This window comes from Podarcis erhardii, assembly GCF_964252035.2.
Source record: "Podarcis erhardii genome assembly, chromosome: 2".
Classification (NCBI taxonomy): domain Eukaryota; kingdom Metazoa; phylum Chordata; class Lepidosauria; order Squamata; family Lacertidae; genus Podarcis; species Podarcis erhardii.
The window spans coordinates 108,651,652-108,916,457 of NC_138498.1; the positions used below are offsets into that span (position 1 = coordinate 108,651,652).

The 264,806-nt window shown below is 46.9% G+C and overlaps 17 protein-coding genes and 6 long non-coding RNA genes across 43 annotated transcripts; 9 read left to right on the forward strand and 14 right to left on the reverse strand.

The window, feature by feature from the left end:
* Positions 1–310: 310 nt before the first annotated feature.
* On the reverse strand, positions 311–12,793 carry LOC309336797 (uncharacterized protein). Of its 3 annotated transcripts, none has more exons than XM_081853139.1 (4): positions 12,407–12,793; positions 9,762–9,884; positions 5,762–5,866; positions 311–3,384 (listed from the first exon to the last, which is right to left on the reverse strand). In XM_081853139.1, the coding sequence occupies exons 2-4, from the start codon at positions 9,850–9,852 to the stop codon at positions 1,862–1,864; spliced, it is 1,719 nt and encodes a 572-aa protein (XP_081709265.1). In that variant the 5' UTR covers positions 9,853–9,884; positions 12,407–12,793; the 3' UTR covers positions 311–1,861. The 3 variants fall into 3 exon arrangements, with proteins under 3 accessions (XP_081709265.1, XP_081709266.1, XP_081709264.1); XM_081853140.1 differs by having other exon boundaries at positions 311–3,381; positions 9,762–9,891; XM_081853138.1 differs by having other exon boundaries at positions 9,762–9,891.
* LOC309336582 (uncharacterized protein) lies at positions 11,972–22,157 on the forward strand. 4 transcript variants are annotated; one of them, XM_081852573.1, is made up of 4 exons: positions 11,972–12,194; positions 13,913–13,986; positions 15,440–15,514; positions 19,069–22,157. In XM_081852573.1, exons 2-4 carry the CDS (start codon positions 13,953–13,955, stop codon positions 21,333–21,335), a joined length of 2,376 nt encoding a protein of 791 aa, XP_081708699.1. In that variant the 5' UTR covers positions 11,972–12,194; positions 13,913–13,952; the 3' UTR covers positions 21,336–22,157. The 4 variants fall into 4 exon arrangements, with proteins under 4 accessions (XP_081708699.1, XP_081708698.1, XP_081708700.1 ...); XM_081852572.1 differs by lacking the exon at positions 11,972–12,194 and adding an exon at positions 12,897–13,270; XM_081852574.1 differs by lacking the exon at positions 11,972–12,194 and adding an exon at positions 12,897–13,270 and having other exon boundaries at positions 19,117–22,157.
* A 4,421-nt stretch (positions 22,158–26,578) lies between these two features.
* Positions 26,579–42,639, reverse strand: SH3BP5L (SH3 binding domain protein 5 like). 2 transcript variants are annotated; one of them, XM_081853630.1, is made up of 8 exons: positions 42,568–42,639; positions 39,789–40,461; positions 37,415–37,540; positions 36,189–36,251; positions 34,435–34,563; positions 32,429–32,590; positions 29,926–30,099; positions 26,579–28,304 (listed from the first exon to the last, which is right to left on the reverse strand). In XM_081853630.1, exons 2-8 carry the CDS (start codon positions 40,002–40,004, stop codon positions 27,903–27,905), a joined length of 1,272 nt encoding a protein of 423 aa, XP_081709756.1. In that variant the 5' UTR covers positions 40,005–40,461; positions 42,568–42,639; the 3' UTR covers positions 26,579–27,902. The 2 variants fall into 2 exon arrangements, with proteins under 2 accessions (XP_081709756.1, XP_081709757.1); XM_081853631.1 differs by lacking the exon at positions 37,415–37,540.
* A 6,561-nt stretch (positions 42,640–49,200) lies between these two features.
* Positions 49,201–56,683, reverse strand: LOC309337089 (uncharacterized protein). Its single transcript, XM_081853772.1, has 2 exons — positions 56,121–56,683; positions 49,201–53,148 (listed from the first exon to the last, which is right to left on the reverse strand). Exon 2 carries the CDS (start codon positions 53,136–53,138, stop codon positions 52,092–52,094), a length of 1,047 nt encoding a protein of 348 aa, XP_081709898.1. The 5' UTR covers positions 53,139–53,148; positions 56,121–56,683; the 3' UTR covers positions 49,201–52,091.
* On the reverse strand, positions 49,201–169,010 carry LOC309337470. The gene is made up of 2 exons (XR_014154333.1): positions 167,420–169,010; positions 49,201–51,595 (listed from the first exon to the last, which is right to left on the reverse strand). It is a non-coding gene; the product is annotated as an uncharacterized lncRNA (long non-coding RNA).
* Positions 61,401–65,152, forward strand: LOC309337116 (uncharacterized protein). Its single transcript, XM_081853818.1, has 2 exons — positions 61,401–62,930; positions 64,230–65,152. The coding sequence occupies exon 1, from the start codon at positions 61,922–61,924 to the stop codon at positions 62,903–62,905; it is 984 nt and encodes a 327-aa protein (XP_081709944.1). The 5' UTR covers positions 61,401–61,921; the 3' UTR covers positions 62,906–62,930; positions 64,230–65,152.
* LOC309336911 (uncharacterized protein) lies at positions 74,316–81,565 on the reverse strand. 2 transcript variants are annotated; one of them, XM_081853415.1, is made up of 2 exons: positions 81,544–81,565; positions 74,316–77,605 (listed from the first exon to the last, which is right to left on the reverse strand). In XM_081853415.1, exon 2 carries the CDS (start codon positions 77,592–77,594, stop codon positions 76,116–76,118), a length of 1,479 nt encoding a protein of 492 aa, XP_081709541.1. In that variant the 5' UTR covers positions 77,595–77,605; positions 81,544–81,565; the 3' UTR covers positions 74,316–76,115. The 2 variants fall into 2 exon arrangements, with proteins under 2 accessions (XP_081709541.1, XP_081709540.1); XM_081853414.1 differs by lacking the exon at positions 81,544–81,565 and adding an exon at positions 80,293–80,680.
* LOC309337499 lies at positions 81,764–90,098 on the forward strand. Its single transcript, XR_014154363.1, has 2 exons — positions 81,764–84,688; positions 87,664–90,098. It is a non-coding gene; the product is annotated as an uncharacterized lncRNA (long non-coding RNA).
* On the reverse strand, positions 89,889–97,867 carry LOC309336971 (uncharacterized protein). 4 transcript variants are annotated; one of them, XM_081853526.1, is made up of 5 exons: positions 97,690–97,867; positions 94,921–95,035; positions 93,317–93,349; positions 92,024–92,698; positions 89,889–90,863 (listed from the first exon to the last, which is right to left on the reverse strand). In XM_081853526.1, exons 2-5 carry the CDS (start codon positions 94,952–94,954, stop codon positions 90,322–90,324), a joined length of 1,284 nt encoding a protein of 427 aa, XP_081709652.1. In that variant the 5' UTR covers positions 94,955–95,035; positions 97,690–97,867; the 3' UTR covers positions 89,889–90,321. The 4 variants fall into 4 exon arrangements, with proteins under 4 accessions (XP_081709652.1, XP_081709651.1, XP_081709653.1 ...); XM_081853525.1 differs by lacking the exon at positions 97,690–97,867 and adding an exon at positions 97,389–97,424; XM_081853527.1 differs by lacking the exon at positions 97,690–97,867 and having other exon boundaries at positions 92,024–93,003; positions 94,921–97,216.
* LOC309336720 (uncharacterized protein) lies at positions 99,407–111,350 on the forward strand. 6 transcript variants are annotated; one of them, XR_014154062.1, is made up of 8 exons: positions 99,408–100,512; positions 100,680–100,855; positions 100,973–101,093; positions 103,647–103,737; positions 106,164–106,285; positions 107,206–107,817; positions 108,889–110,287; positions 110,388–111,348. XR_014154062.1 is itself a non-coding variant. In XM_081852941.1 (7 exons), exons 2-7 carry the CDS (start codon positions 100,841–100,843, stop codon positions 109,833–109,835), a joined length of 1,884 nt encoding a protein of 627 aa, XP_081709067.1. In that variant the 5' UTR covers positions 99,407–100,512; positions 100,680–100,840; the 3' UTR covers positions 109,836–111,350. The 6 variants fall into 6 exon arrangements, 5 of the variants coding, with proteins under 5 accessions (XP_081709067.1, XP_081709064.1, XP_081709066.1 ...); XM_081852941.1 differs by having other exon boundaries at positions 99,407–100,512; positions 103,668–103,735; positions 106,165–106,285; positions 108,889–111,350; XM_081852938.1 differs by having other exon boundaries at positions 99,408–100,516; positions 100,695–100,855; positions 108,889–111,349.
* LOC309336299 (uncharacterized protein) lies at positions 120,306–131,644 on the reverse strand (the record flags this gene model as incomplete). Its single annotated transcript, XM_081851922.1, has 3 exons — positions 120,306–121,940; positions 125,036–125,294; positions 131,636–131,644. The coding sequence occupies 3 exons, from the start codon at positions 131,642–131,644 to the stop codon at positions 120,763–120,765; spliced, it is 1,446 nt and encodes a 481-aa protein (XP_081708048.1). The 3' UTR covers positions 120,306–120,762.
* LOC309337163 (uncharacterized protein) lies at positions 129,570–134,727 on the forward strand. 2 transcript variants are annotated; one of them, XM_081853888.1, is made up of 2 exons: positions 129,570–129,632; positions 132,661–134,727. In XM_081853888.1, exon 2 carries the CDS (start codon positions 133,000–133,002, stop codon positions 133,855–133,857), a length of 858 nt encoding a protein of 285 aa, XP_081710014.1. In that variant the 5' UTR covers positions 129,570–129,632; positions 132,661–132,999; the 3' UTR covers positions 133,858–134,727. The 2 variants fall into 2 exon arrangements, with proteins under 2 accessions (XP_081710014.1, XP_081710013.1); XM_081853887.1 differs by having other exon boundaries at positions 129,579–129,710.
* LOC309336991 (antigen-presenting glycoprotein CD1d-like) lies at positions 135,157–156,836 on the reverse strand. The gene is made up of 6 exons (XM_081853585.1): positions 156,059–156,836; positions 146,960–147,238; positions 145,102–145,383; positions 142,771–143,052; positions 140,647–140,752; positions 135,157–136,042 (listed from the first exon to the last, which is right to left on the reverse strand). Exons 1-6 carry the CDS (start codon positions 156,378–156,380, stop codon positions 135,991–135,993), a joined length of 1,323 nt encoding a protein of 440 aa, XP_081709711.1. The 5' UTR covers positions 156,381–156,836; the 3' UTR covers positions 135,157–135,990.
* On the forward strand, positions 156,715–173,472 carry LOC309336998 (uncharacterized protein). The gene is made up of 5 exons (XM_081853596.1): positions 156,715–156,842; positions 158,872–160,252; positions 162,513–162,626; positions 166,352–166,965; positions 169,925–173,472. Exons 2-5 carry the CDS (start codon positions 159,706–159,708, stop codon positions 169,943–169,945), a joined length of 1,296 nt encoding a protein of 431 aa, XP_081709722.1. The 5' UTR covers positions 156,715–156,842; positions 158,872–159,705; the 3' UTR covers positions 169,946–173,472.
* Positions 170,996–174,816, reverse strand: LOC309337398. The gene is made up of 2 exons (XR_014154256.1): positions 174,035–174,816; positions 170,996–173,890 (listed from the first exon to the last, which is right to left on the reverse strand). It is a non-coding gene; the product is annotated as an uncharacterized lncRNA (long non-coding RNA).
* Positions 174,817–176,186: 1,370 nt separating this feature from the next.
* Positions 176,187–179,411, forward strand: LOC309337142 (uncharacterized protein). Its single transcript, XM_081853856.1, has 2 exons — positions 176,187–176,491; positions 178,006–179,411. Exon 2 carries the CDS (start codon positions 178,020–178,022, stop codon positions 178,935–178,937), a length of 918 nt encoding a protein of 305 aa, XP_081709982.1. The 5' UTR covers positions 176,187–176,491; positions 178,006–178,019; the 3' UTR covers positions 178,938–179,411.
* A 7,870-nt stretch (positions 179,412–187,281) lies between these two features.
* LOC309337520 lies at positions 187,282–190,976 on the reverse strand. Its single transcript, XR_014154385.1, has 2 exons — positions 188,900–190,976; positions 187,282–188,276 (listed from the first exon to the last, which is right to left on the reverse strand). It is a non-coding gene; the product is annotated as an uncharacterized lncRNA (long non-coding RNA).
* A 1,080-nt stretch (positions 190,977–192,056) lies between these two features.
* Positions 192,057–197,619, forward strand: LOC309337022 (zinc finger protein 783-like). 2 transcript variants are annotated; one of them, XM_081853650.1, is made up of 4 exons: positions 192,059–192,247; positions 193,111–193,231; positions 194,806–194,910; positions 195,932–197,619. In XM_081853650.1, exons 1-4 carry the CDS (start codon positions 192,191–192,193, stop codon positions 196,879–196,881), a joined length of 1,233 nt encoding a protein of 410 aa, XP_081709776.1. In that variant the 5' UTR covers positions 192,059–192,190; the 3' UTR covers positions 196,882–197,619. The 2 variants fall into 2 exon arrangements, with proteins under 2 accessions (XP_081709777.1, XP_081709776.1); XM_081853651.1 differs by lacking the exon at positions 194,806–194,910 and having other exon boundaries at positions 192,057–192,247.
* Positions 197,620–199,076: 1,457 nt separating this feature from the next.
* Positions 199,077–203,529, reverse strand: LOC309337048 (uncharacterized protein). Its single transcript, XM_081853707.1, has 2 exons — positions 202,522–203,529; positions 199,077–200,832 (listed from the first exon to the last, which is right to left on the reverse strand). The coding sequence occupies exons 1-2, from the start codon at positions 203,165–203,167 to the stop codon at positions 200,321–200,323; spliced, it is 1,158 nt and encodes a 385-aa protein (XP_081709833.1). The 5' UTR covers positions 203,168–203,529; the 3' UTR covers positions 199,077–200,320.
* A 1,648-nt stretch (positions 203,530–205,177) lies between these two features.
* HDAC11 (histone deacetylase 11) lies at positions 205,178–226,518 on the forward strand. 3 transcript variants are annotated; one of them, XM_081853738.1, is made up of 11 exons: positions 205,178–205,285; positions 208,606–208,754; positions 209,145–209,245; positions 212,687–212,713; positions 213,378–213,494; positions 216,017–216,059; positions 216,883–216,959; positions 218,231–218,293; positions 223,200–223,296; positions 225,501–225,679; positions 225,868–226,518. In XM_081853738.1, the coding sequence occupies exons 2-11, from the start codon at positions 208,688–208,690 to the stop codon at positions 226,075–226,077; spliced, it is 981 nt and encodes a 326-aa protein (XP_081709864.1). In that variant the 5' UTR covers positions 205,178–205,285; positions 208,606–208,687; the 3' UTR covers positions 226,078–226,518. The 3 variants fall into 3 exon arrangements, with proteins under 3 accessions (XP_081709864.1, XP_081709862.1, XP_081709863.1); XM_081853736.1 differs by lacking the exon at positions 205,178–205,285 and adding an exon at positions 205,292–205,447; XM_081853737.1 differs by lacking the exons at positions 205,178–205,285; positions 212,687–212,713 and adding an exon at positions 205,292–205,447.
* LOC309337404 lies at positions 210,736–223,188 on the reverse strand. The gene is made up of 5 exons (XR_014154262.1): positions 222,074–223,188; positions 221,214–221,700; positions 216,868–216,973; positions 214,454–214,532; positions 210,736–212,034 (listed from the first exon to the last, which is right to left on the reverse strand). It is a non-coding gene; the product is annotated as an uncharacterized lncRNA (long non-coding RNA).
* A 4,000-nt stretch (positions 226,519–230,518) lies between the features above and the next one.
* LOC309337060 (pantothenate kinase 3) lies at positions 230,519–252,924 on the reverse strand. 2 transcript variants are annotated; one of them, XR_014154099.1, is made up of 8 exons: positions 252,264–252,924; positions 246,586–246,938; positions 244,869–245,122; positions 243,943–244,119; positions 242,649–242,772; positions 239,117–239,242; positions 232,640–237,934; positions 230,519–232,605 (listed from the first exon to the last, which is right to left on the reverse strand). XR_014154099.1 is itself a non-coding variant. In XM_081853725.1 (7 exons), the coding sequence occupies exons 1-7, from the start codon at positions 252,289–252,291 to the stop codon at positions 237,884–237,886; spliced, it is 1,113 nt and encodes a 370-aa protein (XP_081709851.1). In that variant the 5' UTR covers positions 252,292–252,924; the 3' UTR covers positions 230,519–237,883. The 2 variants fall into 2 exon arrangements, 1 of the variants encoding a protein (XP_081709851.1); XM_081853725.1 differs by having other exon boundaries at positions 230,519–237,934.
* Positions 252,925–261,770: 8,846 nt separating this feature from the next.
* LOC309337412 lies at positions 261,771–264,800 on the reverse strand. Its single transcript, XR_014154271.1, has 2 exons — positions 262,956–264,800; positions 261,771–262,925 (listed from the first exon to the last, which is right to left on the reverse strand). It is a non-coding gene; the product is annotated as an uncharacterized lncRNA (long non-coding RNA).
* Positions 264,801–264,806: the final 6 nt, after the last annotated feature.

Below are 264,806 nucleotides of genomic sequence, written 5' to 3' on the forward strand. Positions count from 1 at the left end.
GGGAGGGTTGGTCTCCCTTCCCCACCCCTTGAATCTGGTGGCAGGGGTAGGAACACTGGTGGGAACAGAGCAGCCATCTTGCCCTTTCCACAGGGCTCCTCTGCAGCGGCACCATTGGATAATTTTATACTCTGCACTTCATGAACTTATGTGAGCCCCTCTTTTGATGGTCACATGTATCATTTCACTTGCTTCAACCAACCCTGCCGTGGCTGAGGGAACTCTTCCTCATTTTGCTGAGGGGAGTTCTACAGACCTGGCCCCAATCCTGCCTTGACACTGCTCTTGTAAATGGAACAGCCACATGATAGTCGGTAACTCAAGTGGGTTTACTCTGAGTGGGACTAGCATTGGTAACAACACCATATTGACAACTGAACTGGGATGAGTGCCATTTGCGTTTTCCACCCTCAGGAAGAAAAAATAACTTAGGCCAGGCCCGTTGGAGGCAAAATATGACTTGGGCAGGGCTGCAGATCCAGAGTAGCTAACCTGTGACCCTTCAGAGATGTTGAAGGACTACAATTCCCATCACCTCTGACCATTGGCAATGCTGGCTGGGGGTGATGGGAGATGGGAGTCCAACAACGTCTGGTGTATGTGTCTGTCACAGTTTAAAGCAGGTTTCCTCAAACTCGGCCCTCCAGATGTTTTTGGGCTACAACTCCCATGATCCCTAGCTAGCAGGACCAGTGGTCAGGGATGATGGGAATTGCAGTCTGAAAACATCTGGAGGGCCTGAGGAAGGCTGGTTTAAAGCCTTCTGTACCACAGAAATGGGACTCTTGTGATTTTCCTATTGAGGTATTCTGGATGTTGTGGGACACCAATTCCCATTCCAGCAGTGAGGGATGATGGGAGTTGGAGTCCAACATCACCTGGAAGGCCATCTCTGTCCTACATGACTTCCTGTGGTGCTGGCTGCCACCCTCCTCTTCCTACTTTGCCTAGGCCTGGTCCAACCCTTCTCCAAATCCGCACCACAGACACTCTTGGAAATAAAAAACCCTGAATATTGTGCAGTCGCAGAATCGGCTTTGCAAGCTGTGTGTGATTTCCACGATTTGTTCTGGTGAAGAACTGCCTTCCTTTCTTTCGTGCTGCTGCGACTGCACCTTTGGCCTGGTATCCAGATGTGCCCAGACCATCTCCAGCGGCCCTTTCCTCTTCCGCAAGGACAGCGTGAAGCACAAATCACACAGCTTACCCTCAGGAACTGAGGAGCCAACGGCAGCCACCTTGAACTCAAAGGACTGGGCAAGGTCAGGTGGGTGCAGAGGCAGCTTCTGGATTGGACAGAACATTTTTGCAGGCAGAGAGTGCGCCTGATGTAAAGATCAGTGGGACCTGAAACTCCACCTATGCTTATGCTGACCCGAATCGGTCCAGTAGGGACGCCACGGGTTGATTCCAAAGTAGCACTACGCGATTGCTCCATCAACGCAAGGATTTTCGCTTGTGCAAAGTAATGTTCTCTTCCTCTCTTCTCATACCCCTAAAATTACTTTAGGGGGTCTCCCAACTCTCTGGAGAAATTTGGGAAGGATAATAATAATTTATTATTTGTACCCCACCCCGCTGACCTGGGAAGGGGTCACAGTGGCAGGGAAAAGGAGAACGCCGCACAAACCCTCCTGCTAACTGAATGAGAGAACAGGATACCGCCCCATTTTACTTCCTTCGTACCTCCAAAACGCAAAGCGCACCCGCCCCTACCAATGGACTTTGGACTGGGCCTTTACACCTAGGGAAACGACACCTGGGAAGCACTGAACATCTGCTGACCATGGGCAGGGCCCCCGTCTGACCCCCCAGCACAAAGCCTAGCGCTCTCGCAGCCGGGCGAACTGGCCTTGGCGCCTTAGCATGGTACAAGCTCCTTGCGCTGTGTAGAAGCCGGCATGAGGACAGTCTCCCCTGCCCGGTGGGCATGGCTGCGGAGGTGGCGGTAGAGATGTTCTGTGTCGCGGAAGCGGCGCCCGCACTGGGGGCAGGGGTACGGCCTCTCGCCCGCATGCGCGTGTTGGTTCTTTAGCAGAGAGGAGGCGGCGGAGGCAGCACAGGGCTTCCCACAGTCCCCGCAGGCCCGACCGGGGAGCGGGCCGCCGTCCGGTTCGAGGTGGTGGGCATGTTGGTGCCTCTGGAAGTGCAAGGTGCTGTTGAAGCTCTTGCCACAGTCTGGACAGACGTGGGGCTGCCCGCCGGCGTGGGTGCGCTGGTGTCGGTAGAGGTGGGAGGTGCGCCCAAAGCGCTTGCCGCAGTCCGCGCAGGAGTAGGGCCTCTCGCCCGTGTGGATGCGCCGGTGCCTCTCCCAGTGGGAGCTCCAGGTGAAGCTCAGCCCGCACTCGCCGCAGCGGTAGGGCTTGTCGGCCGACAGGTGCAGACGGCGGTGCTGAGCCAGCTGGCCCCGCGTGCCAAAGCTCTGCCCGCACTCCCCGCAGCCGTAGGGCTGTTCGGCGGTGCCGTGCAGCCGGCGGTGCCGGGCCAGCTGCGAGCGCCCGCCGAAGCTCTGCCCGCACTCGGCGCACTGGTGGCTCTGGTCCCCGCCCATCAGGTGCAGGCGCTGGTGCTTCACCAGAGCCAGCCCGTCGGCAAAGGCCTTGCCGCACAGGGTGCACTTGTAGGGCTTGCGCCCGCGGTGCGTACGCTGGTGCTGGTCAAAGTGCAGCGTGGTGCTGAAGCTGCGCCCGCAGTAGGTGCAGATGTAGGCGCGGGTGACGCTGGCCGCCGCGCTGGTGCCGTGCGTGCGCTGGTGCCGGTAGAGGTGCGAGCTGCGGCTGAAGCGCTTGCCGCACTCGTCGCAGGGGTAGGGCTTCTCGCCGGTGTGGATGCGCAGGTGGCGGGCAAAGTGGGAGCTCCACGAGAAGCTCTTGCCACAGTCGCCGCACTGGAAGGGCAGTCGCCCGGTGTGCAGGCGCTGGTGGGTCACCAGCTCTGTGTTGCGGCGGAAGCAGCGCCCGCACTCGGCGCACTGGTAGGGCAGCCCGCGGCTGGGCATCAGGGAGGGGGAGGGGGCCGCCGGCTTGGCGCCGGCACTGGCGTGTGCCCGCTGGTGCCGGTAGAGGTTGGAGCTGACGTTGAAGCTCTTGCCGCAGTCGCCGCAGCGGAAGGGGCGCTCGCCCGTGTGCGTGCGCCGGTGCTTGCTGTAGTGCGAGCTGCAGCTGAACACCTTGCCGCAGTCCTCGCACTCGTAGCCCTTCTGCAGGACCATGAGGGGAGGCCCCTCCCGCGCCAGGACCTTGCTGCCGCCCACTTGCTGCACCACCCTCCAGTGCAGGCTCTGGCAGCTCCCGGCGTCCAGCTGCACCACCGCAGGGCTGTCGTGCTGCTGGACATCTTCCTCGTCGCTCTCCTCCTCCTCTTCGCTGCCCAGTCCCTCGACTGCTGGGAAGACACAGAGGAAAAGAAATCTCCCTTAGGACAGTCGGCACATTTGAAGGAGCAGGCAAAGCTCAAGGAAAATATAAGCCTTGCTAAGGATTCCTTCAAAACTTTCAGGTGGTGGTGGTGGTGGTGGTGGTGATGATGATTACAGTGGTGCCTCGCAAGACGAAATTAATCTGTTCCGCGAGTCTCTTCGTCTTGCGGTTTTTTCGTCTTGCGAAGCACGGCTATTAGCAGCTTAGCGCTATTAGCAGCTTAGCAGCTATTAGCGGCTTAGTAAAAGGGGGGGAGGGGAAAAACTCGCAAGAACTCGCAAGATGTTTCGTCTTGCGAAGCAAGCACATAGGGAAATTTGTCTTGCGAAGCACCTCAAAAGACGGAAAACTCTTTCGTCTAGCGAGTTTTTCGTCTTGCAAGGCATTCGTCTTGCGGAGCACCACTGTATTATTATTATTTTCCCTTAGCCATGCTGGGCGGCTTCTAGCATATACAGAAACACAATAGCATTAAAATCTTCCCTATACAGGGCTGCCTTCGGGTGTTTTCTAAAAGTTGTGTACAGTGGTACCTCTAGTTACGAACTTAATTCGTTCCGGAGGTCCATTCTTAACCTGAAACTGTTCTTAACTAGAGGCATGCTTTTGCTAATGGGGCCTCTTGCTGCCGCTTCACCACTGGCACACGGTTTCCGTTCTCATCCTGGGGCAAAGTTCTCAACTTGAGATAACTCTTCCAGGTTAGCAGAGTTTGTAACCTGAAGCGTTTGTAACCTGAGGCATTTGTAACTCGAGGTACCACTTGGTTCTTGAACTTAATCCGTTCCGGGAGTCCGTTCTACTCCCGAAACCATTCAAAAACCAAGGCGCAGCTTCTGATTGGCTGCAGGAGCTTCCTGCACTCAATTGGAAGCCATGGAAGCTGCGTCGGATGTTCGGCTTCCAAAAAACATTCGCAAACCGGAACACTTACTTCCAGGTTTGCGGCATTCGGGAGCCGATTCGTTCGACAACTAAGCCGTTCATGAACCAAGGTTGGACTGTAGTTGTTTATCTTCTTGACATCTGATGGGAGGGCTTTCCACAGGGCCGGCGCCACTGCCGAGAAGGCCCTCTGCCTGTTTCCCTGTAGCTTCACTTCTCATAGTGAGGGAACCGCCAGAAGGCCCTTGGAGGTGGGCTGAAGGATGGGGGCAGAGATGCTCCTTCAGGTATACAGGGCCGAGGCTTCTGGACCTCATGACTGCCGGTTTTGGACTTTTAGGGAGCCAGGCAACTATGCAACTTGATCCCCCACCCCAGTCTTTCCTATGTATTGATAAATGTGATAACCAAAATCTTAAACGATTCAGAAACAAGGTTGAAGGAACAGGCACATCGTAAAAAGGAATGCTCCTGAATCCATCACTATTGCTGGTTTCCCAAGAGACCTCAGCAGCTAGGAGGGCCTTTTACCAGCTTTATGTGGTGTGGCAGTTATGGCCAAGCCTTAGCCACAGTAGCATGGGTAACCTCAAGACTGGACTACCGCAATGAGCTCTAGGTGGAGCTGCCCTTTAAGTTGTTCCGCCAGCAGCAGCTAGTGCAGAATGTGGCAGCCAGGCTGCTACCGCACCTCTGTGTTTCAGATATAGGTAGGTAGCCATGTTGGTATGCCATAGTTGAAACAAAATAAAAAAAAATCCTTCCAGTAGCAGCTTAGAGACCAACTAAGTTTGTTATTGGAATGAGCTTTTGTGTGCATGCACGGTATCTGAAGAAGTGTGCATGCACACAAAAGCTCATACCAATAACTAACTTAGTTGGTCTCCAAGGTGCTACTGGAAGGGATTTTTATTTTATTTTGTTACACCTCTGTGTGACACCTTTGCCAAAGGAGCTGATCTGGCTGCCAAAATGTTGCCCGTCCAAGTTTAAGGTTTTGCTTTTAGTATACAAAGCCACATAACAGCTTGGGACCAGGGTTTTTAATCGTCATGTGATCCATAAATGAAATAACTAATTAAATAAATAACAGTAGCAATAATGAGGTGCCACCTTCCTCCAGGTGCAAGGCAACAGCACAACCAACACTCAGCAGTGCCCTAACGTTAAGTGGCTCGAGTAAATGAGCCAAGTGAGATATTTCAGGAGAGGGCAAAAGAACAGGAGGGCCAAACGCCAACCTGCCAAAGAAAAATATCTCCTTTACCCTAGGTAAGGTGTCCAGTTAGATCTCAGGTGCAAAAGAAAACCCATCAAGCAGCCTTTGTCTCTGCAGTACCAATGATTGGCCTGGTCCATATTCTCACACTTCTTGCCTCCAGGAGACTACGGACGAAGAGAATCAGTTGGCCCTGTCAAAGAAAAAGATTGGGATCCACTGAAAGTGCACTACTCACCTAAGGTGGCTCTTCGGGCATTCTCTCTATTAATAGATGCCGGGACACAAGTTTCCTCATCTTCTTCTACCAGGAAAATCTCATTGGGTTTGGGACTTGCAGGTCCTACATAAAGAAGGAAAAACAGGCTATATCAAAGATATGATACTTCCGCCTTGCTTAAGACCATGCTATAATACCACATAATGCTAACTATTCTATTCCGAACTTAAAAATGGAAAGCGTAATGCTGGTGGTCAACAAAAGAGGTTTAAAGGCTGTCTCAAGGCAAATTTTTTAAAATGTAGTATAAACACTAACAATTGGGAAACACTGGCCTGCGAGCGCTCCAATTGGAGAACAGCCTTTTCAAAGTGTGGTGTAGTGGTTAAGAGCGGTGGACTCGTAATCTGGTGAAGCAGGTTCGCTTCCCCGCTCCTCCACATGCAGCTGCTGGGTGACCTTGGGCTAGTCACACTTCTTTGAAGTCTCTCAGCCTCACTCACCTCACAGAGTGTTTGTTGTGGGGGAGGAAGGGAAAGGAGATTGTTGGCCGCTTTGAAACTCCTTAGGGTAGTGATAAAGCAGGATATCAAATCCAAACTCATCAAGGACGCTCGAACTCAGGACGCAAGGGAGAAGAAGAGTTTGGATTTGATATCCCACTTTAGAATAGAAACGTGCTAAGAGGAAGGCACGCTTGGCAAATCCACACCGTGATCAACTCCCGCCCGGAAACCAATGTCCCCACTGCGGAAGGATGTGTGGATCCAGAATTGGCCTCCACAGTCACTTACGGACTCACTGTTAAAACCGTGTTTATGGAAGACAATCTTACTCGGCTACGAGTGATCGCCATAAAACAAGAAGAATACCATGCTATAATATATATTATTGGTTTTTTTCAAAGTGATCACCAAAACACAACTCCCCCATCTAACGTTAGTGCTGTGCTGCTTTGTTCTACCCTCTTCCTCACACCAAAACAGCAGCAACTGCACAGCTATAAATCACTTGCTGACCCACCGCAAAATTGTATGATTTACAGGAATAAAAATGCTGCCGGGGTGAGAAGCAGGAAGGAGCGGCTCTCGTCAGCCCTGAGCATAATCAGGGATGGTGGGATTTGTCATCTAATAATATCTGGAGAGCCCTGAGTCTCCCATTCCTGTGCACTGTTTTCATTTGTTAGGATGATGCATAACCATTTCTTAAATCTGAAGCCCACCCATTATTTTCTATCACATTTTCACTTTTGGGCAGGCTCTCCTAGGCTGCCTGAGAGCCCACAATGGGTGGGGCAAGTTTTGGCAAAAAGATTTCCATTAAAGGGTCAAAGAAGAACGAACCACCTTCCCCCATATACACCCAACTTGACTCCGTCGATATATGGGAATGACACTTTTAGAAGTGCCACATAATGTGAGCTCCACACTTGTGACACTTGTGGCTAACACCCCAGAGGACAGGATCACACTTCAAAACGACCTTGACAGATTAGAAAACTGGGCCAAAACAAACAAGATGAATTTAAACAGGGAGAAATGTAAAGTATTGCACTTGGGCAAAAAAAATGAGAGGCACAAATACAAGATGGGTGACACCTGGCTTGAGAGCAGTACATGTGAAAAGGTTCTAGGAGTCTTGGTTGACCACAAACTTGACATGAGCCAACAGTGTGACGCGGCAGCTAAAAAAGCCAATGCAATTCTGGGCTGCATCAGTAGGAGTATAGCATCTAGATCAAGGGAAGTAATAGTGCCACTGTATTCTGCTCTGGTCAGACCTCACCTGGAGTACTGTGTCCAGTTCTGGGCACCACAGTTCAAGAAGGACACTGACAAACTGGAACGTGTCCAGAGGAGGGCAACCAAAATGGTCAAAGGCCTGGAAACGATGCCTTATGAGGAACGGCTAAGGGAGCTGGGCATGTTTAGCCTGGAGAAGAGGAGGTTAAGGGGTGATATGATAGCCATGTTCAAATATATAAAAGGATGTCACGTAGAGGAGGGAGAAAGGTTGTTTTCTGCTGCCCCAGAGAAGCGGACACGGAGCAATGGTTCCAAACTACAAGAAAGAAGATTCCACCTAAACATTAGGAAGAACTTCCTGACAGTAAGAGCTGTTTGACAGTGGAATTTGCTGCCAAGGAGTGTGGTGGAGTCTCCTTCTTTGGAGGTCTTTAAGCAGAGGCTTGACAACCATATGTCAGGAGTGCTCTGATGGTGTTACCTGCTTGGCAGGGGGTTGGACTCGATGGCCCTTGTGGTCTCTTCCAACTCTATGATTCAATGCTTCAGTGCGGAACTCCCTGACCATTGATATGAGGCAGGCACCTTCACTATATTGTTTTCAGCACCTGTTAAAACCCTTTTTTGTTTTTCTTAAAAAGCAGAGACATCACCTTGCCAACAAAGGTCCATATAGTAAAAGCTATGGTTTTCCCAGTAGTGATATATGGAAGTGAGAGCTGGACCATAAAGAAGGCTGATCGCCGAAGAATGGATGCTTTTGAATTATGGTGCTGGAAGAGACTCTTGAGAGTCCCATGGACTGCAAGAAGATCAAACTTATCCATTCTTAGGGGAATCAGCCCTGAGTGCTCACTGGAAGGACAGATCCTGAAGCTGAGGCTCCAATACTTTGGCCACCTAATGAGAAGAGAAGACTCTTCCTGGAAAAGACCCTGATGTTGGGAAAGATGGAGGGCACAAGGAGAAGGGGACGACAGAGGACAAGATGGTTGGACAGTGTTCGCGAAGCTATGAACATGAGTTTGACCAAACTAAGGGAGGCAGTGGAAGACAGAAGTGCCTGGCGTGCTCTGGTCCAGGGGGTCACAAAGAGTCGGACACGACTAAACGACTAAACAACAACAAACAACAACAACCACTTATGTATGTACATTTGACATGTGCTTTTAATATTATTTTGTAATGTATTTTTAACTGCTCATTTTATTTATATTCTGGATTTTTTTTAGTCCAGCCCTGTTTTTAACACCCGATATTACTGTTATTTCTAACGTATATGTTTTGTTTTATGTACACCACTTAAGAGGTTTTGATGATCAAAGGGTATATAAAACCTATTAACTAAATATAAATAAATAAAAGCAGTTATGGCTGCCTTTGTTATCTTCTCATTTGACCTTGCAAACAAACAAATCTCTTTTTAAAAAATAAAAAAGCCATACAAGTTCAGAATTTAAATAAGTTTATGCACTATGTTAAGGTGAAGATTCTAGTTACTGCACTAATTCTTCCAAGAGTTGTTGGCACTGTTAATTACTTACTGCCTTCTAAGTCACACTGCAGCTTCTGAACAAGCCTCCCCCTACAGGCACAACTTGGAGGATACTCAGAGACTCTTTAGAACATGTGTACGCAAACTAAGGCCCAGGGCTGGATACGGCCCAATCGCCTTCTAAATCCAGCCCACGGATGGTCCGGGAATCAGTGTGTTTTTACAGGAGTAGAATGTGCCCTTTTATTTAAAATGCATCTCTGGGTTATTTGTGGGGCCTGCCTGGTGTTTTTACATGAGTAGAATGTGCGCTTTTATTTAAAATGCACCACTGGGTTATTTGTGGGGCATAGGAATTCGTTCATTTCCCCCCCCCAAAAAAATATATATAGTCTGGCCCCCCACAAGGTCTGAGGGACAGTGGACTGGCCCCCTGCTGGAAAAGTTTGCTGATCCCTGCTTTAGAACATGCAGAGAGAAAGAAAGTACAGTGGTACCTCGGGTTACGAACTTAATTCATTCCGGAAGTCCGTTCTTAACCCGAAGTGTTCTTAACCCGAGGCGCACATTCCCTACATAGGCCTCCCGCAGCCCTGGAAACCGATTGCGTTCGTATCCTGGGGCAAAGTTTGCAACCCAGGACACCTACTTCCAGGTTTGTGGAGTTCGTAACCCGAAGCGTTCGTAAGCAGGACTGTCCGTAACCCGAGGTACTGCTTCTGGGCTCTGCAATATGGCCTGTTTTAGTTGGGGATCTTCTGAAGGAGATACTTACTCAGTGCCACCAGACTGTCACAGGTCTCCTGGTGAGTTTCCCTGTAAACGGGCTTCTGATTCGGATCTGCAACTAGCCACGCATCCTCCATGATCCGATGCCAAGCCAGGTCCTAGCAAGCCACTGGCTCCTAAAAACAAGACAGTCATTCCATCCATGAAACACACATGTAGCCCCTGCTAAGCTAGTATTCTCCTCCTTGCTCGAGCCTAATAACCAGAGCAGAGTAGAAGCATCACGTCAGTCTAGTGTTTAATGTCAGTTTGCAAATTAGCCTCTCTCTTTTTTAACACACACACACACACAAATATTGAGCTACCGCCTTGTAATTTGGTCTCCAGGGAGTCACAGAGAGAATACTACAGTGGTGCCCCGCAAGACAAACGCCTCGCAAGACGGAAAACCCGCTAGACGAAAGGGTTTTCCGTTTTGGAGGCGCTTCGCAAAACGAATTTCCCTATGGGCTTGCTTCGCAAGATGAAAATGTCTTGCGAGTTCCTGCGGGGTTTTTTCCCTTTTCCCCCCCCTTTTCCTAAGCCCTAAGCCGCTTATCAGCTGATCCGCTAAAAGCCGCTAATCCGCTAAGCTGTCAATGGGCTTGCTTCGCAAGACGAAAAAACCGCTATACGAAGAGCCTCACGGAACGGATTAATTTCGTCTTGCGAGGCACCACTGTATAATTATTTGTGGGAGTAAATTATATCTGGAGCTCAAACACCGGACCAGACTTTGGGCCCTAAATTTTCCTAAAATAAATACCACTGTTAACCTACACATACTTATTGTGGAATACCTCACTTTACCTAAAGGTGTGTCAGGTGTTGAGTACAATCTACTGCTCTTTAGCCATCCTGACTCTATGGCAGAAAAGTTAAACACCTTAAGGCAGTGATGGGTTATCTAAGGCCTTCTAGATGTTGTTAGACTCCAACTCCCATCATCCCCAGTCCAGTGATAAAGGAATGATGGGAGTTGGAGTCCGACAACATCTGCAGGGAACCAAATTCCCTATCCTTGACTTTGGAGGTAGGCATCTATGACACCCCTTGCACTGGTCCAGCTGCCAGGATGTCAGGGTGTCACACACATGGGCACTCATCACTTGCTAACTGTGGATAGCCATCCGGTGACGACTTGTGTGAATAAATTCACACATAGAATTTCCAAGGCACCTCGCATGACCTCAAACACAGTCAGTTTGCACAGACAGCAGGAGATCTTTATATTCATGATAACCAAGTGATGGAGAAATAAGGGAATGCACATGTCTGTGTTAACCAGCCCTTAAATCCTCCTACATTTCGGAAGCCAGTTGCTGTTTCCTGACTTTTTAAAGAGGGACTGTCATCATCAACCATAAGCATACAAGGGCCACAGTTACAGCATACATTTAAAGCACCACAATGCCACTATAAACAGATTCCCCCAAGGGATCCTGGGAACCGTTTGTGAAGGGTGCTGAGCGTTATTAGGAGAGCCCACTCAGAGCTACAATTCCCAGACTGCTTTAACAATCAATCCCTCTTTCTAGAGAGCTCTGGGAAGTGGCACCCACTCACAGCTATTGTGACCTTCCAAGTATCTGACAACTTCTGGAGTTGCAGTTCCAAACTGGAAACCCAACCCACGAGTTGCTGTTGGATCCATCAGCCCCAGCCAGCATGTCCAGTGGTCAGAGATGATGGAAAGTACAGCTGCAGATCCCCAATCCATATGTGGCTGCGCTGCATGGAGCTTTCTACGCCATCAGCAGCAAGAGTTGGGACCATGGAAGGAGGGGAGATGTGCGATATCTGGTGTTACTATACACAGCCAATTGCGATTAGACTTTGCTATGCATAAAAACCCCTGCAAATTCCCCAATTTAGGATGAGATGGTCATCAACTCCGGTATTTCCCTCAAGCCAAACCTCAAACGTCCCATTTCAAGGGCTCCTCCATCCACTGCACAGTGATGGATCTGGCTTAACAACATCTCCTTCCCATCTCAGTAAGATCCGTGAGGCGCATCCCTCTTATTCCCATTTCACAGAAAGGGAGAAACTGAGGCTGACGTGCCTAAGGCCACTCAAGCCAAGCGATTGTAATAAACACTGGCATATCATTTCGAAATACTGTAATATTGTTTTCTTTCTTCCGATTTTTTTTTTTAAAGCGGGGATCTGAGGATGAATAGGAATTTTATCCGAGCCTGTGGTTTTTAGGAGGAGACTTTACAACCCAAGGAGTGCGTGCGGCGGCAGCGGCAGCAGCAAAGCTGGAAACTGCACAAAGGAGCTCTCTAGCAAGGCAAGGAGGATCGGCCCTGAGGGCAATTTTGTTTTGTCTGCGCTCATCTTTCGAAAGCACCTGGGAAACTTTTAGACGAAACAGAATCGCCCACCACCTTCCGCCCCCGGGGCTGATTGGTCCATTGTTCCGTTCGGCGACCAGGTAACCGAATCCATCCCTTACGCGAGCGTAACAGGATCAGGTGTCAATTGTTATTTTTTTTAAAGGAGCGGTTCTGGATCCAGCTACCCCACCCCACCTCCTCCCACTTCTTCCACCGCTAATCCACTGTCCCCTCTCACCCCATGCGTCGACCCCAGGGGAGATAATGGGTGTCTTTTCGCACGGGGGTCGCCTCCAAAAAATGCATTTACCTGATAAGTCCGGTTCAGGAGCGAGGGGTGGGGGGTGGAGGTAGAAAAAGGAGACGATCTGCAGATCCCGAGCCGGGGTGTGCTGAATATAAATCTGCTCTGGGGTGCCGATCCGAACAATTAAAACAATGAGAAAGTCCCTGCGTGGCTCGCGATCTTTATTAGAGGCCGTTTCGTGGCGGCGCGAGAACCCCACCAGCCTTTTGTGACAGGGAGGGGGGACTCCCCCCCCCCCAAAAAAAGAGCTGGCGATCTGCAATGGAGGCAGCTCGGTTCCTTCGTGCAGCTTAGGAGCTGCTTGCAAGGACGGAGGCAGCCCCTTCCCACCACGATTTCTGGTCCTCTCCACCTCCTCCTCCTGTCTCTCTTTTCTTTATGATTCTCCAATCCGCCCCCCCCCTTCCAGCCGCCTCCCCCTCCTCCCCGGAGTCTTCCTGCCTCCCCCTCCCCTCCTCTCCAGCATCAGATCCCAAGCACCCCCAGCCTTGCTCCTGCCCCTTCCTGTGTCCATGCAATAGCAAGCCGGTCGGCAACCGATCGCGGTTTCATTGTGGGGCTTGTGCGCCTTGGAAGGTCCTGGGGTGAAATCTACCAGGGTGAGACCCACCCTGCTCCACTCCTCGCCAAGAATAAGAATAAGAAGAATATTGCAAAGGCTCTCACTCCTGCCTGAACCCTTAAAGGAGGAAGAGAAGGCACAGAGGGAAGCCAGCCGAAGTGCAGTCAGGATGGGTAGGGAAGGGAGTGACTCCGGATCGGGCTCCGCTTTCGGGCCCCCAGGGTCGACGGCGCGCCCGGGGTCGGGCGCCTCCGATTAGAAGCGGACCCGGCTGCGGCAGAGACAGACACCGCCCGGTTCAGTGGGTAAGGCTGGCAGACTATCTATCTATCTATCTATCTATCTATCTATCTATCTATCTATCTATCTATATCTATACATACTGTATATATATTCACATCATTCTATGCTCAGTGGTCGGGCAGCTGTTTGGCGTGCAGAAGGGCGCGGGGTTCAATCCCTGGCACCTCTGCGCAGGGCTGGGAATCGTGTCCCCCGCCTGAAAAGCTCTGGAGAGCCGCTGCCAGTCAGTGTCGGGGATACTGTGCTAGGTAGCACAAGGCAGCTTTCCATGAGCTTGTGCGCCTGTGATCCTATACAGACACAGAGACCTGATGTTGGATTAAGGAAGGGATCAGAAACATCTGGAAGAGAGCCACAGGCTCCCCAACCCTGATTTCTTTGGATGCTACCCTTCTATTAGATCGAAATTAAAAGGATGACAGTCGCTGATCTCCAGTTCCTTAAAGAGGTGTGCATGTGGAAGAAGGAAGCAGGAAGGCAATTTGAAGGCAATTTGAAGGGAGTTTGGTTGCGACACCCTGACATGGTTGTTAGCGGCCTGGTTTGGGTGGAAGGATAATGGGCACCAGAGAGTGTTGTTTTTGCAAGAGTTAACGCCACCTGCAAAAAAAGGTGGGTGACTGCGCCTTCTTCTTGTCCTCCAGGTGAAATGCTGCAGAGGCTATTCTGCATCCCAGCAACAACATGCAGGAGAACTATGAGAATGTGATATCTCTGGGTAAGGCATCACCAAAACAATTCAAAGCATTCAATATTGGCATGTCCACATTTATAGCGTGCACAGTACCTCGCCTGTTAAACAAAGGGTATCCAACATGGTACCCTGCAGATGTTATTAGACTACATCTGTACTACGCCTTCTGGCGGTTCCCTCATTGCAAGAAGCAAAGCTACAGGGAACCAGGCAGAGGGCCTTCTCGGTAGTGGCGCCCGCCCTGTGGAACGCCCTTCCAGCAGATGTCAAAGTGATAAACAACTACCTGACATTCAGAAGACATCTTAAGGCAGCCCTGTTCAGGGAAGTTTTTAACGTGTGATATTTTATTGTATTTTTGGTTTTTATGTAAGCCGCCCAGGGTGGCTGGGGAGGCCCAGCCAGATGGGCGGGGTATAAATAAATTATTATTATTATTATTATTATTATTATTATTATTATTATTATTGCACGGGGTTGGACTAGAGATGATCCTTGCGATACCTTCCAACTCTGTGGTTTTGATTCTGTTATTCCAACTTCCCGAATCCCCAGCCATAACTCCCCGAAGGCCAAGGATGGTGGGGATTTGTGGTCCAGCAGCCTAGCAGTTCAAAAGCACGTCAAAGTGCAAGTAGATAAATAGGTACCACTCCGGTGGGAAGGTAAACGGCGTTTCCGTGCGCTGCTCTGGTTCGCCAGAAGCAGCTTAGTCATGCTGGCCACAAGACCCGGAAGCTGTACGCCGGCTCCCTCAGCCAGTAAAGCGAGATGAGTGCCGCAACCCCAGAGTCGCTCACGACTGGACCTAATGGTCAGGGGTCCCTTTATCTTTACCTTTAACCTCTGGAGTGCACCATGTTGGCTACTCCTGCTGGGAACTGATTTGTAATCTGTCTCATCATACCTAACATTTCCATTGTTTGGGACATCGTTTCAAAAAGCGTTCTACGAATTGGAAACAACTTACTTATTAAATAAACAGAGTCCACTTTGCTTTTCCTCCCCTGTTTTTCCTCCAGTTCTGCCATTGCACAGATTCTGAAAACGTCTCCATCCAGGCCAAACCATTCATTTCATCTATGGCTCAACAGTAAGATGCCATTTAGAAGCCGTTAAGGGCCTTTTTTTGTTGTTGCAGTTAGTAGATTTCATACCAGTGCAAAGCATTTTCAGACCTCTTCCCAGAACTGTACCTCTTGTAAAATGGACAAGGGTCTTCTAACAATCCTCAACACCCTTAACAAAAATTACAGCTCCCAGAATTCTTTGGGGGAAGAAGCCACGTCTGTTTAAAACAGTGTCATGGTTCTTCAAATGTCCAGGGTGAATGTGGCCCAGTGGGTGAAAGTGGCAGGCTCTTGAATCCTAAAGGTGGTGGAATGACTCGGTTGGGAATTACTGGGTAACCAAAGCCCTGCATCTAATTTTCTTTCCAATTGCATCCTCCCCCTCTTTTTCCGGCATGACCGCACAGCGGAGGAAATTGCAATCAGCTGGCCCCGGATCACCGCGTTTGCCGAGTCTCACAGAAGAAGAGGGTTGGCACCTGGTAAGTCAAGTGTCCGGAGAAGAAAATGGAGGCTGCGGAGCAGGTTGGTGTTGGGACTCCAACACCCATCAACCCAGCCACTGTGGCCAATGATCAGGGATGATGGGAGTTGTAGTCCATCAACCTGGAGAGAACCACATTCCCCTTCCCTGATGCAGAGCATGCACCCAAGTTCCTCTTGACCGCAGAAACACGATACAGCAGAATTTCTAAATGGGTATCCTGAGGGTGCCTTGGCGTGATAAGGTGACCATGGTTTCCTGAGCGACTTGTGCTTCCAGTGTAATGTGCGGTATGGAACTGCGCATCTCACACATCTTGACTGTCACAACTTGTTGCAAATATTTGGAGGGTGGTATCTCACTGTGGCACTGTGGGTTAAACCACAGAGCCTAGGACTTGCCGATCAGAAGGTCGGCAGTTCGAATCCCTGCGACGGGGTGAGCTCCCGTTGTTCGGTCCCTGCTCGTGCCAACCTAGCAGTTTGAAAGCACATCAAAGTGCAAGTAGATAAGTAGGTCCCGCTCCAGCGGAAAGGTAAACAGCGTTTCCGTGCGCTGCTCTCATTCACCAGTCATGCTGGCCACATGACCCAGAAGCTGTATGCCAGCTCCCCCGGCCAATAAAGCGAGATGAGCGCCGCAACCCCAGAGTCGGCCACGACTGGACCTAATGGTCAGGGGTCCCTTTACCTTTTTTATCTCACTGTGAGGGAGGTGAAGCTTCTCTTTTACACACTACAGAAGATATTCTTCACTAAAGGTAGGGATGCAGGGAGCTTGTTTCCCTCCAGATCCTGCAGGCCTCCCAACAGCCCCTGACCATTGGTCATGCTGACCAGGTCTTAACAAAATTTGGAGCACCACTGGCTTGGTGAAGGGTAACACTGATCTGGATAGACCAATGGTATCTGTTCTACTTTTTTGTGCTTCTCATGGCATGATACTTATTTGTAGAGCTGTGGTAGTTTTCAAACTACGTCAAGAAACTTAAGAAGAGCCTTCTGGATCAGACCAATGGCCCATCTAGCTCAGCACCCTTCTTCTTGCAGCAGCCAGCCAGATGTCTGTGGGAAGCGTAGCATGTAGGACCTGATCACCAGAGGCGGAGCATAGCCATCATGGACCCAGGAGTTTTTCAGTGAGAGGATCAGACAGGACCGGCCCTATCATTAGGCAGAGTGAGACGGCCACCCCAAGTAGCAGATTCCGGGGGACGGGAAGCCACAGCCAAGTATTGGAAGATAGGGCTAGGTGTGCCCTACGCGTGAGTTGTCTGTTGCCTCAGGTGTGGGCAAATTTGTCTCGTTCCTATAGGTGGAAATGGGAGGGGCCGAGGGGAACCCCATTTTTTCTTCACCTCAGGCAGCAAAATGACTTGTGCGGGGGCCTGAAGCAAGCTATACTGAAGGAAATGTCAAACCTCCCTTGAAATCTATTGCTGCTGAGGGGTTTTCTGTGGGGCCTGCTGTTAATAATAATAATAATAATAATAATAATAATAATAATAATAATAATTTATTTGTACCCCGCCCATCTGGCTGGGTTTCCCCAGCCACTCTGGGCAGCTTCCAACAAAGATTAAAAATACATTAAAATGTCACACATTAAAAACTTCCCTGAACAGGGCTGCCTTCTGATGTCTTCTAAATGTCAGGTAGTTGTTTAACTCTTTGACATCTGATGGGAGGGCGTTCCACAGGGCGGGCGCCACTACCAAGAAGGCCCTCTGCCTGGTTCCCTGTAGCTTTGTTTCTCGCAATGAGGGAACCGCCAGAAGGCCCTCAGCGCTGGACCTCAGCATCCGGCAGAACGATGGGGGTGGAGACGCTCCTTCAGGTATACTGGGCTGAGGCCATTAATGCAGGTGATAGGCTCAGTATGCCTGTTCCGGGTGGGGGCATATGAGCGGTCTGTGAGCCCTAGATACCTTCCAAATTGCTCAACAGCCAAATCAGGGTCTGCTGAAAAGAGAGACAGGAAGCAAGGAAGAGCAACAGAGGTCTTAAGGGAAAAGGATTCCAAGCAAAAAAACCTTCCCTTCAAAGGCCATCTGGCAGCAATGGCCCCAACCACCTGTGAAGGAGTTGGGTTGAGCAACAACATGTACTTAAGGTCCCCCCCCCAAAAAAAATTTGAGGTTCCCCCCCTCCCCAGGAATTGCACAGGGAGAAGCAAGGTGGAGAGGTGGAGGGGAAGGAAGTCGGATACAGATTTTATGGTTGCTAGGCAATTACTCTTTCTTTGCAGTTCCTTTTTAATTGCTTCCAGATATCCACCAACTTGCTCTGGGAGCACACAGAGGAGATGATCTGCTGGGCTCGGGTCTGTTGTGGAGCCTCCATTGATGTCACAACAGAACAATCAACCCAGCAAGGCAGACCAGGATTGCCCTGTGTGCTTCTGTCAGCAGGCTGGAAAGAGACTGTGGCTGGTTTGCAACCAAAGAAAACTGTGGGCCCAGAGGACTGCAACATGTGGGAGTTGCAGCCAAAGAAAGAAACACCACCCCAACAGCTTGCTGTGTGGGATGGCTTAGGCCATTTTACAGATGGGAATACTGAGCCTGAAGTAGAGGGACTTGTCCAAAGACGTGAGCCAAGGTTTGAACCCAGGTTCCTGCTTACCCCTTGCTCTCTCCAGCCATCCCTCTGGGTCTTTCAAATGAGCAAGAAATGGGGAATGGTTAGCTGAGCACAGCATAGCAGAGGAATACTTAAGCATGGTTTTACAGATTAACAAGTCAATACAGCATTTATAATCACATACAGTAATGTGACTTTTGCTGCAATGGTGAGGTTTAGCTTATTTTTTTTAGTTGCTGCTTTGCTCATAGTGTGTTCTGACTTCAATTGTTTTATTTGTTTTGTACGATTTATGCTGTAATTGTGAGGATGCTGTATTCTGTTGCTGTTATTGATTTTTTTGTCAGCTGCTTTGGGACTCACCTGAACGAAAAGCAGCACAGAAATACAAATCAATTAATCAATGATGGCCATATGAGAAACATTGGGGGACCTCCGGCTTAAGAGCCAAATGTGGGCGGCGGCGGCGGGGGGGCAACATCTCTGCCTGGCCCTCTGGGCTCTCCCCAGACCACACTCATCTCTTCGCTCTCTCCTTGAGAAGTTTTGCCTTGTGTTGAACTCTGCCTCTTGCTTGCATGAATGGTGGGTGGGTGTAGAACTAGCTTACTAAACAAAGGCAAACTTGACATTACTTGCTCCTCCCATTTTTTACTCTGGCCCCACCTAGCACTGGCAAGTGGCCCCTGAAGGTTGCCCATGAATGGCTGGAACAAGATCCTCCACCCCTTCTCCATGGAACTGAATGCCATCTGCTGGTGGGGTAACAGCAGGGGAGGCCTGCTTCCCTGCTTGGCGGCTTCCTGGAGGCATCTTCTTGCCCAGTGTGGGGTGGTGGGCCAGATGGAGATTTGGTCTCCCTGTCTTCTGTTCAGGAGGCGGTTGGGGGAGGAGGAGGGCAGGGGTCTGCCGGGGGGAGCGATGAGTTGTGGCTCACCCATGACGGCCTTTTCAATTCCCTTCTCCCAAGTTTCCTTTCCCAGACCTCAGCAGTTACTGGATTCTCTCGTTGTTCCAGCAGATGATGGGATGGTGAGTGAGAATGAGAACGGGATTGAAGAAGAGGAGGAGGAGGCACCGCAGGATGGAGAAGGAGAGGGCGGAGGGGATGTTGCCGTTGAGAAGGTGGAGGCCCAAAAGGATCTCCCACCGGAGAACACAAAGGAGCCTCTTGAGCCTGAGCTGAAAGCCAGCGAGGAAGGCCCAGACCAGGTGGCCTTGGATGAGCGGCCAAGGAAGCCCCTGGGGAAGAGACAGGCCAAGTCGACCGTTCACCGCGCTTTCAAGAAGTTCTCCTCACGCAACCACCACCATGGCCTGCTGGGCCACACCGGTCGGTGCCACAGCTGCGGCAAGGGCTTCGGCTTCGGCAAGCGCTCCCGGCTGCACGGCGCCGCAGGCCTGGAGAAGCCCTACAAGTGTGGCGAATGCGGCAAGGGTTTCCGGCTGCACTCCACCCTGGCGACCCACCAGCGCCGCCACACCAGCACCAAGCCCTACCGCTGCGCCGAGTGCGGCAAGAGCTTCAGCGTCGGCTCGGCCTTCATCCAGCATCAGCGCACCCACTCCGGCAAGCGGAACGGGCCCGGCCCAGCCCGGCCCTGCGAGTGCAATGTGTGCGGCAAGAGCTTTGGGCTCCCGGCCCACCTCATCAAACACCAGAAGCAGCACCTGGAAGAGAAGCCCTACAAGTGCCAGGAGTGCGGCAAGGGCTTCAACTGGAACTCTCACCTGGAACGGCACCGCCGCATCCACACCGGAGAGAAGCCGTATGTCTGCGAGGACTGCGGGCGCGCTTTCGCCTGGAGCTCCCACCTGGAGCGCCACCGGCGGACGCATTTTGGTGGGCTCCAGAAGGCCTCCTCATGCAGTTGTTGCTTGGCCGCAGCCACCGCACCTGCCAGCAAAGCCAGCGCCAAGCCCTACCGGTGTGATGACTGCGGCAAAGGCTTCAACAAGAACGCGGCCCTGTCCAAGCACCGCCGCACTCACCATGCCGCAGAGAAGCCCTATGTCTGCCAGGACTGCGGCAAGAGCTTCGGTCTGAACGGCGCCCTGCTGCAGCACCGGCGGACACGGCACCCAGACGACTCGGCCAAGCCGTATGCCTGCAGCGACTGCGGCAAGAGCTTTGCCTGGAGCTCCCACCTGGATCGGCACCGGCGCATCCATGCCGGTGACAAGCCCTACCGCTGCGAGGACTGTGGGAAGGGCTTCTCCCAGAGCTCCCACTTGGAGCGGCACCAGAGGGTGCACAGGAGTGCCGAGCGACCGCCATGCCGCTGTGCCGAGTGCGGGTTTGCAGGGGCGCGGCGGCAGCGCCGGCGAGGGGCCCTGCTGGCCTGCAAGTGCAGCGACTGCGGCAAGAGCTTCCTGTGGCGGCGCCCGGCCTGCAGCGAGTGCGGGAGGGGCGGTGGGGAGGGCGTGCGGCACCAAGGGACGCAGACGGGCGAGAAGCCCTACTCCTGCCTGGACTGCGGCAAGTGCTTCGCCCAGAACTCGGCTCTGGCCAAGCACCGGCGCATGCACACCGGGGAGAAGCCGTACAAGTGCGCCGAATGCGGGAAGAGCTTCGGCGTCCGCTCCAACCTGTTGAAGCACCAGCGCACGCACCTGGGCGAGAAGCCCTACAAGTGCGCCGACTGCGGCAAGGGCTTCATTCAGAAGTCCGACCTCACCAAGCACCGGCGCATGCACACCGGCGAGAAGCCATACCGCTGCGACGCCTGCGGCAAGTGCTTCAGCGTCAGCTCCAATCTCATCAAGCACCAGCGCATCCACTTGGGCGAGAAGCCCTATGCCTGTGGCGAGTGCGGGAAGGCCTTCATCCAGCGCTCTGAGCTCACCATCCACCAGCGCACCCACACCGGGGAGAAGCCCTACAAGTGCGGCGTCTGCGGCAAGTGCTTCAGCCGCAGCTCCCACCTCAACCGGCACCAGCGCACCCACAGCAACAGCAAGGCCTCAGCCGGCAGCGCCGGGACGGCCCACACCACACTGCTGGCTGCCAGCGCTGCCAAACCTGCCGCTCCCCTGCCCGCCTCGGCCTTCTCAGCCTCCTTCGCTTCGCCTGGGCCCCTGCCCGCCCTCCCTGCCTTCCCTGCTTCTCCATCATCCCTCCCGATCCCTTCTTTGGACCTGCCTTGGGCCCTGTCCTTTCCCTCCCGAAGCTTCCCGCACCCCTCCTTCCCTTCGCCTGCCCCTTCAGGGGCCCAGGCCTCATCTCTGATCAACTAGCTTCTTCTCCTTCCAGCCCCAGAGCCAGCATGACCAGTGGTCAGGGGATGATGGGAGTTGTAGTCCAGCAGGATGGGGAAGGCTGCTCTCCGCACTTTGTTATTCCCCCCTTTTCCTGAGGAACTGGGACTCTGTTTTCCCTGGTGACACAGTTCATAGACTTCATGTGCCATCCTTCCTGCTCTCTGTTCCCTCTGATCAGAGGGACATAACATCCTCCCTGTTCCCTTCCTGCCCTGCTTGGGGGCTTCTTAGAAACACCTGGTTGTCCTCTGTGGGGAACAGGATGGTGTACTAGGTGGGCTTTTGGTCCAATCCAGCAGGGCTTTTCTTAACGCTCCTCAACATGGCTTCAGGTGTTTGCCTCAGAAATCGGCCATATTCTGTTCCGTCCTTTTCTGCTCAGTGCCCTTTCCCAGCCGCCTCATCTTCTCAGCCAGGTTCTTCCTTGGCATTCCAACTCCTTTGTTTCTTACTCCTTTGCAGTCCTGTCCCCCCTGATCGCCCTCCATTCTGTTGCCCTCCATTTTGTTTCCCTCCATTTTGTTTCGCTGCTGTTGTGGTGTTCATGCTTGTGAATTACCCACTCTTGTGCCTCTTCCTGTCCACAACTTGTTTTTCTCATTTGCATCGCAAATCTCTATGTATTTTCCATTTTATGCCATATATACAAACCCATATATTCACGCACCCAGTGCTATTTTTTCTAGAAAAAGAGGTGTCAGAACTCACCATGAACACCTCCCTTGTTCTCTTAGAATGGTAATGGCGCTGACCTGAGAGATCCTGGAATTGAGTTCTAGAGAGATGTGGCTGAAAAAAGCCCTACATGCACCCAGTCACCCACCCATATAAATATGTGCCCATACACATCCCTTCTTCTTCTTCTTCTTCTTCTTCTTCTTCTTCTTCTTCTTCTTCTTCTTCTTCTTCTTCTTCCCTGCCCTTCACCCTAATGTCCCAGGGTGGGTTACAACAATTAAACCGCAATATTATTATTATTATTATTATTATTATGCAAATACGTCTTTTTAATAGTTTTCCAAAATTGCCCCAACAATAGCCAGATTATAACAATATCAACAATATCAATTAATTAAACCACAATATTAAAATCAGATTAAGACAACTTCACAATTGCAGGTTTAAGGTGTTTTCTTAAAATATACACCTCAGGTGTCAGATGCCGGGTGTGTCAGGCATTCACCGGAAGCTGTGTAGGGAAGTTTGCGGGTGCATCTCGGTTGGCTACAAATTCCACAATTTACAGGCTGCCACCCGCCCTAAACCTCGGAGGGTGGTAGAACAGCCAAGAGGGCTTCCTCGGCCAAACTTAACACCTGAGGGGATCTGTCAGGAAGGAGGTGGTCTTTCAGGTATTCAGGGCCTGAGTCCACACACACACATAACATACGTAGAGAGAGATTCTAGTACCAGATACCACCAACACACTCCTGCCAATCCCTTGCTTTCATTTGATTAATACACTCGAAGATTTTGCCCATTTTTGTTCTGAGATATCTGCTATTCTAGTTACGTGGTGACACTGGAAAATGTGGCCTCTGGATCAGTCCTGCATGCCTGTCATTATGTTGCTGTGCCAGTGGCTTTCTGTGGATGTTGTATTCGCCCCATTTCCTCTTATCTCCTGTGCCCTCTCTGCTTTCTAAACTCTTCAGAGCCAAGGTCAGGCTCAGGGTCTGGATTATAAGAATGCTAGAAGAGTCCTGCTGCATCGGGCCAAAGGCCCATCTAGCCCTTTTCTCACAGTGGCCAACCAGATGCCTATGGCATCCTCACAAGCATGGCATGGGTGCAATAGCCCTCTCCTCACCTGTGATGCCCAGCAGCTGATATTGAGAGGCAGACTACCCTTGAGGGCACCTTATACCTGAGGAGAGACTCTACCTCAGTGGCAGGAGGCCTGCTTTGCATACCAAAAGGTACTGGGTTCAAATTCCTGGCAACTCTTATTTTTAGAAGGGTCAGGAAGCAAGGGAGTAGGGAAAGTCCCTCTGCCAGAGACCCCAGAAAGCCGTTGCCAATCAGACTAGGCACTTCTGGGTTAGATAGATCAATAATCTGAGCCGGTATCAGGCAGATTCCTTCAATCCTAGGTCCGTTTGATAAACCTCCATAAATAAGTGAATAGGGGAGGAATCCTCTGTCAAGAGCTATTTGGACATCAAATACTTGTGGGAGAATTATATGAAGTGGGGCCACGTCCTGGTTCCGCTCGTGATTTTATGAGGGGGAAAGTCTTAGGTTGGGACGCAGCCATTGACAATGGTAGATCCGCTGTAGTCTGTTTTTAACGTCACTTCCATGTGGCCTGTTTATTGAGTATTTGGACGGTGGCAATTTAATAAGCATCCACTCTGGTTTGTTTGTGGTGAGGTTAGATGATGTCATGTCTAAGCAAGTGTCATCCCACACTTTATAGTGCATTTCCCTCCCCCCGTCACTTTTTGCAAAAAGTCCAAAATAGTGACACACACACACACACACACACACACACCAAAAGCTCTCTTTTACTAAGCAACTTTATATATTGTGCAATCAACCTTTTTTTAAAAAACAATGTTGTACTTTATGGTGCTTTTTAAAATGTTGAAAGGTGCTTTGTGTTTGTTTGTTTGTTTGTTTGTTTGTTTGTTTGTTTGTTTGGTCTTCCACAAAGCACCTGTCTCTCACAGGACCACAATAACAGGCCAATTGCTATTGCCCCAGAGCATTCTGGGAATGGCTGGTTCTTGCTGTGCTCTTATTTAAAGAGAGCATTCCTCTAGCGTGAAAGCGGAGGGAGAAAATCTGAAAACCATCGCCCTTTCAAGCTCTCGGAAGCCGACTGATGAATATGAACTCTACTGTGGTCAAATGTGAGGAAATAGGGGAGGGGGGGGAATCTGGACTCAGGAACTCCAACTCCCAGCATCCCTAAGCACTAGCCATTCTGGCTGGGGCTGATGGGAACTGGAGTTCAACAGCACCTGGAGGGCCACACACTCCCCATTCTTGAGGCAGGAGAACGACAATCAAGCAATGGTGTGTCAGTGTTTCTAACACATAGGAATGGCTCAGAGAGCTGGGCTGTGGCAAGGTATTTTGGGGACAAGCCAAACATCTCAACAAGTGTCTATATTGTGAATCGGGGGGCCAAATGCAGCGCTTTAGGCCTCTCCCCCTGGCCCTTGTGACTCTTACCAGGCCACACCCCTCACCAGCCCTGCTTTGAACCTTCCTCACATCTTTGTCGGACTGGACTATGCCCTTGAACTCTGAACAATGCCTCTGATGTGTTCATGTGAAGAAGTGACCCTACTTTGTAAAGGTGAAATGTCCATTTGCTGCTCCACCCGTTCCGTTCTGGTCTCTGGCCCCGCCCATCACTGCCATGTGGCCCCCAGAAGCTCATGTGGCCCTCGGACTGAAAAACATTACCCTTTTGTAAATACCGATAGGCGATATGTTGCTTCACCGAAGAGGGAATCGCCTTGTCCGGAAGAACTGTTGGTTGGGATGTCAAGTGATTGCAATGGTTGGAACATTTTTGCTTGAGGAAGAATTTGGGGTCCTCCTTGCACTTCTGCCCTCTTCCGAACAGTGTGAGGTGAGCCCCCGTTTGTTCCTTAAAGGGCGTAGGAAGATGGAGCCCTTTGGCTGGGCTGCAGCATCCTAAAGTCGCCTCGCGACTTCACCCAGATATTTCATTGTGGGGACTAAAACAAAGAATTTATCTGTCCGCTGATCAGAAACATCCCATAGGTTGAAACTGGAATTATGGACCAGGCACTCTCTGTGAGAGTGGCCACTGAGGTGTTAGTGCTGCAATATTAGGAGGCAAATAACAGTGATACTGAGATTTCTGTATTTTATTGTATATGCTCCTTTGTTGTTCTATTGCTTTTGTGGAGAACACTGTGCTTATATGGGTGTGAAATGCAATGAACCTAACATCTTGTGCGCTTCATTAGCTTTTTTCCCTTTGGGAACAAGACTGGAAGTTTGTTAAACAACCAGTACTGATTAAGAATGCTTTTGTGCAGAAACCAGAAGGTGAAGGTGGTCTTCTAGGGAGGGCAGGGGTAATTTCAGAAAGACACGAGCGAGCACAGAAACACAACTATTTAAAGAATGCTCAATAACGGTGCTGCACAGTTATAGGAACATGGCTGTTTCCTACACAGAATTTGTGTCACACAAGTATCGGGTTGCAGGATTTGTGTCAGCAAATTCTTAAGTATACAGTGGACACTTGGGTTGCGAACGTGATCCAGGTGGGAGGCACGTTCATAACCCGCAGCGCCGTGTCTGCGCACGCTCAGGTTGCGATTCGGCGCACGATTTAGTGCTTCTGCGCATGCGCTGAAACCCGTAAGTAACCCGTTCCAGTTTCGGCACATCCATAACCCGAAAACACGTAACCTGAAGCGTCTGTAACCCGAGGTATAACTGTACGACTATATATGAATATATTTTTACTGCCGGGGGACCAGGGAGAGGCGTTTGAAGGATTTTCTGCACCAAGTGCCAAAACAATTTGCCTGGTATTGGGCACCTTGACTTTGTGGGTAGGCAGTGCAATGCATTCTCAGGAAATCATTTGTTAGGTGAGCGTTTGCATAATGAGTCCATGATTTCCATTTATTCCTATGGGGAAATTTTTAATGCGTTCCCGACCATAGAATTTCAACCCTGGCATGAGGGGGGTGGGAACCAGGAAAACCCTCTGAAACCTTGCAAAAGGCAAACAAGGGGGAAATGCTCTCATTTGTCTGATCTATCCCCTTACCTCCCCTTCCCACCTCATGGTTTCTGGCAAAATGACTGCACACGCAAAAGTGAGACTCGTTTGAGGTTGCTTATTTGTTTACAAATCACCCATTCCCACCACCCTTCTGAGTAATACCCCTCCCCACCTTCTCACTATATAGAAGGGTCTGGAAACTTCTGTTTCAGTGTATCTGAAGAAGTGTGCATGCACACGAAAGCTCATACCAAGAACTGACTTAGTTGGTCTTTAAGGTGCTACTGGAAGGAATTTGTTTTGTTTTTATTTGTTTACAGTACTACATGCAGGTCTGGCTGTTTGGATATCTGAATCTGTGGTGCGTATAGCAAGGTTTAGGTGTTAATTCAAGTTTGGATAAGTGAATTTGTGCATAACAAGCGACTGAATATGGGATCTGTGTGTACTTGGCAAAAAAACAAAACACCAAACAGAAAGAGAGAGAGAGGAAAGGTTCTTTTGATAGGGCATAAACTTTACTTTAAATAAAATACACATCAGAAGCCGGTCATACAAACACCCACACACACGCGCGCACACACACACACACACACACACACACAAACACAGAGTCGCTATCAGGCTGCCTCAAACCAGCAACTGGTTCTCATCACAGCCAAGGTCTAGCAAATTTGTTCTGAGAGGCCAAAACTGCCCCCATCCCCAGAAAACAGAGACACGGGGGCCTGTGGAGACCACTGAGGAGGGAGAAGAGAGAAGGGCTTTCCAGACCCACCTTTTGCTACTTAAATTAATGCAAATGTCATCGCCGTGGAGCAAAAGTGCCTCCCATCTTTTGACTGGGGCAAACAGGGATGTACCAAGTGGGTTAGATAGGCAGGAGATGTCTCAATGGAGGGAGCCTCCCGCCGCCTGTCTTCTCTCGTGGTAGCGCTGAAAGGCACCCTCAGGCTGCCAGTCTCTCTTCCCAGCTTCTGCACCGAGAGCAGATCACGTGTCTACACGCTGGAGAAGCTATAAGGAGACTGGTGCCTGCTGTTATATATCTGTTGCTGGCGTGAGATAAATGAATGGCATGCCTCATTTTACTGTAGTGTATGTCAAAAAAAAAGCCCCATAGGGAGCGCAAGAGTTCCGTTTCTTTTTTAAAAAAGGATATTTTACTATATCGCAGTCTGTGGTGGCAATCCAATGAAAGCAGACTGGGGAGGTTCTCTAAAATGCAGAGGTTTTTAAAAAGTCGTCTTCTCAACACCTACTCAGCCACCCAAAACAAATCATGTAAAAAGAGCAAGAACGAAGAAGCAGCAGCAGCGTTTCCTTCCTGCATCCTTCCCTGCTTTTCTTCCCTCCGTTTCAAGCGCTCCAGCCCACCTGGAGAAAGATGATGGCATCGCTAATAAGCCAACAAACCTAAGGTGAAATGTGCAGGGGCGCAGAATTCTCCCCAGCATACAGTGCTCCCAGGAAACAGGTGCATGCTGGTGGGGAGGGGAGAGGGGGAAATAAGGGGCGGGGGAAATGGGGGCTCGATGAATGGGGGCCAGCAAAATGCTCGAAATTTCCAAGCAACTGGGGCCTGGGTGCACAGAGGACGGCAGGGCGTCTGGGTTGCGCCAAAGGCTGCAAATTGCGGGGGAAATTCAGCCCTACGGGCCACACTTCAGCAGACGGGCCTAGCATAACCAATGCGCTCCCAAGACCTGCCTTTCTCTGCGTGATCATTCCTTTTGTGCCCGACCCCTTCTTCTCCCCATTTCCCCAGGAGGGCGGGGGTGAAAGGGGCTGCAGGAGGGAGCGGGGGTGTTAGGGGTATGTCAGAGGCTGATGCTGCGGTGGTGCTTGAAGGGGTGGGGCTGGGCTTCGCGGCGCTGCTCCCGCTCCTCCAGCTCGTCGCTGTTGAGGCTGGCGGCGTCGGACAGCCCCAGCAGGTGCTCCACCGAGTCGAATTTCTGCAGGTCGGAGGCAATGGTCTGGAAGCTGAGCACCGAGAGCGTGTCGGAGGAGGCGGCCGGCTCAGGAGGCAGCGCCGCCGCACCGTAGAGCAGCGCCGGGCTGGCCTCGGCGCCCACCGGGGAAGCCCTCCGGCCCACCAGGCGCTGGAGCCTCCGGGCATGGATCTGTTCACTGATCTGCTCCAGGTTCCGCAAGGCCACAGAGTAGCGCATCTTGGCCTGGCCCACCTGCTGCTCCAGGGACGTCACCCGGGCCTTGTGCTCCTGCACGGCAGAGAAGGAACAGGTGAAGCGTTAGGCCAACATGCACACCAACCAGGCTTTTTTTTTTATTTTTCTGGAAATGATTTCAATTTATTTATTTATTACTTTGAAAAAATAATACAGTGGTACCTCAGGTTAAGTACTTAATTCGTTCCGGAGGTCCGTTCTTAACCTGAAACTGTTCTTAACCTGAAGCACCACTTTAGCTAATGGAGCCTCCCGCTGCCGCCACGCCGCCGGAGCACGATTTCTGTTCTCGTCCTGAAGCAAAGTTCTTAACCTGAAGCACTGTTTCTGGGTTAGCGGAGTCTGTAACCTGAAGCGTATGTAACCTGAGGTACCACTGTAATCATAAATAAATAATAAAAATGTGTACCTCACCCACGAGACCATTCCATTGTAACTATCCAACCTCCCAAAATTTCAACACCTCTTGCGATGGTTTGACCCCTTTCCATTTTAACAGTACACATTCTACAAACAGCTTCCATGTCTTCTCAAACTCATTTCTCCTGCATATTCCACGTCCTGCCTTAATGGCATGGGTTCATTTATCATTAATAGCTGTATCCCACACCTCTTTATACCATTCTTCTATTTTATATTCTGCTTGCCCCTTCCACTTCCTAGCTGTAATAATTTCTGCAGCTGTCAATAAATTTATGAGTGAGTCCTTCACAGCCTGCGAACCTTCCACTCCATTGTAAATTGATAATAATGCTACCTCTGGACTTTCGATCAGCTTTAACCCAGTGATTTATTTCTGTTATCTCCTTAAACACCCTTTGCCAATAATAAATGTACATATTTACACCCCCACCACATGTGAACATAATTCCCTGCTGCCTGGCATCCCCTCCAACATAACACCAAATATTCCTTGCTTGTTTGATTTATTCTGATACCGTATTTTTCGCTCTATAGGACGCACCGGACCATAGGACGCACCTTGTTTTAGAGGGGGAGAACAAGAAAAAAAAATTCTCCCCCTCTCTGCTCAGCGCCCCTTCAGTGAAGCGGCAGGAGAAACGGAGCCCCTTCCATTTCTCCTCCCGCTTGTCTGAAGGGACGCTGCGCAGCTCTCCCTCTCTGCTGAAGCCAGGAGAGTCTTGCTCTCCTGGCTTCAGTGAAAGGAACCTGAAGCCTGCGGAGCACAGCGGGAACTCGCGCTGCGCTCTGAAGGCTTCAGGCAGCTACCCCTGAAGCCTGGAGAGCGAGAGGGGTCAGTGCGCACCGACCCCTCTCGATCTCCAGGCTTCAGCGAAAGCAACGCGAAGCCTCCGGAGCGCGAAGGGAGCACTCCCTCTGCGCTTCGGAGGCTTCGTGTTGCTATCGCTGAAGCCAAGGAGCCTGCATTCGCTCCATAGGACGTACATTTCCCCTTAATTTTTGGAGGGGAAAAGTGCGTCCTATAGAGTGAAATATACGGTACCATCTCCAAACTAATTTATAATAATTTTCTTTTATTCTTATAGACAACACTTTCAACGTACCACGCATTTAAACCCTCAGGCACTCGCTTCAAACAGTGGCAGATCCCCCCACCAAAGGATTCTGGGAGCTGTCATTTGTTAAGGGCACAAAGGCTGCCTGAGTCCTAGGACCCAGAGGAAGGTCTCACCTCAAGGATTTGGTTGAACTGGGCCTTCAGCTCAAAGTAGGGCTTGCTCTTCACAATGACCCGCTTCAAGGACTTCTGCAGTGACTGCACCTTGGCCTCGGCCTGTTGGCAGAGCTGGGTGACACGCTGGTGCTCCCTTTCGCTTCGCAGGCGCTCCTCTTCGGCCTCGTTCACCTGAAGGGCGGGAAAGGGGCAAGTCAGAGCGAGGATGCTCTCCAAGCCTTGAAAGCTCACACTGGGAACCTCCCACCCACTCTGCAGTCACTTTGTCCTCCCCAGCAACCAATTCTTTCCCTCTTCCTCTATTTTTCCCCATTTTTTAAATTAATTTCCCAAAATTTTAAACTAAAAAACAAACATACTTCATAACTGTACTTAATCCAATCTTAATAACATTGTTGAGAGACTTCCTCAAATTCCCTTGACTGAATTTCATTATATATCATTGTAACGGATTTCCAAAACAAAATCTCATAAAATTTACTTAATCCTCTTAACATCTTTGTTTCTTTCCATCTTTGCTTTAAACATAATATTCTATAACTTCACATATTTAAATCCTTAGCCTATCTATTTTTTTTGCAAGTATTTCTAATTAATTTATCTTAGCATATTTAAGTAAGTAATCTTTGAAGTTCTTCCGTTCTTCCTGGTGCTCCTCCTCCTTCTGGTCACGGACCCTTCCGGTCAGGTCGGTTAGCTCCGAAAAGTCCATCATCTTCATCTGCCATTCCTCTTTCCCTCTTCCTCCAGTTGGCAGAGATGCAAGTGGTATGTGGAATCTCCCAACCTTACTAACTTCAGCCTGTGTGTACCTGAAGGTGCGTCTCCACCCCCATCGCTCAGCCTGAACACTGAGGTCCAGCTCCATGGGCCTTTTGGTGGTTCCCTCACTGCAAGAAGTGAAGCTACAGGGAACCAGGCACAGGGCCTTCTTGGTAGTGGCACCCACCTTGTGGAACACCCTCCCATCAGATGTCAAGGAAATAAATAACTATCTGACTTTTATCTGAAGTGTATCTGAAGAAGTGTGCATGCACACGAAAGCTCATACCAAGAACTAACTTAGTTGGTCTTTAAGGTGCTACTGGAAGGAATTTTTTTATTTTGTTTTGACTATGGCAGACCAACACAGCTACCTATCTGTATCTGACTTTTAGAAGACATCTGAAGGCAGCCCTGTTTAGGGAAGTTTTTAATGTTTAATCAAGAATTGTCTTTTTGTTGGAAGCTATCCAGAGTGGCTGGGGCAACCCAGTCAGATGGGCAAGGTATAAGAAATTATTATTGTTGTTCTTGTTGTTGATGGGCAAGGTATAAGAAATTATTATTATTATTGTTGTTGTTGTTGATATTATTATTATTATTATTATTATTATTATTATTATTATTACAGTGGTACCTCGGGTTAAGAACATAATTCATTCTGGAGGTCCGTTCTTAACCTGAAACTGTTCTTAACCTGAAGCACCACTTTAGCTATTGAGGCCTCTCACTGCTGCTGCGCCGCCGGAGCACAATTTCTGTTCTCATCCTGAAGCAAAGTTCTTAACCCGAGGTACTATTTCTGGGTTACTGGAGTCTGTAACCTGAAGCGTCTGTAACCTGGAGCGTATGTAACCCAAGGTACCACTGTATTATTATTACAGTGTGTTGGATGGTATGATCTGTATCCAGGGGCGTAGTGGCAAATTCAGGAGTGCAGGGTCTTTTTATGATATTCACAGCCAAGCCCCCTTCTAAGATTAGACAATAATCTGATAATTATACAGTAACAATGAGAGGTGTCCTGCAACGATCGGTGCAGATCTCCACGTGTTGCCTTTCAGCTAGATCTGCTGTTTTATGTGCACATACACAGGCACATGATTTGAAGTGCTCCGTATCTTCCTTAAGAGTGCTCTGAGCTGCGTTTTCCACGAAGGTCCACTGAATGTCACAGAATTCGCACACCGTTGTCTTGAAACTGAAGCACCTTGCGCGTCCCCAAATCCTAGCTTTGGGGCAACCAAAGACTAAAAAGCTCCCCTTCCATGCTGGCTGGGTGGCTTTAAGACACCGAAGACAGGGACGGACCCTGCTTCAGAAATAGAAACAGGCCTTCAACCTCCCATGACTCCAGACCACTACCCCACTGGAGGGACTACCAGTCCTTTCCAGTGGCGTAGCGTGGGGGGTGCAGGGGGGGCCGGCCGCACCGGGCGCAACAACTGGGGTTAGGGCAAATCCACGGGTTAGGGGGCGCAAATCCACGGGTTAGGGGGCGCAAATCCACGGGTTAGGGGGCGCAAATTACTTGCCTTGCCCCGGGTGCTGACAACCCACGCTACGCCACTGGTCCTTTCAATGTTGGTGGGCCACCATCACCCCTGAATCTGGCCAGACTACAGCTGCCACCATCCCTGAGTGTTGACTTGTGCTGGCCGGGGGCTGATGGGAGACAAGAGTCTGACGACATCCGCAGGGTTGCAGGCTCCCAATTCTTGTAGGCCTTCCCCCTCACCTTGCACGTAGCATGGTTGAGCATCTCCTGCCAGGTGGGGTCCAGCCTGTTTTTATCAGCCATGACCCCCTGCTCAGCCACAAACACCATCTCCCGGGCCGCGTTGTGCATGCTGACGGCTCGCTCGTACCGCAGGGCAGCCTTCTGGGTCTCTTGCTGTGCCTGTAGTGAGTGGAGGAGAGAAACGCAACGCAAACGAAAATTCCATTAAAAATCCCCCAAGCTTTTGTTTCCCCCCAGAACACACATACACCCCTCTCCCCTTGTTTTAAGCACTCCCTCGCCCCAATTCTCTCACCCACACTAGCTAGAGCAGGGTTAGCCAATGTGAGACCACCTCTGGGTGCTGTTGGACTCCAACTCCCATCAGTCCCAGCGGTCAGGCATGATGGGAGCTGGAGCCCAACAACATCCCGAGGACACCACATTGGCCAGCCTTGACGTAGAGTTATAATCAGAGAGGAGGGAAAGGTGGAGATTTGAAACACACAGGGAAAAGAATTACATGGTGCAGCTCTTCAGACATGGAGGTGGCACGTTCGACTGCTCCCTTACTTTAAATAAAGTAGATCTCTTCATATATAAAACTAGCGTATCAGAAAAGAGCCTGCAACAGAATACCTCTTCGCTGACAGGCAGTGTTAGAAATTAGCCAGGCGCCAGGAGCATTTTGCAACCAATTGCAACCATGCAGAGATCTCTGGATGCCAGACTGGCGACTGGGGAGAAGGATCTGAAATATTTTCCTTGAAGTTTGAATTTGTGTTATTGTTTTATTTGATGTTTTAATGTGTTGTTAACCACTTTTGAGATTTATTCTTTAAAATATAAAGTGGTGTAGAAATTAAAATTAATAATAATAATATTTAATAATAATAATAATAATAATAATAATAATAATAATAATAATAATAATAAATAATCAACTCCATTTGGGGGGGGGGGACTCCATCCCACTGTGGTGACCTTAACCTAGGTTTAAAGTGCCATTTCGCAATTAGATTATATATCTGAGTTTCTAACAGTGCTGACAGGGTAGGGTTTTAATTAAGTGCAAGTCGGCTATTTTGTTTTGTTTTGTATACAGTTATTCATGTTGACAGACACCCCACATCATCATTGTCACGTCATCCATTGACATTCATGTTATCTGAAGCTGCTAATTGTGGGTTTTGGTCCTCCACACTGCTGTAAGCCATTCCGGACAGGATAAGCCCGGCTGTTTAAAGCTGGGAACAGGATTACGTGTTGCTGATAGCATTGTGTTTACATTATTCCTCACAGGTAAAGAATGGGCCTTCTGCCAGAAGCAGCTCAAAAACCCAAGGTCCTGCCAAGAGCCTTTCAATCCATTCCTCCCCCACGCAAAATAATTCATAAAACAGCTTAAATCCTGTTTATAAAATCAGTTGTCCTGTGGCAACTCCCTTTAGCCTCCAATCTTAGGTACAGGGGATGCAGAACAGGGGTCAGCAGCCAATAGGAACCAGGCAGAATTTTGAGAAAGTGCCGTGGGCACCAGTCACAAAATGGCTACTGTGGGAGAGCAGCAACACAAAATGGCTGCCATCTATAAGATCAGAAAGGACCCACAATATGGTGCAGGCCTCCCCGCTCAAAACAAATGAGGAAAGGCACCTACATCGGCCATCACTGTGCTTGCTCACAAGAAGCAGCTTCGGGTGGAAGGCTGGGTGTCCAATCCTGGCACCCAATGAAATATGAGCAAGCGCAGAGTGGCGTTCAATATGCAAAACAGGAATTCCGAAGGAAAAGCAAACTATTTCTGACACACTGTGGACTTTTAAGGGAATGTTTACTGAGACTTTTCATAGGGGCAGCTTCTTTCCACCTTTGACAATGACTTGTGGTTATTTATGACACAAAATAAAGCTTAGAGAATTCTGGAACCCCCAAATCAGATCCTTTAAAGATTTATTGCTCTACAACAGCCGAAGAATAGTGGCAGCTTCAGGGGTGAAACAGAGGGAAATGTTAACAGATACCTCCTTGGCCAAGCGCCTGGCCTCGTAGTAGGGGCGTGCTTTCTCGATACAGTTCCCCAGCTGGGAGCCCTGAGCATTCAGCTTCCTGGCAGACTCCGACAAGATCCTTCGATACGTGGTACGGGCTTCCTGTTGAAACCAATGGCGCAAAGTATGTCAGTGTTGAACGAATCGGCCTGCATTAAATGCATGCCTAAGATGGATTTTACGGGTTGCTGCAGTGCCGTGGCTGGCCCCACAGAGCTCAAGTGCTGCGTGAATCATATATGCACAAGGGCAGATCACACAGGGTGTCTGGAACGCATGGTTACTTCGCACACCCATATCCGTGGAGCCCTGATGGAGGTGCACTGCTGGTGCACGAAGCTGCAGATTGCAAACAGGTAGTAAACACGACCCCATCACATTTCGACTAAATATCAGGAGGAGGCTTCCTAATGCTAGGATGTGTTTGGCTGTGGAACAGACTGCTACTGGTTGTGGTGGACAGCTGCCTGTCAAGAGATACTGCAGCTGCACTCTGCAGATCCTGCACTGAGCAGCAGATTGGGCCCCCAAGGACCCTCCTATGACAACCACAACTAATAATAATAATAATATTTTATTTATATCCCACCCTCCCCAGCAAAAGCCGGGCTCAGAGCAGCTAACAACAGTAAAATAATACAGCATTCTAAAATCAATTCATTCTAAAATCAGTTCAAATCAAATTGATGGCAACCATTGGGCTAGAGTTCTGTGAGGATTACCGAAGGAGGGGGTCAGACTGTGCCTTGACCAAAGGCCTGGTGGAACAGCTCTGTCTTGCAGGCCCTGCAGAAAGATGTCAAGTCCCGCAGGGCCCTAGTCTCTTGTGACAGAGCGTTCCACCAGATTGGAGCCACAGCCGAAAAAGCCCTGGCTCTGGTTGAGGCCAGACCCTTTTCACTACAACAGGAGTCTCTAACCACCAACCAGCCTTGAGACACAGGGCTGTAACTTATATTCAGAACAGACCCATTGAAATGAATGGCCCTAATTTGGTCATGCTGATTGCCACCCCAACCTTATTACATCCGTGGTCCTCAAAGTATGAGGCAGGTCTACATGGGGGAAGGATGAGTTGCAGACGACTCCAAACAGAAGCCAGAAAACAGAGCTTAAACTGAGTCGTACCTATTAGCTGATATTTTCCTTTTACAGTGGTGCCTCGCAAGACGAAAAGAATCCGTTCCGCGAGTCTCTTCGTCTAGCGGTTTTTTCGTCTTGCGAAGCAAGCCCATTGACGGCTTAGCAGATTAGCGCTATTAGCGGCTTAGCGGCTTTTAGCGGCTTCGAAAAAGGGGGGGAAAGTCGAAAAAACTCGCAAGACATTTTCGTCTTGCGAAGCAAGCCCATAGGGAAATTCGTCTTGCAAAGCGCCTCCAAAACGGAAAACCCTTTCGTCTAGTGAGGCATTCGTCTTGCGGGACACCACTGTATTTTGTTTTACCGCAAGTATCTTTCACCGTCACATTAGTAGAGGGAACAAATTACCCCACACGAAAAGGCCATTTTCAGTGCAATCCCTATACATTTAAGTAACTGCAGGGACAATTTCCCTCCCCAGTTCACTCTACCAAATGCGCCATGTTGCAGGCAGTGAGTGAAACTGGGGACATCTGCCTGCTGACTTGCCAAGGGATAACGCAGCCTCGGTGGAGGGGACAGAAGGCAGGAAGTGTTCGGAAGCGGGAGGGATGCTGAAATTGCTTTGAAGGTGCTGCCTTACTCACATCCAGCTGCAGCTCCACTCGATTGATCTCTTCGTTGGCCTGATTGAGGTGTTCCAGCTCCTCCTGTGGTCAGGGAGAAAGGCAGACTCAAGAGACAGGCACCGGCATAGTGCAGGAGGACACATTTGTACAACTTCTGCCCCTTCATTCCCTGAACCCTTTCCTAGCAGGCCTATAAGAACCCAAGAGAAGTGGCTGGATCCAGCCACTGACTCATCCTAGTCCAGTAACCAATGGGACGCCCGGAAGCAAGACATGACTGCTACAAACTCCCCTCTTGCAATAGGGACGCGGGTGGCGCTATGGTCTAAACCACTGAGCCTATTACTTGACGATCAGAAGGTCAGCGGTTCAAATCCCCGTGACAGGGTGAGCTCCTGTTGCTCTATCCCAGCTCCTGCCAATCTAGCAGTTCGAAAGCACGCCAGTGCAAGTAGATAAACAGGTACTGTTATTATGATTATACTCAGTTTACTGCCTCCAACAGTGAAGTTAAAGTGTGGCAATTGTGGCGAGTAGCCATTGATAGCCTTGTCTCTTTTTGTGCTCATGCTCTTAAAGTGGAATGGGAAAGAATGTGTTGATTTCTATATTTTCTTAGATGAGCACTTTTTAATTTTTTTTATTAATTGTCATCATCATCATGGCCCAGTTTCATTTCTGTTTTTATATTTGGCTTTAATCCTTTTGTGTGTGTGTGCTTGCTATTTTTATTATGTAAGGTGCTCTGAGACACTTTGGTGGGAAAAACTATATAATCAATGAATCCTCCTCCTACTTTTTAAAAGCCATCCAAGTTGGTGGCTGTCACTGCCACTTGCGAGAGCAAACCCCGCAGTTTCAACTTTGTAACTCTTGAAAAGGTGTCGGCATATGTACCTGGCACTACCTGTAAACACATGCAAATTGTTACTAGGACGAAACCTGCACTCCTCACAATAAGTGATAGAAAATTATATGCAGCTGCTTGCTGGACATATTCTGCTTAACAGATAGAGCATATGTATATATAAACTGGGGATCTAAGGCAACAGAGAATGAATAGATGGAAAGAAAGGCAGGAAAGAAAAACAGTCAGGCCTCCGATTCCTATTCCTGAATGTAGAGGCAGAAGGCACACAGAGGGACTCAGGTTCAGTCTTGAAATCTCCGCCATCTTGGCAGTCCCATCAACCCCAGCCAGCATGGTCAATGGTCAGAATGGATGGGAGTTGTAGTCCAGCAACCTTTGGTGGGCCCACCAAAGGTCCCCCATCCTTGACTTCAAGAATCTCAGGTAGCAGGGCTAGAAAACATCCTCCTGCTGCTAAAGTTGCAAAACAATGAAGCAGGGACGGAGCAATGGAGAACTTCTGAAACAACAATGGGACACTAGGTCAGCCCAAGGCATGATGGAGAACAGCAGCAACGGATAGACATAATATATTACAAGGACAGGAAGAAACATTAGGGACAGAATAATTGCCACACACAGGAAGAACAAGGAGAGAGTCTGAATGCTTCTTCTGTAGGCGTATAAATCATTTAATGTTGCATAAACCGTTTAATGTTGAATGGAAGTTGTTAAAACTGCAGTTGCAATACAAGGGATTGTTATTTCGACTGGAGCGTAATTGAAATTTACGAACGCAGAAGTAAAGTAAATCATCAAACCATCAATTCTAGCATGCGGAGTGGGGCCATCTAAATTGTATAATTTGGTATCTCAGTGATTGGTATTATTAATTTGGGATTGTTATAATGAGGCTATTATTGGATTACGGTAATTGAAAAGTAATAAAATTATTATCAAAAAAAGAAAAGAAAAAGAAAACATCCTCCTCACCTTGGGACGCCCAAAATGCCAGGAGGTCTCAAGAGACAATGGAGTGTGCCTCTGGGGGCGAAGTCAAACCGCTGACTTAGCAGCACCAAAGTGACCTCCCTGGGGCGCAAGCCTGGGCAGTGTCTATGGAGGTCCTGAGCTGCCCAGAGGACAAGACCCCGCTCTCGGCCTCACTGATGTGGTCCAGAAAGCAGGACAATACATTTGGCACCTCCCATGTGCCATTCTGCACATGCTATAAAGGGAAGTGAGGGGCAGATGGGGCTCATCAACCTGGGAAGGTGGGAGAAGGAAAACTCTTATCCTAAACTCTTTTGGGTTATCGCTGGGAGAAGAAAAGGCTAAGGAGTAAAACCCTACACAAATCCAGAGTGCGGTCCCTACCTTCCACTGGGCTGCAGATTTGAAGCGTGGTACCCACCCACCCGGAATGCGGGTGGCGCTGTAGGTTAAACTGGGGGAAATGTACCACTTGGAAAAGGGCAGGGAGCTTCCTGGTGCCTGAAGCATACTGTTCCTGGCAACCCCATGATCACTGGATGGACGAGCATTTTCATCTGTAATTGCTTTCAGAATGTTTTTAACTGAAATGGTTTTACCTGTTTTGGAATGTTTCTGCCTTGTTTTTCCTCTTAAATGATGTATTTGTGTGCCGCCTTGGGCTCCTTGGGGAAGAAGGGCGGGGTATGAAAACCAATAAATAATGCTAATGGTCCCCCGTTCATCCCATGACTGTAAATGGACCCACTTAGCTTCCACAGGGTTGCTGCGCTGGGTGGGTGCCAAGAGCCAAACTTACTGCTGATTACTTTTGCTCAAAGGAATTCTTGGATTTACTAAAACAAAAATGCTGGCAACTAGCCCTGAGGCAAAGGAAAAAAAACAAACACACTATTGGGCCATTCTGTTCCTGCTTGATTGGAAATGCTAAGTGGCTCGCTGGCAGCAGGGCCAAGAGGCGAGTCACAGTAGTTCAACTGGTTTCTGTCCACACTTTCAATACAGCCTTAGAGCAAACCAGATTACAAGCTTACATGGAGCAATCCCCAAAGAACTGAATGGCAACCCAGGCCCTCCCAGGTCTCCCATCATGCAAGAGAATGCAGGAAGAAGTATCGTACTGGTTTCCAAGCACAATTCAAAGTGTTGGTGCTGACTTTTAAAGCCCTAAACGGCCTCGGTTCTGCATACCTGAAGGAGAGTCTCCATCCCCATCGTTCAGCCCGGACACTGAGGTCCAGCGCCGAGGGCCTTCTGGCGGTTCCCTCACTGTGAAAAAAGTGAGGTAACAGGGAACCAAGCAGAGGGCCTTCTCAGTAGTGGCGCCCACCCTGTGGAATGCCCTCCCATCAGATGTCAAGGAAATAAGCAACTATCTGACCTTTAGAAGATATCTGAAGGCAGCCCTGTTTAGGGAAGTTTTCAATGTTTGATGTTTTATTGTGTTTCTGTATACAGTGGTACCTTGGGTTACGCTTCAGGTTACAGACTCTGCTAACCCAGAAATAGTACCTCGGGTTAAGAACTTTGCTTCAGGATGAGAACAGAAATCGTGCTTTGGCGGCGTGGCAGCAGCAAGAGGCCCCATTAGCTAAAGTAGTGCTTCAAGTTAAGAACAGTTTCAGGTTAAGAATGGACCTCCAGAACAAATTAAGTACTTAACCCGAGGTACCACTGTATACTGGAAGCCACCCAGAGTGGCTGGGGCAACCCAGTCAGATGGGCAGAGTAAAAAATAAAATAAAATAAAATAATAAAAATGCTATTTTTCTTACCTGGATGCGGGGGTCAAGCTCCTCCTCTTCCTCCTGTCCCTCTTCTTTCCTCTGGGAAGTTTTGGCATCACCGCTGCCACCGTCACAGATGGCTTCAGGCACGGATGTCCTCTGCTCCTCTCCCTCTTCGGTGGGCATCCTCAGCTCCCCGGGAGGTGTTTCCCGCCCATCACCCATGTTCATACCCAGCACCAACCTCTGGTCAGAGTCCTCCATGCCCAGCCTCCGACGCCCCTCTGCAGCCTCCTCACCCGGGCGGTGTGGCCTCGTCACAGAAAGGCAGGCACCATTCTAACGCCAGGCCCATCCACAGAGCATTGGCACAGGGCTTCTGGGTTTGCAAAGATGCATTTGGCACGCGCGGCAAGGGAAGCAGGCGGAAATTTACAGCGCTGGTCTGGAGAGCGATGGGGAACCCTCCCGGGACCACAAGCTGACCGGAACAGAAGAAAGGATGCCAGACGATTCTTTGAGGAGCTTAAAAGGGCTTTAGTCCTGAAGGTGCTGAGAGAGGCACATAGCAGCAGTTGCTCACTCACGGAGGGGGTGGAGAAAATTCCCCACCAGGCATATCCTCCACCCCCTCATCTACAGCACACCCTTAAGACACCTCCTCCAAGGCCGCATCCAGCAGCAAAGGCGAGAGAACCGAAGCAGTCAAGCGCAGGCTGGGCTGGGGAGGAAATGAAAAAGGAGACTGGTTAACTATGCATATTGTAAAAAGGTAAAGGTGAAGGGACCCCTGAGCACTAGGTCCAGTCGTGGCCGACTCTGGGGTTGCGGCGCTCATCTCGCTTTATTGGCCGAGGGAGCCGGCGTACAGCTTCCAGGTCATGTGGCCAGCATGACTCTGGAGAACCAGAGCAGCGCACGGAAACGCCATTTACCTTCCCGCCGGAGTGGTACCTCTTTATCTACTTGCACTTGACGTGCTTTCGAACTGCTAGGTTGGCAGGAGCAGGGACCGAGCAACAGGAGCTCACCCCATCGTGAGGATTCGAACCGCCGACCTTCTGATCGGCAAGTCCTAGGCTCTGTGGTTTAACCCACAGCGCCACCCACGTCCCAATGCATATTGTAAAAGGCAGCAAACAGCAAAGCTACATCCCACTCAGCCAGCTGCAAACCCTGTGTGCGTTTACACATTTGCAATCTTATTCCGGTTGCACCACAAATTGCAATGATGCCTAGGAATTTAATTCGGACCTATGTACCTCTGGCACCTGAAAATGTTATTCTGGCTTCAACAAAAAGTGACGCAAGCATACAACAGAAGCCGCCCACCAGATCTGTAGCTAGATAATCTCTTGCCACAATGGGTACATGTCACAATGAAGAACATTGCCACGCTTGCCACAACTATAAGAGGTTTGAAGCTCTGCCAGGAATGTTTATTGCTTTCTTCTAGGCATCTAACACGACAGATAGGAATAGGAATAGGTTGTGGGAGAGGCCACAGGGAGCTTGCAGCCTAATGCATAAAATATTTCTAATCACGTTTAAATATTTAACCATTTGTTCCTGATCAGTGTTGATTCTCTCCCACCCTAAACATATCAGCGCCCGAGATAGATAATCCACATTTTCCAGATTGCTAGATGCCAAGAACTCATTTCTAGGCTTCTGGGAACACATGTTGCCATAATAACTCTATTGTTCTTGTGACTTGAGACACACAGCTCAGTCCTGTATCTACTGCTCCTAATCAACAGCACACAGTTCGTATCAGATCAGCTGTTTATTTATGAACACACATAGTGCCTGCTGGAGCTATCAGGACCAAGATCATTTGCCTGTGACCTAAACTGCTTCCCTCTTTGTGCGTTCTGAGTTGCAAGATCAAAACCGCATAAACTTCAGAGCTGCTTTCCTATAACTCTTGAAAGGCTTCTGATCATTATGGAAGATAAAGCAGTAAGAGACGGGGACAATCATCCCACTGCCCTAGCTGCCTAGAAATGACAATCACCCTCCTCACCACCCCTCAATTTCCTTTCTGATGCTACCATCCCTGCCCATCTTCAAATCCTTTTAAATCCTATGAAGCATTGGGCATGCCTCAACAGCCCTCTTCCCTGCAGAAGCAGAGTCCAAACATGTCTTATTGAACCAAGAATATTTGCTGTGAGCCACCCATAGTGGCTGGGGAAACCCAGCCAGATTGGTGGGGTATAAATATTAGTAGTAGTAGTAGTACTTCCCTTATCCACTCACTCCTGCACCTCCCCCAGTTCCCCCAGCCCCGGTCAATATGTAGATTGTACACTACTTGGGGCAGGGACCTGTCCTTATTTCCACCCACCTCCCCATCGTCTGCCAAACATCATAAACATTGGCAGCACCGTATGGAAACGGTCAATTGCTGTTGTTGCCTTTCGTCTTCAGCTGCGCCCTATGTGAAATCTCAATCATCCATTACTACTACTAATAATAATTTTGCGCCACTCTCTGCTTAAATAAGGGCTTTTTTCGTCTCCGGGAGCTGAACCACCCACCCTTGCCAGTACCCCTACCACCCGGCGGTCGGTCGCTCCCTCGGCGGAGGCGAGGAAAGGGAGGCTGCCAGCGCCCAAGAGACCCCCCCCCCTTTGAACCCGGGCTCGAGCTGCCATCGCCCTCCTCCCCCCGCTGGGCCTCTACGCGCCGCCTCCAGCGGGGATCCCCTCCCTCTTTTGCGTCGGCCTCCGGGTTCCCCTCCCGGGGAAGCGCGCGCAGGGAAGCCGGAACCACGGGGCCCCCCCTAAAAAAATATTTTTTTTAAAAAAATCGCTCTATTTACCTCCAGCTCCAGCTGCAACCTCCTCCAACCCCCGCCCAAGCGGAAACGGAAATCCTTCCTCTTCCCCCCCCCTCCCCGACCCCAGGGAAACCACCCTTCCCTTGCGCCCTGCCCTCGTCCGTACAGCATGGCGCTCTCCATGTCTCCAAACAGGGCGGCTGTTTTTGCGCAGCGCGCATTTCAGCGCCCGCCGTGGGGTCTTTGGGGCGGGGAGGGGGTCTCCAGACAGGCGCGGGACGGGATTTTTTTGGGGGGGAAGGCAGTATATTAGGCTTCCAAAGGACGGTTTGAAGACGCCCGCCTGGAAGCGCCATGTTGCGTTACGGACAAGGGAGGCCCTGGAAGCTGAGCTGGGCGCGCAAGGGCTTTTCCACGCAGCCCGGCCGCCTCCGCAAGATGGCCTCGTGCGCCTGCAAGGGAACCCAATCGCGCGGTGCATTTTCGTGCTGCGAGGCTGGAGGGTTTTTCTTTTTCTTTTCTTTCTTTTTAAGGTCATCGGAGCCGGTTAAGCTTGCCTCTGAGCAGCACTCTTAGGATTGAACTGCGCGTTGAGCCTGCCCCGGGCAATCGGCGGCTGAGGCTCGTCGTGGGATCGGTGCTCTGGACGACGAGCAAAGCTGGTCTGGTTTGGTTTGGCTATCTCGCTTTTCTGCATAAAGAATGCACCGAAGTGACACCCCCCCCCCAAAAAAAAGAAAGAACACTATCACGAATGGTAGAGACGGATGCCTTCTCCTCTGGCGACCCTTCGTAGCCAAGAAGTGTGCATGCACACGAAAGCTCATACCAATAACAAACTTAGTTGGTCTCTAAGGTGCTACTGGAAGGAATTTTTTTATTTTATTTCGACTATGGGAGACCAACACGGCTACCTACCTGGAACGGTCTTCCATGTGTAAGCAGGGCAGCAGCTGGATAGCTCAGTTGGAGAGTGTGTTTCATGCGCTCTCGCGCTCTCTCTGTACAGTGATACCTCGCCTCGGGTTAAGTACTTAATTCGTTCCGGAGGTCTGTACTTAACCTCAAACTGTTCTTAACCTGAAGCACCACTTTAGCTAATGGGGCCTCCTGTGCTATCACACCGCCAGAGCATGATTTCTGTTCTCATCCTGAAGCAAAGTTCTTAACCTGAAGCACTATTTCTGGGTTAGCGGAGTCTGTAACCTGAAGCGTATGTAACCTGAAGCGTATGTAACCCGAGGTACCACTGTACATATAAAGAGAACATGAAATGAGCCCTGCTGCCTCAGTCCACAAACGCCTCTCTGCTCTCAGCCTCCCGATCTTCACAATGACCAACCAGCTGCCTATGAGAAACCTACAAGCAGGGCATGAACATGACAGCCCTCACTTCTTGTCATTCCCCAGCAACTGGTCTTCAGAGGCCTGCTGCCTGGGAGCCTGGAAATTAGACCCCATTCCTAGTACCCGTTGATTGCTTTATCTTTCATGGATTTGTCTAATCCTCTTTTAAAGCTGTCCCAGTTGGCAGCCACTGCTCCATCTTACTGCAGTGAATTCCACGGTGCAGCTGTCTGCCTTGTGAAGAAGCACAGGCTTCCATTGGCCCCGAATTTCATACCATTCAGTTCCATTGGATGACCCTGAGTTATCAAAGGGAGAAGCCCATCTACTTCCTTGACATCACACATCTTTTTAGAACCCTCAGTCATAACTTCCCCTTATTTATAACTCCCCCCCAAAATTATTTATTCCCTCTCTCCAATGTTGTAATATTTCTTTGTAGGGGAGTTGCCCCAATCCCCTAATCCAGGCACAGGCAAACTCAACCCTCCAGATGTTTTGGGACTACAACTCCCATCATCCCTAGCTAACAGAACCAGTGGTCAAGGATGATGGGAGTTGTAGTCCCAAAACATCTGGAGGGCCAAGTTTGCCTATGCCTGCCCAAATCATTTTGGTTGTCATTCCTGCACCCTTTTCAACAGTACAATATCCTTTTATTGAGAAGCAGCGATCAGAACTGTGCACAGTATTCCAAGTGCAGCCACTTACGAATGTTGCAGTAAATGGTTTTTAATGTAATTTTTATCCTGGGCTCAGTTACGGAAATCCCAATCCATAATCCAGGTAGCAATATTGCTAGCACTTAAGTGTCACTTCAAAGTGGTATTTGAGTTACTCACTTTGTTGAATGGATGCTGACCCTTGATTCATTGTTGAATTGTATATTTTATTAGTGTGGGGGTTTTTTAATATTTTGTAAGACACTTTGGAGGTGGGATTAAAAAGTGCTTTAAATATCATCTCGGTTGGCCTGTTGTGTGCTTTGCCTTCCCACCCAGTCACCCTAGTAAAGTGCCACAAGTGCCCTGAATGAAAAAAATGGAGAAAGATGGTTTAAGTATGGCAAATATGAGGGAAGCTTTGTTCAGAGCTCTGCCCTCATGACTCAGCCCATAAGAGGGAGAAGTCCTAGGTGGATTGGAGGAAAAGTCACACAGGAGATACACCCTGTGGGTGTCTTTAGCGTGGGAGAAGCTTCACTGTCAGCTCAGCTCTGAGAACCCACAAGGGAGAAAGAGACACCATGGATGCTCTCTGTGTGGGAGAATATAATAACATAATAAGTTGGTTGGTTGGCATCTGTTGTGTCTTGGGAGACAATGGAGACCCTTCTGGAAACTGCAGAAGAAGAAGAAGAGTTTGGATTTGATATCCCGCCTTTCACTCCCCTTAAGCGGCTAACAATCTCTTTTCCCTTCCTCCCCCACAACAAACACTCTGTGAGGTGAGTGAGGCTGAGAGACTTCAAAGAAGTGTGACTAGCCCAAGGTCACCCAGCAGCTGCATGTGGAGGAGTGGGGAATCGAACCCGGTTCACCAGATTACGAGTCCACCACTCTTAACCACTACACCATGCTGGCTCCCTGTTGTGTCTTGGGAGACAATGGAGACCCTTCTGGAAACTGCAGGAGCATAAAGTGCTGTTGTGCTCTGGCTCTGTTTGCAGGCTTCCCACAGGCATCTGGTTGGCCACTGTGAGAACAGGGAGCTGGACTAGATGGGTCATTGGCCTGATCCAGCAGGGCCTTTCTTAATATTGTTGTGCTCTTTTTTTGTTGGGGAACAGGTTCCCCATCCCTGAGGGAAGAGGTCACAAAAAGAACAGCCATCTAAAGGCCTTTCAGGACCTTGGACAGGTCCATTGGGTGCAGACTACTTGTCTGATAGCATCGCACATCCAGCTGATTGCAGCACCGCCAGTTCCTGGGAAAGTGGAGAGCTTCAAGGGGCAACCTCTGGAGCTGGTGCCAAAGATTGGGTCAGTTCTCAGCTGGTCTCTTGCCCTGTGCCTACAAACAAGCACTGCAGAACACAAAGTCTCTGGACACTGAGGGTTCTGGTATCTTGGCAGAACCTGGAGGCTCTGCCTTTTGGGGTTCTGGCTCAATGCCGAGTTGAAAGTTGGGACCTGGGTCCAGCAACCTCTGTAGCTGCCTCACCTGACCTGGTTGGCTCCTCCTCTGCCATATCTGGATCCTTGCACCTAGAATTTAGGAAGCTGCCATATACCAAATGCGGCGGGAGAACGCTTCTCCTGACTTTTGTTTGGTCTGTTGCAGTGGATCAGGGCATCAGTCTTGCTTGCATTTGCAGTAGAAAACCAGTCCCTTTGTAGCCCTGACCCAGTTTGTGGCACACAATGCAACAACAATGCAGAGACTAGAAGGGTGCTTGCATTGATAAACCCTCTGGCAACCAGGAAAACCCGTTAAATCAGTTTCCTTGGGGATGAGTGTGACTCCAAACAAGCACTGCTGCTTTCGTAGGCTTCATTTAGGACACTTGGGGATTTGTAAAGTAAAGCTTGTTCCCTTCCCTGCATGCTGGAATTTGTCCCACATGTAGGCAAGATGATAATCTTGAAGCCCATCTGGAAGGAATATTACAAACTCTCATATTAGCCCTTCCCGTTCTCTTCTATGTGCCAGTGTTGTGTAGTGGTTAAGAGCGGTAGTCTTGTAATTTGGTGAACCGGGTTCGATTCCCTGCTCCTCCACATGCAGCTGCTGGGTGACCTTGGGCCAGTCACACTTCTCTGAAGCCTCTCAGCCCCACTCACCTCACAGAGTGTTTGTTGTGGGGGAGGAAGGGAAAGGAGAATGTTAGCCGCTTGGAGACTCCTTCGGGTAGTGATAAAGCGGGATATCAAGTCCAAACTCTTCTTCTTCTTCTTCAACAAACTGCTTCCTCCTTTCCATGTGCACAGATCAAGTCTGAAATCTTACAAAAGGGAGAACCTTTCACCCATTCAGTCAGTCATCATCACTCTCATTATTAGGAGCAGCCACAGGACTGAAATGCTGAGTTTTCTCTCTATGGCTGTCATCCCTAAAACTCAGAGCAACTGCCCTAGGCAGAGCTTATGAGTTTCAAGAGCACATTCCCAAGTATGGGAAGTCCTCATCCTTGCCTCTTTTATTGGCTGCATCACACACTTACAAACACATGCACTCAGGCATATACATTTCCTCTCCACTCTACCATATACCGTATTTCACATCTATAAACCGCTTTCAGGTTGTGGTTGTTGTTTTTAAAAACAAAAAACAAAACAAGCAGTATATAAATTTTATGAAACAAAATGAATGGCATGGCAAGAGCCTTGCCAATCACATTGTAGGTAGAAATGTTGCAGTCTTTCTCTATTTCCTAGGAGTGACATAACTCCAGTGACACTTAATTTTCCTTGTAGACTAGGGTCTCTCATTTCTTTAGGCTAGGAAGGTGAATGCGTTAAGCTATTGGTTTAAATGCACCTGTGACCTTATGTTTATGCTGCACCATATTATCCAGCTGATGATTAATTTCTTTGTTGTTTTATAATAAATGGGTCTTCTCTTGGCTGCCCAAAGAAACCGCTGATGTGGTCTGAATCAACCGTTTAAACATTTTCTGAACAACCCTCAATGTGAGTCCTGCATAAGTTTCTATCTCATTTTTCAGGGACATGTGTGGCACAGGTTGGATCATTGATCTATTAAGTTCAGTACTGTATTGACAGAAACCTCTCCTGGCCCTAGCTAGAAATGAAAGTGATTGGACCCTTGTATTGCCTGCATGCAAAGCAGACATTCTGCCCCTGAGCTGGGGCAGTGATGGCCACCAAGATGGAATCTACACACCTATTAAAAAAACCCTGTGAAAATGCTTTTTTTAAAAAAGGTTTTGAAAAAGATATTGAATTTTGCCTAGCTCACTGTCGCCATCTAGCATCACATTTGTATACTGCACTTTACAACACATTTAAAACATTTTGTTTGCAGCTGTGTAGATGAGTCCCAAGTTGCAGGACTTCAAGAAGGAGGGGAGAGAGAGAGAGAATTGGACAAGTCTATACATGGTTACTAGTCATGCCAAGGGTATCATATTAAGGTCCATAAATAGCAACACCCTAGAGGTCCTGGGCCCTAAGGAAGTCAGATTAGCCTCAACCAGGCCCAGGGCCTTTTCAACACTGGCTCCAGCCTGGTGGAATGCTCTGTCTCCTGAGACCAGGGGCCTGCGAGATCTGATTTCTTTCCGCAGGGCCTGTAAGACAGAGTTGTTCCGCCTGGCCTTTGGCTTGGAATCAACTTGATCCCCTTCCCCTCTTTCCTTTTTCATTTCTCCTTCTGTGATGGAACTCCTATCTGGGGACTTCCCTGGCTTTTTTCTGGCCCACGTAGGACCAGTCTGGATAGTGGGCCTTGGTGAAGATTTGACGTTTTCATCCCCAAAAAGTTTTTGATTTGAGTTTCTACTGAAATGAGGCTGCATTTTAATGTTGTATCTTAATCTTGTTTTTAAGTTGTATTTTAATCAATTGTTTTTATACCTGGTGTTAGCTGCCCTGAGCCTGGTCTTGGCCGGGGAGGGCGGGGTATAAATAAAACTTATTATTTTATTTATAATTCATAATCTATATATAATCTATATAATATATATAGATTAGCTTCAACCAGAGCCCGGGCCTTTTCAACACTGGCTCCGGCCTGGTGGAACGCTCTGCCTCATGAGACCAGGGCCCTGCAGGATCTGATTTCTTTCTGCAGGGCCTGTAAGACAGAGTTGTTCTGCCTGGCCTTTGGCTTGGAGCCAATTTGATTCCCTCCACCTCTTTCTTTTTCCTTTCTCCTTTCTCCTCCTGTGATGAGGCTGCATTTTAATATTTTAATGTTGTATTTTAATCTTGTTTTTATTATTGCTTGGTAGCCGCCCTGAGCCGGGCCTTGGCTGGGGAGGGCGGGGTATAAATAATTTTTTTAAAAATTATTATTATCATTATCATTATTACCTCCAGGATCAGAGGCAGCAAAGCTTTGAATGCCAGCTGCTGGGGAGCAACAGCAAGAGGAGGCTACTGTGCTCATGCCCTGCTTGTGTGTTTCCTGGAGGCTTCTGATTGGTCACTGCAGGAAAGAGGATGCTGCGCTAGCTGGGCTTCCAGGCTGATGGAGCAGGGCTCTTCTTATGGGCACTTCCTTTCTCACTTTCCCATGAACTGAAAAGCACAGCACAAACCTCCCACTTCAAATCTGGCAACGTTTTGTAGGTTTCATCGAGATCCAGGAATTCTCATTCCCCCATCCTTACTCGGAAGATTATTATGAGAATCAAAGCACACTATAAAGCACTGCATTTGTTTATTGAATGATCATACAATTTATGGTTATTTGTGACCGTTGTAAATGTGACAAGATTCACAGCTTGCATGGTTTTTTAAAACTCAAATCTTCCCAAAATAATGTAAGGAGTCCAGTCACATTTATCTCCCCACAAATGAAGGAGGGAGGCATAAAAACTGAAAGGGAAAATACACATGCACACACAAATCCCCACAATCCAAACTGATAACATTCCTAAACAGTGTGAATGAGAACCATCACTTTAGAGAACCTGAACATGGATATTGTATATTTTGTTCTGCTTCAGAGTGGAGTTTCATTAGTTCGTTTTTTTTCTAAAATAACAGGTGCAAGAAAATATGTGCTTCAATCATTTTCATCGGTGCTCCACAGGAATGGAAACAGTTAAATGCTTTTGCACTAACTAGGGCTGCTGGTTTGTTTGTTCCATCCTTTAGCACCAGCATAGCAGGCAGAGGTTCAACAGATGCAGCTTTTCCAGCATGGAGATGACACAAGCTGCATGTTTTGTCTGTGATGCATTTGTTAAAGGCACTGCAGAAAGATCATAATCACATTACTTTGACAAACGTCTCTTTAATTGTTCATCTTTCACTGCTCACAGTAAGATAAACCAACCAGTTCTCCACATAATATACTCCACATCCCCTAAGCCTCCACAATTCCTGCTGTCATCTCAACTGTATTTGCTTCTGCGAGGTCAGGGGAAGTTACTTCAGTGTAAGTGCGATTGGCATCAGGTGGCATACAGGTCGTTATCAATGTCAATGGATCAATAACAAGATGCAAAATGCCTGCCATTTCTGTTCTTCACCAAAGCTTTCTGCAAGCCGCTTTGTTTCCAAAACCGGTGTGGTGTAGTAGTTAAGAGCGGTAGTCTCGTAATCTGGTGAACCGGGTTCGCTTCCCCGCTCCTCCACATGCAGCTGCTGAGTGACCTTGGGCCAGTCACACTTCTCTGAAGTCTCTCAGCTCCACTCACCTCACAGTGTTTGTTGTGGGGGAGGAAGGAAAAGGAGATTGTTAGCCTCTTTGAGACTCCTTCGGGTAGTGATAAAGTGGGATATCAAATCCAAACTCTTCTTCTTCTTCCAGGCAAAACTCAAGATGCTGATGATAGTGTTTGCAGCCCTAAGTGGCTCAAGCCCCAAATGCCTTCTCCCCTACAGAGTCTCCTGGGTGTTAAGAACAGCAGACAGAATCACAGAATTGTAGAGCTTCAATGGATACCAAGGGTCATCTAGTCCGGTGTTTCCCAACCTTGGGGCTCCAGCTGTTTTTGAACTACAACTCCCATAATCCCTAGCTAGCAGGACCAGTGGTCAGGGATGATGGGAAGTGTAGTCCGAAAACAGCTGGAGACTCAAGGTTGGGAAACACTGATCTAGTCCAACCCCCTGCAATGCAGGAATCTCAACTAAAGCATCCCTGACAGACGGCCATACGACCTCTGCTTAAAAACCTCCAAGGAAAGGAGAGTCCATCACCTCCTGAGGGAGACCGTTCCACTGTCAAACAGTTCTTAACTGTCAAAAAGTTGTTCCTGATGTTTAGTCCGAATCTCCTTTCTTGTAACTTACTCCCTAGAGAGGGAATTTAGAATTGCAACCCAAAGAAGGTGAGGTTAGAGAGGACGGACAGCTATACTGCTCCTGGATATAGCAAGCTGGTTTTTGATCTGGAAGAGGCGATCCCAAACTGTGGTCTGTGGACCACGAGTGATCAACACGCTTCATTCAGGTGGTCTGCAGCATGTTAAACATTTGCTGTAATTTTCAGCTGTATTTTTTTTTTTTATTGCGTCTCTTATTTCTAACATTGTATATTATTGCATTCAAATTGCAATTTGACAGAAGCAATGAAAATGCAACGAAAAACCATTCAGTGTTTAGCACAGCACAATTGCTACAACAGGCAGAAGAAAATCAGTAGATGGTCAACCAAGACCCTAAGCGATTTCCAGGCGGTCGGTGAGGCAGTGCAGGGACAGGTTTAGGAACCACTGATGTACAAAGACCCATGTCCTTCAACTTCTGCCTTTGATTGTGTAGAGTTTGGCAAATCCTCCCTTCTTAGCCTTGACCGGAAAAGGGGCTTGCTAGTAACAGTCAGAGCATTTTGCACCAGGGATTGTGCAGAGCCAGTGTGGCGTAGTGGTTAAGAGCAGTAGACCCATAATCTGGTGAACCGGGTTTGATTCCCTGCTCCTCCACATGCAGCTGCTGGGTGACCTTGGGCTAGTCACACTTCTCTGAAGTCTCTCAGCCTCACTCACCTCACAGAGTGTTTGTTGTGGGGGAGGAAGGGAAAGGAGAATGTTAGCCGCTTTGAGACTCCTTCGGGTAGTGATAAAGCGGGGTATCAAATCCAAACTCCTCTTCTTCTTCTTCAAACCCAGCTTATCATGTGAAACAGTGTGATCTAGGTGCTTTTGAATACCCCAGAGGAAGGAAGACTAGAATTCTCATCATGAGAGTGTCCATTTCAAGTTCACCTCCTAGGAATAAGCAAGACATTCCATGAATTCCCAGGAAGACCATTAAGAGCATCTCACGCCTTACAGTCTAAGAGGAAAACTTATAAGCCGGCAGGTCCGCAAGCACAGCTTTTCTGTAATGGATGCAGGGATACAGTTGCCCCCAAAACTCTTGTTCTGAAGGCAACAACAACCATATTCATCAAACAAGGTTAACAGCAGTAGCAGATCAAGTTCTGGGCAAATCTTGGATTCTTTTAGAGACATCCATGGTGCAGGATGGTACAACAAAGGCTACAGCAATAGATAGGGAAATGTCCACCAGCTAGACTTTCTCTTCACCAAATGCCAGTGATGACAATGAGCCTAACTTTCCATTTCAGAACGGAAGACTTTTATTTGATAAGCACCTGCCTGGCGTTCCTCTGTCCCGTATGGATTTTCTGGTGCCTTGTAAGATGCGAATTCCGATTGAAGCTCTTCCCACATTCGTGACACTCGTAAGGTTTTTCTCCCGTGTGGATTCTCTGGTGTTTCGTTAGACAGGAGCTCTGACGGAAGCTCTTCCCGCACTCCAGGCAGGTGTACGGCTTCTCACCTGTGTGGATTCTCTGGTGCAGAATGAAGTCCGAGATCCCCCGATAGTTCTTCCCGCACACGGCGCACAGATAAGGTTTCTCCCCCGTGTGGATTCTCTTGTGGACGACCAAGTGAGAGCTCTGTGTGAAGCACTCGCCGCACTCCCGGCAAATGTACGGCTTTTCCGCCGTGTGGATCCTCTGGTGCCTGATCAGGTGCGAGCTGACAAGAAAGCTCTTCTCACAGAAGGAGCACTCGTAAGGTTTCTCCCCCGTGTGAATCCGCTGGTGAGCCACAAGGTTGGAGCTGACACTGAAGCCTTTCCCACACACGGGGCATTTGTAGGGCTTCTCGCCCGTGTGGATTCTCTGATGTGCGATAAGGGTCGAGCTCTGGGAGAAGCTTTTCCCGCACTCGGGGCAGGTGTAAGGCTTCTCCCCCGCATGGATCCTCCGGTGTTTCACGAGGGCAGAGCCATCGCTGAAGCATTTCAGACACACACGGCAGACGTAGGGTTTTTCCCCGGTGTGGGTCCTCCGGTGCCTTATGAGAGGGGAGCAACGCTTGAAACATTTCCCGCAATCGGGGCAGTTGTAGGATTTTGCCGGCTGGGGAACCTTTTTCTTCTTCACTGCTCTCTTGCTGAGATCAAGGGCAGTTTCCTCACGACAGGAGGACTTGCGCTTCCTCTTCTTTGGCGGGCACGCCGGCGGCAATTCAGGATTGCACTGAATCGCACAGCCTTCCTCTCGATCAAGGCCTTGGGAAACGTCGGCACCTGGTTTTTCCAGCAAAGCATCTTGCAGAATCTCCTGCTCGGTTCTTTCTTTGAGAGATGTCTGTGCCTCACTCTCGCTTAGCATTTTTCACCTGCTGGGAAAGAACAGATCCCCACGTCTGAGATTTTACTCCAAATCACTTGTCCTTCATCCATTTCATGCCCATGACATACCTTTGAACAGGGGTGTCATTTTAGAGGGTGACCCAGGGAGCCTGAAAGTCCCGGAGGGTCTTTTGCCCCAGACCCCAAAACTACTGCCCCCCTTCCCATCTTCATTTAAACTTTTGTTTACAAGGTGTTCAGAACCACCAGAAAACACAGTGCTGTTAAGCGCCATTATCAGTTGTCCAGAGGTATCTATGCTTCTCCTGGTAGGCCCCGCAGAGGACCTTAAGGTCCACAAATGACAACATTTTGGAGGTCCCAGGTCGCAAGTGGTTAGATTGGTCTCAACTAGGGCCGGGGCCTTTTCGGTACTGGCCCCGACTTGGGCAGAATGCTCTGTCACAAGAGACTAGGGCCCTGCAGGACTTGAAATCTTTCTACAGGGCCTGCGAGACAGAGCTGTTCCGCCTAGCCTTTGGTTTGGACTCAGTCTGACCATTATGTTTCCCTCCCCTTATGGTCTTGATTTATCGGCTACTTTTAAAACGAGGCTGCATTTTAAATTGTATTTTAAATTGGTTTGTTGTTTTTTTCTTTTCCCCCTATTATGTTTTTACTGTGATATTATTGGTGTTAGCTGCCCTGAGCCTAGCTCTGGCTGGGGAGGGCAGGGTATAAATTATTATAAGCATACAATATACATTTTCTGCCCATTTCTGCCATGTCCTTTTAGTGCCTAGCAATTCAACATGCTAAACAGAACCCCAGCTATGGCTATGCCCTGCCTCCACAGTCAGAGACAGTAATGGTTCCGAAATAGCAGGAAGGCTCTTCTGCTCAGGTCCTCCTTTGCAGGGTCCACAAAGGTGAATGTTAGGCCAGAGTGAACACAGGAAGCTGGACTAGAAGGGCCGCTGGCTCTCTTCTTATGTTAACCCAGCTGTTTGTTTGTTTTTAACCCAGTAAGTGTACAAGTTCCCTCTTTTTCTTACTCTCCCTGTTAATTCTAAGGACATAGTTACAGTGCAGGCATATTAGTTGCACAGCCAATCCAAGTTCTCCAGAAGCAAATGCTACAAAACTGAGGCTGGGCGAGAGTGGATATGGAAATCTCTTGCAGAATTTTTATAATCTTCTAAGTCGTACTGTGTCATCAATATGCACGGTGCTTCACAAAGCACAAGCAAGTAAGATCCCTGCCTGGAGGAGCCCACAATTTGAAATTCAACCTAGAGGAGACAGCAGAGAGAAAGGGAGGGAGGAGTTATAAACTGGGGAAATAGTGGCACAATGGGTCAGTGAGTCTGGCTGTTAACCAGAAGGCTGGTGGCCGCTGGGGCAGCTGTGGGCAAAACATCCCTGCTTTTCAGGGCGTTAGTCTGACCCTTGGGCTCCCTTCCAACTCTACAGTGCTAGATTCTAGGCATTCGTTTGCGTCATGCATATTTAGGCTCATATTTAGGCTCAGGCGTGGGGAAAACCAAGTTTAAACGCCCAGCTCCATCACAAAGCCCAGTGGGTGACCTTGAGACAATCACGCTGTCTCAGCCTAAGCCACCTCACAGGGTTGTTGCTGAGGATAAAACGAGGAGAGAACGTAAAGTCACCTTATGCTGGGACAACTGTGACTTTAAGGAAGAATGGGAGATTTTTTACAATTTATCTAAAAAGGCCAACAAAAGGAATTGGACTCCTTGGCAGGCTTTGAATAAACATACACAAACATATTGGTTGGTAACATGGTAGACAGATAATGTAAGGATATGTATAATTTTTATAACATGCAGAGAATAAATATGTGTGGAGAAATCAGAGAGAGGAGCTGAGGGAAGTCTCGGGGGGGTGGATTTGAAGAGGAGTGGGAAAAAGGGGGAAAATAATGAATATGATATGTTTTGATAATTTGTTATGTGGAAATTATTAATAGAAATCAATAAATAAAATCATGCTGAATGAGACCGTCTAGCTCCATAAAGCTCATTAGTGGCTACTCTGACTGGCAGTGACTCTCCAGAGTTCCAGGCCTTCCTGCAGATGTCAGTGGCTGAACCTGGCTGGGGACCTTCTACCTGAAAAGCAGGTGTCTTGCCCACTGAGTGACAGCCCTTTCTCACATAGAGCTCCTTGGAAGAAAGGGAGGCTAGAACTATGTGACAAACAAGGGAAGTGTCCCAATATCTCAGCTGGGATGGCTCAGCCTGGATAGCTCAGTTGGCCAGAGCCTGGTGCTGTTAGTGCCAAGGTTGCAGGTTCTATCCCCATATGGGACAGCTGCTTATTGCAGGGGGGTTGGATTAGATGATCCTCGGGTCCCTTCCAACTCTATGGCTTTTCTCGCACTGCCAGGAAGGCAAGCCGCACCTGGCCAAACTCCCTTTCCTTCTCTCCATCTGTTCACCCTACAGAATGATCCTTAGGGCTTAGGCTGGGTGGGGATCTCTAGGCGGAAAGAGAGAAGGGGGCTCGTGCGCCTTTAACAGCAGCGCGGAAAAGGCAATTGCAGCAGCTGTAGCAATGTCATCTGCTGACATTACCTCCGCTACACAACTATTAAAGGTACAGGAGCCCCTTTCCTGCGTCTCCTCGCCCCCGAGATCCCTGCCCTGAAGCGACCTACTCGCACCCACGGACTGGCACCCACCGTTCGATTCCTCCTTTGTCCATTCATTCCCCACAAGTGGTGCAGCGAGCGGTCTGGGGACGTCTGATGCTGCAAGAAGTACGGGAGCGAGCGGCGGAGATGCTCGATCCCTTGACTGGAAGACCATCGCGACGAGACCCCCACCCCCCCATCCCCACCAGGCTGCAGCGCGTACCCCAAAGAATCACAAGCCCAGCCTGCCCGGGATCCCACGCCTCCCTCCCTCCCCCTCTCCTCGAGTGCCGGGAGATGCCCGCCCCGTCGCACCCCCCACCCCCTCAGGAGTGCAAAAGAAGAAGAAAAGCGCTTTCCCCTTGCCTTGGGTGGGGGTGGGACCCTCGCCAAGTCTCCCTCTTCTCCTGCCGCATTTACCGCGGACGTCGCTCCAGCTGCTCAGGGGTTAAAGAGCGGCAGATCCCCCCCGCGGGGATGTGGGAGGAAGGAGCAGAGAGAGAGAGCCAGTTTCCCGATCTCCCTCGGGCTCTGGTAAAGCCAGGGATGGAAGGTGGGGGGAGCAGATGAGGAGCCAAGGGGTCTTTTTTAGGTCTTGTTTGGGGCCCTCTCCAAAAGCGGCCCCAGCGCTGGCTGAGCGCACCCGACCGTGCGCCTTGCGCGCAAAGCTCCCCAGCAGCGCCTCGGGAGCCCAGCGGCCTCGATCCGCTCCTCGCCCCCTCTCTCGCCCCCGCGTCGTCCGCTCCCGCAGCGGCTCCTCCCACTCGGGCGCTGGGCTCCAGCCCCTTCCTGCCGGCTGTCCATTCCCGATTGCAACCCGGCCAAGCTCCGAGCCGGGAGAAAGAGGAGGAGAAGGAGGAGGACGAGGAGGAGGACAGCTTGGCGCGCGCCCCGAAGACGGGGCACCAACTTTGGGCGCACGTGCGCCTTTAAGAACACCAACCCCGCTGCCCCCCCTCTTGCATTAATGCACAAAGCCAGGATCTCTGCCCCCCCCCCCCGGCAAATGACGCAGGGAGCTGTGTAGAAACAGCTTTCCACGTTGGGATAATTTTCTCGGTGTGTGGGAGAGAGTCCGGCTCGGAAAGAAAGTTGCAGCCGCATGAGTGCCTTTTGGTCATTCAGTCTAAAGAGACCAGATCTCTGGACATGAACACAGGCTGACAGACAATAATAAAAATAATAGAATAATAAAATTTTATTTCTATCCTGCCCTCCCCAGCCGAAGCCGGGCTCAGAGCTGCTAACAACAATAAAAGTAACACAATTTACATAAAATCACAATTAATTGAAATGCATTCTAAAATCATTTCATTCTAAAATCAATTCAAAATGAAACCACTGGCAACCATTGGGCCAGAGCTCCGCAAAAATTGCCGAAGGAGGGAGTCAGGCTGTGCCCTGACCAAAGGCCTGGTGGAACAGCTCTGTCTTGCAGGCCCTGTGGAAAGATGTCAAGTCCCGCAGGGCCCTTGTCTCTTGTGGCAGAGCGTTCCACCAGATCGGAGCCACAGCCAAAAAAGCCCTGGCTCTGGTTGAGGCCAGCCCAGTGGCGTAGGGTGGGTTGTCAGCACCCGGGGCAAGGCAAGTAATTTGCGCCCCCTAACCCGTGGATTTTAGCACTCGAGTCTCTTCCACCAGATTAGTTAGTGCGAGCACGCCCCCCCCAGATGTTGCGCCCAGTGCGGCCAGCCCCCCTGCACCCCCCATGCTACACCACTGGGCCAGCCTAACCTCTCTGTGGCCCGGGACCTCCAAGATGTTTTTGTTTGAAGACCGTAAGGTCCTCCGTGGGACATACCATGAGAGGCGGTCCCGTATGTACCAGGGTCCTAGGCCGTATAGGGCTTTAAATGTTAAAACCAGCACCTTAAACCAGATCCTGTACTCCACCGGGAGGCAGTGCAGCTGGTATAACACTGGGTGAATGTGATCCCGCGGCGGGGACCCCGTAAAAAGTCTCACCACGGCATTCTGCACCCGCTGGAGTTTGTGGATCAGTCTCAAGGGCAGCCCCACATCAGACAAGCGTTGTTTGTGGGGATGTGTGCTCTGTTCTTCTTGGTAATATTAATGTCCCATCTTTCCCCCAGACTTGGTTAACATGGATAAAATACAAACAACCAAAAAGCAATTAGAATTGTATAATTGGGAGGGACCCTGAGGGTCATCTAGTCCAACCTCCTGCAATGTAGGAATCTCAACTGGAGCATCCATGACAGATGCCCATCCAACCTCTGCTCCTAGGAAGGAGAGTCCACCACCTCCAGAGAGAGACCAGAAAGTTCTTCCATAATGTTTAACCAGAATCTCCTTTCTTGTAAGCAACTCTGTGGAAAGGCAGATAATGAAAACAGTGTGGTTTTTCCTTTAAAAGCTATCAGTTCCCAAAGGCCTGTTGGAACAAAGCAGTCTGCGCCTGGCAGTGGAAGAACAAAGAGGGAGCCAGTCTAGTTTCTTGAGGGAAGGAGTTCCAAAGCCTGGGAGCAGCCACTGAGAGGGCTCTGTCCAGCGTCCCCCCCACCCCCCCACCCAGTGTGTCTGTGAGGCTGATGGGCCTCCCCTCCCTGCAGATTTCAGAGACTGAGCAGCTTTGTATGGGAGAATATGGTATTTCATGCAGCCTGGGCCTGCCCTATGCCTTCTAGCCTTGGATTTCCTGTTCTGGAGCAAGGAGTTGGCATAGAGGTTGTACAAGACCTAGTGTATCTGAAGAAGTGTGCATGCACACGGAAACTCATACCAATAACTAACTTAGTTGGTCTCTAAGGTGCTACTGGAAGGATTTTTTAATTTTTTAATTTAATTTAATTTAATTTGTTTCATTAAGACCCACTTCCAGTTTGATAATGTGTGGTGTCTGTTCTTTGGGGGCAAGAGTTTCCATATCTTAGAATATAGGGTTTCTTTCTTTCTAAACTGCCCTGCAACCAAATGTATCCAAGGGGCATGTACGAAAAACAAGAACAATAAAAGAAATTGGTAGAGAAAGCTGTGACAGCTCAGTCAGTAGAGCATGAGACACTTAATCTCAGGGTCGTGGGTTCGAGATGCACATTCATTGCAAAATGTTGAGACTAAATGACCCTCTTGGTCCCTTCCAACTCTACAATTCTGTGATTCAGTGATGGGGGGGGGGGCAGGGAATATGTGCAAGGGTTGCTCCTCCCCTATGTCCCAGTCAGGATGTTAAGATCTGCATAAGGGATTTCCCCCTGGGTATATGGGTGTACATTCTTATATACAGCTAGTGAAGTTTTTCCTGGCATGAGAGAAAGTGATGGGAGAAGGGACTTCACTTGTTTGGTGTTGCAGCCCTGCGACCACTTACCTGGGAGTAAGCCCCACTGAACTTGGTGGGACTTACTTCTGAGTAAGTAATACATGGGATTGCACTGTACATCCTGCATATCTTAAATATTTCAAGAGGGGGGGCTAATTTTAACAGGTGACAACTCCTAACCTATTGCAGGTACCACTAAGCAGGCATCTCTAACTCCATAAAACCCTCTGTCGAGTCTCCCCACAGTTTTTCATCTGTCCCCCCCCAAAAAAAATTGGCTTTATTCTTACTCTCACCCTTCTTTTTAAAATTTTCTTTCATGCTCCTGTGTAAAAGTAAAAAAATGGAAATCTCCCACCCTGCTTAAAATATTGATTTATTTTATTTTATTTTTTTAGAACCTTGCATTTGTATCCTCTGCATGCACACACTGAGAGGGGGCTTTTCTCCAGGGATTTGAACCCCCACCCCCATCAACCATCAATCCATTATACTTTGCGCTCTTTCGTTTCTCTTTCATTTCTGTCACTTTACTTTAAGAAATTTCTGCAGAACTGACCCAGCTAATGGAAAAGCCTTCCTGCGAGGCAAACCCTTCGCCACCACCTGCTAGCACACAACCCCACCTTAGAAGGTCTATAAAACTCACCCCGTCCCACTTTTAGGTCTCTTCTAGACAGACCCTGACCTAGAAGAGAAGGCAACAAAAAACAGTAGTGCCTACAGAGGGAAAAATCTGACTTAGGTGAGTGAGATATTATTACCTGCTCCTTATTTGAGAGCCTCTGAAAGGAGGTGCTGTTTTCTAACTTTGCCTATTGTTGCTGATACTCTGTTTCCGATTAGTTGTTCCTTCTGGACGTTTCCCTAAGGAACCAAAAGACAAACTGGGAGCTTCTCTGCTTGCTTTAAACCGTTTTGAATATTGCGTTTCAATTGTTGTGACCTGTGAAGGACAGGTGATAAAAAATAGTAGCTTATATTAAGGCTTTCTCCTCTGTGTTCTGTGTCCCACGGCTGCTTCATTCTGAAGGCACTGCGATATGGGGTTCCCATCCCCCTCTGTTCCTGCACTCTACGTTTTTTATCATAAAGACCTTGACTTTTCTGCCTTAGGAATGCAGGAAGTTATTTCCCACTGAGTCAGATCCCTGGTCTATCTGCAGCTCATTGTGGCCCATGGTAGCAGCTCCTATCCAGGATTTCAGACAGGGCTCTCTCCCTTAGTCCTACTTGGAGGTGCTGGGAGTTGAAACTGGAATATTCTGCATGTGAAAAAAAGCAGAGATGCCGTCCACTGAATTATGGCCCATCCCTTGAAAGCAGTGGAGGGTAACTTTTTTTGAAGGTTGGGGCAATATTAGCAGAAGGGGAAGCGATAGTGAGGAACATATGCCAGTAGTGCAGAGGAGACACTCCTTTTCTCTTTTTCTCCTTATCCATTCATTATTTGTAACACACACCCAAAGCTTATTCCCCTCCCCATCTATTCTTGCATGCTAAATAACACCCCCCCCCATATACTCTCATGTAAGTGTGCACCATCTTCATTCATAATTTCATTCATTCTCGTTCACCGTTTTCCAAACCGCCTCTTTATTCAGCTTGCAAACTGATTTGTTTGCACAACGTTTGTGGGGAGGTTTGATAGCTTGCTTTCCAGAGCGTTTTCCTATTGCTTTCCCTATTGCAAAAAAAGTTCAGTTTGGCACAAGAGCGCCAAATCAGCTTCAGTTGCCAGTCATCCAAGGTTGGTCTTAAAGGGCTAGCGGCCTCCCACACGAGAAAGTGACTGCTCCCTGCTCCTCCCTTGCCCCCTGCTCAGGTGGGGAGAGCAACACGGTCTGCTCATCAGCAGAGAAGCGCTGGTAGTAGATGGGGCTTGGGGGTGCTCAGGGCAAAGGGAATATTTCCCATTCTGGTTCAAAGGGGCTCCTGTGCTTTTAGCAGCTTGGCCTCCATAGCAGAAATGCTTCTTGCAATCCACAGAGAGGGAGGGTGTTGTTATGCTTCGATCCTGCTTGCAGATTTTCCTTAGGCATCTGGTTGGCCGTTTTGAGAAAAGGATGCTGGAATAGATGAGCCAAAGGCCTGATTGAGCAGGGATCTTAAGTTATTGGGAAACATGCTTGTTTCCAACAGACAATGCCTTGCCCCCAACTCTAGTTAAATGGGGAGCCTAGATAAAAGGGGAAGAGGTGTATAGGTTGGCATGTGCAATTTTAGGAACTGGAGTCCAGGGAACTCATGGAAAGAGATCTATTGGCTTCTTAAAGAGCTTCTCTTGCCCATCGCTTCTAATAAACTCCACAATATTGTCGGAGAGAGAGGTTTGAGAGATTCTTACTCTCTCGTAGTGGAATTAGCACAATGGTGATTGCTCCAAACACATTAAAACTTGTTTAGATTTTTATCACCCTCACCCACCTTTAAACAAACGTTCCCCACAAAAATACTTAGGCTAGAATAAATCACAGACACTCAACTTTGGAAATAAGTGAAGATTTTACTCAGAGTTCCACAAGTTACAGCAAACAAGTATCCACACATGGGATAAACATTAAAAGCTTCCCTGAACAGGGCTGCCTTCAGATGTCTTCTAAAAGTCTGGTGGTAGTTCTACTCTTTAACATCTGGTGGGAGGGCGTTCCACAGGGCGGGTGCCACTACCGAGAAGGCCTTCTGCCTGGTTCCCTGTAACTTGGATTATCGCAGTGAGGGAACCGCCAGAAAGCCCTTGGCGTTGGACCCCAGCGTCCGGGCAGAACAATGGGGGTGGAGACACTCCTTCAGGTATACTGGACCAAGGCTGTATAGGGCAGTATATAAATTCAAATAATAATAATAACAAACTTCCCATCCTTCCCTATAATTTCAGTGAACAATGGAGCCCCCTAGCAATGAAGCCAGAGGGCAGCCCAGCATCAAGGTAGAGACGGAGGCCACCATTCTTTCCACAGCCCAGCCAGCCCAGAAGAGCTACCAGTGCCTGGAATGTGGTAAGAGCTTCCGCCGAGGCCCGAGCCTCTTGACTCACCAGAGAATCCACACGGGCGAGAGGCCCTTCCAGTGCCTGAACTGCGGGAAGCGCTTCACTCAGCAGTCGAGCCTCACCATTCACCTGAGAATCCACACAGGGGAGACCCCTTACCACTGCCCTCAGTGCGGGAGGTGCTTCCGCCAGAGTTCGAACCTCCTCAAACACCAGCAGCTCCACGCCGGGTTGAGGCCCCACCTGTGCTCGGAGTGCGGGAAATGCTTTGCCCAGCGCTCCAACCTCCTCATTCACCAGAGAATCCACACCGGCGAGATGCCTTTCCTGTGCTCCGAGTGCGGGCAAACCTTCAGGCAGCACCGCAGCCTGCTCATCCACCAGAGGAACCACCAGGCCGGCGGCGCGGCCTGGGGCTACGAGTGCCCCGAGTGCGGGAAGAGCTTTGCGCAGAGCTCCGACCTGGTGAAGCACCTGCGAGTCCACACCGGGGAGATGCCCTACACCTGCCTCCACTGCGGGAAGAACTTCCGGTACGTCTCGAACCTCAACAGGCACCGGAGGACGCACACCGGGGAAAAGCCTCACGCCTGCCGTGAGTGTGGCGAGTGCTTCAGCCACCTGTCCAGCCGCAACACGCACGAGAGGACCCACACCGGCGAGAGGCCGTACGGCTGCGCCGAGTGCAGCAAGAAGTTCATTTCCAGCTCCAAGCTGGCCCGGCACCGGAAGATCCATTCCAAGAAGCCGCCTTTCCTCTGCAATGAGTGCAACAAAGGCTTCTTCCACCGTCCCGCCCTCAAGAGACATCTGCACCTCCACAAACCAGGTGTTCCGAAAGGAAAGGGGAGTAACGGAACAAGGAGACTTTGCTAGGCCGAGCTGAATGCCCCCAACCCAGGTAACTTGGTGTGTGTGTGTGTATTTATACTACAAGCAGGGGCGGGGTTGGTGGGAACTCACCAGAACTCAGTTCCGGCCCCTCTCAGGTGGGCGCCATAATAATAATAATAGTAGTAATAATAATAATTAATAAATTATATCCCGCCCATCTGGCTGGGTTTCCCCAGCCACTCTGGGCAGCTCCCAACAGAATATTAAAAACATCAAACATTAAAAACTTCCCTAAACAGGGCTGCCTTCAGATATCTTCTAAAAGTCAGATACCGTGGTACCTCGGCTTAAGTACTTAATTCGTTCCAGAGGTCCGTTCTTAACCTGAAACTGTTCTTAACCTGAAGCACCACTTTAGCTAATGGGGCCTCCTGCTGCCGCCGCGCTGCTAGAGCACAATTTCTGTTCTCATCCTGAAGCAAAGTTCTTAACCCGTGGTACTATTTCTGGGTTAGCGGAGTCTGTAGCCTGAAGCATCTGTAACCTGAAGCGTATGTAACCTGAGGTACCACTGTAGTTGTTTATTTCCTTGACATCTGAGGGGTGGGTGTTCCACAGGGCGGGTGCCACCATCGAGGAGGCCCTGTAATCTTACTTCTCGCAGGGAGGGAACCGCCAGAAAGCCCTCGGTGCTGAACGATGGGGGTGGAGACGCTCCTTCAGGTATACAGGCTGAGGCCGTTTAGGGCTTTAAAGGCCAACATCAGCACCCTGAATTGTGCTTGGAAATGTACTGGGAGCCAGTGTAGTTTAATGCTTCCTTGATAGAAAGGATGTATCCAGAGGGTGGGGTTGCATCAGATTTGCCCAAACTTCTTTTTCTCATTTGTCACGTGTACCAGCCGGCTCTGCATTAGCCAGAGCAAAAGCTACAGGAGCATTGCCATTGTTGGCAACGTTGAGAATAGTTGCTTGGAACCCCAACTTTTTGTTCTACTTGGCAACTTTCCCACCTGATTATTATCAATCGGGCCCCAAACCCATAATCTGAATCTGCTCTTCTTTCTCTAGTTTAAAGAGGTACCCAGTGTGGTACCCTGTTGAAATGTTGTTGGGCTACATCACCCCTGATCATTGGCCACAGCTGGGGTTGATGGGAGTCATAGTCCACATTTCCACACCATGTTGGCTGCTCCTGCTCTGGTCTGTCCTTGGCATCGGTACTGGGTTGGTTTTGTAAACAGAAGTTCCACCATCTTCATGGGTTGTTTGTGAGGTTCTGGAGGCATCTAAGTCACTGTTCCAAAATAGAATGCTCAGCTAGAAAGATCCCACTATGCAATTGTTGCTCTTCATCTCTCAACAGAGTCACTGAAGAATTGTCAGAGACAGTCTTTGTGGAGACCCCGAAGTCGTTCCGGATTCTGCAGGTCTTCAGAGTCCCACTTGCAGTTTCTTTCAGCGCTTGCAAAATAAACACACACCTGCCTCCTCCAGGTAGGAACTTGATGAGTTATTGAGGTCTATCCAGAATCCCTTTTTCAAGTTAATTCTTGGCATGTACTATTGCTGAGGGTGATTGGATACAAAGGAGCTTCAAAGAGTTGGTGAATCAGGAATGGAAGCTTATCACGCAGGGCTGAGAACCACCAACCTACTAAAATTCATTTCTCCTGTCCAACAGGCAAAAATACAGACTTTCACTCCTCCTTTAATGCTGCTTGCCCTGTGGTTGTTTGACCTGACTTGACCTGACAGGTTGTAGTTGAATAAAGGGGACTATGGCATAGCTATAATCACTTGGTCTCAATGCCTCCCATGTAAGTGGGATGCATTTTGGTGGCATTAAGTTTCTGGTAATGTGTTTAGGATGTGGAACACATGTTTTCTACAACCTGTATAAGGAAGACCAGCAAGAACAAATTCTGGAGAGAGGTAATAGGATCTCTGTCTCACCGGCACAAACACCCGCTGCTGACTCCCTTGTCTCTGTATGAGTTTCCTCACTACAATAAATGTTGAGTCACACAAAACACTGTTTGCTTCCTTCTTGGTTAGCGGGTGTAGCCAGTGTGGTGTAGTGGTTAAGAGCGATAGACTCGTAATCTGGTGAATCGGGTTCGCTTCCCCACTCCTCCACATGCAGCTGCTGGGTGACCTTGGGCTAGTCACACTTCTCTGAAGTCTCTCAGACCCACTCACCTCACAGAGTGTTTGTTGTGGGGGAGGAAGGGAAAGGAGAAGGTTAGCTGCTTGGAGACTCCTTAGGGTAGGGATAAAGCGGGATATCAAATCCAAACTCCTCCTCTTCTTCTTCTTCTAAGAAATGCAAGAGCTGTTCGACAGTGGACTCCTTCAGGACGCTGTGGACTCTCCTTCCTGGGAGGATTTCAAAGCAGAGGTTGAATGGCCATCTGTCTTGCATGATCAAGTTGAGATTCCTGCATTGCAGGGGGTTGGACTAGATGGCATTTGGAGTCCCTTCCAGCTGTACAATTCTACGATTGGACAAGGTAACATAGGAAAGGAACCCAAAGGGTCATCGAATCCAAGCCCCGCCAATGCAGGAATCTCAACTATAAAGCAAAGACAAATCTTTATTAATTTATTAATTTCTACAAATTAGGGTGGGAACTCTCTCCTGCCTTTTCCCCCTGCCCCATTTTTTTAAACCTCTAGTTAAGTACTTAATTCGTTCCGGAGGTCCGTTCTTAACCTGAAACTGTTCTTAATCTGAAGCACCACTTTAGCTAATGGGCCTCCTGCTGCCACTGTGCCGCTGGAGCACAATTTCTGTTCTCATCCTGAAGCAAAGTTCTTAACCTGAAGCACTATTTCTGGGTTAGCCGAGTCTGTAACCTGAAGCGTATGTAACCTGAGGTACCACTGTACAATCCAGAGTGAAACGTGGACGATAACGAATCCCCTGCAAAAGTGAGAAGGGACAATGGTGACAGATTTTTTTAAACAATACATTAGTCCAGGTGGAGCGAGAGATCCGCACGTGCTAATTTTTTTGCCTATAGTGCAATCTGTTAAAAGTGCCGGAGCCTTGCAGGTGCGGGAGAACTCGCATGCCCACAGATCTCCAAGATCCCCAGCAGCACTTTTACCTTCCTTTACTCACCCGCCAGCTGTAACGTGGGGAAACCGGAAAGATCCGCAAGCTGTGCACAGAACACAGCAGGTACTGGCGTGTCTGTCACCCGAGCATGCTCAGTAGATTCGCGGAAGCCGTGCTGAAGCTTCCGCCCTCACTTGGGCAACCAGGACGCTGCTTCCTGGTGTTCGCGCAATTAACCCTCCGGCCGCTGGGCCGAAATAGGAATAGATGAGCTTCGAGCTATGTGATCACATCATATTTATTGCACTCGTATTTAACTAGCCCGATCCACTTTAGAGTATTAGCGGTACACGCGAATCAAAGACATTACAGTATGTGCATTGGGAAAATCATGAGATTTAAAATCATGGGGTTCATCTTCTAGTCAGTTTCCCAAACCCCCAAATAGGTCAAAATCATACAGATTTTGGTTTCAGCATACCTAACCTGTACTAAAGAAAAAAATGGTCCGAATGTAAGCCACTTTGAGAGCATTTCTGGCTGAAGAGAGGGGTACAAATGCTCTTTATAAATATTTTTTTCTGCTATTAAATGTCCATATTACTCAATTTTCCAGAAATACATTTGTACTTATGTACTCCTGCCTGAAACTCTGGGGAGCTGCTGCCAGTCCGTGTTGACAGTATTGGGGTCGACGGACCAACGGTCTGCCTCTTTACAGGGCAGCTTCCGACGTGGAAGGGGCACGACTCTTTCCAGGGTGTGTGAGGCGCTTGCTCCGGTTCAGCAGAAGCCCTTCCTCTTGGGAAAAGAGGAAACCGAAGCTCCCCTTTGCAGTGGATCCATATCCATCTCGGAGGGAATGGCTTCTACTGCATAGATCAGGTCTCTCAGCCGATTGCTACAATGCACTCTGCATGGGTCCGTCTTTGAGGACCCATTTGGAGACTTAAATCAGTTCAGAATATGGTCTGCTACCCTGAGAGCTCAGTTAACCGGGGGGGGGGGGGCTTACAGTTTCAGGAATGTAACCCCTATATTGTACCATCTCCATCATTCCCAGGTCCAATGCAAGGTATGCTTTTGACTTTCACAATGCAGTTCTCCCGAGTTTTTGCTTTGTGTAGAGTTAGACTGACTCTTAGGTTAAACGTGTGTAATCAACGAAAATCTGCCCTTATTCCCTTATGGGGGACACAAGAGCCCTTATAGAGTCCTTTGCAGGTTCTCCACCGGTCGGAGAAAATAACAGAGGCCAACCAGAGAATACTGAGAAGCAAAGCAGCTAGTAAGCCTGATCTTTATTGAACTGTTGCAACAGGGTGCCCCCTTCACACGCAGGAGAAGGAGGAGGACCCCGAACAAAGGTGTGCCCGCCCTTATATAGACATTTTAAATTGCCCACCCTGGAGTTCAAGACCACCCCCAGACACATCATGCCTACATCACAGAAGGGACGGTCTACAACAGAAATCTGAGTGCATTGTTTATCTCCTGTCTGGCAGGTTACCTGTTAATGCTTACTTGATTGGATATCCTGGGGAGCCTGGCTAGTCTTTTGTAGTGACAAATAGTTCCTGAGCCAGGTCACAGGCTCACCCTATTCATAAACAGATATACCCTTAAGACAGGTTTTGTGAATGAAAAGACAATGGAGAGGCTTTTCCTTTTTCCTTTGACCTTGCGGAGAAAACATTTGGTCAGTTTGGGAGCCAAAATGGCTCCAAGGCTGCCCTCCTGTGCTGCCTCAGACACGTGGCCCATACATAGAATCATAGAATCATAGAGTTGGAAGAGACCGCAAGGGCCATCGAGTCCAACCCCCTGCCAAGCAGGAAACACCATTTATGTACGTGTTTGCCTGGCACATCCATGAACATTTATTATATATATAAAACCTTATTTTTCTTATTTCACGTGAATAGGATTGCAGCCTAAAGCCCTAAATGACCTAAGATTGAGGGTATCATGATTTCCTTGTCCTTGTCCCATATGAGCCTCCTTGACTGCTGAGGTTGTCACTGAACATCAGAGGTCCAGTGGGACAGGACCTTTTCTGCTCAGGCCTCTTCTCCTTCTGCTAAGCAGTAAAGCCATATTGATACTTGTATCATTCAAGTTGTATGCTTTTAGGATGCCTTTTGATTACTGTATTATGATTTGGTTGACTATACAATTTCACACACAGCTGACTGAAAGGGCCGTAAGACTGATGATTTTCTCTTGGCTGCGTTCATTATTATTCTGTTGTTTTTGTTCTTACGGCTTTATTTGTATATAATTTTTATTAACTTCTCTGTTTTACAATTTATTCATTTAAGCCACCCTAAAATATCAGTGACTCCTCTTCTTCTCTTTCCATGGTTCATTTTGCATATACAGTGGTACCTCGGGTTACATACGCTTCAGGTTACAGACTCTGCTAACTCAGAAATAGTGCTTCAGGTTAAGAACTTTGCTTCAGGATGAGAACATAAATCGTGCTCTGGCGGCACAGCAGCAGTGGGAGGCCCCATTAGCTAAAGTGGGGCTTCAGGTTAAGAACAGTTTCAGGTTAAGAGCGGACCTCCGGAACGAATTAAGTACTTAACCCGAGGTACCACTGTAATAAGTTCCTGCATATTTTACATAAACTAACTAAACCATTCAGTATTCCATTATTAACATCCATCAAAACTTGAATTTATCTTAATGCTGCCAACGTTTTCAAGTGTACTGCTTTTTAAGATGGGGTTTAACTTGGGGGTTGTTTTATCTCATGAAATATTATTTTGGCACCATAACTTATTGAGAGACCTTACCACCTTGGAAGTTTGGCCGGGTAGAAGTTTTCAAAATCCAATACAAATAATTTTGCTGCTTTTTGTTGCTGTATTGTACTGTTGCTACTGTTCTTATATTGTTTTGGGGTTTGTTTAAGTATTTTAAATGGACTGGTGGCAAGAAAAACGTCAAAATTTGTTATGTATAAAGCGAGTGGCGCTGTGGGTTAAACCACAGAGCCTAGGGCTTGCCGATTAGAAGGTCAGCGGTTTGAATCTCCGTGATGGGGTGAGCTCCCATTGCTCGGTCCCTGCTCCTGCCAACCTAGCAGTCCGAAAGCACGTCAAGGTGCAAGTAGATAAATAGGTACCACCCCAGCGGGGAAGATAAACGGTGTTTCCGTGCGCTGCTCTGGTTTGCCAGAAGCGGCTTAGTCATTCTGGCCACATGACCCAGAAGCGGTACGCCGGCTCCCTCGGCCAATAAAGCGAGATGAGCGCCGCAACCCCAGAGTCGTCTGCGACTGGACCTAATGGTCAGGGGTCCCTTTACCTTTACCTTACCTAATACATACCAGGCAGTGCAGGTATAAAATGTGCAGCTCCTTGGTGATAAGTACACACCCCAAAAATAACAGAACAAAAAGAGAAGAGAGGATCCTTTGGGAGAGAACTTTGGACAACCTTGATGAGACTGAAACCCACCGGAGGCAATGATGGCCACTAATTTGGATAGCTTTAAAAGAGGATTAGACACTCACGTCCTGCTAGTGGGCATCTGCCCGGCCACTATGAGAACGAAATGGTGAACTAGATGGGCATTTGGCCTGATTCAGTAGGCCCTCCTTATGTTCTTAGGTAAATAAGCATCATAATATAGCACATAGCTGGATAGTTCTGTTTGCTGCCAGAGCAAGGAAGCTGTCTTTGCAACGCTGCACACCAGCAGAAAATAAAATGATGGACCAAACAGTCAAGGGTACTACTGTTTAGAGCCAAATATTTATTTAGAGGGGAAAAGGGGGCTTAAATTCACACACACACACACACACACACACACACACACACACACACACCCCAACCTATTTAAAGGTAGGCTGGCAGACAAACAGTTAAGAGCATTGGTAGGCAAAATAAGGCCCAGGGGCCGGATCCGGCCCAACCGCCTTCTCAATCTGGGCCGCGGACGGTCCGGGAATCAGTGTGTGTTTACATGAGTAGAATGTGTCCTTCGATTTAAAATGCATCTCTGGGTTATTTGTGGGGCCTGCCTGGTGTTTTTACATGAGTAGAATGTGCGCTTTTATTTCAAATGCATCTCTGGGTTATTTGTGGGGCATAGGAATTCATTTTTTCTCTCTTCAAAATATAGTCAGGCCCCCCACAAGGTCTGAGGGGCAGTGGACCGGCCCCCTGATGAAAAAGTTTGCTGATCCCTGGTTAAGAGCGTAACCAGCACTTTTTTGTTAGCTTAAACATGGTTTCCGGAGTCTACTTGGATCTCAGAAGGTAATTCAGGTTATAATCCTGTGCCTCTTTACCCAGGAGTAAGACCACCGAATGTGACTGCTTTTGTAGGATTGTTCTGCCAGTCACGCTGATGCACTTATATAAGCACACAACTGATCACTCAAGAACACGCTTCCTTTTATGAGCAGGGAGGGTGTGTGTGTGTGTGGCCTTTTTAAGCGTAAGAAAGAACAAGTCCATGTGATTTAAATCCACAGAACCCTTCGGGTTATATATGAATTTTGTGCACTTGAGCTGTGGAACTAGGGAAGGGTACGGAAATCAGTTCTGTTCTCCAATAAATATGTGCCTAACTATCAGTCTGGACATGGGTGGCGCTGTGGTCTAAACCACTGAGCCTTGGGCTTCCCGATCAGAAGGTTGGCGGTTCGAATCCCTGCGACGGGGTGAGCTCCCGTTGCTCAGTCTCAGCTCCTGCCAACCTAGCCATTCAAAAGCATGCCAAAGTGCAAGTAGATAAATAGGTACCACTCCGGCAGGAAGGTAAACGGTGTTTCCGTGTGCTGCTCTGGTTTCACCAGAAGCAGCTTAGTCATGCTGGCCACATGACCCGGAAGCTGTCTGTGGACAAACGCCGGCTCCCTCGGCCTATAGAGCTAGATGAGCACTGCAACTCCAGAGTCGTTTGCAACTGGACCTAACAGTCAGGGGTACCTTTACCTTTACTTATCAGTCTGGAGCAACTCAAATCAGGGGGGTGCTAATTTAAGGATGGAAAATCTGCAGCCTTCCCGTTATGTTGGACTACAATTCCCATCATCCTTGATCACTGGCCACACTAACTGGGCTGATGAAAGTTGGGAGCCCAGTGTCTGAAGGACCATGGATTCTCCATCCCTCCAGCTTATCCATGGAACCAAATTATCAGCGTAGTAGCAGTATTATATGAGAAAGAGCCAACTCTCTTCCCTTTTAGGTTCGGATTGATGTTGCCACGTGACAGACAAGACACCTGGAATACATTTTAACAAACTTTATTGACTATCGTAAGAAACTGGAATACAATAAATTCAAATTGAAAAGCCCAAGTCTACAGGGATAATAGATGAAGAAATAATACAAGGATAAGAACAGCAGACATAGAGATGTAACAAAACAGATCAATAAGCAAATTAAAAGGAGAAAGCTCAAAGGGAGAGTTAATCCAGACAGAAGAATATTTTTCCAAAATTAACTCCTTTCAATTCAGCTGGCCAAGATGAAGAGAGAGTACAAGCTAACACTATCTGGATCCTTCTATAGAGAGAGAAAAGCCATACCTTGTTCACAGGTATCTCAGTCCTTGCTAGCAATGCCTTTGAGGGTCTGTCCTTCAGTATGAAATGGGTGGTGGTCTTCAGGTAACAAAGATTATAACTTTGCCCCCATGTAACCACAACTAGCTTACCCAGATTTCCAAGCTAACAGCGTTTTCTCCTTTCTTTAACCTGTGCACAATGTCTGGTCTTGCATTTTGCACTCAGCTTTGGCCAACTGATCTTAACCTCTGTTATGTTTCTTAAAAGATACAGGATTATAACAGGAAGGTTTACAATATTGAAGACAGTTGGCTACTGCCAACAACTCCACTTTTGGTGGGAGCGTGGCATAAGGTTAAAAAAACAACAACTGGCAGATTACTTGAAAGTGAAAATATTTTTTTTTTCTGATTTAGTTCCATATCAGTTTCAACTATGACTGATTGAGGCCAACTCTTTTTTGCACACCTAGTTCAACATGGGATTTTTTTTTTTAAGTATCCACATTATAAATGCTGATTTGTATATGCAATGGAGTTATTAGTATCACAATATTTATTTATTGTACTGTAATCTTAATACTAGATGGTTAACCATACAGACTACCTCGAAAAACCCACATCAACAGGAAACTGGAACATAATGAGTGGCAAATACAAAATCAAGTCACATCAACGCTGCATTCTTACTTGGGGTTGAAGAAATACAGTATATAACATGATGGGGGAACTTAAAAAAATTATTGTGTTGATTTTTGTAAATGCATCCAGTCTTACATACTGTACTATTGGCGTTACCTACCTCAGAGCTTCGGGATCAGCAAATATATAGTAATAAAAGGCCCTGTTTCTGTCGTCCTTAGGGACTGGGAGGGTATAAAGCAGGCATCCTTAGCAGTAGGTGAAAACCTTGAAACGACCAATTCCCAGTCTCTTAAAATAAGGCAGAGTGCAAGCATAGCTGTCATCGTTTCCCTTTTTTAAAGGGAAATTCCCCTATTCCAAATAGGATTCCTCGCAAGAAAAGGCAAAAGTTGACAGCTATGAGTGCAAGTGCCTGGCACAAATCAAAAATTCATTCCAGATTTTAGTGTTCTGGGATTTTATTACACAGGGGAAGGAACAGAAATGTGTTCCACTGAGACAGAGATCCTTTGTCAAATTCAATGCTTTTGCAAATATGGTCAAAATGCAACTGAGAATATCAGCCACGAAACTACCCATATGGTGCTCCTGGTGATCTCCTAGGATTTCATATTAAGCTACAGGAGGTTAGCAAAACCTGCAACAATTTGCTGTTTCCCAGCTGTGGATAACCTTATCACCTATACAGTGGTACCTTGGCTTACGAACTTAATCCATTCCAGAAGTCTTAAACCAACGTGTTCTTAAACCAAGGTGTGCTTTCCCATAGCAGCGGGGGACTCAGTTTACAAATGGAACACACTCAACAGGAAGCAGAACATATTCTACTTCCAAGGCAAAGTTCACAAACCAAAACACCTACTTCCAGGTTTGCAGTGTTATTAATCCAAGTTGTTCATAAACTAAACCAAGGCACCACTGTAATGTAGAACCATTTGCCGCTGGAAAAATTAGGAATAAGCTTGCGATACACTGTAGCGGAGACGATCCGTAGTAGGTCTATAAAATGGCCATCAAGACACGGTATAAAATTTTCACAACTTGTTAAGGTCATGCCTATGGTGAAGCATTCCTTCTGAGCATTTCCCTCTGCCTGGGCTCTGCGTTCACATTTTGAAGGCCACTTCTGCAATTATCTACAGCAGCCTTCGCCAACCCGATGGCTTGGACTCCAATTCCCATCAGCCTTTGCAGGCTAGGGATGATGGGAGTTGTAGTCCAAAATATCTTCAAGGTCATCAGGTCGGCAAAGGCATAAACCAGGGATGGGGAACCTGGTTGGGTCTCACTAAACTCCCAACTCCTACCTGCCCTGAGCACTGGCTGGGTTACTCAAGGCTGATGGAAGCTGGAGTCTACCATTGTCCCTCCTCTAAAAGCCTTCTTGGTCTCTTAGATGGGCACAGAGGTGTGGTATTTTTAATCTTTGTTGGAAGCTGCCCAGAGTGGCTGGGGAAGCCCAGCCAGATGGGCAGGGTACAAATAATAAATTATTATTATTATTATTATTATCCACATCTCCACTGGTCAACTCCCTTGGTGGCATGCAATTATTCCTTGTCTATGGTAGGCTAGGAACGCAGTTCGAATCCCCACGATGGGGTGAGCTCCCGTTGCTCGGTCCCTGCTCCTGCCAACCTAGCAGTTTGAAAGCACGTCAAAGTGCAAGTAGATAAATAGGTACCACTCTGGCGGGAAGGTAAGCGGCGTTTCTGTGCGCTGCTCTTGTTCGCCAGAAGCGGCTTAGTCATGCTGGCCACATGACTTGGAAGCTGTACACCGGCTCCCTCGGCCAATAAAGCGAGATGAGCGCCGCAACCCCAGAGTCACAACTGGACCTAATGGTCAGGGGTCCCTTTACCTTTTATGGTAGGCTACCATTCCGAGTGCATAAATGCAAGACTGACCAATGGCTGAAACCAAAGACATTTGACTGACCAGATATTTCATGATTTGTTCACTGGCTGCTATCAAACGATGTTGACTAAAGTAATGGAAGTTGCTCGCGGGTACCGGACTCCCCCACCAACTACAAGATGAAAGGTTAGCAAAAAAATAAAGACATCTGGGCAAGGGAGGGGGAAAAAAAAAGATTACAGCAACAGTACAGAGAAGCAAAGGGGTCAGATTACTAGGGAAGATAGTAAATATTTTTTTTATCATATTCGAACAACAATGTTAAAATGTCATAGTAGGGTTTTTTTTCTACTTGGATTGTAAATTCCTTGGAAATGAATGTTTTTAAAAATGCACCTCAAAAGAAAAACAAGTGGCCGTGATCCTTCTCTGCATGGCGGCAGAGAGGAATCGCCACAGGGCCTCGCAAAGGCAATTTTTTCGCTTTGCTCCCTGCTCAGTGTGTACACCTGCACAGCAACACTGCCAACCCATGAGAAAGAGAATGTAAAACATCTCATATTCTCACCCTCAAATCTGCTCAGCTAATGAACATGCGCTCTCAGTGCTCGTTTTCTGCGACTGAGGCTGCAGCCGTTTGCACCCTTCCCTGGAAGTAAGCTCCACTGAACAAAGTGGGGCTTGTTTTTTAGGAATCGTGCGTAGGTTTGCACAACATGTTAAAGGTTGGAGGGGCAAAGGCAAGGAGGCCTTTTGGTTGCCGTGACAACCTGGGCAGCCACTTGCACATGTGCCAGTGATGCTCACACTGAGAAGGTATGGGGAGAACAAAAATGGCAATCATCTGCCTTGTCCTATAGGGATCCCTTTACAAGCAGGCCTTCGGCCCTGCCAGAGAGGACCACACCCTATAAATTAAGTTAAATAACGTTTATTAAAGCTCCACACTATCCAGCTAAAAAATACTTTTTATTACACTGATAGCAATTTTAATTTTTTTTAAAAAAAACCACACAAGTTCGGGGTAACCTGCTAGAAGATAGCAAACAGTGGGGTCTTCTATCTGTGCTTAGAGGGAAAGAATCTGTGGCCAGGCCTACATGGCAGGTTGCAGCCAACTAGGTTCTACTCAAGAGTAGACCTGCTGGAATTAATAGACCTAAATTAGTCATGTCCAGTCCTTTCAGTCAGCCTGATCTGAGCGCGACCTACATTAAATATGCCCCCTTTAGAGCTGCCTTTCTCCACTTTAGGCCCCAGATGTTGTTGGACTACAACTCCCATCATCCCTAGCTAGCACAACCAGCGGGCAGGGATGATGGGAGTTGTAGTACAACAACATCTGGGGACCCAAGGCTGAGAAAGGCTCCCCTATAGCGCAGTGCTGTATATGTCTACTCAGAAGCAAGCCCTCTTGAATTCAGCAAGTTTTACTCCCAGAAGCAAGAAAGTACAGGTTTGCAGACGGAAACTGTTTTCAGAAGCACGGTTTCCCCACTGAGGAACAGAAGAAGCTGGGTGGCCGTTTCCTATGGATCTCTTGGGAAGAAGGGGGGGGGGGGGAAATCCTAACACACAAAATAAATTATCTTTGAAGAGAGGACGTCACAACAAACAACAATGGAGAGTTACATTTTTGCTCGTTTCCGAAATTCCTGTGAAATGCATGTATTCACATTGTTCCTTCCTTTTCCACAGTTGCATTTTTGATTTTGCAGGTAAAGCACCCCCCTTTTTTAAATTAACCCCCCCACTCCCCCAAATAAAAGCAACAAGGGATTCCTAATCAAGAATTCCCAGCACCCTTACTGATCTACATCTCCTTGGATTCCTTTGGGGGGGGGCAGCAACGATAAACCAAGCAGCTTCCAAAAAAATGGCTTTTAATTTGAGACATGGTTGGCGGTACCAAACCGTGGGGAACTTCTTGCCATGGCTTCTGCCACCGCACAGTTGCTCTGATACGCACAACGGGAGAGACAGATCCTCGACTCTGTCCCTCAGTCAACGCAAGGCTCATTCAAGCCTCCTCTTTAAAACTGCATGATTAAAAGCGGAAGGAAGATTCCTCTGGCGCTCGTTACTATTCCGTCGCAGGAAAGGAAGGGTCCATCAGAAACAGCCCCTTCGCCACTCAGCTCCCCCATGTCCCGCGAATCAAGACGGGTCCTCCATCTTGATCTCAACTATCTGGGTTTCTGGAAGCGCATCACCTGGCTGACTAGAATTTGCAAGGCCGATGAGAGCCGCAGGGTCACCGCTCTGCTTAAGGGACGCGTCTGCCCCCTTCTCTCCTGGGCCCCAGAGACCATCAGGAGCCGGCGACCAGGTCGCGGCCACGGGAGATGTGTCAGCTTCGGCCAGGGAAGCCCCAAGGCTCCCGTCCTTGACGTGGACTCTCTGGTGGGACACGAGCCGTGAGCTCCGAGCGAAGCACTTCCCACAGTCGGGGCAGGCGTAGGGCTTCTCGCCCGTGTGGATCCTCTGGTGTGTTACGAGATCGGCATTGATACGGAAGCTCTTGCCGCAGATATGGCACTCATAAGGCTTCTCGCCGGTGTGGATCCTCTGGTGTTTGATGAGGTCGGAGCTGTAGCTGAAGCTCTTCCCGCAGATGCCGCAGGGGTAGGGCCTCTCCCCGGTGTGGACCCTCTGGTGGCAGATGAGGTGGGAGCTGCGCTTGAAGCCCTTCCCGCAGTCGGGGCAGGCGTAGGGCTTCTCGCCCGTGTGGTTCCTCTGGTGGGTCACAAGGTCGTAGTTGACCCGGAAGCTCTTCCCGCAGATGGAGCACTCGTAGGGCTTCTCGCCCGTGTGCACCCTCTGGTGGCGGATGAGGTGCGAGCAGTCGCGGAAGCGCTTCCCGCAGATCCCGCAGGGGTACGGCCTCTCCCCGGTGTGGACCCGCTGGTGGGAGATCAGGTGGGAGCTGCGGGTGAAGCTCTTGCCACAGTCGGAGCAGATGTAGGGCTTCTCTCCGGTGTGGCTCCTCTGGTGGTTGACCAGGTCGTAATTCGAGCGGAAGCTCTTCTCGCAGATGATGCACTCGTACGGCTTCTCGCCCGTGTGGACCCTGCGGTGGGACATGAGCTGCGAGCTCTGGGAGAAGCCCTTCCCACACTCCAAGCAGATGTAAGGCTTCTCTCCAGTGTGGACCTTCTGGTGGGACACCAGGTCGGAGCTGAAGAGGAAGTTCCGCCCACACTCCAGGCAGGTGAAGGGCTTCTCGTCCGTGTGCGTCTGCATGTGGTCGGCCAGTTCCGCCTGCTGGCTGCAGCCCTTGCCACACACGGGGCACACATGCGGCTTCTCCTCTTTGTGGACCTGCTGGTGTTCGGAAAGGCAGGCGCTCCCGCTGAAACACTCCCCGCAAACAGGGCAGATATACTGTGTCTGCGACGGGCAGGCGCTGCCGGCGTCATTCCCCAGGGCGTCTCCGTTGATGGGAAGGGAGTCGTTCTCCAGTTCTAGGGCAGAGCTCCTGGGGTCCGTCTCCGAACTGCTCTCGCTGAGTTCCTCTCCCTCCAGCTCCAGGTCTGGGGAGGCCAGCCTCCGGCAGCTTTCCGAGAGCACCCCATGCAGTTCTGCCGGCTTAGGGCCTCCCTGCTGAGAAGTCCCTTCCTCCTCCTCGTTCACCATCCTTTCACCTGCTGGAAAGGAAAGAGGGAAAAAGAACCCGCAAGGTATTCAGTATTATTCTTTGGCATTTGTGTTCAGGTGGGCTCTGGTCTACCAAAGCTTGTGCTGCAAAACCATTTGTAGGTTGCAATTCTAGGCGTGCCCCACGGAAAACAGGGAGGCCTGCTTGTGAGGAAACATGTGTAGGATTGCACTGCTTGTCTTGAACAGGGTGAGGAACCGACGGCCTTCCAGATATTGCTGTTCCCATCATCCCTGGGTCACTGGACATGTCTGCAGAGGTTGATGGGAGCTGGAGTCCAGCAACATCTAGAGGGCTACAGCCTCACCCTGCCTGACCTTGGGAGATCTTTGTGGTTTGTTCATCCTCAAGTTAGAAGCCCACACTGTAAGGAACCAGTGCGGCGTAATGGTTAGAGTGTTGGACTAGGACCTGGGAAAGCAGGGTTCAAATCCCCACTCAGCCACAAAGCTAACTGGGTGACCATCTCTGCGCCTAACCTACCTCACAGGGTTGTTATGAGAATGAGATGGGGGAGAACCATGTACACTTGAAGGTAAAGGTGGTATATTAAAGTAATAAATAAATTAAATAAACAAACCCAATTCCAGAAACACAGATCAGCTATGTAAATTGCACAAGTGGATTTTTAAAATTTGCACAGTTACATTGTTTGGAACATTTGATCTGTGATTCTGGAAATTTTGCATTTATCAACATCAACATTCTTAGCCCAGAAAATTTACGTTGTTGGCCGGTTTTTGTCCTGCCCTATTGCAGAATTCAGAAGATTTTAGCAAGGAAGAAGAGCAGAGATATGCTGGTCAGAGGAAAAGCAGAAATCACAGAGGGGCCATCTTAACTGTGGTTAGAAAGACCAAGAGCTGATGACAGGATTAAGGATTCCCTTCTCCTGGCCGCAAATTCCTCCCCACCCCTTAACTGCAGTTAAGTATTATACAAACAGTGGTGCTACCCTCGACTAAGGATAACCAGAGCTCATCCTTAACAAAGGTTGCAAACTCTGGTTTAATGCATGGTCTTCAATCCTTGTTAAGTAGAAATTGCTGAAATTTATCCTTTATTACTGTTGAAGTAGGAGAGGAGACACAGAGAAGAAAGAGGACATGATCCTATAACCCATCCACCCCAACTCTTAACAATGGTTGAAAGGACCCCCTTCAGAACATCTCCAGTGATACAGAACCAGAGCAGGCAATTCTTGAACTCCCTACCTCCCTCCCCCAAATACTTGAAAATTATTAAACCACTTTTTTGCTGCCGTTGTACAAGCAGGAGGACATACAGAACTGATATTAGGAACTGCACCCCAAAACAAAGGAGATGTTCTCTCCATATGCTGACATATGTGAGGGTTTTGTTTTTAAACAGGCAGACCTGTTTTGGCCAATTGTTATTTAAATGCCGTCTTCAGTGGTCAAAGTGAAACACATCAACTACAGGAAATCTCTGCTTCTTGTCTCACTTCTTCGCATTAACAGGCAATACCATTAGCAGAGATCTCTGCAGGCTGTTTTTCACTTTGACTTTGGCCCCTGAAGCAGGCCTTTGAATAACAATTGGCCACAACACCTTGGGTCCTTCCTTTGGGACGCTCACTGGTTTGTGCTATCAGTGGTTCCAGATTGGTGGTCCAAGGACGGGTCTGTAGCATCATTCACATATATTAAAAACGTACCCCCTCCATGGCTTGGGTTTTGAAAAACAGGGGGACCACAGTTGCTAATTGGGAACCTTTGCTGAATATTGCAATCATGTAGGGCTCTTCCAGCCTATTCAATAATCCAGCCTTGTCCAAACCTGCCTTGTTCTTTGTCACCAAATAACAGCGCCTTCTCAACTGTTTAGCAGACTGTAGATCACCTGAATCCTTCTTATGGATCAGTTTTCAGGACCTCTGAGCCACAGGAATACATAAAAGGCCACTTTGAAAATATTTTAAGCATCCTTTTTTTGTACTGACAAGGGGAGATACACATCCTGGATGTTGTGTACTCACTGGGAGTGCTACACCGATTGTTTCTTTCAAGCTGCATAATCGCTGCATGCTCAAACTCCTCTGTCCATTCATGAGAACTATAAACTTCATTAAAAAGGCGATGAAGCAATTGACCTCAAGGTCCTTTCCCGTATCACAAAACCATGCCCATCAAACACAGAAAGCTCTAGTTTGGGTGTAGTCGTCCTGAAGGGCCTAATTTTGTCATTCTCGGCCTCCTATCTGCAACCTGGGGATTATAAAACACACCCATTTTACGGGATTGTTGTTGAGGATTAATGCGGAAAACCTCGCGCCGTTGTCACGAGGGTTACGGGTTATGGAGCTTCGGGGGCGGCGGATCCTCCGACTTGGAACAGAAACAGCTAGAAGCTGTTCCTGGGATCCTTTGTTGGCAACACCTTTTAAATACCCCACAAACCATTCTGGCAATCATTTGCAAGCGGAAAAACAATAGGAGACCAGGTGGAGGCAAAACAACGAGGCGACTAAGCCCAGGCCAACCCAGACTCGAGCTGGATTGCGAAACGCAAACCACCCCCGCTCCCTTCCCGGGGGATCAGCCGAGGGAAGGATTTAGCCCCGGAGATCTGGCGATAAACAGCGCTTTAAGTGCTCGATGGCGGCGCCACAGGCCCTCCCCGCAGCGCAGCGCCCGAGATCCCTCGGTTACTCACCAGCAACGGGCGAGAGCAGCTGGGATTTGCAGGGCAGATCCGACCCGACAGGCGAAAGCGCCCCGCGCGCAAAGACGCGCGCAGCAGCAGCAGCAGCCGCCGCGCAAAAACTGAAGCTGGCTGTGTGTGTCTGCCAGAAGCAAAAAGGAGCCGCACCATCGGCCGCCTCTCTCCGCCCGCGCTGGCTGCTCAGGGGTTACTGCGGCGAGATCCCTTCGATCCGGCCCCAGGCAGCCAATCCCGGCGTCGGACGCGAGCTGAGTCAGGCGCAGGAAGCGCAACCTCGGCGAGGCTCCTCGGAGCAGCAGGGCGGCCCTTTGCAAAGGCCGTCAGGAATAATCCGGAGACCTCTGCTGGCCTCGCCGAGCAAAAGCGTCCGATGCAACCCCCGAGCCACTTCTTTCGCCTGCAAAGCAGGAAGGAAGCGCCGCTGAACTCTGCACTTTTTAGGGCACTTTTTCCTCCAAGGATCTGAAGGTGGCGCGCATGGTTCTTCTCCCTGTCCTCGTTTAATCCCCCACAACAACCCTGCGAGGTAGGTTAGGTTGAGAGGCAGCGATTGGCCCAAAGTCACCCAGTGAGCTTCGTGGCTGAGTGCGGATTTGAACCAAGGCAAAATACGGTTTTTCTTTTCTTTCCATCTGGTCCTGAAGTCCTTCAAAGCAATCCATTACATGTATTGCAGCCTAACAGGACGGCCCCTCTGGGACGGAGTTGTAAGGGACCCAGAGGATCATCTAGTCCAGCCCCCCCCCAAACTTGGCCCTCCAGATGTTTTGGGACTACAATTCCCATCATCCCTGAACACTGGTCCTGTTAGCTAGGGGGAGTTGTAGTCCCAAAACATCTGGAGGGGTGAGTTTGGGGGTGCCTTAGCTAGTCCAACTCCCAAATTATTTTTATTTTATTAATTTTCCAAAATATTACAAACCAAACCAAATTAATTTAATATAATTTCTTAAAATCGGGTTTCCCGCTCCTGACATCTAGTCCAACTATGCAGCTGTCCCACAGCAGAGAATCAAACCTGCAACCCTGGCGTTATCAGCACCATGTTCTAACCAACTGAGCTATACAAGAGCACTCTCAACAAGTTAATTCCTCTTAAATGAAGTGATGTCCCACGCAGACTGCCTTGGTGGATATAAGGAATGAAAGTGATGTGAGGCACACAGACCATCGGCGTGCATGAAGCAGCCTTTTACTGTACCCCCCCCATGCCAGAATATCATGCCTTACCCTCCAAATTACCTGCTTAGTTCGTTCCAAGTTTCTCAAACATAGGCACTTGCTTCTTACCTGTTCATCGCTGTCCCCCCTTGCAGAAGCTATCAAGCAATAATGGGCTCAAGCCCATCTCTTATTACCTCACTTCCTGAGAGAGCAGGTTGGGTCATCCTCACTTGTTACATAAACAAAAGGCTCAGCAGCCACTCTGGCGATCTAGAAGCAGATTTGTAGACTCCCTGGAAAAGCCTAGGCCTAGACCAGGATCTGTGGCCCTCCAGATGTGGTTGGACTCCAGCTCACATCATCACAGATCAGTGAATGTGCTGGCTGGGGCTGCTGGGAGCCCAACAACATCTGCAGTTGTCCAGGCATTGATAACCTCAAGATTAGAGTCCTGCAACACCCTCTCTGTAGGGCTACCCTTGAGGTTGGCCCAGCTGGTACAGAAGATGACAAGGTCGCTTCTGGGGGGAAATTACAGCCAGCCACTTGGCTTGCAGGGTTTGACCTGGCTGCTAATTTATTAAATTTATATACTGCCCCTTCATCCGAATCTCAGCATAAAAATATAAAACAAAAACACAAAATGCATAATAGAAGAACAAAACAAAACGAGCCCATAACCCCACTCTCCCAGAAACACATTTAAAAGCTAATCTGCTACCAGTTCAAGGTGTATCAAACATATAAGGCCCTATGCAGCTCAGGACCAGATTACTTGAGAGACCACCACCTCCCTTAGATACCCAGTATGTAAGCCAGAGAGTTTTTTCTGCAAGTTCACGTGCTCCACAGTAACGCAGAGCAAAGCTTTATGTCTGGCTGCCCCTGTCCTGTGGAACTGCATTTTTGCAAGCATGACAGGAGCTCACTCTCTGCACTTTCCAGAAACAATTGAAGGCATTTTTCTTCTGACAAAGACTCCCTAGCTAGATGAATATGTCTCTGTCATGTGTGTCTACTTTGTGCCGTTTTTAAATGTATCAGCTGTTAGTTTTTCTTAATGCACCTGTTATTAACTGTTTCAAATGCTGTTACTGTTTTCAAATGTATCTGCTATTATTTTCTATGTTGTCTTCATCCATTTTTTACTGCTTTTTGTTTGTCGCCTTCAAGATGTGTGTTGAAAGCGATGAACGCATTCTCATTGAGGGAGAAAGGTTTCCCATCCCTGCTCAATACGATCAACAACGCCACGGCAATGCTGTTACTTTATGAAGGCAAATTGAAAAAAAACAAACTACAATGCTAAAAGTGTATTTATAACATTTTACATTTAATTATTGAAAGCTCCCATAGATTAGTCATCAAGGAGAAAATTTTAGCATCCTCGGGGATGTGCTTTTAAAAAAATTAACTTTGGGGGAAGGTTTTTGAAAACAAGACCCAACACCAGAGGGGGGGGGGCATTGAAAAAGGCTCTCTACCCCCCACCTGCAGTCGTACAGTCCAGAATCACATCATCTTAAGTTTTTCACTCTGCTGTATGTGTAGTTAAGAGCAGGTCAGCTGTTTCAGCAGCAAACTACAGTCCTATATATGCTTAAATTGGGAATTAAGTACCAGTGAATTCAAAGGAACTTCCTTCTGAGTAAACATACACAGCTTTGTGTTGTAAGGCCTTACAAATGTGGGGCATGTGTTCTCTGAGTCTTTTCTTTGCCCCCTATAGAAAAATTTCTGTTCACAACTGTGCATGTATATCAAATACAATTATTGGGCCAGCCTGGCAGTATTAAAAGTTGGGGCTGATGGGGATTGTGGCACAGCAACAACTCCAGGGCCAAAGCTTTCCCACCCCCGTGCTCTAAATTATCCTATTTTGCATACAAACATTTTCCAGTTCAAATTTTCCAGAAAACTCATAGCATTAGCTACACATGCAGAAGAGGTGGTAGAATACTGAAGCCCACCACTTCAGATTGCAGCCGGGATTATACTGGGTTAAAATAAAAACGAATGCTCCCCCCTATCTGTGTAACACACTCCCCGAAATTAAAACACATAGCACATCAGGGATGGAAGTTCTAGCCAAGCCTCTCACCTGCTGTGCTAGTTTTCTACTTGAAGGGAACTTTTTATGTAGAACATTTAAAACACCACCCAAACAAACACATGTGCTCCCGATCTGCAGCCTGAAGTTGTTTATCTCACTTGACCAATTCATCGTGCTGCAGGAGTAGGGAAGACCTCCTAGTGACAGGAGCACTGATGCAAATACTGGAAGACTTAGCAGTACAATCCAAGGCCTGATTACTTGCTATATTCAGCAGGGCTTAATCCCAGGTAAGTGTGCATAGGATTGCAGCGTAAGAGTGAGTGAAATAGGAAACAGTATTGGGAGGCAGTAGACAAAACAGGCATTAAATAGGAAACAAAACCACAACCTGGTGGAACAAGGCGCAAAATTGTAGGAGAGAAAAATAGTACTTTTTAAAAGCAATTTTAACCAAAAATGGGTAAAAATTGTAGGGGAGAGAAACAGTGACAACTGTGGTTGTCTGCTATAGAGTGCCAAGACAGATTGAAGACTCAGATGATGCCTTACTAGAGCAGATTACCAAACATTCAAAAAGAAGAGAAATAGTAATCATGAGGGACTTCAACTTCCCTGATATCTGTTGGGATTCAAACTCTGCCAAGAGTGTAAAGTCTGACAAATTCCTCCATTGCATCGCTGACAATTTCATTTCCCAGAAGGTGGAAGAAGCAACAAGGGGACTTGGACTTGGTCCTCACCAATAGGGAGGAACTGATGGATGAAGTGGAAGAGCTCGGAAATTTGGGAGGAAGTGAGCATGTTCTCTTGGGTTTCAGGATACAGAGACAAGGGAAAACCGAGTGTAGTCAGACTCGAACTCTGGACTTTAAGAAGGCCAATTTCGAAAAGCTGAAGGAGATCTTGGGTGTGATCCTGTGGTCAGAAATACTCAATGAGAAGGGAGTCCAAGAAGGATGGGAGTTTCTAAAAGAAGAAATATTGACGGTCCAAATGCAGACAATACCAACAAGAAAGAAAAGTGGGAGGCATCTAAGGAAACCGGTGTAGCTGCATAAGGAGCTTACAGATTAGCTGAGATTTAAGAAGGGCATGTATAAGAAATGGAAGAAAGGGGAAATCACACAGGAGAAGTATACATGAGTAGCCAACAGTTGCAGGGGGAAAGTCAGGCTGGCTAGAGCTCAGAGTGAGCTCAGGCTTTCAAGAGAGCTTAAAAATAATAATAAAAGGTTTCTTTGGCTATGTCCGAAGAAAGAGGAAAAACAAGCAAGTAGTTGGTCCTCTGGGTGGGGAACAGAGAGAAATGCTATTGGGTGACAGAGAAAAGGCAGAACTACTCAACACCTACTTTGCCTCTGTCTTCACCCAAAAGGAAAGTGATGCCCAACCTGGTGATAACGGAATAAATGATGTAAGGAGGAAGCTGCAGCCCAGGATAGGAAAAGAACACCCAGCTACTTCAAATGAATTCAAATCTCCAGGGCCTGATGAGCTGCATCCAAGGGTACTAAAGGAGTTTGTGGATGTAATTTCAGAGCCTTTGTCTATTATCTTTGAGAATTCTTGGAGAACAGGTGAGGTCCCTACAGACTTGAGGCAGGCAAATAATAATAATAATATAATAATAATAATTTAAAAAAATTCCTTCCAGTAGCACCTTAAAGACCAACTGAGTTAGTTCTAGGGATGAGCTTTCGTGTGCATGCACACTTCTTCAGATACTTCAGTATCTGAAGAAGTGTGCATGCACACGAAAGCTCATACCTAGAACTAACTTAGTTGGTCTTTAAGGTGCTACTGGAAGGAATTTTTTTATTTTGTTTTGACCATGGCAGACCAACACGGCTACCTATCTGTAATAATAATAATTTATTATTTATACCCCACCCATCTGGCTGGGTTTCCCCAGCCACTCTGGGCGGCTTCCAAAAGAATATTAAAATACTGTGATACATCAAACATTAAAAACTTCCTTAAACAGGGCTGCCTTCAGATGTCTTCTAAAAGTCAGATAGTTGTTTATTTCCTTGACATCTGGTGGGAGGGTGTTCCACAGGGAGGGCGCCACTACCAAGAAGGCCCTCTGCCTGGTTCCCTGTAACTTGGCTTCTCACAGTGAGGGAACCGCCAGAAGGCCCTCGGAGCTGGACCTCAGTGTCCGGGCAGAACGATGGGGGTGGAGACGCTCCTTCAGGTATACAGGACCGAGGCTGTTTAGGGCTTTAAAGGTCAGCACCAACACTTTGAATTGTGCTCGGAAACATACTGGGAGCCAATGTAGGTCTTTCAAGACCAGTGTTATACGGTCTCGGCGGCTGCTCCCAGTCACCAGTCTGGCTGCTGCGTTCTGGATTAGTTGTAGTTTCCGGGTCGCCTTCAAAGGTAGCCCCATGTAGAGCGCATTGCAGTAGTCCAAGCGGGAGATGACCAGAGCATGCACCACTCTGGCGAGGCAGTCCACAGGCAGATAGGTTCTCAGCCTGCGTACCAGATGGAGCTGGTGCACAGCTGCCCTGGACACGGATTTAAGCTGTGCCTCCATGGACAGCTGTGAGTCCAAAATGACTCCCAGGCTGCGCACCTGGTCCTTCAGGGGCACAGTTACCCTATTCAGGACCATGGAATCCTCCACACCTGCCCGCCTCCTGCCCCCAGAAACAGTACTTCTGTCTTGTCAGGATTCAATCTCAATCTGTTAGCCGCCATCCATCCTCCAACCGCCTCCAGACACTCACACAGGACTGTCACCGCCTTCACTGGTTCTGATTTGAAAGAGAGGTAGAGCTGGGTATCATCCGCATACTGATGAACACCCAGCCCAAACCCCCTGATGATCTCTCCCAGAGGCTGCATGTAGATGTTGAAAAGCATGGGGGAGAGGACAGAACCCTGAGGCACCCCACAAGTGAGAGCCCAGGGGTCTGAACACTCATCCCCCACCACCACTTTCTGAACACGGCCCAGGAGGAAGGAGTGGAACCACTCTATGACAGTGCCCCCAGCTCCCAGCCCCTCAAGACGGTCCAGAAGTATGTTATGGTCGATGGTATCAAACGCCGCTGAGAGATCCAGCAGAACTAGGAAACAGCTCTCACCTTTGTCCCTAGCCTGCCGGAGATCATCAACCAGTGCGACCAAGGCAGTTTCAGTCCCGTGATGAGGCCTGAATCCCGACTGGAAGGGATCCAAATGGTCCGCTTCTTCCAGACGTGCCTGGAGTTGTTCAGCAACCACTTGCTCAATCACCTTGCCCAAGAATGGAAGATTTGAGACTGGGCGATAGTTGGCCATTGTGGCCGCATCTAAAGATGTTTTTTTAAGAAGCGGTTTAATAACCGCCTTTTTCAGCGGGTCTGGGAAGGCTCCCTCATGGAGGGAAGCATTCACCACCCCATGAAGCCCATCGCCCAGTCCTTCCCGGCTAGCTTTTATAAGCCAGGATGGGCAAGGATCAAGGAGACAGGTGGTTGGTTTCACTCGTCCAAGGAGCCTGTCCACATCCTTGGAGGTAACAGATTGGAATTGATCCCGCGCAATTTGACTAGACAGGACTCTAGCACTCTCCCGCCCCGGCCCTGCTCCCATGGTGGCGTCTACCTCTTCCCGAATCTGAGCGACTTTATCTGCAAAAAACTTTGCAAAATCATTGCAGGAGATCATGTGGCCCGTACTGGGCCCCGATGTAGCAGGTGGTTCCGCTAAATTGCGGACCACCTGAAAAAGTTTCCTGCTGCTGTTTTCTGCAGATGCAATAGAGGCGGCGAAGAAGATGTTGTCTCCATCTTCAAAAAGGGGGGAAAGGAAGACCTATGTAACTACCGACCGGTGAGCCTGACATCAATATCGGGGAAGGTCCTATAACAGATAATTCAACAGTCGGTCTGTGAGTGTTTAGAAAAGGATGCTGTGATTACTAAGACCCAGCATGGGTTTCACAAAAATAAGTCATGCCAGACCAATATGATATCTTTGATGGAATTACAAACTTGATCTAGGGGTTTTGGTGGGCCACAAACTTAACATGAGACGACAGTGTGATGCAGCAGCAAAAAAAGCTAATGCTGTTCTAGAATGCATCAAGAGAAGTATAGTTTCCAGATCAAGGGAAATGCTGTGGACATAGTGTATCTTGATTTCAGTAAAGCTTTTGACAAAACCCCCCATGATATTCTCACGAGGAAGCTGGTAAAATGTGGGTTGAACAAGGTAACTGTTAGGTGGATTTGTAGCTGGTTGACTGACTGAACCCAGAGTATGCATTAATGGTTCCTCGTCATCCTGGGAAATAGTGACAAGTGGGGTGCCACAGGGTTCTATCCTGGGCCCCTTGTTGTTTAACATCTTTATAAATGATTTGGATGAAGGAATCGAGGGGATGCTCATCAAATTTGAAGATGACACCAAGATGGGAGAGGTAGCTAATGCCACAGAATCAGAATTCAAAATGAACTTAACAGATTGGAGAACTGGAAACTGCAAGCTAACAAAATGAGTTTCAGTGGGGACAAATGTAAGGTTCTGCACTTGGGCAGCAAGAACCAGATACACAAATATAGGATGGGGGACACCTGGCTTACTAGCAGTACATGTGAAAAGGATCTAGGGCACGGGTGTCAAACACAAGGCCCGCGGGCCGAATCCGGCCCACCAGACCTCGTCATGTGGCCCGTGTAGCCGCCGGCGGCTGCCAGCCTTCACCTTTTATTCTCGCTTTTTTTTTTTTGACACAAGAAAGCCACCTCTTCAGCGCATGCGCGGCAGCCTACAAGCCAGAGAACGTCTGCCCTCTAGCGGCGCCGGCCGTTCTACACAGGAAACCTCCACTTTACACATAGTCCTACAGATACAACCAGCCCTTTGAGGGTGACCAAACTGCTGATGTGGCCCCCGATGAATTTGAGTTTGACACCCCTGATCTAGGGGTTTTGGTGGGCCACAAACTTAACATGAGACGACAGTGTGATGCAGCAGCAAAAAAAGCTAATGCTGTTCTAGAATGCATCAAGAGAAGTATAGTTTCCAGATCAAGGGAAGTCATAGTACCGCTCTGTTCCGCCTTAGTCAGATCCCACTTGGAATACTGTGACCAATTCTGGGCACTACAATTTAAGAAGGATGTTGAAAAGCTGGAACGTGAACCAAGATGATCAAAGGTCTGGAAACTATGAGGAGCTCCTAAAGGAGCTGGGAATGTTTAGCCTGGAAAAGAGGAGACTGAGAGGAGATATGATAGCCATCTTCAAATATCGTAAGGGCTGTCACATGGAGGAGGGTGCATGCTTGTTTTCTCCCGCTCTGGAGGGTAGGACTCAAACCAAAGACTTCAAGTTGCAAGACAGGAGATTCTGACTAAACATCAGGAAGAACTTTCTGACGGTAAGCACGGTTCAACAGTGGAACAGACTCCCACGAGAGGTAGTGGACTCTCCTTCCTCGGAGGTTTTTAAGCAGAGATTGGATGGCCATCTGTCATGGATGCTTTAGCTGAGTTTCCTGCATTGCAGGGGGTTGGAATAGATGACACTTGGGGTCCCTTCCAACTCTATGATTCGATGGAACATAGGCATCTTTGAGCCAAAATCCAGGAAACTACAGCCTTGTGAGCCTAATGTCCTTTGGATACAAAGCGGTGTGAAAAATTACCGATGATAGACCGACAGTGGTGTGTGGTTGAGGATTGCTAAATCCTCTCCCTGCCCATTGGGCTTGACTGGAAGAAAAATATTTGGAGTGGCAAATATGGGAGAGGTTCAGCTTCTTAGACCTTCAAGTCTCTTGCTTAGCAAACCACACCCTGCTCAATTCCTTGCTTTTGAACATCACCAGGCTACACATGTTGATGTTCTGCTGCTATCCATGTCTGGTTTGGTGCCTTAAACAAGTGATTTTTCTGCTTAGAAAAGGCGTTTGATGATGAACACAAAAGGTCTGGAGCCTCGAGTGCTGCGGAGAAAAATTCAGGGCTGCTCAATGTACACAAAACATAAAGAGCTACCCGTGGCAATTGGGAGGTAACGGGTTGAAGGAAAACGAGAGGTGCTTCTGAAGACAATGCATTTTTATAAGCTCTGAAATATATCACCAGAGGATGCACGAAAACAGTGTCTAAAAAGGATTATGTAAATGCATGCATGCCGCTTCTTTTGGTGGATATGAAGCACAGGCTCCATTTTCAGAGATGGTTTAACCTTGACCAGATATGCAGGGTGGTAAGAACAGGAGAGAAAGATGCCACCAGAACCCCACCACGGACTCTTCTTTTCTCGAAAGGCAGAATGCTGAATTTGACAGAACTCCCATTTCTGACCCATCGTAAGAATTCTCGGGATCTTTAAGATGCTACCGGAAAACACATGTTGAACAATTTGGAACAACAGTGCATCTTTATTTCTTTTTAAAAGATTACCTTCTTACAGGTAGCCGGTAATGTGTTAAGTGTAATTATTATTATTATTATTGGTTTTGTTTAAAAAACTTGTACACATGTACATCAAACACTGCATTCCTCTGGAAACAAGATGGAAGGGAAACAGATGTAGGTACACTAAAAAAAAAAAAAAAAGGAACCCCCCCCCCCAATAAGAATAAATTTAAATGTACATTGCTGGCAGCCGTTTCCACACAACCGTTAGCGCTGTGGGGAGACACACGTGTAAATGTGGTGAAAACACATTCTAACTATGCAATAAGAAAAGCAATATATATGTTGTAACGAGAAGAACGAACAGCTGGAGGGATGGATTCCCTGCTCCCACAATGAGACTAAAAGGAGACGGGCCTCTTGGTTGCGGCAGTTTTCATTTCATTCGCTTCCGGGGAGAGACGTCTCCGTTGCTGGTGGCTGATTGCTGGGAAGCAAATGCGAGGCTGGAAGGGGAGGGGCAGGGCATCTCTTGGCCATTTGAGGAGGTGGCCGCCGCATGCATCATGCTAGGGCCCGGGAAGTCGTAATACTGCGAAGGGTAGGGCGGACTGTATGATGTTCTGCCCCGTATGTCTTTCATAACTTCCAGGATGCCCTGCAACACGCTGGTCTGGCTGCTCAGCTGCTCCTTCAGCGTCTGATCGCTCGATTCCAGGGCGCTGACGAGCCTCCCAATGTCCTCCGCGCTCTGCTCCATCTCGTCTTTGCGGGCCGAGAGGTCTTCCTTGTAGGCACGCTCGAAGGAAGCCACCTCCTTGTGTGTGAGGTCAGACAGTGTCCGGACAAGTTCGCTGGTGGCCTGCGAGGTGACTTCCATGAGCTCCTTCAAGGTGTCCCCCCTCCTCTTCCTCTGCCGGCAACGGAGGTTGCGCATCCTCTCGGCGGCCGTCAGCGGTCGAGGGCGCAGGTTCGGCGCTGGAGGGCAAACAGCAGAAAGCAGGCTGAACAAAATGACGAATAACACGACTTCGCGAGAAATCTGGGCCGTGGCAACAGCCTACTGCACGCTAATCTAAAACATTCATACGTGCACATGCCAACTTCCAGATTCCACGCAAAGCCACCCTAAAAATGTAAAAAAAAAAGAAGAAAAAAAAGGCAGATTCTGCAACTTCGCAGCACGGTTGGATTTCTGCAGATGTCTATATATTTGCTTACTTATGATTCAACAAATTCTGTTAAGCAGAGAACTCCAGCTCCACCCTGAACTTTGAAGCCCAGCCCTGTTACAACTTCAGAAATCTCACCAGGTTTTCCCCCAAGCATAATATTACCCATCCCAAATTGACTGAGGATTTGATTCCCCAGCTGCTGAAATTAAAGCTGTGTTTCTCAAGATCAGAAGTTAGCAAAAAAATTTAGCCGCGGGCCGGTCCACTGTCCCGCAGGCTGAAGAAGCGGCACCAGCAGGGGGGAGCTGGAAGAAGAGGCGAGGGGGGCAAGTAGTCCTCCTCCCCACCCCCAGCTGCTGCACTTACCTTCCCTGGGGCTGCTACCACCACAACCACCAACACTACTTCTCGTGGGTAGGCAGAGAGAGCTAGTTCGCTCTGCTCTCTGGTCCACAGGAGCACCAGGGCAGCAGCCGTGGCAGAGTGCAGATGAGCGGTGCGAAAGGGCTGGCTCCAGAGAGGGGCTGCTTAAAATGGCACTCAGCCAGCTCAGCCCAGCCCCCTTCCTCCTCTAGGCAGGGTGGGGAGAGGCCAGGAGGGAGGGAGGGAGGAGGCGCCACTGCAGTGTGTGTGTGGGGGGGGTGGAATGGCGCAGGGGGGAAAATGGCACAGCTCAAATGAACAGAATCCCCACGCTGATCCATGGACAGTCCATGGGCTGGATCCTGAAGGCCATTGGGCCTGATCCGGCCCGCGGGCCTTGGTTTGCCGGCCCCTGCTCAAGATCCTCAGACTTCATTCCATTGCTCTGCACTTGGAAACAACTGCGTGTGATAAAGCAACCCCTCCCTGTCCCAAAATTACCCAACCTGCCCAGAATTCCACGGACAACTGAAACAAACCATGTACCATACCAAAGCCTACCCCCACCGCAGGCAAGCCACAATTCCAAACAAAACTCACCAGAAATCGAGTCATTGGATGGCAATGGATCTGTCGGAGTGCCAGGGCCGGCACTGCCGTCCATGGATATATCGGAGTTGGCTGCTGGAGACCCCACTTGGTTTTCCATGTTGGCTTCACTGTGCTGCGACCCAGCTGATTCTGGCAAGAGCAAGCAATCCCCGTCCGGCTCTTCAAAAGTCCCTTTGTCGCCTTTCCCAACCGAGGAAGGCGGTTCGTAGGCAGGGTCCTGAGTCTCCCTGTGTTCCCGGCGCCGGCGGTCCACCGGTGGCCGCGCGTTGCTCCCTGAAAGCCGCGGAACGACCAGGTTTTGCTTGATGCAGAGGAACCGGTTGAGCTCTTCGTAGTATGGCCACACTCGGCGCCCGTGGCCGGCGTTGCTGTTGCCGTCCACTATCTCTTTGAAGCCGCGCCGCAGCACTTTGGCCCGCTCGCGGCACTGCTCCCAGTCCCGGTTGTAACCCCGGGCTCGCATTTCGTCCGCGATCCACTGGAACTGCGCGACCGTGCGGTAGTTGGACGCCAGGGCGCTCTGCACAGCGTCGTCGCCCCAAACCTGGATGAAGGCCCGGGTTTCCTCGTCGGTCCAAACGGGCTGGCGCCTCGATTTCGTAGCAGACGAAGATCCCTGCGAAGAAGCTGCCATTGTGCCGTGGTTCGGCATCGGCACCGTCTCTGGAAGGGTATCAGACAACATGGTGTGCTCCAAGGGTGACCCGGCCAATACCGGCGGCAGGAATTTGTTTTTAAAATGGCAGCAGGAAACTTTCTCAACTGGGGCGCAGTAAAAAGAGCACTAGCGGGAAGGAGGGGGAGTGTAACAAGGAAGCTCCTAACGATAGGGTGCGGATAGAGAGAGGCGGGACGCTCTGTACAATGCACTCTATGGTCACGCTGGCAACTCCCCCGCTGAGACATGTGCACCTCCCACAAACGTTACGAGAGACACGCATCTCGCATCTTTGTTCCCGCAAGTTGGCCTGCAAAGAAAACACGTGTGACCTCGAGGAAATGGCACGGGAGTCTGCATTCCGACATGCGAAAAAAAAGATACGTGACAACGGTGCGATACACGTGTCTAGCGTAACGTGTGAAGCGGTCTTAAAAGCTCCATCCCTCTTTAACCTCCACTATTCTAAGCCCCTGACCAGAAAAAACAACAACATATATTAAAAACAAAGTTAAGGACAATTTTTGTAACGTATTCCAATCGCGTAACAGTTTAAGAGCAGCTTTCTAGAGACACCTGCCTTTACCCTAGCCTGATCGGCATGCAGAAGAACAATTACTCACCTGTGTAACTGCCATCTGTTGAAATGTAGGCCGCTCGGGGAGAAAAGAGAAACAGGCAAAGTTAGAGGTGAAGACTTCTGGATCTCTTATGAGCAATACTGGTGGGGAAAAGTGACTGAAAGTCACGAGGAAAGGGCAATCAACGGAACAACTATCCCACGCGACCAAAAGCGCTGGAAATGTGGTTTTTTGAAACAAAAACGAGATGAAACAGATTTTTAGGAATCTAAATTTTACACCAAATACCCATTAAAGCCAAAATAAATCCCAAACTGGTGCTAGGGATTTTTCTGAATAATTGGAATTCTGATTTCACTGTTAGGAAGCAGTCACCGTATAGTTTATTTGGCTGAGCAAACTCTGAAGTGTTGCTCAATCCAAAAAAGCACCATCCTTTTGATCGTGGGCAAATGCTATAAATCTCAGCTGACTGAAAACCAACTCAGATGCTACAAGGTATTAAAGCTCCTCCTTCCAAGGTGTTTTGGAACTCCTCCTACTATTCAGGCTGCTTTTCATAGTAGGCAACAGGCAGCAGTGGCTGCTCGTCTATGAAGAGCAAGGATCTCATCCAGGTAACCAGACAAGGAAACTTCTGTACCCTTTAAGATTCTGTGTGCTTTTGCCCTCGTAAGCCATCTATGTGCCACAGATCTCCAACACAGATATGAATGGGGCAAAAAAACCCAACAGCAACTGTTGTGGGCTTGTAACTTTTATGACCTTATTTGCAAAGCTGCCTTCAAGCACTCTCAACTCACCTTGCTCTGTGCTCCTGGGAACAGCAGCTTCAGAGTCACTCTCTAGTACAGGCATAGGGAAACTCGGCCCTCCAGATGTTTTGGGATTACAGCTCCCATCATCCCTAGCTAACAGGACCAGTGGTCAGGGATGATGGGAGTTGTAGTCCCCAAACATCTGGCGGGCCGAGTTTGCCTATGCCTGCTCTAGTAGCTCTAACCCCCTTTTTTGTGGACCACCAGGGGCTGACTCTCTGCTAACAAATGGGAGAAATCTCCTCTTCCCATTGGCTTGTGAAAAGCTGTCAGCAGGGGGAGGCAAGTTCACCAACAGGACAGCAGCTGCCAATGCCGGTTGACATGGGGTGTCTCCTCCTTCCAAATGCTCCATGAATTTGTGGAAGGATCAACTAATCGAAATTTAGAATTATCAGGGTCCACTTTTCAGGTACACATCCACTACAGGAACAATTTCTAAACATATCTAAGCACTCCTGAGTCTTCACAGTGCCTGCATTCATGCTCCATGTGCAGCTCCCTGATCTTTTTAGGTCAGTGCAGCATGACAGCCAAGCCAAGGTTTGCCTTAGCATGTTGGCTCAACCAGAGATCACGGCTAAGGTCTGTCATTTAACCATGATCTGTACCAAACGGCTACATATCACGGTTAAAAAGGAGGAACCATAACCATGATACTAGGTTCAGTAGATACACTAGGCTTAGATACCTAAAAAGCCCAGGGAGGAGGAAGGGGGGTTCATGCTCCTTGCTGGGATCCAACGGGTTTGTGTGATCAGTTAGCCATACTGTGGCTTACCACCGGGACATGCAGAACCATTCCAACGAGACGTAGGAGATCCTTACCCAAGGAAGTCACATCCTCGCCATTCTCTTCCATGATCTCCCTAGATCTCCCCTTCTCACTTTCCCTCCCCCCCTCCTGTGCTTTGAGCAGAGTCTTCAAGAAGGCGTTCAGCCCCTGCAACAGATAACAGAAAAAGCCCATTAAACCCCACTGCACAAGCCACCAAGCAGAGCTCACTGATTCGGGGCACTGATATTGCTGTAGAGCCTAGCAGAAGAGCTTTTCAACTCCTGGCAGGGATAGGCAGTCCACTTCCTTCTGGAATAAATGCAAAGGCAGAAGGCATTGAAATTAGGGCTGAAATCCTTTACTCTCACTTGAGAGGACACTGCGCTAAACACAGTAGATTTAGCACACAGTACTGGGCTGGAACTGACTTATTGCCTTTCCTATACTAGCAGGGCGTTGCCGGTAAAGCTTTTGCTACAAACAAATTAGCCTCAGATGACTCTTAAACTGGGTTTGCCAGTTGGCACTTATCAATGTGTAGCTCTATTTACGACCAGCAATACAATAACAGTAGTGTCAAAACTTTCTGTACTAATTTCTTACAAGCACCCAAGGCCATCTAAAGTCAAATGAACTGAAATGAACTGTAAACACGGAAAAGAGCTACAAAACAAATCACATAAACATTGTCAGTTACATTATACTGGTTTTTTAAAAAAACCTCTATTGTACACTACTCTGGTCTTGTTAATGAGGAGCAGCAGTATATAATTATTTTAAATGAACAATAAAAGAATAAGAATAAGAATATATATATAGTTATTTACTATTTTCTTGTTACCTAATTAGGTCCAAATGTCTTACATTCAGAAACATAAATACATTATACTATATAGAGATATCATATAATTTAAGTAATAAAAAAAGAATATGAGTAAGATGACAAATGGCTGCTATTCTCTTGGCTTAGGTTGCTCTCTCCCAGCTTCCTCTTTTGCCAAGTCCAGTTTATATCTTTTAACTCCGATGATGCTCTAAACATTGTTTTTGCTTATTACAATATAAACCTACTCACAAAAACTATTCTCTATTTTATTAACATTGCAACCTCAGCACACAAATATTACTCTTTTTTTGCCAGCATAAACTACTCATGTTTGGGGCTGTGCAGTATCTATATGTCTGCCTTCTCCCATATAAAGTCCTACTCATTTAGTAGCTACACTCAACAGGCATCAACTTGTGACTGCCCTAATTCCTTTACTTGTATTCCGTTGAATTTATATGAAAACACAAAAAAACAAACAGAATCTGATATTCACCAGAATTGTTACCTTAATTCAGGGGTCAACAACCTTTCTGAGCTTAAGGACACATTAGCAAAGTGGAGAAACAGTTGTGGGCACCACAATCAAGTTCACACCACAATCTATTCTATTAGCCTAATTTTCAAGCCTAATTTTAGCTGGCAGAGCAGACCCTAAGGGTGCCAGGAAAGGTCTCTGTGGGACACATGCACCCAAGTCGGCACGCTTCGCTTTAATTGTACCAACTTTTGGGTTCTTCCTTTCCCAGTTAATACAGTTCTGCTTTGCTTACTTATATACTGGAGTGCTTCGATTCCACCTTTCAGCAAGATCCGATTTTAACATTAACTTCCTCTACAGAACAAAGTTTTCAGACAATCCAAACTCAGGGACAAAGATATACTTTTGCTCCCAATTATTTAATTTCACTCATAACAAGCTGCATGGCTCATTAGAGAGACATTGGAATGATAGATTCTCTCCCACTCAGGTACCCAGAACCTTTACCCTTTTTGCTGTCAACACCTACTGTCAATGACCTACTTTACAGGGTTGTTGTAAAGATTCATAAGCAATGTATGAGTGCTGTGGCTCTTTTCAGCAGCAAGTAAAGACCGGTTTAGAAAACATTTCCCATGTCCCTTAGATCTTTTACACTCCTGTCATCTCCCTCCGGATTTGCACTAGCCTCCTTTTCCCTTCCCTTTTATGGCTTCACAACAACCCACTGTGGGGAACTTCTGCCATTAAGGACACTGCACAGAGAAGTGTGAGGAAACTTGTTAAAAAAACAAATAACCGGAGCGATCGATTCCACCCTGACCGGGGAGGAAGAGAGAAAAACAACAAAAAACAGGCAAATAAAGCTGGTGCCAGGGCATGCAATAATTGCAGCGGTTATTATGACTCACCTCCCACTCCCACCCGCCTTCCTCAGCGCGATGGGGGGGGGGGGGGAGAGAGAGATCTGTTCCTCCAAAAAGCCGGAAGTGGCGGCGGTGCGAAAGCCTGACACAACCCACCCCTAGACACATTCACACGTACACCCGTCCTCGCAAGATCCGAATAAATAAATAATAATAATAATATAATAATAATAATATAGTGATGATGATGATAATAGTAGTAATAGTTATAATAATAATAATAATAGTGATGATAATAATAACAGTAGTAGTAGTAATAATAATAGTAATAATAATTTCTTTTACTTGAGTCGCTCTCCCGGGCATCCCCTCTCCCTCACTTCTCCACGTCGGGGGCTCTTTCCAAAGAGACAAAAGGCGGGTCCCACAAGCAGGGTCTCCCTTTCCTTTGAACCCCCCACGCCACCCTTTGCCCCCTCCTTCCCCCTCCCCAAGACCCTCCCCCCAACATCCCTCCCCCCGCCCTCCAACCCCGCCCATTCCTGGCACTTTCCCTCAGATCTCTCCTCCCCCCGCCGCCCCGCTTTTAAAAACACAACTGCAAGTCTGGAAGAAAGCCCGAAACTCCGCCGGGGCCTCCACCTACACAGCCACGGGCTCTCGGAGGACGCGAAGAGCCTGGGGCTGGGCCGCTTCCCCGCCGCCGTCCCCCGGAAGAGTCCCCGCTGCTCGGGCGGCCTCAGGGAGAGCTGGCGCCGAGGCCTCCTCGGGCTGCAACAAACCCCAATATGGTGGCCGCGCAGCTGCCGAGGCCGGAAGTCCGCCGCTGACCGAGGCTTCGGAGCGGGGAGCGAGAAGAGAGAGAGAGAGGCAGGAAACGGGGGCAGGCGGAGGGAGCTCGCCTCCGCAGGGAACAGCGGCCTCTGCTGGCGGGAGGCCGGGGAAGCGCCACTGACTGGGGGTGAAGATGTCCCTGTTTTCATCGGAGAAATGTTGGAGGGTGTGGGACCCCGGAAGCATCGGAAGGCAGCCCTGTCTAGGGAAGGGGGTTAATTGTTATTATTATTTTAATATTTTGTTTTATTGTGTTTTTATATATGTTGGAAGCTTCCCAGAGTGGATGTGGCAACCCTGTTGGGTGGGTGGGGTATAAATAGTAGTAGTAGTACTAGTACAACAACAACAACAACAACAACAACAACAACAACAACAACAACAACAACAACAACAACAACAACAACAATAGAATAACAACAACAACAATAGAATAGAATGTCCCTATGAGTATAAATATGGGACGTGGGTGGCGCTGTGGGTTAAACTGTTATGTACTGAAGTTCTCACCCTGGGCCAGCAGGGGGATACTGTGGATAGTTTTCACTCAGGTCCACATAGGCAAATAAGGGATTGAAAGTGACGTTCAGTGATTGGATAGTTACAGAAAGTGGTTACTATTGCGTTCTAGTGGAGCTCTATATAAGCAGGCTGACTGAACCCTTCAGCTCAGTTCTCTTCTGGCCTGTGAATAAACAAGAGCTGTTTGAAGAATCGCTGTGTCGTCTGCTATGTTCACCCACAACTTAACATAAACCACAGAGCCTAGGGCTTGCCAATCAGAAGGTCGGCGATTTGAATCCCCACGACAGGGTGAGCTTGCTTGGTCCCTTCTCCTGTCAACCTAGCAGTTCAAAAGCACGTCAAAGTGCAAGTAGATAAATAGGTACTGCTCTGGCGGGAAGGTAAATGGCGTTTCCATGCGCTGCTCTGGTTCGCCAGAAGCGGCTTAGTCATGCTGTACGCCGGCCCCCTCAGCCAATAAAGCGAGTTGAGCGCCGCAACCCCAGAGTCAGCCACGACTGGACCTAATGGTTAGGGGTCCCTTTACCTTTACCTTTATGAGTATAAATAGTAAAATCATCATCATCATAGAATCTTAGAGTTGGAAGGGACCCAAGGGTCATCTAGTCCAACCCCCTGAATTGCACGAATCTCAGCTAAAGCATCCATGACAGATGAAAAATCCATGACACCTGTGAAATAATAATAATAATAATATAGTGTCCCTCTTTTCATCAGAGAAATGTTGGAGGGTATGGAGTTATGTGACCTTGAGCCATCTGAAGGCAGCCCTGTACAGTATAGGGAAGTTTTTTTAATGTTTAATGTTTTATTATGTTTTTATATATGTTGGAAGCCACCCAGGGTGGCTGGGGCAACCCCGTCAGATGGGCGGGGTATAAATAGCATAATAATAATAATAATAATAATAATAATGGAATAGGACATGCCATCAAAATGCAGTGTTTCACAAGAAATGACAGGATAGGTATGGATTGTTGATAATGTGTGTCCACTGATTCCCAAATCAGCGGTGCAAATACTGCTGTGAATACTTTGGAAGTTGTCTGGAAAAGACCATAAAATGCACTTGACTATTTTAAGATCTTTCCAGAAAGAAGGTGTTTTTGAAAGTTCTTCCCTTAATCAGGACTGTCAGCATTTAATGCATGATTAAAAGAAATCAGTCACATGAACAAATGCAAACCTGGATCATTTTAATTGGTCATTGTAAGTTTTTTCATTTCATTATTAATCTATATATACTCTGGAAATCAAACTACAGGACAACTTTTGTTTCTCACCTGAAAGTGTGGGTTTCCTATGTTTTCAGCATTTCCCCAACCGGTTAGTAACCTAATTTTAAAAAGAGAGCAAGGGAGACAGAATTCTTGACAAATCCATGCTAGCTTCTGCTAATCACAGCATTGTTTTCAAGATGTTTACAGACTGGCTGCTTTATAATTTGCTGTAGCACCATTCCTGGTATTGTAGTTGCATTGATCTCTTGTTTTTCCACCCCTTTCCCCCCCAGTCAGAGCTGCCTAGCCGGATAGTAAATACTGCCAAATCTGTTTCATTTGCAGCTGTTCTGGTGCAGTAATGACTGAATGAAGACAATCAGTGGGGCATTTACATATGTGATGAAGCTATCTTAAATCCTTAGAGGGTGGAAAGAGTGTGTACATTTTAAATTTAAACAAATAGGCAACCACCCCTCACCCATTTTAGAAGCCAGTGCAAAAATAAGGAGGGCTGTCAAAAGCAGATTCCTTCACAACCAGTGCCATGATTGTGCATTGACAGCAGAGGGCTCTGATGTTTGCAAAGCAGGAAAGAGAGGCAACCCTCTCTTCTCACACAACCCTGCTCTGCAGGCAGAGGTGGAACTGGATTTAGCTGAGGCAGCGGCTGCACCTTCCAAAAGGGGATTTGCAAGAACCATCTTAGTGCCAGCCTTCTTTGCAGCCAGGAAGGAGGAAGGGTGCCCTGTTGCTTCAGACCGAAAACTCCCCTGGATTCTGTAGCTGTGATTTTGAATGAAAAGAGGCATAGGCAAAACAGAAGGGCTGAGCTTCTGATGCAAAAAGGAGCTGTGAAAAGTAACAGGACTGCATATTTCCCACCTCTGGTTAGTAGCATCTTCTTCACATCAGTACAGACAAAACTGTATTGGGGGGGGGGAATAGTGTGATAATGTGTGTACCTTGTTTTTATTCTCTAGTTGCATTTCTTGAAGGATTTCTGCCTTTTGTTTATCCATTTCCTCAATTTAACATCTTTTTATCCTGCCTCTAGGAACTCAGGGTAGAGTACAAGCCCCAGCAAGGCGAGCCCCACCCTTAGGCAGACTGAAGCAGCTGCCTCGGGTGGTAAATCTCCAAGAAGCCTTCTGACCCTGAGAGGCAGCAGAATTTCGTTTTGGCTTCCTTTTGGCACTGCCCCATTCATCAAGCATCATGGCACTTCCCCAGGTAGGCAGTTTTCTATGGGAGGGCTGGACTCTGGCTCGGGGAATAAAAACACAAGAGTGGAAAGAAAACGGGATTGTGATGGTTACAAATGATAGCTATTGACTCTGTACTATGCAGGTGACTTTTGAGGAGGTGGCTGTGTATTTCACTGAGCAGGAATGGGCCTTGCTGGATGCGAATGAGAGAGCCTTATATTGGGATGTCATGCAGGCGAACTACGAGCACCTGAATTCACTCGGTAAGTGTGTTAAAAGCTTGGGTTTCTCAGATGTATGCAGGATTGATGTTGTTTTTTCAAGGATCCAGCAAACAAGTTAAAAGAAACCCGGTTCTTTATCTCTCTGGATGTTCTAAAACACACCACAGCGATACATTAATATTGTTAATACAATATTACACTCCTTCCTATTGTGGTTGTTGTTTAGTCGTGTCCGACTCTTCGTGACCCCATGGACTAGAGCACACCAGGCACTCCTGTCTTCCACTGCCTCCCACAGTTTGGTCACACTCATGCTGGTAGCTTTGAGAACACTGTCCAACCATCTCGTCCTCTGTCGTCCCCTTCTCCTTGTGCCCTCCATCTTTCCCAGCATCAGGGTCTTTTCCAGGGAGTCTTCTCTTCTCATGAGGTGGCCAAAGTATTGGAGCCTCAGCTTCATGATCTGTCCTTCGAGTGAGCTCTCAGAGCTGATTTCCTTCAGAATGGAGAGGTTTGATCTTCTTGCAGTCCATGGGACTCTCAAGAGTCTTCTCCAACACCATAATTCAAAAGCATCAATTCTTCGGTGATCAGCCTTCTTTATGGTCCAGCTCTCACTTCCATAAAGAAGGCTGATCGCCGAAGAATTGATTGTAAGGAATGTTTTACTATGTTTTGTATATGCTGTAAGCAGTCTAGAGTGGCTGGGGAAACCCAGCCAGATGGGCAGGGTATAAATAATACAATTGTTATTATTATTAAGGCTCAGGATAGGTTATAAACAATAGGCATAAGCCAATCATAGTTGCGCATTTGATGGCAGAAAGGATCATCTTTATGATGATGATCTGTGGAGACAGAATTTTCCTTTTTTATTATGCACTTTAAATCAGAAGGCCTAGGTAAAGGTAAAGGACCCCTGGACGGTTAAGTCCAGTCAAAGGCGACTATGGGGTTGTGGCGCTCATCTTGCTTTCAGGCCGAGGGAGCTGGCGTTTGTCCGCAGACAGCTTTCTGGGTCACATGGCCAGCATGACTAAACCGCTTCTGGTGCAACAGAACACCATGACGGAAACCAGAGCGCACAGAAACGTATCTTCCCACCGCAGTGGTACCTATTTATCTACTTGCACTGGCGTGCTTTTGAACTGCTAGGTTAGCAGGAGCTGGAACAGAGCAACGGGAGCTCAACCTGTTGTGTGGATTCGAACCGCCAACCCGGCAAGCCTATGTTTTTCTTGCTCATGGGCACCTGCAGAATCCATCATGGTTTGTGTGAATGAGGAAGCTGAGCTTCTGCCCTCTTTGCAGCAGCGCTCCCAAGTGCTAAACAGTTCCCCAAAGGAGGTAATCTGCAATCCTTCTTAGGTGTCAGAGAAACTACGGGGTTTGCATTGGGAGACACCCACAGTGTGGATGCAAAATTTGTCTGGCAACCACAGCTTTTGAGAACGACACTTGCTCTGCTCTCTGTGTAGCCCCCATGCTGTTTTAGGTTTCGTGTTGGTTTGTGATGGACAATTTGGGAATAGCTTTTTTCCATGTGATGATGCAGATGTTCCAGAAAGTCTGTGAATGCCATCTTGGCGGTCAAGATAACCCCGAGACTAACTGGTAGTTGCTGCAAGAATGAGCTCATGTATGTTTATTCACTTGCCTTGATATATGCCAATTGGCTTGCTTTGATGCCATGTTTATCTGTGGGCCTGAGACGTGCGGTTATTATCTATTATATCTAGGGTGGGGAGTTATCCATAGGACTTGGAGTCTTGCCACCTATGCCTTCCTTGCCAGGTGAATCAATGGGAGGTCCTGGCCCTATTGGCTTATGCTGTCTTGGTATAAGTAGTGCATAAAAGCTTTCCCAGGTCAGACAAGTCATGGCACTTTCTCCCTGGTGTGGTGTCCATCCCGGGTCTGTAAAGGCAGCAATGCTCTCCATGCTGTGACTGGATCTAGACACATCAAAAATGCGATTCGGTTAAACGCGTTGTAAACTCTGCAAAGGGAAATCACCTTGCGAAAGACAGGACTCCACAGCGCCATCTGGTGTGTCACAGTGTTATAACACACATAAAGCGCTTTTTCTTTACGAAGGTAGCTGAGTCCTGTGTTGTGAGTCTACACTTCCTTCTAATAAAGCACTGGAACGGATCTCCCTGACGTTTTTGACACCCTTCTTTGGTATCCCTGCACCAAACCACCCTCTCAAACCCTCCTTTGCGCCTATAAATCAGGACACCCCATAGGTCAGGCATAGGCAAACTTCGGCCCTCCAGATATTTTGAGACTATACAGTTCCCAACATCCCTGACCACTGGTCCTGTTAGCTAGGGATGATGGGAGTTGTAGTCCCAAAACATCTGGAGGGCCAGAGTTTGCCTATGCCTGCCATAGGTTGTATGTGCCAAGCCCCTTCAAACTGCTTTGGAATGGGTTAGGGTCTAGGTCTGATATCTAGGTCTGATAGGTAGAGGCAGGATGCTACTGCAGGGTTTTGGTCTCATGGAGGTGTTTCCTTAAAAGAAAGAGAGTGGGGAGCAAAGTCATGAGGCATGATGTGTAGACAGACGGCTCTTCTCTAATCTCCAGGTGTCCTCCTCACCCCAACAGATGGCAGGATTTCATCTTGGCTTCCTCTGGCACCCTCCCATTCTCCTGTCACCATGGAAATTCCCCAGGTAGGCCGGAATCTGCAGGTGGGCCTGTTTCACAAAGTGGACAGGCAATATTCAAGTATAACATCTACATCTGGAGATGTGATGAGGTTGAGGTTATGTTCTTTCATATGTGGTGGACCTGTAAAAGGGTAAAATAGTATTGGGAAATAATTTATAATGAATTGGGGGGGGGGGAATGTTTAAAAGCACCTTTCCAAAAAACCCCAGAGTCCTTTTCGTTGGGGATAATTCAGATGGAAATTCCCAGGTGTCAAAAATGGTTATTTATGTATGCCACTACGGCAGCCCGTGTTTTGTTTGCCCCAAAATGGAAAATGATCGAGGCCCCATCTAAAGAAGAATGGCAACTTAAACTGTTGCGGATCTTAACTTATAGAATAAGAGAACGAGAAGAACCTTCGCTTAAAGAAGGTTGGAAAATGTTTATTGAATATATGGGGGATAATTGTGTATACTAGAAAATGTTGGCAGCATTAAGATAAATTCAACAGTGTAAATAAGTTTTGATGGAAGAAACAATGGAATTCTGAATGGTTTGGTTTATATAAAATATGCAGGAATTTATGCTATGCAAAATGAACTATGGAAAGAGAAGAAGGGAAGTCACTGATATTTTAAGGTCTAAATTAATATTCTAAATTGTAAGACAGTGTGTGTGTGTGAGAGAGAGAGAGAGAAATACGCAAGTGTTGAAAGAAAATGGGTGCCTCATCATTTCCTTTTCACCTATGTGAAAGAAGGCAAGGGACCAGGGGCAGCCTGGTTGAGAACTTAGGATATTGTATATGCTGCAGTCCTGACCCAGATTTCTACTGTTTTATGTCATTGCTTCCCTAAAGCGCTCTGGGATTTGTAGTTGTGAGGAGATGGAAGAGGCTAGGAGACTGTCTTATATCGAGTAAGGCCATTGGTTCATCTAGCTCAATACAGTGGTGCCCCGCAAGACGAACGCCTCGGAAGACAAAAAACTCGCCAGACGAAGGAGTTTTTCGTTTTCTAAGCCGCTTCGCAAGACGCATCTCCCTATGGGCTTGCTTCGCAAAACGAAGCTTGCCCCACAAGCTCCGGGGATAGTGGGGAAGCGCAGCGCGTCTTCCCCGCTGTCCCCGGACCCCTTTTGAACCAAGGGGCGGCAACGGGGAGAAGTGATCTTCTCCCCTCCGCCCCTTGCTTCAAAAGAGGGCACAGAGGGGAAGGCACACACACTTTCCCCTCTGTCCCCGGAGATTGTGGGGCACGCAACGGGGAGAAGCAATCTTCTCCCCACCACCCCTTGCTTTAAACAGGTCCGGGGACAGAGGGGAAGGCGCGCGGCGCTTCCCCTCTGTCCCCGGACGGTCTCCATAGGAACGCATTGATTGATTTTCAATGCATTCCTATGGGAAACCGTGCTTCGCAAGACGAAAAACTCGCAAGAAGAAAATACTTGTGGAACGAATTAATTTCGTCTTGCGAGGCACCACTGTATCATCTATGCTGATTGGCAGAGGCCCTCCAGGGCTTAAGGGAGGAACATTCCAGAGCTGTACCTGAAGACACCAGGAATTGAACCCAGGACCTTCCCACAGGGGAGATAATTATCCTGTGGCTGCAACACTTTCACAAGATGATAAATCACAGGGTGCGAGCAGCAGTTAAAGCAGATGCAACTGAAAGCACACAAGGATATAAATACAGTGGTACCTTGGTTTTCAAATGTCTCCGTTGACGAACGTTTCGGAACTCAAATGCCATACACCCAGAAATAAATGCTTCCGTTTTTGAACACGCCTCAGAAGCCGAACGGCTTCCGCTGAGTGCATATGTTTCTCAATTTTCTCTATTAAATTTGCAGACCGCCCTTTGCACCTCGGTTTTCGAATGTTTCGGAACTCAAACAGTCTTCCGGAACAGATTACGTTCGGAAACTGAGGTACCACTGTATTTAAAAACCCCCCAATAATATTGAAAACAGCACTGAAAACATTTTCAACTTCTTTTTTTAAGAATAGCATTCATCCTGCCTCAAATGCCAGTTAGTGACCAAAGGCCTACTGGAACAAAAAAAGTCTTTGCCTGCTGGTGAAAGGAACACAGGAAGGGAGTTTTCCACATGCCGGGTCAGTTAAGCCAGTGTAGGTATATACAGGGATGTCTGCACTAGAAGCGTAGACCAGTTTCAGATCTGCAGAAACAAGCTGTTTGATGGGCTTCTTAGGCAGCAGAGGTGACTTTCAATGCCAAGCACTGAAGGAGTTTCTTATATGGCTGTTGGAAGTAGCCCTGTGCTGAGATTCTTGATGCAGGAGGAGAGGGTGGAAACAAAGAAAAAGAACCTTAATTGTGGGTGGTGGCAGAGGAGGAATTCTTAAATATGTGTATATATATATATATATATATATATATATATATATATATATATACACATACACCAACCCTTTAAAATGCAGGTGGCTTTTGAGGAGGTGGCTGTGTATTTCACCGAGCAGGAGTGGGCCTTGCTGGATGCGAGCAAGCGAGCGCTTTACTGGGACGTCATGCGGGAGAATTACGAGCGCTGGGCTTCACTGAGTAAGTATCCTGCCTGTTGTCTCTTCCCTTATTAAACACTTGAGCCCTGGCATCTTAAACTGGATTTGTTTTTCTCTGCTACTTTTTAGCTTTATTGATAATGGTGGGGATCGTGAAGGTTGCCTTGGGTGTTTGTCGCTTTGAAAGTGACCCGGAAACTAAAATTAATCCAGAATGCGGCAGCCGGACAGGTGACTGGGAGCAGCTGCCGAGACCACATAACACCGGTCTTGAAAGACCTGCATTGGCTCCCAGTACATTTCCAAACACAATTCAAAGTGTTGGTGCTGATCTTTAAAGCCCTAAACAGCCTCAGCCCAGTATACCTGAAGGAGTGTCTCCACCCCCATCGTTCAGCCTGGACACTGAGGTCCAGCTCCGAGGGCCTTCTGGCAGTTCCCTCCCTGTGAGAAGTGAAGCTACAGGGAACCAGGCAGAGGGCCTTCTCGGTAGTGGCGCCCACCCTATGGAATGCCCTCCCATCAGATGTCAAGAAAATAAACAACTATTTGAATTTTAGAAGACATCTGAAGGCAGCCCTGTTTAGGGAAGTTTTTAATGTTTGATGTTTTATTCTGTTTCTAGTGTTCTGTTGGGAGCCGCCCAGAGTGGCTGGGGAAACCTATCCAGATGGGCGGGGTATCAATAATAAAATTATTATTATTATTATTACTATTATTGAGGGCGATATGGAGGGTGGTAGCCAACAAAGGGCTTCTGCTGGCACAAATCCTCTTGGCTGTGCAGTGGAAATTCCCCCACCTCCTCTGTCTGCACCCCTAAATCTATTCCTAGGGGTCCTCCAAACATCCAAAGCAGATTTGAGGCAGGTGGAGAGGGCAGAGAAAACCTGACTTTGCTGTTCCTCTTCTGCTGTTAGTTCCACCATATTGCCTAATGTCCAGACTCTCTCTTTGCAGGTGGTTGCTATCAACAAGGAAACCTTAAATCTACGGAGCCTTGTGGGAGATTGCTGAAATATTCCCAGGAGAGGGAATCTCCGAGTCCCAATCCCTGTCACAAGGAGGAGAAACAACCAGTGGAGAAGTCGGGCGAAACAGCCCCGTTCAAAGGGAGCATCAGCGCTGCAAAATGTCATCTGGTCGACATGGGAGAAAGGAAGGATTCCTGTCCCAAGTGTGGGAAAAGCTTCTGTCACAAATCGGCACTCACTGCACACCTGAGAATCCACACGGGAGAGAAGCCGTACCAGTGCCACGATTGTGGGAAAAGCTTCAATCAGAGCTCAGCCCTGACTCAGCATCAGAGGATCCACACTGGGGAGAAACCCTACGCCTGTCTCAGCTGTGAGAAAAGATTCAGTCAGAGCTCAGCCCTCACTCAACATCAGAGAATCCACACCGGGGAGAGGGCTTACGCGTGCCTTGATTGTGGGAAAAGCTTCATTTACCAGTCGGCCCTCATACGGCATCGGAGAATCCACACTGGAGAAAAATGCTACAAGTGCCCTGACTGTGGGAAAGGCTTCAACCAAAGCTCTAACCTTATTACACATCAGAAAATTCATAATGGTAGGGAAGCGTGGTTAACTGTCCCATTCACATGTTGTCCTCTGAGGCCTGTTAATAATTCTCCTTTGGGTTATAACAAAATTGATTCAATGACGTGTTATATCTCACTAGAGAATGTCCAGAGCATGGCAAGAAAATATTATGATCCTGTAACCCACAAGCATGGGGTAAATAACAAAAGAATCCAGCTGGGTGCCTGGATTCAAAATGTGGGGCTAAACTCACTCTTCAGCAGGAGAAAGCCCTCAGCTGCTGAGTTTAAACTCATAGTAGTCAAGCAGCAGTATAGTGTGGCTAAATGTAGGCTGTTAAACCTTTTTATCCCTTTTTGTCTGCTTGCAAACTCCTGTGGCAATGAACAGAGGAGTTTTGTCCTCTTTCTACTCTCTTGCAGTGTTAAGTAAGTTAAAAATGTTTTCTTTACAAAACGTTTCAAAGGTCAGATTCATGCCTTTATCCAAGCGGCACCAAAGAGAACACATGCAGAATACAAATAGGTAGAAAATACAAAAAGATAGCTTCAAACTCATGCTCTAAGCTTGGAGCAAAGCTTAGACACGTCTTCCTTTGTCCGTTATGTGGTGAGGAGAGAGATGGAACAGGAAGAGAAGGCTTCACTTCCTCCCTTGTCAGAGAAGAGGAGGCATGACCTAGCTGTGTCTAGGAATCCAGCTCTGCTGTCTTAACCCTTTCATGCACCAACTAGCACTTTCTGACTGCAGTTCCCACACAGAGGACTTCATATGCATAATGGTCACGTACACACCATATATTTAAGCACTAAAATACCACTCTAAACAATTACGGCTTCCCCCAAATAGTTATGGGAGCTGTAGTTTCTTAAGGGTCCTGACCCCCCTGTGCCCCTCAAGGAGCCACAATTCCCATAGTAATTTAACAATCAATTCTTCCCAGGGAACTCTGGCAATTGTAACCCTCTCAGGGAATAAGGGTCTCCTAACAATTCTCAGCTCTCCTTGGCGCACAGATTGCCCCTGTTTTAGGGATTTGCAGTTTCTACCCTACATTTTACATTCTCTCCCTTAACTTTTTCTTCTTCGTATCCTATAGGGATACCTTGCAGGAGCAAGAAGAAGATGCCTCAGCAGCAAGTTTGTGAGCCATTAGAACCACCTGGAATACTTTGTAGGGCATTACAACGAGTTTCCCCTCACAATCCTCAAGTGGAAAAAGAGATTCGGAACCAGGGAAGCTTGCAGAGAAACCCCTCAGAGCAGGCCCAGGATCAAGTCGTTTCTAGAACAGGTAGTTTCATATCTCAGAAAGATGTCATGATAAAGACAAGGCCCGCTAGGGTTAAGAGGCCACTCGTATGTCACGACTGTGGAAAGAACTTCAAGTACAGTTCCCATCTGGTTAACCACCTGAGAATACACACAGGAGAGAAACCTTACGTCTGCCCAGATTGTGGCAACAGGTTCATTCAGAACTCAGCCCTCAAGAGGCACCAGAGGAGCCACAGAGGCGACAGACCCTATGGATGTTCCGACTGTGGGAAAACCTTTAGCCGGAACTCTCACCTGGCGAAACATCGAGTGATTCACACGGGAGAAAAACCTTACGAGTGCCTTGACTGCGGGAAGAAATTCAGCGTCAAAATGAACCTAGCGATTCACCAACGGATTCACACGGGAGAGAAGCCGTATATGTGCTTGGAGTGTGGGAAACGCTTCAGCCAGCAACCCCACTTTAGGATCCACCAGAGAATCCACACGGGAGAGAAACCTTACCAGTGCCCCGAATGCGGGAAAAGCTTTCGTGTGAGTTCGCACCTTGTCGCACATCAGAGAATTCACGCGGGGAAGACGTCGTTCATATGTCCGGACTGCGGGAAAAACTTCACCGGTAGCAAGCAGTTTATTCAACATAAGATGTCCCATCTCATTGGAGAAAGCTATCAGCTGCCCATTGCAGCTGTAACCATTAAGAGTGACCCATTTGCCCCCGATTCTGTAGGTCTGGAAGGCAGCGGCTACAGTCCTGGAGCAAATCAGTGAAGTCCTGGCTGTGTTGGGCTAAAACAAAGAAAGGGAAACATGGATAAACCTTGTTGCATAACTGCAAATGGTGAGATCCTTTCTACAATTAGAGCTTGAAGGGAAGGTGGCTGGAAAAAGGCATTTTCACTCAAACTTCAAACCCTTTTGCTGTAGTTGAGAGCCAGATGTACCGGATAGAGTGCTGGGTTTGGCCTGGTTTGGACATGACTACTTGGCCATGATGCTTGCCAGTGACCTTGGACCAATTGTCGTGCCAGCCTAACCTACCTCACAGGATTGTTAGGAGGATGAAATGGAGCAAAACCTTGTTGTATAGACCATCTCAAGTTGTTTGGAAGAGAAGGATGAGGATACAAATACAGCCGTACCTTGGTTCTCAAACAGAATCTGCTCTGGAAGTCTGTTTGACTTCTGAAAACCAAGGCGCGGCTTCCGATTGGCTCATAGCTGTCAACTTTTCCCTTTTTTTTAAAGAGAAATCCTATTCAAAATAAGGGAATTTCCCTTAAAAAAAGGGAAACATTGACAGCTATGGATTGGCCGCAGGAGCTTCCTGCACTTAATCGGAAGCCACGTCGGACGTTCGGCTTCCAAAAAACGTTCGCAAACCGGAACCCCCACTTCCGGGTTTGTGGCGTTTGGGAGCCAAAATTGTTCGAGTTGCAAGGCATTTGAGAACCAAGGTACAACTGTACAATAAATAAACAAGCAAACCATGTACCATTCCCAGATATCAGGTAGAATTGTCCCAATCCACGAATACCATCAATGGATGGTGGTTTCCTGACTAGGGTCACCTTTAAAGTATCGACGGTCATGGCTTCTCCCAAAGAATCCTGGGAGCTGTCATTTGTTAAGGGTACTGAGAGTTGTAGGGGACTCCCTATTCCCCTCACAGAACTACATTTCCCAGAGTTCCCTGTGAAGAGGGACTTATGGTTAAGCCACTCTGAGAACTGTAGCTCTGTGAGGAGAACGGGGGTCTCCTAAGAATTCAGCCTTAAGAAACTACAGCTCCCAGAATTCTTTGGGGGAAGCCATTTTAAAGCGCCATGGCCCTGCTTAAATGCATGGTGCGAATGTGGCCTAGATTGTCCTGACCACTGCGCTCTTTCCAAGCGGCAGGGAGCATAATCCTGAAGTCCTTGGCCTAATAATCTCATATGGGTGGGAGGAGCCTGGATGGAGAGGAGGAGTCTGGGGGGAAATGAGAGGAGAAAGCCGAAACAGATGGAGTGATGGAAGGGGGAGAAGGGGAGTCCCCTACAAGTGGGAATGTTCAGGGAGGCAGAAGAGGACATATTGTTTATTAATATCCTTCCTAACTTGCGCTAGCAAGTTCTTTTACTTAGAAGAGTTTCATAGAATCATAGAACCATAGAGTTGGAAGAGACCACAAGGGCCGTCGAGTCCAACCCCCTGCCAAGCAGGAAACACCATCAGAGCACTCCTGACATATGGTTGTCAAGCCTCTGCTTAAAGACCTCCAAAGAAGGAGACTCCACCACACTCCTTGGCAGCAAATTCCACTGTCGAACAGCTCTTACTCTCAGGAAGTTCTTCCTAATGTTTAGGTGGAATCTTCTTTCTTGTAGTTTGGAGCCATTGCTCCATGTCCGCTTCTCTGGAGCAGCAGAAAACAACCTTTCTCCTTCCTCTATGTGACATCCTTTTATATATTTGAACATGGCTATCATATCACCCCTTAACCTCCTCTTCTCCAGGCTAAACATGCCCAGCTACCTTAGCCGTTCCTCATAAGGCATCGTTTCCAGGCCTTTGACCATTTTGGTTGCCCTTCTCTGGACACGTTCCAGTTTGTCAGTGTCCTTCTTGAACTGTGGTGCCCAGAACTGGACACAGTACTCCAGTTGAGGTCTGACCAGAGCAGAATACAGTGGCACTATTACTTCCCTTGATCTAGATGCTATACTCCTATTGATGCAGCCCAGAATTGCATTGGCTTTTTTAGCTGCTGCGTCACACTGTTGGCTCATGTCAAGTTTGTGGTCAACCAAGACTCCTAGAACCTTTTCACATGTACTGCTCTCAAGCCAGGTGTCACCCATCTTGTATTTGTGCCTCTCATTTTTTTTGCCCAAGTGCAATACTTTACATTTCTCCCTGTTAAAATTCATCTTGTTTGTTTTGGCCCAGTTCTCTAATCTGTCACGGTCGTTTTGAAGTGTGATCCTGTCCTCTGGGGTGTTAGCCACCCCTCCCAGTTTGGTGTCATCTGCAAATTTGATCAGGATGCCCTTGAGTCCATCATCCAAGTCATTGATAAAGATGTTGAATAAGACCGGGCCCAAGACAGAACCCTGTGGCACCCCACTAGTCACTCTTCTCCAGGATGAAGAGGAACCATTGATGAGCACCCTTTGGGATCGGTCAGTCAGCCAGTTACAAATCCACTGAGTGGTAGCATAGTCAAGTCCACATTTTACCACTTCTTTACAATAATATCATGGGGCACCTTGTCAAATGCCTTGCTGAAATCAAGGTAGGCTACATCCACTGCGTTCCCTTCATCTACCAGGCTTGTAATTCTGTCAAAAAACGAGATCAGGTTAGTCGGACATGACTTATTTTTCAGAAATCCATGCTGACTATTGGTGATCACAGTATTCCTTTCTAGGTGCTCACAGACTGTTTGCTTAATGATCTGCTCCAGAATCTTCCCTGGTATTGATGTCAGACTGACTGGGTGGTAATTATTTGGGTCCTCTCTTTTCCCCTTTTTGAAAATAGGGACAACATTTGCCCTCCTCCAGTCTGCCGAGACTTCGCCTGTTCTCCAGGAATTCTCAAAGATGACTGCCAGTGGTTCTGAGATCACACCTGCCAGTTCTTTTAATACTCTTGGATGCAGTTCATCTGGCCCTGGAGACTTGAATACATCTAAACTAGCCAAGTATTCTTGTACTATCTCCTTAGTTATTCTGGGCTGTGTTTCCTCTGCTGAATCATTTGCTCCAAATTCTTCAGGTCGGGCATTGTTTTCTTTATCAGAGAAGACTGAGGCAAAGAAGGCATTGAGGAGTTCAGCCCTTTCTGTGTCCCCTGTTTGCATTTCACCATCTTCTCCTCTGAGTGACCCCACTGTTTCTTTGTTCTTCCTTTTGCTACGAACATACCCATAAAAGCCTTTTTTGTTGCTTTTAACCTCTCTAGCAAGCCTGAGTTCATTCTGTGCTTTAGCTTTTCTGACTTTGTGTCTACACGTGCTGGCTATTTGTTTGAATTCCTCTTTGGTGGTTTCCCCCCTTTTCCATTTTCTGTACACATCCTTTTTTAATCTTAACTCAGTTAAAAGTTCTTTAGATAGCCACCCTGGTTTACATTCCCCTTTTAACATGCACAGCAGATAGCTGGTTGCAGGCTTGTGTAAACCTCTCACTATCATACAATTCAGTACAGTAGTACCTTGGGTTACAGACGCTTCAGGTTACAGGCGCTTCAGGTTACAGACTCCACTAACCCAGAAATAGTACCTTGGGTTAAGAACTTTGCTCCAGGATAAGAACAGAAATCGTGCAGCAGCAGTGCAGCGGCAGCAGGAGGCCCCATTAGCTAAAGTGGTCTTCAGGTTAAGAACAGTTTCAGGTTAAGAATGGACCTCCGGAACGAATTAAGTTCTTAACCCGAGGTACCACTGTGTTGAATTGTATGTTCCCTTTTATCCCTCTTAAAAGAATAAACACACAACAATCTTATTTAAAGTCAATAAAAGTTGTTTACTCATGTCAGTTCAACATTGGATCCCTGAAGGCAGACTTAGTTACAAATATATACATATGGATCTACCCCATATGGAGGATTGATCCCAGCGTCTGCTAGCTGAGAAGCTAGCAGGGCAGTCCAAGCTACAAGCCGGTCAAATGAAGAAGGAAGAGAAAAAGAGAGAGTGTGGCAGCACGCCTTGTCCTTTTGTTACCTGGACATGTAAGCTCACGCCCACCTCTAGTCACATGCAAAGGAAGGATGTTCCAGCAAGGAGGAAACAGGAAGTTTTCGACTGGCTGGACCAAACATTCCACCGCATGTCCACTCTAGGAAAACAAGGAATGTTGTGCTTGACTGCTCTCAGCGGATTACATCCCACAACAAGTTACCCGTTCAGACCTATATTCTCTCTACAAAGTATCTTCCCCGCTGGTGTGTAAGGAGGGAGGACATCAGGGGAGATGGAGGAGCAGCGGCAAAACCCCAAGGTTTAGAATGGCACTTTCTTTTCTCATCAGATGCTTCAGATGGCAGGACGAACTGCAAAAGCACAGGCACCAGGGACACCCCCCCCCCCCGATGAACCAACCCAGTGGCAAGACAGAGAACCAAAGCAACGTGCTGGGAAGAGTAGGTGTGGGTGGGGAAAGTGGGGGGTGGTGAGATTTTAAGAGAAAGGAGGGCCCATAGGTGAGCAGAATTCTGGCCTTCCTACCACAAGAGGGAGGGACGTACCAAGTCTCTCCTCCAGGAAAGAGGGAGGTTTGGTTGGGGTTCTGGAGGGTATGCTTAAGATTTGACTGCCCCTCACTCATTGACTCAGCTGGGGCCCATCTTAACCCCAGGCCATTTGTAAAACACCGAAGGAGGCTGGAGGTAAGACGCTGGTGTTTCCCCTGAAACCGGTACTTATTTACCTTTTTCATTTTCCGTTAGGTTTGCCTTTACATTTTGTGTTTGCTTCCTTTTTTATAATAATATTTATTAGAGTTTCAAAAAAGTTACAAGAATAAGAAAAATAAAAGAGGAAAAAAAGCAAAAAATACAAAATACAAAAAAGTAAAAATAATTAAAAACAAATCAACCTTTCCATGTCTTGACTTTCATTTACTTGTTTCCCTGACCTCCTCACACCTCCCTTTTTTGTATTCTAGTTCGATTAGTTATTTCAGCAAATCCTTTCCATTTTTGCTTTTATCTTAATAATTTATCTTAATATATTATAACTTTACATTCTCACCTATTAACAATCCATTTTTAAATACTCCTTTATAGCTTTACTGCTAAAACCACATAATTTCATTCCAACATCCTTCTAACATTCCTTAATTTTACAATGTTTCTGTAAATAGTCTTTAAATTTCTTCCAATCTTCTTCTACCGACTCTTCTCCCAGGTCTCGGATTCTGCCAGCATTTTGTGTTTGCTTCCTGCTCCTGAAAAAATAAATCAAGCTACGTCTTCCTCATTAGTTTGATTCAGAAACTGTTTTTTTTCTTTCATTTGTGACCACGAAAAAGGAGCCAGGGATTAAAAAATAGCGATTCTGTGAGTTAGTTAAATTTAGTCTGATTAGTTAAATTTAGTCTGATTCGGAAGCCTCCTTTCCCCCCTTTTAAGTAGACCAGAGCTACAGTTTAAAATAATTTCTGTATTTCGAAATGCATTGCTTTTGGTAAGCTAGGCAGAGATTGTCATTACTGGGTGGCATATGAATGCTGTTAGTGACTAAAATTAAAATAATTCTGTTTGAGAGGAAATCTGTTTTATAATTTATATTATCGATGGATTATTTAAATAAAAATTTAATACAATTAAATCCGATTGCTCATAAGAGGCAGGCCAAATGGTGGAGGGGAACCCCACTTACTCTATATCACAAGGGAATTATTTAGATATTTACTTCCAAATGTATTTACATTTCTTTTTTAGGCTAGATAAGGTCAAAGAATGAAAGACAGGAAATCTGAAGAAAAAATAGGCAATGGCTTTGATGCCTTGATTTTATATATTTTTTAAAATTCTGTTTGGGAAAATCTGTCAAAGGAGAAGGCTTAGGGTCAACCAGGGCAAACAATTTCTAATTTAAATTTGGTCACTTTGATTCATCCTGCGTTGGTTATGCACACAATAATTATGTGAGAACTCCACCCACACAGTATCTAACTCATGGCTGAATCCAAGGGTGGGGAACCAGTTTCAGCCAGTGAACTGACTCCAGTTGTGGACAGTCCCCAAGAGCCATGAGTTCACCTCAAACACCAGCAAACGGCCTCAGCCCTGTATACCTGAAGGAGCGTCTCCACCCCCGTTGTTCAGTCCGGACACTGAGGTCCAGCTCCGAGGGCCTTCTGGCAGTTCCCTTACTGTGAGATGTGAGGTTACAGGGAACCAGGGAAAAGGCCTTCTTGGTAGTGACACCCACCCTGTGGAACACCCTCTCATCAGATGTCAAGGAAATAAACAACTATCTGACTTTCAGAAGACATCTGAAGGCAGCCCCATTTAGGGAAGTTTTTAATGCTTGATGTTTTATTGTGTTTTTAATATTCTGTTGGGAGCTGCCCAGAGTGCCTGGGGAAACCCAGCCAGATGGGTGGGGTAGAAATAAATTATTATTATTATTATCTGGCTATCTCACCTCTCTCCACTAACTAGGTCAGGCACAGGCAAACTTGGCCATCCAGATGTTTTGAGACTACAATTCCCATCATCCCTGACCACTGGGCCTATTAGCTAGGGATGATGGGAGTTGTAGTCCCAAAACATCTGGAGGGCAGAGTTTGCCTGTGCCTGCACTAGGTATTAAGTTACTGATGCAATATCATTCCACCGAGGGAGATCGTTCCACTGTCCAACAGCTCTGTCAGAAAGGTCTTCCTGATGTTTAGTCGGAATCTCTTGTAACTTGATGGCATTGGTTCGGGTCCTAGCTTTCAGAGCAGGAGAAAACAAGCTTGCTCCATCTTCCATTTTGACAGCCCTTGAGATATTTGAAGATGGCTATCATATCACCTCTCGGGTCTCTGGTTTTCTCAACCATTCCTCATAAGGCTTGGTTTCCAGACCCTTGATCATCTTGGCTGCCCTCCTCTGCACTCATTCCAGCTTGTCAATATCCTTCTTAAATTGTGGTGCCCAGAACTGGACACAGCACTCCAGGTGTGGCCTGACCAAGGCAGAATAGAGAGGTACTATTACTTGACTTTATCAGGACGAGGTGTGGATTATGACCTTCTGAAGCCTATGACAACTTGGGACTAAAGTGAATCTGTCATTCTTTAAGAACAACTGATGTTCAGGGAAGTTTTTAATCTGTGATATTTTAGTGTATTTCTGGTTTTTATGGAAGCCGCCCAGAGTGGCTGGGGAAACCCAGCCAGATGGGCGGGGTACAAATAATAAATTATTATTATTATTATTATTATGAGGGCTCCATGCATGAACATATTCATTCGGGGGGGGGACGGGACGATGACGACACATGAACATAGCAGTGCCCTGTATGTGAAGCTCTCCCCCAATAATTTAATATTCCTCTTTGCTTGTGTTCCCATGGCACTTCAAGGCCATGGGTACCTTTTGTTTTTATTTAGTTAAGATGCAATGTTTTGTGAAGCCCCATCCCGCTGTGTTTTAAAAATGTGAATTCAGTGTTGGCGCTTGATCCTTGCATCGATTTGCTAGGAGTGCCTTTTTCACCCTATATTCTAAACCGAAACACACACGCCTTTCCCATTTTCCCAAGAGCACCATTTTCAGTAGACGAGAGGGCACAGGCTTTCAGGACCAAGTCACACACCTGTTATTACATCGCTTGATAATTCATTACTTTATGACTTGCAGCTAAATACAGTGGTACCTCGGGTTACAGACGCTTCAGGTTACAGACTCCGCTAACCCAGAAAAAGTACCTCGGGTTAAGAACTTTACCTTAGGATAAAAACAGAAATCGTGCAGCGGCAGCATGAGGCCCCATTAGGTAAGTGGTACCTCAGGTTAAGAACAGTTTCAGGTTAAGAACGGACCTCCAGAACGAAATAAGTTCTTAACCCGAGGTACCACTGTATGTGAATTGCTTCCTCGGAAAACTAGCAATTGGAAGTGATGTCAGAGGATGGGAAAGCTGTCACTGATTTTGTGATACCCAGGTGAATATAGAAGAAGACCCCTGTTAGATCAGGTTGATACGCCCATTTAATCCAGCCTCCAAGAGTAGCCAACCAGAGGTGACCAGAAATCCACAATCGGGGTGTGATTGACAGCTGCTCTCTGCTGCCATTGTGCTTCTGCAGCATGTGGTATTCAAACAGCGTTCATCTGGACGTGGAGGTTTCCCTGAGCATTTGAAAAATAGAATTCAGAATGCTGCAGCAACCAGTTTTGCAGATACATGCACCAACAGCTCTGAAACACGAGGGTCTTGAGATCTAATTGTGCTGGAACTGAAGGCGCACGGCCTGGATAGTTTGGGGAGAAACACTTCTTGGTAAAGCTTCTTGAAAGAAGGAACTGTGGGTCTGTGGCAGGTCATTTGCACATAAGGTAAAGGTAAAAGGACCCCTGACCATTAGGTCCAGTCATGGCTGACTCTGGGGTTGTAGCGCTCATCTCGCTTTACTGGCCGAGGGAGCCAGCGTCCAGCTTCCGGATCATGTGGCCAGCATGACAAAGCCGCTTCTGGCAAACAAGAACAGCACACAGAAATGCCATTTACCTTCCCACCTATTTATCTACTTGCACTTTGACATGCTTTCGAACTGCTAGGTTGGCAGGAGCTGGGACCGAGCAACGGGAGCTCACCCGCTGGATTTAAATCGCCGACCTTCTGATCGGCAAGTCCTAGGCTCTGTGGTTTAACCCACAGCGCCACCCGCGTCCCTAATACCACATATTGAATATCTAAAGTGTTTCACAGGCATTCTGGTAAAGAGAGCTATCACCCCCTCCCTATATTGCAGATGGAAAGGAAGAGTGAGACAGAGAATAATGGCTTGGATAAAGCTTGAGTTAAAGACTGGACCAGGGGACTTCATCATTCATGCCCTTAACCACAATGTTATATCAACAGATGCAATGAAAAAGGGGGACAGCCTTACAGATCAGAGGCAGAGAATCTGTTTTGCATGCAGAAGGTGCTAGGTTGAATCCTGGGCATCTCCAGGTATGGGTGGGAGAGAAACCTGTTTGCTGCCAGTCAGTGTGGGCAATACTAAGCTAGATGGATCAATGGTCTTGGCTTGTTATAAAGCAGCTTCATAAAATCCAGTGTCTCCATGTACGGTGGCATTTTTTTTTAAATCTCTGGAAGCACGACCTTCCAATTTCCAGCTGTACTAGCACAGCTGACATCAAATTCAAATTAAGGCTTAACATGCATTCTTGAAAATTAACCCTATCAAAAAATGTAAAAGCATTTGCTTCAAAGGTCATAGGTTTAGGACAGGGGTCAGCAAACTTTTTTAGCAGGGGGCCGGTCCACTGTCCCTCAGACCTTGGGGGGGGGGCGGACTATATTTTGAAAAATAAAAATAATGAACTAATTCCTATGCCCCACAAATAACCCAGGGATCCAACAAAACTCACCTCTGCCCGCCCCACAAATTCACTTTGCACCCCTCTGGATACTTGGATCTGCTGTCGTGACAGTATACCGTATTTTTTGCTCTATAAGACTCACTTTTTCCCTCCTAAAAAGTAAGGGGAAATGTGTGTGCATCTTATGGAGCAAATGCAGGCTGCACAGCTATCACAGAAGCCAGAACAGCAAGAGAGATTGCTGCTTTCACTGCGCAGCGATCCCTCTTGCTGTTCTGGCTTCTGAGATTCAGAATAATTTTTTTCTTGTTTTCCTCCTCCAAAAACTAGGTGCGTCTTGTGGTCTGGTGCGTCTTATAGAGCAAAAAATACGGTAATTGTAGCACTGAATGAGATGCAGTACAGAAAACTGAACACACAGGTGTGTGTATGATTAATAATAATAATAATAATAATAATAATAATAATAATAATATGCCGGCCATCTGACTGGGATGCCCCAACCACTCAGGGCAGCTCCTAACAAAGTATTAAAAACATAAAACATCAACCTGGCAAAGAACAGAATCTGTGCTGTCCCAACCAGAGGCAGATGATATTCTACCCTCTTATCTCTGGGGTGGGGAACCTTTTACAGGCCCAGGGCCACAATCCCTTCTGAGGGCCATGTGCCAGTGGTGGGAGGAGCTGGTGGGAGGAGCCAGGGACAAAAAGAGGCGGAGCAATGAATGTTAAACTTTGCCTTTGTACAGTAGGCAAGTTTCTGCATGCACTCGAGCCCAGCTGCCGGCATCACCGGAGTTCGAGGACAAAGTCAAGCCAGGCAAAAACACTCAAGGAGAGGGTGGAGCAGGGTCAGTAGTGGGTGGGGCTAGGGAAAGTCCCAAGTGTCAGATAAGAGGCCTAGAAGGCTGGATTCAGCCCCCAAGGTCTAAGGCTCCCCATTCCATCTCTGTGGTGCTCTACCCCATCTGCCCGTTCTTGATTGTGCACAAGCTTTTGTTCAGCTGATGACCACTGGAATTGCACTGACTTTTGTGATGTCAGCTATTTGAATGATCTGTGTGCTATTTGCCTGTCTCGCCGCCCAGCGCAGCCCCCAACATCCATGCCCTTTCCCATCACGCCCCTTCCATATTGCTCTCTGCGGCCGCTATATTTTGAAGAAGCAGGACGTCAGAAACACAGGCATCGGCCAAGGAAGCATGTACAAATCTACTTTATTCGCGTTAGCTCCTTTTGAGAAAAAGTGTGCGAGTTTCTCTGGTGAAGACAGAATACAGAAGGTTCCTCATCCTATCCCACCCATTAGAGAAACAGAATTGTCAGGATTTACCAGAACCAGATCTTTCTAAGACTAGATTTGGTCTGCGTTCCTTGCTACCCTATGCTCCATGTTCTCTATTCTGCATTGCAAAAGATTTTCCGGATGTTTTTCTCAGGCACCCCCCACCGTGCGCCAATTTCCGTTTGCAACAGCCTTTCTCAACCTGTGGGTCCCCAGATGTTGAACTACAAATCCCATCGTCCCTAGCTAGCAAGGCCAGAGCTCAGGGATGATGGGAGTTGTAGTCCAACAACATCTGGGGACCCACAGGTTGAGAGCTGTGGGTTTGCAAGCTTTGCTAGCGCCTAACTGGGACTTCATCAGCTAGGGTTGCTACTCAGAATCTTTAAGAGAGGTCTCCCTTTCGTGGATTTTCCGGTGCTTCCGAAGATTTGAACTGACACTGAAACCCCTCCCGCACTCGGCGCATTCGTAAGGCTTCTCTCCCGTGTGCACTCTCTGGTGTGTGATAAGGTGCGAATTGTTGCGGAAGGTTTTCCCGCACTCAAGACAGGCGTACGGCTTTTCTCCCGTGTGAAGCCGCTGGTGGCCCACAAGCACGGAGCTGTAAGAGAAGCCTTTCCCGCACTCGGGACACTTGTACGGTTTTTCCCCTGTGTGAATCCTCAGGTGAGTGACAAGGTGCGAGTTCGTGTTGAATTTCTTGCCGCAGTCGTTGCACTTGTAGGGTTTTTCTCCCGTGTGGATTCTCTGGTGGATGATGAGGTCTGCGCTCCGGCAGAAGTTTTTGCCGCACTCCAGGCAAAGGTAGGGTTTCTCGGTCATGTGGATTCTCTGATGACTTAGAAGACCCGATTTGACGCTGAAGCTTTCCGGGCAGTCGGGACATTGATAAGGCTTCTCCCCTGTGTGGATTCTCTGGTGCATCACCAGGGTCGACCGTCTGCCAAAGCTTTTCCAGCAGTCCTGGCATTTATAGGGTTTCTCGCCGGTGTGGATTCTCTGATGAGTAACGAGAGTGGAGCTCCTGCTGAAGCTATTTCCACAGTCGAAGCATTTATAAGGCCTCTCCCCTGTGTGCGCCCTCTGGTGCATAATTAGGTTCGAGCTGCGGCTGAAGGTCTTCCCGCAGTCGCAGCACTGGAACGGTGGTTCCTTAGAGTGAGTTCTCTGGTGTCTGTTGAAGTTCAGGATCTGGTTGAAGCTTCTACCGCAGTGAGGACAGAAAAAGGGCTTCTCTCGCACGTGGCTTTTCTGGTGTGCGATGAGGTGGGTACTCTGAACAAAGCCTTTCCCACACTTGGAACAGATAAACGGACGGTCTCCCGTATGGAGTTTCCGGTGCCGGACAAGGTCCGAACGGCGGCAAAAGTTCTTCCCACAATCAGGACACGTGTGTTTCTTCTTGAGAACTTGTTCTTCCGGCATCCCAGTTCCATGCCTTTTCAGAAAGGCCTTCAGGTGAGGCGGGCTCCTAGCGCTACCCTCTTTCAAGAGACTTTCCTGGTCGGTTTTCTCTTCTTTGTGTTGGGTCAACATTTTATCAATAGCTGAAAAGAAACAGAGAGAGAGAAAAAACACAGAGATGAGGCGTTATTCCGTGCTGAGGACTCCAAAAATTGTTTTGTATTGCAGGGAGTCAGACTAGAGATTCATACAATCCCCTTATTGATGTTCACAAGCCCTTCTTCCCATTTTCTCAACCTTTGGTGCATTGTTTATCGATTAAATTTTTTTTAAGCTGCTCTTTGGGTCTGACTTTAAGATGGAAGAAAGCAGAAGAGACTGAATGTATACATTGAAGTATATACACAAAGTATCAAATGTGGTGACAGTAATAATAATACAACAAAACAACAACACCATAAACTGGCTTATAAGTATAAAACCAAATTTACTAGAATAATAGCTAGAATAGTGATAGACTTGTAACCATTCAAACAACAAACATCCTAAGGTGCCATGTGCAAGACAAAGCCTGGAGATACGGTAAACATGGAGCGAATAAACGTACAACTCTATCTTAACAAGTTACATGTGCAGTAAATGTTATACAGACTGGATAAATGACCCCTTCAACATGTAGCATAAGTCCAATCACAGAATAGCAACCCTGTGCCGCCACAACGGCAAGGGTAGCACACTGGAGAATATGAAAAAGTTTTTCAAAGCCAGTTTGTGGTGGTGTTGTTTTTTCGTATACATTGAAGCCATCTGGACATATAAGCAGCATACTTAGGACCACAATACATCAAGGACCGCCTCTTCCCATATGAACCAACCCGGACCCTGAGATCATCTTCTGAGGCCCTCCTTCGTGTGCCTCCTCCTCGAGAGGTCCAGAGGGTGGCAAGACGAGAACGGGGCCTTCTATGCAGTGGCTCCCCACTTGTGGACTGCTCTCCCCAGGGAAGTTCACCTGGCGCCTTCATCATGCACCTTTAGGTGCCAGGCAAACACATTCTTTTTTAACCAGGCCTTTGGCTGACCTGATGGACATCCTATACCCTTTTAAAATGTGGCTCTTTTTTTGAAGGGATGTTACAGTATTGGGTTATTATTCTTATTTTGATTTTGTATATTGTGGTCTTTTCTGTGAACCTCCCTGAGACCTCGGGGTATAGGGTGGTATATAAATTCAATCAATCAATCAATCAATCAATCAATCAATCAATATAAAGTGATAAAATGGTTTACATGATAAAATGATTCCTTTTCCAGTACTGTTCTGAGAGTTTGCCTCTTGTTTTGTTTTATGTGGTTATGCTAAAGGTAAAGGGAGCCCTGACCATTAGGTCCAGTCGTGACCGACTCTGGTGTTGCAGTGCTCATCTCGCTTTATTGGCCGAGGGAGCCGGCGTACAGCTTCCGGGTCATGTTGCCAGCATGACTAAGCCGCTTCTGGCAAACCAGAGCAGCGCACAGAAATGCCGTTTACCTTCCCGCCAGAGCGGTACCTATTTATCTACTTGCACTTTGACATGCTTCCGAACTGCTAGGTTGGCAGCAGCAGGGACCGAGCAACGGGAGCTCACCCCGTCACGGGGATTCGAACCTTCTGATCGGCAAGTCCTAGGCTCTGTGGTTTAACCCACAGTGACACCTGCGTCCCTGTGGTTATGCTACTCCCTCCTTTTTCTCTCTCTTCGGGGTCCCAGTAGGACTCACTCACTGCTGCTGGAGTGAACACCATGGGTGGTACCCACCCAATTGATAATGCCAGTCCTGTCCCCGACATACCACAATTTAAGAGACATATTGACAACCTGGAATGTGTACAGAGGAGAGTGGCCAAGATCTAGGGCTCTTAGTAACCACAAGCTTAACATAAGTCAACAGTGAGATGCAGCAGCCAAAAAATAAATAAATGCTGATGCTATTTTAGGCTGCGACAACAGAAGTCTAGTGTCCAGATCAAGGAAAACCATAGTACTGCTCTATTCTGCCCTGGTCAGACCACACCTAGAACACTGTGTCCAGTTCTGGGAGCTACAATTTTAGGAAGGATATTAGCAAGCTGGAAGGTACGCAGAGGAGGGCGACCAAGGTGATCAAAGATCTGGAAACTGAGCCTTATGAGGAACGGCTGAGGGAATTAGGTATGTTAAACTGGGAAAGAGGAGATATGATAGCCATCTTACAATATCTCAAGGGCTGTCACATGGAAGAGGGAGCAAGCTTGTTTTCTCCTACTCTGAAGGGTAGGACTCGAACCCATGGCTTCAAGACCCTGAGCTGCCCCACACTCCCCAGTCCCAGATAAGCAATCTATACTGGCTGGCGGTGCCCTGTGGGTGGCATTACAATTGCAGAGTTAACAGGGTGGCACTGCCAGCACACATAAGCTGAGCGGGCCTGGAGCTCTGCTTGGTGCTGTTCTCCAAATCCCGCTAACTAGGAACTGGGGGAGAACGCTATGGGCAACTTTTCCCACACTTCCTCAAAGCCTGTGGCAGTCATATGATACAGTGATACCTTGGGTTAAGAGCTTAATTCGTTCTGGAGGTCTGTTTTTAACCTGAAACTGTATTTAACCTGAAGCACCACTTTAGCTAATGGGGTTTCCTGCTGCCGCCGCACAATTTCTGTTCTCATCCTGAAGCAAAGTTCTTAACCCGAGGTACTATTTCTGGGTTAGCGGAGTCTGTAACCTGAAGTGTCTGTAACATGAAGCGTCTGTAACCCGAGGTATCTCAGCCCGTCCTACCTCCCAGGGCTGTTCTGAAAAGCAAAACGTGGCAATTTCAATATACGCCACACCGCTTTCTTCAAAGCCCGAGGCTGGATGAGGCTAATTGTCCTGATCGTGAGAATCACCCCCTATTTTCTCACGCGTAGAGAGATCGCGGGGATCTAAATCGCCTGCCTCGTTGGCGGATCTCCCCCTTTGAGCAGATCCTAGGCTGCGGACAGGGGAAAAAACCCATTCCATTCATGCGTCGTTCTGCTTTTCTCTCAACCGAACCGCTTGGGCGCAGATTGGGGGACTTCCTCGCCCCCAGCCCTGCTCGGCCCCTGGACGGGGTCTTCCCCGGGGCGATTCGCCCCCCAATCTCCCCACCCTCCGGCCTTGCAACGAGACTCGACGGGCTGCACGGGAGGAGCTAATGGCCGCCGCGGCCCAGGGCTGCTTGCTGCGTCTCACCTCGGTCGGGCTCGGGCTCTGCAAAGCAGGATCCGGGCCCTTGCAGCAGCTTGGCGTCCCCTTCCGTGCAGGCGGCCCCAAGATCCCTCCCCAGCAGGGGGTCCAGCTCCCGTCGATCTTCTGGGATCGTGGGCGGGAGAAGGGAAGGGCCCCGATGGATACCGTAATTCTCTCGCCACCGCCGCTTCCTTAGGAAAGAAGCGGAGAAGGAGCCCTCTGCTGGACGCTGCCTGCCTGCGCCAGGTGTCGCTCGTGGCGTCTAAAGTTAGGGAGGGCGGGGAGAGGGAGTCTATCCCACAGCTGGGGAGAGAGATAGAGGGGGAGAAAGTCGAGCTGCTGCATTAAGATTCGTGGGATGCAGAGATTTCTCTTGCAGCATTGCGGCATAGGAAGAAGAAGTCGGTTATGATTCATTGGGCTAAAGGTATTGGGTATAACATACAGATGAGTGATTGGGGAAAAACTATGGAAAGAAGGTTTAAAATTTACTGCATGCAATTGCCTTAAAAGAAAATGACGTATAGATGGTATATTACACCCATTAAATTAGCTAAAATGTATAAAGTTAGTAATAAATGTTGGAAATGTAAAGAAAAAGAAGGAATGTTTTATAATATGTGGTGGGAATGTAAAAAGGTGAAAAACTTCTGAGAAATGATATATAATGAGGTGAAAAAAATGTTGAAATATACATTTATTAAGAAACCAGAAGCATTTTTACTTGGCATTGTAGGAGATGATATAAATAGAAAGGATTCTAAGCTGTTCTTATACGCAATGATGGCAGCAAGAATATTATTGGCACAAAAATGGAAGCAAGAAGAATTACCGACGAAAGAAGAATGGAGGATGAAATTGATGAACTATGCAGAATTAGATAAACTAACAGGAAGAAATCGAAACCTGCGGGACCAGAGATTCACGGAAGACTGGTGTAAATTTACAGACTATTTGAAAAGTAATTGTGATGATCAGATTACGTTTGTAGGTTTGCAGGAAGTTTTGTGAGGAGAATTATTTGAATTATTGCAAAAATGGATAAAGGGGGGGTTGTTAGTTAAGATAATTAAAGGCAATATGAATTTAATAAATGCAGAAGAAATGATAAGAATGGTGGATCATCAGAGGTGCTGATGGAAGTCCAAAAAGATTGTATAAGATGTGAAGTTTTATTGTATGTATTATAATTAATATGTTAAATAAAAAAATATTTTTTTAAAAAAGGAAGAAGATGGGGGGAGCCTTCGCGTGATCTCCAGCACAAAAGCATCCTATGGAGACCGCCTCGCAACTCAAGTACTAAGGGATAGGACTGTTTGCTTGCTTGCTTGTTCCCTTCTTAAAAGTTATAAACACCCTTTTATTGTTTTTTTGTAAAGACCCCTCAAAACGGTTTTACTAAAAGATTAAATTGAGGAAAATTTGCAGCAGTGCTTTTTAATTTCTTAATTGTTTTTTTATAAATAAGGGCCAGGGCCTTCTCAGTGATGGCTCCGACCTGGTGGAATGCTCTGTCCCATGAGACCAGGGCCCTGCAGGATTTAACTTCCTTCCGCACGGCCTGTAAGACAGAGCTATTCCTCCTGGCTTTCAACTTGAACTTAGCCTGATCTTTTATTCCCCTTCCTACCCTCCCCCTCCCCTTCTTATTAAGATTACCCGCTCTGGGATCCCACAGCTAATTCTCCCCTGGTCTCCTTGCTGGTCCAAATAGGACTAATTTAGCCAGCTAGCCCTGGTGATCATCTAATGTTTATTGGATAGATTTCCCCCCAAAATTGATTTTTGAATTCTGAATTTATTGTTATTCATGTTTTATATTGTATTTTATGCTGTTTTTTGTTGCATCAATTATGTGTTTTAAATTTGTTGTTAGCCGCCCTGAGCCCGGTTTTTGAACCGGGAAGGGCAGGGTATAAATAAAAAAAATATATTATTATTATTATTAAATTTATACGCTGCTTGATTGTACAAAAACCGGTTTACAGAAGAGACAAAGTTATCCATTTAAAAAAAAGATGACAGTGATTTAAGGCCAAAGCACACAGAAAGTCGTCGGCTGCCTCCACAGTAGTTCAAGTCACACATCTGCAAGAGTAGAGTACAGTACGGTGTTTTGAGGTTCTTTCGGGATTTAAGACAACATCTATCAAGGTTCTTGACCTGTGCATGCATGCGTGCATGAAAGTGTAGATGTACATACAGTGGTACCTCGGGTTAAGTACTTAATTCGTTCCGGAGGTCCATACTTAACCTGAAACTGTTCTTATCCTGAAGCACCACTTTAGCTAATGGGGCCTCCTGCTGCCGCCGTCGCATGATTTCTGTTCTTATCCTGAAGCAAAGTTCTTAACCTGAAGCACTATTTCTGGCTTAGTGGAGTGTGTAACCTGAAGCATATGTAACCCGAGGTACCACTGTACTTCGTTCTCAAGAAGCAGACAGAGAAGGTTAAACCGCTAAAATGGAGGAATATGACCTCAGCTTTCTATGTATATGGGGGGGGGGGGAGGCTTGTTTAAACAAGGGTGTTTTCAGCAGGCGCCAAAAAGCGCACAGCAAAGGCTCCTACTTGAGATCAAGAGGCAGGGAGTTCCAAAGACGGTCGAGGCCAAAGGGCATGACGTGGCACCGGTAGCAGTGCCGATTCCGCCTATGGAAGCGGGGGGGCGCACATGGAGTAAGGGGGTGGGTTGGTACCCCATTTATGGAGGTTGGGGTTGGTAGCCAGGTGTTTCAAGCTGTTCAGCAGTGGAAATGGGGGGTGGGGTGCCAACCCTAGAAATGCTGTTGTTTTTTTAAGAAAGAAAATAATAATGAGGGAAAACTGTGCAGTGGCTGAAAACTGTGCAGATGTCACTCTGCTTTGGAGGCGCATGAGGTCATTATTTTGCTCAGGTAGGTCTGCTTCCGCTCAGCACCTAGATGAGAGACTTGTTTTGAAAGAAAAACGAGTTATCAGTGGAAGAAAATACAGTGGTACCTCAGGTTACATACACTTCAGGTCACAGACGCTTCAGGTTACACACTCCGCTAACCCAGAAATAGTACATTGGGTTAAGAACTTTGCTTCAGGATGAGAACAGAAATCGTGCTCCAGGGGCGCAGTGGCAGCAGGAGGCCCCATTAGCTAAGAACACTTTCAGGTTAAGAATGGACCTCCAGGACAAATTACGGTAAGTACATAACCAGAGGTACCACTGTAGTTTCCACAAGCCTATCGCGAGGACAGGGACAGACAATCTGTTCCTTCCTTCCTTGGAGGTCCCTCCCAACCCTATGATCCTATGACTCTCACAAAATAGCACAGTTAATTTTTTTGTTTTTACAGGCAGCTCATATGATGTGGGTGGCGCTGTGGGTTAAACCACAGAGCCTAGGACTTGCCGATCAGAAGGTCAGCAGTTGGAATCCCCGCAACGGGGTGAGCTTCCGTTGCTCGGTCCCTGCTCCTGCCAACCCAGCAGTTCGAAAGCACGGCAAAGTGCAAGTAGATAAATAGGTACCGCTCCAGCGGGAAGGTAAACGGCGTTTCCGTGCGCTGCTCTGGTTCGCCAGAAGCGGCTTAGTCATGCTGGCAACATGACCCAGAAGCTGTACGGTGGCTCCCTCGGCCAGTAAAGCGAGATGAGCGTCGCAACCCCAGAGTCGTCCGCAACTGGACCTAATGGTTAGGGGTCCCTTTACCTTTACCATATGCTTATTCAGTCCCATGCAAGTGTGTATTCAGCAGCTTTATACTCTGTGAGGGATAAACTACAGCTCCCATGATTCTTGGGGAGGAGATATGTGCTTTAAATGTGTATTAAGTGTAATAATAATTATATAATAATAACAATTTATTATTTATACTCCGCCCATCTGGCTGGGTTTCCCGGGTCACTTTGGGCAGCTCCCAAGAGAATAATAATAATAATAATAACAATAAGCGACAAAACAGCAAACATTAAAAACTTCCCTAAAATTGGTGTTTACACTAAGGGTGGAAAACCTTCTGGATGCTGTCTCCCTCACCTAGTTTGTTGCGAGTAGTAGTCATAAAAACGGCCCACCAATTTCTGCATTGCAGGGGGGTGGACTGGATGATGATGATGATAATAAATTTTATTTATACCCCGCCCTCCCTGACCAGAGCCGGGCTCAGAGCGGCTAACACCAATAAAATCACAGGAGAAACATAAGGGGGGGGGGCAATTTAAAATACAGGTTCAAAATGCAATTTAAAATGCAGCCTCATTTTAAAAGTAGCCAATAAATCAAGACCATAAGGGGAGGGAAACATAAGGGTCAGACTGAGTCCGAACCAAAGGCCAGGCGGAACAATAATAATAAATTTTGACTCTTGGGGGTCCCTTTCAACTCTACCATTTCTTTCCCCGATCGTGCCCATCCACCACTTCCAATACACATGGCCTGCCGTAGCCAGCAGAGGGCTCTATATGAGATCGGATTGACTTGCTGGGAAATAAGAAGAGGGAGAGAGCAAAGCGAAGATCTTTTGAGCTTCCGGATCAAGGAATTTGCTCATCTTCTTCCTTGCAAGTTTCCGGTTTCCCAGGCACTGGAGAGGTGGAGGTCCCTTGCGAGACTAGCCAAGGTGAGGATTCTTTCCCAGGAGACAAAATGCGCTGCTGCTTCTGCTGTTTGTCTTTGGGATTGGAGTTGGAATAATAAGGTAAGGGGCAAATGGCCATCTCCCATGGCTGTCACGCCCTACCTGCAGTTCTCAGCCTGCAGAGAATATAGATACAGTGGTACCTCAGGTTACATACGCTTCAGGTTACAGACTCCACTAACCCAGAAATAGTGCTTCAGGTTAAGAACTTTGCTTCAGGATGAGAACAGAAATTGTGCTCTGGCAGCGCAGCAGGAGGCCCCGTTAGCTAAAGTGGTGCTTCAGGTTAAGAACAGTTTCAGGTTAAGAACGGACCTCTGGAACAAATTAAGTACTTAACCCGAGGTAGCACTGTAGATTAGATTGATAGATGATAGATAGATAGATAGATAGATAGATAGATGATAGATAGATAGAGATAGATGATAGATAGATATAGATAGATAGATAGATAGATAGATAGATGATAGATAGATAGATAGATAGATAGATAGATAGATAGGAACTGCATTTTCCCAAAGGACAGCAGGTGTTTTAGAGAAGCAAGGAAGTAAAACCAGGAAGTAAAGAACTGGGCGCTTGCAAAGATTTGGAGCAGTGTCTTTTCCACGAAGCTGTGGCAAGGTTAGGCAGCCTGTAGTCTTTCAGATATATATTAAAATTATTTTTGTTTAAAATGCATGCCCTGCTTTTTGTGGAACTCCCTCCACAAAGCAACTTGTAAACTTCAAGAAATAAAAGCAGCAATTAAAAGACAGTTAAAAAGAATATTGCACGTAATGCAAAAGGCAGAAAAATCCTTAAATGCGCCACCAAGACCTTCAGCAATATCCAAGTGGTCCGTAGGGGAGAAAGTCTGGGAAACACTATAATAGATAATTATTGGTTCAAGGGAAAAAATAAATAAAGGATAATTATTGGTTGCCAAGATCCAAGTTTGGGGTAAGTACTCTTTGGTGAGAGAACCCCAGTAGAGATTTAAAATCACAAAAAATGCAGCAAAGTATGGAAATATATGCTGTTAGACCTTCCAAAGTCCCCCTCTTCCCCTAACATAGAAAAAGACCACACGTTTGGTAAGTTAAAAATGGTTTACTTACAAACTTTCCCAAGGCCAGATTCATGTGCTTTTCCATACAGCATTCCCAAAAAAGTTGCACAGGCAGTAAAACTTCCTTGGATTTGAAAGTTAGTGGTGAAAGTTCCTACATTATTGTTATAGGAACTCAAGGTTGGCCAGTGAGAGCCATGCACTCTGAGATGGAGCAACCAGCACAGGATGAGCTTCCCAGGTAGACTGAAGTACAATAGGGCTTGATTACCTTCCTCCCAAAGTGAGGGGGAGGGACCTAGGCTGAGCCTGGCAGAACAGCTTACTCTATGGTCTTAACCCCTTCATGTGTTAAGTAGACTTAAACATGTTGGTTATAGGAGACTGGTTACCCCACAATAAGACCATCCATGAGCATGGTACTTTACAAATTCTAGAGGACAATTTGAAATTCCACACAAGGAAGAAGGGAAGGGAAATAAAAGCAGGGGGTAAACTGGAAGAATATACATTTTCATTAGCATGTATCCATAGGCTTAAGCTGCAATCCTATATAGACTTATCTAGGAGCCAGACCCATTGAGCTCAGTGGGGCTTATTTCTGAGTAAATGTGCATTAGCTGTAGCCCCAAACCCGGTGTCCTCCAAATATTTTGGACAATTCATAATAATAATAATAATAATAATAATAATAATGGTTGTTTTTTATACCATGCCCATCAGGCTGGGTTTCCCCAGCCACTTTGGGGAAACTCATATCAGTCATGATCATTGGTTGTGGTGGTTGGGCCTGATGTGAGTTATAGTCCAAAACATATGGAGGGCACCAGGTTGGGGAAGCCTGTAGGATATGGGTATTAAGGGCATGTGAAAGGAAGGACATGCAGGCCTATGCATTAGCACCCTGTCTCCGACCTTGTGAGGATTTCCCAACCTTTGCCATGTTGGGGCATGACCTCTGCATGGAAATTCCTGGTGCAATTTAGAAATCTGGGTGGTTGAGGTTCTAAATCGCGCAGGGAGCTTCCAGTCATAGAGAAGGCGCTCTGCATCAGAAGTTATGCCCTGATACCTGTGGGTGGGAGGGGCCGCAGGCCTTTGGGGGTGGAGCTAAATGCACAATACCCACCGTCTTCACCACATGTGCTCCCTTAATGGAGGTAACACACAAGAGGGATTTCCTCTCCCATCTAAATGACTGAGAAATGGGTTTCCTCCATTATCTTTGCAGGGAATGGTTTGTTTATTGCAGGCTTCCTCAACCTTCGGCCCTCCAGATGTTTTTGGCCTACAACTCCCATGATCCCTAGCTAGCAGGACCAGTGGTCAGGGATGATGGGAATTGTAGTCTCAAAACATCTAGAGGGCCGGGGTTGAGGAAGCCTGGTTTATTTACTACAATTAATCCAGAAAGCGGCAATTAGACTGGTGATTGGGAGCGGCCGCCAAGACCATATAACACCGGTCCTGAAAGACCTACACTGGCTCCCAGTATGTTTCCGAGCACAATTCAAAGTGTTGGTACTGACCTTTAAAGCCCTAAATGGCCTTGGTCCAGTATACCTGAAGGAGTGTCTCCACCTCCATCGTTCTGCCCGGACACTGAGGTCCAGCGCCGAGGGCCTTCTGGCGGTTCCCTCACTGCGAGAAGCCAAGGGAACCAGGCAGAGGGCCTTCTTGGTAGTGGCGCCCGCCCTGTGGAACGCCCTCCCATCAGATGTCAAAGAGAAAAATAACTACCAAACTTTTAGAAGACATCTAAAGGCAGCCCTGTTTAGGGAAGCTTTTAATGTTTAATGGGTTATTTTATTTTTGTGTTTTGTTGGAAGCCGCCCAGAGTGGCTGGGGGACCCAGCCAGATGGGCGGGGTATAAATAAATAATAATAATAATAATAATAATAATAATAATAATAATAATTATTATTATTATTATTATTGAACTCTTTGTGTCTTGGCAGAATGAAGAGGAGAACGTGATGGACCTTTTATTTATCTCCTTTTGGCATCTGGTACGTCATCCATATCCTGCGCGGAAGAATAAAAGCGAAGGGCTTGAATGAGTGTAACTCCAGCTAAGTAAACAGACAGATTTGACTAGGGAATATTGCCAGTCAGAACACAATTTAATCATCCATCATACAGCAAAGTCAGCTTCAAAATATTTTGACTTTGAATACATCGTTCAGCCTGAAGCTTCAATTTTACCCCTTATCGAGAAACCTGCAAAGAAGTGACTCTTTATCATTTTTTGGGACTCAGGAGACACAACTGGAGAATAAACTCGCCTGCAGCATCACATGGGAGAGAAATTATTACAATGCCCCAATTTTGGGGGAAGCTTCCTGGGCCACTCAGATCCTTTCGAACATCAAGCCCACGCCACAGGCGAACTGTACAAATGCCTGGAGTGTGGGAAATGTTTCACTCACAGCAAGAACTTCAGCACTCATCAGAGAATCCACACTGGAGAAAAGCCGTACAAGTGCCCCGAATGTGGGAAAAGGTACGGGGCCAGCTCAACTCTGAGCAGACACAGAAAAATCCACATGGAAGAAAAGCCCTTCAAATGCCCCGAGTGCGAGAAGAGTTTCAGTTACAAAGCAGACCTCATTAAACACCACCGGGTTCACACCGGGGAGAAACCTTACGTCTGCGGCGAGTGCGGGAAAAGCTTCAGTCAGAGCTCAAACTTTGTGACGCATCAGAGAAGCCACACGGGAGAGAAACCTTACGAATGCCCCGACTGTGGCAAAAGTTTCACTGTGAGTTCGAGCCTTATTGAACATCAGAGAGTCCACACATCTGAGAAGCCCTTTTTGTGCGCAGAATGCGGGAAAAGCTTCAACCGGAGCTCCCATCTCAACGTGCACCAGAGAATTCACACAGGAGAGAGGCCCTTCCAGTGCCCCGATTGTGGGAAAGGCTTTACTATCCTTTCCACCCTTAGTAAACACCAGAGAATCCACACGGGAGAAAAACCGTATAAATGTCCCGACTGTGAGCGGAGCTTTAGGGTGAGCTCCATTCTTACGCAGCATATTAGAACCCACACGGGAGAGAAACCGTATGTTTGTCCCGACTGCGGGAGAAGCTTCAGCCAAAAATCGCCCCTCATCGCTCATCAGAAACTTCACGCTCGTAAGAAAATGCCGTAGGCGACTGCTCTGCGACAAAAGGGGCCGTCTGCACTGTACGTTTAAAGCGGTATCATACCACTTTGGAGACAGCCATGGCTTCCCGCAAAGAATCCTGAGAAACTGTATTTTGTTAAGGGTGCTGTGAGTTGCTAAGGGGTGTCTATTCCCCTCATAAACCTACAATTCCCATAATTCCCTGGGAAGAGGGATTGACTGTTAAACCCTTCTGAGAATTGTAGAAGATGGGACCACTCTGCTGTGACTGGCAAATCATTGAGTCATAATAATCATAGCTTGGCATAAGAAAATGTGCAGTGATAGGTGATAACTTTCACTCCTGCATAGGTTTTCTTTCTTTCTTTCTTTCTATCTTTCTTTCTTTCTATTAAAAATATCCTTCCACTTTTACTTTTTTAAAAAATACAACCTTCCCTTTCCTCCCGATTCAGGAATTGATTATTAAACCACTGTGACAACTGCAGTTCTGTGAGGGAAATAAGGGTGCTCCTTGTTGCTAGGAAACCCTCAACAGACTACAGCTCCCAGAATTCTTTGGGGGAAACCATGACAGTGTAAAATGGTATCATGGTACTTAAAACGCATGGTGTGAATAGAATGCCAATTCCTTTTTTTAAAAAAGAACCTTTTTAAAAAATGAGCTTTATTTATTTATTAAATTTTGTGCCCTGCCCTTCCTCCTTAAGGATCCCAGCATAGCAAACACCAAATGTTAAAACAGTACAATTTAAAATAAAAATATTTTTAAAACTGCCTAGAAACATTTAGGGCATCCAACACCATAGTACTTCAAACAGGTTTTTTTAATGATGAAAATACAAGTCTTTAAAATCTTTTATTTACATTTTCTCAAAATTACTCCCCACCCCCACCCCGGAAAAAAACAACAGAGTCCTTTTTGCTAGGGATAAACCAGACTGAAATTTCCAGGTGCCAGGAAAGGTTATTCACGTACGCAACAACTGTGGCCCGTGTTTTGTTAGCCCCAAAATGATGGAAAGTGAGCGAGTGCAACTTAAGTTGACAGAAAACGCACAACTTGCAGATTTAACATATAGAATAAGAGAACAAGAAGAACATATGTTTAAAGAAGATTGGAAAGCATTTATTGAATATATGGAAAATAACTGTGTACAGCTGAAAATGCTGGCGGCATTAAGATAAATTCAATAGAGTAAATAATTTTTGATGGCTGTAAAAGTGGAAAATTGATTTGAATGGTTATAGTAATAGTAATATATGCAGGGGTGTGTGATATGTAAAACGAACCATGGAAAGAGAAGAAGGGAAGTCGCTGGATATTTCAAAGTTAGTAAAATGTTTATTTGAAATTGTAAAACAAAAATTGTAATAAAAATTATTATTAAAAAAATACATCTGAATTGTTCAGTGTCAAATGTAAATTTGTCACAAGCTTCTAAGCTACAGCAAAAATTGCAAAACGACCCTCTGGAAAGTGCATCTGCCACAGCAAAACAACAAAATGTCATAAGATAAATTCTTACCCGTAAAATCTATGGTAGCATAAGCTGTCATGGACTAGTTAGTTCATAGAAAATAAATACTGTATTAGTATTACTACTAATTAATTTGTTAGCTGCTTGACATAAGGCAGTCTAAGTGGTTCACAATCAAGTTTTAAAAACTTATACATAAAATATTATATTCCACCATGGGGCGATTCTGCAACCCAGAGCAATACTCACATGCCACCTCTGCTCGGTTGAATCAAAATCCATCAAATTCCTGGGCGAAGAAAAAAGTCTTAAACCAACCCTGTAACAAAACGTTGGCACCTCACACTGAGCACAAATTCATCAACTTATTTTAAAGCATTTATATACTGCTTTGAGGCAATCAACTGAAAATCACATAACCTTAAGTTATAATTTGACCGTTACAGCAAGACTAATTATGCTGGAAACACGATGCTGCCTTATGCCAGGCTTTGCCAACCTGGTGCCCTCTGTACTGGTTGGAGATGCTGGGAGTTTGAGTCCAATCACTGCCAATATCCCTCCAAGGCTCCAAGCAGTCTTTCTCCAGAGTTTGCCACCTCTATAGCTGAAGCATTTCTATGCTGAAGGAGATAGTGACAGCATCTGTGCTGTTCTGCGAGGTTTTCTTTTTTCCTCAGCTTCCAACTGGTGATGTTCCTTCCACTGAGCGAATGTCTTCATAACTCCTGGAACGAGAAGAAAAAATTAAGTGGTTTTTTCCTGGAAAGAAGCACTAGGCTGTTATCCTGACATCACTGAGGTCCAGCTCCAAGGGCCTTCTGGCGGTTCCCTCGTTACGAGAAGCCAAGTTACAGGGAACCGGGCAGAGGGCCTTCTCGGTAGTGGCACCCGCCCTCCCACCAGATGTCAAAGAGAAAAATAACTACCAAACTTTTAGAAGACATCTGAAGGCAGCCCTGTTTAGGGAAGCTTTTAACGTTCAATAGGTTATTTTATTTTAGTGTTTTGTTGGAAGCCGCCCAGAGTGGCTGGGGAAACCCAGCCAGATGGGCGGGGTATAAATAATAAATTATTATTATTATGGCAGGCCCTATCCACATGGATAGGATTTTGGCCACGTGTATCTGATAAAACGCTCTTTGGCCAGGCAACTTTTGCACTCTGCTGACCTTTGTACGCCAAGGATGCTGCTCCTCCTGTTGTTGCTGTTAAGTTTTTTCTGCCGTAAGATAACTTTCTACATTGACTGCTCCGTGAAAGAACCATTGCGTGTTGCAGAGGATTCTGGGAAACGTCCTGCAGCATAAAGTCTGTTCATGGAGAGGGAGTTTCCTAAACTGGCCTATTGCCGAGTGTGAACTGAGAGTGCAAAAGAGAAAACTCTTCTGTACAGTGGTACCTTGGTTCTCAAATGCCTTGGTACTTAAACAACTTGGAACCCAAACACCGCAAAACCCGGAAGTAAGTGTTCCAGTTTGCAAACTTTTTCTGGAAACTGAACGTGCTCCATTTTGAGTGCCACACTTCCGTTTTAAGTGTTACGCTGAGGTCTGTCTATTTTTGCTATTTATTTTGCACTTTTCTTTTTGCGGTTTTTTGTTTTGTTTTTGTGACTGTGGAATCCAGTTCAGCTACAGATTGATTGATTGTGTGAATGCGGTACATAGTTTCTTGCTTTTATTTTATGGATCAATGATCTCGTTAGATAGTAAAATTCATGTTAAATTTCTGTTTTAGGGGTTGTTTTTAAAAGTCTGGAACAGATTAATCCATTTTGCATTACTTTCTATGGGAAAGCGCGCCTTGGTTTTGGAGCACTTTGGTTTTCCAACGGACTTCCGGAACGGATTAAGTTTGAGAACCAAGGTGCCGCTGTAGTTGCACACTGCAAAGGGAGCACAGTGGGGCATCGGTAGTAGGGGTTTAGCTGTGGTTCAGTAGCTGCTTTTGAGCTACCCACCAGGCATCTCGGTGGCATGTGAGAACTTAGAGGACACTATTGTTTCAGCATTCCATGGAACACAGTTTGAAATGCAGTTCATCCCTCCCACCCCCCCACCCCGCTTTTCAAGTTGCATTTTCTGTTCCCACCAGAGGGCAGGGATGTCTGCCAATGCAGATTTCCTGTTTGGTTTCCCTGCCCCTTCAGCACCACACACACACACACACACACACACACACACCCTTCCCAGGACGCCTGCTCACGAAGCTGCTATCTTTGCATGCACAATAGTAGTACACTTCAGCTTAAATGTGGCTTATTTTTTTCCCTTCGGATTGCAACCGGTTAGAGGGGAAACACATCAGAAATGTCAAGGTAGATATAGACTGTGGACTGCTGCCTTAAGAACGCAAGTGGAGTGGGGGTGGGGGGACCATTCTGCAGTATACCTGAAGGAGCGTCTCCACCCCCATCATTCTGCCCGGATGCTGAGGTCCAGCTCCGAGGGCCTTCTGGCGGTCCCCTCGCTGCGAGAAGCCAAGTTACAGGGAACCAGGCAGAGGGCCTTCTCGGTAGTGGCACCCGCCCTGTGGAACGCCCTCCCACCAGATGTCAAAGAGAAAAACAACTACCAGACTTTTAGAAGACACCTGAAGGCAGCCCTGCTTAGGGAAGCTTTTAATGTTTAATAAAGGTAAAGGGACCCCTGACCATTAGGTCCAGTCACGGACGACTCTGGGGTTGCGGTGCTCATCTCACTTTATTGGCCGAGGGAGCTGGTGTACAGCTTCCAGGTCATGTGGCCAGCATGACTAAGTGCTTCTGATGAACCAGAGCAGCGCACGGAAACGCCGTTTACCTTCCTGCCGGAGTGGTACCTATTTATCTACTTGCACTTTGATGTGCTTTCGAACTGCTAGGTGGGCAGGAGCAGGGACTGAGCGACGGGAGCTCACTCTGTCACGGGGATTCCAACTGCCGAACTTCTGATCGGCAAGTCCTAGGCTCTGTGGTTTAACCCACAGCGCCATAGGTTATTGTATTTTAATATTCTGTTGGAAGCCGCCCAGAGTGGCTGGGGAAACCCAGATAGGCGGGGTATAAATAATATATTATTATTATTATTATTATTATTATTATTATTATTATTATTATTAGTGGTAGTAGTATTATATCCAAAAGCCAGCGTCTTCTTTCCTAACAATGGCTGCCAGCTGCTTCGGAGAAAACCACAAATTGCGTGTGAAGGTGTTGTAAATAAAATTGACTCTTGGCCACAGCCGCTGCCTCTCAGTCTAACCTACCTCACAGGGTTGTTGTGGGGATTAAATGAGGAGGGGGAAGAACCCATAGCTGTCAACGTTTTTCCTTTTTTAAGGGAAATTCCCTTATTCCGAATAGGATTCCTCGCAAGAAAAGGGAAACGTTGACAGCTATGGAAGAACCATGTATGCCACCTTCGGCTCCTTGGAGGAAAAGGTGCGGGTATAAATGAAATAAATAAATACATACATACATACATACATACATACATACATACATACATACAATAGGCAAAAAGCAAATCTTTCTCCCCCGAATCTCCCCTGAAAGCCACAAAGCTAGCGATGGCCCCCACTTGCCCCCACTCTTTGTAAAGCGCAAACATTTGAAAAGGGAATAGAGGGGACTTCCGGGTTGGTGCCATCACCGAATGGCGGATTCCCTCCGAGCTCCGGAGGGAGCCTGCTCGGCAGGGGCTGGGTCCTACCGCGCCGGCGACGCGGGGACCCTCAAAAACCATGGGCGCTGAAACCCATGGACATGGTGACTCAGCTGGCACCTTTTGCGCCCCCCCCGACCCGCGAAGGAGCCTTTTTAAAGGCTGCGGAACGGGTGACGGGGGGGGGGTGCTTTGAGTCCTCCGCTTCCCCTGCCGAGCGAAGCCGCATGCCATTCGACGGAGAGCGCTGACTTCTATTGAAAATTTGGACTTAAAAGAATAACCCGTGAGTAATTGGAACCTGGACTAAAAAGGGGGATAAATTTTTTTTTAAATTCGGAGCGAGCGGGGGAGGCGCAAAAAGGAAGTCAGCCCCCCCCCCGTTGTAGAGGAGTTAAAGTAAAGGATTTGACAACTAAGATCGAGCGCAACCCTATTTTGACAAGGTTATTAACTTCGCGATGGAAAATTATAAGACTGAGCTGGAGGAGAAAAGTGGAATTGAATTAAAAAGCAACCCCCCCCCCCCCCCGGAATCCTGGGAGCGATTTGTGAGAGCGCCGGGAGAAGAGAAAGAGAGGTTTTGACAGCTGTCAAAGAGCTGTCAAAGCGGAAGAACAAAAATGAGAACTTTGTTACGAGGACTTTGCCGGTTACATTTGTTATAAATTGGATACAAATTGCTTAAAACAAGGAATAACAAGTTATTTTGACTGGTGGGCGTGATCTGGAAGGGAACTGAGTTATTGCAATCCACCTAGAGGAGCTGAGGGATATTACAAGTATTGTTGGCTTGGAACTTGAATAGAACTTTTTATCTCTTGGGAAACTGCAGGAATGGAACACTATTTTGTCTACAGAGGTCTACACACTAAAGGAGACAATAGATTTATCTATTGAAGAATGGAAGGGACTTGGCATAATGTTTTGTTCCTGAATAACAGAGCCTCTGCAGAGGAATTAGAAGCTTTTGGAATTAGAACATTTGTGCAGGAGAGCAGGAAAAAAAAAAAAAGGAGGAGAGGGATTAACAAGAACAACAAGAACAACAAGAATTGGATAAAGTTGGAAGTGGGAACATTTGGGACATCCAGATTTGAAAAGTCTAAGAAATAAAATTCTCCTAAATATAAAAATCTGGATGGAAGAAATGGGCCTTTTTGAGATAGACTCCTTCCAAGATTGGACATTCGAAATTAAAGATGACTGGTAAAGGACTATGGCCTAGATAGATGTGGGAGCTCCAGGAAGACATCAGACGTTGATGAACATTGGGAACGCAACCGGGAAAGGGGGGAGGGAAATTTGGAATCCAAAGGGTGTAAAATTATATTTGATTATCTTAATTATATTTTACAATTTTATTTTAATTAATCATATTTGATTATTTTAATCTGTATTGTATATTAAAGGAGGGAACGCGCGGAAGGGAACAGGTCGATTTTAGGGGATGGGAAAATATTTTTAAAACTGGGCTAATGATAATAAGTTCAAAATCTGGGATAAGAATTTGCTGAATTCATTTGTAAGAATTGGAATACATGAGGGGGAGGGGAGGGGAAGTCCTGGAAAGATGTTACTGAAAATAAGATTTTAAATTGGGATGTTTTGTTCTTTTTATTTTTTTTGTAATTGGAAATTTCTAATAAATATTATTAAAAAAAAAAAAATAGAGGAAAACTTACCTACGTCTCCTCTGCCGGCAAATTACTACACCTGCCACAATTGCGACTACAGCTATTAAAGCAACGGAAATCCCTATTATTAGCGCAGCCTTGTTTCCTCTGTCTTCTGGAGAACATGGAAGACAAGAAAAGGCGACAGGATTAGAGAGAGAGGAGACCCACAACAAGTCACTCCGATGTCTGCACCCTACAACCAAGCTGAGTCGAACTGAACACAGTCTAGTGTTGAATACCTAGTCTGTGGCAGCGAGGGCAACGAACGAAAATACTTTTTCTCTGCCTACAGAGTGTCAATGTGAGGAGCTGTTCAGCAAGGCTGTTTTGAGTGGCCAGGGGTCTTCTCCACGCTGGCCCACGTGAGGAGAATTCAGACTACTTGGTTGCCTGCTGTGGACAATTTGCTGAGAAAACCACTTGGGATACTTTCGTTGACACAGGTCTGGTGGATGTAGCTTTGACCTCTGCTTAGTTACATCCTGTCTGGATTACTATCCCTTGAAAAGTGCCCTAAAACTTCCAACTGGCCCATCAAGCTGCAGCCAGACTGTTGAACCAGGGCTGAAAGACCTTATTCTTCCATATGAACTTGCTTAGCTTCTGCGATCTCTGGGGGCGGCCCTTCTCTAAGGCCGGCAAATCTTAGGGCCACATTTGGTGGGGACACGGGAAAGGGCCTTCTCGGCGGCAGCTCCTAGACTTTGGAACTCCCTCCCTAGAGAAGCTACCTCTTTGCTATCCTTCCACCAGCAAGTGAATACTTTATTGTTCCAGGTCTCCAGCTTGCGTCACAAGTCAATGGCAGTTGCCCTCCACTTTGAGAGGTAGGGTTTCTTTCTTTGTTTGTTGACAATCAAGCGGTGCATGCATTGCATGAACTAAAATATGTAAATAAATGATATGTATGTACTAAGCCTCTCTCCAACCACAAATCCCAACTGTGGTGAAAACTTCACTTTGATTGGTTAAAGTTGCTGCTGGGGAGAGCTGAAAATATCTATGAAGTGCATGCAGTAACCAATCATGTTATGTAACCAAACAGCAGAAATAGCGCTTCATATTTCATAATCGTCCCCGCGAGGTTCAAGAGTCAACAAAAAAGGCGAGGTTTCTGCAATTGTCTGCCCACTGAAAGGCTCGAGATACTGTAATCTTTGCAGGCTGGCTCAGTAAACAAGTTGGCTCAGTAAGCAAGATAGGAACTGTTCTTTTTCTTTCAAAATAACTTCTCATTTGTGGTGAAGTTCCAGCTAACCCCAGAAACAATTTTAGCAGAATAAAGACCAGTAAGGGGATATTGTGATAGGAATTTGATGGTCTTAGATATATGGTAATGTTCATAAGTGTACCAACCAAGCACATACATAGATCAGCACAGGAAGACCGACCTGGAACCATTTTGATTCCTAAACTGAGTAAATTGTTTTCTCTGCAAGGTCAAAGTGGGAAACCTCCCATTGTCTCTTTCCTCACAAATCCTGTCTTAAGGGCACATTTAAGATATGAATGGGGTGTGAGCCTGTGACCTGGCCCAGGAACTAAGTATTTATCATTACAAAAGACTAGCCAGGCTCTCCAGGAAATCCAATCAAGTAACCTGCCAGACAGGAGATAAACGACAGGAGAAAAACAACATTCAAAATTTCTGTTTTAGACCGGCTTTTCTGTGATGTAGGTATGATGTATCTGAGGGGTGGTCTTAGGTTACACTCCTTCTGTGATGTATGTATGATGTTTCTGGAGGTGATCTTGATCTGCAGGGTGGCAATTTCAAAAGTCTTTATAAGGCCTTGCATGCCATTTTTTTGAGTTCCTCCTCTCTCCTGCGTGTGAGGGGAGCACCCTGTTGCAACAGCTTTAATAAAGATCAGGCTTACTAGCTGCTTTGCTTCTCAATATTCTCTGGTTGGCCTCTGTTATTCTCTCCTACCAATAGGGAACCTATGTAAGGACTCTATAGGGGCTCTTGGATAACCATAAGGGAAAAGGGCAATTTTTGTTTACAACAGTGGGGTGTGGGAATTATCGCTGCCATCCCTTGGAATTCAAAGATAAAGCAGTAGCTAATGCGTGCCACCTTCTTCCTAATAGAGACGTGCAATATTTTTCTGTACCCAAAGTACCTACCCCAAGGGATGATTTTCACCCCCAGGCTGATGTGCTGCACCCTGCAAGAGTAACTGTGCTCATCCGCTGACTTAATAACCAGAGTACTCCTGATCTGGTAAGTCAGGTCGTGGTTAGGCAGGATCTCGGTGGAGTTGAAGTCTGAGCTGGGCAGCTCTTTCCCATCCTGCAGCCAGGAGACGTTGATGGGTTGTGGGTAGAATCCGATGACTCGGCAAACCAGCAGCAAAGAGTCGGGGGCTGGCGGGGTTTTGTGGGTGAAGACCTCATAGTCTGGCAACACTGAGAGAGCAGAACAGTTCAGAACATGAGTTACATAAGCTTACAAAGCCATATCACGCCATGCTCTGGCCCGAGCCTCCCAGACTCTGAGATGATTTGCACAAGCACTGGGTGTGCGGTGTCAGGAGTTGTCCTACTCTCAAGTAAGACCCTGGTAGAGACACATGCCCAACTGGCATGTTCTCTCCCTCCTGGTCGATCGTTCGGGAGCTTCAAAAACTTTCTTCTCCTCGAACATCACAGCGACCGATGCCTTGGAGACATCAGCACACTCAGGGATCCTCCTAGTCTTCGCAGCTTGCGTAACAGACCTCAGCAACTCAGCATTTTGGCTAATCTACTTTATTTACATATAAACACACACGGAGCACTGCAACGTGGCTCCCTCTCTCTCTAGCATCAGACAGCAAAGAGAGAGAACAAAGGACAATAGTCCCACTTCACGGAACACAGTAACACAAACATCCTGTCTCCGTCACTTCCCACACTGTGGAATGAAAACATACACCGTCATGGGAAAGACAACAATCCAATGACTGCAGACATGGGGAATGAATCTCCAATATGCGGCACCCATTTGAGATTGCTGTATGCAGTTACCTCCCTGTCTTGTGTACAGAAGAGTCGCAAGTAGACTCAGCTGTGTAGGAGGTTATGCTTTTTATGTGTCGTTACATTTGGGGTCATTTGAGGCAGGATGTGCAACACATTTAATACCTGTTAAACCAAATGTATGTGTGTGTGGTCAAGAACAGGTAAGGTGGCAGTCTCTCTTCCTGTTTCTCCAAACAAGAACAGCCCGCAGGATTAGCCCTGTATCCTGTTCTCAGTGGCCAACCAGATGCCTGTGGGGTAACCCGAAAGCAGGATTTGAGCACAATAGTGCTTTCCAGTGGCCAACCAGATGCCTGTGGGGTAACCCGAAAGCAGGATTTGAGCACAATAGTGCTTTCCACCTGCCTGGTCTGTGGCTTGCAGCAACTGGGATTCAAGAGTCACAGCATTACTGCCTCGGACTGTAGAGGCAGAGCATAGCAAATGGTGAAGGGATTGTTCTTTCAAAGAACTAGTTCCAACTATTAGCTTACAGGCTTCAGAAGAGGAGTGGGGAACCTTGGGGCCTGTTTTCCTGAACTACAATTCCCATCAACCCCAGCTAGCATAACAATGGCAAGTGGCGGTGCGAGATGTAGTTCAGGAACGTCAGGAGCGCCACATGTTTCCCCACATTTGTTTTAGGACCTTATCAAGGTAACTGAAGTAGCCCTGCTCTAGCTTCTGCTGTAAAGGTAAAAGGTGAGGTCAAGGACCCCTGGACGGTTAAGTCCAGTCAAAGACGACTGTGGCGTTGTGGCGCGCATCTCGCTTTCCGGTGTTTGTCCACAGATAGCTTTCCGGGTCACGTGGCCAGCAAGACTAAACCGCTTCTGGCACAATGGGTTACCGTGACAGAAGCCAGAGCGCATAGAAACACTGTTTACATTCCCGCTGCGGCGGTACCTATTTATCTATTTGCACTGGTGTGCTTTCGAACTGCTAGGTTGGCAGGAGCTGGGACAGAGCAACAGAAGCTCACTCCATTGCGGGGATTCGAACCCCCGACCTTCCAATCGGCAAGTCCAAGAGGGTTTAGACCACAGCGCCACTGGTGTCCTTGCCCGTCAGGATGGCCAAGTGGTCTAAGGCACCAGACTCAAGGTTGATTCCTTCCCACCTCTTGGGTGTTCTGGTCTCTGAATGGGGGCGTGGATTTAAATCCCACTTCTGACACATCCTTCTGCTGTGACATGATCTAAGGGCCAAAGTTTAACTCAGATCAAATATGCATGAGCAGCAGGACCAATTGCAGGAGTTCTTGCTCAAAACCACAGAGCCCCTTGAAAGTGGATTATTAGCCCAAGAGTGGGAAGCTTCCAGTCTGTGCAATTGGGAAGAGTAGCGCCTGTGAGTTTTTCCTCATTTATCTCGGGGGGTAGAACGTGTGCTGCCCTTTGTTGCTTGGAGTAAAAAGAAAAAGGAAGTAAATAAATTCCTAGTTTCCAATCTCACCCTGCCTCTGCACAGCCTCCTTTCCGGTCTCAAGGAAGGTGTTGTGAGCTCTGATGCACTGGCCCAGCAGAAGGATCTGTAGAGTTGCAACTGTGCCCTTGTCACCGTTCAGGATCTGTTGAACATAGTCAGCCATCGCATTCTCCTGCAGAGCAACCCAGCTGCCGTTGTCTGCACTGAAGGTGACAATGGATTCCCCTTCTAAGGCAGCGTCGTAGAAGCCCCTCGTCGTGCCGTTGGACGTGGACTCACAAAAGATCAAGGACTGCACAACGAAAGGATCTGGGTGTTGAAATGAGTTATTGGGGGTATAAAAGAAATGGGAGGGGAGTCCTTAGAAGGTAAAGAGACAGGACCTTTCTCTGCAGCTTTTATTTTTTATGTTATTTTATTGTACGAGGGTTTCCCCCCCGCCCAAAGCCCCCAATCCAGTGGTATATAAATATTTTGAAGTAAAATGAACAAAACCTTGCTTCTTATTCTGATATGTTACATCAGCTGAAAGATCTTCCGGCTTAGGATCTGGAGGCTTCCCACCGCAAATTATTCCCTGCTCCCAAAAGACGGGTATACTAGGTCGGGTGGGAGCTTCTGCTAAAGATGTACAGAAATGGTTGAGCCTCTAAGGCAGGGTTGGTGGGAGCTCTCAGTTATCCCAATGTTACTGCACTCCCAACTCCCATGAATTTAACCCCCACATTTGCAGGGGTTGGGGTCACCCTGCAAGCCCCTTGCCCTCTCTACCCCCCCCCCAATTCCCATAAATTCCACATAGTGTATTATTAAATTATGGAGTTGGCTCCCACAAAATGGAGTGATGACCACCAACTTGGATGGTTTTTTTAAAAAATTAAACAAATCTGTGTTCCCTCAGGCTGATGGGAGTTGTAGTCCAAAGCGTCTTGAGGGCACCGGGTTCCAAATCCTGCAACAGACCAGGAGCCCATGATACACTGTCAGGCGGCAGAGCAACCAACCCCCATGGCAGATTGACAGGAACGGATAAGACAGGAAAAGGCCCTACCAGCTGCTTTTTATTCAATATTCACAGAGAGAGGCTTGGGAATGCAGCCTCTTGGGGCAATGGCGTTGTCCCCAGTGAGTCATCGCTATAGGTGCTGAGAAGTGCCCTCTGCCTTTGAGCTCTTCGCTCTCCTACTTTCAAGGTTCGCTGGGCTCTGGAATGCTTTCTAAAGACACTGTGTCCGTCAGCTGTCTCCCCCCTGGCGATTCTTCCTCTTCCTCCTCTCCCATTATTTCCCACTTTTCCCCTCATCTGCCTCTGAGCTGTGATCTTCCTCAACCCCCTGTTGTGATTCTGAACTGTTTGCTTCTCTGGAAGGGTCAGGCTGGGGAGGTGGCCTCCACCATTCCTGCTCTGCCCAGTCCCTGACCTAGAAATACCCACAATGCAACTCTATACACACAGAGAGCAGGACCATACCTGAGAATATGGGGTTGGGGGGAAATCAGATAACAGAGGAATCTCTTGTCAAACAAAGCCCAGTAGAGGTTGAGGGGCCCAAGCCATTTAGATCAGGGGTCAGCAACCTTTTTCAGCCGTGGGCCGGTCCACTGTCCCTCAGACCATGTGGTGGGCCGGACTATAAATTTTTTTTTAAAAAAATGAATGAATTCCTGTGCCCCGCAAATAACCCAGGGATGCATTTTACATAAAAGGACACATTCTACTCATGTAAAAACACGCTGATTTCTGGACTGCCCGCAGGCCAGATTTAGAAGGCGATTGGGCCGCATCCGGCCTCCGGGCCTTCGGTTGCCTACCCCTGATTTAGATTATCTCTCCACCAAGGAGACATAGCACTTCTAGAAGAACAGAACCAGTGGCGATACTTACAGTTGCCTTTAAGAAACACGACCATTTTGTTGATGGTTTGTACGAAGCCTAGGAAGTAGCCTTTGATAATCTTCAGCAGAAGGTCCCACTCTTGAGGCGTGAGGCCGCTTACGCCCCAAGGCTGGAGGAACCTGAACTTCCAGGTGTGGGTATCCAACGAAACGACCGCCACGTCTCCCAGAAAACTAGCGCCCTCGATATCAGTGTCACTGGCGTTGTGGAACACCACCGTCTGAAGCAGGCGGAGAACATGGGGTGTTTCCGGGAGAGGAAGGGAGGCTGGTGGGGGAAGAGTAGATAAATAAAGGCTGGGTGGCTCAGTTGGTTAGAGCCTGGTCTGATGATACTAAGGTCGCGGGTTCGAGCCCCGTATGGGACAGCTGCATATCCCTGCATTGCAGGGGGTTAGACCAGATGACTCTTATGATTCTATGAATAATAAAAAGGTAAAGGGACCCCTGACCATTAGGTCCAGTCGTGACCGACTCTGGGGTTGCGGCGCTCATCTCGCTTTATTGGCTGAGGGAGCCGGCGTACAGCTTCCGGGTCATGTGGCCAGCATGACTAAGCCGCTTCTGGCGAACCAGAGCAGCACACGGAAACGCCATTTACCTTCCCGCTGGAGTGGTACCTATTTATCTACTTGCACTTTGACGTGCTTTCAAACTGCTAAGTTGGCAGGAGCTGGGACTGAGCAATGGGAGCTCACCCCGTCATGGGGATTCGAACCGCCAACCTTCTGATCAGCAAGTCCTAGGCTCTGTGGTTTAACCCACAGCAACACCCACGTCCTGTCTATGAATAATAGGCAAGAGGAAACATCTAGGTCCCACTCCTGCACCCTTCACAGCAGCTTGACGTAGAAGAAAGAAATCAGGTGGCCAATTGCTCCGGAGGGGCAGGGCTCCTCTGCATTTAATGTTAATAGTTGAGGAGAACATTTCAGCTGGTGATTGCATCAGGGGAAGACAGCCGGGGGGGGGGGGTCCCACTTAGGAGAATGACCAGGAAAGTCCCCCGCCAGACACAGCAGGTGGGGCAGAGCTATCCCTCCAACATCTGCGTCTCTGCAGCTAATCTGGGCAGGGCAGGTGGGTGGCAAGGGTGAGGAGGGGCAGATGCAAATACTGCACTCCTCCCACTGTGTCCACACAGTCACTGCCCTGCTGTACACACACACCCCACCAGATCAGCCACAGCCACTCTCGTGTTGGTAAAGTTGCTCCACAGCTCGGCCAAGCCACACTGGTGTTTGCAACCCTAAAAAGCCTCCCACCGGCTGTCACCATTTCTTTCTTACGTATAATCACAAGAAGGCAAGTCCATCTTCCATAGCCACTGCTCATAAATAAACCTTACCCATCAACCTTCCTGTGTACTGTTAATAAAAAGCTTCCTGTTTGCAGGTTCTGCCTACGTTTCCGAGCCCAATTCAAAGTGTTGCTGCTGACCTTGAAAGCCCTAAAGGGCTTCGGGCCTGTATACCTGAAGGAGCATCTCCACCTGCCCTGACACTGATGTCCAGCGCCGAGCATTTCCCTCACTGCAAGAAGTGAGGTTACAGGGAACTAGGCAGAGGGCCTTCTCGGTAGTGGCGCCCACCCTGTGGAACGCCCTCCCTTCAGATGTGAAGGAAATAAACAGCTATCCTATCTTTAAAAGACGTCTGAAGGCAGCCCTGTTTAGGGAAGTTTTTAATATTTAATGCTGTACTGTTTTTAACATTTGATTGGGAGCCGCCCAGAGTGGCTGGGGAAACTCAGCTAGATGGGCGGGGTATAAACAACAACAACAACAACAACAACAACAACAACAACTGTTGTTGTTGTTGTTGTTGTTGTTGTTGTTGTTGTTATTATTATTATTATTATTATTATTATTATTTCTCCTGGTGGGTCATGGTTACGGGATTAATGAATAGCCCTTGTGCTTATCCCATTGAATAGCTTTCTCTAATGGCTCCAATGGTAGCTTCTGTTCCCAAGAAGGCAGAACTTTGATTAACAATTGCCTTGCATTATTTTTTCATTTTCATTTAATAGCAAAATAGCATTATTTTGTTATTGAAAAAGGGGGGTGGGATAAGAGGAAAGCCTGCATAGCCTCCCCCACCCCATGAAAGAATGAATTTGGATTGAAATTCCCCATTCAAGACAAGCATAATAATAATGCTTGGTGATGGTGATGGTGTTATTATTTATACCCCAAGCATCTGGCTGGGTTTCCCCAGCCACTCTTACTTTTTGCAATGAGGGAACCGCCAGAAGGCCCTCGGAGCTAGACCTCAGGGTCTGGGCTGAATGATGGGGGTGGAGACGCTCCTTCAGGTATTCTGGGCTGAGGCCGTTTAGCATCACTAAACAAACATCACTTCTGCTGTCTTTTTGGAACTCAAGGAAGACCTTCCTCTTCCATCAAGCCTTTTATGCCCAGTCTGCATGGGATTTTTTTAAAAGATGTTTTATTATTTTATTGCTTGGTGTTTGCCCCCCTGAGCTCCTTTGAAGCGTTGAGTATAAACAATAATAATAATAACAACAACACCAGCTACTAACAACAGCAAGCGGTACAGCAGACAGGACCTGAAAACAGGAAGCTTTAAATTACAAGCACAGGAGCACTAAAACAGTGCTTTGCTTGCCTGCTCTGCTCCTGCATTCCTATATTCCATGCTAGACAGACCAGTGCTGCAACTGTATATTCTCACTGAAATCCCCAGCAAATATCAGATACGAAAAGGCCCAACACAGCAAACATGGGACTGCAACCATTTGTCAACACCTTTGGGTGACACCAATTTTAATCTTACTCCAAGACCCACTGAAACCAACTGACTTAAAGCAATGGCTCTATTCTGAATATGACTAACATTGGAAATTGCCTATCATCTAGATCAGGGGTTCCCATACTGTGGTCCACAGACCAACAGTGATCCATGAGCTTCATTCAGGTGGTCCAATGCATGTCTACATAAAATCATCGTATATTTTTTAAACTGTCTTTTATTGCTTCTTTTATTGTAATACAATTAGAATTTGGTGGCTCCTCAGCTTCTAATATTGGGTTTAAAAACAAAAACAAAAAATACCCAAGCATTTGAGAGTGATTTAACCTTCCTGACTGGTAAAAAGGAAGCTGAAATGCAACCACATCATTTTGGCGACGTTTCCTGTTTTTAAATCAAATGTGACTGCGTTCTTGGCAATTGGCCATTGACATGTAAATTTAATTTAATAACGCTACCGTAACTTTTCCCAACTGGCTCAACAACACTTACATCTTGCACCAGGTCCTGGGTGCTGCTGAAGACTACACACAGCCCAGTACGTCCTTCCCTGCCCTTCCTATTTCCAGAGGCAACCACGTCCCACTCCGATGAGATAATGCACTGCGTGTGTGCATGGAAATGTTTTAAAAGCAAGAAAGGTAACATTAAAATCACAGATCACGCCCCAGTAGAACTTACCCTTAAAATAGGAGAGAGAACGCAAACCACCCCATCATGTTCCTTCAGTCCCATCCTAACCACAAATAAACAAATTAGAGAGAGTCTCACAAAAACTCTCCAAAACTATTTCAAGGAAAACAATATAGACAATATAACAACTCCCCTCCTATGGGATGCAATGAAAGTGGTCACTAGAGGAGCTTGCATAAAAGAGAAAACATCCCTTAAAAAACAAACTTCCTCAAAAGTTAGCAAAATAGAACAAGACACCATGGCCCTCTCATCACGCTACAAACAAACAGAATCTATAAAACTCCTAAACTTATAGAACTAAAAAAGGAGAGAACTAGATTCCCTAGAAATGAACAAAACGATGATCAACATTCTATACTCTAAACAAGTTTGGAGGGGGGAAACTCCAGGCTATTAGCAAACAGGTGATAGGTTATCTGGCTATTATTGCACATTGGCTATCAGCTAGAGACTGTATTTTGATAGAGTTTAAAATTCTTGCACCCGTGTGTTAAAGAGATGTGCTGCATGAAGTTTATTTAGACCTTGTTTATCTGCAAACCCTGTGAACTACCACACCTGCTTTTGGTACCAGCCACCATTTACTGCCACATTAACCACAGTAACGGTTTCGTTTTAGTGCAACTTGCAGAAGTGCGGGAGTTAAGATGGAACCCCTCCTATAACACCTCTGTAGATGGAATAATAGTGATTTGTCTCCCTTTGCTGAGTTGACAGAGAGACCAGCCCATTACTTTCCATTGAACAGTGGTCTGTGATGCCAAAATATCTATTCTCTACAGATGTCACCAAGTGAAACATCTCCCTGGCACGGAGCAAAATGTTTAGCACCTGCTAACCACATGAAACTGTTTCTAGATAGGCAGCTGCAGAATATGCTTTAAAAGTTGTCAGCACAACCCAGAATTGAGAATGCTGCTTTTCAAAAGACTGACAGTACTGCGGAACCTTAAAAAGACTATAATCATTTCCTTGTGGCACAAGGTTTGTGGTTTATAATACAGTGGTACCTTGGATTACAGACGCTTCAGGATACAGACTCCGCTAACCCAGAAATAGTACCTCGGGTTAAGAACTTTGCTTCAGGATGAGAACAGAAATTGTGCGGCGGCGGCGGCGGCAGCAGGAGGCCCCATTAGCTAAAGTGGTACCTCAGGTTAAGAACAGTTTCAGGTTAAGAACGGACCTCCAGAACGAATTAAGTTCTTAACCCGAGGTACCACTGTAATGAACTTGCTCAGGGTTGTTAGAACAAAAAGAAATTCTGAAGAACTCCAAAAGGCTCTCTCCTCCTGAGTGAATGGGTGGGAAAACGGCAAATGCCATTCGTTGTAAACAAGTGTTAAAGTGAGGTACGTCAGAGTGAAAATACGTAACTTTACATATATGCTCATGGGGTCTGAACAGCCAGGAAATTAACAGGAACAAGGCCTTGGGTTCATCTTGATGGAGATGTTGCTGTGCCTGTGAACAAGGTAAATTCCATGCTAGGGATCATGAAGAAAGGAATTGAAAAGAAAACTGCCAGTATCCTAAAGCCATTACAGAAATCTTACGTTGTGGCCATATTTAGGAATATTCGGGTCAGCTCACCTCAAAAAGGGTATTGTGGAGTGGGAAAAGGTTCAGAAAAGGGCAAGCAAAAGGGATGAAGGTAAGGAGCCGTTACCCCTGTGAGGAAAGCCTGCAGACTTTGGAACTTTTTTTATGTTTAGAGAAAAGGTGACCAAGATGAGACCTGATAAAAGTTGATAAGCTTGGACAAAAGGGGATGGAGGAAAAAACATTTTCTCCCTCTTTCATAACACTGCAGCTCATGGACACTCAGCAAAGCCAAATACTGGAAGATTCAGCACTGATAAAAAAACCCCAAAACTTCATGCACCACATAATGAAGATGCAAAACTTGTTCCCACAGGGAGCAGCGATGGTCGTCAACTTAAAAGGTAAAGGTACCCTGACTGTTAGGTCCAGTCGTGGCCGACTCTGGGGTTGCGGCGCTCATCTCGCTCTATAGGCCAAGGGAGCTGGCGTTTGTCCGCAGACAGCTTCCGGGTCATGTGGCCAGCATGACTAAGCCGCTTCTGGCGAACCAGAGCAGCGCACAGAAAAGACATTTACCTTCCTGCCGGAGTGGTACCTATTTATCTACATGCACTTTTGACATGCTTTCGAACTGCTAGGTGGGCAGGAGCAGGGACTGAGCAATGGGAGCTCACCTTGTCACGGGAATTCGAACCGCTGACCTTCTGATCGGCAAGTCCTAGGCTCTGTGGTTTAGACCACAGCACCACCCACGTCCCGGTCATCAACTTAGATGGCTTTAAAAGGGGATTGGGCAAATTTTTGGAGGGTAGGTAAAGGTCAAGGGCCCCTGGACAGTTAAGTCCAGTCAAAGGCCACCATGTGGTTGCTCATCTTACTTTCAGGCCAAGGGACTCGGCTTTTGTCCACAGACAGCTTTCCGGGTCATGTGGCCAGCAGGACTAAACCACTTCTGGCGCATCAGGACACTGTGATGGAAGCCAGAGCGCATGGAAATGCCATTTACCTTCCTGCTGGAGTGGTACCTATTTATCTACTTGCCCTGGCGTGCTTTCAAACTGCTAGGTTGGCAGGAGCTACAACGGAGCAACGGGAGCTCACCCCGTCGTGGGGATTCGAACTTGTGCTCAGGTCCCGCTTGCAGGTTTCCCCAGGCGTCCAGCCGGCCACTGTGAGAAGAACAGGATACTGGACAAGATGGGCCATTGGTCTGATCCAGCAGGGCCCTTCTTATGTTCTGACAAAGACCCATATTTTATTTATTTAGGTAAATTGTGTCACTGTCACCCCAGTTTTCCCAGGTTCTCCCCCCCTCCCCCTGGGTTTTCACATCTCTACTCAACATCACGCTTCACATTCTAGATAAGTCTCCTTTGCATGATGCTTTCTCGAAGCCAGAGACCACACATGAAAAGCCACCCGTGCTCTGGAGGGTAGGACTCGAACCAATGGCTTCAAGTTACAAGAAAGGAGATTCCGACGAAACATCAGAAAGAACGTTCTGACAGTAAAACCTGTTTGACAGTGGAACGGTCGCCCTTGGGAGGTTGTGGATTCTCCTTTCCTTGAAGGTTTTTTAAGCAGAGGTTGGGTGGCCATCTGTAGTGGAAGCTTTAGCTGAGATTCCTGCATTGCAGAGGGTTGGACTAGATCAGTGTTCCCCAACCTTGGGCCTCCAGCTGTTTTTGGACTACAATTCCCATCATCCTTGACCACTGGTCTTGCTAGTGAGGGATGATGGGAGTTGTAATCCAAAAACAGCTGGAGGCCCAAGGTTGGGGAACACTGGACTAGATGACCCATGGTGTCCCTTCCAACTCTACTTTGGATTTTTTTGGGGGGGCTCATTAATATAAATTTTTATTTCCCCCAAATTTCATGAACTTACATTTAGATTAGTTCAAAAATACAAGGACCCTGAAAGAATTTCCTGTTCCTCTATGGTTTGGAGAAAATCCAATGACAAGCGAAACCAACTAGTTTCAGTTTCCCCCACATCCTCCTTTGAGTCCCATGAAGGCAACACTGTGGCTGCAGAAGAGGAAGCTGACCCTCAGAGCCGTCTTTCCCACAGGGCTTAGTGGTGCGTGGTGCCAGGGCGCCGGCCTCTCAGGGGCGCCCCAGCGAGTGGGGGAGCTGTGTGGCTTTGCCGGCGGCCTCCCCTTTCCCTGCAAACCTGCCAGCTGCGCCCCACCAACTACAGTGGTACCTCGGGTTAAGTACTTAATTCGTTCCGGAGGTCCCTTCTTAACCTGAAACTGTTCTTAACCTGAAGCACCACTTTAGCTAATGGGGCCTCCTGCTGCTGCCACGCCGCCGAAGCACGATATCTGTTCTCATCCTGAAGCAAAGTTCTTAACCCGAGGTATTATTTCTGGGTTAGCAGAGTCTGTAACCTGAAGCATCTGTAACCTGAGGCACCACTGTATATGGCTGGCAGGCACACAGCTTCCCTCCCAAGGCTCTGCAAGGATCACTCTCCCACAGTGGCATGGGGGAGAGTTGTGCCCCCCTGAATGGCTGGCAGTGTGTAGCTACGGCCTCCCCATCACTATCCGTGGTAATTTGGGGACACTGCATGGATATCTGCACCCCGGTGCCACATCTGCTAAAGACGTCCCTGCTGACCCCAGTGCCCCGAGGCAGGCAGGAGGTGGCTGATTGGCTGGCCGAGGTTGGTGGGGGCATTGCCCCATTTGCCCGAATGAACCAGCCTTGGGCAGCTGTGGGTCTGCCACTGCTGCCAACCCAGTATCTGCCGCAGGAGTTGGCCCTACTGGAAAGACAGCCCTACTCGTTTTGAGAATCTGCATCCGAAGTCTCTTATTGCATTCACTAGGACAGATCGTGAAGCTGTGGCTCCAGTACTTTGGCCACCTCATGAGAAGAGAAGACTCCCTGGAAAAGACCCTGATACTGGGAAAGATGGAGGGCACAAGGAGAAGGGGACGACAGAGGTCGAGATGGTTGGACAGTGTTCTCGAAGCTACAAACATGAGTTTGACCAAACTGCGGGAGGCAGTGGAAGACAGGAGTGCCTAGCGGGCTCTGGTCCAGGGGGTCACGAAGAGTCGGACATGACTAAACGACTAAACAACAACAAGGGTCCACTTGTGAATCTCCAAAGAAGGCAAACATCAAGACCCCCTAAACCTCCAGTGCTTCTCCTTCCAAACTAAACAGCTCCATGGAGCAAGCACTGCTCCCCAAACAAAAAGTGAGGTGAATGAAATGCTGGCAAGCACAGACAACGATAATTCAGCACTTTATAAACCGTAATTCACAAAACGGATTTCATTTTACCTTGGCATTCTGGCATCGGCAAGCCAATTATTTATTATTTTATTATTTATCAAGTTTGTATACCGCCCTTCACCTGTAGATCTCAGGGCAGTTTGCAACATGAAAGCACAAATAAAATCACAAAATACATAACAAAAGCAGGGCCAGATTTAGGTTTGATGAGGCCCTAAGCTATTGAAGGTAATGGTGCCCTTTATATGTCCAGCTGTCCTTTGCCATGCAACCAGTCTATGCAGAATGTAGGCTCCCTATATATAGAAATGAGCAAACCAGTGATATTTTAGGGAGCAGGCTAGCAGGTGGGGCCCATCACTTACATCATAGGAGCCTACACAACACAAAACAGTGTTGCTGTATGTAGGATTTATTTTATTTGTTTTTATCTTATATTTTGGAAACGTACATCCAGGTTTTTTCCCCTTTAATTTTTTTGGGGGGCCCCACCCTAAGCTATAGCTTGTTTAGCTTATACTTAAATCCGGCACTGAACAGAAGCAAGAACAAAACAAAACAATAACCTAAACCTTCTACAAACGCACATAAAAAAGTTGAAGAGGGAAGTTTTCGCTTAGAGCCTCTCTGGGTAGAGCATTCCACAAATACTATTAACGAGTGCAATGCGATTTTTTTTAAAAAAAACCATTTGTTTCGGTTTAATCCACAGGTGACAGCACAGAAACACTACTTCAAGGCTGGCATACTATGCCAAGCACTCCTTATCTCCAGACAACTATCTCCCAAATTTCATTTAAAAAAGGAAGTTCACATACCTGGGCTGGCTCTGCAGGGCGACGAGGCGAGGAACCCAAACAGCAGCAACACCCAGGCTGGAGATTGCAGGGCTCGCTTCTGGCCCCTTCTCACGTGCACGCTGGAAGCAGGGGCACGCGCGGAAAGCGAAAGTAGCTCGCTTTCCCTCCTCCCGCAGGGGAGATTCCGATTCCGCAAGGAAGAACCCACGGAGCGACGGCGGAACTCCAGGACACGGTCTCGCCCTCCCCGCGCCGGGATCGCATTTCTGCATGCAAAGCGGGCGCTCCCGGGCGACTTTCCCACGCCGGTTCCGTCCGCGCATCCTTGCACCCGCCTCATTCCCTGATGGGTGCCCTGCCACCCAGGGGTGGAGAAAGCAGCCCGAGCGGCAGCAGCACCAGCTGCAGTTTTCCTGGGCTCCTGGGCTCGCTCGCCCTCTGCAGCCACTAGGGGAGGCCGTCTCGGGACGCGGCGGAGGCGAAGGCGAAGGAGCCACCCCTCTTCCCGGCGCTCCGCTCCGTCCTCGCCTAGCCTGGAAGGGGCGGCGCCTCGTCCCGCCCCAGACAATGCCCGCCCCGCCCCGGCTCGGCCCTCCCCTCGCCTCCCCCACGTGGTCGAGCGCTGGCGATAGACCTTGAGCCTCGCTTCCTGTGTGGCTCTGTGTGCGCGCGCGGGCCGCGGAGAGCCCGACCCGAGTGGCGACTGCGGCTCCCCCACCCACGCATCCGCACGCTCTCCGGCTTGGATCGATCCCGGGGGTGGCGGAAGATTCGAAGCCCACCCCTCCGAGCGCCTGATCGGGTGAGCAGGGGAAAGGGGGGGGGGGTTGGTTCCTGGTGGCAAACTTGATCCGAAGCGCAAAGTCCCCTTTTACGCACCAGCACCACCGTCGGCTGGGGGTCCTGGGTGGGGCCTGAGAGGCCTGTACGGGCGGTTATTGCTGCTGCCCTGGGAGGAGGAGGTGGTGGTGGTGCCTAGTGGTTTCTCCTCCCCTCCAGATGAGGTGCCTGTCTCTGGGGACGGCACTCCCCCCCCCCCAACCAAGAAGCTACACTCAGGGGGGAAATGTGAGCCAGCACGAGCACTGTCTTTTGGAGTGATGAATAGTGTCCTGGGCTTGCCTGCCCCCCATCAAGAAAACAATAGAAATACTTAACTAACTGGCCAATCACGTCGGTTCTGCTGCCCCAGACAAAAGGCCTGCCCCTCCCCTCCCCCCCCACAAAAATCCTGGCTACGCCCATGTGTCCTGGGGTTCTTGAGGCCATGGGGTGTCTGCTAAATTGCAGCTGCTGCAGCAGTGAGTATAAGTGACGAGCAATGTCTGTGGAACTTCTCTTTATGTACTTATTTTACCCTCCTGTTGTCCCCGAGAGACTCTGCACTTGGATCGCGAGTGAGGATCCTGTGACCTTCCAGATCCTGCTCCCATCGTCTCTGACCACTGGCTGGCTGTGCTGCCTGGGGCTGAGAGGACATGGGAGTCCAGGGATATCTGGGCAGCCGCAGGTTGCCCACCACTGACGGGCCCACGTGCAGGTCTGTGGAGGATCTTCTGACTTCTCTGGAGGACCTCATGAAGGAAGCTATAGGACAGGCATCCCCAAACTCGGCCCTCCAGATGTTTTGAGACTATAATTCCCATCATCCCTGGCCACCGGTCCTGTTAGCGAGGGATGATGGGAGTTGTAGTCTCAAAACAGCTGGAGGGCCAAGTTTGGGGGTGCCTGCTATAGGATGATCCGCTCCAGACAGCAAGCCTGCAGTCCCCAACTGTGGGTTGGTTCAAATCAGATGTGTGAGAGCTGTTCACCGGGGGTTTCAGGCAGTGGCTGTTCTGAGCCCTACCTGGATTGAATCCAGGTGGGCTGGATATGGCCCTTCTCCAGTTCAGTGTGGGCTGGGATATGGTGGGCTGGGATATGGCCCTTCTCCAGGTGGGCTGGGATATGGCCCTTCTCCAGTTCAGTGTGAGGGGCTGCGCAAAAATCCCCAGCAACAAGGACATGTCTGTCTATTGATAGCTTTTATATTGTACGCTATGGGATGCGGATGGCACTGTGGGTTAAACCACAGAGCCTAGGACTTGCTGATCAGAAGGTCAGTGGTTCGAATCGCTGCGACGGGGTGAGCTCCCGTTGCTCGGTCCCTGCTCCTGCCAACCTAGCAGTTCAAAAGCATGTCAAAGTGCAAGTAGATAAATAAGTGGGAAGGTGGGAAGCTCCGGTGGGAAGGTAAACGGTGTTTCCGTGCGCTGCTCTGGTTTGTCAGAAGCAGCTTAGTCATACTGGCCACATGACTCGAAAGCTATGCACCGGCTCCCTCGGCCAATAAAGCGAGATGAGTGCCGCAACCCCAGAGTCAGCCATGACTGGACCTAAGGGTCAGGGGTGCCTTTACCTTTACTTTATATTGTACGCTGCTTAGAGATTCTTTTAAAACACTAAGCTGATTGTAACAACAACAACAACAATTGCAACCAGCTTAATATTATTGTTACAATCAGCTTTATTATTATTACTATTATTACTATTATTATTATTATTATTATTATTATTATATTTGTAGCCCGCCCATCTGAGTTGAAACTGCCCAATTTCCCCCCCCCCCCCACTCCTGTTGCAAAGGGGGATGTTAACAGTGCAGATTAAGAGAAATGTCAGGGAAATTGATAGGCCAGAATACCAGCCCTGTGGAAGTAATTTGGAAAGAGTGTCTTCCAGAAACAAACCAACAAACAAAAATGTATAAAATTTGGTAGATATAAAAACTCAGATACAAGAATGACCATATCTCTCTTTTTTGTTTTGTTTTGTTTTACTTTTCCTAGCCATGAAAACCCATGAAAACACTTTTGTGAGTATTGAAAAAAGCGTGTGGCTTTCTTCTTGGACCAAAGCAATGACAGAACGTCCTCCTGTGGAACCTTAAAGGAAAGCAAACTCATTGTGGTAGCAGTTTTTGTGGGCCGGACGCCACTTCAGTGCATGCTTGACCCTTGGGGTCCCTTACAACTCCACAGATCTGTGAACCAAGTCATCCTTTGTGTCAGCAAATGCATCTATTGCAGCCTGTAAACTTGACCCGTCCATCAGAATTTCATCCCACCGATGAAGAGACCTGTTATCTCAAAATGGACCGCCTACTTTCCACCTCACCTCAGGTGGCTTTCCACTCGAGTTTGGAGGTTTCGACGTTTCATATCGTGAGGTTTTCCTCAGAATTCCTGTGGTAATTTTTGACTGTTTCGCAGCCAGAGCAGTGCCGGATTTATGTATAAGCTAGACAAGCTATAGCTTAGGGCCCCACTCTCTTGGCCCTCCCCCCTCAAAAAAATTTCACTATTAATATACTTCTTCATAATTGTATCTCAGTTCAACAATTACTTTGATCAAATACATTTTTTGTTATGTGCAAATGGCTTTAGATACCTATTAGGTCCATAAATTACCACATTGCATATATTCAACACAAAAAAACAGCGACAGTTTGTTGTTGACAAAGGACAGCTGGATATATAATGGGCCCCATTACCTCCAGTAGCTTAGGGCCTCATCAAACCTAAATCCGGTGTTATCCCCACTTCCCAATTTTTTAGGAAAAGCTGGAGACGGTTTCTAGGAAATAAAAATAGGACTCTTCCTTCTGGGGCAGAAGGTTTTTCATGGAAGCACCGCCACAGCCAAGAACATCGGGTATAAGGAAGGAGTACCCGTGCCCGGACTGCGGGAGGCATTTTAAACGGAACTCTCACCTTGTCCGACATAAAAGGCTCCACACGGGCGAGAAGCCTTACAAATGCCCGGAGTGTGGGAAGAGCTTCCGGCAGAGCACGGATGTTAATACGCACCGGAGAATCCACACAGGAGAAACGCCCTTTCACTGCAACCAGTGTGGGAAAAGCTTTCGCTACCGGACGGGTCTCGTGAAGCACGTGAGGGGCCACGAGGAAGAGAAAGCGAAGGCCTGCCGGAGTTGCCTGGAATGCGGGAAAATCATCCGCTGCACTTCAGTCTCCGTTGCCAGCCAGACGTCCCCTGCGGTGGGCAGATCCCATAAATGCCCCGACTGTGAGGAAAACACCCAAGAGAGCTCCCATCTTGTCGTGCACGTACCGGGCCGCGCAACGGAAGAAAACTATATGTGTCCCGACTGCGGAGAAGGGTTTTGCCACAGCTTTCAGCTTATTGGACACAGGAACCTTCACGCCAGTGAGGAAATTCTGTTTTCATCTGTGTTTGTTTCTGGGTCGCACCGCTTTGCTCCAAGGGAGCGCTAAGTGCACACGCTGTGGGATATGCTTAGCGCATTGCCGCCTCTGATCCTTATGGGCATAGGGTGCATAAACTGGGAGTCTCAGTACAGTGGTACCTCGGTTTAAGAACAGTCCTGTTCGCGAACGATTTGGTTTACGAACTCCGCAAAACCGGAAGTAGTGTCCCGGTTTGTGAACTTTACCTCGGTCTAAGAACGGAAGCCAAATGGTGGGAGGGCACCGGCGGCGGGAGGCCTCATTAGGGAAAGCGCACCTTGGTTTAAGAACGGTTTCAGTTTAAGAACGGACTTCCGGAACGGATTAAGTTCGTAAACCGAGGTACCACTGTATATGTGTTGCCTCTTCACCCTTCCTGTGCCTTTCTCACCTCCAACATCTTGCTTCTGCCACCCCCACTGCTTGTGGGGACGGGACGTGCAAGCTCTATGGCTTTTCATTGCCTCTTCATTGTTTCTTTTTGCCTTGTGCTTCCCTTGTGTTATAGTCTGAGTTTTGTGGGATGCAAATGTCAATCCGTTCGACTTCCGGAATATTCGGAAACCAAGGCGCGGCTTCCGATTGGCTGCAGGAAGCTGCTGAAGCCAATCGGAAGCTGCGTCAGACATTCGGGTTCCAAAGAACGTTCGCAAACCGGAACACTCACTTCTGGGTTTGCAGCGTTTGGGAGCCAAAACGTTCGACTCGCAAGGCGTTTGGGATCCGAGGTACGACTGTACAGTAAAATACAGTATGTAAAAAATAAATGAAGCAAAAAAAGAAAGGAAACGCCGATGGAAAATCAAATATAACAATGGCTGTGATGGGAAGAAAAATCACTAAGTGGTCTACCAAGACCACCAGCCATTTTTGAGCGGTCTGTGGGTGGAAAAGTTTGAGAACTGCTGGATTAAAAGATGTAAATGTTGTTGACCATAATAGTTTTATTACATAATATATAATAAAATAATGAAGATCTGTATCTCAGCAGTAGAGCATGCAGAAGTCCCCAGGCTCAATCCCTGGCCACTCCAGGTCAGACTGGGGAGCAGCTGCTAGTCAGTGCAGGTAGTACTAAACTATATGGGCCAATGGTCTGATTCAATACAAGGCAGCTTCCTAAATTCCTGCTATAATAATAAATAATAGTATTTTTTTATTTATACCCCGCCCTTCCCAGTTCAGAAAACCAGGCTCAGGGCAAATAACAACAAATTTAAAACACTTAATTGATGCAACAAAAAACAGCATAAAATACAGTATGAAACGTGAATAATAAAGTCAGAATTCAAAAATCAATTTAGGGGGGAAATCCATCCAATAAACATTAGATGATCACCAGGGCTAGCTGGCTAAATTAGTCCTATTTGGGCCAGCGAGGAGACCAGGGGAGAATTAGCTGTGGGGTCTCAGAGTGGGTAATCTTCATAAAAGCGGAGGGGGAGGGAAGGAAGGGAAATAGAATACCACGCTAAGTTCAAATCGAAAGCCAGGCGGAATAGCTCTGTACTACAGGCCCTGCAGAGGGAAGTTAAATCCTGCAGGGCCCTGGTCTCATGGGACAGAGCATTCCACCAGGTTGGAGCCATCACTGAGAGGCCCTGGCCCTGGTGGAGGATAATCTGACTTCCTTAGGGCCCAGGACCTCTAAACTAGGATTATTCATGGACCTTAAGGTCCTCTGTGGGGCATACCAGGAGAGGTGGTCCCGTAAATCCGAGGGCCCTGAGCCACAAATGCAATATCACACAATATTAGTAATTTTGTATTATTTTTAAACACCCTTTTGAGTCAATGGCCATTTAACAACATGTATTTTCTTAATAAAAAGGTTTCTGTACCCCTGAACCAGATATTGAATGGGGAGGCATACTTAAATGAATCAGCACTTGGTGCAAAATAAATATTTGGTGGTGGTGGTTGTTTAGGATTGCATTTGGTTTTAGCGTTTCAAAAAGGCCACGCAGGTGCACTGAGTAAGTTTACCTTTTCTAGCTGCTGCAGCAGCTGTGTCATGTCCACTGATGTGAGCATAACATAGCAGGGTGAACTTACTTTGCCGCTTAATTTTGTGGCTTTCAGCGGGGGAGCAATGGTTGTGTGGTGCTAGGAGTCACCTGTCTGGGAGCAGCATAAAGGAAAATCTAGCCTAGCAGAAATCTGGCCACTCCATAAAAATTGCTCATTTAATCTTGTTATCTTTCCCCGCTTTGTGCCAGGATTTCAGATTCCTAATCCCGGTACTCTCTGCGGCCTGGAGCCGGGCGTGGCGCCTTTGCCCTCGGACCATCAGGATGAGGAACAGAGGGAGAGTCCAGGAAGCATCTGTAGAGGTGAGGGACCCTGCTAGCTGAAGATCTGATGAGGAATGGGGGGGCTTCTGAAGGAGATTCTCTGCTTTACATAGCTCCCTGTCTTTCCCCCATGACTCTTAGGCCCTGTCTGCACTACACATTTAGAGCAATTTTGTTGGCATTCTTCTGGTAAAACTTTATTCGCATTAGCCAATGGCCATAGCAACAATAAAACATTACAGTACAGTGGTACCTCGGGTTACATACGCTTCAGGTTACAGACGCTTCAGGTTACAGACTCCGCTAACCCAGAAATAGTACCTCGGGTTAAGAACTTTGCTTCAGGATGAGAACAGAAATCGTGCGACGGCGGCACGGCGGCAGCTGGAGGGCCCATTTGCTAAAGTGGTGCTTCAGGTTAAGAACAGTTTCAGGTTAAGAACAGACCTCCGGAACGAATTAAGTACTTAACCCAAGGTACCACTGTAAATGCAGAAAGAGAAATTGGATATAAGAGCACAAATTAAAGTCCTGAATCAGCAGTCAGTTAGTGGCCCTTATTCTGATTGCCCCTGCTATGAACCTAGCAACCTTTGCTGCTTTCGGCTCATTTTGATCTGATAGAAGAAAGGACATTGTGGCAGTGGTCGAGCGCCCTGGGATGGTTAGTACGAGTGGGGTGAGGATCTCGTTCCTCAGGTCTTTGTAGAGAGGGCAAGACAGGAGGACGTGTGCCGCTGTTTCGGTGCTACCGTCTCCACAGGGGAAAAGACGTTTCTCAGGTGGGATCTTTTGGAATCAACTCTCAAGTACCGCAGATGGCAAAACATCCAGTCTTGCAAGTGTAAAAGCACATCTGTACTTTGGGATTATAAATTTGTGCAGATACGGGGCCAGAGAGTCAAAATGGAAAGGTGGGAAATGAACATACCAAGGGCAGGATTTCCTTATAGTGGCCAGGTTGTTCTGATGACATCCGTCTGTCTCGAGAGACAATGGAGTGTGGCTCCGGGGGGGGGGGGATGAAGTCAAATCCCTGTGTTAACAGCACTAAACAGCCTCGGTCCAGTATACCTGAAGGAATGTCTCCCCCTCCATCATTCTACCCAAACACTGAGGTCCAGCTATGAGGGCCTTCTGGTGGTTCCCTCGCTGGGAGAAGCCAAGTTACAGGGAACCAGGCAGAGGGCCTTCTTGGTAGTGGCACCCGCCCTGTGGAACGCCCTCCCACCAGATGTCAAAGAGAAAAATAACTATCAAACTTTTAGAAGACTTCTGAAGGCAGCCCTGTTTAGGGAAGCTTTTAATGTTTAATAGGTTATTGTATTTTAGTGTTTTGTTGGAAACCCAGCCAGATGGGCGGGGTATAAACAAATTATTATTATTATTATTATTATTATTATTATTATTATTATTATTATTATTATTATTTTATTATTATTATTATTATGTGACCTCTCCAGGGCACAAACCTGGGCAGTGTGTATAGAGGTCCTGGGCTGCCCAGATAAGACCCCCTCTCAGCCTCGCTGAGGTAGTTTGCAGGAAAGCAAAGAAATGCGTTTGGCACCAGCTTGGCTGCAGGAGTTGCTGGAAGGAGGCGTACAAGGCGCTATCCAACCATCATAGGGACTCCACTCCCTAGGGTTCACTCCTTAGCCTTTTCTTCTCCCGAAGATGTCTCACCAGGCAGCCGAGGTTTAGGACCAGAGTGCCGTACCACTTTAAACAGACCCCGCTTCCTCCAGAGACTCCAGGGAACTATAGCTTGTTAAGGGTGCTGAGTAGGGCTGGGCAAGACCTAGTTTCTAACATTGCAGTATATATCACCAGCTAAACATCACCATATACCTGTAATATCACAATGTCTGAAATAAGGATGGAGTGTTGGTTGGCTTCACGGGTTTTTTTTTGCAAAGCACACATATGAGGGCTGAGCAAGGTGTCTATATATTGTCAAAAATCGGTTTGGAGTCCATATCGTGGTAACAGTTTCATAATATCCAACATGGCGATATAGCGCGAATCACAATGGGTGCAGGGGCTATGTAAAGAAATCGCAATGGGGGAAGAAACGTGAAGCCAGTCATTGCTTCTCTCATGATTTCTTCTGCCCCTGTTGCTCTGTACTATAAAATTGCAACGGTTGTGACAATATAATAAAGGTAAGTAAAAATGTATCTTTTAGACCCTTAAGTAGCAACAGTTTCCAGGTCATTATCCAGTGCACCTCTACATAGTTACATTATTTCAGACAACATGATATACAGTGGTACCTCGGGTTACATACGCTTCAGGTTACAGACTCCGCTAACCCAGAAATAGTGTTTCAGGTTAAGAACTTTGCTTCAGGATAAGAACAGAAATCGGGTTCCAGCAGCGCAGCAGCAGGAGGTCCCATTAGTTAAAGTGGTGCCTCAGATTAAGAACAGTTTCAGGTTAAGAACGGACCTCCAGAACGAATTAAGTACTTAACCTGAGGTACCACTGTATTGGTATATTTTTTAATATATATAATTTTTATTAAATTTTTACAATTTAGAATACTCATTTAAACATCCTTAAAATATCAGTGACTTCCCTCCTTCCCTTTCCATGGTTCATTTTGCATATCATAAATCCCTGCATCTTTTACATAAACTAAACCATTCAGTACGTATTCCATTATTACATCCATCAAAATGAATTTATCTTAATGCTGCCAACATTTTCAAGTGTACACAACTTCCCCACATATATTCGATAAACATTTTCCAATCTTCTCTAAACGTATGTTGTTCTGGTTCTCTTATTCTGTATGTTAAGTCTGCAAACTGCACATATTCTGTCAGCTTAAGTTGCCATTTTTCTATAGGTCCCATATATTGGCATATCACGATGTTTAGCTGGCGATATAACACAATATTGAAAGACAGACATCGCTCAGCTCTAGCACACAATATAATTTGCCATAAAACGATGAAACCAAAATCACGATATGGACTTCAATCCGTTCTTGAACAATATATCTCCCAGCCCTAGTGCTGAGAGTTGCCAGAGACACCCTATTCCCCTCGCAGGTATTACAATTCCCAGAGTTCCCTGGGAAGAGGGACAGATGGACTGTTAAGCCACTCTAGGAGTTGCAGCTCTGCAAGGGAAATACAGAGCAGCAGGCATGTTTTTAAATGTAATTGCTTTTTTGCACGCTTTAAACTGCTTTTAGGGACACGGGTGGTGCTGTGGGTTAAACCACAGAGTCTAGGACTCGCCGATCAGAAGGTCGGCAGTTTGAATCCCCGTGACTAGGGTGAGCTCCCATTGCTCGGTCCCTGCTCCTGCCAACCTAGCAGTTCGAAAGCACGTCAAAGTGCAAGTAGATAAATAGGTACCGCTCTGGCGGGAAGGTAGACGGCGTTTCTGTGCACTGTTCTGGTTCACCAGAAGCAGTTTAGTCATGCTTGCCACATGACCCAGAAGCTGTATGCTGGCTCCCTCGGCCAATATAGCGAGATGAGCGCCGCAACCCCAGAGTCGGTCATGACTGGACCTAACGGTCAGGGGTCCCTTTACCTTTACCTGCTTTTAAGGTGTTCCCAATGGTAATTGCTTTTGGAATGCGCGAATCTGCTTTAGAATGTCCTTGCTTTTGTTTCTAAATTTGCCTATCTGTTTGCCATTCTGGGTTCCTTGGGGAGGAAGGGCCTGGGTATAAAGTCAAGGGCAGAATAATCGTGGCTGTCATTCACACGCCCTCTTTTGTGACCCTGTGACTTCTGTTCCAGCCTGTGATGATGCTGTGCCCATGGAGTGTGAGGAAGAGGACCCCTCATCCCATGAGAGACTTTCTCGGACGTTACTGGGAAGGCTGCAGTTACTGGATCCCCGAAGGAAAGAGGCCTCTAAGACGAGGCCCGGCTTCTCCAGGGGGCAGTGGAAACGGCCGGCGGCGAGGGGAAGGGAATCTGCGGAGGACGGGAGTGCCGCCTCTCCTGTGTGTGAGCGGTTCCTCCGCTCAGAGAGGAGGCACCTCTGCTTCATGTGCGGGAAGAGGTTCCGGTACGAGTCCCACCTGGTCACTCACGAGCGGATCCACACGGGAGAGAAACCCTTCGAATGTAGCACCTGCCACAAGAGCTTCCGGGACCGCTCAGACCTGAGCAAGCACCAGAAAACTCACTCGGCGGACAAACCTTACAAGTGTCTCGACTGCGGCAAAAGCTTTCACCACCAGTTGACCTTTATTAGGCACCAGAGGCTTCATCCCAGGGAGAGCTCCTCCTGCGATCCGGGTCGGCTGTATTTTGCCATCCTCCCCTCGTACCATGTGGGCGCAGAGATGAGCATTGGGGATGGGACGGAGCCCCCCGAGAGCCTTGGCTTTCCTTTTAAACAAAAAGTAAGTTTCTAGCCCTTAAGGTAGCGAAGGTGGGATTGAAAGCAATGGGGCAAAGGGGGCGGAACCAGAGATAGGGCCTGAGTGGGTTTCCTGCCAGAGTTCTTAAGAATTCCACATCACTTGCCTCCTTGGTCCAGTATTTTCTTTTGAATGCAAGCAGGGTGTACACACACACACACACACACACACACACACACACACACTGAGAGCCAGTGTGGTGCAGTGGTTAAGAGCGGTAGACTCGTAATCTGGTGAACCGCGTTCGCTTCTCTGCTCCTCCACATACAGCTGCTGGGTGACCTTGGGCCAGTCACACTTCTCTGAAGTCTCTCAGCCCCACTCACCTCACAGAATGTTTGTTGTGGGGGAGGAAGGGAAAGGAGAATGTGAACCGCTTGGAGACTCCTTAGGGTAGGGTTAAAGCGGGATATCAAATCCAAATCCAAACACACACACACACACACACACTGAGAGAGAGAACCTTGTCTATCAATGCTTGAGCTGTAGGAAAATATTTCAACCCATTTGCATCAGAGTTCTTCTTGGATTCTCAAAGCTGTTGAGGTTGGTGCGGTTTTAGAGTACCTTTCCAGTGCCCCCTATTCTTCTCCATCAGCTGAGGAGCCCCCAGGAAGCAAGGCTGCCAGGTCACGACGCCAGATATGGGGTGGGGGAAACCCTAAGGGCCTAGCAAGGGTGGCTGAGGCAACCCAGTCAGATGGGAGGCATATAAATAATAAAATGATGATGATGAATTTCAGTAGGGACAAATGCAAGGTTCTGTACTTAGACAGGAAGAACCGGCTGCACAAATATAATATAAGGGACACCTGGCTTGCTATTAGTACATGTGAGATGGATTTAGGAGTCTTGGTTGGACCACAAGCTTAACATGAGTCAACAGTGTGATGCAGCAGCAAGAAAAGATAATGCTATTTTGGAACGCCCTCCCACCCGATGTCAAAGAGATAAACAACTACCTGACATTTAGAAGACATCTGAAGGCAGCCCTGTTCAGGGAAGTTTTTAATGTGTGACATTTTAATGTATTTTTAATCTTTGTTGGAAGCCGCCCAGAGTGGCTGGGGAAACACAGCCAGATGGGCGGGGTACAAATAATAAGTTATTATTATTATATAGGCTGATCTGTATAGTCTCCAGATCAAGGGAAGTCATAGTACCGCTCTATTCTGCTTTAGTCAGACCACACTTGGTGTCCACTTCTGGGCACCACAATTTAAGAAGGATGTTGAAAAGCTGGAACGTGAGCCGAGGAGGGTGACCAAGATGATCAAAGGTCTGGAAACTAAGCCTTATGGGGCGCTCTTAAAGGAGCTGGGAATGTTTAGCCTGGGAAAGAGGAGACTGAGATGAGATATGACAGCCATCTTCAAATATCTTCAAATATCTTAAGGGCTGTCACATGGAGGAGGGAGTATGCTTGTTTTCTCCTGCTCTGGAGGCTAGGACTCGAACCAATGGCTTCAAGTTGCAAGGAGGGAGATTCTGACTAAACATTCGACTTCCAAAGCGTTCGGAAACCGGTGTGCGGCTTCCGATTGGCTGCAGGAAGCCTCTGCAGCCAATCAGAAGCCGCGTCGGACGTTCGGCTTCCAAAAAACATTCACAAACCGAAACACTTCTGGGTTTGCGGCATTCGGGAGCCAAAACATCCATGTACCAAGGTGTTTGGGATCCAAGGTACGACTTTATTTGATATGCCAATGCTATCTCACACTTCTTTCAGTATCACTAAAAGGTATTTGTATTGAAGCTATGGCAATATGTATGTTAGTTTCGGTTTAATTGCTTGAGGGGGATCCCAGTTTCCGGGTATGTACGGTTCTGGACGCCCAGTCCCTCTGGGACTGAGTCTCCCTGCATAAGCCTTGTGTTCATCACCTGAGACCCCTTCTACGAGTGCACCCTTTGAGGGAGGGGCAGATTGTGGCATCACGAGAACAGGCCTTTTCAGTGGTGGCTCCCCACCTGTGGAATGCTCTTGCCAGAGAGATGCGTCTGCCACTGAGTGTCATGTGATTTGTTGATACTCATCTTTTAGTAGAGTGGAGCAGCACCCACCCATTTTTATGTTGTTTCAGGATGAGCACTTTTAGTAATGTTATTTTATATTTCTGATGTTCTTTTAAATGTTGTCGTCTGTATCCTTTTATAACTGAAGTGAGGGACAAATAAATGCAATAGATAACTAATGGGTTCAGCTTGATAGATGAAATGATCTCATCTGTTCTTCTGCACATTCTTGGGGTTTTTTAACACTCCCCCCAGAGCCAATTTGGGGGTGTCTGAGGGGAGGCAGAGAAAGCCCAGTTGCGCTGGCAGAAACCCTTCTGTGGGCTTTCACTAGCAGGACTCATTAGTTGAATCCCGCTCTAAAAAAATAAAAATATTTGAAGCACATTCCTAACCTTTGTGGATTAAGGAAAGAGTGGGGGGTTTATTATTATAATATATTACGGGGTGATAATATTCTGTGGTTAAACACAGAGCCTAAGGCTTGCCGATCAGAAGGTCGGTGGTTCGAATCCCCGTGACAGGGTGAGCTCCCGTTGCTCTGTCCCTGCTCCTGCCAACCTAGCAGTTTGAAAGCACGTCAAAGTGCAAGTAGATAAATAGGTACCACTCCGGTGGGAAGCTAAACGGCGTTTCCGTGCTCTGCTCCCTCGGCCAATAAAGCGAGATGAGCGCCGCCGCCCCAGAGTCGTCCACGACTGGACCTAATGGTCAGGGGTCCCTTTACCTTTACCTTTAATATTCTGGAATGATAGAGTTCATTCATATGCCTTATGGGAAATGATACCTATTGTATTTTGAATTTGAACCTGAATGGTATCATTTTATAAAAAGCAAATGGTTTTTTTACTCGGCTACCATGCTGTCCTTTCTCAGCCCCCAAAGGCTTGAGTCATTTGTGGTTGTTCTCGTTTTGGCCTTACAGGTGACAATGTGGCAAGTGTAAGGAAGGCAGAGAACTTTCTTTGGAGTGAATGTCCAGTGCTTTCACATAAAAACTTGGATGCTGTTGAAGAGATTTAAGAAATCACGTTCCAAGACCTGCAAAATGGGGTGGGGGCGAGAGACCATGTAAGCCACGGAGCTTTTCCACAGAGCAAGACATCTTGCAGAAAGAGGAGTCCATTGCCTGCCAGAGATTTGATCGAAACCACGTTCCGGTTTAGAAGCCACGCAGCCAAGAAACCACAAATTGCTGGAAAGGTTTAAAGCGATATTCGTGCACCGTTGTGTGTCAAAGATTGTACGTTCTAGAGGAGTCCAGCCAAAGCACAAATTCTAGGAACATTTTTTTAATGCAAGTTTAAAGGCTAAGCTGCAAAGAATCCCTAGAATGGCAAAATCAGACCATTTCACTGCCCTTCCGGAAAGTATGCTATGGAAAAGAACCTGTTCTGTCAGACCTTCTTTGCTGTTCCTTCTCCCTCTTCCAGTGTGCAAGCCTTGATTTATGTCAGAGAAGCCATGGCGGAGCAGGAACCCTTTTGATAAGAAAAGCTTCACATACAGTAGGAGAAAGCTTACGAATGCCCAGAGTAGGGAAATACTGTTTTGCCAAATCCTACTGTTATAAAGTTACACTGTCAAGTTGCTTTGAGACTTTTTGGGCAAGAATGGTAATAAATAATATTAATAGTCCATGGCGCTGTGGTCTAAACCACTGAGCCTCTTGGGCTTGCCGATCAGAAGGTCGGCGGTTCAAATCCCCACGACGGGGTGAGCTCCCGTTGCTCGGTCCCTGCTCCTGCCAACCTAGCAGTTCGAAAGCAAAGAAGTACAAGTAGATAAATAGGTACCGCTCCGGCGGGAAGGTAAACGGCGTTTCCGTGCCCCGCTCTGGTTTCGGTGCTCCGGTGCTCCAGAAGCGCTTAGTCATGGTGGCCACATGACCTGGAAAAACTGTCTGCGGAAAAACGCCAGCTCCCTCAGCCTGTAAAGCGAGATGAACGCCGCAACCCCAGAGTCATCCGCGACTGGACTTAACTGTCAGGGGCCCTTTTATAAGAGGGAAACCACAAGTGTGGTTGTACAGTATGCTAGAAGGAGTTTGCTTTTGAGGAAACCCCTGGCTTCACACAGGATCCCTCTGGTTGAAGGACTTAGGTTCCTACTTTTTTCCTAGACTATGTGGCAATATTATAGACACTCGTTCATTCAGAGGTTTATAAGCAGAGGCTGGTTGGTTCCCTATCATGGATGATGCAGCATAGGTGTTTGTGTGTGTGGGAACTTTTGGTCCTCTGGATGCTGCTGAACTACAACTCCCATCATCCCTGGCTGTTGGCTGTGCTTGTTGGGGCAGATGGGAGTTGTAGTTCATCAGCATCTGGAAGGCCAAAGTTTCCCACGCCTGCTATAGCAGGTGGATTTCCTTTATTGGCATGGCAGGGTCAAATACAGAGTCTTTTGAGGTCCGTTCCAATGCTATGATTGCAGCATTTGGGACTTTTTAGTTTATGGGAAATAGGAGTAAGAGACAAGAAGACGGATGTCTATAAAAGTATGCATGGGAAGGAGAAAGTGAGTCGATACAAGTTTTTCTCCCGTTCTCTCTCATAGCACTAGAACTAGTGCACATCCAGTGTACCTTGAATGTTGGAAGATTCAGTACTTATTCACACAGCAGCACCTAGTAAAACAATGGAATTTGCTTCTACAGTTATGGCCGCCATCTTGGATGGCCTTAAAAGAGGACTGGACAAATTCAGGGACGACAAGGCAAACAATGGCTACTGACTCTGATGGCTGTTCTCTGCCTCTGCTTCTGAAGAGCGGTTGCTGGAAACTCGAGGAGGGGAGAGTGGCTGTTGCGCTCGGATCCTGTTTGCCAGTTTCCCACATCTGTTTGGCCACTGTGAGAACAGGATGCTGGCCTAGATGGGCCACTGGCCTGATCCAGTCAGCTCTTCTCACATTCTTATGGTTCTGTGACATCATTTGTCAGGAATGAGCCAGCGCCAAGAGAAAGTTTGCAGCCAACTGCAGAAAGCAGCCAGGAACAGAAAGGCTTAAGTGTTAGTCAGGCAGGGAGAGCCGGCAGCTGCAGACTTTGGCTCTTCCACACATTGACGGGCAGGGTGATAAGGCAGGAGCTGAGAGCAGGCTAGAACACAGCCAAAGCTCGCAGGATGCACAAATAGGAGCGAATGGATTCAGAGACAGCCTCTCAGAACAAGAAGAGGGTGAGGCTGATTCACTAAGTCCGAGGAGTCAGCAAATGGGAAGGCTGCTAGACAGGAAGCAAAACAAGAGACGGAAAGGTCGTAAGTTCAATATATTCTGTTGACGCCGGAAGGAGTCTTCAGAAGGGTCATCTTGAGTAATGATGCCGGAAGCTTTGTCGGAGCCGTCCGGAGCTGTTTGTTTTTGCAATAAATCCTCCTTTTTAATTACCTACGCTTATTGTGTTATCAAGCTGGGAACCTGGACTCCTGACATCATTGCTTATAAAAATAGCCAACCAGACTGAGGTCCACCAACGTTGCAGTGGCCAAGCTCATGCAACCAGCATCTTTTTCAGCCCTATGGCATGCAGCATAGATGTGTTCCTTGAGACTGAGAGGAAGACCAGGCTGCTAAGTTGCATGTGAGTGGGCTACTTATTTGTCAAAACCTGTGGCTGCGAGTTGTACCCAGCGTTAACCTGTTCACTAGTGCAAGGGCACGCTTAATGTTGTGCAAAAGAGGAATCTGATGCTACAGTTTTGCTAGTGGAAGCTCTCTGCACAATCTGGTTTTGCTATCGGTTGCAGAACAAAATCACCAACTACCTTCTTGTGTATTCTGTAGGCGCAAAACATTTCACCAGTGGAACTGCTATACTGCCAAGAGACTTTTGACTTAGTGCTGCATAAGCAGACACAACCCTGTGTGTCCAGCACAGCCGCAACACATCAAAGGGCGGGGGGCAGGAGTGAAATGGAGAAAGCCCAGAGGAGCATCTCTGGGGATGCAGTCAGTGTGTGCAGGGACTAAAAGAATTTATGCTTCCTTACCCCTCCCATAAAAAATACAGATTCTGGGGCTGCAAAGAACCTTCTGGATTTTGCAGCCAAGGTAGCATTTTGTGCCTCAAGGCTGGCCAGAGAAAAAAGTGAGTACAGGGTCTCTTTGCTATGTTATGCAACTCTGGGGGCAAGAAACAATGTGAATAAAAGTGTAGAGGGTCTCATAAATCCAAGTTCTGCATAGGATGCTGTTTTTGCAGAAGGTAAAAAGGCATGTGTCGGCTTGCTGGAAGATGGAGTTCTCTATCATTGAGCTTCCATCTGGTCATATCCTGTGTTGTTTTTTTATTTTGTGACCAGACACTGAGGACAAACAAAAAAGGGAGAGTAAAGTGATGAAATGTGACCTTTTGTTTGTTTGTTTGTTTGTTTGTTTAGCTGCTTTTTTCTCTTGCTCTTCTTTTTTATCCCGGAGACTTACTGGACTCTTAAAACTTAGCAATTAAAATCATTTGATGATTGCAAAGATTCCCTGGTTTATAGTATTTGTGGTGCTTTTCCATCAGCCAGCTACAGAATTCCAGTTTAATCAGATGAAAGCATAACTGACTCTTAACTGAACAGGGAACACGTTACGTCAAATATACCAGTGGCTAACATTAAGGTCCGGTACTGGCTTATATGTAGTACATGAAAAAATGGCATTTCTATGAATTTAAGGAGAACTGGGTCAGGAATAAAAAGCAAATATTCAAAAGAAGTAGTAGACTTGCTCCTCCTCCAAACTCGCCAAGGTAACAACAACAGCATGCTACCCACTCTGACCCAACAGAACAACAGTCCAAGAATAAAATAGATTCTTAGGATTCAAATCGCTTCTCTCAAAGGAAGAGCCAGGGGCCTTTGGCAAGACAATAAACACCTCGTCTTTCCCTGACATGGTGCTGACTAGGCCAGTGTTTCCCAACCTTGGGCCTCCAGATGTTTTTGGCCTACAACTCCCATCATCCCTAGCTAGCAAGACCAGTGGTCAAGGATGATGGGAATTGTAGTTCAAAAACAGCTGGAGGCCCAAGGTTGGGAAACACTGGACTAGGCCATAAAGCAACACTCAGATACCATAAGCCCTTTGGTTTAATATTACATTTCCTACTGAGCAAAAAATTACGTGATGTTCCAGAATTCTGGCCTGAATGGGACAGAAGGACAAATTTTCTCCTGTTTATTTGGAATGCAGGAGGTGGAATCAGGCAGGGCAGAATCTTCCAAGGGTCTCTTTGGTGCCACTGTTAGAGCTTTCACCCCATCCAGTTGCCCCACCGTCAGGAAAAATAGAGGACCTGTCTCCATGTTTCTTTCAAAGTTCTGTGGCAGGAAGAATGTGCTCGGGAAAGTTTGGCCTGTATCTTTTTAGCTCCCACAGCATTTAGCCTAGGCCATGGCTCAGTCATGGCTTCCTGAAAGCAAGCTTTGGTTCACACAACTGGGTTTCCTCCTTCTGTACAGCACCCTAGAATTATTGGAGGTTCCCGCTCACACACTTCAGCTTGCGCTATCTGCTTCTGTGGCAGCATCTTGGTAAAACCACTTCTCTCACGTTTATAGCAGAGTATTTCCCTGGAGGGACGTGGGTGGCGCTGTGGGTTAAACCACAGAGCCTAGGACTTGCTGATCAGAAGGTCAGCGGTTCGAATCCCTGTGACGGGGTGAGCTCCTGTTGCTCGGTCCCTGCTCCTGCCAACCTAGCAGTTCGAAAGCACGTCAAAGTGCAAGTAGATAAATAGGTACCACTCCAGCGGGAAGGTAAACGGCGTTTCCGTGCACTGCTCTGGTTCACCAGAAGCGGCTTAGTCATGCTGGCCACATGACCCGGAAGCTGTAAAGGCCAGTAAAGCGAGATGAGCGCCACAACCCCAGAGTCAGCCATGACTGGACCTAATGGTCAGGGGTCCCTTTACCTTTACCTATTTCCCTGGAGGCAGGTGACAAGAACAGCAGCTATAGTCAAATTCCTCAGTCAAGAGTTTCTTTATTGCTTGACTGGTTGCACAAACATTTCTATTGCAAATATATACAAACTAGCTACATTCTTTCTACACCTCTCCAGCGTGGTATAAACTCAGCATGTGTGTGTGTGCTTTCTTCTTGATGAAGTTGCAACCTGCAACTTCCTTTATTTGCACCTCCAGGTGACACCAATTAAGCCACGACTGCCACTCCCACACACTAAAGAAAATTCTGGAACTCCATTTAAAGCTCAAAGGAACTTTGATCTGTTTCATGAAGGATGTTTTCCTAACAAAAACCTGGAAAATGACTGCAAAAAGAAAAGGAAAAGAAAAGCCAAAGCCAGCTTGAAAACAGCTTGGCGTTAGACCTGCTTGATGTTTTCTACATTTGTGGAGCCACCACCAGAAAACCCCTGGCCTGGGAGCCTGGCAGAGTGTGGTAGAGAACATACGCAAAGCGTTTGGCAGAGGTAAGTGGAAACAATGGCAGCTGGGCCTTTAGGGTAAATGAGGTATCAGAGTTTTTAGGGGCTAACCAGGCTGGGATAGTTGGGATAGCAGGCTTGTTGAATGTAGTTGAATGTAGATTTTTCAATTTCGTTGTTCTGTTTGGGACAATGACAATAAAGATTATCGTATCATAACCTCAATGTGCCCTTAGCCATCCTCCTGCTTTCTTACTTGCTACCAGCTTACGACTTACTATATCCTCCTCCTTAGTTCCAGTAGGTAGAATGGAGACTTTCCCATCCCACGAATCCGGTTTGTGGACCAGAAAAGCAAAGTCACCCTTTCATGTGCATCAAGACTCGCATCTTTATTATTATTATTATTTCATTTTCCTGGAGCTCTGTCCACCCCAAATCCTGGGAACAGGAATGGGTGTAGCCAGCACAGGAGCTAACTCCTTGGGGCGTGGCAGCTTTGACCCACCCCAATAAATATTTGAGAATGGCATTGTCATTGAAACGGTGTGCATGCACCACACCATGTGATTGATTATGTGGGGCGCGGCTTACCTGCAAACCCCCCCCCCCATATTTTATTCAAGTTGGTACCCCCTGGTAGTCAGGCTTTATGTTAGTGGGGGGGGGCGGGAGAACCTCAGTTAGTTATTTTGCATCGATTTACTTTATTTAGGGGGACACCTGCCCTTCCTTGCCCCTCTTGGCTACACCCATGGGGACGGGGGCGGAGGGGGGGGCTGGTGAAGAGAAACCCCAGTGCCGAAAGTTGCCGCGGCCACCAGAGGCCTCTCGCTTTCAGCTCGCCCAGCCGAGAGGAAGCTTCTCTTCTCTTCCTCCTCTGCTCAGGAACATCCTGGCTCCGGGTGGGCCACGCCGGCGCCGTCTGCAGGGCCGCTTTCTCCTCCGAGGGAGCCTGCAGGCGGGAGGCAGAGAGGCAGCCGCCCGCTTCCTCCTCCCTCCCTCCTCTCGGAGCCCGACCGGAGTGGGAACTGACGCGCCCCAGCCTTTGTCGAGCGGGATAGGCGGGAGGAGGGCGGGGGCGAGGAGGCTCTGGCGGGAACAATCCCGGGTGAGTGAGACAGATGCCAGGAGGAAGCGCGGGGGGGGGGGGGGCAGCGCGATCGGGGATGAAAGTTGCGGGTGGCGCTGGGGATGCGCGCACGCTTGCGCTTGCAAGGAACGGGCGAAGGATGGAATTTGGCGCGCGGAGGAGAGGGGCGCAGAAGAGCAAGGGAGGTGGTTTTCTTTTGTGATTATTTCCACACTAGAGGGGTGGGGTGTGAACTCTCTACTAATGAGAAGTAATAGCTCCTTCTGCAGGGGGAGAAGGGGAGGTTGCACGACACGATTTGACGCCGATCCAGGTCACATTTCAAGCTTTGGCGTTGCAGCAAGGGATGCGATCCAGGAGGAGAAAGGTTCTCCGTGGCTACTACTAGCCAAGAGGGCCATGTTGCACATCCAGTGTTGGAGGCAGTATGCTCTGCTATCGAACATTGGGGAATCACACGTGGGGAGAGCAAGGGTGCAGTCTGATCCTACTTAAGGGCTTTGCACAGGCATCTGGTTAGTACAGGGTAATAATAATAATAATCATGTGCAAGCAGATAAATAGGTACCGCTCCGGCGGGAAGGTAAACTGTGTTTTTCCGTGCACTGCTCTGGTTCGCCAGAAGCGGCTTAGTCATGCTGGCCACATGACCTGGAAGCTGTACGCCGGCTCCCTCGTCCAATAAAGCAAGATGAGCCCTGCAACCCCAGAGTTGGCCATGACTGGACCTAATGGTCAGGGGTCCCTTTACCTTTACCTTATTATTTATACCCCGCCCATCTGGCTGGGTCCCCCCAGCCACTCTGGGAGGCTTCCAACAAAACACTAAAATAACCTATTAAACATTAAAAGCTTCCCTAAACAAGGCTGCCTTTAGATGTCTTCTAAAAGTTGGTAGTTAGTTATTTTTCTCTTTGACATCTGGTGGGAGGGCGTTCCACGGGGCGGGTGCCACTACTGAGAAGGCCCTCTGCCTGGTTCCCTGTAACCTGGTTTCTCGCAGCGAGGGAACCACCAGAAGGCCCTCGGGGCTGGACCTCAGGGTCCAGGCAGAGCAATGGAGGTGGTGCCTTGGGTTAAGTACTTAATTCGTTCTGGAGGTCTGTTCTTAACCTGAAACTGTTCTTAACCTGAAGCACCACTTTAGCTAATGGGGCCTCCTACTGCCGCTGCACCGCCACTGCACGATTTCTGTTCTCATCCTGAGGCAAAGTTCTTAACCAAGGTAATATTTCTGGGTTAGCTGGGTTTCTGACCCCCCACTGTTCAGCAACAGTAGCAACAAAATAATTCTCCCCACTAAAATTAGGCTGCTGAAATTAAGAAAGCAAAGCAGGAGAGAACTTCTGTATGAAGAGTCTGTGGGCAAAATTCAGCTTTGCTACTGAGAATTCATTCCTAGGCTCAGAATGTGCTCAGAGGTAGCCCTGTTCTTTAATTCTAAGGATGTGTTAGAATTATATATTCTAGTAGCTCTGGTTGATAGATGCAGTTCTAGTTTAAAAACAAGTCTGGATTCTCTTTTCTTTCAGCCACTGAATAGAAAATGGAGGAGACTTTTCGGAAGGCAAGTCCTGAACAGGTGAAACTGCATAAGGCAGCAGCAGAAATATCCCCGTGGAGTTGCTCCCAAGTAGATGATGATTCTGAAAATCATCAGGGGTCAGAAACACAAACGAACAAGGGCTCTGAATCGGAAAGGCAGAAGTGTGTCCCTTCCCAAGGAGACCCCAAGGAAGCAAGGAAGCTGCCTGTTCAACAAAGAAATCGGATGTCAAAGAAGCAGCACCCTTGCCCTGAGTGCGGGAAAGTCTTCAACAGGACCTCGGCCCTCAATGCGCATCAGAGAATCCACACAGGTGAGAAGCCCTACAAGTGTGCAGAGTGCGGGAAGAGCTTCAGTAAGAGTTCGCACCTCATTGCTCATCAGAGAATCCACACAGGCGAAAGGCCGTACACCTGTATGACTTGTGGGAAAAGCTTCAACCACTCCTCACATGTCATTACCCACCAGAGAACCCACACAGGGGAGAAACTCTATAAATGCCTCGAGTGTGGGAAAAACTTCCGGTACAGCTCCGATCTCATCAGGCACCAGATCGAGCACGCGGGAGAAAAACCTTACCAGTGCTCCGACTGTGGGAAGTGCTTCAACCGGAGCTCAAACCTCCTCATTCACCAGAGAATACACACGGGCGAGAAACCCTACAAGTGCCTCGAGTGCGGGAGGAGCTTCAGCTACAGCTCCGTCCTCATCAAGCACCAAAAAGTACACACCTCCGAGAAGCCTTATAAATGTCCTGACTGTGGGGAAGGTTTTCACGTGAACGCAAGTCTCCTCACACACCAGAGAGTTCACACAGGAGAGAAACACTACTCGTGCTTGCAGTGTGGGAAAAGTTTCCGATGGATCTCGCACCTTACCAGGCATCAGAAGATCCACATGGCAGCGAAACCTGTTTAAACGCTCGAAATACTGGGAAATCATCCGTGTGTGCTCAGATCTTGAGTTGGAGTATACTTTTGTTTACTGTATTCTTCCATTATCATTCCTTTGATCTCTTGTCTAATTTTACAATGTAAGACACTTGGGGGAAGGAATTTTTCCATATTATTCTTTTGTATTTGTTTGTTTGTGTGTGTGTGCACACACACACATATGAAAATATCACTGTATCAGTAATAAAACACTTCAATCCAACAGCTGACTTTTGATGGCTCAAGATAAGCCGGGGCAAACCGTATTTGTATTTATTTATTTATTTGAAAAAATTGTTTGCATTTTATATTTGTTACCTTCCTGAGCCGAAGAGATTGACTCAAATAAATACCATAGGTGCTACCTCCTCCTCCTCCTCTGTGTTGTTGTCCTGATGCCCTTCTGCTTAACAAATAAGAACTGCAAGCTAAGGGAAATAGGATGCAACTCTGGAATGTCTTTTGTAAGTCTCCCATTGTAAGACCTCTTCCCAAAACTTTGGAGAGGTGCTCAGAGAGCTCTCAAGAAAAGCACTTCCACAGGCCTGCTTCCTGAAATCCTTCAGTGGCAAATGCCGGAGACCTACATTGGTTCCCAGTATGTTTCTGAGCATAATTCAGAGTGTTGGCGCTGACCTTTAAAGCCCTAAACGGCCTCGGCCCAGTATACCTGAAGGAGCATCTCCACCCCAATCGTTCAGCCTGGACACTGAGGTCCAGCTCTGAGGGCCTTTTGGCGGTTCACTCCCTGCGAGAAGTGAAGCTACAGGGAACCAGGCAGAGGGCCTTTTCGGTAGTGGCGCCCACCCTGTAGAATGCCCTCCCATCAGATGTCAAGGTAATCAACAAGTATATGACCTTTAGAAGACATCTGAAGGCAGCCCTGTACAGTGGTACCTCGGGTTAAGTACTTAATTCGTTCCGGAGGTCCGTACTTAACCTGAAACTGTTCTTAACCTGAAGCACCACTTTAGCTAATGGGGCCTCCTGCTGCCACTGCGCTGCCGGAGCCCGATTTCTGTTCTTATCCTGAAGCAAAGTTCTTAACCTGAAGCACTATTTCTGGGTTAGCGGAGTGTGTAACCTGAAGCGTATGTAACCTGAGGTACCACTGTATAGGGAAGTTTTTAATGTTTGTCTTATTATGCTTTTATATAAGTTGGAAGCAGCGGCGTAGCGTGGGTTGTCAGCACCCGGGGCAAGGCAAGTAATTTGCGCCCCTAACCCCTAACCTGCCGCTGCTGCCAGCTTCTTCTTGCTGCTGCCTAGGCTGGGGTAATTTACGGTAAGGTAGCCACGGCGGCAGCGGCGGGTCCGTGTCAGGTGATCTGAGGCGAGTTGCCGCTGGCGCTGCCGCCCAAACGACGCCGCTTGCCCAGAGGAGGAGGAGGGCAGAGAGGCGAGGAAAATGCAACATGGCCCAGCAGCTGCAGCAGCGGCGGCGGGGCTGTGAGGAGGGGCTGCCTGGCGCGCCCTCCGCGGCGAGCGCTGAGAGCTGCTGGCTGCCGGATGCCTTCAGCCCGGACGCGCGCACAGCTCGTCGGTTCCGCGAGACATGGGGCTCTGCTACAGCCTGCGCCCGAGGCTCTTCGGCAACTCCGGAGGCGGCGAGCGCCCCCCCCCCCAGATGTTGCGCCCGGTGCGGCCGGCCCCCCTGCACCCCCCACGCTACGCCACTAGTTGGAAGCCTCCCAGAGTGGAAACCCAGTCAAATGGGTGGGGTAAAATAACAGCAACAGCACCAGCACCACCACCAACAACAAATTACTGCTACTACTACTACTACCACCATTAAGGCAGAGAGTTGTTCCATGTAGGACACTCTTATCTTTGCAACTCCCTTGTCAGATCCTGGCTTTTTAATCTGTTCTGTGTTGCTAAACACTTTTGGCAGGGCTGGTAGCCTTTTTGCCTTCAAGGCCAAATACAGCAGTGGGTGGGTCCACTGACTGGGTGTGTCTTGGTACCACTCTTGCCTGTTGCCTCACGCAACATATTATCTTGACCCAACCCTTGCACTCTGACATGAAGCATCTCATCTTGGAACGCCGCAGAGGAAGAATGCAAATTCTAGCACACATATGTATGGGCAATAAGTCTTATGAGTTCTGCAAATCTAGACGGGAGTTAAGCGCAGTGGTCAGGTTGCAAGGAAGCAATGCCTCTTCTGCATACTTTCAGACAGGGCCGGATTTAGGTTTGATGAGGCCCCAAGCTACTGAAGGTAATGGGGCCCTTTATATGTCCAGATGTCCTTTGTCAGCAACAAATTGTCGCTGTTTTTTGTGTTGAATATATGCAATGTGGTAATTTATGGACCTAATAGGTATCTAAAGCCATTTGCACATAACAAAATATGTATTTTATCAAATTAATTGTTGAACAGTTAAGAAGAAGCATATTAATAGTGAATTTTTTTAGGGGGGGGCCCTAAGCTATACTTTGCGCTGGATTATGGAGAAAGCTAGAGAGTTCCAGAAAGACATCTACTTCTGTTTCATTGACTATGCAAAAGCCTTTGACTGTGTCGACCACAGCAAACTATGGCAAGTTCTTAAAGAAATGGGAGTGCCTGATCACCTCATCTGTCTCCTGAGAAATCTCTATGTGGGACAAGAAGCTACAGTTAGAACTGGATATGGAACAACTGATTGGTTCAAAATTGGGAAAGGAGTAGGACAAGGCTGTATATTGTCTCCTTGCTTATTTAACTTATATGCAGAATTCATCATGCGAAAGGCTGGGCTGGATGAATCCGAAGCCGGAATTAAGATTGCCAGAAGAAATATCAACAACCTCAGATATGCAGATGACACAACCTTGATGGCAGAAAGTGAGGAGGAATTAAAGAACCTTTTATTGAGGGTGAAAGAGGAGAGCGCAAAATATGGTCTGAAGCTCAACATCAAAAAAATGAAGATCATGGCCACTGGTCCCATCACCTTCTGGCAAATAGAAGGGGAATAAATGGAGGCAGTGAGAGATTTTACTTTCTTGGGCTCCATGATCACTGTAGATGGTGACAGCAACCATGAAATTAAAAGACGCCTGCTTCTTGGGAGAAAAGCAATGACAAACCTAGACAGCATCTTAAAAAGTAGAGACATCACCTTGCCAACAAAGGTCCGTATAGTAAAAGCCATGGTTTTCCCAGTAGTGATGTATGGAAGTGAGAGCTGGACCATAAAGAAGGCTGATCGCTGAAGAATTGATGCTTTTGAATTCTGGTGCTGGAGGAGACTCTTGAGAGTCCCATGGACTGCAAGAAGATCAAACCTCTCCATTCTTAAGGAAATCAGCCCTGAGTGCTCACTGGAAGGACAGATCGTGAAGCTGAGGCTCCAATACTTTGGCCACCTCATGAGAAGACTCCCTGGAAAGGGCCCTGATGCTGGGAAAGATGGAGGGCACAAGGAGAAGGGGATGACAGAGGACGAGATGGTTGGACAGTGTTCTCGAAGCTACAAACATGAGTTTGACCAAACTGCGGGAGGCAGTGGAAGACAGGAGTGCCTGGCGTGCTCTGGTCCATGGGGTCACGAAGAGTCGGACACGACTAAACGACTAAACAACAACAAAAGCTATACCTTGTTTAGCTTATACGTAAATCCGGCACTGATTTCAGCGTGCATATAAGAAAATTACGCTTTTGAATAGTCCCTACAGCATTATTCTTTTTTACCTCCCTGCGATAATAGTAAACCCGCACTGCAAGCAAATGACTGGCCGCAACGCTTTGCCCCGAAGCACTGTCTTTCTGCTTGCGAGGAGCTTTCGGCATTCAGAAATGTAATTCGAAAGGGACGCAACGTGCACGTTTGGTCCTTCCCTCCCTGTTGAAATACTGAGCTGGTTAAATTATATTCGAAGGGGGGGGGGGAATGAAAAAGAAAGGAAAAGCTGGCGATCCCCTTTAAAAAGTCTCTGGACCGGGTGCCCAAATCGGGTGCTTTCCGGTCTGGCGCCGTGCCAGCAGAGGGCTCTTGCTCGTCGATCCCGGGGAAGTCGCTGCTCTTTCTCCGATCAGCTGGTTTGGGAGGACGGAGGAACTTCCTGGAGTATCATCAACAGAGCGGCCGCCATCGTCCAACGCCGCGGCTGCAGCGAGCGCAGAGCCGCCAGGCCAAGCCCGCTTCCTCGGCGGACCGGAGGGAAGACTGCCCTCGGAGGACGCGCCGGGCTTGGCGAACGCTGCCAGCTGGAAACTGAGTGCTCAGGTGAACGAGCGCGGCGGCGGGGGGGGGGGGGGCGCAGGATCCGTGGGGCGGAGGGCAAGGAAGTGACTTGCTGTCTTTGCAGGTAACGCTTTGAAGCGGACCGCCCACCCACTTCCAGGGTGGGCTTCTGTCCGGCGCTGCGCTCTGTTAAAATCAACGTTTTCCAAAACCAAGAAATCCAGAGTTGCTTGTTGTTAACTCTGCGAATTGGCAACCCCCCCTCAAGACACCCACCCCCGGGGAATGTATATTTAACTTGGGATATGCTGAATAAAATTCTACTGGATTTTGGTAGGAGGTTCTACTGGATTTTGCTAGGAAGTATGAAAAGAAGACACACACAAACATTCATTCATTGTTTTCATACGTGTGTGTGTATACAGTCATACCTCGGGTTGAATACGCTTCAGGTTGAGTGTTTTTGGGTTGCGCTCTGCAGCGACCCGGAAGTAACGGAGCGCGTTACTTTCAGGTTTCGCTGCTCGTGCATGCACAGATGGTCAAAATAATGTCACGCACATGCGCAGAAGCGGCAAATCGTGACCCGCGCACGCGCAGACATGGCTTGCGTTCGCTTCAGGATGCGAACGTGGCTCTGGAACGGATCCCGTTCGCATCCAGAGATACCACTGTATTCCTATGCCCCACAATTCCTATGCCCCACAAATAACCCAGAGATGCATTTTAAATAAAAGCACACATTCTACTGATGTAAAAACACCAGGCAGGCCCCACAAACAACCAGAGATGCATTCTACTCATGTAAAAACACACTGATTCCCGGACCGTCCGCAGGCCGGATTGAGAAGGTGATTGAGCCGGATCTGGCCCCTGGGCCTTAGTTTGCCCACCCATGGGTTACATTTTTAAAAAAATTATTCAGGTCCATAGCAGCAGACATAGATCAAGATCTCCCCAGTCACCCTGTGGAGGCCTGCAAGGAATTGTCTGTCCATTGCAGTTGCACTGCATATCTCCTTCACTAGATGTTTGAAGGAAGCGCATGCCTTCTTCGTTTTCTGGGCGTCTTCAGCGTGATAAATACTGATCCCATGCAGATCCGTCTACAGTGCTCCATAAAACGTGAAACTCCCTCCAGATACCAAAACAGTGCTATTTTTCTAGAAAAAGAGGTTCTAGAGCTCACCTTGAACTTCTCCCTTGTTCTCTTAGAATGGCAACGGCGCCCACCTGAGAGGTGCCAGAGGTGAGTTCTGGCTAAAAAAAATATCCCTGCACAGTGCCTAGGGAAGGGAAGGGGAACCACCTGAAGCTATCCAGGTGTTGTTGGACTCTAACTCCCATCAGCTCCAGCCAACGTGGTCAATAGTCAGGGATGATGGGAATTGTAGTTCATCAGCATCTGGAGGGTCACAGGTTCCCCATCCCTGACCAGGAGTGTTGAGGATGATGCAGAGGTGCCTGTTGTTCAGGTTCAGAGGTGCTGTACCACTGAATACCCCCTTTTTTTGGGAAGCGGCAGGAAGAGAGGGGGCTATTGGCTCCAAGCCTTCCTTGGCTTACTGAGGCATCTTTTTTTACCACTCTGGGAGACAAGAGCCTTTTATCTGATGCAACAAAACTGCTCTTTTGGGATGAGTGGGGAAATAATGTGTATGTTTGTGAGGAATGCTTTCAGCTCTTTCCCCTAGGACTGTGTACACCTAGAAGTAAACGCACACACGTTGCTAGGTCTGATAACCTCTTAGAGGTGTCATTTGCTGTTTTAAGTGGTATACAAATCTGGTTAAATAAACAAAATAGCATAAAAATATCTAAGGGGTAAAAATGGAAGAACTGTCATTGGTTACTACCATTACCACGTACAGTACTCAACTTTCCCAAATGTATTTTTGTCACTTGACGTTTTTAATAGCTGGAGTTAAGTATTGGACTCATGTAATTTTTGATGATACTTTGGGATGCATTTGGTTAGCAATGTCACTCAAAACCTCTGATTGGGTTAGCATCTAGATACCCAAAAAAGTTGTTTATTGTGTGCAGTGTACAGTGCTACCTCGGGTTAAGAACTTAATTTGTTCTGGAGGTCAGTTCTTAACCTGAAACTGTTCTTAACCTGAGGTACCACTTTGGCTAATGGGGCCTCCCGCTGCTGCCGCACGATTTCTGTTCTCATCCTGAAGCAAAGTTCTTAACCCGAGGTACTACTTCCGGGTTAGCGGAGTCTGTAACCTGAAGTGTTTGTAACCTGAAGTGTCTGTAACCCGAGGTACCACTGTACATTCAGTGCAGCCAGGCAAGGCTGGTGGGCTTGTGGTAAATACTTGTATGTGTTATACAGTACTTCTGCTCTCTCCACGATCTGCGGCAATTGTCTATTCTCCACACCTTTCACCCACACTGGTGTATTATTTTACTATTATTATTTCAGTGGTACCTCTGGTTGTGAACGGGATCCGTTCCAGAGGCCCGTTTGCAACCTGAAAAGCCCGCACCCTGAAGCGCCATATCTGCGCAGGTGTGCGGCGCGATTTGGTGTTTGTGCGCATGCGCAAAGCGCGGTTTAGCACTTCTGCACATGCATGAGTGGCAAAATCCAGAAGTAACCCTTTCTGGTACTTCCAGGTTGCTGCAGGACGCAACCTGAAAAAACATAACATGAAGCAAACGTAACATGAGATATGACTGTATATTTGTTGTTGTTGTTATACTGCCTTATACCAATAGATGTCAGGGCAGTTCACAGCACAAAATTTAGAAAATTCTTCCCTCTCAATATCAGAGCAGTGTACAGCAACCTTTTTAAAAAGTTGAAAGCAGCATAACTCTGTAAAAAAAGTTAACTGGTTTAAAAATGTGGGGAAGCAGGTGGAGATCTGGGCCTCTGTGGTGTTTGATCTGCCTTGACTACTTTCTAAAAGTCCCCGGAGAGGAGATGTTAGAGCAGGAATTGAAATACCTAGAATGTTTCTGGTTTTGAGTTCTGTTTGTCTCAACAGGCGATGGGATGGCGGCTGAGCTGAAGGAACAGAGATGTGTGAAGGAAGAGCCCGGAACGATGGCGGTGCTGGCGGGCGGCTTGGAAGAGACGGTCTCCCACAGCTGCAAGCAGGAGAGAGAGAACGGGGGCCGAGACTTGCCAGAGAAGCGAGAGAGAGCCAAGAAAAGCCGAGAAGGAGCTGCTCAGCCACGCAAGGAGCAGGGCTTCGGGAATCTTGACCAAATAGTGATCCAGCAGCTGATCCACATTGGAGGAGGCGGGAGGAGGCGCGGCAAGCAGGGGGAGAACGTCCGCCAGGCCTCGGGCCTCGGCAAGGCTTCAATCGTCCGCCTGGGAGAGAAGCCGTACCTGTGCATCGTCTGCGAGAAAACTTTCCGCAACCACTCGGGCCTCATGGTCCACCAGCGGATCCACACGGGGGAGAAACCCTACAAATGCCCCGACTGCGAGAAGAGCTTCAATCAGCGCTCGCACCTGACCTCCCACCGCGGCACCCACACCGGAGAGAAGCCCTTCAAGTGCTTTGCCTGTGGGAAGAGCTTCAGCTACAACTCGGGCCTGGTGATCCACCAGCGCATCCACACGGGGGAGAAGCCGTACCAGTGCCCCGGGTGCGAGAAGAGCTTCAGCCAGAAATCCCACCTGCTGTCGCACCAGAGGACCCACGTGGGGGAAAAGTCCTTCAAGTGCCTGGACTGCGGGAAGAGCTTCAGCTACAACTCGGGCCTGGTCATCCACCAGCGCATCCACACCGGGGAGAAGCCCTACAAATGCTCGGACTGCGGGAAGAGCTTCAACCAGCGCTCGCACCTCGTGTCGCACCGAGGCGTCCACACGGGGCGCAAGCCCTACTCGTGCCGGGATTGCGGGAAGAGCTTCAGCTTCAACTCGGGCCTCGTCATACACCAGCGGCTGCACACGGGGGAGAAGCCTTATGAGTGCTCCGACTGCGGGAAGAGTTTCAATCAGAAATCGCACCTTATTTCACACCAGAGAGTCCACGCTGGGCGAAAGCTCTGACTGATACCATATGTTTCCGTGTATAACACTCCCCCATGTATAAGACGCCCCCTGTTTTGGGGGGGACTACATTTTAAGAAAATGGGGGGGGGGAGAGATGGCCCAGAGTTGTTGTTGAGCTTTTTTTGGGGGGGGGGGAATGCAGAAAATCACTCGCCCGACTCAAAAATGCTGAGAATTGCACATGTCGCCAAAGCTAACAAGTGTCTGTCCGCCCGCCACCAGCAGCCAGCAATCGCCCGCCCAATTGTCGCAGCAGAAGCCAATCCGAAACACCCCTTGCCGCAGCCAGCAATCGCCCGCCCAATTGTCGCAGCAGAAGCCAATTCGAAACGCCCCTTGCCGCTGCCACCAATCACCCACCCAACTGACGCAGCAACAGCCAATCCGAAGCAGCCCTTGCCGCAGCCACCAATCACCCACCCAACTGACGCAGCAACAGCCAATCCGAAGCAGCCGTTGCTGCAGCCACCAATCACCCACCCAATCACCGGTGACAAGCTGCTGCTCGCAGCTGAGACAAATCACCCGTCCCCCCTCTGCACTATCCGTGTATAAGACAAACTCCAATTTTTAACAAGCTTTTTGAGTAAAAGCTCTTGTCTTATACACGGAAAAGTACAGTATGCCTGCTATTTAGCTGTGGTTCCTGCACAGGGGTTGGACTAGAAAGCGTTTCCAGCTCTGCAATTCTGTTGACAGGACTATAATTTCACCTCAGGAAAGGATCTAGAACAGGGTTTCCCAAACTTGTGTCTCTAGCCGTTTTTGGACTACAGTTCCCATCGTCCCTGACTCCTGGTCCTGCTAGCTGGGGATGATGGGAGTTGTAGTCCAAAAACAGCTGGAGACCCGCGTTTGGGAAACCCTGATCTAGAACACTGGTCTCTAAGCGGTAGCTTGCAGATAATGATGCATCGCCAGTATCCCTCAAAGTGTGTGCCGTGTGGCAGTGGCATGGTCTTATTAAAATTTTGAAGGCAAATTTATACAGGTGTGTCTAAACTGCACATTTGATGAGAGCTGCCTTTCTTTTTGCTACAGATCATCAGCAGTGCACTGAGAAGGAGGACTGAAGGGAGAGAGAGAGAAATCTAGGCATTCAACAAGAAGATAAAACAAATTCCTTCCAGTAGCACCTTAAAGACCAACTAAGTCAGTTCTTGGTATGAGCTTTCGTGTGCATGCACACTTCTTCAGATACACTGAAACAGAAGTTTCCAGACCCTTCTATATAGTGAGAAGGTGGGGAGGGGTATTACTCAGAAGGGTGGTGGGAATGGGTGATTGGCAGATAGCTGTGATGAGCCTGTTGACGACTCTTAACGACTGCAATAGGTCTTACAGGAAAAAGCAAGGGGTGAAAAGGTGAAAAATGGCTTTGTCATGTATAATGAGATAAGAATCCAAGGTCTTTGTTCAGACCAGGTTTTTCCATGGTTTTGAGTTTGGTGATAAGTTGTAATTCAGCAGCTTCTCTTTCCAGTCTATTTCTGAAATTCCTTTGTAGTAAAACAGCTACTTTGAGATCTTGTATAGAATGTCCTGGGAGATTGAAATGTTCTCCTACTGGTTTCTCTGTCTTGTGATTCCTGATGTACGATTTATGTCCGTGCTACTGGAAGGAATTTGTTCCTGATGTCCGATTTATGTCCGTGCTACTGGAAGGAATTTGTTTTGTTTTGACTATGGCAGACCAACACGGCTACCTATCTGTAACTGAAACAAGAAGATAGTTACTGCTGAAACCCAGTATTAAAAATCCAACATTAATCTCTCTCTCCCCCCCCCCTTTTTCTGAGGTGAAAAAACCCTTAGACTTAAAGCTAAAGGATTTATTGATCAGCTGCTATAGGAAAGTATTTTAAACCACCTGTTAAACATTTTATATTGGCCTGTCAGGGTATGCTTCTTAGTTGGTGTGGAATCTCTAGCCTGTTTCAGAAAGTTGCATCAGTGTAGGGAGGAGAGTGAATCTTACTTGCTGGATCTGTTTGCCGTGCCTGAAAAAGGGATCCTACCTGTGTACAGCTGTGTGTGAGTAGATCACCTTTTCAGATGTTACACTGAATTCAGGGCAGATGAGCCAGTAAAGTGTGCAATGCACAAGGCACATTCCCTCTCTCTTTTTACTTGTTCAGCCTGCAAGTGGAGGCAACTTTGGGAAGAGGGCTTCTTAAGTGAAAAAAATATAGTCAGAGGTGATCTTGGATCCTCTAGATTAGATTACTGCAACGTACTCGGCATGGGGCTGCCTTATGGGGCTGGCCGCAGCAGCCAAGCTTGTGACTTGGGGCCCTGTTTCTTTAGAGCAGCCTTTCTCAACCTGTGGGTCCCCAGATGTTGTTGAACTACCTCCCATCACCCCTAGCTAGCAAGGCCAGAGCTCAGGGATGATGGGAGTTGTAGTCCAACAACATCTGGGGACCCACAGGTTGAGAACCGCTGCTCTAGAGCATATAACTACGGTGGACGGTCGGGTTGCAAACGTGATCTATGTGGGATACATGTTCGCAACCTGCAGCATTCGCAACCCGCGTCTGAGCACGCGCGGGTTGCGATTTGGCGCTTCTGTGCATCCACGACTGCCGAAACCTGGAAGTAACCCAGTCCGGTACTTCCGGGTTTCGGCAGTCCGCAACCTGAAGCGGACGCAACATGTAATATGACTGTACATTGTTCAGTTACCGGTTTGTTTGTGAGCAAAACTCAAAAGTGTTGGTTACTCTACAAATGCCATTAAAAATTGTTTGGGACCAGAAAATCTGAAGGGCCATCTGCCACCTGAGCCCACCCACCCACTGCAGTTGCCCTCAGATGCTCTGTCTCTTGTCCCAACTCTGACTGGCTGGCACACGAAGCAAGGACTTTTTGGTTCTGGCACCTAGTTTGTGGAACTCCTCACCAAAAAGGCCCTGTTGGTCCCCCTCCTTCTTAGTCTCTTGACATTTTTACAAAAGGAAAAATTTTGTTCCACTGTGCCTTTTAATACAAGGCTTTTGTTTTTGTATAGGTGTTTTGTTTGGTTTTTAATTTGCAGATTGTCGTTTGTGTTAACTGAGGCTGTGAACTGCCCCGATGCCCATGTTGAAGATCCGAAAGCTGGGGGAAGTAACTATTTTAATAAATAAAACTGTATTTATCAATATTTTGTTATAAGAGACTGTTACGACTTAACTGGGGGGAAACCCAACATCTATATACAGCATGTTGCTGTATATACATTTACTAGTGCATATTACAGTACTGTAGTCTCTCAAGTTGGTTCGTTATAATATATAAACTCTATTCAGAAGTTTCCCTTGCACTTTGGGCAAACTTGGGAGGTGGGAGCAGGGCTGTGCTGATGAGCGCCACCTGTGGGGCCCACATGCAAAGTGCAAAGAAGTGCAAGCAGGCAGCCTTTGCCTGCATGAACAAAGGGGGCTACACTATCAGGAATCCTAGTTGTGCAGGATTCCTGATTGCATGGAAGCCTGTGTGTATGTTTGTGAAGGCTGCCTCCCTGCACGTTTGCACTGTCCCTCCAGATGCCAGCAACTTACCAACTTATTAACGGAGGCCAGGGCTGGCTGATGGTTCCCCTCTCTCTTTCTTGCGTTTGTCCAACTTCTGAATAGGGCTATGAACGGTTACATTTCTGTATCTGAAGTATAGACACTGCCTGTAATCACCCCACCTGCTTGTAATAAATGGAGTGTGTGCAATGACCAATCGCCTTATTTTGTATTCTATTTTCACAATAGATATTAGTTGCATCCTCAGATTTTTTTTACTCCCCCTGCCCCCCACAACTTCTGCCTCCAGGCAAAACTTCATGAAGGCAGCATCAAAGATCCAACAGCACAAACAGAATTTTGGAGATTGCTTCCCGTTGCGTCATACGTTAGACTTTTCCAGCAGAGCAGATCATAAAAAGACCCTTGTTGATACAGGACAAAGGCCTGTCTGGTCTACATACACAGAGTTGTTATTTTGTTGTTGAAAGTTAAGAGCGTTGCCACTTGCGATATATTGCAGTTTCTACAGCCTACATATAGCAGGGGTATTTAAAAAGAGTCTCATAGTGATCCCATAGCTAAAAGTGGATGCCAGTAAATGTATCCTCTTTTTAGCTCTTCAAAATATGGTAACCCTATATGCCAGAGCCTTCTTGTTTGTTTGAAATTTATTTGGTTTTTCCAATTAAAATTTTACAGTCACATGTCCAACTTGCAACATAAAAACAAGATTCCAATGAATCTCTCTGACTTCCTCCCCTTACCTCCTGCACCTTTTATGATAATCCAAACTCTTTTAGCTCTCCATTGTGTCAAAAATTCACCATTAAACTGGGAGTGATATTCCAATTCTACTAAAGACTTCAACTGTTAACAATGGTTTTTAAGATAAGTTATAAATTCTCCCCATTCCTTATTAAAAGTTTGGTCTTCCTGATCTCTGATTCTTTTGGCCATTTCGGCATAATTCATCGACTTGATCTTCCATTCTTCTCTGGTAGGGACTTCATTCCATCTCTGGGCGAATAACATCTGCGCCATAGCTGTCAACCTTCCCCTTTTTTTGCGAGAAATTCCCTTATTCCAGCGCCGTTTCCCACTGCTTCCCGCCGCTATCCCGGATTGTTAGATATCCCGTAGATTGTCCCCGGGACAGGTGAGGCTGCTGATCCCTGATTTTCGAGGCTGCCAATCCCTTATTTTTAAATCTGAAAGTTGACAGATATTATCTGCCCAGCCGTGGTCGCATGTATAAATAGTCTTATCTGCTCCCTTTGGGATTTCGGCACCTAGAATTCCTGAGCCTTCTTGTTACTTAGAAAGGAAAATGTCTCGGAGCTTTCCTGGTGGCGCCACCAGAGGGAGCTCAGGAACAGGGGAAAGGAGCGGCGGGAAGCGGCACTGAGCTTCCGGGGTCAAGCGCGGCTGCGCGAGGCGGTGTTTCCCCGGGTGCCTCCCCAGCCTGGGATGACGCTGCCTTGGTTCTTGTTCGTCTTGCGCATGCTCAGAGGAGCAAGCGGCTCCCGCTGGACCCAGAAGGATGGAGATGGCGTCCTTAACTCCCGGAGGAATGGGAGCAACTGCAGCCGGCTTGAAAGTGAGCCAACTCCCCCAAAGAGTTCAGGAAAGTCCGTCCCCCACGTGGTTGTTCAGCGGAGCATGTGCGGATGCGGATATATGAGCCATACAAACAGGCGGCAGGCAGAAAACCAACAGGCGAAGCTTCCCCACCACCTCTTCTTCCTCCTTTCTTCCCTCTCTTTCCCACTCGTTCCTCCAGCTTATTTTTTCGAAGTGGGCGTTGACCCACTTTCCCTTAAAAAACGCCTTCTGCGGCTTTCCACAGCTGCACAACGCTTATGGAAACTTGGTGGCCTTCTGCTCTATTTCCATGCAGGAAAGCTGCTGCACCTGCTGAATGCCTGTCTGCCAAGCAGCTGTTAATGGCACAGGAGTGAGTGGGCGGTCGGGCATGGATTAGATCATTCGGAGCATTGTTGGAAGAGGAACTGTGTTCTCCCTTTTTTTGTGTACATATGTTAAATTTTACAATTTAAAGTACTCATATTTACATCCTTAAGATATCAATGACTTCCCTTCTTCTCTTTCCATGGTTCATTTTACATATCATAAATCCCTGCATGTTTTACAGAAACTATACCATTCAGTATTCCATTATGACATCCATCATAATTTATTTACACTGTTGAATTTAAATTCAACAGGGGGTTGTGTTCTAACATTCTGGTTGCATTCAAGCCAAGGGCCCATCTTGCCCAGCATCTGGTTCTCACAGTGGCCTTTTGGGAAACTCTCAAGCAGGTTCTTGGTGCAACAGTCATAGAATTGTAGAGTTGGAAGGGATGAGGCCCTTAGGGACTGTCCCCGTCACAGCCTCTGGCAGAGAGCCGGTGGAGCCACCCGGAACTCCATTTGAGAGTTGCTTTCTTTTCGCCGCAGGTGATGTTTGAGGATGTGGCTGTATATTTCTCCCTGGCCGAGTGGGCGGAGCTAGCCAAATGGCAGAAGGACCTCTACCGGGCTGTGATGGTGGACAACTATGAAGCGGTCACCTCTCTGGGTAAGGATCTCCTTTGCTTGGGTGGGTGTGTGTGTGTGTGTCCTGTGGTGTTCCAGAGAGTCTGGAAGCAGCAGAGAAATAATGCTGGTGCCAAGGTTTGCAGAGGGGAGAGCACCTCTTTGTTGAACTGACCTTGGAGGCAAACGTAAGGTTTTGCAATCTGCAAATTGTAGTACAGGCACCAGTCTGAAACGTTTTGTTTGAACCAGCATTTCCTCAACTTGGTGCCTACATAAGAGCATCAGAAAAGCTTGTGCCGCCAGTTAAGGCCAAAGAGGCCACCATCCTGTTGTCACCAGATGCCCCGATGGGACGCCTGCAAGCAGTGCAACAGCAGCAACTCTCCCCATTTGCAATTTTATTTATTTGCATTTATTTCCTTTCTTTTTCTCCAAGGAGCTCAAGGTGGCCCTGTGGTTCTCCACCCCCACCCCCTTTAATCCCCACAACACCACTGCGAGGCAGGCTAGGCTGAGAGGCAGCCGCTGCCTCTAGGTCACGCAGTGAGCCCCCTGGCCGAGTGGGAACCCAAACCTCAGTCTCCCAGGTCCTAGTCCAGCACTCTAACCACTCGTGCACCACACTGGTTCTCAATTCCCTGCAACCCATATTCAAAAGCACTGCTGCTTCCAAGCGTGGAGGAGGAACATAGCCATCGTAGCCAAGAGCTGTAAGCACTCCAATCTGTGGGCAACCCAATTCATGCACCTTGCGAGCCCTTCTTGAATCCCAGGAAAATGCAGCTGGTGTGTTTGTGGTTTGCTGTTGTTGCTCCCTTAACCCAGCCACGAAAGGGAAACGAAAACATGCATCTCTGGCTATCGGCTTCCTGGCTGGATGTGTGAGTGAGCAGTAGTGCCTACCCTCTACCCTACAGCAGCACGCCCCCCAGAATAGTTGCCACCCTACTGAATCAGCCTAGCCTGCATGCTTGGCATAGTCTTGAGTTCTTACAAACGTGTAACGGGTATTACTACTTCTTGTTTATTTATTTTATGAATCTCTTTCCACGTGCATCTCAAGGCAGCTTACAAATAAGTCATAGAAACCAGCTAGAAATTGTTTTCAAAATTATACAACCCCCTCCTTAAAGTAGAGACTTTGTGTCACTAGAGCTGGAAAAGCAGAGGGTGGGAGTCTTCAGATGTTTCAGGAAAGTGCAGCTAGGAGGTGCCTTGTCAACATCTCAAGGGGGATGCTGTTCCATAGACCAGGGGCAGCCACGGCAAAGGCCCTGCTCTGAGGTTTTTGTGGCACGTGTTTCTGTAGCGGCTTGGAAGAGACACTCTTCTGCTGGGTGTTATAAGGGATAGGAACAATTTTCTGCCATCGTGCTTGGATGACGTATTTGTAAGGGAGGTGCGGTATCCTAGTGTGGTACAGTGGCTAGAGTGTTGGTCTGAGATTCCCCACTCAGTCACGAAGCCCCCTGGGTGACCTTAGGTCAGCCAATGCCCCCACTGCAGGGCCACTGTGAGGATGGAATGGGGAGGAGGGGACCCTGGCACGCCACCCTCAGCTGGTACATAAATGTAAGAAACGAGTAAAGTTGCTGTCCTCTGCTCCCTCAACAGGGCACCTGTCCATCAAACCGGAGCTCATCTGCAAAATAGAGCGCAAAGAGGAGCCGTGGATGGAGGAATCCCTGGAGCCCCTCAAATGGAAGAGACCTTGGTTGGGTGAGTTGATTTAAGGGGTGGTGGTTTTTGCCTTCCTCAGCCCTTTAAGGGTTCCCCGTTAACTGGTTCTTACCAGTGTTGTGATCAGGCCACACTCTTGTGTATGTGATGCTGGCCTCGCCGGTAATGGATAACAGACATTCCACCTCTCTTGCTCTGACTGGCAACATCTTAGGACATGGACTAGGACTTGGGGGGGACCCAGGTTCAGATCCCCCCCTCCCCATTCACTGATGAAATTAACTGGGCAGATTTGAGGCAATTGAGTTCTCTCACCCCTGCCGACCTTGCAGGGTGGTTGTTGTGAAGGTAACATGGGAGGACGGGCCACATACGTAATCATAGAAACTAAGTAGTTTTATGCAGTAGGGTAATTCCAATCCATCCTTTAGGCCAGTAGTTCTCAAAGGCAGGAGAGGATGGCAAATGTGGTGGGAAGAGTCAAGGACAATCAAATAAACATTTACACATTTCAGTCTAGTCTAGTCCCAGAATATTTTTTTGTTGTTTGTAGAATATGGATCTCTTTTCAAAATGAGAGCCAAGAGCATCAAGTGATACTGCAAGCTCACACTTCTCCTTGAGTTTGTATACATACTTAAGGTATACCTGTACCTTATAGGCTCGTTTATAATCCTATTTTGGCAATGATTTGTGTTTTTATGTAGCTGCATTGTTTTATACTTTCTGGACACCCCATGATCATGTTGTTGAGTTGTGTTCTATGCTATAAATAAAGCACTGCTAGGAGCTTTTTCTTTTTGTTTGCCACTGCATCTCTTATCAATAATTTATAAAATTCAGTGTGGTGCGAGCAAATGTTCATTTCCAAAAGCAGTGGTTCTCAAGAAAGTTTTGAGAACCACTGCTTTAGCTGTCATGACTAATGGGTCATTGGCAGGCCACCCTCTGTGAATTTACCTTTTAAAAAAGCTAGTGGCTTTTTTTCTGTAGGGCTACAGGTTCCCCAGCCCTGGGTTAGAGCAGTATCTTCTCTAAAGCTTTTAATTTTCCCCTGCAGTCCTCAGGCTGAGTAACAACATGAAGCAGAATTCTCATCAGGAAGTTTCCAGGATGACGACACTGCAGAATCCTGAGCCGGGAGAGACTTTGAAGAGCTGCTTGCCTCGTAGATCGGTGAGACGAATAAATGTGGAGAGATTCACAGAGTGCTGCCAAGGTTTTAAGACTCGGAAAGGACCCAGAGTCCATCAGGACCAAGGTGGAAGTAGGAACGCACACGCCGTCTGCGGGCAGAAAAGCCGGAAGCATCTGAGACCCAAGGCAGACGAGAGCCAGAGTCTTTGGAAGTGCCCCGATTGCGGGAAAGGGCTCTCCAATCAAAACGCCTTCAAAAGGCACCAGAAATTCCACACGGGTGAGAAGCCCTACCAATGTCTAGAGTGTGGGAAAAGCTTCATGGAGAGCAGCCACCTCACTCAGCACCAGAGGATCCACACGGGGGAGAAACCCTACACATGTTTGGACTGCGGGAAAAGGTTCACTCAGATCTCGCACTTCATTCACCACCGGAGGAGCCACACAGGAGAGAAGCCCTACGGCTGCCCCGAGTGCGGGAAAAGCTTCAACTTCAAGTCGGCTCTGATTCGCCACCACCGGATTCACACGGGAGAGAAGCCGTACGAGTGCCCAGCGTGCAGGAAAAGATTCAACGTCAGCTCCCACCTGGCTCGGCACCAGAGGAAGCACCTCAAAGAGGCAGCACTCGAAGCCGTGGAAGGCTTAAGAGGAAACCCAGTCTTTCTCAGGCGCTGCGGAGCACCACGGCCGTACGACTGCATGAACTGCGAGAAAGGTTTTTTCCGGAGCGGAGACCTCGTGAGACACCAGAGGATCCACACAGGAGAGAGACCCTATCTGTGTAGCAAATGCGGGAAGAGCTTCAGCTACAAATCCAGCCGCCTGAGGCACGAGGCAGGACACATACGAGGAGTTGCCCTGAAGTGCTAGATTTTCTTAAGTCGAGAGGAGCTCTTCTCCAGCTTTGGTGATGGGAATCCCAGAGACTTTCCTGCATACAAGCAAAGCAGCAAAGGAATTCTGCAATTTCAACATTCTGCAATCAGAATAAATTCTGCAACCAAAAAAATGTACAGTCTTTTTCCGAAGTGCACTTAATTTTCACACCTTGTTCTTTCTGCACATGTTGGTTACTGAGAATTTTTGTAGAGAATTTGCCTCCTTGTTTTGTAGAGAATATCAAACTCCTTGTTTTGTTTTGCATTCTTTTGGTATGTTACAAATTCAGCTTGGGGGATGTACACAGGGTTGGAAAGGAAATTGTGATTCTCGTAACAGATATGAAGAACCCTGCCCTGCCTCCACCCGACCCCAGCTGCAAAAATAAAAGGAGGTGCAGTTAAGACTGCCTGCTGTTGACTTGGAAATGGCACACATTTCTTGGAAGGTCACAAAGTGCTATTGAAGTGGCCCTTCAACCAGGCAATACAGGCAGAGGGCCTTCTCAGTAGTGGTGCCTGCCCTGTGAAACGCCCTCCCATCAGATGTCAAGGAAATAAACAACTATCTTGACTTTTAGAAGACATCTGAAGGCAGCCCTGTTTAGGGAAGTTTTTAATGTCTGATGTTTTACCATGTTTTTAATACTCTGTTGGGAGCCACCCAGAGTGGCTGGGGAAACCCAGCCAGATGGGCATGGTATAAATAAATTATTATTATTATTATTATTATACAGTCCCCCAGCAGTTCTCCCTCCCCTTCTGTATGTTATAACAACACCTTGAACTTTGTAGCGATCCACTTGTGAACCCAGCTAGAAACTTGGGGTGTAGAAAGTTCAGCTAAAGCAGGATCCTGAAGCAGAGATTTTCAGATTCTCTCCCTCTCTTTAATGTGAGAGGGATTCCTGCCCAACTCTGCTCAGGAGTCAAGACAACAGAGATGGTCAGTTCAGTTGGCCTTGTTTGTCCTTACCCCAAGCTTGGGGCGCAGTCCAAAACAACTAGAAGGCACCAGATTGGGAAAATTTGCAGTAATTGGTAAGCGAACTGCGTAAGCCTGCAAGAGACGATGTGGGGAAATAAAAATCCTCTCCTATCGGAGCTCAGATTTGTAAATAAAATCTGAAACACAGCAGACACAGACAACCACTAGGACTAAGTGTGCAAGGTTGGCTACAGGGGAGGAAGCAAGATCCTTGCCTCTCTTAACTGTTGCCTTTTTGAAGCGCACTACGGGGACGCGGATGGCGCTGTGGGTTAAACCACAGAGCCTAGGACTTGCCAATCAGAAGGTCGGCGGTTCGAATCCCGGCGACAGGGTGGGCTCCCTTTGCTTGGTCCCAGCTCCTGCCAACCTAGCAGTTCGAAAGCACGTCAAAGTGCAAGTAGATAAATAGGTACCACTCCGGTGGGAAGGTAAACGGCATTTCCGTGCGCTGCTCTGGTTTGCCAGAAGCGGCTTAGTCATGCTGGCCACATGACCTGGAAGCTGTGCGCCGGCTCCCTTGGCCAGTAAAGCGAGATGAGTGCCGAAACCCCAGAGTCAGCCATGACTGGACCTAAGGGTCAGGGGTCCCTTTACCTTTACCTTACGTAAGCGCTTAGGGAGGAGCAGACCAACAGCAAAATTGCAGAACATAACCTTGTCATTGCAGCAGCGTGATGGGGGCATTACAGGTAGGTACACCTGCCCCTGTGCTTTGGAATGAGAAGGAATGTGCTTTTCTCTGCCTTGTTCCACCCCGTAACTGCTTTCAGGTGTACTCGGATGGGAACCACAGTGAGAAACTTAACTTCCATGAATCCTGCCTCTGCACCTTAGGTGGTTGCTGGGGCTGATGAGATTTGGGAGTCCTACAACTTCTGGGCGGCCACAGGAAAGCTACCCCTGCTCTGGCAGCTTCAGGGTGCAATGGCACAACTCTGCTATCAGACCACCCCATTTCTCACAGCTGTACAGTATCACACCAACCCACACATTCAAACATCATTAGTCTGAGGAAAGCCACAGTTCACATGTGGGGGGGGGGGAGAGAGATAGCCCCTGCCCCTATAAAAGGAATACTGCAACAGTGTCTTCTGCCTCTGGGAAGCAGACAATCAAGGCTGGAAGGCAAGACTTTTCCCCTCTTGGTCCATCCCCATTACTTGGTAAAGGAACGAGCGACAAATAACACAGACACATAAAGGGCCAGCTTGGGGATACCTGAATGCATTTTGCCTTCCAGTGATTTGCTCTTGCTACAGAACCAAGAGAGATCCCCGTAGATACCACAAGGCCCCAGGCCTTTAACTCGGCTGTAGGAAAAGTGAAGATTCAGAGCAACAAGTTAACACTTTTTCTAGGCTTTTAAAAAAACAGAAACAAAACCCACACCGAATTACATTATTTCTTTTAACTTGTGGACAGATGCGAGTAGTGGAAGGGAGGCAAAATCTGGCTGAGCTTGTTGCTGCCACGCTAGAGGAAACATCCCACAGTTTCAGAGAGCTATTCAAAAAGTTGGTGCTGACCTTTAAAGGAGCATCTCCAGCCCCATCGCTTAGCCCGGAAACTGAGGTCCAGCTCAGAGCGCCTTCTGGCGGTTCCCTCATTGCAAGAAGCGAGGTTACAGGGAACCAGGCAGAGGGCCTTCTTGGTAGTGGCGCCCGCCCTGTGGAACGCGCTCCCATCAGATGTCAAGGAAATAAACCACTATCTGACTTTTAGAAGACATCTGAAGGCAGCCCTGTTTAGGGAAGTTTTTAATGTTTGATGTTTTACCGTGTTTTTAATATTCTGTTGCGAGCAGTCTAGAGTGGCTGGGAAAACCCAGACAGACGGGCGGGGTATAAATAATAAATTATTAGAATAAACCAACTTGTTTTTAGTGTTTAGACCTTCCTGACGAAGCCATTGTCTCACCCCATGTGTGAGGAGGCCTGAGCTGGGTGCTCCAGCTCAGCTGTGTATGGTTTTAACCAGCCTCTTTTGTTTCAGACAAGAACGGAGTCTGAAACTAGTGTTTTTTTAATAGCAATTACTTAGGAACTTTTTGCCATTTTGTAACCAAGCAACAGTGCCTTTGCAACTTTTTTTAATTGCTGTATGGAAAAGCACATGAATCTGACCTCTGAAGAATTTTGTAAGTAAACCAGTTTATAACTTACTAAATGTATGGTGGATCTTTGTGCTGGGGAAGTGAGATACTTCGCAGAGGACTATTAAGAAGGGACATTTTGGAATTCATTTGAAAGGGCTTTTCTTTGCTGCGAGTTTTGAAATGTTAAATCTCTGCTGAGGCTCTCCCACCGGAGAGTACTTGCCCCAAAAGTGGGTCTTAGCTTCCAGGGTTCCAACAGTTTCCCCCTCCTTACTACCCCCTCCTTTCTGCCCAGCACGGTAACTATATATACTAATGCCCACCCCTCACAAAAGGGGGGGGTAATTATTTGCTACCCTCCAATTCCAAGAAGGTACCCCCTCCACTTTGCTGCGCCTGGCGAGGCTGCCACTGTATACTGCTTGTCGAACGCAGGACCTCCGCGACGGACACCACGGCGTCAACCATGGGGTGGAGGATATCCCTTGTGCGCCGAAGCTCTGCCTCAATCATGTTGAGCTCCTTAATCCTAATCTCCCTCTCCAGATGGCTGTCCCTGGCCCTTGCCTCTCTATCCAGCTGGGCCTCCCTTGCCCTGGCTTCGCGGTCTAGCTGGGCCTCGCGGGTCCGGGCCTCCCTGTCCAGAAGCATCTCCCTCAGCATCGCTTCACGGAACTCCCCGGCACTGATCTCGCCCCTCTCGTGAAGCGCCTCCATAGTCTCCCAGGTCCGCCGGTAGTCGGTCATGATCTCGTGCATCATTTCTTCGTGGGACCGCCTCTTCCTCTCCCGCATGGACGCCATCCTCTCGGCTGTCGTCAGGGGGCGCCCCAGGGAGTTGTCGCGCCTGCCTCTGCCTGAAGGGAGAGGGGAAGCAAATTGTAATCTCCGGTGAGCTCTGTCAACTGCAAAGTTGTTGTTTTTTTTACCAATGGCTCAGCCCCAGCTCGCACAGCTGTAAAGGAAAGAATAGCAGGTGGCCGAGACTCCAGATTCCCTCTTTCCCTTTGGGTTAATCAGGGGAGCAGGGATTTACAGAAGCCTGAAGCTTTGCAAAGGTAGAGCATGCTAGCACGAGGTGGGTGTAGGAGTTATAAGATGACTGGCAGGTGGTTTGGCCTGCAGGTTGGGGAGAAAAACTGGCCCGTTGGGCCAAAACACATCCCCCACCCCTGTGTTATTGAGGGCCTCACTAGAGCCAAAGAGACCCAGGTTCAAGTTCCCCTCAGTCACAAAGCTTGCTGGGTGGCCTCGGGCAAGTCACTGCCTCTCATCCTAAGCTGCATCCATCACAAGTCTGTTCTAAGGATGACATGGTGTGTAGGAGAGAGCCATGCACTGAACTCCTCGGAGGAAGAATGGGATAAACATTCAATAAAGAGCAAGTCTCTTGTGCTGATCTTTAACATTGGCAGGAGGAGGTCCCATTCCATTCCCTTGTTCCTGGATGCCAGGGCCCAGACTGACAATGTCCCACAGAGCAGCATGAATCACATATGCGCTTTTATATGGAATATGAAAATACGAAAATAATAAAACGAATAACCCTAGTTGTATGCTACCATGTGCCACTGGTGGGTGTGCATTATGGGGCAACACGAGAAAAGGCTGTCCTTGTAGTGGCACACCTGGTGCTGAAACACTTGCCATCACAGCGCCTACTGAAGAGACCTGTTTGCCCAGGCATTTTCGGAGATTCAGGGCTATGCTAGGGAGCCTGTTCTATGGTTTGCGCTTCCAATTTACAGCCGTTTCTAATGTGATCTTATGGAATCTGCATCTTGTACCCTGTCCTGGGATTCACTGAGGTGAAGGGAGGGTTGCAAATGCTCTCAATAAAATCATATCGAAGCCACAAAGGCAATTTTGTTTGGAAGGGTTTATAATGCCACCAAGTGCCATAATACATCTGCTGCCAATAATCAATGTCATTGGTAGCATAGCTGATATCATATCACCTGTGGAATCAAGCCCACTGAGCTTCTCCCTTTCTGATAGCCTTTCCCCACCCTCTCAGCCAGCCGAATCCGCCCCACAGACACTTTCCCTCCCGCCTCCATTTTCTGTCCTTCCTATACCCCTTGTTTCCTTTTTCCTGCCTGCCTGCCAGCTTATCCCACCATCCAATCAATTTGCCAGGGTGGAGCTGCCCTCATGAATGCCGATTGGCTGCAGGGATGAAAATCTAAGCAACCTCCTCCCAGGCTCCTTCAGAGCCTTCCAGGCCCCCTCCCTCTCACATTTGACCAAAATTGGCCAGACCTAGAGACACAGAACCATATGGCACTCCCGGCTAACTGGGACGGTTTGCATAGCACCCAACCTTACGCAGGCTCCACTTCCGAGACTAAATTTCACGTCAGTTCCTCTCTGGCAAGGCACATCTAATTCGGATCTCTAAACAGGGGGAATTCAGGTCATGCTACCCTACCCCACAAGAACCCAAAATTGTTCTTGTCGGTTCCCACAGCCGGTTGACACCTCGCCGGCCAAACAGCCAAGAGCACCCACAGAAAGGCCACTGCGGCAACCCAACATTTGCTCACCAGCCACAGAATGGTGCCCATCTTCACTGGGGCCAGCCACCGGTTGCCCGTATAAAGGCAGAGATTTGTCACTGGGGCACTCCTCCCCTATTTTGGTTTCAATCACATCCGGGTCGCCGGCCACCAGCTCTCGCGAGACCCCGAGGTTCGGTTCCGTTTCGGTGTCCGTGTCGGCGTCCATGCTCGAGAGCGTGTTTGGCGGCGTCATCTGGTTGCCCTCCTCTTCGGAGACCTGCGCCTCCATGTCTTCCGCCTCTTCCGTCTTCACCACCACCCGGGCAGATCCGTCCATGCTGGGCAGGCTCCGGTTCGCCACCCCGTCCATTTCTCCGCCAAACATCCGGTCCAGCTCTCGGAAGTAGCGGCAGGAAACCGGCTCGGCGCCGGCGCACACCTGTGCGTCCTTGGCTCTCCGGTAGCTGCGCTTCAGGTCCCGGGCCCGGTTCCGACACTGCGAGGCGTTGCGCTCGTGACCCCTGGCGATCATCTGGGCCGAGAGGTCCTCGTAGATGTCACTGTTGGGGGGCCGGTTTTCGATCCACCTGAGAATCAGCAGCTCGCCCCAGAGAGCGAGGAAGTTCCGCGTCTCCATCTCTGACCAAACCGGGGCGCGGGGCTGCAAGCGCTGGCGCGGGGTGTGTGGCATGCCTGCTTTGGCCAAGCCAGCCCAGGAATATCAGCACTGGACTCCAGGCAGCTCCAGGTGCCCCCACTACCTGAGAAGTGCCAAACTTCCCTCAGAAGACCCAGCAAGCCACAGCTGGAGGAAAAGAGCCCACAGCTTGCCTGGAACAGGAAGGCACCAGAAGAAAGCCAAGATGGAACCTTTTGCACCAGCGAGTGTTCACATGAACAGTTGTTAGTCAGTAGTAACGTCGTGGGCGGAGCTTTGGCCGGGACTTGCAAGGATCTCTTTCGGACACTTGGCATGGCCAATCCCGCCTCGAGGCGTCACGGCCCCCAACCCACCGAGTGGCTCCTTCCAGGGAGAGGTGGAAGCAGCTGCGCCAGCGAGCCAATAGGCCAAGCGGGGAGGCGGAGGCGGCGGCTGCTGCTGCTGCTGCAAGCAATGGATCCACCCTGCCTTTGCAGACAGGAAAAGGAAGGATTCCCGGCGGCGGCGGCGGCGGCGGCTTCCCGCACACCCCTTTGCTCGCCTCGTCCGGCTTTGCGCGCTGCAAGCGGTGGGAATCCATCGGAGCGCCTAGCGGAATCTGGGGAGGCTTCTCTCTGGAGCGCATTGTGCCTCTAAAGGAAAGCTACAGGGTCCTGCCCCGCCCCCCCCTCTCTCCAAGCAAGCAAAGCCATGTCAGCGTAAACATATATTTCAAACAGCGCGAATGTTGACCTTGGAGAACTGCTTGCAGTTGCGCCGCCGTTCTTCCCCTGCTGGTTTCGTTAGAAATTTGCAGAGCTGCAAAAAAGGGACGGGTGCTTGCAAAACAGCAGCGGCAGCCGCCCCTGAATCAGTCCCTGAAAGAGGGTTCAAGAGAAGCTTGCAAACTTTTGCAGTTGGAAGGAATGCAGCAAATGGTCATGGAGGGCAGCGGGATTGAAGGGGCGGGGGCTGCTTGCACATGGCATTGTGGAATGCTACCATTAATGTGTGGGGAGGAGACGGGGAGTTGGGGGGGGGTGCCAGTGGGAAGCCGGATGCGTATGGCTGATACTGCAAGAGCTTGCAAGAGATCCCGATCTCCGCCTCGTAGAGTCGCTGATGTTTGCCTTAAAGATTTCTTACTCCGTTTCCCACGATTTTCAAACGTTTTGTTTTTGCCCGCCGGGGGTCGCCCAAGATCATTTTGTTAAAGGTGCAGCTGTGCTTCCCAACCTTGGGCCTCCAGCTGTTTTTGGACTACAACTCCCATCATCCCTAGGTAGCAAGACCAGTGGTCAGGGATGATGGGAATTGTAGTTCAAAAACAGCTGGAGGCCCAAGGTTGGGAAACACGTACAGCCAGATTGATAAAGGACTAGAATTTTCTCCTCCAATAGTTTAGACCTGGAATTAAAGTTTAGGAACCAGCAAACTTCCCAGAACCACCTGCTAATAACATTCTTTTTTATAGTTACAGATAGGTAGCCGTGTTGGTCTGCCATAGTCAAAACAAAACAAATTCCCTCCAGTAGCACCTTAAAGACCAACTAAGTTAGTTCTTGGTATGAGCTTTCGTGTGCATGCACACTGAAGAAGTATCTGAAGAAGTGTGCATGCACACGAAAGCTCATACCTAGAACTAACTTAGTTGGTCTTTAAGGTGCTACTGGAAGGAATTTGTTTTATTTTGTTTATTCTTTTTTATAGAGACGCCTACCCAGAAATTTAGAGTGTTGCTGTGTGTTTTAATCTGTTTTGGGTTTGTTGTTGATTTTATTTTTCTGGGTGTTTTGAATTATTGTTAAATCTTTTTACCTTTTCCGTGAATTGCCTCGAGGGTTGTTGTTGTTGTTAGCAGTGTATATGTTTCTTTAATGATCAAATAAAAAATAAAATATCACGGGGTTTCCCCAAATTACTATTTATTTTTTTACTATTTTTAAACCAACCCAGATTCTTCCTCACCTGCTTGAATGCAACTGAACACCTTTCTCTACCAGCCTGCCCCACACCGGGTGACCTCGGGCCCCTCACTATCCTTCAGCCTAGCCTACCTCAGAGGGATGTTGTGCGGAGGATGAAACAGGAAAGGGGCGCGCTGATTGGTTGGCTGGCCGCTTGGGCCGGCGTCCCTACGCGCGCCGCGCGATAAACCAGCTCCGCGGGGTGAGGGCTCGGGCGGCGGCTTCGCTCGGCGGTTCTGAGCATGCTCGCGGGAGCCGGGCATGCTCAGTTAACACCGAGGCATGGGCTCTCTGGACCTGCGTGCGTCCGTAGATGTCGATAGATACAAGTAGATAGGTAGATGGACACGCGAGGGGGCACCATGTGAGTAACGAGCGGCGGGACTGCGTGGGCCCCGGGCGGAGGAGGAGACGCCGCCGCCTGGGCGCGCGAGGAGGGAGGAGCCCGGGCAGGTCTAGCGACCGCCGCTCCTGCCTCCGACGGGGGACGGCTCAGGCGGAGGGGGGTCGAGGCGCCCTCTGCTTCGCTGCCTCCCCCTCCAGCGCCGGGTGGGATGGGGATGCTTCCCCTCGGGGGAAGGGAAGCACCCCCACGGGCCGGGCTACTCTTAGTCCGTATTAAATTACACACAAAAACCCCCACCTCTTTGTGGCTACTTTTGTCCTGCCTCATAATAACCCAACGACGTAAGTGCTGCTGCTGCAGCCTCTCGACTCCAGAGAGTAAAGCAATGGGTGGAATAATAACAAATATCAAATAATAATAATAATAATAATAATAATAATATCATTTATACCAGTACCAGATTTACATATAAGCTAAGCATGCTGTAGCTTGTGCCCCCCCCCCAAAAAAAAAATTAAAGGGAAAAAAAAGATGTCCATTTCCAAAATATAAGATAAGAAACAAAATAAAGCCTACATACAGCAACAGTGGCAAATGGCTTTAGATACCTATTAGGTCCATAAATTGCCATATAGCATATATTCAACACAAAAAAATGACAGTTGGTTGTTGATAAAGGACAGCTGGACATATAAAGCTGGACATTATCTTCAGTAGCTTAGGGCCTCATCAAACCTAAATCCGGCCCTGTTTATACCCCTCCTATCTGGCTGGGTTTCCCTAGCCAGCCACTCTGGGCGGCTTCCAGCAAAATATAAAAACGTGACAAAATGTCAGACCTTAAAAACGAAACAAAAAGGCTTTATTATTAGTATTAAGAGCCTGTAAGTTCTTTTTGAGGACTGCAGTCGCCTTCCTCAGTGTTCGGTGGTTTGTTTGTGTGTGTTGTTTGTGCACAAACAGGTAATGGGGTGGGGATACTGTAGTTAAACATTTCAAATGGGTAATTGTATGATGTGACAGTTGCAAAACTAGGTACTGCCAGTTTGCAACACCAGCAGTTGGTTTGCACCTTGGGAGATGAGGCTTGTTAAAGAGCAGACCTTTAGTTCTGTGAATAGCATGGTTGCGTATAGATAATGCATTTATTTGAACCAAGTAAGCGTCAAAGTGGCTTGCTTGAGCCTGAACTTCAGAATGTGGCACTGTGTTTTTAAAATTATTATTATTATTTAGCTGTTTGAACATTTTTATTTACGGCCCTCTTAGCTAAGGATGAAAAGTTGCATCAGAAAGTGGTAACAGTAAACGGACCCCTGACCATTAGGTCCAGTCGTAGCCGACTCTGGGGTTGCGGTGCTCATCTCGCTTTATTGGCCAAGGGAGCCAGCGTACAGCCTCCGGGTCATGTGGCCAGCATGACTAAGCTGCTTCTGGCGAACCAGAGCAGCGCACGGAAACGCCATTGACCTTCCCGCTGGAGCACTTTGACATGCTTTTGAACTGCTAGGTGGGCAAGAGCAGGGACCGAGCAACGGAAGCTCACCCCGTCGTGGGGATTCGAACCGCCAATCTTCTGATCGGCAAGTCCTAGACTCTGTGGTTTAACCCACAGCGCCACCCGCATCACTCTTTCTAATATTATCCCAGTCATGTAAAATACAGTAATTAATGCTAAATTAAAAGTTTTAAAATTAAAGAATGTTCATTTCTGGAGTGAACCCTGTGATATGACTCTCACATTCTGTGTTGTTCTAAACGACAGAAATCAAATTAAGGCCACAGTCCTGTGCACTGTTACAAGAGAGTAAATTACATTGCTCAGTGGGACCTTTGAGTGATATGCATAGGGTTGTTCCATAAAACGCTTGCATTTTCTATTATATCAATTGGAACAATAATCTGTAATGAAATTTCCTGAATGGGAATTAATTTTAATTCAGGCAGGCTAAATACTATACATATATATTTAGCTAAAATACCTTACTGTTTTGTTTCAGCTAAAACAAATCTGGTTTCAATCTTTTCTTACACCCTCAGTTTTGATTAGGAATGGCCAGTCATACCATGTCTCCCAGATACACAACTTAGCACTTCGTGTTCTTATAAGAGGATTAGACAAGTTCCTGGAGGACAAGGTTTTCTATGGGCCCCTTCCAACTCTACAGTTCTATGAATACCAGGAGGGGAGAGTGCTGTTGAACTCATGTCCACTGTAAGAACAGGATGCTGAATAGATCACTGGCCCAATCCAGCAGGTTCCTGTTATGTTTAGGGTGAAACTGTATATTACAATTGGCAGTTGGGCCAATTAATGTGAGATTATAATATGTTTGGCTCCTCTCCTATGAGCTGAAAAAACAGTATGAAGGATGTGAGGACATCAGGGACAGGTAGGAGCCTTATGTGTAGCTATTGAGCATAGCTCAGTTGATAGATCACGAGACTCTCAATCTCAGGGTTGTGGATTTGAGCCCCACATTGGGTAGAATATTCCTGCATTGTGGGGGGGTTGGACTAGATGACCCTCGTGGTCCCTTCGAGTTCTGTAATTCTGTGAGTCTGCTGCTATCTAGTCTTCATGTGCAAAGTCTGTTGCCACACTCTACAATCCCACATGCACAAGCTGCTCCTTCCAGCCACGCTCATTGGCTTTGCATGGCCAGAGCCAAATGGGCTGGGCGGATTGGTTGGCACTTCTAGCAGTGGGTGACCAAAGGCAAGAGGCCTTTTCTGAAGGCTGCTTGAGATGTAAGAGGGTGGCTTTCCCAGCCCAGAATGTCTCCTGTGCCCAACAAAGCTACAAGCGATGACATTTGGTAGTATTGGATCGTTTGGTTTGGCCTCCCTCACCTTTGATCTCTTATAATGAATGGTATTAGCAGTTCGAAAGCACTTCAAAGTGTAAGTAGATAAATAGGTACTGCTCCGGCGGGAAGGTAAACGGCGTTTCCGTGCGCTGCTCTGGTTTGCCAGAAGCGGCTTAGTCATGCTGGCCACATGACCTGGAAGCTGTATGCCGGCTCCCTCGGCCAATAAAGCGAGATGAGTGCCGCAACCCCAGAGTCGGTCATGACTGGACCTAATTGTCAGGGGTCCCTTTACCTTTACCTTATGTGGCATGTATTTCTCCTTTTTGGTATTTGGATATCTGATGTTGTTACTGTTTCTCTTAGGCCTCACAGGACAGAACTCTACCACGACATCCCGCCAACATGCTGGCCGATTGTGTATTCTCCAGATTACAATATTACATTCATGGGACTGGAGAAACTCCATCCATTCGATGCTGGAAAATGGGGAAAAGTAATAAATTTTTTGAAAGGTAAAGTGCGTGCTGAATGGAAAGTCTTAAGCTTTGTAGAAATTGTGCTGTATCGGTATTCTGTAAAAAGTCAACCTGCAAGAAGTAGATTGTTAGTGATGTGTGCAGCTGTTATGATTACTTTGGTCTTTTTATTGTATTTTATATGGACGATTAGTATGCCTTCTGTCTGTTAAATCTGCAGTACTGCACTGCCTTAAAAGCAGCAGTGGTATAGCCATCGGTCCTGAATAAACTATCGTTTTCTGCTTAGTGCGCAATGGAGTTTACAGCAAAGCAGAAGCCTAATTTAGTAATGGAAAATCCTATGTGCTGGCTTCTGCAGTATTGAAATGTGTGCCTTATTTACGTAAGATGTTGGATGTAATGTGCTTTTCTTTTTCAATTCAGAAGCAAAACTAATTGCCGATGATTTGATTGTACGAGCTCGAGAAGCAACTGAAGAAGACCTTTTAGTTGGTCACACGAGAAGCTACCTGAATCGATTAAAGGTGTTGTATCTTCTACTTGTGTTTGAAACAAACTTTGATCCCCTTGCTCGTCCTGTATGTTTCTCCCTCTCGCACACACAGAAAACAAAATCCTCAGTACATGTAAGTGAACATAAAGCAGGAAACGGCAAAAACATTTTCTTTCATAGCTTTAGAATTATTGTTTTCATGATTTCCCCCCTAAGTCTTAGGTTAGAACATAGGTTATAGTGGCGGGTGGGAGGGGCATTGAATAGAAAATTAAAAATAGAAATCTGCCACAAATTATCTATAAATAAAAAAACCCTGAAATCATTAGAAGTTAATATGTAATTTTAGAACTATGCTTGGATAGGGTTTGCCTTGTGTCTATGGAAAAGAGAAGTTTTATATTTAAGGGAACTCAAATGGCAGTACAGACCAACAGTAAGAGGAACGTGAATGTCTAGATTGAGAGACAGGCCTTAGTCGTACTCTCTTCTTGGTACCTCTGTTTGAAAGCTGGAAAAGCCAGTTTCATATTAAAGCTTCAGAGAGATTATCACCTGACTGCCTTTAATTGGAAAGGCTTGTTTGTATTGAACTATCATATGACCAATTAATGCAACTCTGATTTAATGCAGAGAACAATTCCCTTGAGATCTGAATTGGGATGTTCTCCAGCTGCAATAGTAAGCAGAAGAAGATAGCTGATGTTACTAGGCTTGTTTTCATGTCACTAAAAGGCACAGCGTGTTTTTAACTGTAGTTTAATTCTATGAGTGCTTCCGTCTTCCCATGGGAGTCCCTCCTAGCACAGCTTTCCTCCCTGCTCCCTATCCACGGCTCAAACAAGCTATATACTGTCTCATCAGAAACCTGATGTTGGTCTGTGTGTTGGTTTTCAAACAAAGCATGAGCAATAAGCAATAAATAAAGCAGTATCATATCTTGTTGTAGTTGCTCATTTGTATAACCCAGGCCTGAAAATTTTAAATGGAAAACTGCAGCATTGTTGAGGGAAGTTGAATTCCTGTCTCCTGAAACTGGTTTTATATAAAGAGTCACTAGGGTGCCAGTACTAACAAAGCAAAACAAAACAAAAACATTGGGAGCAATTGAAGCACCAAGTTTCCCCCCCTCTCTTTCAACTCGAGTTCATTCAGGTTTTTAGGTGACAATCTTGAAGCAGTGGTGACTCTTTGCAGGAATCAATTTTATTTATTTGACTCAGTATTATATTGCAGACATTTTTTGGGAAAACTTAATCCCCTTCTGATGTATACTGCTTTCCTCTTTACTGTAGAATATTTACAGAAATCAGGAGTGTGTTATGGTTTTAACTGTACAATTTTTATAATTCTCAAAATTTGCCTTTTTTATTGCCATTCCATTTCTTTGGTATTTACTGGGTCCTGTTCCTGTTCTTGACCTTCTCACTATGTGTATTTCTTGCTTGAAATGTCTGGAAGATTCCCCACCACGGCTACTACTCCAAATCAGCCAAATTTTTAAAAGAGTATATATTTTTTTGAAATTTTGAAATCACTGAGATTCTGCTGAATGCAAGACCATGTGTCATTTGGCTGATTTTTCTTCAGATTATATCTTTTAAAACACCACTTAAATTATATTGTCCGTAATTCGTATACAGGTGCAAAACTTAGGTGTGTGAGAATCTCCCAAAGATGGTTTTTACTTGAGAGCCCAATGCTATCCTTTACAGGGGTGCATTCTCTATGCATGCATGTTTTTAAATCTCAGTGATGAGAAAAGATGATTAAAAACCCTAAAGAGATGTGCAGTTTATGCTCACATTTTAACAGTTTCTACACTGTAATTTTTATGCCTTTCTACTATCTTAGTTCCAGACAGTGGAAATCCAGTCTGCTAAATTTGCATTTATTTAACACTTGGGCTCAGTGCAGACCATAGTTAAGACATCCTTTTCCTTCCTTCCTTCCTTCCTTCCTTCCTTCCTTCCTTCCTTCCTTCCATTTTTGGACCTGTGAATGGTAATAAGAGTTATGCATGCCCCAGGTTTTTTGTTTTTTTAATTAATAGTCCTTAGCCTAAGGACTGTGCAACTCCACTTTTGATTGTGTTGCAAACTCTGGTTTAGATTTAACCACCTTTAGAGAAAATGCTTCTGTAGATGCAATGCTAACCCTGGTTCATTCAGAAAATGAAAAAAGGGTGAAGTTCATGCAAAAGGAGAATTGTGTGTAGCCATTGCTTAGGTTTGAGAAGGAGATAAGGCAGTATTACATTTGCACTGGCCTGTGTGCAAATTATGCTGACTTCTGATAGCTCCTTGTTTTGAAAGCTTTCCCCCCCAAGAGCTGCATTTGTTTCTTCCTAATGAAGAGTAAAGTTCTGCATTTCATGGATGCGATTTAAGACTGCTGATATTCTCCCTATGACAAGTTGGGGGACTGACAGTGGGCCTTTAATTTCTTGATGCTTGTCCTTTACTGGGGTGTGTTTGTCATAGCTGTCAACCTTCCCTTTCTTTGTGGGAAATTCCTTTATTCCAGCGCCGTTTCCCACTGCTTCCCACTGCTATTCTGGATTGTTAGATATCCCGTAGACTGTCCCCAGGACAGGTGAGGCTGCTGATCCCTTATTTCCGAGGCTGCTGATTCCTTATTTTCAAATCTGAAAGTTGACACCTATGTGTGTTTGTGTCTGGATTTGATTTTGAGTTTAGGAATCGGTGTCAATAGCCAGATAATAGCAGTTTGACTTTGCTCTTGCTATGGAGCTAGCAGCAAGATTTGCATCTTGGCCATTCCCTTATCCTCTATCCAGGGATCCTTTACCTCCATGTCCTGCAACACAAACAGAAATAGGACAGCTTATGTACTGTTTTATATGATGGGTAGAAAGGAAATGAGAAATTAAAAAGCAACCAGGGTTCCTAGGTTTCCTAGACTTTTAACTTGACTAACCCTCATTTTAGTCAGCTTCCGATATGGGCCTGTGGCCGTAATAAACTATCTATCTATCATCTATCTATGAGTCAGCTTCCACACCAGTGGCATTGTCTAAGATAGAAGAAACCCATTCCCAACTGTGATCATGCAGTTGTGCTTATCCTGGCCATATAATCAAGCCAGACTAATAATATTTCTCAGCGTATACCACACTGGTTATTTTTTCCTATGAAGAGACAATGTTTGGGTCAGTTAGTAGCAGTGCTTCTAATGCAAAATGGTAAAACTCATGCTGCTTTTGTGGGACGTCTATCAAGACAATTTGCCATATAGGTTTCATACTTCTCCCAAATATATCGCTAAATTATATTTCAGTACGTAGTCCCAGACCAAATTTGAGACATTGGCAAGAAAACCTTTCAGTGCTTAAGAGTCACGTCGCAAACCACTCTCTGAAACATCGTAGAGTTTGCAGTTTAGTTATGGCTGTGAGTTGTTCAAGATGTTTGAATATATTTTCTTCCAACTTTCTTTGTACTGCTTACAGAATCATATACTGGAAAGCATTGAAGAGGTATTCCAGAAATCATTTTGCGCTTTTGCTGTACACTTGAAAGTGCTATGAATATGAAATACAGTTTAGTTATTTGTTGTACCGTCATTTTAAGTGTGCTGTTTTCCTGCATTAGCTAATTATGGCACTGAAATCATTGCCCTTATCCATTGTTGCTCTGTACTTTTGCCTTCGTAGTTAACGTTCTTCTGGTTTTTTATGTTTTCTAAATTACTTTTAGATTGGGCACAACTACTCCAAAGCATTATCAAAGAGCAGCAATAACTGCTTTATTTCCGAGTCCAGTGATCTGAATTAAAAGATTGTATCATATAGCGATTTAATCTGCTCGTCTCCTTCGCTCATCTGCACTTTTCCTGGATATCATTGGTGCTTTTTGTAATTTTATTATTTGTTTAAATGCACACATTTTTGCTTCGCATATAGCTGTATTATGAACAGATATGAACCCTAAACTGTCATACTAGGGAGTAAGTCCTATTTGCAACACTGAGGAATTTACTTCTGAGTAGACATGTTTAGATGGTGCTGCTAATGAATCAGTTATTTAAGCAGCCCACCTGTAAATACTGACTTGGGAGCGAGTCCTCAACAGTGCTTACTTTTGGGTAGACATGAATTGCCCTGAGAGCAACTAATCCGTAATCTTTTGCTTTCTTTCCAGTGGTCCTTTGTTGTGGCTACAATTACAGAAATCCCACCTGTTCTTTTTCTGCCCAATTTCCTTGTTCAGAGAAAGGTGCTGAGGCCCCTGAGAACTCAAACTGGAGGAACAATAATGGTAAATATTTTGTTTCATTTTCTCTCTCTTCTCTTGATTCTAATTCTAAAGCAATTTTAAAAGGGCAATACGCATATTTAATTATTATAATTTTTAGGTCTATAAATAGTTATGCCCATTGGCCCTACGTGCTATGAAAGGACAAAACTATCTTTGATGGAAGGAATGTAGGAAGCTTTGTTATACCAGATCTAGTGATGTGAAATTCTCGAGAATAATCTTTTGGAGTATATTCTCGTTTAATGAGAATATTAGAGAATTTTCATTTGAAATAGGTGAATGCCACATTAACATTAAATATATTATCATTATATGATAATATATTTCAGTATGTCAATCTCTGGTAAATGGCGCCTTGTACCATTGAATGGCACTGCAAAAACCAGTTACTGGCACTAAATAAAAATATAGAAACACCAACTGTTTAAATCAAGGCCACCTCACATACTGTTACACATCACTGTATAGGCCTAGGTACTTTAAGTGTATAAAGCATTAAAGCTTGTTGTTTAGTCGTTTAGTCGTGTCCGACTCTTTGTGATCCCATAGACCAGAACACACCAGGCACTCCTGTCTTCCACTGCCTCCCGCAGTTTGGTCAAACTCATGCTGGTAGCTTCGAGAACACTATCCAACCATCTCATCCTCTGTCGTCCCCTTCTCCTTGGGCCCTCCATCTTTCCCAACATCAGGGTCTTTTCCAGGGAGTCTTCTCTTCTCATGAGGTGGCCAAAGTCTTGGAGCCTCAGCTTCAGGATCTGCCCTTCCAGTGAGCACTCAGGGCTGATTTCCTTCAGAATGGATAGGTTTGATCTTCTTGCAGTCCATGGGACTCTCAAGAGTCTCCTCCAGCACCAGAATTCAAAAGCATCCATTCTTCGGCGATCAGCCTTCTTTATGGTCCAGCTCTCACTTCCATACATCACTACTGGGAAAACCATAGCTTTAACTATATGGACCTTTGTCGGCAAGGTGACGTCTCTGCTTTTTAAGATGCTGTCTAGGTTTGTCATTGCTTTTCTCCCAAGAAGCTACTTTCTGTAAAAACAAATAAAAAAAATCACACCATATGGCCAAGGGTATAGAATTGTTAAGAATAAGCTAGTGCGCTCTCTCTCTCTCTCTCTCTCTCTCTCTCTCTCTCTCACACACACACACACACACACAAAAGGCTATTACATATAGTTGGAATACATACGAATTCAAATGTTCATCAAATTAAATGAATAGCATTTTTAAAACTAAAAAAAAAATGTTTTCTGTAGTTCACATTTCAGAACTGCCTATGGTGAATGATACAATGCCCAGTAATGTAACTGGATTTTTTAAAAAAAATAATTATTCATTACTTAACACTGGCAATATCACAGCTTGACATACGATAAAACGGAATGGGTATGAGTGCCTGTGGGATTTTAAGGGAGTGGCTTATATTTGGCTATTGTCTTTTTTTCCTCCCCCCCCCTTTGAATTTTAAAGGTGCGGCTTATATTTGGGCCAATATGGTAAAGGTGGATGTCCGTATTTTCAGGGTGCGTCATCCAGCCAGGTAGCATAAGAAATGAGAAGGTTTTAGATCTGGAAGAAGGGGGAAATTATTTGTCATTAATGTGTTTTCAGAATCAGGCCCAGAAAACTGCTTTCTAATAACTTTTCCGTATGGCGTTTCTGCTTTGACTTGAATGACTTAACTATTTTTGTTTGCTGGACAGATTCTACAACCTTGACCCATGTTTCAGAGTAGACTCACTGAGTTCATTTCACAGAATAGTGACAATCTTCTGGATTTGCCGAATGATGTCTTTCATAGGATGTCATCAGCTTTTGTGCTGTACAGTGGTACCTTGGGTTAAGTACTTAATTCGTTCTGGAGATCTGTTCTTAACCTGAAACTGTTCTTAACCTTTAGCTAATGGGGCCTCCCGCTGCTGCTGTGCCGCCAGAGCACGATTTCTGTTCTCATCCTTAAGCAAAGTTCTTAACCTGAGGTAATATTTCTGTGTTAACGGAGTCTGTAACCTGAAGCATATGTAACCTGAAGCGTATGTAACCCGAGGTACCACTGTACTCGGTAGCAGCAGGTCCCTGAACCCCCATGGCCGTAGGGTTATTATATTTATTAGAAACACTATGGGACACCGTGAGAGTTGCTGGTTTGCTTTGCTTACAGTACATTTGCTTTTTGGCACCTGTGCTTTTCCTTGCTTTTGAATCTGAAGCGCATCTTTCCCCCCCACAGCTTGTTCATAAGTGTATTTATTCAGGAGGGAACATAATTGATCTCACTTAGTATTTTCTGTGCCTTGTTTTGGAAAGTGTGATCCAGCATGCTTTACTTTTGTAAACATTCAAGTTTCCAAGCATTTGGGTATATTAAAGAACAATTCAAAACACCCAGATTGAGATACAAGGTGGACACCTCTGTTGCATGAATTTTGAAAATAATGATGATGATGATGATGATGATGATGATGATGATGATAATAAAGATTTCCCACTCCCCTATTTCATTTTTTTTGAAGGCAGGGAAACTGGCCATTGAGAGAGGATGGGCAATTAATATTGGTGAGTAGCAATGTATCTTCTTCCTCCTTCAATGCCTCTCAGCAAAAATTTTGGTCCACATTCTGGTCATTTTTTATATCTGCCCTGGTTTGTTCCTCTTTAGTCTTCACTGGCCACATCTGATTCCCTTATTCTGAATAGGATTCCTCGCAAGGAAACGGAAAAGTTGACCGCTATGGCAATAGAAGGCTTCTTTCAAGCCTAATTTCAGTGGGGCAGGAGCAGGAGGGGATCCTGCAGAACCAGGGAATATATTTTGGGGTGTATGTGTGCCCATGGCCACCACATTGGTGACCCATAGGCTCAACCATGATTCTGAGTGCCATAACCCTGTGCCTGCATGCTCGCCGCTCCCCAGTCCTCTGATGCGACTCAGGAGTTCAGCGGTTTCTGCTTGTGGTGAGCTGCAGTTTGCTACGTCCTCCAGGCTGACAAACTCTGCTTAACCTTAACGAGGGTTGCTTTTTAAACAAGCTAGCTTCTGCCTGTGTCTGATAATGAAAAGGATATTGAAACTCCTTTTGATTAGAGAAGCTGCCATTTCTCACTTCTTTTTTTAAACACATAGGAGCAAAGAGAGTTTAGACATGCCCAGGTATTTAAAGCTTTGTCCTTCTCAGGACAAAAAGCAGGACAAACAGGAAAAAGTGTAAGGTTTTTGGAGAGTTTGCTCATTAATGTTGCTACGGTGCCGGTTAAAGAAGCATGGCTCATGAAACAACCTGCTCATCAGCTGTATATTTATATAATGACAATTGTGTTTTCCATGGCATCTGGTAGTTTATTTAAATGCATTATTCAGATTTACCATTTCTTTTTCCAGGTGGTGGCTTTCATCACTGCTCAAGTGATAAAGGTGGAGGGTTTTGTGCATATGCTGATATCTCATTGGCTCTAAAGGTATGGAAGATCCACTGCAAGCAACAACATCATCATTATTATTTTTGCACAAACTTAACAAACGTCAGCATATACCTGTAGCCTAAATTTGTTATTAATGAATCAGATAGTGCTGCGTGTGGAAATGGAGTACTGTCTTCGAAAGCTGCTGTAATCCTAGTAAGATAGGTATGTCCCAACAGTGAATCAACGAGGAAGGTGGACTTTTGTCTTACTTGGAATGCTGTTGATTTCAGTGAAAGGGATGGACACAGTAATGCAGAAACTCTCGTCCGAAGTCCTATGAAGTCATAAACACAGCAGCCCAAAGCTAGAGAATTGGGTTTAGCTGGGGTGATTCAGGCAGTCTCTCATTGCTTGGGGCCAGACCTGTTTAGCTGTAGCCCCAGACTACAGCTTCCTTTAAAGCCTTTAAATTATTGCTAAAAGCCTTTAAATCATCGTAAAATGTACAGATCCCAGATGGATGAACACTGACCTTGTATTTAGCCATTTAACAAAGCACCAAAATCTCTGAGGCGAGGCAGAGAAAAGCTATTTTGGAGCCTATCCGTGGACAAGTAAACAGTGTGAATCTCATGGAAATGAATGCAAGGACTTATTAGTCTGGACCAGGGTGGATTGATTTAAATCACAATTTAAATCAAATTGATTTAAATCACACTTTAAATCACAATTTAAATCACTAGTTAGTAAGACTTGATTTAAATCATTTTTTTTAACAGAAAGACTCATTCTTGCTGATATAATCTTAATATTTGCATCCAGATGAAGGTTTCGTTTTTGGAATAATAAATTTTCAGAGTAGTTTTTACAGTTATATAAAAAATTTACTGATTTGGTTGTACTGTTAGAAATACATAGACAGATAATTACAAAATTATTGTGAGGTTTAATAGGTTAACTATATTTGGGCAACTTTTCTGCTGCACTTCATTGGAAGGAGAAAAATAATCATTAGTAACAATTTATTTAACTAAAACAATAACATGATAGCGTATGTATCCGTGTGGTTAACTGATGTGGTTAAACGATTTTTTTAAAAAAAAAACACCTTAGACTGAGTTTTAGCACACATGAAAAACTTAAAACAAATCCTTATTTCCTGATGAATAGCCTTTGGATTATAATGGAACTTAAATTGAAAACTATTTTTAGAAAGATTTTTCCTTCAAAAGCATTTTATTTTAAAAATCTGATTTAAATTTTAAAAAATCCGATTTAAATAAAACAAACCCATTTCTTCTATATTTCTTTTCTCTGTATTCCAGTTTTTATTTGAAAGGATGGAAGGAGTTTCTAAGGCAACTATCATAGACCTGGATGCGCATCAGGTGAGTGATCAAATGCAAAAAGTTTAATTTGAAACAGAACTCCTGAATCACGTAACGGCAGAATTATGCCACAAAGTAAGTTGATTGATACTGAACGAATTGCAAAAGCAAAACTATATAGGAAACTTGATATGTGAGACTTCTAATCTCGGGGTCGTGGGTTTCAGCTCCACGGTGGGCAAAAGATTCCTGCATTTAAAAGTTTGAATTAGATGACTCTTGCTATCCCTTCCAACTCTACAATTCCATGATAATGGAGTGGCATGGGGGAAATTTTGAAATCTGCAAAATAGGGAAATGGTCAAACTTCCAGTGGGGGCATATTGCACATATCGACAGGGGCCCAAAGAACCCTAACCAGAAGCAGAAAATGTATTAAATGTATTAAACCGTAGCTAAGCACGGTCATTTCTGAACCTGCTGACCCTCAGATGTTGTGGACCACCTCTCCTAGCAGCTGGGAGTTGGGAGTCGAGGACCCGCCACCCGCCCAGGAGTATACCGTATGTTCCGGCGTACAAGATGACTTTTTATCCCTGGAAAATCACCCCAAAAGTCGGGGGTCATCTTATACACCGGGTATACGCATTGGGAAGGAGGAAAGGGAGCCGGTGAGCAGAGGTGCTCCTTCTGCCGTCGCTCCTCCTCCCTCCCCACAGAAGGGGACACGGAAAGTCCTTCCAAGCGCGGTGCTCGCCCGCCAAACCCCTCGCCTCAGGCTGCTGCTGCTGCGACGGCAGAGGCAGCGGAGGGGTGCTCGCTCTGCCCCTGGTGGCGCTCAAACTCTATAAACTCTAAAATTGAACAGCAAAAGTTGGGGGTCGTCTTATACGACCAGTCGCCTAATACGCCGGAATCTACGGTAATAAGACACAAGGGCACATTATTTTACATTAATGGGCAAAATTAGGCCACAACTTTTATTGGTTACAGCATGTGAGTAGTATTGGCTTAGGCATTGGATGAAACAGCAATACCAGACTCCACCCCGCACAGCTGGGAGTCATATCAGGGTTAACAACCAATGGGAGGAGCTTGTTGATGCAAATACAACAGGACGTCACCGGGGGTCGTGCTATGGCCCTAGCCACCAGCAGGGCATCGGACAGGATCCACGACCGCTGGATTCCTTTAACAGAATACCCAAAAGAGGGTATAGAGGAGGGGTAGATGATGGCCCATACCTGGCCCATACTCAGTCCTCCAACACAGCACACATATTCCAATGCCTAACCGCCAACTGAGCCAAAAGGCTCGCCGCCAATACCCTCACTGCTGCAACCAATTCCTAATACTTCTGATGATGCCTGCCAGCCACACATCATTCCCTTGATCGGAAAGATGGACGCCATTTTTTTTTTTTAATTAATTTTTTAAAAAAGATTTTTCTTTTACAAATTTATATGAACACATTCATATCCAATATAATACGAAATTCTTTTAGACTTCCCCCCGCTCCCTCCGCAATCCTCATAATTTTAGATTTTTTTTATATATATAAATATTTATTAGAGTTTTTGAATACAAATGCACATATAATAAACAATCTTACTTATATCATAACGTGGTTTCATCCCTTCTTTGGACTCCCTCACATCTCCCGCTCCCATTTACATCGTTAAAAGGTTTTTCCAAGCAAATCAACTTGTTTACGATCTTACTCATAATTTTAGCTTTAGTTCACATTTCCTTTATAATTGTATTGCCAGTTTATAAATCTTTACAGCTCTTTTCCCTCTTACAATACCCTTTCTCCTCACAAAGCCTCTTTAAATCCAACTAGCATTGTCTGTTCATCACAAATGTTTTCCAGATAAATCGTAAACTTTCTCCAGTCCTGAGTGAACTTGTGATCTTTTTGATATCTGATTTTTCCTGTCAGTTTATCTAATTCAGCAAAGTCTATCAATTTCCGTCTCCATTCTTCCAATGTTGGTAATTCTTCTTGTTTCCATTTTTGAGCCATTAAAATTCTTGCCGCAGTCACTGCATATTGAAAGAGTTTATGATCACTTCTGTTAATTTCTCTTCCTGTGATTCCTAACAAAAAGGCTTCTGGTTTCTTCACAAACGTATATTTAAACATCTTTTTCAGCTCATTATATATCATTTCCCAGAAGCCTTTTACTTTCTTACACTCCCACCACATATGGTAAAACGACCCTTCCCTTTCCTTACATTTCCAACATTTGTTACACGTCTTATACATTTTTGCTAGTTTAACGGGAGTGATGTACCATCTATATACCATTTTCATAATGTTTTCCTTTATCGTCATACATGCAGTGAATTTCATATTTTCCTTCCATACCTTCTCCCAATCTGCTAGCTGTATATTATAACCAAAGTCCCTGGCCCAATGTATCATAACCGATTTGACTTCTTCGTCTTTTGTTTGCCATTCCAATAGCATTTTATACATTTTTGACAATACCTTGTAGTCCTTGTTTATTATCTCTTTCTGAAATCTAGACTCTCCTTCAATATATCTCCTCTCTTTACAGTCCTTTTTAAACATTTCATTTGTTTGGAAGTAGTGCAACCAATCATATACATATTTTTTAACTTGTTCATATGGCTTCAATTTCCATTTCCCCCCTTCTTTAATTACAATATCTCCATAAGTCATCCAGTCCTCTCTCATGTTTGTCTTTTTGACACTCATGACAGGAAAGATGGACGCCATTGTCACAAAACGGAAACACATCGCCGAATCGGATGTCAGGGTGTGCAATCACGTGGCCATTCATATATAGCAGCTTGCGGGCCACCACACGATTCAAAAGTTTCCTGGATTTGTCAATAGCTATAGGGTTATGACTGCCACGCCACACAGTTGTTTCTGGGAATAATACAGCCAGTTCATCAAAGTCCTTCTTAATGTGCAACAACAAGCACGGCCATTTCTGAACCTGCTGACCCTCAGATGTTGTGGACCACCTCTCCTAGCAGCTGGGAGTTGTAGACAAAAACATCTGGAGGACACCAGGTTGGGGAAGCCTGGTTTATAGCGTGAGATGAATGTGTCTCAGCAAGCCTTGGGCTCAAATGCTTCTCCTCTATTGTGTCTGCAAGGAAGTTTTCACTTCTGTTTTTGCTTAGCCAAGGGTTGTCGTGTTGTCAGAACTGACAGATCGTTGTTAATGTTAATTATGGGTTACTTGAAGCCAACTTGAAACCTAGGGTTAATCCTCCCTCCCCACTAGCCCTTATCAGGCTTTGCAAAAGCATAAAACCTCAGCAAGGGATTGAAAGTTAAGGCGAGGCCACGTTAGCTTTCAGAGTTCCTTGGCTCCAAGCAAGCCAGAGGGAGGAAGGAGAAGAGAATTCCCTTCCCTTGCGCCAAAACCTAAAGAGAGTTTTGCAGGAGCAGAGATATATACTGCTTCCCTGTTTTGCAAACCTCTCTGGCTCAGTGTAAGGGACGCAGGTGGCGCTGTGGGTTAAAACACAGAGCCTAAGACTTGCCGATCAGAAGGTCGGTGGTTCGAATCCCCACGACGGGGTGAGCTCCCGTTGCTCGGTCCCTGCTCCTGCCAACCTAGCAGTTTGAAAGCACGTTAAAGTGCAAGTAGATAAATAGGTACCGCTCTGGTGGGAAGGTAAATGGCGTTTCCGTGCACTGCTCTGGTTCGCCAGAAGCGACTTAGTCATGCTGGCCACATGACATGGAAGCTGTACACCGGCTCCCTTGGCCAATAAAGCGAGATGGACGGGCAACCCCAGAGTCGGCCATGACTGGACCTAATGGTCAGGGGTCCCTTTACCTTTACCTTTTACCTGGCTCATTGTAAGTTGAGCACAAAAGGCCTCATTCCTTTGGAGCAGAGCAAACAAAGGAAATTTAAAAAAGCATTACAGTGCTTGTGTTTCAGCTGCAGCGAGGAAGCGAAGGGAGGGGAAATCAGGGCTTTTAAATAGAATGGGGGAATGGTAAGGACTGTGAAGTTAAAGCGATCTATACCAGCTGGGGTTGAACTGCTTCTCTACCTCCCTCCTACAAAACCCCCACCCAGCCTCTCTCACCACCAAGGAAATATAATAAACAGAAAGGGAACCTACCCAAGTGATGCAGATGTAACCTCTCCCCCCAAAATATAAGAATATAAATTTATCACTTCTCTCCCCCCACCCTTTTCTTCCTCCCCAACCTTATTCTGTGTGCAACACTAATGTCTCACGTCATATGTAACTGGTACAGTGGTACCTCAGTTTATGAACAGTCCTGTTTACGAACTATTCGGTTTACGAACTCTTCAAAACCAGATGTAGTGTCCCAGTTTGCAAACTTTACCTCGGTCTAAGAACGGACTTCCGGAATGGATTAAGTTTGTAAACCGAGGTGCCACTGCATATAGAAAAGACTTCACAACCTGAGAAAAGAGACAACGCACATACTTTTGTAAATCAAGTACATTTTTAATATATTTTTTAAAAGAAACCCAGTTGCAGTAAATGAGCCAACAAATAGAAGGCAGAGAAAACAAAGGATCAGTGGTTTTGATGACTGCATCATTTGAATGATCTGCTGAAAAATGAATCTATAAGTATTCACTGTTATAGGAAACTTCTGAGAAATAAAGATGAGGCTTGAAAATTTGGCAAATACCTCTTTGAATCTAGATTGTATGTAGACTCTCCCCCCCCCGCAAAAAAAAAATCTGTCAGATTGGTTATTGTATATGGAGAAGATAAGGAAAACATTGGGTATATTAAACTTTTAAATGTGTGCCTATATCCATATCTGTATCTTCATATTTGCATACTAATTTACGGCATAATCAGCATCATAATGCTCTGTACACTGTTTTCGTAAGGAGCAAAAACAAATAGTGAAATTCCATTAATCTATGTTAATCACTAATTGGGCTTGATTTGTATTAACTGGGTGTTGGTAAACTTACAGGGAAATGGCCATGAAAGAGACTTTATGGATGACCGAAGAGTGTATATTATGGACGTTTACAACAGGTATATTTATCCAGGAGATGGATTTGCTAAACGTAAGTGGGTGATCTCCCCAGCTTTTGTCACCTTAAAACGATTCAAAATAAAACTTGCCAATAGAGGAATTGCCCTTTTTACAATTGAAATGTTGCTCTCTAGTGAATGAAACTATTTGCTGTTTTTCCCCCCATTGCACTGTTCAGATATATGAAATCTTCTCTGTGTGAGACATCCTTGGGATCTTGTTTTTTTTAGATAGTGGTATGCTGCTGCTAGAAATCTCGAACCAGCAGCTTGGAAAGCGGGACCCAGACATGCATTCCCAAGTTTTCTCTCTGCTGTCTAAGGCTCACTCTTATTCCAGATTTTAAAAGTGGGGAGAATACATGGATGCTGTTGTTGGCACCCGTCTCGGGTGACCATGGAGGACTGACTTGCCTTTGGGGGATGCTAGCTTGACTAGAAAGGGACGTGGGTGGCGCTGTGAGTTAAACCACAGAGCCTAGGACTTGCCGATCAGAAGGTCTGCGGTTCAAATCCCCACAACGGGATGAGCTCCCATTGCTCGGTCCCTGCTCTTGCCAACCTAGCAGTTCGAAAGCACATCAAAGTGCAAGTAGATAAATAGGTACCACTCCGGTGGGAAGGTAATCGGCATTTCCGTGCGCTGCTCTAGTTCACCAGAAGCGGCTTAGTCATGCTGGCCACATGACCTGGAAGCTGTACGCCAGCTCCCTCGGCCAATAAAGCGAGATGAGCACTGCAACCCCAGAGTCGACTACGACTGGACCTAATGGTCAGGGGTCCCTTTACCTTTACTAGCTTGACTAGAATGGGGAAGGGAAACCAGGATATACTGTACTAAAAAAAAATGCAAATATCTCAGCCAGGGATGGCCAACCCATGACTCTCCAAGATGCTGTTGGACTGCTAGTCCAGCAAGGAAGCGGCTAGTCATGGTTTGACTAGGACCAGAGAGCCCAGTGTCCAAATGACCGTGAGGCTCAGTTCACTGATTTTGGGCTACTTGTCATCTCCCAGCCTCATTTGCAGCCCAGGTCGTCACACTCCTTTTTAGCAAGAGAGGAAGGGAATAACAGTGTGCATCACCCCATGCATAGTTCCTTGGTGGAAGGGTGGGAAGTAAATGTAAGTAATCAATAATGAAATATTTGATGTTGCATCATTTTTATAAGCTACAGTGTCTGGTTACGAACACTTCTGGTTATGAACGCTTCAGGTTACAAACTCTGCTAACCTGGAAGTAGCTGCTCCTAGTGGCAAACTTTGCCCTAGGATGCGAACGGAAAACGCGTGTCAAAGGCACGCACACAACAGGAGACCCCATTAGCGAAAGAGCACCTCAGGATAAGAACGGTTTCAGCTTAAGAACAGACCTCCAGAACTAATTAAGTTTGTAACCAGAGGTACCACTGTATATTGGACTTCGTCTTTTGTACTTTGCTGTAGCTTATTTATAGTTATGCGGGTGGCGCTGTGGTCTAAACCACTGAGCTTCTTGGGTTTGCCGATCAGAAGGTTGGCGGTTTGAATCCGCACAATGGGGTGAGCTCCTGTTGCTCTGTCCCAGCTCCTGCCTACCTACCTAGCACGCCAGCACAAGTAGATAAATAGGTACAGCTGTGGCAGGAAGGTAAACGGGCATTTCTGTGCGCTCTGGTTTCCGTGACGGTGTCCCGTTGCGCCAGAAGCGGTTTAGTCTTGCTGGCCACATGACCCAGAAAGCTGTATGTAGACAAATGCCGGCTCCCTCAGCCTGAAAGTGAGATGTGCACCGCAACCCCATACTCGCCTTTGACTGGACTTCACCGTCCAGGGGTCCTTTACCCTTTACCTTATAGCTTATTTACTTTGGGTGGCATTCAGTGAAGCTTTACTTAGAGTAGACCCACAGAAATGAATGAGCATGACTAAGTCAGGGCCATTAAGTTCAGCTGGTCTTCTCTGAGTAAAACATAGTTAAATATCACCCCATGGGTGGAAGTCAACATTGCGCTCTTCCAAACACGGTAGCTTGCCAGACAAAATGTGTCATTATCCTCACCCATTCCATGCTATTCTGGGGGCTCTCCTGGCACACCACCAGCCACTGGGGGCTGATAAACCTGGAAACAAATCCCACCTATTGATTACTAAAATAACACAGAGCTTGTAACGGAAGTCTGACTCAATATCAGAAACTGTTTTACCTTTATTCCACATCCAAATCATTGTATATATGATTCATGGTAACTTTCAGGAGCCATAAGGCGGAAAGTTGAATTGGACTGGGGCACAGAAGACGCAGAGTATCTTCAGAAAGTAAAAACGCATGTGGAAGGTGCACTGAACGAAGTAAAATCAGACATCATTGTTTATAATGCCGGAACGGACATCTTGGACGGTGACCCCCTGGGAGGCCTGGCTATTTCACCTCAGGTACGTAGCACACAGAGTCTCCTCTAAAGTCAAATTCCGAGTCTGGACTGAAGAGGACGCTTGATCACCCTGGGTTCCTAAATGATTTTGTTTACTCCAGCATATATTATGATAAAAACATGAGCTAAAATGGTTTATGAACCACAATGACGTTCAGCAATGTGCTTCCTTTTTTTGTGTAACTGCAGGGGATTATCGATCGCGATGAAATTGTGTTCAGAGCTGCTAGGAAGCACAGAATCCCCATCTTGATGGTGACCTCTGGAGGCTATCAGAAGAGGACAGCAAGGATTATCGCAGATTCCCTTCTCAATTTGCATAGCCAAGGCCTGATTGAGAAGGAGACTGCCTTTGGTGAAGCTGGAGGGGCCAAGGTAGAAACGATGCATGGAAAATAAAAGGGAGATTGGCTAACTTGTCACTGCAGAACAAGGACGTTGGGGTTATTGTAGAAGGCAACTCTTAATTGTTTAATATTTAAACCGAGAGACAAGAAATGCTCCAGTTCTCGTAGAATTAATATATTCTAATGGCGAAAGATAATTAATTTGCCTGTACTGTACTTACCAGCGGCAGTCAGTGGTCCACAAGGAATACCAACAGATTATGTTTCTCTCTCTTCCAGTGCTTTTAAATGCTGCCTTTAAAAGATTAAGATGGGCATAAATTCTGGATTTGGTTATTTCTTGCTGTGGTCAGAGTGGTAAAAAAACACTAATATTCTTTCTTACAGTAGTCCGTTTTTCTTTTCAAAAGAGAATTATGTAATATCTTAATTTTTTAACTTATTATTATTTTATCTGGGAAACCTCCATCCGGCTTAATTTTTCAAAAGAAACTCAAGGCAGCTAACAATTCTAGCCAGGTGGGCAGGGTAGAAATAACAAAGTTATTAAAATTATTATTTATCCAAACTCCACACAATAGTAAAATACATCACAATCCCCATTCATAGCTGCAGTCAAAAGGCCAAAGTATTGGTGTGAAAAACTAATAATTTCAAAACAGCCAGTAAACAACAACACCCTAAACCAGGCATCCCCAAACTCGGCCCTCCAGATGTTTCGGGACTACAGTTCCCATCACCCCTGACCACTGGTCCTGCTAGCTAGGGATGATGGGAGTTGTAGTCCCAAAACATCTGGAGGGCCGAGTTTGGGGGTGCCTGCCCAAAAGAGTCTCAGGAATAAACCAGAACAAATAAAAACAGCCAGATGAAAACTTTAGTAAACATCTGTGTTTTTTGCCAGCCACCTGAAACATTACAGTGATGGGCGCCTGAGGTCCCTCACCTGGTTGGAAATAACTTTATGGTCCTGGTTGTCACCAGCCGTGCTTCATGGAGTTGAGGCATCTGGAGCAGGACTTCAGATGCTGACTGCAGCATATGAGGAGAAACACACAGGAAAGTAGGTCTCCTTCCAAGGGTACAGCTATTTGTTTAGGCGGATCAGAGAACCCATTTAAAACCAGCAGCAGAAGTGTTTTTGAGGAACATTTCCCGGCTATAGCAAACGTAAGGAGGTCATGTGTGTGTTCTGAATTGCAGCAGGGGCTACTCTTCCCCAAGCAGATCCATGCTTGACTGGGACGATTTATTTACAAGAAAAAAGATTCCACCTAAACATTAGGAGGAACTTCCTGACAGTGAGAGCTGTTCGACAGTGCAATTTGCTGCCAAGGAGTGTGGTGGAGTCTCCTTCTTTGGAGGTCTTTAAGCAGAGGCTTGACGACCATATGTCAGGAGTGCTCTGATGGTGTTTCCTGCTTGGCAAGGGGATTGGACTCGATGGCCCTTGTGGTCTCTTCCAACTCTATGATCCTATGATTTATTTTTAAAACAACCCTAACAGGTTTCCCCTGTTATCGTGAAGTGATTGTGATTATGCTTCCCTTTATTGCACCGGTGGTTCTCTGCATCACAAGGTGAGAGAGATAATTTATTACGGTCGGAGACCAGCTTATAAAACACACTTGGGGGTACAGTCACAGAAGGAAAACAAACAATTAAAACATTGTACAACAATAAATTTAAGAACAATGTACAACAATAAACAGCCGCAGGGAGCTGACCCAGAGTCACCCATAGAACCGAGTTTGGGAATTTCTTAATGAACTAGTTTGAGTTGGGCGATGGTCTGCGCCTACAGATCTGTACACAGAATCTGGTGACCATCCAGGTCGTCTTCTGATCTTTGCCTAACAGGAAAAGGTCAAATTTTTGCTTTTCCGGGAAGTCAGTGGCCTCACCAGGAGGGGATCAATGGTCTTACTATGTGCCTCTTCATAAAAGGGAAATCTAAAGAACAAGTGCTCTGGGCTTCCTATCTCCCCCAATGAACGGCACAAAGTCTCTGAGCATATGGGACTTTTTTAAAGGCTCCTTCCAGGACCAGTGAGGGCAGGGCCGAGCTTCTGGCGAGTGTAAAGGCCCTTCTTGCATTTTTAGATACGAGGAAGAAGAGATGTGCTGCCAGTGCGGCTATATATCTCTTGATTTCTCCAATTTTATCACAAGGTGGCAAAATACTGCTCTTCAGCTTTAAGCACCTCTTGTACGTCTGATGTCGAAATATATTGGAATATAACCGCATGCCCAGAAACCTCCTGCTTATCCACCTGCCAGACGATCGGTGCGTTTCCTCGCCACAATGGCATAACAAACTCTTGCTGCCTGGTTGGTTTTTGTAGTTGTGGTTGTTTGCAACTGAGGAAATACATATTTATTTATTTTCTGCTTCAGGTGGACACAGTAAGTCAGAACTGCACAGCTAAAAGCTCCGCTTGAGTTTCCCATGACATCGACGGGAGGTGCACTTAAGTAATTCATCCGATTCCCCTTTGGACTTAAATGGCCAAAATAAATAAATAATAATAATTATGGATTGTGCCTCTCAAGACTGGGTTATCCAGGCACTCTTTATTTTTCTAAACGAGGAGGACTGGTGTGATAATTACCTGCAATAGATTTTGATTGTAGATCTCTCTTAATGTTAACCTGTGACATTATGTGGTACTACTGTATAATATTATGAGCAGTGAAGTCTTGAAGCATATATAAAATAGTTGCGAGATGTAAAATAGATAAAAGTTTATGTAAAATAATCAGTTTACATTTTTGTGTGTACACTAGGATGCTTTTTCAACTGTCCACAAATTCTGTCATCTAATTTTGAGTGGATGCTCAAATAAAAAGGGGGTTTTAATCTTGTTCTTTTTACTTTAAAAGTCTGTTTTTTTAAATAAACGTCTGTTGTTGGATGACTCTATCAGCCCCAGCCCAGCCAGCATAGCCCAAGTGATCAGGGAGGATGGGAGTTGTAGTCCCAACATCATCTGGAAGGCCAGAGATTCCCCACCCCTGAATTAAATAAAGGTTTTTACTATATGAAAAATGAGGCAGTCTGTGGAGCTGAACTTTAAATTGATTTGTGGAGCCTCTCCTTCAGTAGGTGGTAGGTAAAATGTGCCTCTTTCCTCACCAGCTTTTATCAACCTTACAGCTGGGAGCAATAGCTAAAATATAGTGTGTTCCATACTATTGTTAACATTAAATGGATTTGAATGGATTGCTGAAATAAGCTACTAACCCGCTCTGCCAGCAATGCCAAAGCTGTAGTTTTATAGCCATTTTACAGAGAAGCAAGTCCCATTGTGCTCTTCTGAGGTAACAAGAGCAGAATCCCGTCCCTTGTAAATGTTGTGAAAAAATATGTTGTGAATATATATATCTATATACACACCAAATCAAAACAAACTTACAAGTTTGGGGGCCTTTTTTTAATTCAACAAGAATTTGCCGCAGGTGTCGGGGGTCGCTCCAAAAAGGTTGTTTTGCACAAAACACTTCTCATTTGGAAAGTGTATACTTTTTTTTTTTTTTACTCTTAGGTTGCATACAGGTCCACTACTAGTTTATGGCATGTTTAAAGGATATATGTGTATTTCAGTGATAGAATAATCAGCTTTTCATAGTACTTGAACAATATTATGATGTAATATAAATACTTGCTGTACAATCCTATATTTGTCTACTCAGAAGTAAGCCCTATTGAATGAATGGGCGGGGCTTCTAGGTAAATAAAGAATACAATTGCAGCCTTAAGCTCAGTTACTAATAGTTTTCACCCTGGGCAAGGTAGCTGTGGATAAATTTCTTAACTTGCTGTGATTTTTTATTTTAATGAATTTGACACTGGGTTAACATACGTACCGAATAGCAATACCATCATTTGCACTTTCTTCTAACGAGAATGTTTAAAGCACTATTAAAATATTGAGATGTATTTTCTACACTGTCTAATGTGTTATCTAGAGCGATTATCATCTGAAATATTTTTTTAATACTACGTTTACATTTGTATTCAGCTTAAGCACAGTAATGTTATGTAGCATACGGAAGATAATGTTTAATGTTCTTATTTATGGATAAAATTAAAACTATGCTAATTTTTCTGCCGGTGCGTTTTCACTTCTTCAGCTTTCCATGAGGCGTTTCTTACAACCCAGGACCAGATCACTTGTTGCAAGAGGAGCCCAAAGCCACATCCACACCCTTACGTTTAACTACATTTAAAGCTGGTGGCTTCCCACAAAGAATTCTGGGAGATGCAGTTCTACTCTTTAATAATCAGGCCCTGCTTGCTTCAACCAAGGCATTTATGTGGCTGAATCTCAATGTGTGGCCTGAACCAAGATAAAACTATGAGCCACAGCCTTCCAAGCAGTATGCAGTGAGTTCCTGAGATATGTACCCACTAACAGGAATACGGTTATGAGTGTAGGATCTTCCATGCAGAAATTCAGCAGCATTTAATAAAATAAAAAAGGCATCCAAGACAGGTTTCTCACCCCTTTATTAAGACAGCTTGCAAGGGTACATGGAATTAAAAAGTATGGGGGAAGAGAATCAACCATTGGTATTTATTTAGAAAAAAAAAGTAAAAGTTCTGTTCATTCATACAGAACAGTAGAAGAACAAGGGGAAATGAAAAGTGACCATCAAACAACAAAATTAAATTTTCACATTTACTCATGCAAGCAGCAGAGGATTTTTATACAGTGGCGATGGGAATGATTACGGTATAGGCTTCCATCGTGGCATGAAAATGACACAGAAGAGCGTCCATGATGAAAATAAATTAAATAATTTAGCAACTATGAATGAAACATTTGCAAGACATACATTTTTTACATCATTGTCAGAACAGTAAACGAGAAAAAGACAATAAATTCACTGCAACAAAGTAAGGCAACTTATTTGAAAACGGCTGTTATGGTTAAGTGTTATATGCACAATAAGCTGGCAGAATGTGAGCCTGCAATGGAATCAAAAAGTATTTTTCAATTACAATTTGGTCTTTTAGACTATTCAAAACCGGAGTTAAAATGCCAACTTTGCCATTACATGGGAAAATACGAAATATTCCCTATTTCCCATTAATGTGAATATTAATATGTACTGTATATTAAAACTTCCCCACCTACAAAACTTTAAAAAATCCTTTTGTAATGATTGAACCTTAAGCTAACAAGCTGTACAGTTACTCAAAACTATTGCTTGAAATGTATTAACAACCAAAGCCGAAGATAATATTTAAATTTGTTGCGATTACAGAAGAAATTCTGTCCACATTTATTTGTCAGCGTCTTGTGGAGGAACTTTACCCATAATACATTGGATTATTATTTTTTAGGAATGTGTTCACAATAAAAACAGTAATAGATGCAGCCATTTGATCTATGTAGATCAAATAACATTATTTAAATGGACATTGCTATGACGATCAACACACAAACTTAGGAACAGCTTTTTGAAATTTTGAAAACAAAGTGACATATTCTGTAAAGCATATATTAAATGCAGCCTGTTTTATAAAAAGCAAATTTCATGACGTACTCTCAGCTTTAATGAACTGTTGACCAGTTATAAGAAAGTTTAGTCCAGGAGACATAATTACACTTTGATAAATTGTCCGCCTGGAAAGTAGTTATCAGACTTGAAACTCTGATTGTAAAAACCATTTCTTTGATCCACCATCTAGCCACACATGAAGGAACATCATCATGACCTGTTTCCAATGTAGTACTGAACAATGGTTTAGTATAGAGGAGCGTAACCTGTGGCTACTCCAGATGCTGAACTACAACTCCCATCATTCCCTAACCATTGGCCACACTGCTCCAGCAGGTCAAAGGTCAGCCACCTGTGGCTTAGTGCTACTTCAAAAAGGAGTACTGGGTTTACACTCCCTTTCCCTGACCTCCAGGCACAACTGCAAATTAGCCAGTTCATCCTGGGAAGGGAATGAAGAGTTTTGAAGTATGGTTTATTGAAACAAGCCCAACATCAAACCATGGTTTAGGATCCCAGTGTATCAACAAACCATTGATTAAATTAACCAGAAATACTCTCTCTGCCCTGGTTGATTCCGAGACACAAAAGATTTAAGATCAGTTTAAAACAGAAGTGGGTGATTTTGATGTTTGAGCCAGAGAGATAATGGGGAGGGGGAAATTTAAAAGCCCACAGCTTACTTCCAACTCTTTCACAAGGCATGAGTTTAGCATTATGCCCCAAACTTAAGTAGCCCATTATTTGCTATCAAAACAAAGCAGTGATGGGTTAAAGTACCATCAATCTACTTTATCCATCACAATGAACAGGACAAGGAATACTAAATGACTGCCTAAACCAGGCGTCCTCAAACTCAGCCCTCCAGAGGTTTTTTTGGCCTACAACTCCCATGATCCCTAGCTAGCAGGACCAGTGGTCAGGGATGATGGGAATTGTAGTCTCAAAACATCTAGAGGGCCAAGTTTGAGGAAGCTTGGTTTAAACCTTCCTATGGCATGAGACCCATTATTTTCTACAGTGCTGCATACCAAAAGCACCCATTTCGAACTTATTTTCATGTTGCCATTTCCTGCGCAAAAAGGTGCTCTTCAAAGATGGAGCACCTTTGAGCCCTGTGTAGAGTTAGTCCAATGTACACTTGGCAAACTTTCTGAACGCTGATCAGTTGCATGAACGTCAGAGTTAAACAAATGCTCACAATTTTCCTGACCATTTGCCATGTCTCAAAACATCTTTTTGGTGTGTGGGAGGGAGAGAAATATTGTTAAGTAGACCAAGGAAAATGTTTGCTGCGGATGTCTTTCTAATTTTACCAAAGTTTGGAATATGGTCATTGCTTTTTGGAATTAGGAAACCTCAAGTGACTGCATTCTAGGCATGATAGTACAAAGAAAATTTAAGTGGATTATCACCTCTCAATAAGGCATCTTGTTTTTCACCTGCCTCCTCAATCCTGCGCTGCTTTTCCCAGCCTTTCCATTTAGCGCAGGTAAGCAATCTGATCTTCAGCTCTCTTATCTCCCAAGTTTTATAGTCTTAGCTCAGCAAGGTTAAGGTTTATTATACTGTACTTCATTTGAATTATAATGAAAAGGAGCGTCCCTTTTTAATGGCACAGCGCGTTAAGGTTCACAACCCCTGAATCCTCTTTTGGAAATTATAACCAACAGCCAAACACAGCCTATCAGTAGAAAGGTTCAATTAGAAATATATTTTGACCTACCACTAAATTTATATTATTATCTTTTACTTAACCTAAATGCATTCAGTTCAGTTTTATTGATATATGCACTATTTACAGAGCATGAATGCATGAATATTTGGGAGGTTAAATGAGCCATGTTTGAATCCTTAAGCAACAGAAATCTTAATCTCGGTACAAGCACTTGAAAAATATTCAAAACCTCTTTTAAGGGCTGCTTCACACATTAAAGTAGCAGACACCTAAAAATTTAGCATGTAGCTGCTTTTAATTCTGTAATGGGCAAGGTGACGACCTTCTCCCCAGCCCCATCATATCTCCACTATGCTGTACAAAACTGGCACCAGTATATGGTATAATTGGGCTTGGGATGAAGATGTGTACTCATTTCACATTAGAGGACTAAATATGCTAAATCAGCAACCTTGTTCAGCTGTGGGCCGGTCCACTGTCCCTCAGACCATGTGGTGGGCCAGACTATATTTTTTGGGGGGAAATGAACGAATTCCTATGCCCCTCAAATAACCCAGAGATGCATTTTAAATAAAAGGACACATTCTACTCATGTAAAAACACGCTGATTCCTGGGCCGGATTGAGAAGGCGATTGGGCCGCATCCAGCCCCCGGGCCTTAGGTTGCCTACCCTTGTGCTAAATCCTTAATCCCTATTTTCAATAGCAATCCATGAGGCAGCCCAGAGGAATATCTCAAAGAATTTAAGGAACACTGGCTCAGTGGTCTAGCTAGGATTCACACATGCCGTCGGTCAAATACTTAAGGTTTTGTCATTTCAATGGATGTTGGCAGTAACGGTTGCCTGAATTCCCCGCATGCTGAAAGAAAGGTACAATGTCCACAGCATTTGCAAATAGTAACAAATCAGGATTTACTCTTACATGATTTAAGCAGCAGTACAATTAGAAGGACGAATGCATTATTAGCCTTAATCTGCTTGATCAGTGACATTCAGCAGGGTTGCAGACAATCAACTTCAATGGCACAGAGACAGTGCAGGGCTGGGGAACCCGTGGCCTGCCAGATATTGTTGGACTCTGAACTCCTATCTGTCCCAGCCAGCATGGCCAATGGTCAGGGATGATGGGAGTAGTCCAATATCTTGAGGTCAATGGGTTCCCTACCTTCCAATAGAGTCATGTGGCTTATTAGCTACCGCAAAGCAGAACACAAATGGCAAGCAACGAGAAAGGCAATCTGGTCCTTATACTTCCCTTGTGGGTTTAGTGGAATGGTGCTTTAAAAATGTCCATGGAAATACACGTAAGGAATGGAAAATATATGGGGTGGAACGCATTATGCCATTTCGGCTTACTATACAGAATGATCCCCCCAGGCTGTTCCTGGGGTTCTCCTGATCACCCACAGCACCATTTTTGGGGGTAGGGAAAGCCCTGTTGCACAAGCAAAAGCCCATGCGCAGGAGTTCTGTTGATGAGATTCATTAGTTGAATGAATCCTCCCCGTGGCCAATTAGTTACCTAGTTTAATGGTTGGGAAAGGAAAATGCTACAGAATATCTTCATGGAATGGATATTGCATTGTACTATCACTGAACTTGAAAATGATTTGGCTTGTTAAGAGATTGTTGCCTTCTGAACAGGATGAAGTTCTCTTATTTTAGTATTATATTGCACCCAGGGCTACACATCGCGCTGCACCCCAAAGAGCATGAAGGTTTACATGATTGAGAAGGTACAGTGAGAAAAATAAGTAAAAAAGGTCTAGCTACCCAGTGGCCCACCTGGCTTTACAGTTTTTCATTTGATTGACAGGGGCCAATTGTAGAATTGGCACCATTCCGTGTTAAGAGGACCACAGATAGTATCTAAAACCAGAAATATTATTGTCCAATCTGTTGAAACTCGATACATTAAGGCACACTTAAAACTAGACTTAAGAGCCAAAACATTCAGAACCCATCTTCCTTTCCTTAAAGAAATAAGGAAATAGCCTCTTGCTTTACCTAACCAGCAATTTTTCTATCTCCCCAGAAAGTTTTTAGCAGTCCTATGTATTAAGTGCTAACGCTAAAAGAGGTCAGTCTTTTCATTTTGTGCTAAATGAGACCATTTTAGCAACATGAACCATGTATTAATGATGGGGATTTATAACATTTCCAGGACATACAGTCAAAACACTGGAAGCTTCTATTCCTACAAATCTAAAAAGTCAGGGAAAGTGTTTTGCTTTAATGTAATAAATGCAGACTTGTGTGGCACAGAAACTGCTGATGCTTTTATTTACAGGGTTTCTCTCAAACCTATGATTTTCCTGTAGTGGGATATACCGAGCTGTTTCACTAAGCCATAGTTTATTAGAAACTTTTGCTTTAATATAAATGAGCAGTGTGCTGGCGGCACACTCCTCAGACATTTCCACAGCACTCCTCCCCTGCTTCTATACAGCAGACAAAACAAGCCAGTTGGGCCATTTGAACTAAGGCTCGTGGGTTTGTTTCCTCTAAAACAAACCATAAGCAGTGTGGAGGAAACAAACCATGAACCCAAAGTTTGGTGGACACAACACACCAGACTCTGGTTCATTCATCCATGGCATGGAAGCAGGAGAAGAAGAGCACCATGGGAACACTAAACCAGAGTTTGTTTTAAACTCCGATTTAATGTGATGTGTCAACTAGGCCACCACGTCAAACCTGCTTGCTTCTAGAGCAAAACTCTTGTAATGCACTTGCCTAGGAACTAAAATGGAAGAGTTGTCCAGTTGTTTCAGTTATCTTCAGTTCTGAATGGCACTCAATACAGAGCAAGAGATACTTTAGATGATTTTCTTACAGTCCAGGATATGTACTAAAAAATATAAATTGCAACCGAGAGCATACGCTTTAACTGAAACACTTAGGTTAAGACATGAGGCCAAGATATATAATCTTTTAAAGGCAAAGCGTTACTGCCATGTAACCATTTGTGAATTATTTGTTATACTTTTCTTTTTAAAAAAGATGGGGTCACAATAGTCAAGTACAACATCTCTTTAACAAGAAACTTGGCTCAGCCTGTATTTTCTGTCCAGCATGAGACCAACAAAATATGTATCTCTGGACGCTGCTGCGTGCTCTGGAGATCACCAATTTTTAAGTCGTAAGAAAGGGAAATCAGTTTTAGGTCAACACAAGCAACATCAACACTAATTACTGACAATGAGCGCTGAAATGTAGTTAAATGGAATTGAATTTTAAAAATTGAAAAGCCATGCACACACGATATCTAGAGATACATTTTCCATATGGATATTGCTGTATAAAGGATTGATGTGCCAAAATAATATCAACTTGATCAAGTAAATCAAGCACTAAGCTTGAGCTCTAGTAGGAGTGGTAAATTTCCATCTAGAAAACTTCATTCATGGATTGGATATCTGCATATTCCTCGAGATACAATTATGTATTTCTCTGCATAGAAATTTTCTTGTCTGAGATGATTTCTTCTTCTTCTGAGGTCTTATGGTAAGCTTTGCTGCAGCAATCTACAAATATGCCACTATTGTAAACCTTTACAATCAAGTCTGAAAACAGCAGACAGTGAAAATACAGGAGTAGCCCCAGTATGTTGAGTTTATTTCAAGGCCACACTGTTGCAGTATCTGGAACGGTTTATCAGTACAATGAACACTGGACCTTTTGAGTTTGTGCAGTACAACCTCTAAAGCTGCCTTAATACTTGCCCTAAATTGACATCTGGGTTAATTTTTCAGTGTTTTTCTATAAACGGAGGAATTGCACAAAAGCCATCCCACCAGAACTGTCAATGTTAAGAACTGAAATGCTATCGCTACTTTGATCTCAGTCACACCAGCTGCCAAGTTTTTAATAAAGTTTGGTGGTTTTGAACTATGGACTTTTTCTATTGGCCATTTTCTGAAGCCCTTTAATGTTTTGATTGAAAATCCTACGTGGAAGAACGTCCAACACAGGCAGCTATCATTTAACCACCAAATGAACTTGGATACTGCAAAGCTTAACAAAATCTGACCATACAGTTGGTAGCCAAACACAAGTGTATTTAGTTGTTTAACTCACCTTAAATCAATTGTGCAAAGTCTTTGCTGATATTTTCATTTTTATTTTCTCGAAACCTTAATACTGGAAGTCAGAACACACTGTAATCTCTCTGCACTGATGGAAAAAAAACTCTTTGCATCAAAGAACTTCATTTTTAGCAGATGGCACTTGGTTGTGGTCCTGGGTCAATGTCTTTTGACCCAATGGGAAATTAACATTCAGCACAAGGCTATAAGACTGACACAACTAGATGCAAGCTAATAGCCTGGAGGGGGGTTTTGGAGCAAAATTTGATCAGCGCTGCAGGATTCAGACAGCTAAACTAAGAATAATATTCCAATTCTGATTTCTAGGCTCATTTCTCAGAGGCTGTAGTGCATACTGAACTCTCAGCGTGTGTTAGAGGTTGCCTTACACAAGGAAATCACCAGATGCTTCTGAAAGAAACACCTAGGCTTCAAACTCTGCCTCAGTGAGACAGTTCATCATTCGTACAATTAAAGACATTTATAGCAAGACAGCGGCCCTTTGGTTCCAGTTGATATAAAACAGTGTTGTAATAATGCCAGAAAGGTAGGAAATAATTCAGTTTTGTGATGCTTTGCACTTCAGCTGAAATTTGGCAATCCAAGGAGGGCACCAACTGCTCCAAAGTATCCCTGTATTTGAAAGAAGATTTTTCACAATTCAAGTTTTGACTACCACATTAAAGTTGGCCTTTTTCAAAACAGGCAGAAGCACATGACAAAAATCTCTTGCCTTTTCCTAATGGATACCTGGACAAATTAGGAAGGAGAAATACATCCACAGTATAGTCAATCTATTGACAATACTCTGGATAAACTAACTTCTAAACAAGCCTTTGCACTGACCCCACCTATGTTTTGCTCCCTTCTCTCCCTTTCCCAGCCTGTGAATGGCAGCTGGAACATTGCCACATGAACAACCTTCTCAGCTGTGCCCACAAGATACCATTATGGGGCGTGTGCACAGCATATTGTTTACCTCCCTGCAACTTAAAGAGTGAGGAACAAAGGCTAAAAAGGAGGGAAACATACTATTGAGCATACTTTCTATAGCACTGCATTGAGCTGGATCAGACAGTCTTCTCAAAATTGCCTAAACATCCCTACTCTCCACTGTAGCTTTGGAGCAAATCGTGCATGGGCAAATAAGTCATGGGGAGAGCTTTGTCTGAGAGGCTGGTGGTAATTATTGTGGCAAAGAGGGAGCCTGACAACTGCTAATTTTGAAGCTCTAGTGAGGAGAGGGGAATTGACTGAAAATGCAATATCTGAGCTGCAAAGGCACTAACTCGTGACTGTCAAGCACTCCTACGGTACCTGACAAGTAAGACAGCAATCCAAGATTTATTATTTCTGAAAGATTAACACATGTAGGTACAACTATGCCATTTACTACTCCAATACTTTCATTAAGGTACTTGTTTGTTTTTCCCAGGTAACTGAAATACTTGGGGGACAATCTAGCAAATCATTTTTAAGCACCAGTAATGTCAATTAAAGAGATTTCAAGCTCTCCCATTGACACCAGTCATGCTTTAAAGTACTCAACTTTGGCTGGATTGCACCCATTATGTGTATTCAGTTCATTAACCAAAACATAAAAGTGAATGGAGAAATTAAAAGAAAAACCCAGGGATGCAACTGTCTGTCCTGTTCAGGAACAGTGTTTTTCTTTAAAATGTAACCCTGCTAGAGCTACACATCTTCCAAATCACGACTGAAGAAAACCATTACAAATAAATTTAAAATTATGGCATTTGTACTGGAAGATAAAGGTTGTCTAGTTCTATATTCAATAGCTGTGGTCATACATACCTCATGTTCTAGGAACAAAGCCTTCAACTGGCCTTTGGACCAGTAATCCAGTGCATATGCCAAAAGCTTCATCGACAACGTATTCACACGTAAAAAGTTACCAACAAAGACAACACGGTTTATCTTCTAAAGAAAAACAACAACAAGAGTTTCCTCAGTGGGATATAATCAAAAGCAACACAAGTTTTCAATGGGAGGCAAGAATGACTAGCAGCACAATCCTATGTATGAATGAATTCTATGCATGAATTCATGAGAAAGTTCCGCTGGGGCTTATCCCAGTTAAGTGTGAAAATGCTCGTGGAGTCAATTAATGATAAAAAAATTGTATAACCAACATTTAGGTAACATTTAGATACTTTAACCACGTTTAAATCCTGGACAGTTTGCAAAGTTATGTGCGCTTCAAAAACTCATAACTATAAATGCATGCATTAAGCACTGCGTAAATTGCCAGAAAGTTGGGGCCAGATATCTCCTTCTGTGAATGTACAGATCAGGGGCCTCCAAGCTTTCCTTGCCTCGGGCTAGTGTCTTGAGCAATGATCACGCGGTGGGCAGGGGAGCGTGTGCCCATGCGCAAATGCTATTTCCGGTGCACATCCGGGTTGGAGGAGTCCCGTGCGCATGCGCACAAGCTATTTCCTGTGCTCCTCCGATCCGGAAGTGGGTCCCTGTGCTGGTAAGAGCGGGTGGCGGCGGGGGTTGCTGCGGGCCGAATAAACGAGTCCCTTGGGCCTTATCTGGCCCCCGGGCCGTAGGTTGGTGACCCCTGGTATAGATCCTGCTGGGGGAAAGGCTACATTCACTAATTCCTTCCCCGCTCCTGCAGACCCCACTTCTGGAAGGCGAACCCCCTGCCTATTTTCAGTAGGGGCAAGGGGTTGCAGGGGGGAATTAGTTAAAGTTGCCTCCCCGCACCTTCTGTCAGTAAGGGTGGTCTGAAGTGGAACTGCATTCAGCTGGTACAAGTCTGGATTAAGTGGAACCTGAATATCACATGAATTCTGACCCCAAGCCCATCCAATGTTAAGCTCATCAGCACCTACTTCCCCACCTTTTGATGTTAGGTAGGTGGCAACCCAAAAAGGTGGGCTTTCATAGTTTTGCTTGTGGGCTTTTCCTTTCCAGGGAGGCTCAGCAACACCAAACCTGATGTTCCTCCAGCACAAAGCAAAGACCATTTTATTTGCCCAAGCCTTCAACATCTCATCAAGCTGGTTTTGAATTTGGTATCTCTGTAATCTTTTTTTCATAGTATCATAGAGCTGGAAGGGGACCCTGAGGATCATCTAGTCCAACCCAAATATGCACCTGTCCCCATACATGGATCAAACCTGCAATCCTGGCATTATCAGCACCACACACTAATCAACTGAGCTATCCATGGTGGAAAGAAGAACACATAAGATTCATAGAATCATAGAGTTGCTCTCCTAGGCATTTTATATAATTGTTGTCAGTGTAACACGGTAGCTATGTGAATGCAAGGGAACAATGGTCAACCAAAATCATTTCAAGTTGTAAGCAAGGTCCAGGCTAGCTAACGTATACCATAGCAACAGGTATTGGCAAAGTTAAACGGGATGATTTGTATATGCCGCTATATTCTTCATCCTAGACGAGAAGAACAAATTCTTATTTGGATCAAGCAAGTGTACTACAATCGTACCAAGCAACTACTCTGACAGGAGCTGCACTTTGTGCCTTCATAGCCCTGTACAATGCTGCTTGATCCATATGCAACAAGGCAGCACTGTAAAGAAGCCGAAGGCAGCAAGCAATATTCCAGATGAGCAACTGCTCTTCCATATTTCCACAAGTTTGCATCTGAAACAGATGGGATGTTTTAGACAGCAGAAAAGACAGAAGTGTGTTCTCACAAAAAAAGGATGAAGAACTCAGTAAGGTACATATTTTATATTTAAGCCTTAGTATAAAAATAAAAGCTTATACAGTGGTGCCCCACAAGACGAATGCCTCGCAAGACGAAAAACCCGCTAGACGAAAGGGTTTTCCGTTTTTTGAGGCGCTTCGCAAGACGAATTTCCCTATGGGCTTGCTTCGCAAGAAGAAAGCCCATAGGGAAATCTCCGGGTACCTCTTTTAAATGCTGGCGGTGGGGAGCAAAGCCTTTCCCCCCCCCCCGGCCTTCAGAAGAGGTCCAGGAAGGCCGGCGGGGGCCGAAAGGCTTTGCTCCCCACCGCCAGCATTTTAAAAGCGGTCTGGGATAGCAGGGAAGCGCTTCCCGCTATCCCGGACGGCTTTTGAAGGCAGGTGGGGGGAGCAAAGACTTTCGCCCCCCGCCGGCCTTCAGAAGAGGTCCTGGACCTCTTCTGAAGGCCGGCGGGGGGCAAAAGTCTTTGCTCCCCCCTGCCTGCCTTCCCGGGAGAGCAGAGAAACGCAGCGCTTTCTCCGCTTTCCCGGACGGCTTTTGAAGGAGGCGGGGGGAGCAAAGACTTTTGCCCCCCGCCGGCCTTCAGAAGAGGTCCTGGACCTCTTCTGAAGGCTGGCGGGGGGCGAAAGTCTTTGCTCCCCCCCGCCTGCCTTCCCGGGGGCTTTAAAATCGCCCCGGGACAGCAGAGAAGTCCGCTGTCCGGGGCAATCTTAAAATGCTGGTGGGCGGCAGCGAAGCCTTCGCTGCCGCCTGCCAGCATTTTAAGATCGCCCCGGACAGCGGAGAAGTCCTCCGCTGTCCCGGGGTTTTTTAAAATGCTGGCAGGCGGCAGCGAAGGCTTCGCTGCCGCCCGCCAGCATTTTAAGATCGCCCCGGACAGCGGAGAAGTCCTCCGCTGTCCCGGGGTTTTTTAAAATGCTGGGGGTGGGAAGAAAAGCCCTTGTTCCCCCCCCCCAGCCTTCAGACGAGGTCGGGGGACAGACTGTCCCCGGACCTGGTCTGAAGGCGGTTTCCATAGGAACGCACTGATTGATTTTCAATGCATTCCTATGGGAAACCGTGCTTCGCAAGACGAAAAACTCACAAGTGGAAGAGGACTGGAAAAAATTTAAAATATATCTTAAGAACTGTTGCAAAATTTCAGATTGATAAAATGTCAAGGGGTAAGAAACAGAGAATTATAGCTGTAAATATTTAAGTCAAGAGAATCTTGAGGGAAATTAAATATAGAAATGGAATGAAGGATTGCTAAAAAATTTTGAAACAAGGGTGCAGTGAAGGGGAGGCATGGGGAAGTCATGTGTTGTTTATGAATGTTTTTATTTGTGTGTTTTTTGTTTATGAAAATTAATAAAAATTATTTAAAAAAAAAAAAAGAAAAACTCGCAAGACGAAAAAACTTGCGGAACGAATTAATTTCGTCTTGCGAGGCACCACTGTAATAAAATGTTCAAAGACCTGAAGACTTTTGATTTAAATAGTGCTTATCAACTTAAAACTCCAAACAGAGAAAAAAGCAGATCCTGAACAGCCACCTCTGATTTGTGAGAGAAAGAACCTGTTAGTTCTCACACTATTCCAATCTGGATTTTAAATGCATTGCAGTTTCTGCTGTTCCTGCCCAACAAAGCTTACCTCATTTACAGCACACATCCGTGCTATAGATCCGATATTATTGGTGATAGTAACCAGTGTAGCTCTAGCCAGGTCTTCCTTACTAACAGATTCCCGCTTTTCCTTGTAGATCATATTCCCGAAGCTAGAAAAAGAGATGCCATAACGTTAGATAATCTTCTGTTAAAAATATAATTTCTATGCTGGTCTTTCTTTGACTTAGGGCACGGATCTATAGCTGGGGCTGACAAGTGCAGAAACACGGCTAATAATATACAACTGTGCTTGCTGACTGCCCAAGGCCCTTCACCTTTCCCAGAAGAACCTAGGCAGCCTTTCATCGCTCCAAGAGTTGAAGGACTCAGGTCAAACTGTGAGGAAAGAGCAACAGTGTTTAAGGCCAAGTCCAACTGCGTTGTGTTAGCAGACACCACTTTCCATTTCGATGGCTTGAGGTTGGCAGATTTACTTTTAGATTAGCTACCGAACAGGATATGTCTCATGTGTAATTAGAACAAAGAGTACAAACCAGCCACAACTGCCTAGTTTAATTCTTTGTTATGCAGGCATGGGCCATATTTTGGAAGCTCATGCACTACAGGCATGCACCATATGGGTGTCTTAAATTGGTTTCACTGCATCAATGTACGTAGGCTAAAATTTAAGTGGCAGTACAGTGGTGCCCCGCAAGACGAAAAACTCGCTAGACAAAAGAGTTTTCCGTCTTTTGAGGTGCTTCGCAAGACGAATTTCCCTATGGGCTTGCTTCACAAGACGAAACGTCGGGCGAGTTCTTGCGAGTTCCCCCCCTTTCCCCCCCTTTTTCTAAGCCGCTAATAGCCGCTAAACCGCTAATAGCGCTAAGCCGCTAATAGCCGTGCTTCGCAAGACGAAAAAACCGCAAGACGAAGAGACTCGCGGAATGAATTAATTTCGTCTTGCGAGGCACCACTGTACTTTAAGTTAACTAAACCACTGTGTGCAGTGCATAGAATAAATCTGGAGGTGGGGCAGGGAAGCTCTGTTCCCCATGTGACAAATGCTAAGTTGGATACTATTTGTGTTTCCTCTTATGTATCTGTAAATAAATAGATTAAGTAAACACATCACATTTTAAAATTCCTTATTAGGTGTTCTAATTAAAAATCAATGGGTTGTAGCCAATTAAGTTCTACTCAATTAAATCAATGGTCCTAAGTTAGTCATGTCAGCTAATTTCAGCGTATGACTAACATTGGAACAACCCATCTTTTTAAAGGCCTCTTAAATCCAGCAAATTTTTTTATGGTGCTGTGTATTCTCCTACAACACCTACCTAGATGCCACTGCCCACCCTGGCAAGCCAAACCGTTCATAATCTCCTCCATAAATATCCCGGACTAGCTTGTCGGCATGTGTACTTTCCCCTTTAGATGCCATTTCTAGAGCTTCTTCGAAACTTTCACATCCAGTCAGCAAGCTGCACAAGCCAAGAAAGGTCCCACCACCTAGACTGGTGTGAAAAAAGAAAGAAAACGCATTGGCTTGTAAATTGCATATTTAAAATTAACAATTTTAATTCTAGACATCTTACCTGTGCAACCCAGGAAATAAATTGAATACGCTCAACTGACTACAATCTACATAAGGACTTAGGCAAAACACATTCCTAGTGAACAATGAATAATAAGCTGTTCATTTTTAGTTGTTGCCCACCATATCATGAAAGTTCTTGGTGGGCAGTATTAGAAAATCAGGAACAGCAACACCAACCAAAACAATTATTATGGAACCCAGCTCAAGCACTTATCTTTCGAGGTGCCTCTCCCAGACAAGGAAGCTGAAATGGTGTTTAGGGTAACCACAAATATCCTGTCAACTAGGACAGGTTTTTGTAATTGTGTCTGTAGCAAGAGCCATGAGCAGCTTGATAGTCCTAATAAAAACCATAATAAATCTTCCCAAATCCTGGTATTTTCTTCCTTTCTTTTTAAAAATATTCCATTTTTTTAACCAAGCTGCCTATAATATAATAAAAAATGTTAAAGTTATTTTGTGAAGGTGGTTAACCAAAAAATGAAAATGTAACTCTAAAAAAGAATTCACACTGCTCTTAAGACAGGAAAGCTAAACACACTGCAAAATAAAAAGATACTTCTGAATGGCAATTTCTTCAATTATGTATGCATTTGAAAGAGACTCATGAACACAGATTTATCATTTCATTTAATAGCTTGTTCTGGCATTCTTTAAATTCTCTACCTTGTTCCAGTTACTCTCTTATAGTTGTCTCTGGAATGGACAGCTAAAATACTGACTCCTGAACCAATGTTTACAACCAGCAACGGGTATGGATCATCCAGGTTAAAAGGCATCTTTTGGCATCTTTCAGGTTCTGATGCGTTTTCAAAATAGTAGCACTCTGCCTGGCCATTAAAACTGACAGAATCTATGTACAGCAAGCCTTTGACAAGGCAGTCAAGTTCATCCAGTTTGTGCAGCTGGAGGTCTCCAATCTGCAAAATTGCAAAAGAGACATTATTATGGCTTCTTCTCATCACAAAATGATATCAGCTTAAGTCAAATTCACTCAGATGCAGGTTTTAAAAGACTACAGTTGTTATACAAGCAGATGAATTAGTTATTGTGTCTTTAAAATGATAACTTATACCAGCATTTTCAAAATAATCAAGCCAGTAAGTAGTAAGAAACCCACAAAACTCCTAGACTTTCATCAGCTTCTCTATTTCTGGCATATATATTAACAGTAGTTTTCATTTCCTGCAACTATTTCAAAACAGTTTCTCAAAATTAGCTTCTCAAATTCTTTTTCTCTCTTTTGTCGCTTTTTTAATCCAAATCAGATGAAGCATTGCAAATTAAAAACATGCAAGGCCCACACAACTCTTCTGCAGGCTATATGCACTCAATTTCTACTTGCAGACCATTTTTGACAACACTTTAAATACAGTGGTGCCTTGCAAGACGAAATTAATTCGTTCCGCGAGTTGCTTCGTCTTGCAATTATTTCGTCTTGTGGAGCGCAGATTCCCCGGGTATTAACGGCTTTAAGAAAAAGGAAGCCAACCCGCAAGACGTTTTCGTCTTGCGAAGCAAGCCCATAGGGAAATTCGTCTTGCGAAGCACCTCGAAAAACGGAAAACCCTTTCGTCTAGCGAGTTTTTCGTCTTGCGAGGCATTCATCTTGCGGGGCACCACTGTAAAACTTTACGACTCGGCTAACTCCACCTACACTCACTGTCAAAAGACTGGATGAGAAAGGAAGTCATCATACATCCACTATTTAAGTATAATCTTCACTGCTATTCCAGAACTACCCAGGAAAGGACTGACCTTAATTCTTTTATAAAAATGGTACAGTCATTGTGGGTTAGATGACTGCAGACAGAAGTAGGCAACTCATGACAATAGACAATCGATAGCAAGGAAGTGTGGCCCACATATTACATGCACCCAGGACTGAAAAAAATCCCAAGTATGCAAAACATTTCTGGTTGTTTTCCAACCCTGCATACAAATATTGGGTTCTGGGGGCTCCTATCAAAGGAAAATGAGAGACGAATGCTAACTGACAATGGTGCAATGGCTAAAAATCTACGTGCTCAAATTTTGACCATGATATAGCACAACTTTCTGGTCTATATCAGATGAAGAGCTTGTTAGTCACTGATTCTGAATTAATGTCGTTATTAATGCAGTTATAAGGAAAACAAAGGACTATTTTGAAAGCAGATGTAGAGGCAGGACAAAAATTGTTTCTAGCATGTTGTCACTGCCATGCATGCAAAGATCTTACGCAAACAGGTCCAAAGTACTAATTCAGAAGTATCCTGGCCCATCAGATCTTTGCCTATGATAGCAAAGGCAGTGCTTTCAGAGACTGATTACTTAATCACCACAGACTATAATGTACTTCAAGAACAGATTATGTAACAGAGGATGCAACAGAACTACCTACTGTGCGAAAATCTTCTTCAAACTTATAGGCACCACCGCCAGTGGCACAGAGCACCGTATGCAGCGTTGAGAAGTTTTTACTTCTTCCCATTTGAATAAAAGTAGGCAGATCATGGGTTGGGAATCGGATAAAGTGCAAGTTTCCCTTTCGCCCAAAAAGTATCAAGTCCTTGAGTTCAAGGTGGACATCCCGAATACCAGTGGACCCATAGGCTACGTTTGATGTCAAATATTTGCGAATACTTTTCAAGCTTTCAACTTCTTCCTGCTCTTCTTCTGCAGTGATATCGATAGGTTCAAAATATGCAAGTTTCACGAGGGTTCCCCCAATGTCCATACCAAACCATGGGAAAGCTGTGGTGAAACAAAGTTACTTGTTAGAGAATCATATGCATATGAAAATTGAGAATGAATGTCTTCTCCGCTGCCAGCACCTTAACAGTCTCTCTTCTGTCTTTCTAAGCAATTAGCAAAAACTGCTTGACATCATAAGAAATGTGGAACAGATCACTCCTATGTATCCACTTTTGTTAGCACATTTGAGCCAGTAATGACAAACCAACTGCATGCTACAAACAACCGAAAGGCTAATCACAATCCAAACATGGATTTCTTAAAAAGTGAATTATACCACTTGGAAAGTAGACTTTTTCCAGATGTGAAAAGAGTGAAAAACACTCTTTTCACAACTGATTTACTTTGTGAGTCAAAATGTTTGTAAATCATGCTGATTTCTTTTTTAGAAAGGCAGAACAGAAGTCAAGTAAATAAGACGACTTTGCTCTTAACCCTACTATGTAGTAAACAGAAATGTGAATTCTTTATAAGGACTGGCGGGGGGCGCGGGCGGGACAACTTCTAAGAGCAGCAGCATCCATAAGGTTAAATAATCTGCTGCTCTGTCAATCCAAACATTTATAGGTCCCTGAAAAGCTACTATTTTCAATCTTACACACACTTACTTGGAAGTAAGTCCCACTGAACTGTCCTCCCGAGAACAGTTATGTAAATATGCAATTTAATATATATTAATATATATCTCTATATTGTATAGGCTTAACCATTACTTCAACATACTTCCCACTTGGAAGATTTTTCAGAAACCCTTTAGGTAGCTTCCTCCTCACCTTGCAATTATAAAACTGCAATCCCTGCTCCCTTAAAGTACTTGGACATAAGCAACTTGTTTATAACTCTTCAGCACTGGATAATAAAAGATTGACTAAGGACATCTGAAGAAGTGTGCATGCACACGAAAGCTCATACCTAGAACTAACTCAGTTGGTCTTTAAGGTGCTACTGGAAGGAATTTTTTTATTTTGTTTTGACCATGGCAGACCAACACGGCTACCTATCTGTAATAAGGACATCCAGTAATCTTTGAACCTTGGTTGTTCCTGACAACAAGATAACTATAACTTTTAGCCATAAAGATGAACACTCACATTTACTTGTGGTTAGTTATTAAGTCCATATTAATGTTTTGTGGGTGGGCAATATCTTTTTATAAAATAGCTGCTTATGAGACATGAAGGCATGTCTTATGAGACATGAAGGCGGTTTTCTTTGAAGTATTTTCTTCAGAACAGCAGTGGGGAAGCTGTGGTAGCAGTTTCCTCACAAAGGTTGCACTACAGATGCCAACAATGTATGAAACTCTCTTTTGCAAAATACATTTGTACTAGATTTATCATGGGTCGAGACCTCATGACGCTCAATTTAGGGTTGACTGGTATCGAGTCTTCTTTAGCATTCTCCCCACTGTCATCAATGAAGCAATTCAGGAAGTTCAGTCCATACACTGGAAAATTCTTTATGAAACACAGCTGCATGCATGCAGTAAAGCAGAAAAAGGAAATTTCAACATGCCAGTGTTTACAGACTATGGCTTGCACCCACTGTAACTCTAAGTAGCCATCTCCCACTCTCCTTGCCCCACACAGCCCTTACATCTGTTCTGGGGGTTCCACCAATGCTCCAGAATAGATCTGGGGAGGGCAGGGGCACAGAGAAGAGGGAAAGCCCCCCTGTGTAAATTCTTGTGCTGTTGGGACAGTTAGTTAGTATGACATTGGATACAAGCCTATGAGTTGTAGCCAATTAAACTGTACTCAAGAATAGAACCATTGAAATGAATGGGCCTAAGTTAGTGAGGGTCATTATTTTCAATGGGTCTAACTCTTGAGAATGACCAACCACATGGGTTGTATCCTAGGGCGGAATTATCAGAAACAGCCAGTATCCCTGCTACTTATGGTAACTCTCTGCGCCATTACCCTATTGTTCTGGAGTATTCTGCAACCCACATAAGCAGGTTTTCAGGGTGAGTAGGAGAACTGTTGAAAATCAGGTTTCCAGACCTACCCAAGCAGAAGAGGTGCCACATTTAGCATATATTGCCACTAGAGAGCAGTGGGTTTTATCGAATGCTGACACTGCCTAATGTCACCATCAGATACAACCCACTGCTTCTTAGTGAGCAAAAACGTCAGCTAATGGAAAGCAGCACCTGCAAATCTGGTGGAACCAGAAATTATTTCTGTCGTGCAGCTGTGCTCACAGGAATATGAGCATAGGCTTAATTTGAAGAATACAAATTCATATGTAACATTAGGTGATTATTTCTACATATGCAAAGTGCGTAATAGCCAAGCAAGTGCTAAGCAGTGGTTAAGACTTTTGAGACAAGGATTATGAATCTAGACAAATGTCACAGGAAATGTAGTAAAATCTTCACTGGCAACTCAGACATGGCTGCCTGATGTTAGATTACTTATGTGGCAATTCTAACTACACTTACTAGGCAGCAAGACTTACTAAACTAAATGGGACATGTACAGAATTGAGCTATCTGCCAGGTATACATCTGCGTTTAAATAAATGGCGTTTCCGTGCACTCTGGCTTCCATCATGGTGTTCTGTTGCGCCATAAGTGGTTTAGTCATGCTGGCCACATGACTTGGAAAGCTGTCTGTTGACAAACACCAGCTCCCTTGGCCTGAAGTGAGATGAGCACTGAACCCCATTGTCACCTTTGACTGGACTTAACTGTCCAGGGGTCTTTGACATTACCTTTTTTTTACCTTAAAGGTAAAGGGACCCCTGACCATTAGGTCCAGTCGTGGCCGACTCTGGGGTTGCAGTGCTCATCTCGCTTTGCTGGCCAAAGGAGCCGGTGTACAGCTTCCAGGTCATGTGGCCAGCATGACTAAGCCGCTTCTGGCGAACCAGAGCAGCGAACCAAAATGTCGATAACTTCCTGCCGGAGCGGTACCTATTTATCTACTTGCACTTTGACATGCTTTTGAACTGCTAGGTTGGCAGGAGCAGGGACCGAGCAACAGGAGCTCACCCGATCGTGGGGATTCGAACCGCCGACCTTCAGATCGGCAAGCCCTAGACTCTGTGGTTTAACCCACAGCGCCACCCGTGTCCCTTTTTTACCTTACCTGTGCTTTAATAATTTGTCAGGCAGGAAATGTATGCTTACAGAAATAAAAATAAGTTCAAGATGCATTCCTATAAATGTTAAATGAATTGTTCTTGTTGTTCTTATTAAACATTTGGTGTGTTTTGTTGCTTACTTTGGAGCACAGCCCCCTCAACTTTTGTTACAACACTCAGAATGCAGGAAAGTGTAAACCTAACTATGTTCACATATAACCATGAACAAAAGTATGAGCTGCTTACCAGTGGTCTATAAATCTGCTGGAAAGCATTTTATGAGTAGAGTAATTGTCAAAAGGAACAACAGAAAGAGTGAGTGACAATTAACATTTAACCTCCCTTTTGTGCAAAGTCACCATGGCAGTTGGCACATTCTTGGAGCTTTTTTTTTTTTTTTTTTTGTATTCATTAATGTGACACTGGACATTTGAGAAACAAACAATGTATAAGCTCAGTTTGCAAAGGAAAAAACCCAAAGAGTAAGATTTGTATAAGAAAGCTCTTGCAACTATTTAGAAAGAGTCTGCTTCTATTAAGTTTACTGGATACAATTTCCCATTTTACTAAGTTATTCAGTTTAAATTCCAGACTCCTACAGTATTTTCCTTCCAGGATCAAAGGGCAAGACGCATATGCCACATCTGCAAGAATTTTGCAAGACTATCTTTTATTTTGGTAGCGTTTACAGTTGACTATCTCCTATATATTATAATAAAACACTGGTAAATGCAATCACATGTTCCTAAAATGTAATTTCTTATACTTCTCTCATGCCACTATTTAAAAAACAGCAGTTTCTTAGAAAACATGTATCAAAATTAAAAGGAACCAATTGCCTACCCTTGGGACCCTACTGCACATGCCATTCAGGGCAAAAGGTAAAAAGGGTAGGTGGGTAAAACACTCCTTTGTTAAACTACCAGTAAGTCCAGCGTGGCTTTAAGAAAATTCATTGCTTGTTAGACTGCAGTCCTATGTATCCTTATGTCAGGAATAACACAAGTGGGACTTACTTCCAAGAATGCATGCGTGTGACTGAACAGCTTATTTGTTGTTGTTTTTTAAGTGCTCCCCAAAGTCTGTCACAGTATGACTTAAACAGGAATGTACTAATAACTGCACAGGAACTTAAGCCTAGCTTCTACTGCAATGTCACTGAGAAGATTTGTATTATTAAAGTTCCTTATAGGACTATATGAAATAATATATTAAGCAACTAAAATAATTCACAATATTAAAAAAGATCTATGAAAAAAATCTGTTTCCAATTTTCACAATCACACACCCACTGAAAACATGTAAACTTTAATTTACATGAAGGGCCAGTGGCTGTAGAAAGGGGAGAAAAAGGAAGCAGGGATATCATCCTTTCATCACTTGACACCAGCTATTTCCTCAAGCTGCAACAGAGGGAGAGAATAAAAGCACGGCCACTCCAGGGCCTTTCTTGAGACCTCTTCCTGTACTCTTACCATTCCAGCTGACAGAGCTTTGGAACCAGTGCCTGAGTTGGCTTTCTTTCCTCTTCCCTGCCAATCACTTTTGTGACATATATTTTAAATTGGCTGTTGGCCATTGGCCTGAGGGCAGAGTATTGATATTTGGACATCTTTTAGGGAGAAGAGGAGGGAAATGTACTAAATAATTATGTAGCAGTTCAAACATCACATCATATTTTAAAGAGGACTACTGTAGAGAAAGTATGACAAAAGCACATAGGTCAGAGATAGCATCATATACAGACCCAATTCACTGGAACACTATTTTATGGCAGTTTCCTAGCACACACACCACGTGAACACAAAACAAAACAGAAATGTGTGCAGGTATCAGACAGGACAACCTGCACATCATTTCCACATTTTGATAGACTAGAGTGTTTCCTACAGATAAAATGCATAATATGTAAAAGTGGTGTGGACACAGCCATCCCTTACTACTCACTGAAACCCAGTCAAGTTCTCAACAATAAAGGAAAAGCAAACTTCACCGCATTGGCTCCCCGCTTCTTCTACAAATCTCAACCCTCTGGCTACCCAAACACCACAGATGCAAAATCCGACACCGACTGGCTTATTTTTGCGTGAGCCAACGCCAAGCAAAGCGGCGTGCCACTTCCCCTCCTGGTTTGACCACCCCCCGGGGTTTTCGTTTTAAAAAGCGAGCCGACACCTGCTCAAGCCCCGAAGAAGAGAAGGGAAGGAGGGGTTGGCAGGAAGAGGGAAATCTTACACGGCTTCTTGGCATCTTTGATCTTCATGACTCCGCCGCGGCGCTCCCGGCCCGGCGGCGGTACCTCCGCTCGAGCCCCGTGGCGGGCTTCCCGTGCCTTGGGTGATGCCCCCGGAGGAAGAGGAGAGGAGAGGTGGTGGCGGCGGCGGCGGCGGCGGCGGCGGGGCTGGCGGCTCGATGTTACGCTCTCCGGAGAGAGGCGAGGGCGCGCGCCGGCCTGACAGGAGGCGCTCCGAGGGCGGGGAAGGCGAGAGGAGGAGGAGGGTGGAGGAGGAGGAGGCCGACGCTCGCTCGCTCGCTCGGCTGAGGGGACCCGGGGGGAGGCCAGGCGGGGCCGGCGGGGTTGTTAACGCCCTTCCCGCGAGCGGCTCATGGGGCTGCGCTGCCGCTGGGTGGCCCCTCAGGGAGAAAGAGGAGGAGGCGGGACCCGCCGCCGCCGCGCCAGCCCCACCCACACACTCGGCACCACCGCCACTTCACCGGCCGCCGCCGCCGCCCCACCTCCTCCTCCCCTTCACTAGACGCCCGCTAACATAAAACAACGGCCGGCCGCCGGGCGGTGGGTGGGGCTGGGGCTCCGGAGGCTCCGGAGAGGGCCGCGCTGACGATGCTACAACGCCGCCCGCCTCCTCCTCCTCCTCCCTCTCCCTCCACCCGAGGCACGGGACCCGCGCAAGGGCAGCTGGGAAAGGAGAAAGGAGGCGGGGTCGGTGGCTCCGAACTTCTCCGGCCTACGCCTCCCAGAGCGCACCGCGAGGTCCCTCCCGCTCCTGGACCACTCTGCGCTCGCTAAGCATGCCGGGAGCTGTCGTAGTTCCGAGGGTCGGAAAGGGAGGCCATTTTCTCGCGGAGGGGGTGGGGTGGGGCTCCGGAGGCTCCGGAGAGGGCCGCGCTGACGATGCTACAACGCCGCCCGCCTCCTCCTCCTCCTCCCTCTCCCTCCACCCGAGGCACGGGACCCGCGCAAGGGCAGCTGGGAAAGGAGAAAGGAGGCGGGGTCGGTGGCTCCGAACTTCTCCGGCCTACGCCTCCCAGAGCGCACCGCGAGGTCCCTCCCGCTCCTGGACCACTCTGCGCTCGCTAAGCATGCCGGGAGCTGTCGTAGTTCCGAGGGTCGGAAAGGGAGGCCATTTTCTCGCGGAGGCTTTCCCCCCCCCCCACAGCGTAAAGCGCACTCGGTGGAACGCTCCCTACAACTCCCCCTCCCACCCTCGCTTTTACCTTCGCCGCAAGAAACACGCCACTCACCCCACAGCGAACCAGCCAATGGCAAGCGAGGATTTCCCTGCTCCACCTCCCCTCGCCTCTAGGTGTGATTCTGTTGGCGGAAAGCGCCTCCTACTGGTCACGCTTGATAGGCGGCGGGGGGGGGCGGCGGCGCGCATTCGCGGGGCGGGGCGGGCTGGGGGTCAAGTTTAGTTTATTCTTTCTCGGAAGGTAACGAAGTAAAAGTCGGTTGAAATAAAAAGGGTATTCTTCGTTTGCATGATTTCTTCTTCTTCTTTTGCAAGGAACGCCTCCTAAGCCACCATCAAACTCACTGTCGAAGGCAGTGTGAAATATACTCAGAGTCGCAAAGTGATTTCATGCTCTTTATTCAGCTCATAGTGGTGAGGAGGAATGAATGAATGTCCCCTCAAAGTATCTGCTTTATATACATTATTTACACAATGGGCTGCACATGATTGGCTAATTCCAGGATTCTACTGTAGGCCAATCAGGTTGTGGATTCACTTCTATCTGGAGCATGATTGGGTGGTTCCTGCTAACCAATCATACTGCTGCATTGTTCTAGGACCAATCAGACTGCTGCATTCTGAATCCTATTGTTCTAGGACCAATCAGACTGCTGCCTTTTGGAGCCTATTGTTCTAGGACCAATCAGACTGCTGCAGTTTGGATCCTATTCAACTCAGTACATAACACCCCTCCCCTCTAAGTTCCAGTCCTGCCCGGAAGGTCGCATTCATAGTCCTCAAGGTACGCCGGTGGCCTACGTGTGCGTTGCGGCCTGGGGTGTTCCCTGGTCCGGGGTTCAGGTTCTGGCTCGTGTTCCAAGGATGGGGCTGTTTGGTCTGGCGCAACTGGCTCGCTCAGTCGTGGTTCTGGTTCCGGTGTCCTTTCGGCCTCGCGGGTCCTCTCTGTATTTACTGATTCTGCCTCTCCTGCTAGCCCCTGCTGCTCTATGGGCCTCACTGCCCCACTGTTCCCTTGGGACTCCTCTGACCTGTCCTCCTCCTCCTGGTTTTCTCCCGGGAATCGTCGCCGTATCTGGTCGCAGTGGCGGCGCCAGCATTGCCCCCCATCTGTTAGCACCTCGTACGACACGGGGCCCGTGACCCTGGTGACTGTGGCAGGTACCCATGCAGGGCCTGCCCCAAAATTCTTTGCGTACACTGGGTCCTGGGCCTCGAAGGTCCGGGGGTTCCTGCCTTCCCCCACCACTACCTCATCCTGAGCTCTATCGGGGTGAAGGCGGTCCAATCTGATTGCAAGGCGCCGACCCATTAGTAGTTCAGCGGGGCTCCGGCCAGTCGTTGAGCTGGGGGTGCTGTGCTGTGCTAGAAGGAATGTGGCAAGGCGGTACTCCCAATCCCCTTGCGTCATGCGGCGAAGGGTGTCCTTGGTGGTCCGCACCATGCGTTCTGCTTGGCCATTGGTGGCAGGGTGGAATGGCGCCGAACGGATGTGGCGGATGGCGTTCTGCACTGTGAAGGTTTGAAATTCTCCTGATGTAAATGCAGTCCCGTTGTCTGAGACGAGAGTGTCAGGGAGCCCGTGGGTTGCAAACAGCCTGCGTAGTACCCGGATGGCTGCGGACGTAGAAGTGGACGGTACCAGTGCGACTTCCAGCCATTTGGTGTAGGAGTCCACCACTATGAAGAATGTTTTCCCCTGAAAGGGGCCAGCGAAGTCCACATGCAGGCGTGACCATGGTGCTCGGGCGGACTCCCAGGACTGGACTGGGGCCCTTGGGGGATCTGGGCGGGATTCCTGGCAGGCCTGGCAGTGTTTGACCCAGGCCTCTATCTCTCCGTCGATCCCCGGCCACCACACATAACTCCTGGCAAGGGCCTTCATTCTTACTACCCCTGGGTGTGTCTCGTGTAGGGCTGTGAGGACCCTTTTGCGGAGGGGCTGGGGAACAACGACCCTGCTTCCCCATAACAGGCACCCCTTGTGGGCTGACAGTTCATGTTTGCGGGTTGTGTAGCCGGCGAATTCTGGCCCGGGGCTGCGGCTGGGCCATCCCCTCCACACCCAGTCCAGGACCCGGGAGATGACCCTATCTTTCTTGGAATGGTGTGCAACTTCTTGTGCCTGAATGGGGCGGTCAGGAAGCAGCTCCAGGCTCATAACCTCTTGTGCAGGTGCTGGGTCGGGGCCTGTTTCCGGTAGTGGTAGCCTGCTGAGGGCGTCTGCATGGCCCATCGCCTTTCCAGGGCGGTGAATCAGTGCATACTGGTAGCTGGCAAGGAAAATTGACCACCTGAGGACGCGAGGAGACAGCACTTGGGGGGTCTGCTTTTCGGGGGCAAACAAGCCAAGCAACGGCTTGTGGTCAGTCACCACGGTGAAGGGCCGCCCGTACAAGAAATCATGGAATTTTTTTACTCCCTTCACGATTGCCAGACCCTCCTTGTCGATTTGCGAGTAGTTCCGCTCGGTTTCGTTGAGTGTCTGGGAAAAGTATGCTACCGGTACCTCTCTTCCATCCGGGAGTTGGTGTCCCAGGACAGCGCCGATGCCATAGGGCGAGGCGTCGCATGCTAGCACCACCGGCAGCCTCTCGTCGAAGTGTGCCAAGACCGAGTTTGAGACAAGCAAGTCCTTGACTGCCTGGAATGCGGCCTCCTGGCGCTGGCCCCACACCCAAGGGGCCCGCTTGTCCAGGAGTCTGTGTAGGGGCTCCGCTACCGCCGCCTTGTGGGGAAGGAAGGAATGGTAAAAGTTCAATAATCCCAAGAAGGCCTGAAGTTCAGTCTTGTTCTTGGGCGCTGGGGCATCACAAATGGCCCGTACCTTGTCCCCAGTCGGGTGAACCCCTTCTGCATCCACCATAAATCCCAGAAAGTCCACTTGAGGCACTCCTAGTAGACATTTTTCCCGCTTCACCTTGAGACCCGCCATCTGGAAACGGTGCAGAACAGTGCGGAGGCGGTCCTCAAACTCCTCTGGTGTGGGCCCGGCAATCAACACATCATCAAAGAAGGGGGTGACACCAGGAATCCCTTTAAGGAGAGAGTCCATTAGATTCTGGAATATGCCTGGTGCCACGCTGACCCCGAATTGCAGCCGCTTTACCCTGAACGCTCCTCTGTGCGTCACAATCGTCTGTGCCTCTGCTGTGGCCTCATCTACTGGCAGCTGTTGATATGCTTGGGCCAAGTCCAGCTTGCCAAAAATTTTCGACCCAGCCAGGGTGGCAAGGACATGGCTGACCACTGGCACTGGGTATGCATGGGCCATGAGGGCCTTGTTTATGGTACATTTGTAGTCTGCGCAGATGCGGACCGAACCATTAGGCTTGACGGGTGTGACGATTGGGGTTTCCCAGGGGGCATTAGGCACCGGCTCCAGCACTCCTTGCTCCACGAGTCGGTCCAATTCCTCGTCTATACGGGGTTTCAGGGCGAATGGGACCCGGCGGGCCTTGAGCCTGACTGGTCGTACTGCGGGGTCAAGCTGTAGAGCAATGGGGGGGCCCGTATACTGTCCCAATTTCCCATCGAAAACCCCCGGAAACTCCTTGCATATGGCGTCCACGTCCACTTGTAAGCTCATGTGGTTCACCCCGGTGATGGCTAGTCCCAGTGGTCCAAACCATGCCAACCCCAGTAAGCTAATGTAGGGGCCCTTGACCACAAGCAAGTCCAGTTGCCGCGTCCGCCCTCGGTATTGCACCCTGAAGGTCCCCACCCCCATTGTGGGGACCTTACGTTTCTGGAAGTCCCGGAGGGTGAATGGGGCCGGCCTGAGTTTGGGACCCCCAGTAGGACACAGTTTCCTTAAGGTCCTTGCCGAGATTATGGATAGAGTTGAACCCGTGTCAAGCTCCATGCGGCATGGGGCCCCCTCTATCTGTACCTCTACATAAATTTTCTCTACGTTGGGGTGGGGCAACTGGTATACCTGGAAGTCTGTGAGCTCCGTCGAGTTGCCTTGGTGCGTTGGGCCCCGGGACCTGGGGCTCTTGGATTGGTCATCTGATGCCTGGCTTCGGGTGGGCCGAGCCCGACACACCCGGGCGATGTGTCCCAATTTTCTGCACTGCCTGCACTCTGCGTTGCGGAAACGGCAGGTCCTCCTCTCGTGACTTTCTCCACAGCTTGCGCAGTTCCCTCCTTCTCGTCGAGGCAGCTGTGGTATGTGGGCTGCTTGAGTGCGCTGCTGTACTCGGTGCACCTCCTCCCTGTCGGATCCCGAGTCGTTGGTGAGGTCTTCGTGGTGGACCCTCGGTTGGGACGGCTGGCTCAGCCGTGCCTCTTGCGTCGACCTCTCAGCAGCTTCCGTTGCCAGGGCCTCCTCCAGAGCGACCTGGAACGTTAGGTTCTTCTTAGCGTAGAGGCGTCGTTGCAGCTTCTCATCCTTCAGGCCACCGACGAGGCGGTCACGAAGCATGTTCTCCAGCTCTGAGAAGTTGCAGAACCGGGCAGCTTGGCGGAGAGAGGTCACAAACCCAGTTATGGTTTCCCCAGGGGCTTGCCGCTTTGCGTAGAAGGCATTTCGACAAGCCACCACTGAGGGCTGTGGCGAAAAGTGCCCCTTCAGCTGTTCCATTATTGTTTTGTATGGAACAGTAGCGACGTCTTCAGGCGCAAGGAGAGCCCGGGCGATTTCAAATGTCTCCTCTCCGCAGACGCTGAAGAATATTGCCCTCTTCTTGGCGTCTTCTTCATCGGTGACCCCTTTGGCTTCTAGGAGGAAGGTGAAACGGGAGGCGTACGCTTCCCAGTCTCCAGATGCTGGGTTGAATGGCGAGAAGCTGCTGTCAGTTGCCATTCTGAGTTCCTTGTGTCCCGGAGCTGAAGCCTGGATACACGGTGCGAGGCAGCGGTGCGGCAGGTGGCGGTGCTGCGGTGCTGTGTGTGGCAGTCAGCTCAGCGGGATCCCATCCTCGTCGCCAGTGAAATATACTCAGAGTCGCAAAGTGATTTCATGCTCTTTATTCAGCTCATAGTGGTGAGGAGGAATGAATGAATGTCCCCTCAAAGTATCTGCTTTATATACATTATTTACACAATGGGCTGCACATGATTGGCTAATTCCAGGATTCTACTGTAGGCCAATCAGGTTGTGGATTCACTTCTATCTGGAGCATGATTGGGTGGTTCCTGCTAACCAATCATACTGCTGCATTGTTCTAGGACCAATCAGACTGCTGCATTCTGAATCCTATTGTTCTAGGACCAATCAGACTGCTGCCTTTTGGAGCCTATTGTTCTAGGACCAATCAGACTGCTGCAGTTTGGATCCTATTCAACTCAGTACATAACACCGTGATTCTCTAAATACCAGTTGTCTGGGATTCACGTGTACTGTAGTAGGGAAAGTGCTGCTGCGCTAGTGTCCTGCTTATGGTCTTCGCATGAGCCCCGACAGATCGAGCCCAAGGTCCTTCTAGTCCAGCGCCCTGTTTGCAATAGCCAGACAGGAATCCCTCAGGCAGGACGCGAGTGCAATTTCACTCCCCTGCCTGTGATCTTTAGCAATTGGGCATTCACAAATCCTTGTGATTTTGAACTCAGAATCCACCTCGCACCCATAGCCTAAAACCCATGTCACGTCTGCACTCGTGGGCTGAAGAGATTGCAGGGGGAAGTATGCCGGAGTTGACATACACATACCGGCACAGCTAATTAGCTATAGCTGTGGTTTTTATGTTCCAAAGCCATGCTCAATTAACCTATGTTTAATATCACACACACACACACAAGCCAGTCCGGGTCAGATTTGCAGCCTTCATCTGTGTAATCTAGTGCCGTGCGATGTAGGCCATGTCCTTCACATTTCCTCTGTGAAAGAGGCTTTGATTTTTCTGCCCCATTTTTGTGGCGCTTGACCATTTCCTTAGAATTTCTGCGGGTGTGTGATTTTAAGGTCACCTTATCACCGCAAGGCACCCAAGGGTGGCATGTACCTTTTCCTTTCCAGCAAATGTTTCTACAGCACTCTGCAGCCTCACTGGCTGTTCATGGTTCCAGGATTTGAAAAAGACGCATGGGCGGAGTTGCTTCATAATTCCCTCCCTTGGGGTTTAAACACGACACCTGGGAAGGCTGCAGTGTATGGTGAAAGGATTTGTAGAGTGATCTTTAGAATATATTCTAATCTTGTGAACTGACCCTATTTTTATATATTATATTTATATACTGTCCTTCATCATAAGATCTCAGGGCGGTTCACAAAGTAAAAATACAGGATAAAAACATGAACAGAAGTAAAACAGCAAAACTATAACCTGTCCTCATGTTGCCACCCTCCAGACCTCATGTGGAGACACACAAAGGACCCGAGATGTTTGGATGAAGGGTGGTATTTAAATTTAATAAATAAATGAATGAGATACCCCTTGGCCACCTCACACACAAAAAATTCACTCCAGCAAAACCCCTGCACTTCACCCATGAGACTTTCATTGACATTTTCCTCGCCTTTGATAGCTTTGGAATGCAATTTATTTTCTAGTTAATTGATGGAAGATGGTTGAGAGAAAAATGCAGGAGAAATTTTGGGCACAGCATTACTTGTACAGTCAGTTGTATCCAAGTTCACTGAAAGCAATGGGCATAGGTTGCCATCCTTTTGTACCTGTGTGGCATATTTGGAATTTTGAGAAAGTGCAGCGTGTCCAGTCACAAAATGGCTGCAGTGGAAGTCTAGCTTAACACAAAATGGCTGCCACATCTGAAAGAGAAGAAAAAGCGAAGGGACCACAATATGGAGTGAGCACGTCCCCATCAAGTCAGCCACTGTTGTACTCATTCACACTCTTTGCATCTCTCCTCTGTTCAGAATGAATGGGAGTGCAATCCTGACAGCCATTGAAAGGCGACCATGTTTAAGGGGCATGTCCAATGTACAAAAAGGAACTGGGCAGAAAGAGCAAATGGCCTCTCCTTCACTGTGGATTTTTGAGGGGACATTTTATGAGAAGTGCCGTGGGTACCATAATAGGTACCGATGGGCTCACTGGCATGTTTAAATGGAGTAATTGTTAACAAAACGAAATGTTGCCTTCTGCATAGTCAATATAAGGCAATTACCAGTAGCAGTCCTATGTAATTTCTACTGTAATGCTCTCTCGATAAAAATTGAGTTTTTGGGAGGTATACATAGGTTTGATTTTAATGAGGGGCTACAGACAAGGGACTGGGGACTGGGGAAGCTGTGGCCCCCCAGATGTTGTTGGACAAGCCACATGAGCCACAACCTGTATTGCCGAAGATCAAGAATGATGGGAGTTGTGGTCCAACAACGCTGCTAAAAGGCAACAAGTTTCCCAGCCCTGGGTCAGGTTATATGATTTCACTGCAAAAGGTAGTGCTTTTATTTATCAAGAAATGACATTGTACAGAAAGATAGAAATATTCTAAGGGAAACTACACATTCATTCAACACAAGAGATTTTATTTTAAATATATTGATTGTACGTTTGTTAGATCTTCTAAAACACCAATTTAAGATTTGTGAAGAAGTGTAAATAATTTACTCAAATTAGGCCTCATTTTGTTTCCCATTATTTTAACACTCAAATATTAGGTAACGACATTAGGGTGGTCATTAGATTTGGGGCAAGGTGTCACCAGTATCGTGATGACATCCAGCTCTATTTCTTTGTTAAACATCTGAATCAGGAGCAGCTGTGCATATTGGCTGGTGCCCGAACTATGACCATTCCTGGACAGAGATAGGCTTGCCATGATGGATCACTAGTTATACTAGTAACCTCACAATAAGACTACTGATGTGCAATGTAGGTGGGGCTACCCTTATATCTTGATTTAGAAGGTACAGCTAGCGCAAAATGCAACTGCTAGGATGCTTAATGAGGAACGCAGCTTTACACATATCACACTCATGCTGAAATCCGCTTTGGCTTCTTTTTACCGACTGAGTCAAATCCAGTGTTTTGTTGCTGACATTTGAAGCCCTGTGGAACTTGGGACCAGGATGCCTAGTAAGACTGCTTCCCCCAGTACAGGCCAAGTCAATTTCTGAGATCTTCCGACAAAACCCTTTATGATCGGCCAAGGAGCTGATTAACAACAACATATCGAGTTAACTACAAATACAGGGTGAAATCAAAGGTGGTTTCCCCACTTCCTCCAATGAGTGAGATATACGGCATGTACTCCGTGTGAAGTGCTTTCCAAGTTATTCCACATCTTGCAGAATACTTTTGCACGCCAGCCCAATCTCTGAATGGTGCGAGATTCCAGGGGTTGCAAGCACTTACCCAGGATTCATACTTGCTTTTGGAATGAGGCACAGTGGAGACTGCTGTGTCTTTATGATATATGGTTTATTTACACATATATACAGCCTGAGCCTATGTTGGCAGGGTTCACAGCATTAACACCCCAAAAGGGTATTGTTTCGCCCATAGCCACAGCCTTGGATGCAAACAGAATTCAAACATTGCTCTCAAACATTGTTCTCCCTCTACCTCCAGCTAGCTGCTTTCCTTCCTAGACAAAATCACTGCTACCTGTGCTCCAAACTCTGGCTTTTTCAGTTAAGGGAGCCCCCTTCTCCTATGTCTCACACCAAGTCACTTAATCCCACTTAATGGCTCATCACCCAAGCTATCACCTTACTAAAAAACTTGCCTGGCTATTTCAATAATTAGAAGACTTGATTAAATTCTAACACTTGCTAGATCCATGGATTCGAGGGATCTGGCACCCAGTTTAACACCCCAAATGCAGAACACTACTTTTTTGGAGACAGTGTGATAGCAACATTTCTAGTTCTGGTTGTCACAAATTTATCAGTTTAAGAATAAGGAGGTAATCCCGGACCAGCCAAATGTCCAATGTTCATTAACTTCGCTGCCCGAGTTGACATCTTCCAAAATGCATATTCTCAATTTGGAACCACGCTAGAAAGCTGATCATGGTTTACCAATAGAGAACTATGATACCCAAAGTATCAGACTAAAACCCACATCCCGAGAAACACCAGGCAAAGTGAAGGCTACTTGAAACAAAATCTGTACAGGGTTTATTTTGTACAGCCTGTGATGTGCCTTGGCCACCTCTAAAAGCTCTTCTCTACACAAGGGCATGGAAGTGCCCTGTTACATTTTACTGTTGTTTGAAGCTCCCTCAATTTTCCCCCTCACATTAGGTTTTCAATTCCTATTATAAACATCTTAGCTTTCACCTGTGCCCTTTTCAGCTTTTGTTTTTCCTCACTGAAGTTTTTAAAATATTGCATTTATTGAGTCTTCCCCAATCTGGCACCCTTCAGACATTGTGGACTACAAGTCCCATCATCAATTTCCATTAGCCATGCTGGCTGGGGCTGCTGGGAGCTGTAGTCCAAAGCATCTCGAGGGAACCACATGAGAACACAAGAGCTCTGCTGAGTCAGGCCAAAGGCCCATCTAATCCAGCGTCCTGTTCTCACAGTGGCCAACCAGACGCACAAGGGAAACTTGCAAGCAGAACCTAAATGCCAGGGTACTCTCCCCAGCTGAGATTCTCACCAATTCAGAGGTGTACTGCCTCTGACAGGAGAGGTAGAACATAGCCAGTTTGGCTAGTAGCCCTTGATAGCTTTGTCCTTCATAAATTTGTCCAATCCTCTTTTAAAGCCATTCAAGTGGGTGGCCTTCACTACTTCCTGTGGTGTGAGAAGAAATAGTTACAGAACAGTCCTGAGTCTTCCATCTTCATTGAATTTCCTCAAGTTCTGGTATCATGGGAGAGGGAGAAACACTTTCTATGACCCATTTTCTCCACCCCATGTTGAGGAACGAGGGTGCCAACTTGAATAAAATATTGGGGGGGGGGCAGGCAAGCCACCTGCCCCACATAATCGATCACAAGACGTGGCACCCACCCACCATTTGAATGGCAATCCTCATTAACTTTTGGTGCGTGGCCCCCTCAAATATTTTATTGGGGGGAGGCGAAGGGACTTCAGCCCCTAGGAGTTGGTTCCTATGTTGAGGAAAGCTGCTGAATAACATTTTCTGCAACACATGCTAACTACAAAAATAGGGTCCTTGAAGGGTTAAAAAAAGTTTCAAGCCACAAATTATATTCCCCCCCAAAGCATTCTATTCATTTTTACTTTATTTAAAATCACACTCTAAAAGTACAGATACCCAGCAAGCATGGGGCTCTGCACATACTTTGGAAGAATAACACATCACCTTTTTGGGTGTTTAGAATAATATTTAAAAAAACAACACTGCTTCTGTATACAGCAGGCAGACATCTTAACTATAATTAGATTTGGGGGTGTTCTGGTGTAAACAGAAACAGGGGCTTAAAGGAAGAGAGAAATATAGGCTGCTTGAGGCATTCCGCTTGACACGAGGGCAAAAATATCTAGGGTTGGGCAGCAAGAGTTGGACCTGCCTCAAATGTCTCCAGGTGCACCGGAGGCATGCCTGCTCTTCACCCAACCTTTGAGTGAAGGTCTATAGGGGGCTTGTAAAAACATTTGCCTGAAAATGCTTATAAGCTTCCTCACCATTGGGAACCTGCCTTGTCTGGGGCAACTGTAAGGCTTGTAGGCCTGTTCAAGCAAACATGTTTAAAGACCCTCTTCAGACCTTTGGTTGGGTGGGTATGTTTACAACAATGGGAGCAGGGCAGACAACACTTTTCGCACTTGCAGATCCAGGATGAACGACTGAATAAAGCTATATTAGATACGTCTCAAGCAGTCGAATATTGAGGCAGCTATCTTCTGTCCTGCTCGTTGTGTGCTTTTTTTTAAGGGCACCTCTGAGTCTTTGACCTGCCCCCGAGATGAGATTGGGGCTAATTTTTGTACCTCCAACCCTCCCCAGTCAGCGTGGCACCCCTTCCAGTCCTTTGCCCGTCTCAGGTCTCTCACATTTGCCTCAGAGGGAGTATTGCTCATGCTCACAAGAGAGCAGAGACACAGAGAGAATTGGAAGCAGAACACATCATGGAGCCCAGTTACATGTCCCCATTCAAGGAAGACAAAACTTATCCCAGATTAAAACAATAACTTAGCATTCGCAGAGCATTCTCTGAATGTTCAAAGCGCTCCACGTAGAATATCTCATTAAAATCCCTATAAGGAAGCTCGGTATTATTATCTTCATACTGCGGTTGGGTAGGCGGCTGAAGCTGAGAGAAATGTGCGCCTGGTTTCAGGCCAAGAAGTCCGTTCACGGCAGAGGCGAGATTCAAGCCAAAGTCTTTGTGGTTCATAACTCAGGCAGCCATCCCATACCCTATACCTGGGGTCAGCTGCTATCCTAATATTACTTTAAAACCATTCAACTCAGCTAAAAAGAAAGGAAGATCATTAGATAGGGAAAGAATTAACACT

What these genes read in the sequence shown, in the direction of transcription:
- LOC309336797 (XM_081853139.1), bottom strand. Translation starts at nt 9,852, where the DNA reads ATGGAGGATGCGTGGCTAGTTGCAGATCCGAATCAGAAGCCCGTTTAC. An exon ending in TGACAGTCTGGTGGCACTGA is followed by an intron (nt 5,867 to 9,761) that starts GTAAGTATCTCC and finishes TTCTTTATGTAG; the next exon opens with GACCTGCAAGTCCCAAACCC. An exon ending in TGCCCGAAGAGCCACCTTAG is followed by an intron (nt 3,385 to 5,761) that starts GTGAGTAGTGCA and finishes GTGTCTTCCCAG; the next exon opens with CAGTCGAGGGACTGGGCAGC.
- LOC309336582 (XM_081852573.1), top strand. Translation starts at nt 13,953, where the DNA reads ATGCAGGAGAACTATGAGAATGTGATATCTCTGG. An exon ending in TGAGAATGTGATATCTCTGG is followed by an intron (nt 13,987 to 15,439) that starts GTAAGGCATCAC and finishes ATGACCGCACAG; the next exon opens with CGGAGGAAATTGCAATCAGC. An exon ending in AAGAAGAGGGTTGGCACCTG is followed by an intron (nt 15,515 to 19,068) that starts GTAAGTCAAGTG and finishes CCTTCTCCCAAG; the next exon opens with TTTCCTTTCCCAGACCTCAG.
- SH3BP5L (XM_081853630.1), bottom strand. Translation starts at nt 40,004, where the DNA reads ATGGAGGACTCTGACCAGAGGTTGGTGCTGGGTATGAACATGGGTGAT. An exon ending in CCAGGCGCTTGGCCAAGGAG is followed by an intron (nt 32,591 to 34,434) that starts GTATCTGTTAAC and finishes CACTCACTACAG; the next exon opens with GCACAGCAAGAGACCCAGAA. An exon ending in TCAACCATGCTACGTGCAAG is followed by an intron (nt 30,100 to 32,428) that starts GTGAGGGGGAAG and finishes CCCGCCCTTCAG; the next exon opens with GTGAACGAGGCCGAAGAGGA.
- LOC309337089 (XM_081853772.1), bottom strand. Translation starts at nt 53,138, where the DNA reads ATGCTAAGCGAGAGTGAGGCACAGACATCTCTCAAAGAAAGAACCGAG.
- LOC309337116 (XM_081853818.1), top strand. Translation starts at nt 61,922, where the DNA reads ATGGAGCCCCCTAGCAATGAAGCCAGAGGGCAGCCCAGCATCAAGGTA.
- LOC309336911 (XM_081853415.1), bottom strand. Translation starts at nt 77,594, where the DNA reads ATGGTGAACGAGGAGGAGGAAGGGACTTCTCAGCAGGGAGGCCCTAAG.
- LOC309336971 (XM_081853524.1), bottom strand. Translation starts at nt 95,062, where the DNA reads ATGGGCTTTTTCTGTTATCTGTTGCAGGGGCTGAACGCCTTCTTGAAG. An exon ending in CGAGGATGTGACTTCCTTGG is followed by an intron (nt 93,350 to 94,920) that starts GTAAGGATCTCC and finishes TTTCTCCCCGAG; the next exon opens with CGGCCTACATTTCAACAGAT. An exon ending in ATCCAATGACTCGATTTCTG is followed by an intron (nt 90,864 to 92,023) that starts GTGAGTTTTGTT and finishes TTTGCCCTCCAG; the next exon opens with CGCCGAACCTGCGCCCTCGA.
- LOC309336720 (XM_081852938.1), top strand. An exon ending in CGAGCGCTGGGCTTCACTGA is followed by an intron (nt 106,286 to 107,205) that starts GTAAGTATCCTG and finishes CTCTCTTTGCAG; the next exon opens with GTGGTTGCTATCAACAAGGA. An exon ending in ACATCAGAAAATTCATAATG is followed by an intron (nt 107,818 to 108,888) that starts GTAGGGAAGCGT and finishes CGTATCCTATAG; the next exon opens with GGATACCTTGCAGGAGCAAG.
- LOC309337163 (XM_081853888.1), top strand. Translation starts at nt 133,000, where the DNA reads ATGGGAGAGAAATTATTACAATGCCCCAATTTTGGGGGAAGCTTCCTG.
- LOC309336991 (XM_081853585.1), bottom strand. Translation starts at nt 156,380, where the DNA reads ATGAGGCGGGTGCAAGGATGCGCGGACGGAACCGGCGTGGGAAAGTCG. An exon ending in CGTGTTTCTTAAAGGCAACT is followed by an intron (nt 145,384 to 146,959) that starts GTAAGTATCGCC and finishes TTCAACACCCAG; the next exon opens with ATCCTTTCGTTGTGCAGTCC. An exon ending in GGTGAAAATCATCCCTTGGG is followed by an intron (nt 140,753 to 142,770) that starts GTAGGTACTTTG and finishes CATGTTCTCCAG; the next exon opens with AAGACAGAGGAAACAAGGCT.
- LOC309336998 (XM_081853596.1), top strand. Translation starts at nt 159,706, where the DNA reads ATGGAAGCACCGCCACAGCCAAGAACATCGGGTATAAGGAAGGAGTAC. An exon ending in ACACAGGAACCTTCACGCCA is followed by an intron (nt 160,253 to 162,512) that starts GTGAGGAAATTC and finishes GCTTTGTGCCAG; the next exon opens with GATTTCAGATTCCTAATCCC. An exon ending in GCTTTCCTTTTAAACAAAAA is followed by an intron (nt 166,966 to 169,924) that starts GTAAGTTTCTAG and finishes TTGGCCTTACAG; the next exon opens with GTGACAATGTGGCAAGTGTA.
- LOC309337142 (XM_081853856.1), top strand. Translation starts at nt 178,020, where the DNA reads ATGGAGGAGACTTTTCGGAAGGCAAGTCCTGAACAGGTGAAACTGCAT.
- LOC309337022 (XM_081853650.1), top strand. Translation starts at nt 192,191, where the DNA reads ATGGAGATGGCGTCCTTAACTCCCGGAGGAATGGGAGCAACTGCAGCC. An exon ending in TGAAGCGGTCACCTCTCTGG is followed by an intron (nt 193,232 to 194,805) that starts GTAAGGATCTCC and finishes CTCCCTCAACAG; the next exon opens with GGCACCTGTCCATCAAACCG. An exon ending in ATGGAAGAGACCTTGGTTGG is followed by an intron (nt 194,911 to 195,931) that starts GTGAGTTGATTT and finishes TTTCCCCTGCAG; the next exon opens with TCCTCAGGCTGAGTAACAAC.
- LOC309337048 (XM_081853707.1), bottom strand. Translation starts at nt 203,167, where the DNA reads ATGCCACACACCCCGCGCCAGCGCTTGCAGCCCCGCGCCCCGGTTTGG. An exon ending in TGGGCACCATTCTGTGGCTG is followed by an intron (nt 200,833 to 202,521) that starts GTGAGCAAATGT and finishes CTCTCCCTTCAG; the next exon opens with GCAGAGGCAGGCGCGACAAC.
- HDAC11 (XM_081853736.1), top strand. Translation starts at nt 205,425, where the DNA reads ATGGACACGCGAGGGGGCACCAT. An exon ending in GACACGCGAGGGGGCACCAT is followed by an intron (nt 205,448 to 208,605) that starts GTGAGTAACGAG and finishes TGTTTCTCTTAG; the next exon opens with GCCTCACAGGACAGAACTCT. An exon ending in GCTACCTGAATCGATTAAAG is followed by an intron (nt 209,246 to 212,686) that starts GTGTTGTATCTT and finishes TACTGCTTACAG; the next exon opens with AATCATATACTGGAAAGCAT.
- LOC309337060 (XM_081853725.1), bottom strand. Translation starts at nt 252,291, where the DNA reads ATGAAGATCAAAGATGCCAAGAAGCCGT. An exon ending in AAGAGAGTAACTGGAACAAG is followed by an intron (nt 244,120 to 244,868) that starts GTAGAGAATTTA and finishes TTTTCACACCAG; the next exon opens with TCTAGGTGGTGGGACCTTTC. An exon ending in CTTTGTTCCTAGAACATGAG is followed by an intron (nt 237,935 to 239,116) that starts GTATGTATGACC and finishes TTTCAAATACAG; the next exon opens with GGATACTTTGGAGCAGTTGG.